Below are 251,749 nucleotides of genomic sequence, written 5' to 3' on the forward strand. Positions count from 1 at the left end.
GCATAATGAGCTTTTGTCACAATTCCTTTGAGATAAGTCAGTATGAGTTAAGTTATGCTGCAAGACAAGTAAGCCCAAATCTCAGTTTATGTCCCACTCATACTACACATCCAACATGGGTGGGGAGGAAGCTTTGCTCATGGAGTCCCTCAGGGGGGGATCCAGGTCAACAGAGATTCCATCTCAACCATGCCTTCAGGATTGCAGCCCCAGGGAAAACAGAACCCTGAACCAGCAGCAAAATGCTTTGGCCCCATAGTGACACCTGTCAATCCCACTCACAACTCATTGTACCACAAAGGGGACTAGAAGTTCAGTCTTCCTTATGCGCAGAAAGAGAAGAAAAAATATATTGGTGGGGACTAAAGTCAAGCAGGGAAAGAGATGCATTATCTAATAGAATAAACATTCTACTTTATCAGATTCTGATTCTATGGGAACTATTTTGCAACTCTGTAAGGTGTAGGTAACCAGTAGACATATGGATTCTGTTGCATTCAATAAAGGTTCAATTGAGTGGAAAACCCAATTTGCCTCTATTTGCATATTCATTTTAATATTTCTGATCTATAAAGGTGTCTTTTCAAATTCTCTTTTGAACCAGTTATAACATCTGCCTGGTTCCCTCATTCTGAGTAAAATAAAATCTTTAATGTGTTCATTTTTACACCTGTGTGAAAGCCATGATTTTGCCTTTTTCTGAAAAGCATCTTTCAATGACACACTTTAGAGACAAGGAAAGAGATTCATAGAGGTTAAGAAGCTTGCCCAAAGTCACCCAGCGAACGAGTGGCAGAGGTGGGAATTCTGATTCCTTCTGTGTGACCTCAGAACCCATGCTCCTTTCAACACACAGTTTGCAAATGCTGGCACATGGCAGAGGGTAGGGTTCATTCACTTTCGGGGTCCAAGCAGGCTGGGTGTTTAAGCCGGGTCTTGGAAAATGAGCAGAGCTTCTGTGTGCAGAGAAGAGCATGCGCAGAAACACAGGGAGCCGGAAAGGACAGGGTGTGCCTGGAGAACACACAGCACGTCAGGGGCAAGCTCAGAGGGGCTGGAAGGTGGGCAGGAATCATGAAGCCACAAATGCCCGTCCCAAGGTATCAGGACTCCACTGTGTGAGCAACGGGGGGCCCCTTGTGGACGGTAAGCAAGAAAGTAGGGGCACCTGGGTGGCTCAGTCAGTTAAGCGTCTGCCTTCGGCTCAGGTCATGATCCCAGGGTCCTGGGATCCAGCCCCACATCAGGCTCCCTGCCGAGCCTGCTTGTGCTCCCTCTTCTCCCTCTCCTCCTGCTCCCCCTGCTTGTGCTCTCTCTCTCTCTCTCAAAAAAATAAATAAAATCTTTATTAAAAAAAAAGCAAGAAAAATGATCAGATCTGTGTTTTAGGAAATCATGACTGCTATTTGTATGGAGAACAGGCTGGGAGACACTATCTGAAGGAGGGCTACACCCGTGTTCACAGCAACATTGTGCCCAACAGCAAAACGGTGGAAACAATCCAAAGGTCCATCGACCAATGAATAACCAAACCGTGGGGTCCACGTACAATGGAATGTTATTCAGCCTTGAGAAGGACACGGGCCAATACATGCAACACCATGGATGAACCTTGAGGACATCATGCCAGAAGAAAGAAGCCAGACACCAAGGGACAAGTACTGTGTGATTCCACTTTGAAGAGGGACCCAGAAGAGGCAAATGCATAGAGACAGGCCGTAGAACCGAGACTACGAGGGGCTAGCTGGGAGGTGGGAGCGAAGGGTTATTGTTTAAGCCCTTGTCTCTGGGTGCACAGTTTCTTTTGGGTTTGAGGGACACGTGCTGGAAATGGATTGTGGTGAGGGTGGCACAACACTGTGAATGTACTTACTGCCACTGAATTGTACGCTTAGAAATAGTTAAAATGGGAACTTTTGTGACGCATGTTTTACCGCAACAAAAGCTAGTGAATATTTTAAAAGGCAGGGAGACCGCTGCATGGTCCGTGGGAGAAATGCCGAGAACCTCAAGCAGGCAGGACAGGAGAGATGGGGAGCCATGAACCCAGGGCTCAAATCCAGAGGCTGCTGTGCCCACCAGGGTTCTCTCCAGGGCTCATGTGCTTGGACTTTATTCTCAAATCCTCTGCTTCTATTATGCCACCCCAGTGAATAATCTACTATGCCTTTGATACAGCGCCTGGGCCAATGTCTGATGCATGGTGAATTCTTAACACCAATGTATCGGATAAAGGAAGGAAGGGATAAAGCCAAAACTCACAGCAGCAGCTCTCAGTGGACATGGAGAGGAGGTCACATCTGAGAATGCTTCATCAACTTTTCCTACAGAAACCTGCTCCTGCCCTTTGATGAACCCTCCCCAACGCCCAAATTTCAATATGCTCTGAGGTGGGACGGAAGCTGGGGGTAAGGGAACCCAGGTGAAGTGATTTCCCGCCAGGCAGGGAACCCAGGCATATAGATAGATTTGGGGCTCAGCAGACACAGGACCCTGGAACAGAGCAGAAAGAAGCTGGGATCAAGGAGACAGGAGCCAAGGATTGGCCGGAATGTGGATGGATCCTTAGAAATGAATCCCGCTGTTTCGGTTCTCTAGCTCCCTGCTCTGCTTGTTAATGACCTTGTCTCCTCCATTATTAATCCATCATTTCAGCCGAAGCCGGTACTCTGTGGGTCCATTAAGGCTCTCCCGGGGGAGCCAGACTTCTACCAAGTGCATTAGGGCCAAGTGCATTAGAGCACAGGAAGAGAGGCACCAGGAGCTGGCTGGGCTCACCTGGGAGGAGCCAGCTTGCTGCCTTGTGCACTCCCCCTCTCTCCTCCCAACCAGCAACCCCAGCAGATTCAAGGGGCTTGATTGAGGGCACCTCTGCACCAAGCAGTCTCCTGGGCTTCAGTGTCCCATGCCGGCATTCCTCCCATGTGTGAAGCAGTTTTCTCTTGCAGAGATCTTCTGCACACGTGATCTGCACGCCCGAGGCAGTGGCTGAGAGCAGGGACTCAGGCTGCGGGGGGGGCCGGGGGGGGGTTGGATCCGAGCACCACCACTCATCAATTTGGAGATCTGAGATAAGTTCTTGAACACGAACCCTCCATTAACCCATTTCCTTTCTAGTAAAACGGAGATTGCCATGATGCGGAGCTCACAGAGTTGCTCTGAGGATTAAATGTGATCATGCATAGAAAGCTGAGAGCACAGTGCCTGACACACAGGAAGCGAGTAACAAAGTCAGTTGCTGCTGCTGTTTCTCTTGTTTTTATTATTTGGGGGCGGGGATGGGCAGAGGGAGAGGGAGAGAGAGAATCACAAGCAGGCCCCACGCCCAGCGTAGAGCCCAACACAGAGCTCAATTTCACAGCCTGGGCCGAAGTCGAGTGGGATGCTCAACCGACGGAGCCATCCAGGCGCCCTTCTTGTTTTTATTTTTATTGCAATGAGAAAGTTGTACAAGGTACCCATATGTTGGTCACTCATTAAATAAATATTGAGGAGCATTTATTATAGGCAAAGCATTCTTCCAGATGCCGAGAATACAGAGGTGAATAAGAAAAATCCCTGTCCTCAGAGATCAGGTTTTAGCAGGAGAGATAGATGATAAGCAACAAATATAATAAGTAACTAGATAGTGCGTTAGAAGGTAAGAACTCCGAAAGAAATAGAGCAAGGTAACGGGGCCAGGGGGTCGTTAGGCGTGGTCAAGAGAAGCCTCATTGAGGCAGGTGACATCTGAGCAAAGATCTGAAGGAGGTAAGGGTATGAGCCCTGCAGGTATCTGAGGGAAGAATGTTTCAGGCAACTTCAATAGCCAGTGCAAAGGGCCTGGGGTATAAGTGTGGTTTTGTTAGAGGAGACAGTGTAACGAAGGAAGGATGAATGAGGTAAAGAGGGATGGCAGGTGGCATCAGAGTTGATGAACTACAAAGTGTGTAGGGCCTTTGTGGCTTACTGTCAGGACTTTGGCTCTGAGAAAGGAATGGGGGGGGGGGCCTGTGTAAGGGGGGGGTGGGGCAACAAAAAGGTGGTAGACTCAAAGGATTGCAGGCCCCAGTGAACTGGAGTCAGGGTTCTAGAAGAGGAAGACAGAAAGACAGGAAGTGGTGGCCAGTGAGAGGCAAGCACAAAACTGGGTGATTATTACCTATGAGGTCAAGGGTATGAGCTTGGGAATGGGTGGCTGAGATTAGGTGGAGAACAGGGAACTGAGAGGCTAGGGCGTCGGGGGATCATCGATACGCCTATGGAAATCATCAGGAATCAAGACAGGAGTAATGTTGGCCACATTGGCAGTGAGCCAGGAAGCTAACGCTATCAGTGTTGGGAAATGTAAGTTTTACTGTTATTTAGGTAGGGAACGGCCAACAGGTCAGGGAAGGCCCACCACTGAAAAGTTGGTTTGTTATATTCACAGATCCCAAGAGAATCTGGGCCACATGGGGTAGCGCCGGGGCTGATCGGCGGCAGAGGGTTGGGGAGGAAACGTGGACAGGAGCCTTTACTCTGGTTTCTGTGGAAAGGAACAGGTGAGGCAGGGTAATCAGGCTTAGTTTGAACAATTTCAGTGGGTTCTGGGTCATGGTGGCTGCCCCTGGCCCTGGGGTGATTAGGGCAGCTGGGTCCCAAGTGTGAGAGCCTCAGAGAGGAGCGGTTGGGGTGTAGGGTCTGAGGTGGTTGGTTTGTATGTGAAAGGTAGAGTTGCAGGAGAGTTGTTTGCTACCCCTAGGAATTAGCCAACACAGGGAGGGGTAATCTCGCAGGGTCAGTGAGCTCCCAAGATGGAAAAGCATCAGAACGTAACAGGTGTGGTTAATCCAGTCAGGAAGTAAGGGCCAAGGGACAGTTACTAGGGGGGAGGGGAGAGTAGTGAGGAACAGTGAGGAGTGCTGGACGGTGTGGCTGAAGCTTTGAAGGAAGGGAGCGGGAAGATAGTATGGAAGCAACCTCGAGCAGCCGGGAGGATACCAGCTACAGAAGAGTTTCTAGAACTGGGGAGAGGTAGGGCATGGGGACCAGACGGGCATGGGTGGAGCTGGGTAGTGATTAGAGCTTTGGTGGGGACAGGTGTGAGCCGGGAGTCTGGGCTGCTTCTCAGGGCTACTGACATAACACAGGTAAGAGGCCCAGTGACATCAGTCCTGGTGTAGTCAAGGCAGAGAGTGGAGCAAGGCCAGTGTTGGGGTACGGGGGGGCAGGCTTACCCAGAGCATATAGTGCTTTCTGCTGACCCCTGAATGGAGGGTAAGAGCCCTGGAAGGGTGTGGCTTGGTTCCTCTGAGTGAGTCTTACTCTTGGCCCCTGCCAAGGAGGGCAGATTTACTCCTCATGGGCTCTCTTTGGGCCCCTCTTGATGAAGGCAGATCAGGGTAGCCCGGTTTACTCCTAGAGGGCAGGGCTCCCTCTGGCTCCTGAGGGCACTGGGGAGGCCCAGGGAAGCCACGATGGACTCCAAGACCATGGGCTCCCTCTTGACCTCTGCTGATGGAGAGTAAGAAGCCTGGAAATGGAGGTCTTGCATTCTTGGATTGATTGAAGTTTGATTCAAACTGCAACAGCAGGGCTCCCAGATGTGATGGATCAGAGGTCCCCCAGGTGAGGGGCATTTGTGCCCTGCTTTTCAGGAGAACGCTCCAGTCGCTCCAGCCGTTCTGAGGGATGCTGCTCCCCACTCTCTGAAGGTCAGTGATGTTTCCCTTAGCATCTAAAAGCATGTGAAGCATTTTCAAAACCATTGTCTCAGTGGTTTTCAAATCTTTTTTTTAAACACTTGAACGACCTTTAATGTGCTTTAACTGAATCACTTTGCAAAGAGCATTAACACTATTTTTAGAACCTACAAATTAAAACAACTACTATAAAACCCACTATGGCATGGTCTGATCTTCCAAAAACGGACTAGCGGACTTTAGGAATGTCTGAGCAATTTATTAAGATTCTAAATATTCATAAAAGACGCCTAGTTACATTTCCACAGCTTTGAAATTTGCACTGAGAACAGTCGCTGAAAGCTGAGTCTTCCCCCCACCCCCCACCCCGTCAGTCGCCTGAGTTTTCCAATTTCCAGTTATGCAAGAGCCCATTTGCGTGCAGCCTCACTCCTTAAAAGTGTGCCATGAAATAAATCAGCAGTAAATACTGGGTAGAAACTTTGATTTCCAGGACATGTGTGTATAAGTCAAATTTAAACATTCTATTTTAAGGAGAAAAAGAAAAAAAGAAAAGAAAAGAAAGAAGGAAGGGGTACCAACACACATCATTCAAAGTAGAAATTTCTAGAAAAAGCAAAATTTGCACAGCAGCAGTTATGACCTTTAATGGTATTTTCTTACATTGGAAGATCTATCCTGCCATATATCTTTTCAGGGAAAACATCATTCAAGAGGGGCCATGCCTCATCTATCCCATATAGTTCAAAATGGCCAAATCTGAAACTCTCCAAGTCTTTCTAGAGGTGAGGAAACAGGTCCACAGAAGTTTGGTGACATCATTTATGGCAATCAGAAGTCAGCACTTTTACTATCTAATCCCAGGGCTGAAATACTTTCCCCTATACTACTCTATCCTTTACTATACTTTACTGCAGGAAAACCCCACGACATTAAATGTTCCTTTGTTTTAACCAAAAAGTGGCCTTGAGGCTAGGTTACAGCCAGCCAAGATTTTAGCATAAGGACCTTTTCCAGTCTTGAAGGTGTGTATTAAGTCAATCAACCCTAGGCCGAGTTCTTTAACATTTTCTCTGTTGGGATTATTTCCCAAAGCCGGCTACTCTGCCCTGGACAGACACCTGTTCTCCATGTCCTTCCGGCTGGGAAGCCCTGAATGTGGTTAACTGTCCTCATCGAGGTGAGCTCACAGGCTGACCTGAGCTACTGCCCCCCTGTGAAGGTCCTGTGATACGGAACAGGTCTGAGATCCAGCACAGGAATAGCAGTGCTATTTGAATTGTTGAGGTTACGAGATCCAAGCTCGGAGTAACATCGGAAGAGGACACGAAGGAGGGTGTAATGCACCTGAGCGAGTCAATCCCATTTGGTAACTGGGTGGAACCAGAGGTGAAGAAGCCAGATGAAGACTGAGAAGGGAAAACAACAACAACAACAACAAATTAGGGGGAAAAAAGTCAGGTTCAACCCAAAGTTCGGATGCACTGAAGTGCCTCAGTTTGTATTCCTGCGAAATAATTTACACAGTGATCTGCTGTCCTGCTTAATCGGCCGGGTGGCCTCTGGTATCCTTACGAAGGAGTAGTGAAGGGCAGACCAATTCAGCGCTTTCCGGTGGTATTTTCAAGCTCTGCAGCTGCACCGCGTTGACAGCAGCTCTGTGATTCTACTGTCTCGTCCTTCTGGTGAACTTTTTCCACTTTCCGCGGCTTTTAGGTGATTCTTTCTCCTCCTTGTTGCAGGGCTGGTGCGGGCTGCCGCTGCGTGCAAACCGCTCCACCCCACCCCCACGCCAGCCGATCGCAACCCCGGGCCACCGCCGCCGCCCAGGACGCCGAGTCTCGCGCCGGGACTGTCCCTTTTCCAGTCTCCCCGGCTCTCCGCCCCGCCCCGCCCCCTCAAATTTTTTTGTTGTTGTTTTCTTTGAAATCAATTTTCAAGATGAAAATCTAACACGGAACCAGCCACAGTATAAAAACCAAGTAAAACTGAGATTTGTGTATTATAATTTTTAATGTGCCAGTGAATTTAGTATAAAATCAATCGATGATCTCATGCATGTCAAAATTCGGTAGATAGCACATTTTGGTCTTTGATTTTTAAAGGATTAAAAATATATCATTTAAATGAAATTCAAAGGAAATGTTTCTAGAGTTCCTGGGGCTTTCAAGGGACCCTGAATTGAAAGTGGCTGTCTTTGGGAGAGGAGAGTCAGGGAGGGGAAGAAGCAGAGTCAGGGAGGGGAAGAGGGAGAGTCAGGGAGGGGAAAAAAGAGGGGAGCCAGGGAGGCGAGTGAGGGAGTCAAGGAGGGGAGGAAAATGAAGGAGTCAGGGAGGGGAGGGAGGGGGAGAGTCAGGAAGGGGAAGGAATGGGGGAGTCAGGGATGGGAGAGGGGAGGGGAAGAGAAGAGAGAGAAGGGAAGGAGAGGAGGTGGAAAAGGACGAGACAGGGTTGGGTTTTTGTTAATTAGCCTTAGGGAGCTATTTGATAGTTTAAAACTATATATTACAACTTTGGTAAAAGTTAAAATTTATAGGGAAAAAAGAAAAAGAGAGAGAACTACAGCGTTGTTTCCTTGAATCCGACAGTTTACTGAGGTAGGTACTAGTTAACAGCTGAGGAAGTTGAGGGTCAAGGAGGTTAAGTGATTAGTACTCAGTGAGCAAGTGGGCCTGGCACTTGGCCGCAGGTCGACTCATTGCAAAGTCTGTGCTTTCCCCAGTTGTACAGCCTCATTGTCCCAGGAAGAAATGGCCGGCTGCCTGGTGCACTGGGCTCTGGGAAGGTTCCAGACCCAATATCTCCTCCCTTGTCTGCTCCCGATGCTTGAAACTCCCTGAAGAGAGAGCAGAACCTTCCAGTCCCCAGTCTCCTTAAAGCAAGTAGTTCTCATGTGCAGATCACTGGTCACTGCTATTGTGAGTTCTGCTTTCGTGTGTTAAGAATCTGAGCTCCCCCATGCAGAAGTAGCAGACGCCTGTTGTATCGGGGTCCTTTTCTCTTCCCAAGTGACAGCACCCCTTCCCAATAGGAAGGCTTAATGCGGCTGCAGGACCTACTTCCCAGGTGACTCTTGCACACACGTGGCTGTTGGCAGGAGTCCTTAGTTCTTTGCCTTGGGCACTGTCCCTAGGCTGTTTGAGTGTCCTCCTGACATGGCAGCTAACTCCGCCCCCCCCCCCAGGTGAGCAGCAGTGCCTTTTATGGGGTGGTCTTCGATGTCACGGACTGTCACTTCTGCTTTATTTTATTCCTTAGAAGCCACTGTCACTGTGTCCCACCCACATTCAAAAAGAGGGGAATTAGGCTCCACCCTTTGAAGGGAGGAGTATTAAAGATTTTGTCAACACATCTTAAAATCACTTTGGGTCTCCAGGATCTTAATACTGCACTGGAACTCACCTAGGAAAGGAGAATGGGGATTCCCTCTGCCCTAGATTCTCCAAAGCTCTCTGTGGCTTTATGTCAGGGTCCCCTCCATCCCCAGGACTCACTCAGCCCAGGGAGCCAGGATTAAGAGCCCATTTGCAGGAACCAGACGGGTGTCTGAGCACTCTGCTCTCCTCCTGGCTCTCCCCAAACCCCGGGTCAGAGAACTTTCTCTGGTCTGGGGATGGGATAGCCTGACCCATCCTCTCTTTTTCCCAACCTATCATTTACAGCATAATTGTGCTCTCCCAGACTTTTGAAACTCAAACCCTAGGCTTCTGTAACCCCAAAGCATTTCTTTCTGCTTTTCTGTGGCATCTCTCCTCCCCTGAGGCAGTAAATGTCACCGAGTAAGAGGCCAAGGGGAAAGGGAATGGATGGGGGTGGGTGCCATCTCTCAAAATGCTATCTGGCCACACCCCTATTCATAGATGTCTCCCTTTGGGGGAACCTTGCTTCTGGCTTTTGCACTGGGCAATCTCACATCCACTTTGGATGGCCCCATCAGCTCCGGCCCCCCCAGTGCCTGGCTTCCTGCTCTCCAGGAAGAGACACCCCCTCCCACTTCAGAATCTTACCACCAGATGGGGAGTCTTGCCCTTGAGGCAGAAGTCCTCCCCCAAACTCATCCTTGTCTGGAGGGAACCTAAGATTCTGTCACCCCCTTCTCTCTCTCATGGCCCCAACTCCACTGGGCTCACCCAGTCACCTGCCGCCCTGCTCTTCTGGTGTATCTGCTCCTTCCAGATCTCCACAAGCCCTTTACCTTTCATTTTTCCCCCACGTGTGTTTTGGAGCAGAGCCATAGTATCTTAGTGACGACATCCTGGCTCATATTTAAGTCACCTCGGTACTCACTGCAACTGACCATCTGTGTAGTAAAGAACAGGCACCCAGGTGGTTCAGTGGGTTAAGCGTCTGACTCTTGACTTTAGCTCAGGTCTTGATCTCAGGGTCATGAGTTCTGGCCTTTGCCTGCAGTTCCTGAGGGGTGATCTGGAAGCCCTTGCAATATCATGCCTGGTAAGAATGTCTTTGTTTTCCTGGGAGCCTTGGCCACACCGGACACTCTAACAATGTGACTGATCACGAGGGCTTTGGGCCGCTTGGTGTCAGCTTGACACTGGATGGACTGGAGACTAAAGGTCAAGGACATGGGTGACCGCCATGTCTATGTGATGGAACCCCTATAAAACTCTGCACACAAGGCTTGGGGGAGCTCCTCTTGTTGGCAATATCCTGAACGTGTTGTCACCCTACATCATTGCTGGGAGAAGTGCGAGCTGTCCACGACTTCACTGGGAAGGGACAGCTGGAGGCTCTGAGTGTAGAACCCTCCTGGACTCTTCCCTTGGCAGATTTTCATCTCTATCCTGTCACCATAATAAACTGTAACCATGAGTGTAATGGCTCTCAGAGAATTCTATGAGTTCTTCTAGTGAATTATCCAACCTTGGGGACCCCTGAACTTTGTAGCATCTACCCATTGACTCAAGCTCCTGGCTCCGAGGCACGTGTCTCCACCTTCCAAGTTCCTTCCTAGCCTTCCTTCTCTGACCTCTCTGTCACCTTTGACACTTTTTTAAAAAGATCTTACTTTTAAGTAATCTCTACACCCAGTGTGGGGCTTGAACTTCCAACCCTGAGATCAAGAGTCACATGCTCTACTGACTGAGCCAGCCAGGCGCCCCAGCCTTGGACGTTTCTATTGACCCCCTTTCTTCCTGCAATGCTCTCCTACCTGGACTCTGATGACATTGAAATCCGCTGGCCTTCCTTCTGCTTCTCAGTCTCCACTTCATTTCCTCAGTTGGCTTTGGCTGCTTGTCCTTGACCATCTCTTGTGGCTGCTTGTCACTTGCCTGAGTGACAACTAAAAGCAGTGGAGCTAAAGCTCAGACCCAGATCCCTGTCATTGCAAATCTCTGCATTTTGCTTGCTCCTTTAGGCATCCCAGCCTCTGTGAATAACTTATAGCCAGGTAAACTTTTAAAAATGTGTACTTGGTGTGTTCTAGATACAGATCCTTTGTTGGATAAATGTTTTCCAAGTATTTTGTCCTACCGCATCACTTACCCCAAGTTTCTGTCTGGAGTCCTTCTCTCCTCTCATCCAGGCAGCAGTTTCCCTGTCATCTCTAAGAGGGTGGCCCCCCACTTACATCTACAGCTATGACTACATCTATTGACATGGTCCTCCTGATGTTCCAATAGCCCAATGGACATCTCCGTGTGGCATTTGAACCTCAGCATGTCCACAAATGAACTCATCATCTTTCCTCAAAGTATTCCCCATTTTGGTCAATGGCATTGTTTTGCTTGTGCAGAATGAGATGGGCTTGCCCTGCAGGCACTTGACCCTGGTCCGTCCCTGGGGTCCATCCAGGGCTGACTCACCACCTTGGTTTGCAGGCTGCCTGTCTGGCTTTGGCTTGGTTCCTGTCTCCCTGGCTCCTGATTTGATGCAACCCCTGGCTCCCGTGTCAGGTGCTGCCTTAGCTCCTGACTCAACCAGGATAGGTGCCCAATTCCGGCTTACCTACCCTGGTCAGTGTGGGGAACCCCAGACCACTCCTGGCAGGTTCCTGCTCCCCCCTATTGGTTATCACCCTTCCCTCCAAGCAACAGTGATCCCCTACACACACACAGACAGACACAGACACACATACTTAATGCTTTGAGTACGGGCATGAACATTCCAAGATCTGGCAAAGCCCTTAGGTAATAAAGTGTAAGTCATCCCTCCATAAAACTGCGCATCAGCTAGGAATAAGCCAAGAGTCTATTTTAACTGACATAAAAGCACTTCTTGGGGTGTGTTCTTGTTGTTTCTGTGTTTATCAACTATTGTGTTTAAATTTTCTTTCTTTTATTTTTTTTTAAAGATTTTATTTATTTATTTGACAGAGAGAGACACAGCGAGAGCAGGATCACAAGCAAGGGGAGTGGGAGAGGGAGAAGCAGGCTTCTCGCTGAGCAGGGAGCCTGATGCGGGGCTCTATCCCAGGACCCTGGGATCATGACCTGAGCCGAAGGCGGATGCTTAACGACTGAGCCACCCAGGCGTCTTCTTCATTTTATTTTTTAAATTAAAAGATATGTAAAAGCAATAATCTCTCTTTACATAGAAGCCTATCTCCACCCAGTAGCCTGGGTTATACCCTTTCATAGCCTTTTCTGTGCTCACTTACAGACAAGAGCATATACATGGTTCTGTGAGAAATTTGTTTGCTTGTTTTGGCTGAAGTAAGATCATTCTGTACACAATACTTTGCAGACTGCTTCTTTTCCGACTGACAATTTATCATGGACATCCCTGCAATTCAGTAAACATTGATCTAACTCCGTCCTTCTTTTCTTATGGATTCATGCACACATACACACACACAGAGATACAATTTTGCACAAACAAGGGCGCCTGGGTTCCGCAGTTGGTTGAACGTCTGACTCTTGGTTTCGGCTCAGCTCGGGATCCAGCACCTGTGTGGAGTCTGCTTGGGATTCTCCCTCCCCTTTTCCCCCTGCCTCTCTCCCCATCCCACATTCTCTTTCTTGTTCTTTCTCTCTCTCAAATAAATAAATAAAATCTTTTTAAAAAATAATTTTGCATAAGCAGGATCCTATTCTTGTTTCATCCCCCAAATATCTGGAGAAACCCTCACACCTCTATTCTAGTACTTGCGTCCTTGGGTAGAATATGCTTTTTTTTTTTTAGAACATGTGAATCCATGATCAAACAGTAAACTTTTAACCTTGTTGGTACTGTGCCTCCTCCAGGGTAGGAACTTAGCAAATGTCTGCTGGGTGAATGAAAGCTTGTTTTATTATTCTTCCTGCTTTACATTTGGGGACATTAAGTAACTTGCCAAGAAGCCATGATTCAAGGGCAGTGGAACAGAAGCTCAGCTCTGATCCCTGTCACTAAAAACCCCAGTGGTCCCTACACCGTGCTTTTGTGCGTGAGTCAGCATGATCTTTGTGAACAATTTAAAACCCAAATCACGTTAAACTTTAAAAATGTATACCTGGAGGGCACCTGGGTGGCTCAGTTGGTTAAGCAACTGCCTTCGGCTCAGGTCATGATCCTGGAGTCCTGGGATCGAGTCCCGCATTGGGGGCTCCCTGCTTAACGGGGAGTCTGCTTCTCCCTCTGACACTCCCCCCTCTCATGCTCTATCTCATTCTCTCTCTCAAATAAAACAAATAAAATCTTAAAAAAAAAATGTATACCTGGAAAATTCTAGGTACAGCCCTTTGTTGAGTGAATGTTTTGGAAATATCTTTACCCCTCCTGTGTCTTCCTTTTCATTTTTGTAGGGGTCTTTTTAAGGACACGAGTATTAAATTGGGATGAAGTTCTAGTTATTGATCTTTTTCCTTTTATACTTCACACTTTTAAGTAACCTTTGCCAAACCTAATGTCCCTAATATTTTTCTCTTATTTTCTTTTATAAGTTGTACCTTCTTCATTTTTACACTTAGGTCTGTGATCCATCTTGAGTTAATTTATATATGTGTGAAGAAAGGATTGAGGTTCCTTTTTATATATATACCTATATTTTTAAAGATTTATTTATTTATTTATTTATTTGGGGGGAAGAGCAGGGAAAGGGAGAATCTCAAGTAGACTCTGTGCTGAGTGGGGAGCCCGTCTCGGGGCTTGATCTCGTGACCCATGAGATCATGAGCAGAGCCAAAACCAAGAGTCAGACTCCCAACCAACTAAGCCACCCAGGAGCTCCGAGGTTCCTTTTTAAATATTATTTTATTTTTAAATTATTATTATTTTTGCATATGGCTATCCAATTGTTTGAGCACCACTTGTTAAAAAGATTATCTTTCTTCCATTGAACTTCCTTGCACCTTTGTGGAAAATCAACTGACTCATATATGTGTGGGCCTATTTCTGGACTCTTTAATCTGTTCTATTGATTGACATAGCTGCCTTTTCAGCAATATCACCCTGTTTTAATTACTGTAGCCTCATAATAGGTCTTGATCATGTAATGTAAGTTCTTGACATGTGTTTTGGGTTTTTTTTTAGAATTGTTTTGGATGTTCTAGTTCCTTTACCTTTTGATACAAATGTTAGAATCATCGTAACAGTTTTTACAAAAATCTTGCTGGACATTTGATCAGAACTGCGTTGAAGCTATAAATTCAGTCCACAGAAGAACTAGCATCTTAACAACACTGAGGTTCAGATCCATGGACATGGTGTATCGCTCCGTTAGTTAAGTCTTTACTTTTTCTCGACACTGTTCTATAGTTTTCAGTGTACATGTCCTTCACATCTTTTGTCAAGGTTATCCTTAAGTACTTCCTATTTTTTTTTGAAAGATTTTATTTTCAAGTAAACTCTACACCCAAGGTGGGGCTCAAACTCACAACCCAGAGATCAAGAGTCACTCCCTCCACTGACTGAACCAGCCAGGCACACCTATTTTTGCTGTTATTCTATCCAGTATTGTTTTTAAATTTCAATTCCTTTTTCTTAGGGGGGGAGGGGCAGAGGGAGAGGAAGAAAGAAAATCTTAAGCAGGCTCCACACCCAGGCCAGAGCCCAAGTGGGGCTTGATCTCACAACCCTGAGATCATGACCTAAGCTGAAATCAAGAGTCAGACTCAACGGACTGAGCCACCCAGGCGCCGGGCCCCTGATTCATAGGGGCAGAAAGCAGATCAGTACTTGCTTAGACACAGGGTTTCAGGAGGAGGTAAGGATGAATTACAAAGGGACCTGAGGAAAACTTTGGGGGTGATAACTATGTTCACTATCTCTATAGTAGTGATAGTTTCATGTGTCAAAACTCATCAAATTGTGTACGTTAAATATATTCGGTTTAATGTATAGTAATTATATCTTATTAAAACACGTGTACTTGGGCTCCAGGAACCTGTAAAAATAATGTGACCAGCTAATATATCCTCATGCCAGATACTGAATCAGATGCAACCTAGGTGTGGGGAGGCACCAATTTCACCCGTTATGGAGAGACAGGTAATAAGACGCTTATCCCCCTATTGGTTTCCCAGAGATTAGGCTTCCACGCCCAGAAACCAGGCATCTCCAAAAGGCGTAATATAGTGGTCCCCCCTTATCATAGATTCCAAGATCCCCAGTGGATGCCAGAAACCACCAGTAGCTCTGAACCCTATAAATACTATGTTTTCCTTCTACATACATACCTATGACAAAGTTTAGTTGATAAATGAGGCACAGTAAGAGATTAACAAAAGTAAAACTACCACTAGAATTTTTTTTCCTTCTTCAGTTTCATGGATACAAGACACGTTCTTACCACGGACCTTAGCAATTTCAGCATACATTTTTTTTTTTTTTTAAGATTTTTTTTATTTATTTGACAGAGAGAGACACAGCGAGAGAGGGAACACAAGCAAGGGGAGTGGGAGAGGGAGAAGCAGGCTTCCCGCCGAGCAGGGAGCCTGATGTGGGACTCGATCCCAGGACCCTGGGATCATGACCTGAGCCGAAGGCAGACGCTTAACGACTGAGCCACCCAGGCGCCCCAGCATACATTTTTTTTTTTCTTTCCTTATTAAGTAGAGAGCTTTCATCTTTACAGCTACTCTTTGGCATATCTGAATTGCCAGCATCACCGTTCTTGTGCTCTGGGGCTATTATTAAGTAAAATAAGGGTTATTTGAACACAGCTACTGTGATACAGTGACTAACAGGCCGGTAGGGTATACGGTGTGGGTCCGCTGGACAAAGTGATGATTCACATCCTGGGCAAGACTGAGCAGCGGGACATGCGAGATTCCATCACACTACTCAGAACGGTGCGCAGTTTAAATCGTATGGGTTGTTTATTTCTGGAATTTTCCATGTAACATTTCAGATTGTGGGAACTGAAACCACAAAAAGTGAAACTGCGGATAAGGGGGAGACATGTGGTTCCTATATTGCTGGGAGACATGGTAAGAGCTGAAGGAAGTTAGCAGAGTCCTATAGTTTATATCCTGGGGGAGGGCTTCCCTCAACCCTTGGCAAAGGGTTTTCTGGCTGCAGCAAGTGGGAAATCCTTATTTTTAACTCACTCTTAAGTTTTACCGAGGAAGGTTAACTGGCCTGAGTGTTTCTCCACAGGGTGCCTCCAAACCACAAATTCCTGATTCCTACTCTGGTTTATCCCAGTAAGAAGTAGGCTGATCCCTTAATCCCTGTTTAAAGGGCCCTTATTTATTGAAGCTGTAAACTCTGGGCAAAGGGTCATAAATCACTCTAGCAGGATCCAGAGTGTGAGGCGGGTGCAGGCTAAGAATGGGCACACAGAGGTAATATCAATGTTGATCTCGTCTGTTTTCCTTGTAGGCATATTCCTGTGAGCCCCTGTGCTGGGCCAGATCCAGCTCTACTCTTCTCCACTCTGCTTGGTGCCTGGAAGGAGGGATGGAGACAGTATGATGCATCATCCTGGCCCCCTATCCCCACTCTTCCCACTAGGCGTGGCCAATGGAAGGCACAAGTAGGAAATCAGAGGACAGGAGAGCTAGAGACTGGTGTCTCCCAGTGACTGGTTTCCTACCTAGAACCACAGGTCTGGTCAGATGCCTCCTTTCCCAAGACTAGAGCACCCAACTGTTTGGGCCACAACTCCCTCCTTGTCCCTTCAGGTCTAGGGCTGATAACAGCTTCCCACTGGGTTCTTCATCCTCCCTGGCTGATCCTCCGCTTCTAGATCACACCGTGGTATGCCTATTCCTTCTTCAATTCAATTAGCCCTTCCAGTTAGCAATCCCCTCCCTGTTGCCACTATGACGCACACACCTTCATAGCCTCCAAACATGGCCCTCTTCTACTGTCTCTATCTCCCCAAAGCCCCCAGTTTGCTGACACACCCACGTTGGCCTTGGCTCTCCTTCTGTTTCTCTGATTCTTCCACCCCGGGCTCCTGTTTCCATCGCTTGTCCTTTGGCCAAGTCAATGCTGACATTGCTCTGTCCAAAATGGAAGTCATCTCCTCTTCTGGAAGACATCTCCTCTACTGTGCTTCCCTACTCATTTACTGTCATCACCACCTTCTCAGACACAAACCGTGAAAACTAGGTGACAGCTCACCTCTTCCCCAGAGAAACCCAAGGGGAGTCACTCACAAAGCCTCCCATATAAACACATTTTAAGAAAAGATGAAACCAGTGAGCTAGCTATGCAAATGTAGCCTCAAGGCAATCACCCCTCCATCATATTGCCCCCCTTAAATCCTTCCTCTATAGAGCTTCTGACCCCACCAGTGCCTCCTCCCTCCCCCCATTCCCTACATCCAAGCATATTTCCATAACCTCCCAGAGGACAAGAATGTTCTCTTCATTCCTTTGTAGGTCCTCACGTGTCTCTCACCTACCGCAGGAGTCTCCCGATTGGTTTCCTCCCTTCCTCTTCGCCCCCATAATCTGGTCCACATAATGCCAGCCCCCAAAAGCGCAGGTCTGAGCAAAAGCCTTGAGTGGTTTGCTAGTGCCTGCAAAGGCCCACCCCCTCATTCGCTTCTCCATTGAATGTGTGAATTTTTATCAAAAGCTCTTAGTTTAAAAAAAAAAATTAATGCCTTCCTTGACTTCGAGTTTCAAAGCATTTATCTTCAAAACCCCAACACTGGCATTTAACGGGGAACTTCTAACTTTCTCCAGCGTCTCCTCTAAGGATCGCACTTCCCTCTGCCTGTCGGTACCTCAGCTGACATCGGAGCGGGATGGGAGGGGTGGCCCAGAGCCGCGGATAAACAGAAACACAAACGGGTTTCTACCAACGAATACGTCCTGGCGGGTTCCAGACCCGGAGTTTTGGAGAGAAGGTGTCGGGAGGCTCCCACTGACCCAGCCCGGCGCCCCCGGGTCGGCGATCATCGCAAATGCGATGGGCAGGGCTGCAGGGCAGGGTCACGACGCGAGAGAAAGCAGAGGGAGCTGGGTGCGGGACGCTGACCCCACCGTGGGGGCAGCGCTTCCCGGGGCTGCGGCCGCCGAGCCGGTCCATCCCGCGCTCCCCCGTCCCGGCCCGAGCCGCGTACACAGGCAATTCCCAGGCGGCCCGGATTCCCCGCGGGAGGCCAGGCGCTCCCGTCCGCGTGACCCCCGCCCACCAGCCGGGACCCTGCAGCGCCGGCCGCAGAGAAGTGCGCGGCTCGCGGGGAAAGGGCGGGGAGGGTGGCCAGCCGGGCGTCGGGGGAGGGGCGGGCGAGGGCAGGTCAGGGCAGCCCCGGCCCCGCCCTTCGTCCCGCCCCCGCCGGAGGCGGTTGGGCCCGGTGACTGACAGGCGTCCAGGCCGGTCACGGCGCGCCTCGCGGTCCGGATTGCCCAGGGGGGCGGGGCTCGCTGAGGGGCTCCGGAGGGGGCGGGGGCGGGCGGGGAAGCCTCTGGGTGGGGCGGGGCCTCGGGAGAGTAGCAGCGCACCCAGCCAATGGGAGGCGGAAGCCGTCCCGTTAGCGCCGGATCCCAGCGGGTAGGGCGGGGCGGGGCGGGCGGCGCCGAGGGGATCCCGGGGCGGCCGAGGGCCCCTGACTCGGCTCCGCGCGGCGACATGGACCGGATGGCCAGCTCCATGAAGCAGGTGCCCAACCCCCTGCCCAAGGTGCTGAGCCGGCGCGGGGTGGGCGCGGGGATCGAGGCGGCCGAGCGGGAGAGCTTCGAGCGGACTCAGGTGAGGACCGGGGGACCCCGGGGCATGCTTGGCTGGGGCATCCCGAGAGACGCAGTGTCCGGGAGGGGCTTTGAAGGTAGTGGAGGTCTTCAGGCCCAGGGGAGGACGGGGCAAGGGGGCCGCGAGAGGGAGCATCTGGTGCGCAGGGCGAGGCGAGCCTGGGGAGGTCGGGGACCCGGGGGCATCCCAGCTGGCCTGGGGAGAAGGGCAGGGCGGCTCCTAGGAGCTGGCACGATCCGTGCGGCGGGGCAGGGCAGGGGTCACAGGGGCTGTGAGAGCGGAACGAACGGAAGAGGGGCCGAATGGAAGGGGTGCCCCTAGGCAGGGGAAGCGCACTGGGGGGCCACTCGGAGACTCAAGTGTGGCGGCGGAGAGCGGAGCGCTGGACTGGGATGTGAAGCGGGAACCCCTTTTCTCCCCTCTCGATCGCTTCTGGGTTGCACTGACATTCCCCCCACCCCTAGCACCCCCTTCCTGGTGCCTCTTGCTTGGCTCACACCACCCCCAGCTGTTGGCCTCCGAGGACCGGGCTGAAGGGGTCTGGGCGGCGAGAAGGAATGTAGGAAATGCGCCGTGTGGCCGAGCTTGGAAAATGGGGGCAGGAGGAGGGGGCCGGCCAGGGGCCAGGGTCAGGCCTTTGGCCCGACAGCCCGCTGCTGGTCAGGATGAGCTGCCCAGTGGTGCCCAGAGCCCTGATTTGGGGTTTTGGTTTCATCCCCCAAGATGTGCCTGACAGCTAATAGGCAGACTGCCCTATTTGTCCAGCCTGACCAGGGCTGGGGGCCAAAATTCCCCAGTGGCATCAACAAAAAGCCACAATCCATTTTTACCTCAGAGTTTGAATGCCTGGTGTATTGATTTAACTGAATAAAGCTGACATGTTTTCTGGTGTTCATCAGCTCGTTTGTATGCAAAATCCATTTCAAAGGGCACAGCACTTCTCTTAATCCCAGTGCCAAAGTTGTATGGGCAGATTTGTTCTTCGCTCTTGCGCTCAGGGTGGAACCTTTGAAGATCCAGCTGGGCCTCCACTGCCGGAGGCTGGTTCCCCTGCTGTGTTCTGCTTTCCCCCGCTCCCCCTCACCAAACGCAGTACAATGTGAAGGAAGCGTTTTGGGATTTTAGGTAGAAAAGATTGTAAGGACCTGACAGAGTATTCTGTGTATGGAATATTGCAAAGAGTAAAGCTTTTCACCCCGGCAAGTTCATCCTCTTCTCTTTCCAGATGCCTCTGGCCCATTGCAGGTGTGTCTCGGTGATGGAAAGTAGGGAGGGGTCCCTCCCCGGGTCATCCTACCCCAGGGAGCGATGGGAGCGATAGGAAAGACAGCAATTCATTCGGCTTCCCAGGGACCAGCTGAGTTTGAGACTTTTTTCCTCTGGCTTTGTGGACTGGACCCCTGCAAAGAAAGCAGCTTTCCGTCTGCTTGTCCACCGTGGGTGTTAACTGAGGCTTCTTGCTCCAGGAGGCAGTGTGAATAGCCTTCTTCTTCCTCTTTTTTTTTTTTTTTAATGGAAAAGAAAAAGGAATAGACGTTATTTTGCGATAACCCAGCCTTTCTGGAGTCTCAAATAAGGAAAAACTGGAGCACTAGAGGAACACGCATAAAACTTTGACCCATTATAGCCATGATGATTAGGTTTGTGAAAGCTTCCACCCAGGGCTGGCGTGTCCCCTCGCTATCCAGGGACAGCCCAACAAGGAGACCCTAAGGCACTGTTTGCCAGTGTATTTTACATGTGGAACACTTGCGATTGGCTTGTTGGAGGGTGGGGTGGGAGTGAGGAGGAGGCAGGCTGGAGAAGGAAAAGAGGGTTTTTCTATTATTCAAATCGTAAGGGGTGGCGGGTAGGAGCGTGAAGAAAAGAGAACAATCCTAAAACTTGGCATTGGTCAATCTGCAAAAGCTCATTTTGTTTGAGTACTTCAAATGTATCCAGTGTGTTATGAGATACAAAAATGAGTTAGAAAAAAATTTTAATGAGTTGAGAGACCATAAGAATCAGCCAAGGTGTAGTGATAATTGTAGCTAATTATCACTGTTTGGCACTGTTCTAAGTACTTTATTGTATTACCTTCTTTAATCTCTGCAAGGATCCAGGAGGTGGGTATCAGCCCCATTTTCCACGAGGACATTGAAGCACAGAGAGGTTAAGTCACCTGCCCAAGGTCACACAGCGGGAAGTGGTCCCAGCCTTTAACCACTGCCTCACGTTGCCTCTGAGTACCGCTCAGAGCACTGGCATTGGAGCTAGAAAAGGTTTGAGTTTTATAGCCAGGCACTAGGATAGGCTGTGTGACCTCGGGCAAACCTTTCTAAGGCTTCCTTATTGTAAAATAAAGATGATACTTACCTTGAAGGTTTAGTATGGGGATTAAATGAAATCATAGGTGTGAAGGCATTTTTGTAAACTTCGGAGCACGATTTCAGTGATTCTTGCTATAATCCAGGGAGACCTAAGGAAGCACAAATGTGAGTAATGGTGCAGGCTGTGATGAACTCTTCAGTAGGGGGACAGAAATATTCCTAGGTAATGTGATAATGACTGAGACCACATGCAGAAAGTCCTAGCCATGGTGTTAGGGAGAGGTTGGGAGCCATCACCAGGACCTAACCACCAATTGGCATGAGATGTCACTTGCAGGGTGGAGAGGAGGGGACCAGTAAAGGAGACATCTGGAGGTGAATGCAGATGAAGCTCAGTGGCCCAGGTGGAGGCAGGAGCAGAAATTGGCCGCTCCCACCTCTCAGCCCCCAGCACCTGCTACCTTTTACGGTCACCGGTTCTCTGTCTTGCCCTCAATAAACCAGGAGCTTCATAGGGGCAAGATTGCTCTTGCTCTCTCACCTGTGTCCTCAGATTCCTGAGGCTTGTGTTAGTGGTGATCCAGCTGTAGATGGGGGTAGACAATGACTGGTTATTTCCAGTAGGAAGCCCTTGCCTGGGTAGGTAACTCAGCTCAGGGCAGCTGGGGATTTCTGTAATTACTTGATGCTTTTTCCGAATGGCCCCAAGTTCCCTCCTGGTTCAACTTTGTCTCCTGCACCCTCAGTCAGGAGCCCTGCCCCATGCCCATCAGAGGACTGTGATTTCTCTGCCTTCCTTCCGGTGAGGCCAGTGTCCCTGCCAGAGGGGGGACCCCAGACCCACCTGCTGCAGCCCCATCTCCAACCTGACCCTTGCTGTGTCCCTCACCCAGCCCATCACAAGCAACCTTCAGGCTCCAGGGGAATGAAAAGTGGTTCTTGCCCTCAAAAAACCTGCTGTGAGAAAGTTACCTTGCCTGGAGCACTTTATAGTTTATACAGCACGTTTTAACTATCGTTGGGGCTACACTGTGGTTGGGTATTACTACGCCCATTTTATGGATGAGAGCTTAGTAACTTGCCTGGGGCCCCCATAGATGATCGAAAAGCAGGATTCAGATCCAGGACTCCAGGTTCCGGGCCCCTTCCCCCACCCTGTCCTCATGTTGGTCGGGAGGGTAATTCTGGAATGAACCAGGAGGGCTGACCCTTGTAGACACACCAAATACTCTGTCTATATTTACTTAGCCGGAAAATGGTTTTCTCTATGGTTTGTTTATTTTTTTGTTACCATCCATTTAGTGAGCACATAGCGTGGAGGGGACACAGAGATGAGTAAGATAAAGAGACCAGCCTGGAGGAGCTCATGAGTCAACAGGGAGGTGGACTGGCCACCGAGAGGATCTTCTACACAGAGGACAGAGGACTTACACACCGACATCTCGGGAGCTGTTAGCAGTGCAGGACCTACCGAATGAGAGCTTTCATTTCAGCCGGAGCCCTGGGTAGTCCTGGGCACGTTGAAATTTGCTCTCTGGCTGGTGATTGCTAAGATCAGAGGAGAGGATGGGGCTCTGGAAACACAGAGCCTTTAGTCCCAATTTCTTTGGGTGGAGCCCACCACAGAGAACAGGATCCTAACCAACCCTGAGTTGGGAAGAGCCAGGAAAGTTGGATTCTAGAGAAGAAGAGACAGAAAGAAATATTTACGGAGGGCCTGGTGGGCACTAGAAACATGCTGGGTGATTTATGGCCATTATCCTATTTAATAGCTCAGGTTCAGAGAGACCAAGTGACCTGCCCAAGGTCACACAGCGAGTAAACAGAGAAGCCAGGGCTCCGACAATCTGATGACCAAGCCCACATCCTCTTCTCCGTGTGTAAGTCAGGGGGTGTCTCTGCCATTTTCCTCATCATCTTCAGCTCAGCCTTTGATTCACCTGCTGAAAAAATTGTGGGGTTGGACCGGAGGGATCAGTGCTTCTCAACCCTGGCTGCTCAGGAATGGCTTCTAACACGAAAGGCGCTGTCCTCCCACCTGATCCCTGCTGGCTCACTTAGTTGGTATTGAAAAGGTAGAAAGGATGCTAAGAGCTTTCTTTGAGCTTGTGGGTTTGTATGCTTCTGGCTTCCTCCCATTGATAATGCTGAGAACAGCTGACATTCACCACGTTTACTATGTGCACGTGGTAAAGGCCTTAAATGAGCCACACCTCTCAGTTCTTGGCACGAATTTAAGAATTACGATCCCTGTCTTACAGATGAGGAAATCAAGGCTTAGATGTGTTACTAGCCGGCTCAAGGTTCTGAAGGAAGTGTCCGAGCCGGGACCCAAACTCAGCAACACTGGCCCCAGGGCCTGGCTGTGCATGATTACCATCCCTGAGTCACTGCCTGGCCCCCTCAGCTCTCTGCCTCCTTCCTCTCGCTAACAGTTGGGTCCCCAAGGTGCTAACCTCACCCCACTTCTCTTTCACCTTCTGTCCACTTCCTCTCTGCTCCCCTCATCTGACAGTTTCTGTTCTTGTGTCGGTGACGTCACCTCTCCACGTCTTTCTCCCGACTTCCTGGCCTGTGTGACCACTTCCTATGGGTCATTTGCCCCCAAATAAACCACACATGCCCCAGACTCTACTTCAGGCCTTCCCCGCCTCTGAATGCCAGCGTCTGGTCCCCGTCAGTCCCCATTATCTCCTTGGCGTCCATTCTCTTTTTTTTTTTATAAAGATTTTATTTATTTATTTATTTGACACAGAGAGAAACAGCGAGAGAGGGAACACAAGCAGGGGGAGTGGGAGAGGGAGAGGCATCCATTCTCAATCCTCCCTTTCCTCTGTCCTCACAGCTGCATGGTGCTCTGTGATGTTTCTCTTGTCCATTGCTCCTTTGCTCTGCGCCCTTCCTGCCCTTACTGCCTCTTGCCTGTGTTGGTTGTAATCCCATCCTCCCTGCCTCCCAAATACCCGGGGGCCAGACTGCTTGTCTCTAAAGCCCAACACTGCTTCTGGAACTCCCTCTTTTCAAGAACCTTTGGCTGGCTCCTGAGAGACCCTGCATGACATGGCACCTAAGGGTCCCTTGGTCCCTCTCTTTTCCAGGCCTTAACTTTCACTGCCTCCCCCCCACTAGACAGCCCCTGCAGGCTGCTTCCAGCCTGATCAGGTACTCCAGCAAGCAGGGGCCCGTAGCCACTATATGTCTGTCCCATTCATCCAGGTCTGCGCCGTGGCTTCTTTCCCAGACTGGAAGCTCTTAGGGGCAGGGTCTGGCTCTCCGTGCTGAGTGAGCTCTTGCAGGAGGCAGGCACTGGGCCTGTTTGCCAAATGTGTGAATGTGAAACAGTTGGCGGATCTCCGGGGAGCTTGGGTGCTGCAAGCAGGCCTCTGCTTGCAGCGGACTTTACTTTCCCTTTGCACATTTTGGAGATCCTCCCTGTCTCCTGTGATTTCTCCGATGATTAATTCTTACTGAGTGCCTGCCCTGGGTGCCGGGCCTGTGCGCCCAGGGTCCCCATTTAGGAGGGAGCCTGTAGAGTCTTTAGAGACAGAATGGGGGCTCATGGTCGATGATTTGAATTTCCGTGAAGTTCAGAACACTTTATAAACATTCCCAACACGTGCTCATGGACTTCTCAGAGCTTCTCTCTGCTTCAGGTGGGCCTTTCTGCGCTAGAAGGTATTACCAGGAAGGGAGAGAAAGTGGCCTGGCATCCCAGGCACCTGGATGTGGCCGTGGGCTGCTGCTGGCGTTTGCAGCAGGGCCCAAGGGATGGCGGGGATGAGCGCAGAGTAAGATGAAAGCGCTCCCTGGGGACTGAGCAAATCTGGCTCCGCTACGGGATTTCTCAAAATGGGGAGGCTGGACAAGATTTCCAGCTCTCAAACACTCGAGCTCATAAAATTCTTGTAAGTGGGGTTTTCACACTGTGGAATAAGGACACGAGTTTCATCTGAGCTCTCACCTGCTCTCTTGAGAAACTTCCACGTGTCCCCCGTATGTAGAACAGGGCGCATGGGAATGGCTGGTGTCGTACCTTCGGGTGTGGTGAGGAGCGTCCATGTGGCCCAGGAGAGCAGAGCCCCAGCCCCACTTGGCCACTGAAAGGGTTCCTTGCCTGGCATGTCTGCAAGGCACCAAGGAGGACCATTGTACACTCCCTGTCCACTGCCCACTTAGTTTGGAGCAGACCTGGGCGGGGTGCGGCGGGCCAGCCGCCAATTTTCCTGCATCCAGAGGGTTGATGGTCTGGAGAGATGCCCACCTAGGAAAGGGAGCTTGTCAGCCCCACCTCCTGGCAGGGTGGGGGCTGCTTCCTGTTTTCCTGCCTGGGCAGGCAGGGAGGAGCCCTGTTCCTGGCTTGTGGGCACGACAGTCTGACACTGTGCGGGGAGAGGGACAGGGATTGAAGGTGTCCTCTGGCTCAGACAGTAGAAGGGAGGATGGGGCTTTTCTCAAATCTGAAAGGTTACGACCGCTGCCTCTGTTGGCACTGTAAGACCGCTCAGGGAGCTGGGCTGGGCCATTCAGGAGGCCAGTGTGGCCGATTGCTTCTGATTTTAACAGATTTGCAGTTTATAAAGCACATTTGCACATAACCTCTTTCCAGCCACAGAACAACCATGTGTTAATAGCAGTCTGGTCTCAAGGATGGACACTGAGGCTCAGAGAGTGTAGGCAACTTGCCCACGAGCACTCAGGAAGTGGCCGGACAAAGGCTTGAACCTGGTGGCTCTTATCTCTAATTGTATACTTTCCTTTTCATATCTCTCTTTAAAGCTGAAGCCTGGTCTGGGCTGGTAACTTAGAAAAATTACAGAGGTTTTCTTTCTAAGTCCTTTCCAATTGATTTATTTGGACTTTTGAAATTCCTCCCAGAAGTTTTTTGCAGCACTCATAACTATCATAGGGCCTATATCCAGAATATGTAAAAAAAACATAAAACATATGAAAATGTGCAACTTCATTAGTAATCAAAAAAATGCAAATTAAAATTATGAGATACATGAGATATCACCCAATGCCCATCAGCTTGGCTGAAATAAAAATGGAAAAAAGGGGCACCTGGGTGGCTCAGTCGGTTAAGCATCCGGCTCTCGGCTTCAGCTCAGGTCATGATCTCAGGGTCCTGAGATCAAGCCCCGAGTCGGGCTTCGTGCTCAATGCGGAGTCTGCGTGTCCCTTTCCCTCTGCTCCTACCCCCACTTGCGTGCTCTCTCTCTCTGTCTCTAAAATAAATAAATAGAATCTTAAAGGAAAAAAAAAAAAAACTAACTGTGCCAAACATCAGCAAGGATGTGAAGCGATGGAAATGGCGATGCATTGCTGATGGAGCTTTACGTTGGTACAACCGCATCGGACAACGGTCCTGTCTTATCCTAAAATTAAAGATGTACCAGCACTGTAACAGCACTTCCACTGTTAGCTCTACACCTAACAGCAAGGCACAAAAGATAGTTGGAAAGAGACTCATCATCATCTTTCGTAGTAACTCCAAACTGGAGACGATCCAGAAGCCCATCAGCAGTAGATGGGTAACTGCCGTGTGACGTGGTCTCTCATCGGGATACTGCACAACAAGGAGAATCAATAAACTGTAGTCACATCTGACAGCACTGGATGAACCTTCCACACATAATGGTGGGCAAAAAAAGGCAGACCCAAAAGGACACCTTCTGTATGCTTCCATTTATTTATTTATTTATGTGAGATTTTTATTTATTTATCGGACAGAGAGAGAGAGAGCATGAGGAGGGTAGGGGCAGAGGGAGAGGGAGAAGCCGGCTCCTCGCTGAGCAGGGAGCCCGACGCGGGGCTCGATCCCAGGACCCTGAGATCATGACCTGAGCCGAAGGCAGACGCTTCACCGACTGAGCCACCCAGGTGCCCTCTAGGCGCCCATTTATATCAGGTTCACAAAACAGGCAAAGTGAAACGGCTATTAAGTGTGCTGCTTGGATGGTAAATCTGTAAAGAAATAAGGGGAGAGGGGCGCCTTGGTGACTTGGTCAATTGAGCGTCCAACTCTTGATTTTGGCTCATGTCATGATCTCGGGGTCATGAGATTGAGCCCCACGTTGGGCTCCATGCTGGGCGTGAATCCTCTCTTGATCCTCTCTCCCTCTCCCGCTGCCCACCACACCCCCCTCCCCCACCATGCTGTCTTGCTGAAAAAAAAAAAAAGAAAGAAGGGGATGATTACCATAAAAGGCCATATATAAATACTGTCTTTGGATGCAGGGAGGTTAATTGGGAGGGTGTACAAGGAGAGCTTCTGAGGTCCCGCCATCAGTCTGTTTATTGGCCCAGGAAGTGGTTTCTGATAATTTTTTAAGCTGTACATTTTTGGTTTGTGCAGTTTTCTCTATTTATATTATATTTCAAAATACAGAAGGTTAAAAAAAAAAAAAAACACCTTCTCCCAGGGAGTAAGAGACAGTGTCTTGAGGAGGCTAAGAACTTGCCACTTACATATCCACCCAGCTTCTGAGGTTTCTCCCAAATACAGCCACCCCAGTGAAAACCCTTCTGATACTGGAAACTGGGAAGCCTATCCAAGCAGCCTATTCCAAGCTCTGCCGTAACACGTAGTTGTGAAGGTGGGACTTCTCGTTAGCCCACACTGAGCGTGTTGCCCTCAGCTTCCATTGGTTTGTGTCCTGTGTCTGCCTTCCTGTGCGGCAGACGGGCCCTCAGGGGCTTACTCATCTTTTAGCAAGTTGTCCCCAGCATCTAGCAGAGGGAATTACACCGGCTCAGTCTCAGGAGGTCTGTGAAACACAAAATAAATGAGGTGATGAAAAGTTCTCAAAGGAGAGAATGAGAGAGGAGAGTGTGTTCTAGGCTCAAAAGAAGCACATTTGAATAAAATCAAGGATTGGCCCAGTGGCCTTCTGGAACACATGACCCCGAGCTTGGCTTGTGTTCCAAAGATCTAGATCAAGTCTCGCTTGATAAGCTACTGTGGGAACATAGGAGCTTGGGGAATGTCACCTGGGAACATGTCAGAAACAGTGGTTCCTGTGAGGTCCCAGGGGCCAGCCCACAATGACAGTTCTTAGCTTAGACAGTTGCTGTGTGTGTGTGTGTGTGTGTGTGTGAAAGAGAGAGAGAGAGATTATGTTTACCCCCTGTCATGTGACCCCTCTCCCATACTGGGCTGGAAGCAAATGCCTTCTCTGGTTTTTCTTGGCTATGTCTTAACCGATGGTATATTCTTCCCTCCCATTTTCCATAATCCTTCAGCAAGAGATTGACAGGCATGAGCTGTGTGTGGTTTCTTCTCTGAGCAAAATCCAGGGAAGCTTCCCTTCCACTAACAGGTGAGCCCAGGGCTCTACCTCTCCAGCCTTGGCACACGGTAGGCCTCCCAAAACTATATGTCGAGTACCTTATTTCATCTTTATAGCCTCGGGCTCCTGATGTGGTGTCTGGCGCCAAGTGACTCTCCTCAACAAGGGTTTGCAGAATGAAGGATAAAATATGTGGAATAAAGGACTGATGAGTGTCAGCCATATTTGGTCCCAGTGTTGAACTGTGAACCCTCATAAGGACACCCCGAGTCTGGGTTCATGTGAGCGTGACTGGAGACAGCAGGAGACGGGGCCCCTGAAGAGACCAGGTCTCTGACGTAACTGTGGGTGGTTCCCGGGGACTTCCTATCGAACGTCAGCTCCCTGACTCATGCTTGGAAGTGACTTGAGATCTCCTGCTTCCCTTGAGATGCTTATTCCAGGAAGGGACCTGCCTGTACGGTCTAAGGCCATTCCTGCCGATAAAAAAACAAAACAAAAAAAACCCCAAAAGCCCCCCAAAAACCTAACACACCTAATCCTGAACTCTGTCTCCTGCCACCAACTCGCTCATTGTCCTTTGTTCTCAGTTTTTGACAATCCCAGTTTAGAAACCCTCCCCGGCCCTGGAAGCTGAAATTCTCCCAGTCTTTGGCATAACCTCTATCCTGCACCCCTGTGGGTAGGCATGGAGTCCAGTTGTTCTGTCTCCTGGATTCCTTGATTGCTTGATTGCTCTCCATATCGCTCCTACTTCTCCACCCGCGGCTTCTGCCTTCCTTCAGGCCTTCATCTTGAGCCTGGACTACTTACCACATGGCCCAGCTGGCCTTCCTGCTATCCAGTCTCCCCTTGGCTGTCAGAGTTTTGTTTTATTTTTATTTTATTTAAAGATTTTATTTATTCATTTGAGAGAGAGAGCACGAGGGGACAAGTAGAGGGCTAGAGGGAGAGGGAGAAGCAGGCTCCCACGCGGAGCAGGGAGCCTGACATGGGGCTCCATCCCAGGACCCTGAGATCATGACCCGAGCTGAAGGCAGGCGCTTAACTGACTGAGCCACCCAGGAGCCCCAAGAGATCTGTTTTATTTTATTTTTTTTAAGATTTTATTTATTTATTTGACAGAGAGAGAGATAGCGAGAGAGGGAACGCAAGCAGGGGGAGTGGGAGAGGGAGAAGCAGGCTTCCCACTGAGCAGGGAGCCCGATGAGGGGCTCGATCCCAGGACCCTGGGATCATGACCTGAGCCAAAGGCAGATGCCTAACGTCTGACCCAAGAGATCTGTTTTAAAAGGTGCAACTGCTTGTATCACTCCATGTGTTAAAAGCCTGTTTGTTATGCATTCCTCCAAACTGAAACTCAAGCTCAAGGGCACAGAGCCGACCTTTGCAGAGAGCTGACCTTTGCAGGCCGTCATGTCCCGTGGCCTTCCCTGCAGCCCCCACCCGCCCCGCCTCTCTCTGTCTCAGGCGGCCCGCTGCTTCAGGCCTCTGTGTGTCTCCAGGTGGCACACCATTCTTTTTGGCCTAGAGTGCCCGTCTCACCTTTTCCACTTGCTAAACTCTTCATCCTTGAAGTCCCACCTCCGATGGCCCTCCTCTGGGAATTCCCCCCCCCCCATTCCTCCAGGCAGATTTATTTGATGTTACTTCTGTGTGTTTCTGTGTGGATCTGGATGTCTGTTCCACGCTCGACTGTGAGCTTCCCTATAGCTTAGTCTTCTTTGTAGGCCTCGCCCCAAGCATGATGCTCAGGACCCCATAGGCCCTCAATAATAATAAAGGACCTGATTGTATTTGATTGTTGCTATAACGGAAAATGAAATAGGCCCAGTTCCCGCTCCAAGACAGGTGCCCAACGCTGAGGGGAACGTACTTGATCTCCGTCACATTGGACTAAAGCAGAAGTTATGGCTACACTGGTAGAAAGAAGTAGGTGGGCTTTAGGAGTAGAGAATTCAGTAGGAGGGACATTTTGCAGAAAGAGGCTTCCTCATGCAGTCATCGTACATCCAGAGCCAGTGAACTGGGAGCCAGGATTCCCGATTTATGCCCCACGGGTGGGATGATGGGATGGGGTAGGTAAAATAATGCATACCCCTCCCCAACATGTCCACCTGTGAGTATGTTTCGTTACATGGTAAAAGGGTCTTCGCAGATGTATTAAGGACCTTAAGATAGGGAGGGCAGGGGTGCCTGAGTGGCTCAGTCGTTAAGCATCTGCCTTCGGCTTAGGTCATAATCCCAGGGTCCTGGGATCAAGCCCCGCATCGGGCTCCCTGCTCAGCAGAAAGCCTGCTTCTCCCTCTCCCACTCCCCCTGCTTGTGTTCCCTCTCTCGCTGTCTCTCTCTCTGTCAAATAAATAAATAAAAATCTTTAAAAATTAAAAAAAAAAAAAAAGATAGGGAGGGTAGCCTGAATTTTCCCCAGAGCTTCCAGTCAGGAATGCAGCCCTACCAACACCTTGATTTTAGCCCAGTGAAACTGAGTTAGCCTTCAGACCATAGAACCACGAGCTGATAAATGGGCATCCTTTTAAGCCGCTAAATTGGTGGTAATTTGTTACGGCAGCGATAAAAGCTAATACGCGATGAAAACAGGTAACTCACGCTCTGGGGCAGGAAACCTAGTGGAGCCCTTGCCTCGAGGCACGGACAGACCACCCTTTTAAACCTGGAGCAACACTTTGCTATGTCATCCGTGCTTCTTGTGGCCATAGATAAAACATTGTATTTCCACACTTGGCACTTATTCACAGAAATCTTATCCTGGAAAAACAATTCAGCAGCCTGTTCAAAACATTCTTTCCTGCTGGGCCATGGAGTTCTTTGGTGCAATTCCAAGCGTGAGGATCACAGATATAATTTACTTAACCTTACTTTTTTTTTTTTCTTGATCAAGCCCTGTGCTGTCTATTAAAAAAGGCGAGTAGGAAATCCCTTCTTTCCCTCTAGGATCGTGATGGTGTCTCTGCTCAAGCGAGCTGACTTGCAGTCAGGAAACAGGTGGAAATAAATGAACAGCTTCCCTCGGGGTGGGCCTGCTATGTGCTGGTCCTTCCCCAGGCTCCCCAGGGTGCTCTGGAGTGTGCCCCTATTCCTGGGCTTAGCTGTAGGGCAGCCAGGAGCACCCGGAGCACTGAATTAAGAATTGGGGCACCTGGGTGGCTCAGTCGGTTGAGTGTCTGCCTTCAGCCCAGGTCATGATGCTGGAGTCCTGGGATCCAGCATTGTAGGGCTCCCTGCTCAGCAGGGAGTCTGCTTCTCCCTCTCCCTCGCCCCTCCCCCCACTCATTTTCTCTCTCTCTCTCAAATAAATAAATAAAATCTTAAAAAAAAAAAACCCAAAAAGCATTGGGAAGCCTCAGGGCGCCTGGCTGGCTCAGTCGGTAGAGCATGCGACTCTTGATCTCGGAGTTGTAAGTTCGAGCCCCACGTTGGGTGTAGAGATGACTTAAAAATAAAATCTTAAAAAAAAGAAAAAAAGAATCAGGAAGGCTCGCTTCTCCTGGCTGTGGTTCCCCCTGTTCCTGCCGTGGCCCCTACTCCCTGTAGGTCTTCAGTCGCAGTCTGTGAAATGAGGGGGTTGGCTGAGATCGCCCCAAAGGTTTAGAGAGTTGGTGGCTCTATAAAAATGCAGTTACTGAAGCAGCAGCTCTGGGAGAGTTGACTGCCCTTTGACAACACCTGGCCCTTGTTATTCCAGTTTTGCTGTCCTATTTCTCAGCTCCAGACACTGAATTCTGTCTGGCTTTCCCGCTCTCTGAGACCCTTCCTCCTGGATAACCCTGGCTGCACTTAATTTCTATGGGTAACTTTTTCTGTGTTGGTCAGAGGGTCTTATGCTCCCCCGCCCCCAAAGAACTGGCCTTCCAAAGTCACTCACTCAGGAAAATTACCTAGTGAGAAGTCTTTTGCAGTTGGTCACTCCTGCCAGGCACCGTCTTCTGCCTTCCACTTAGGACTGCCAGGTACATCTGCGCAGGCTGAGCCCACAAAACTCCGCGAGTATCTTCCGATCCTGGCCTTCCCGGGCTTAGTCCATTAGGCCTAGGTTGTAGCACATAAAAATAATTTTCCAGGGGCAGCTGGGTGGCTCAGTCGGTTAAGTATCTGACTCTTGATTTCGGCTCAGGTCATGATCTCAGGGTCATGGGATTGAGCCCCGCGTCAGGCTCTGCGCTCAGTGGGGAGTCTGCTTGAGATTCTCTCTCTCAAATAAATCTTTAAGAAAAAATTAACTTTCCAGAAAAACTCTCTGTCACTAAATCAGAGGCCACACGGGGTGTCCGAAATGATGCCATTTAGTCTCCCACCAGCCTGCTTCACGCATTGACCTTACCTCCCAGAGGTGTGGCCTCGGACCCAGTCCAGTTTCCTAGAGGAAAGAGAGGATTAGAAAAGAAAAATTAACTTGCCTAGGGTCCATTCTGCAAGGCCTTGCCCAGATTTGAGGCAGACTCAGCCCTGTGTCTGGGCCCTGGTTGTGCCCCAAGACTCTGTAGAGGTTAAGAGCATGAGCTTTAGGTCTAGACGGGTCACCTGCTGTTGGTTCCAGGCAGGCCGCTTTACAGAGATGCTGGCAGGCATAGGTTGCTCTGGTTCTGTTAAGTGAGGGCCATTGAAAGAGCATCCACTGTAAAAAACAACAACAACAACAACAACAACAACAACACAAAACAAAAAAAACCTACCTGACAGGCTGTTGAAAGGATTAAATGACATAACGCAAGGACAGCGCCTAGCGCATTGCCATCCAGGTAGTGAGCACGCAGCTCGTATTAGGGTAGTGAACTGCTTGGGACGGGGTAGGCTCATGGCTGTGGGATAAGTAAGTGAACGGGTCTCAATGACACCCGAGTTGAGGATCATCTAATACGAGGAAGTCCCTGTGTTTTGAGGTGTGCTGTTTCCGAGGCTGGGTGCAGAACCACGGGAAGAATTACCAGGAGATCTCAGGAGGCGTTTGCCTGGACCATGACCTGAACACACTGGCCTGCCTTTGCACCGGGCCTAGCGTGGACTGCTTGCCTGGTTTCTTGGTTTCTGTGTTTCTGGTTCTAAGGCTTCAAGAAAAACACCACGGCACAGGGCTGGCTCAGATGATAGCTAAGATGACAGAGGACATACAGCAAGAATTGTCTGGTCTGGAAAGACAAAGGCCGAAGTGAAGACACAGGTGGGAGGGCAGAACACTGGGGTTTGGCTTGTGGCTCTACCCATGACTAGTTGTGTGACTTTTATTTCCATGAAAGGTATGCATGGGCACAGTTATAAGGATCGGGTAGCGACTCAGGCTTGTCACCACCACCCAAGAGTGTCCTGGCCCAGCTCTCTGCCCCTTCCCAACCATTTCCTGCTTCCCAGAAGCAACCACCTTTTTTTTTAAGATTTTATTTTATTTTTTAAGATTTTATTTATTTATTTGACAGAGAAGGACACAGCAAGGGATGGAACACAAACAGGGGAAGTGGGAGAGGGAGAAGCAGGCTTCCCGCTGAGCAGGGAGCCCAATGTGGGGCTCGATCCCAGGACCCTGGGATCATGACCTGAGCCGAAGGTGGACGCTTAACGACTGAGCCACCCAGACGCCCCAAGATTTTATTTATTTTAGAGAGAGAGAGAGAGCACGTAAGCGGAGTGAGGAGCAGAGGGAGAGGGACAAGAAGACTGCGCGCTGAGCACAGAGCCTGATGTGGGGCTCGAGCCCACGATCCTGAGATCATGACCTGGGCCAAAATCAAGAGTCAGATGCTTAACCGACTGAGCAACCCAGGCGCCCCCAGAAGCAACCACTTTTAATTCTTGAAACTGCTTTTATCACAGCTGTTATTGTGAGCCTGTCATTCTGGAAGATGAAAGATGTAGCTTTCATTTACCTGTGAGCTTCCCGCATCCGTCCTCTTTCCCAGGACACTTTCCTTCCTCTGTGCCCCCAGGGTCTTAACTCTTTATTCACTGTCAACTTTATCATGACCCTGGAAATGCCAGGAGCAGCTGAGCCCTTAGTGTACTTGAGGTCTCTTCCTTTGCTGCCTAATTTTTTTATTATTCCTGGAGTAATGAATTGTCTTTGTTCACTTGCTTGGGACTCTGTGTACTCATCACTGATTTACCCACAGCTCTCTGTTAATGTGCAAATCTCCATTTACTCAGAATAGGAGGGGTTGCCTCAGTTTCCCTATCCTAGGCCAAGTGAGAAGGCGAATGAGCAGGAGATTGGAGGGAAGTCAGGGATCACAAACGTGTTGTTGGCCGGTGATAATGGTTGCTGTCTGGAACTTTCTTCCCAAACGGCCAAACCGGAAAGTAATTATAGAGCACATGAAGGGATGCTTCCTTGTGCACAGTGGGGAGTGAGGCATGTCTAACTCAAGACGCAGGGTTGGCTAAACCTGTTTATAGGGCCATAACGGGTTTGGATCAACTCATAGATGATTTAGCTCCTAGGTGACTTTTTATGAAGGAAAGCCTCAGCAATTAAGGGTGTCCTTATGTCATAGGGAAAGACCTGAAACTCACACACCCCTTTTGGAGGCCTTCTTGGAGGCAGAACTTGGGGCTGATTGGACGGGACTGATCTGATGGCACTAATGATATCTTTATGGGAAGAGGAAGTTTCCTCTAGTGCCTTAAGAAGACAGTAACTATCATTGTGATGATGGTGATGGGGTGGTCATCTTCTTCACGGCCTGCTCCGGGGACGGCTGAGAGCCCAGGGGTTTGGAAAATGTATTTATTTCCACTTATTCTTAGTGCCAGTTGAACATATTCAGAATGTCTTTTGTTATGGGAAATGGGACATAAAACCCAGTTGGTAGGAGAAGGCCCTAAGTGCCTGGGGTAGGTTCCCAACCACAGAGTGAGGGGCAGGCCTGGGTCATGACCGGCTCTGAGCCTTTGAGACCCTCCCAGCCTCTGCTTCCTCATTTGCAAATGGCTTTACATAACAGTGCAGGCCCACAACTCCTCATCTGCAGTTCTGAGATCCTGAAGCTCTGGGAACCTAAAAGTTTAGTTCGGAGTGTGGTACCCGACCCGCACCTGTCTGTGCTCATTCATAGTCTTGGTTATGTGCCCATCTTAGAATGGAAGGTCATCGGATAGGCTGCAAAGATATTGATTGGAGGGTGTTGCCCAAATCCCAAAGTTCTAAATTCCCAGACATACCTGAGCCCAGGAGTTTGGGGTAAGGGACCGTGCCCCTGCAGTACCTACTCCATTGTGGTGTTGGAAGGGGTTGAATGGGATACCTTATGTATAAAAGATGAAGCATTGTGCCAGGCACATAGTAGGTGCTTAGTCAACGTTAACTGTTATTATCTGTTGGTTTTATAATCCCACTTGTAAGACTAGGCATAATTAGATTAACCATCCAAGTCCAATTTCCTATGATCAGTCAAGGTCATATGAATGAGTTTGAACCAGAAAGAATGGAAATAGCAGCTTGGCATGTAGTAGAAAGACCAAGAGACAGAACTGGGTGCAAATCCTGCCTCTGCTGTTTACCACCCCAGTGACCCTGAGCAAGTGCCTTAATTTCTTTGCCTCAGTTTCCCATCTGTATAATGGGGATAGTAATACCTGTCCCATGGGATGCCTGGGAAGCTCAGTCAGTTGAACGTCTGACTCTTGATTTCCGGCTCAGGTCATGATCTCGGGGTCGTGGATCAAGCCCTGTGTCGAGCTCTGTGCTCAGTGGGGAGTCCGCTTGAGATTCTCTCTCTCCCTCTCCCTCTGCCCCTCACCCCTGCACTCTCTCTCACTTTCTCTTTCTCTAAAATAAATAAATAAATCTTTAGAAATAATAATAATAATACCTACCTCATGGGGTTCCCCTGAGTATCCAGAGAAACCCAAGAAGCCAGTATATGGGAATGAATGGCTCCTGACAGATACACTGAACTGGGCACATCAGCTATGTGGTTTTCTTGCCAAAAGTGCATAACCTCAGTCTAACCACGAGAAACATCAGACAAAGCCAATGAGGGGTGTTCTATAAAATAACTGACCAGTATTCTTCAAAAATGTCAAGGTCTTGAAAGACCAGGAAAGACTAAGGAGCTGTCACCGACTGGAGGAGACTAAGGAAATGTCCCAGGTGGGATCCCCGAGTGGATCCTGGAACAGAAAGACGACAATAGTGTGAAAACGGGAGAAATCCAGATTAATTCCATAGTATAGTTAATAGTATTGCACCAAGGTGAACTTCTTCGCTTTGATGATTTTCCTATGCCATATAAGATGTTAGTTAATATAAGGGGAAGCTGAGCAAAGATGTCCGGGAACTCTGTCCTATTTTTGCAATTCTTCTGAAAGTCTAAAATTATCTCAAACTAAAATATTAAAAAAAAAAAAAAAAGAATGGCATGTTGCTTGGCAAACCTTAGTCAGGGCTAAGTGAATGTGTGTTCCCTTGCTCCCCTGGGTCATCCTGGGGACAATGGAGCCCCCCCCCCCCACACACACAGAGGGACTGGACAGTGGTTTCTGAGGAGGGAAAGTATGACGGATCCAGTCCACATCAGAGGAGGGAGACGTTCTGGTGGCCGAGCCGTAGCAGAGCCGACTGCCCCGGGGCTTCGGCGGAATCGGTGTGGGACCTCTGTGCTTGGTCTCGCAGACGTGCTCTGCCAGCTTCCATCTGGCGCTCTGGGCCCAAAAAGAGTAATGAAGCACTCTGCAGTCAGATCATAGTTTGAGCTCCAGGGTTGTTACTTATTATCTCGTGGGGACCTTGGGAAAGTTACTCATCTGTGATAGGAGATAATGTCCTGGCATCTGGGCTCAGTGGTTCGAGGAGCGGGTCCAGAACAGGAAGCCAGTGCTGGTGCTCTTTCCTCTCCCAGCGGAGCCTTCCCAGATGACACCAGCAGAAGTACCCTCTGCCCTCCGGGGTCCCTGCAGCACTCACTTTGTGCCCTGCCGAGGGCCCTTTCTGGGGATGGCCTTCGAAGGTCCATGGTTGGTGTGTCTTGTTTGCCCCATGACCTGGAGCTCCTGTAGGCCACCGGGCTTTGCACGTAGGAAAATGTACAACTGTGGTGAGTGGGTGAATGAGCAAGTGAGTGAGTGAGTGAGTGAATGAGTGAACAAATGAGTGAGTGAACGAATGAATGAATGAGTGAATGAATGAATGAGAGTGCATGAATGAGTGAATGAATGAATGAGTGAACGAATGAGTGCATGAATGAATGAGTACATGAATGAGTGAATGGACACCCCTCCCGCCTCTCTGAAGCAGGATTACTGGCTCGCACAGCTGCCCCATGTCAGGCTGTTCTCCAGGATGACTTTAGAAGTGTTCAGACCAAACACACCCTTTTATTATGATTTTTCTCCCCCTCGCTTGGGTGCCAGTCACCTATCCAGAAAAAGCAATTAACTCCTTTTCTTACACTGTTTGAACATCTCAAGCCTTAAAGCTGTTCCTTAGTACTTCAGAATTCTCCAGGCCTCTCTCCTTGCTGCTGAGAACTTTTTGCCACAGGAAATCAGGCTCATTTTAAGGGCCAAACAGTCACTAAATATAGCCTCCCAGCACAGATATTTAAAGAGCTGTGTTGATGATGTTATGTCTGAACAGAGAAGAAGGGGAAGAAAATAATTTTTTTTTTTTTTTCTGGAAAGAAGAACGAAGTTACACCAGTGTCTCTGTGGGTCTACGGGGAACAGAGTGACTGTATGGTGTCAGCGACTTCATTATGGGATCACCAGGTGTTCATCATCAGCTTGGGCCTCAGGATTTAGGGTTCTGGGGCCAGGCAGTCATTTTTTTTTTTGTAATTCCTTCTTATCTCTATTTAAAAATACCTCCTGCCCCGGAGAGTGACCTCAGACAAATGTGCACTCCCTGCCAAGCCCAGGAGAGCTGCCCTCCCCCAGCCCCAGGACCAGAAGGGGGTGGAGGGGGAGCCCACCCTGCATTATCCTCTCCCAGACGCTGGCTGACGAGCAGCAGGTGTCAAAGGCAGAAGAAGGAGTGGGATGGGGCCCAAGGATCTTTGCCACCATGGCATGGAGGGGGTGGCTTTCATGGTGGTGGATGGCTTCCCACCAACTCCCTCTTCCGGCTTCCGCCTTGGGCTCATTGCATGGTCAGGATAACGTCAAGAGAGTATACAGCTTTGGAGATGCTGTTTTGGTTACTCAGATATTCCTTCTATAATATAAATAGGGCTATTTTAGGACTTCTCCAGAACTTTCTTTGGGGCTGCATTTATTATTTCTTTGGGAGAGAAACGTCATAGCTCTTTCTGTAAGAAACTGCAGTGAACTATCTTAGTCTTTATCTGAAGATGTCTCCATATCACCATCTTTTTTTCTCCTCCGTCACAAGCATGATTTTATTGGTACTTGTTTGCTGATCAGTACGCAAACATCATGAGTCAATGCTGTTATTTAAAAGTCTAGGCAATGTAACTGCAATGCTTTGCTTAAGAGTTACTTAACCAAGGGCACCTGGGTGGCTCAGTCAGCTAAGGGTCTGATTCTTGGTTTCGGCTCAAGTCATGATCTCAGGGTTGTGGACCAAGCCCCGTGTTGGGCACTGCACTCAGTGGGGAGTCTGCTCAAAATTCTTTCTCCATCTCCCTCTGCCCCTCCCCGCTAAAACTAAATAAATAAAATCTTAAAAAAAAAAGTTACTTAACCAGTGTTCCAGCTTAAAATTTGGAGACATTTTATCCACAAGTAGAGGACACCAGAGCTCAGAATCTTCAAATGTTTCTAACTCTCAAGCCTTTTATGAGGAATGTCCTGATTATACAGGATGCAATTCCTTACGCATTATATCCACAGGCCATTAACAGGTTTGGGGAAATTCTGGGCCTTCCTTCCCTAGCAGGATCTTGCCCCAGATAGTATGCAATTCTGATAAGGAGATAAAAGAACACGTAGAACACACAGAGACAATGCTAGTAGAGAAAAAAACACAGATATGAAAGAAGGGTCATTTAAAATGCCTATGTCATTTGGGGTATGTGAATTTTAGAGAACTTTTTATAATGCTCTTCACAGCCTGTGGAATGTTAAGTTTACATCAAACAAAGCCTTTCTTAATCCAACATTCCACTAATTTCTGGCTTTACTAATAACTAGCACATGATTTTATCTCTTAAAAAGTCATTTGTACTTATTTAAAGATGTATTAAAACCTGGGATGTGGTGGGATGCCATGCTTCTTTAAAAGTATGTTTCCGGAATTACAGAAAACGTGCGTTTCCAGAATGGTTGATGAAGCTGCTTCTTAGAATTGTAGGAGAAAGAGTATGTAAGAACCACTGCTGAGACTGGTCTAAGAGTACTTTGTCTCCCACTGCATTTGGACCTGAAATATCCTCAATTTTAGATTCTGGTTCAGCTGCTAACTCGCCTTTTTGGCCCAAGATTTTTTTTTTGGCTCCATGCCCAGTGGGGAGCCCAGTGCAGGACTTGAACTCACAACTCTGAGATCAAGACCTGAGCTGAAATCAAGTCAGATTCTTTTTTTTTTTTAAAGATTTTATTTATTTATTTATTTATTTGAGAGAGAGAGAGAGAGAGAGAGAGAGAGAAACAGCATGAGAGGGGAGAGGGTCAGAGGGAGAAGCAGGCTCCCCGCTGAGCCAGGAGCCCAATGTGGGACTTGATCCCAGGACTCCGGGATCATGACCTGAGCCGAAGGCAGTCGCTTAACCAACTGAGCCACCCAGGTGCCCTCGAGTCAGATTCTTAACCAACTGAGCCACCCATGTGCCCCTAGATTTCTTTTTTTTCAAGGCCAGATTAGATGACTATTTGCTGATCTTCTTGGGGGTTTTCTTTAGTGCCTGTTCAGCAGAGTTGATTTTCCTTCTAGTCATCTTGGCTGCAAGCAGTAACCGTGGACACAGTGGGACAGGGGCAGTGGCAGGTGCCTGTGGTACCATAGTGAGAACCTTCCAGAAGCCGGCAACCTGGACACTCCTTCTCCTGCTACCTGAGCTGCTGGGATACAAGCTAGAGGGAGAATAGCAGATGGAACAGGATTAAGATCCTGCTTCCTTCCCATCACACTGTTGGTTCTTTTTCTTTTTCTTTTTCAAAAATATTTTTATTTATTTGAGAGAGAGACCGCGCGAGAGGAGGAGCAGAGGAAGAGAGACAAGCAGACTCTGCGGAGCGTGGAGCCCGACTCGGGGCTTGATCCCATGACCCTGAGATCATGACCAGAGTTGGACGCTTAAGCGCTTAACCGAACTGAGCCACCCAAGTCCCTGCCTCTTTTTCTTCAGCACTTTTAAGCTATTTTGTTGTATTCAGGCACTTAATTCATCTAATTGTCAATCCCTCATGGATAATCTACCTTTCTCTCTGATAGTTTTTTTCTTTTCTTTTCATGTGGTGTACCATGTGCACTGGGTGATTTATTTTATTGTTTTTGGAACTTGTTTTAGCTTTTGCTCTAATTTTGAAAAATTCTCAGCCATTATCTCTCTGATTATTGCCTTTGATTTCTTTATTCTCTTCTTTGCAACTCCTATTAAGTGTATTGTGGAATTTCTCATTTTGCCCTCCATTTTATTTAATGACTCTTTCATATTTCTTGTCTATTTTTCTTTCTGTTTTTACTCTGAGTGATTTCCTCAGATTCATCTTCCTATTCGCAAATTCGCTCTTTGGTTGTGTCTAATCTACTCTTTGATTTCTAGAATATCTATTTGGTTCTTTTTAAAACTCACTTGCTCTTTATCTGTAATGTCTTATTTTTGCTTGAAGGTTTCTATTCCATCTTGTTGAATATTTTATTTTATTTTATTTTTATTTTTATTTTTTTTAAGCTTTTATTTTTAAGCAATCTCCATACCCAGTGTGGGGCTTGAACTCACAACCCCAAGATCAAGAGTCACATGTTACACCAACTGAGCCGGCCTGGCAACCCTTGAACATTTTAAAGTCCCTTTCGGGGGACTATTATTTATAATTCTGGGGTACTTCATTTTCTGTTGAATCTGCTTTTTGTATAGCATTTGATTTTCCCTGTATCTTTTGTCATTTTTGTCTGTGAGATCGTCTTTGGTGGAGATTATATTCTGTGGGGTCCTGCACGTGCCCTGTATTATGGAGGTCTCCCATGGGACAGTTACATGGTTGTCTCTACTAGGCCCTACAGGGCTCTTTGGTTCCAAGTCAAGTTTTATGTGATTTTCCAGGGCAGGGCTTCCACGCTGCATAAATAGTCGGGGAACTGGTCACACACACGTAGTGCTGGCCAGAGACTCTGGCTTCTTTCTGGTCTCCCCACCAGAGGTCTCTCCAGACCTTACAGCTTTGTCCAGGAATTCCGTTCCAGATCCCTGGTGCACACACAGTCAGTGGTCTCAACTTTGGTCCCTTATAACGTATATCTGGTTTGTTGATCCTGTAGCATGTGTGTTCAAATCCCATATTCTATAGTAGCTTCCTGGTACCTGGCCATGCTTTCATGTTCATCTACATGTTAATAATAGTTTTAAATGTTTTTTTTTTTCCCCTGGGGGTGCCTGGGTGGCTCAGTCGGTTAAGCATCCAACTTTCGATCTCAGCTCAGGGTTGTGAGTTCAAGCCCTGCATTGGGCTCCATGCTGGGCATGGAGTCTACTTAAAAAAATACATCTTTTTTCTAACATGTCTACGTATTATGTGGGAGAGATCTTACGTGTGACAACTCAGGCTGCTCTCTTTACCCAAGTGTTAGTTCCCTGCTATTCATCTTCTACAAAGCAGCCAGAGAGATCTTAAAAATCAATCAGTCAATCAGGGGTGCCTGGCTGACTCCTTCGTTGGAGCATGTGACTCTTGATCTTAGGGTTGTGAGTTCAAGTCCCACATTGGGTGTAGAGATTACTTAAAAAAGAATAAAATCTTTTTTTTTTTTTTTTTAAGATTTTATTTATTTATTTGACAGAGAGAGAGAATAGCGAGAGCAGGAACACAAGCAGGGGGAGTGGGAGAGGGAGAAGCAGGCTTCCCGCAGAGCAGGGAGCCCGATGCGGGGCTCGATCCCAGGACCCTGGGATCATGACCTGAGCCGAAGGCAGATGCTTAATGAATAAGCCACCCAGGCGCCCAAAAAAGAATAAAATCTTAATAAATAAATAAAATAGGGGCGCCTGGGTGGTGCAGTTGATTACGTGTCTGACTCTTGGTTTCAGCTCAGGTCGTGATCTCAGGGTCATGAGATCAAGCCCCACGTAGGACTCTGTGCTCAGCGAGAAATCTGCTTCAGACTCTTCCCATCCTTTGGCCCCTCCCCAACCCCCACCCCCATGCTTGCACGCACACTTCTCTCTCTAAAATAAATAAATAAATCTTTAAAAATAAAATAAAAAACATAAATCTAATTATTTCACCACCCTGCTTAAAACCTTCCAGTGGCTTCCTGATTGCTTAGAATAAAACCTACCTTCATTAAGTGATCTGGAACATCCTCTATATGCTGCCCCTGACGCCCTCACCAGCCTCATTGTGCACTGGCCTACAGCCTTTTGGTCTTTTTGCCTGTCTTGCTCCTGTCTTGGAAACTTTACATCTGCCATATGCTCTCTGCCCAATTGCTGCCTCTTTAAAGGGGCTTCTTCTGACACCCCCCAAAAAGCTAAGCTATACCCCAACTCTCTATTGTATTATTTCATTGTGTTTTCTTCATAGTACCTATCACTGGGTAGGATCATCCAGTCATTTTTTGGAGGGGGGTTATATCATCTATCTTCCTCCCCTGCCAAGGCTGGAGTGGGGCTCCATGAGCAACAGAAGAATCTGTCTTATGTACTGTTGATCCTCAGCCTCCCTCACGGTGCAGTGGGACAGAAATTAACCTGGAGCTTCTCCTCTGTAGGTTAGATCACTCAAACCCCTGCCACCTCTCCAAAATTCCTACCTAGAATGTCAGGTCTGGCCACAAGGCTGATTCCCTGTGTGATCTTGGGCAAGTCACATCACTAGTCCCAGTCTCCACTTGCTCACCCCTGACATGAGGGTAACTGTGCGTGGTAGAGTTTCTATGAGAACATGATGTGAGTGTTCTCGTGGCCTAGGGAGAGGCGGGGCAGCAATCCCTCACAGTTAGGAGTAAAAGTATTCATGTCTCCGTGAGGGGCTAGATGGGTGCCTTTGCCAGCATCATGGAGCCCTGTGAGACTTCGCTCCCCGTGTCCTAATCTCCTTCTCCTTGGTTTTCTCCACATGTTCTTTTGCCTCTGCTGTGGCTATATTTTGGGTGATTGTATGGATGGTAAACTCCATGTCGCCCCACCAACAAATATATTTTGGGGGGCTTTGCTCCAAGTGTCAGGTGTAAAAACCAGATCCAGCCCTCACGGAGGCTCTGCCCTGTCCCTTGAGGGCAGGGGTCATGTTGTCCTCTTTGGCTTGTTCTCCAAAGTTCTGTCAGGGTTCTGAATACGTGAGTTAGTTGAAATGCCTGCCTGCCCTGAATGTGTTCATCATTCAGCGTGTCAAGTTTCCTCAGTGCCTGCATTGCGGGGCGCCAGGTATCAGTGATGAATCAGACTTGATTGCTGAGTTCAAGTTCCTCCTAGACCCAAGGAAGAACGGGCGGGGGGGGTGGTGCATGGCAGTGGGGGCTGAGTGGTCGCTGCAGTCTGCTAACCACAGAAGCAGAAGATGCCGACGTGGGTGGGAAGAGCCCAGGAAGGCAGGATGAATGGCCTCAAATTGCTTATTCAAGAGCTTATGGCCACACTGTGGCTTGCAGTGATTCTAAACCTGACGGCCATGGGGAAGACGGGAGAAACTCAGTGCAGACCGGAGCAGCTGGGAAGGCCTCAGAGGACCAAGGGGAGGAGCCGAGGGGAAGGGAAGGGAAAAGTGTGAGTGAACAGAGGGTACAGCACACACAGGCTGCAGGCTGACGTCCTGGAGGCTGGATTCTTTCCTGGGCTTGTTTTGTTTGGCTCACACAGTGTTTTTTAAAAATTGGGACTTGATGTCTTTATATGGAGAACACACTCTCCTGCCCCCACGGTCCTCACCACTCTGAATTTTCAGCCCTGACGTGCCAAAACACATTTATGGAACCAGCCCAGACCCCTGCCCTAGCCACTGAAAACCCAGGAGAATCGGTGGAAAAGAGGATTAACAGGGAAGGTCAGCATCGGGAATACAAGTGCTGGGAGCAAGAGATATAAAAATCAATTGTATATTTTCCTACGTAACAACAACCAGCTTGAAAGGATCTTAGAAAACAGATCCTATTCACCAAAACAGCAAGATCATAAACACAGCTTTATACAAATCTGAACTCTCCAGGCATTCACTCAAATCGTATTGATTGAGTGCCTGCTGTGCATTTTGTTTCAAATTAAAAATTTAAAAATGTATGTAATTTTTGAATAGGCAAAATGAAAAAAAAAAATTTTTAATTAAAAAAGAATTTTGGGGGCGCCTGGGTGGTTCAGATGGTTAAGCGTCTGCCTTCGGCTCAGATCATGATCTCCAGATCCTGGGATCAAGCCCCATATCGGGCTCCCAGCTCAGCAGAGAGTCTGCTTCTCCCTCTCCCTCTGCCTCTCCCCCTCCTTGTGCTCTCTCTGTCTCCCTCTCTCTCTCCCAAATGAATAAATAAAATCTTAGAAAAAAAGATACTAAAAAAAATAAAAGAATAAAAAATAAGTTAAAAAAATTAAAAAAAATTAAAAAAAAAAAAGTGAAAAGATCCCTCTTACCCTTGTCCCCCAGCTGCCTCATTCCTGTTCAACTCCAAGAGAGAACCACTCCTTTACTAATCTCTTGTTGAGTCTCTCCAAATATTTTCGTGTACAAGCAAACATAAATACCCTGAAATATGACCCTCTTCCCCACTTTTTCTACAAATGATAGTTCAGAATCTTGCTTTTTCACCTAACCAACTATCTGGGCAGTCTTTTTATACCAGCATATAAAAGGCATCCTCATTCCTTTTTACGGCTGGATAGTAAAAAAAATATTTTTCAGATAAAACCATGGGCTCCAGAGTAAAATTGCTGGGGTTGGAAACCTGCTATGATTTTGAACTAATGATCTCTGTGTGCCTCAGTTTTTAAGGTAGAAGTGGAAATAATAGGTACCACTCATACCGTTGTAAGAATTTAGTGAGATGATGCTTATAAAACTGTTTAGTTCAACAGTTGCCGAAAGGGGTGTCTTAGTGAGCTTTCTCAGCTGCTTTTCTCATTCTCATTATAACAATGAGGGGTAAGGAGTGGCTTGGGGGGTATTTTAGATAGAGGAGCCCTTTTTAAAATCATAAAGTTTACTGAGCGATATAAAGCAGATGAATGAATGGAGAGACACGCTTTGTTTCTGGATGGGAACTATGGAATTTATAGAAATGTGCGCTCTTCCCAGTGTAATTTATACTTCTCCCACTGAAGTGCAACTGAAACCCCGGTGGAGGATTTATTTGTGGACTCAGGTTTTTCTAAGATTTATCTGGAAGAATAAATGAGAGTAACTTAAAAACTTGCGTCGAGGAGAAACTTGCCCTGCTAAATATTGAAACATGTTTTAATGATTAAAACTGATGTAATTAATGGCTTAAGCATAAACAGATCAGTAGAATAGAATTAATAGCCCAGAAACATACGTTTATGGACATGTAAATTAATTGTATGACAGAGGGGACCTTGCAAGTCAATGGGGATGGAAAGATCTTTTGATAAATTAGGCAGGGTTAGGCATTTGGTTCGCTGTTCATGGGAAGAGTCTCACCTCAGGCTGCATGCTTAGATAAATTCTAGATAGATTAAAGCATTAAATTTGAGAGGAGGGAGAAATCAAACCATTAAAATAAAAGCCCTTGAAGAATATAGAAGGAAGCTTTTGGGGACGAGGAGGGCCTCTGAGTTTTATTTTTTTTTTTTAAAGATTTTTATTTATTTATTTGAGACAGAGAATGAGAGAGAGAGAGAGCACATGAGAGGGGGGAGGGTCAGAGGGAGAAGCAGGCTCCCCGCCGAGCAGGGAGCCCGATGCGGGACTCGATCCAGGGACTCCAGGATCATGACCTGAGCTGAAGGCAGTCACCTAACCAACTGAGCCACCCAGGCGCCCGAGGGCCTCTGAGTTTTAAAGCAGTCAAAAATATCACAGTGAAAGAAACGTTGTCTTACGTGATCACAAAAAGTTAAGGGCTCTGTATTAGTTTCCTAGGGCTGTTGTAATAAAGTACCATAAACTGGGTGTTTTGAAACAACAGAAATTTATCATCTCACTTTTCTGGAGGCTAGAAGGGCAAGCTCAAGCTGTTGGCAGGGCCAGGTTCCCCCTGACACCTGTAGGGAAGAATGCTTCCTTGCTTCTTCTAGTTTCTGGTGTTTGCTGGCAGTCCTTGGTGTTCCTTGGCTTGTAGGTGTATTATTCCCATCTCTGTCCCCATTTTCACCTGGGGTTCTCCCTATGTGTCTTTCTGTCTCTCTCTTCTCTTTTCTTTATTTTTATTTTTTTTAAAGATTTTATTTATTTGTTTGACAGAGAGAGACACAGCAAGAGAGGGAACACAAGCAGGGGGAGTGGGAGCAGGAGAAGCAGGCTTCCTGTGGAGCAGGGAGCCCGATGTGGGGCTCGATCCCAGGACCCTGGGGTCATGACCTGAGCTGAAGGCAGACGCCTAACAACCGAGCCACTCAGGTGCCCCTCTTTTTTTTTTTTTTAAAGATTTATTTATTTGAGAGAGAGCACACGTGCATTCGAGTGGGGGGAGGGGCAGAGTGAAAGGGAGAGGAACGATCTCAAGCAGACTCCCTGATGAGTGTGGAACCCAGTGGGGGCTCGATCCCACGACCCTGAGATCACAACCTGAGCTGAAATCAAGAATTGGCCACACAACTGATTGAGCCACCCAGGAGCCCCATGTCTCTCTCTCTTCTTATAAAGACACTGGTCATATTGGATTAAGGGCCTACCCTACTCCAGTGGGACCACATCTCAACTAATATCTGCAACAACCCTATTTCAAAATAAGGTCACATACTGGGGGTTAGGACTTCAACATATCTTTTGGAGGGGACATATTTCGACCCTTAACAGGTTTCATATGTCAAAGTACAACAAAGGATTTCATCTAAAGTAGCAGATTGGCTACATGCACCCATCTCCCAAGATTGACTACAATAATAGTAAAGAAGAATGAGAAAGACCTACAAGGATGAAGAATGGGAACGGGATCATTATCAAATGAGATGTTTTAACACATTTTGGAAAGAATTAAAGAGGATACTAACAGGAGAGCAGATATGCTGCGCTGGGCCCAGACAAGCTTGAGCTTGGAGGCGTCATGGTGGGGGAGGTGTAGGGGAGGACTGAAATCAGGTGGAGAGGGTATCAGTCTGTAAGAACTGGTCCTCTCACCCCCCTGCTGCATTCCAGCAGACAGGCATTTATACTGCAGCTGCAGACCAGATTGGAGAAACGGACCTGGACGATCTCCTAACTCAGAGACTCTATGTAGCAGAGGGTGGGGTACCCTGGTGCTGAAAACAAGGGGATTAGTTTGGAATTTGCACTCACCCAGATGAGCCAAGGATATCTACCTCCCAGGCCAGTGATCAGATGTTTTCTGGAGAAACACAAGGCCTCAGAACAAAGCCCTTCACAACCAGATCTCTGAGAGGCACCAGTGTGGGGCTCACACCCTGCCCACTCTCCCAAAAATGAAATTTGCCAGCTGATGAGCTCCACCATTGGAATTTCCACACAGAAGCTAGTATAAACAGCTAACCAGGGATCAGCTGACATATAAGGAAAGGGAAAGTTGCGTGAACAAAAGAATTAAACAATCAGGAAGAAGCTATCTGTAAGAAACAAAGACAATGCAAGTTCAGAAGAAAACTTCAGAAACTTCCAGATAGTATTCACATAGAGTTCAAGAAGTTGGTGAACTCAGAATTTCATTTGAAGGTAGAGAAGATAAAGTCAAGGAAATCTCTCAACAAAGTAGCGAAGAAGGACAAGGAGTTGAAAAGTACACAGAGCAGTTAAGAAACATGGAGCATCTATCCAGAAGGTTCAGTATAAAAATAGAGTTCCAGAAAGAGAAACAGAGACAACAGAGGTGAGAAAGCCAAAGAAGTTGTACCAGGAACACATCTGCAGACCACAGGTACCCAGCACAATAAATGACAAAAGTCACGCCAACGTGCAGCATTGTGAAATTTTACGACAACAGCCTTCATGAGGGGATTCGACAGTTTCCTGGAGAGGAACAATAGGCACCAGGCACAGGAATGGGAATTGGATGGCATTGAATTTCTCAAGAGTGACTCTGGATGCTAGGTGTTGTATGCCTTCAGCATTCTGGAGGAAAATGATTTTCCGTGTATTATTTCATACCCAAATGACTAATAAAGTGTGAAAACAGAACACAAATATTTCCAGATAACCAAGGATGGAAGAAAAAGATATCCCTTTGATTCTTTTTTTTGAAAGATTTATTTATTTTTTATTTTAGAGAGACAGGGGGAAGAGGGATTGCATGAACGGGGGGAGGGACGGGGGGAGGGGAAGCAGACTCCCTGCTGAGCAGGCGGCCAACACGGGGCTCGATCTCAGGACCCTAAGATCATGACCTGAGCCAAAACCCAAGAGCAAGATACTTAACCACCTGAGCCACCCACGTGCCCCTCTGTGATTCCTTTTTACGGGAAGTGCCCTTCAGCAGAAGAGAGGTAGAAAACAGCATGAGAAGGACCCAGGAGAAGTGGACCCAGTGAAGGTGAGCGGCCCCAAGGGACGCCTCCTGGAAACAAGGTACCCCACACAATATCTCCTACAGTAGGTATTTGGGAGAAGTTCAGAACGTGTATGTAGAAAGTTATACAAATAAAACAACAAAGCAATTATTAACTTCAAGAAAAATAAAAAATGGGACAAGAATGGAAATGTAATCATTCCCCACCTGTCTGTGTGCAGAATGACATTTATACAGTCATCATTTAAACACTATTTCACTGAAATATTTGTATATCTGTGTTGAGCAGAGGAGGAAGGAGAGATGGTTGGATATCTAAGGGAACTATGTCTTAGCTATCATAATAGGAAGTCATTAGGTAACATTTCAAATTAGTAAATGAAGAAATAGTGGACGTATAATAATTGGAAATATCAATAACTACTAGAAGGGAAAAGGTAAAAAGCAAGACTGCCTTTGGGAAGTAGAATTGGAAGGATGGAGGGGGAAACAGGTAACTGCTGGCTGTTTATTAGAAGCTGTCCTCATGGGGCGCCTGGGTGGCTCAGTCATTAAGCATCTGCCTTCCGCTCAGGTCATGATCCCAGCGTCCTGGGATTGAGCCCTGCATCGGGCTCCCTGCTCTGCCAGAAGCCTGCTTCTACCTCTCCCACTCCCCCTGCTTGTGTTCCCTCTCTTGCTGTGTCTCTCTCTGTCAAATAAATAAATAAAATCTTTAAAAAAAAAAAAAAGCTGTCCTCATGGGGTGCTGTTGAGCATCAGGTGCTTGATCTGGGCTCAGGTCTTATTGCAGGGTTGTGAATTCAAGCCCTGCATTGGGCTCCATGCTGGGCATGGAACCTACTTGAAAAAAAAAAAAGAAGAAGGTGTCCTTAGCACTTGATTTTTTTTTTTAATTTTCACTTCAAAAACAATGAACTGTTAACCATTTTATTTAAAAATATTTTCTTAAAGACTTATTTATTTTAGAGAGAACACACGTGCAAGCGGGGGGAGGGGCAGAGAGAGAGAGAGAGAATCCTCAAGCAGACTCCCCATTGAGCATGGAGCCCAACACAGGGCTCCACCCCAGGACCCCGAGACCATGACCTGAGCCGAAATCAAGAGTCGGCTGCTTAACCGACTGAGCCACCCAGGCGCCCCTTCTGTTAATCATTTTAAAGTGTACATTTTAGTGGCGTTAAATACATTCACAGTATTGTGCAACCACTACCTGTCTCTAGATCCAAGACATTTTCTTCCTCCCTCACAAAGGAAACCCATTAAGCAGTCACATTCCTGTCTCCTTGCCCCCACCCCCAGCTCCTGGCAACCACCAGCCCAGTTTCTGTCTCTACGAATTTATCTATTTCGGGAGGTTTATACAGTTGGAATCATAACAGCGTGCAACCTTTTAGTTGGCTTCTTTGACCTAGCATCATGTTTTCGAGGTATGTCCATGGTGTAGCATGTGTCAGTTTCTTCATTCCTTTTTATGGCTGAATCCTGTTTCATCAGGTGGATAATACCACCTTTGTTTACCCATTCATTAACCAAAGGACATTTGGGTTATTTCCACATTTTGGCCACTTAACTGACTGAGCCACCCAGATGCCCCAAGAACTTACATAAGCCTCTAAGTAAGATGCTCCAGTAGATGACTGGATATGAGTAGATGATTCGCAAAGGAAGGAAACAATTCATAAATACAAGAAAAACTAGTAAGAAATACAAAATAATCAAAGAAGATACTTATGTTTCTTTCTAGTGACAAAATTGAATAAAGTCAGGATGTACGAAATCGGCACTCTTCTGATAAAGAAAGTACGTATTGGCCTGACTTTTTGGAAGACGTGGGCACAGCATGTTGAGAATGTTATTTATTACTCTTTGACCTACTAATTCAACTTCTAAGAATCTGTCCTAGGAAAAGAACTTGAAATATACAAAATCCTCTTACAAACAAAGATGCTTATCACAAAGTTATTTAATGGTGAAAAATTGTAAACAACTTCTGCATTCAGCAGGAGGTGGATGAGTAATTTCTGACACACCCAGTGCTTGAAAAATGCCTAGCACGCAGTAGGCATAAAATAAATAGTTGTTGAATGGATGAATATATCCATAGGATGTAATATTATGCAGTCATATAAAATTATATTTATATTATTTTTAACAAGTGAAATTCTAAAACTTCAGGGGGAACGTGACATTTAAACGTTTATCAGGATTATGGTCTAGCCACCTGTGGTTTTTTTTTTTTAAGATTTTTATTTCTATTGGTAAAAATAAAGATCAAATGAAAGCATTGGAAAAAGGAAATAAAAATGTTACCTCTGGGGGTGGAATATTAAATAATCAAAAATATACCATCTCCTTGGGGCACCTGGGTGGCTCAGTCAGTTAAGCATCTGCCTTCAGCTCAGGTCATGACCTCGGTCCTGGGATCGAGTTCTGCATCGGGCTCCCTGCTCAGCGGGGAGTCTGCTTCTCCCTCTGCCCCCTTCCCCCTGCTTGTGCATGCGCTCTTTCTCTCTCTCAAATAAATAAATAAAATGTTTAAGAAAAAAAAAAATATATATATATACCATCTCCTTAACTCCTGCACAATTATCCAGCCTATCTCAGCACAGTTTTCCCAGGACCTCATCACCTGGGTGGCAGGGATGATCAGAAAGTGGAAGCCACGGCTTCTGCTGGGCCCTCCCTTTCCCTGTTGGATTCTTTCAGTAAAGCCTTCTGCCTTCATTAGGGCTGGGGCATCTGACTGCTGGGTATGCTGGGAAATGCAAAATGGATGAAATTGATTCTCAAGCACTTACAGGCACACGTTTTGCATGAGGGACCAAGGACACAGAGTTCAAGGAGCCCTTCACCCCAGGGACCTCACATTTAAGATCAGATAAAACCTAATACCCATCAGGGCTCGAAACCATCTTCTGTACACGCGTCGCAAAGGATGATGCTATTTTCAAGTTTCCTGATGGCGCTGTTGACGCACCTGTCTCAACCCACTCAGTTGACGTCTCTGTACCAGGCCTGGGATACCTGAGTGCTCATTCTGTCACCCGTCCTCGCTCTGTTCTCGTGGTTTGTAGCATGGGCTCCTCATGGAAACACAGACACAGTCACTGGACGTACTCCAAGGAGACTGACTGCCGCCACGTGCCAGGGCACGGCCAAAACTTTTATTTCTGTTATACATTCATATACGTATGTGTATATACCTGTGTAAGTAATTTCCTATGAGTTGATATTGCCTTTATAAAAAGTAAACTTAAAAATTAAAAAATAAAACTCTGCTTTGCGTTTCTCTTTAGGCATTCGCTCCGCTTGTTTGCTTTATTGTCTTGCTCTCCGGGTTGCCTGCAGGCTGTCCAAGAGGCTCTGCAGAGGGAGGACAGGGGTCCTGGGCATGGCCACAGTGTGGAGCTGAGCCAGGGGACCTCGGAGAAAATGAAGGGGGCCTTGAAGAGAGCCCCTGGTCACCTGGAAGCACTTCTCCTTGTCACTCAAGTTGGGGACACCCAGGTACCATGGGGCTACTCTCTGCTGCTGACTCCCGAGGAGGTTCCAGATTTGAAGGTTACAATTGGAAGCCGCCCTGGAAGGCCCTTGATGAGCCACCTCCCACCCGCTGGTGTGGTACAGCTGTCCCCGGGAGAGGACCAAAGGCCACCCATGGCGGGGTGGGGGGGGGGGCGGGAGGCAGCTGCTGGTGGCGGGCATGGGGCCAGGCCTGGGAGCACCAGGCAGAGGAATCGCGTGGAGGGCCTGACAGGTGGAGCTTTGTGTCCCAGCTGTCCTCATCCGGAGGGGTGGCCAAGCAGATCTCTCCTTAACCCAGCTCCCTCTCATCCGGCCGCACTTGGCTGCCTTCCAGTGACTCAGTCCTCTAGGATCTCTGCGGAGAGCCCCTCCTCCCCCACTCCTGCAGATGCAGCACAGTGGGCTCCCCTTTGGAGCCTGGACTCCCTGGGACCCCTCAGGCTTGGCCACTCATGGTGAGGCTGCGGGCCTTTGGTTTATATGGCAGAGGGGGGTCTCACTTTCTGATTACAGAAAGTTCAGCAAGCTCCTGCCCTGCCCGAAGGAAGGAAACCCTGGTGCTTTTACAGACCGCACCCTCCAGGATTGTGATACAGTGGGGCACCAGCAGTGTGGGCAGGCACCATGGTGGGTCCAGGGTGCAGGAAGGACCCCAGCTTTGCCCTAAGTTTCTTGGAGGAGAGAGACCCAGCAATAGTGAGCATGAGGGTACTAGCTGAGCTGTGAAGGGATGCTTTAGGGGCGCTCGGAAGGAAGTACAGGAGTCTTTCTAGGTGGGAAGGATAAGTTTGCAGAGGAGGTAATGCATGAGCTTTGCCTTGAAGGAGTTTGACAGCGGAGGGCAAAAGAGAAAAATAGGGAAGAAGACATCATATGGAAAGCCCCAGAGGCAAGCAAGTCGAGTTTTGGGAACAGCGGGAGTTTGGGTCTCTGGGATGGGAATGGAGTAAGGACAGGGGAAATGAAGCTGGGAAGGACAGTTGGGCCCAGACTGTGGCCCCACTGGACGCAAGCTTGGACCCTCTCTGCACTGCCCCACTTCGTAAATCTTAAGTGAATAATGCAGACTGCTGTTTGTCTCTTGGAACTAATTCAAATCCTTTAGCCTCACTCCCAAAGTCCTTGAATTAGAATGCCCCATCCCATCCACCATGCTCTTGCCTGACCAGCAGAGCAGGAGTGGATTAGCAGCAAAATCCCTCTAAGGGCAGCAGGCTGGGGACACATTTAGCAAGGAGGAGGTGGGGACATGGTCAGAATAGTTTGCTCCTGTGTGTAAGTTTTGTAGGAGGTATGTTTTGGTGTGTGTGTGTGTGTGTGTGTGTGTGTGTGTGTCTAGATAGCCGTATCTATCTATCTGTCCCTCTTTAAGCAATCCAAGGTCAAGAGGCCTGTATAAACCTAAACTCTTACCTCCTAGGAAATAGGAATATCAATTCTCTGTGGGCTACAGTTGACTTCTTTCTTTCTTTTTTTTTTTTTGTCTGTAAAATGAGAATATCGGCCTAGATAGCTTTCAAACCTTTTAAATTTACTAATTTGACGAACATTTGTTAATGACTTGCCATGAGCAGGCATTGTGCCAGCCCTAGTGGTTCATCTAGTGAGTGGACAAGACAGGACAACACACCACCTTCATGTGCCTGGTGGTGGACAGATGTTTAACATGAGGACAGGCATGATGTGGCATAAAGAAGAAAAGGTTCTATGGGGTGAATAACAGAACCACTCTAATCTGGGAGTGTTCAAGTCAACATCTGAAGGAAGAGCAGGAATTCGCTGGAAAAGGAGGTCAAGAAGAGCATTCCAGGCAGAGGGTGCAAAAGGCAGAAGGTGGAGAAATGCTTTCATTCCAGGAATGGGGTGGAGTGCCTGCAGAATGGACAAGGAAGAGATAGAGGGCTAAAGGTAGGGCTGAGGAGACAGGGCCGATGTGCAAGGCCCTGAGAGTGTTATATTTTACCCTATGAATAACCTTCAAAGGGTTTGAGGCAGAGAAATATCATGATTGCACCTGCACTTTATAAAGATCCTTCTGGTTTTCAGTTGCAATCCCATAAGTATTTGAATGAGGCAGCAGGACAGGTGAAAGGGAGGCCTCATTGTGAAGAATGAGATTGGGGGGGCAAGGTGTCAGGTAAGAGGACAGTGTGGTGACCACGGGGATGGAGAGAAGTGGATGGGGACATTTAAAAGACTGAGTTGCCAGCATCTGGTCATTGGGGAGATGTGAGAAGAAACATAGTCAAGGATTTATCTCAGGATTCTGGCTTTGGCCATGACCCAAAGCATGATGGTGTCATCACATTGCAGGGATGGTCAGGGTTGGATTTGGGACATGTTGATTCTGAGGTCACTGTGGATATTGCTAAATAGATCTGGAGGCCAGAGAGATGGAAATTATGTTGGCATCTGGGTGGTAACTGGAGGCATGGGGGGTGGAGGAGACCACTGAAGAAGAGAGTGCAGAGGGCCAAGGGGGTATGTCTGTCCTGAGGACCCCAACATTTAACACACAGGTCAAGAAGAAGCCAGCCAGGGAAAGGAAAATGAGAGAAGAGGGAGGGAAACCAGGAAAGTTTGGTGCCATGGAGGCCAAGAGCAGAGAGTATCGTGGAGATCAGAGTGCCAAGCCATGGAAAACACGACTAAAGAATACCAGCTTTCGTTAGATGGGAACTGGAAAAAAAAAAAAATGTGTTCTTTGGATTTTGCAAATGGAGCTTATTGTTGATCTAGCAAGAACTAGAGTAATTCATAAAATGAAGACAGTCAATGAAGGCAGGTCTTTCAAGAAATTTGACTTGGAAAGGGAAGAGTGGGCTATAGTTGGAGGGGTGTGTCAGGTTGACGAGCGATTTTTTTTTTTTTAAGATTTTATTTATTTATTTGAGAGAGAGAGAGTGCACATGAGAGGGGGGAGGGTCAGAGGGAGAAGCAGACTCCCTGTTGAGCAGGGAGCCCGATGTGGGACTCAATCCCGGGACTCCAGGATCATGACCTGAGCCAAAGGCAGTCGCTCAACCAACTGAGCCACCCAGGCGCCCGAGCGATTTTTTTTTTTTTAAGTTGGGGAACTTTGTTTAAAAGCAGATGGGGGCACCTGGGTGGCTCAGTAGGTTAAGCATCTCCTTTCAGCTCAGGTCATGATCTCAGGGTCCTGGGATCGAGCCCGTGTCTGGCTCCCTGCTCAGTGGGGAGTCTGCTTCTCCCTCTCCCTCTGCCCCTGGCCCCTCCCCTCTGCTTGTGCATGCTCTCTCTCAGATAAATAAAATCTTTAAAAAAAAATAAAAAATAAAAGCAGATGGAGATAAACTGATAGAGAATGGTTGAGGTTATAGGACTTAAGGGGTATGTGAGCTGGGTTCAATCAGAGAAGCCGAACCACTTGGATTATAAGGGATCTATTATAAAGATTTGACCTTGCATAGTTTTGGGAACCCATTACCCTGTCTATGTGGCATTGTTGTCTCTGTATCTGGTGTTAGACCTTGAAGGCCATAGGGAGGCAGTTGGGAAGGGAAGAGACATGTGAACTGGGGGGAGCAAGAAAAAGCTGAAACCTTAGAGGTTGAGCTGGAACCCACAAGGATGGACTGGAACTGTGTTGTTTTCTCACGGGCTCTATTATTCCAACTTTGATAATGAAGATGTCATGCAACGTATGGGTGTTCTTTGCCACAGAGCTAAATATGCCCCTGGCCCAGGAGTTGGAGAAGCTAGAGTTAGGGGAGCTGCAGGCCTGGCTGCAGCTCCATGCCAACCAGTTGACCCAGCAGACAAGTGACAGTGCGTGGTGCTTGCACTCACTGAGCACAGAGAAGCATGGCTGCTCCTTCATGGCTGCCTTGCAAATCTTGGGCCAAGTATCCCATGATAATTTGGAACTACACAAGGAAGGGAATTCTGGGAAGTGTAGTCCAGTTTAGTTAAGCTGACAGAATACAGATCCATCTTAGAAGACTACTTCATTTTTAAAAAAGTATTTCTGAGCAGATCCAGGAACTGTTTTAGGAGCTAGGGATACAATGCAGTCAGAGTTCATCTTCACAGAACTTAGGTTCCAACAGGGAAATCAGGCAATAGCAAGTATGTGTATGATATCATGCCAGATTGTGATAAATACTACTGAAAAAAATGAGAGGGAGAAATAGCTAGTGTTGGTGATGGGGGTTGGGTGAGAAGGAGGTTTTATTAGAAAGGGTGGTTGGAAAACCTCTTTGATGAAGTACTGTTTAATCACAGATGGTAATGAAGTGATGAAGTCAGCCAAGCAGAAATCACAGGAAAGAGCTTTTCAGGCAAAGGCAAACAGTATGTTCAAAGGCCCTGGGGCAGGAACAGCCTTGTTCAAGAAACTGCAAGAATGCCAGCTACCCTGGGGTGGGAGGTGGGAGGTGAAGTTGGAGAGCTAGGCAGTAGCCAGATCACGAGATCATGTAGAATAGCCATCATCTAACCTAGCTAGTGGTTCCCTTCAAGACCTCACTTGGAAGGCTTGTCCTTTTTTGACCTTATTTAAGCCATCTCCAGTGCTTAAAAGCCTCTCCCCAGGGACATTTGTTGATTATTTTAACATCACAGCTACATAAGGCAATGGATAACAGTTGGGGTGGACAATAGACTAACATAGAGCTTAAAAGGAAAGGCTGAGGAGTAAGATGTTCATTGGGAGCATTTATTTATTTATTTATTTATTTATTTATTTATTTATTTTCCACTGGGAGCTTTTAAAAGCTCTGCTGTTCCTATAATCCATGTACGTGTGTTGGCCATGTGTGTGTTCAGAAAAGACTTGAGAAGGCAATAATCTCTCACCTCTGACTGACCTTGAAGCTGCATGCAAGCTGGACATGAAAGTCGGGGCTGAGGTATAATCTGCCTGGCTGAGTGTTGAAGGCATGCCCCAACATGCAAACGGAACCCCTCAGCAAAGAGAAGGAGATTTACTGGTTCCAGGAGGTTGAGGAAATCTCTGTCTAATCATTAGCTGACCGCTGAGTTAACTGAGCAAAGGCTTCAGTGATCACTCATGACCTAGAATACAGACTTTGCAGAATTAGTTCAGGAAAGTCACCAAACAACCACCACATTAAGCAGCAACAATGACAAACCCTATGAAGGAGCAGAATCTGATTTCCACAGATGCTACATTATATTATTTGAAAGGTGCAGTTTTCAACAAAGATTATGAAATATGCAAAGAAACCATAAGAAAATACAATCCTGTATACATGGTGGGAAAGCAATTGATAGAAACTGTCCATGAAAAAGCCCAGATGCCAGAATTACTAGACAAATACTTTAGGTCCACTATTCTTTTTTGTTTTTGTATTTTTAAATTTTTTTAAAGATTTATTTGAGAGAGAGAGAGCATGAGCAGGGGGAGGAGTAAAGGGGGAGGGATAAGAAGACTACCTGCTGAGCAGGGAGCCTGACAAGTGGCTCAATCCCAGGAACCCATGATCATGACCTGAGCAAAGACAGATGCTTAAGCCACTGAGCCACCCAGGCACCTGTAGGTCCACTATTTTATTTTATTTTTTAATTAAAACAAATTTTTAATTATATTTGAGAGAGAGAGAGAGAGTGAGCAAGAGAGAGCGAGAGAGATCATGCACAGGGTTGGGAAGAGGGAGAAGCAGGCTCCTCCCCAAGCAAGGAGCCCAACATGGGGCTTGATCCCAGGATTCTGGGATCATGACCTGAGCCAAAGGCAGACACTCAACCAACAGAGCCACCTAGGTGCCCAGTCTGCTATTTTAAATATGTACAAAGAACTAAAGGAAACCATATCTAAATGAAAGTATGAAAATGGAGTTTCACATAGAGGCAATTGATAGAAATTATAAAAAAGAAACTAAAAAGAAAATCATAGAATTGAAAAGTATAACTCAAACCAAAAAAAATTCACTAGCAGGGATCAACATCTAATTTGTGCAGGCTGAAGAAGGAATCAGCGAACTTGAAGATAGATCAGTTGAGATATTTGAAGAAATAATGACCGAAAACATGCCAAATTTGATGAAAAAACATACATTTCCACATCCAAGAAAGTCAACAAACTCCAAGTAGGATAAATTCAAAGAGATCCTCACCGGGACACATCATAACCACAGTTTCAAAAGCCAAAGACAAGGAGAGAAAGTAGCAGGAGAAAAGTGACTCATCATGTACAGGGAATCCTCAATAAGATTAACAGTTAATTTCCCATTAAAAAACAAAACACAAAAAGACAGCGAGACCAGAAGACAGTGGGAGGACGTATTCAAAGTGATGAAAGGAAGGAAAAAAACCTGCCAACGAAGAATTCTATGTTTGGTAAAAGTGTCCTTCAAAAATGAAAGAGAAATTAAGATATTCTTCAGCCTGATAAAAGGGCAACTACAAAAAAAAAAAACCAAAAAAAAAAAACCCACAGCTGACATCATACCTAATTGTGAAAAGACTGAAGGTTTTCTTCCCTAAGATCAGGAACAAAACAAGGATGTCTGTTCTTACCATTTATATTCAGTATTGTACTGGAGGTTCTCATGAGAGCAATTAGGCAAGAAAAAGAAATAAAAGGCATCCAGATTGGCAAAGAAGAAGTGAAACTGTCTCCATTGGTTGATGACATGATTATATATTTATATATATATATCTTTAAAAATCCACCAACAACAGCTCTTAAACTAATAAGTGAGCCAAGCAAGGTTGCAGAGTACAAGATCAACACTTTAAAAATCATTTCAAAAATGAAATTAAGAATACAATTCCATTTATAATAATAAAAATTAATAAGATGCTTAGGAATAGGTTTAACCAAAGATGTGCAAGACTTGTACACTGAAAACTATAAAACATTGTTGAAAGAAACTCAAGAAGACCCAAATAAAGGAGAGACATCATATGTTCAATTAGGTCAGGAGACCTAACTAATATTGTTAATAAGGCAATACTCCCCTAATTGATCTACAGATTCAGTGCAATCCCTATTAAAATTTCAGCTGCCTTTTTGCAGAAATAGACAAGCTGAGACTAAAATATATAGGAAATTCGAAGGACCCCAAACAGCCAAAACAGTTTGGAAAAAGAAGACTAAAGTGGGTGGAGTCATCCTTCCCAATTTCAAAACTTCCTGCAAAGCTACAGTAATCAAGTAATCAAGATAGTGTGGTTTTGGTATAAGGATAGACATACAGGTCAGTAGGATAGAAATGAACTTTCAGAAAGAAATCCATATATCTATGGTCAGTTCATTTTTGACTAGAGTGCCAAGACCACTCAATGGGGAAAGAAGAGTCTATTCAACAAATGGTGTTGGACAACTGGATATCCATTTGTAAAAGATGAAGTTGAACCCCTACCTCACACCATATATAAAACTGAACTGTAAAAGGATCAAAGACCTAACTGTTAGAGCTAACCCTATAAAACTCTTATAAGGAAACGTATTTTAAAGCCATCATTCCCTTGGGCCTGATGTTCCCATCAAGGAAATTGGAACTCTTGTACTTTGCTGATAGTAATGTAAAATGCAGAATTCTATGGTATTGAATTATATCTCTACTTAAAGAAAAAAATATTATTCTGGCAGCATATAGGGAAGGAGCATAGTTGCCCAAGAGTGGGGACTGGGAGATTGCTGTTGTCTAGTGCAGTGATGAGTTTATGGTGCTCTAAGGTCCAAGAGGATGATGTCTTTAAACGTGGGGAAGACCCGGGACAGGACTTGTTTGGAGAGTCTGGCCTTCGTTGGAAGAGGGACACCTCCCAACATTGAGGCGAGAGAGAAGAAGAGACGTGGGCACAGGGGTGGGCATTTTAGAAGATTGGGTCTGTCTCTGGGTTTGGTCCAGAAAGGATTATGAGCAATTATGGACAGAGGATTCCTGGAAGCCTCAAGTAGCTGTGGGCAAGCAGGGAGCATGGCTTTGGCTTCGGGGAAGATCAGGGAACCCTGTAACAGGGTATGTAGGGCTGCTTACCGGGAAGCGGTCCTCTTGAATTGTCCCCAACACTGAGTTTCCAGTTGGAATATGGGGAAATTTGAGATATGCATCCCATTATTATGGCTCAGTAATACCAGCTACAGACTGATTTTAATGGAATGACTGTTATATGACATCAAGGTGACTGATTAATCAAGAATTGGCATTGTATTTTATAATCACAGTTTAATTTTGAACAGGATGTGGGCCAGTGCATTGATAAAAGGTAGAATTAATAATTCTCTGAAAAGAACACGCTTTACTTGATTGACAGAAATTTTTTCATCTGCAGGGTCTCACCTGGTGTCTGCAGCAACCACGTGAAGCAAGTTTTAATATTTTCACACCCATTTTATATAAAGCAGTGGAGGCTTAGGGAGTTACTTCTCTAAGCAGCCCAGACCCAGGCCTTGGTAATCTCACGTTCTTTCCACTATTACACCATGAATCAAAAAGGGTACTTTTTGTTTATTCAAATGTTCAGGGTATGTTGCCAAGGTGCCTTTTTCCAGAAAGTCTATTTTTATAGAATGTCTTTGGTACTTGCCCATTCCAGTGGTTATTTTGAATGACTTTTTTTTTCTGTTAATAATACTAATGTTAATTACAGAAAATCTAGAAAAACATTTTTTAAAATCACCACTCAGATAACTCCTGTTAATATTTTAACGTATTTCTTTCCAGTGTTTGCCTGTAAATATACTGCCTATAAACACACACACACACACACACACACACACACACACACAGAGTTAACCCTTGAACAACACAGTTTCAAATGAGCAGTTTTACTTATATGTGGCTTTTTTACAGTCTACTACTATAAATGTATTTTCTCTTCCTTATGAGTTTTTTTTTTAAGATTTTATTTATTTGAGAGAGAAAGAGCTCATAAGCAGGGGGAGGGGCAGAGGGAGAGAGAGAATCCCGAGCACTCTGTGCTGAGTGAAGAGCCCGACGTGGGCCTTGATCCCAGTACCCTGAGACTGTGACCTGAGCCGAAACCAAGAGTCCCACACTCAACCCACTGAGCCACCCAGGCACACCCCTTATGAGTCTCTTAATAACACTTGCTTACCTCTAGCTTACTTTGTTTTAAGAAAACAGTATATAATACACACAATATACAAAATATGTGATAATTAACTGTTTTATTATTGGTAAGGCTTCTGGTCAGCAATAGGCCATCAGCAGTTAAGTTTTGGGGGAGTCAAAAGTTATATGCAGATTTTCCATGGTGCGGGGGAGTTGGCACCCTTAACCCCCTCATTGTTCAAAGGTCAACTGGATTTCTGATTTTTGTTTTACAGAATTGTGCTCCTACTATAAACAGTTTTGTGTCCTGCTTTTTCACTTAGTATGATGTTGTGAAAAGTAGCGTAGATTAAGCGGTGAAGGTTAGTTAGGCCTGGAGCCAGAATGCAATGCCCTGTTAGCCAAGTGCCCTTGTGAATGCTACTTGACCTTTTTGTACCTTAGCACAAACCTTAGCACAAAATATGGTCTCTCCTGCGTACTCTCCTCTGATCGCAGGTGATCTCTGATCTTGGGATCAGGAGCTGCTGTGTATCTGAAACATACTTGCTCTCTCTCCCATTGACCAGTGGGGTCCCTGACTTCAGCCCATCTTCCCTATATCCTCTGATCCCTTGCCCTGTGACTTTCTGCAACATCCACTCCAACCAGTCAACTCCCCAGAGGCAGCCCCCTCACTACATGGTCTTCCTAAGACAGTCTGGCTCTGTAAGCATATCATCTGTATGAACTTGCCGTGTTGTTCCACTTACTCTATTTTTCCCGGATATTGTCTATGACAGCACATACGGCCCCACCTTTTTTGTTTGGTTTGGTTTGGCTTCAAACTGCCATATGGGGGGGAAGCCTTTTTAAAGCATGCCATGAAACCTACAAGCTGTAAAGGACAAGTTGGTCGATTTGGCTACGTAAAAGTTAAAAGCGTTAATCCAAGAAAAGATGCCATCAACAAAGTCAAAAGACAAAAATGGCGTCCATGTTCATCAAGGCCTCCAGCGCTGGTCGGTGGTCCTCTTGTGGCCCCCCGCCTTTCTCAACAGTGACTACGGGGGTCCCCCCTTTACTGCGAATTCACTTCCCAGGGTTCCAGGTCCCTCAGCCAACTGCAGTCAGGGAACAGACGAGCCTCCCTCAGACGTAGCATTAGAAGGTCACAATGCTTACGTCATTTCATCTCACTTCATCCCATTACGTAGGCATCTTATCTACCATCACAGGAAGAAGGGTGACTGCAGTACAATCAGATATTTTGAGAGAGAGAGCACAGTCACATAACTTTTATTACATACAGTATACTGCTATAATTGTTCTATGTTATTATTAGTTGTTGTTAATCTTACTGTGCCTAATTTATAAATTAAACTTCATCATAGGTATGTGTGTATTATAGGGAAAGACAGTCTCTATGGGATTTGGTACTATCTGAGGTTCCAGGCAGCCACTGGGGGTCTTGGAACGTGTTCCCCGTGAGTAAGGGGGAACCACTGTGTTTCAAACCTTCCTGTTCCTCAGAGCTCCACCTCTACCTTTCCTTCCTTGCTTGTCTTCTTTACCCAGAAAACCAAAGTCCTCAGGTGCAAGTGCTGGTCCCCCCCTCCCCACTGGGCCCCTAAATGTATTTGAACTCAAGCCCACCTGCTCCACCTTCTGCAGGTAAAATGGAAGGTATCTCTCCTCCTGTCTGAAGCAAACACCACCTCTGTGCTTGGATCCCATCCCATACTGTCTTAATGGGATGGCTCCCCTATTAATTAACAAGTCAGAAAACTAGAAGCAGGGGTGCCTGGGTGGCTCAGTCGGTTAAGCGCTCAGGTTGTGATCTCAGGGTCGTGAGATTGAGCCTTGCATTAGGCTCCGCACTGGGCATGGAGCCTGCTTAAAATTCTCTCTCTCCCTCTGCCCCTCCCCTTGAGTGCTCTCTCTCTCTTTCTAAAGAAAAAAGAAAAGAAAACTAGAAGCCAATCTGCCCTGCCACTGCTCTGCTCCTACCCCCTCCAGTCCACGTCCTGCTGGGTTTCACCCCCTCAGGGTGCCCCCTGTGTTCTCTTTCCTGCAGGCACTGCTCAGGGTCAGGGCTCATCATTCCGTGCCTGGACCACTGTGGGGCCCTCCTGCCTGATGTCTGCCTTCACTCTGGCCATCCTTGGCACTGTCCTGTGCACAGCGGTCAGTGGTGTGTCTAACACTCGGACCTGGGCGTGTCCCCTGCCTCACACCCTGCACTGACCACCTGCCCCCTCTATCCGGCAGTCTCGGCTGCTGTAGTCTGGGGGGTAAGAGCAGTGTGGGAGGAATCTCCTGGTACCTCTCCTCCATGAACCCCATTGCCCAGCTCTCCAGATTCACCTGCTAGCTTTCCTGCATTTGACCTTATGTCCTTATGACACCAGCCTGCCACCTACATACCCCAGTTCTTCCAAGAACACGCTTACTGCTGTGTATCTGAAACATACTTGCTCTCTCTCCCATTGTGCTTCACCACACTGGCTACTTTCCAGGTCTTTCAAATCTCAGCTCAGGCATCATTGCCCCTGTGCCACCCAGTAAGTGATATCCCCTCCTCTGGGCAATCCTAGCATCCTGCACAACCCAAGTGGGTTTTTTTTTGTTTTGTTTTTGTTTTGTTTTTTTTTAAAAGATTTTATTTATTTATTTGAGAGAGAGAATGAGATAGAGCATGAGAGGGGGGAAGGTCAGAGGGAGAAGCAGGCTCCCTGTTCAGCAGGGAGCCCGATGCGGGACTCGATCCTGGGACTCCAGGATCATGACCTGAGCCGAAGGCAGTCGCTTAACCAACTGAGCCACCCAGGCGCCCCCCAAGTGGTTTTTTGAACAGTCTGGTGGTCTGGCTGCCCACCCCCCCGCCGGAAGCTAGTTGGGGGTTATCTGACTGTGTGGGATGTGGAGCACATATCACCACTTGGGCCCCAGCTTTGGGTCACAGCAGCCAATTCTGCGGCAATGGAAAAGGTCCCCCTTCCTTCCTTTTTTTCCCCCCTAAGTAGGCTCCATGCCCAGCATGAAGCCCAACACGGGACTTGAACTCAGGACCCTGAGATCAAGACCTGACTGAGATCAGGAGCCGGATGCTCAGGGCACCTGGGTGGCTCAGTTGGTTAAGTGTCTGCCTTCGGCTCAGGTCATGATCTCAGGGTCCTGGGATGGAGCCCCACATCAGGCTCCCTGCTCAATGGGGAGGCTGCTTCTCCCTCTCCCTCTGCCTTCTCCCCTCCCCCACTCATGCTCTCACTCACGCACTCTCTCTCTTATATAAATAAATAAAATCTTAAAAAAAAGATCTGTCGGGGCGCCTGGGTGGCTCAGTCGTTAAGCGTCTGCCTTCAGCTCAGGTCATGATCCCAGGGTCCTGGGATCGAGCCCCGCATCGGACTCCCTGCTCCACGGGCAGCCTGCTTCTCCCGCTCCCACTCCCCCTGCTTGTGTTCCTTCTCTCTCTGTGTCTCTCTCTGTCAAATAAATAAAAATCTTAAAAAAAAAAAAAAAAGATCTGTCTATGGTTTACTTCCCCACTTCACTATAAGTGCTTTGAGAGCAAGGACGGTGTCTTGTTCTTCACGTGACCTGGCACATACCTGGTGTAAGCTGAACTGAAAAGGAACTTGGCAGACCATGGACGGAGTTGAATGTTTTCTTGGTCATTGTAGCAGAACAGATGGGCGTTAAGACAGCTTATGAAATGTCATTAGGATAAGTGTAAATTCCTGGAGTGACATCCAGGAGTAACAGGCATGCAGGTGTCGGGTGGACAGCACCTCATGTGGAAAGAGGTGGGGGTGTTCACTGCAGAAGCCTCCATGTGGGGTGGTCGGCATGGTGGGGCTGCAGGACGCTGCTGGGGTCTTGGCTCTGCTGAGCTTGTATCCCGGACCCTGGCCCTGTCGTCCCCATTCTCTCCTGTGTCTTCAGTAATTCCCTTACTTATTTATTTGAAAGAGAGAGAGAGAGAGCAGGGGGTCAGGGGCAGAGGGAGAGGGAGAAGCAGACTCCCCACTGAGCAGGGAGCCCCGTGCAGGACTTGATCCCAGGACCCTGGGATCATGACCTAAGCCGAAGGCAGACGCTTAACTGACTGAGCCACCCAGGCGCCCCTCCTTTTCCGCTCTTGAAAGAAGAGTTGATACTCACCGCCTCCCCCTCCTCACCATCCACCCCTCACCATGTGAAAACCCTTTTCCCACCTTCCCTTCTGGGACGCCACTCTGTTTCTATTCTTCCTTCCTCTCCCGGTTAACTTAGCCTTACTGAAAAGATGGAGACCCTCCAACGCAAGTCTCTTCTGCATTGCTGGTTTTCTCCAACTTCGTTGGATACCCCCCTTCTCTCCCCCTCCTCCTCGCTCCCCTGACTGTAGCTTACCTCACCCCTGTTCCCTTGAGCCCCATGATCCCACCCCTCCTCAGAGACCTCGCATAAACATCCCTCCTGCTACGAGCATGTGTAAATCTTCCCCATCCTTAAACACCGCACTGCCTTCTGGAGACTTTTCCATCCTCTTAGGAACTCCCTGTGACTTCGCCACCAGCCTCTTCCAAAGAGCAGGCCACCTCCCTGCCTCCCCCTTGCCTCCTGTCACCTGTCACTCCGTGTCACACAGTCTCAATTACCCTGCTGCAGCTGCTCCCCACATGGCTCCAGAGACCTAGCCGGAGCCTTTCATGCCTTCCCTGCCTCTCTCCCGTCCTCGGGCACCTCCCTGCAGGATTCAGCCAACTCCTCCTCCTTGTAGGGTGGTCCAGGGTCCCCATCTTCCCTCCAACCGAATTCTGTGCTTTTTTGGGTCCCTGCAGGGGCTGCTCCTCCCATCCTAGATGCAGGCTTTCCCCAGGCTCTGTCCTTGGTCTTCTCTCTTCCCCGTTATCTATAATAACCAGGGAGGTGGGGAGAGGATGCTGAGGAGGCTTTGAAGTTGGAGAAGTTCTTTGTGTTGGCTTTTGCTGTTGTTGTTTCGGTAAATGGCCTGAGGGATTCCTCAGGGCACAACAGAAAGGGTTGGAAGGAGATCAACAAACCCCAGGTTCGTTTGGCTTTTCCTGGACTTGACGCAAACATTCTCTGTCTTCATGGTCTTCTGCTTGTCATCTTGACCTGTTGTGTCTCTCCTTGCTCTTGACCTCTGTAATGCTTCTCTTACCCATCAAATATAGCATTTTACCACGTACTGTAGCTTATGTACTTCCCCAGTCCACTCATGCTGTCTTAAGATCAGGAGTTGGCTTCCTTTACATCCCGGGGAGGATGTAATAGAGATTCTTGCTGATAGTGGGTACCAGTAAGAGCTTTTCCAGGAACATCAGCTAATGGGATGAGCATGACTTTTTAGATCATTCTGATGTTGGCCCTGCCCTTGATCCTTGGTAGTTGCATGACCTTGGGTGTATGGCTTACCTTTTTTTTTTCTTAATGTTCTGCGTTGATTTTATTTTTTTTTAATTTTTAAATTTGTTTTCTTATTAAGTTTTTAATTTTAATTCCAGTGTAGTTAACATACAGTGTTTTTTCATTTGTTTTGTTTTGTTTGTTTGTTTGTTTTTAGAGAGAGAGAGCACACACATGCGCAAGTTGGGGGGGGGGCAGAGGGAGAGGGAGAGAGAGAATCTTAAGCAGGTTCCACACCCAGAGTGGAACCCAACACAGGGCTCGATCTGACAACCCTGAGATCATGACCTGAGCTGAAGTCAAGAGTCGGTTGCTTAACCGTCTGAGTCACCCAGGAGCCCGAACATAGTGTTATGTTAGTTTCAAATGTACAATATAGTGATTCAACAATTCTATACTTTGTGCCCATCCTGATAAGTGTACTCTTTAATCCCTTTCTCCTATTTCACCCATCCCCTCACCCACTTCCCCTCTGGTAACCATCAGTGTGGTCTCTATAGTTAAGAGTCTGTTTCTTGGTCTTTCTCTCTCTCTCTCTCTCTCCTTTTTTCCTTCGCTCATTTGTTTTGTTTCTTAAATGCCACATGAGTGAAATCATATTTGTATTTGTCATTCTCTCACTGACTTACTTCACTTAGCATTATACTGTCTAGCTCTATCCATGTCATTGCAAATGGCAAGATTTCATGCCTGTTCATGGTTGAATACTATTCCATTTATCAATCTTCTTTATCCGTTCATCTATCGATAGACACTTGGGTTGCTTCCATAATTTGGCTATTGTAAATAATGCTGCTATAAACATAGGGATGCATGTATCCCTTTGAATTAGTGTTTTTGTATTCTGGGGGGTTAATACCCACTAGTGGGATTGTTGGATAGTAGGGTAGTTTTATTTCTAAGTTTTTGAGGTACCTCCATACTGTTTTCCACAGTGGCTGCACCAGCTTGCATTCCCACCAGCAGTGCAAGAGGGTTCCTTTCTCTCCACATCCTTGCCAACACCTGTTGTTTCTTGTGTTGTTGATTTTAGCCATTCTAACAGCTGTGAAGTGATATCTGCTTTGCATTTCCCTGATGATGAGTGATGTTGAGCATCTTTCATGTCTCTGTTGGCCATCTGGATGTCTTCTTTGGGAAAATGTCTGTTCATGTTTTCTGCCCATTTTTTAATTGGAGGATTTATTTTTCGGGTGTTGACATCACTTATGTTTCTTTTAAAAAATTTTTATTATTGATGTATAGTTGACACACAATGTCATGTTCATTTCAGGTGTACAAGATAGTGATTGGACAGTTCTACACATTACTCCATTCTCACCACAAATGTAGTCACCATCTGTCACCATATGTTATGACAGTGTTATTGACTATATTCCTTATGCTGTACTTTTTATCTCCATGACTTTATTTATTTTATAACTGGAAGTTTTTACCTCTTAATCCCCTTTGCTTATTTCTCCCATCCCCCTATCCACCGCCCCTCTGGCAACCACCAGTTTGTTCTCTTTATTTAAGAGTCTGGTTTTGTTTGTTTTGTTTTGCTTTTTAGATACCACATATAAGTGCAATCATATGGTATTTGTCTTTCTCTGTTTGACTTATTTCACTTAGCATTATACCCTCTAAGTCCATCCATGCTGTTGCAAATGGCAAGATTTCATTCTTTTTATGGCTGAGTAACATTGCTTACCTTTCTAATCACAGTAATTGTGAGGATGAAATATGATAATAGATGCTCAGAAGATGCGGGTCCCCTCCCTTTCTCAGATGGGAAGGAGCTAGAAGTGGAGTGGGGTGGGCTCCAGCAGGCGAGGACACTAGGGCACCCAGTGAGACCAAAGCCAAGCATTTTGTGGGCTTCAGGATTTGGGGTGAAGCCATTTGCAAGACTGCCGTAGTTTGTCATAACACAGGATCCTCCATGAATGATTTACAGTTTCAGCCCTGGGACTGGCCAGAGGCAGGAGATGCCAGAATGACCTACAGCAGCATGTGAGGACACGTGGGTAATGCTTGATGTGCTTCTGCCTATAAATGACTAGCCAGTCACTAGAATATGACTGCACTTGGTATGGCCCCTTTGACCTTCACACTGTCCTGCCTTAGCTTACTTTCCTGCTCCCCCTTTTCTTTTTTTAAGTAGACTCCATACCCAGTGTGGAGCCCAGTGTGGGGTTTGAACTCACAACCATGATCACTCAACTGACTGAACTACCCAGGGCCCCTCCTGCTCCTTTTTATAGGGTTTCTCCCTGACCCCTTCCCTCCCTTGGCCCCCTCCCCTCCATGCATGAATACCAGTACCCCAACCCCACTGTTCTCTTTCTGACTTTTCCTCCCTCAGAGTTAGCTGCTGGGGTAGGACATTCTAGGCCCTCATACCAAGGCTGGCAGCTCTTCAGATGGCATCACACAAAGTAGTACTGGAGCTGGGCAGGCATGTATCCCTCAGCAGAAGCCTTTGAAAATAAAGCCAGTGAGCAAATCCATTTGAAGTTATCAAGGGAGGTGGAGTTCATCCTTCCTTCTTTCCTTCCTTCCTTCCTTCCTTCTTTCCTTTTTCTTTCTTCTTTCCTTTTTCTTTCTTTCTTCCTTTTTCTTTCTTTCTTTCTCTTTCTTTCTTTCTTTCTTTCTTTCTTTCTTTCTTTCTTTCTTCTTTTCTTTCTTTCTCTCCTTCTCTCTTCCTCTCTTCCCCCCTCTCTTTTTTTTCTTTTCAAGTAGGCTCCACACCTGCCTAGCATGGAGCCCAACATGGTGCTTGAACTCATGACCTTGAGATCGAGACCTGAGCTGAAATCATGAGTCAAACACTTAACTGGCTGAGCCACAGGCGCCCCAGGATTTTATTTTTAAGTAATCTCTACACCCAACATGGGGCTCGAACTCACAACCCTGAGATCGAGTCAGATGCTGCTCTCACTGAGGCAGCCAGGTGCCCCTCTTTCTTTCTTTCATTCTCTCTCTCTCTCTCCCTCCCTCACTCCCTCCCTTCCTTCCTTTCTTCTTTTTTTTTGAGATTTTTCTTTTAGCATTTTTAGATCAACATCATTCTTTTTAACAACTGCATGATATTCCTCAGAATTAAAATACCCTAGTTTGTTTCCACTCTCTGCTGCTGTGGGAACATTTGCATTGGTTTTGCCTTCTCCTTAGGAATGATGTTTCCGGGAATGCCCTCCTTAGGAACGATGTTTCCGGGAACGTGGCTCATGGGGGCATTTCTCCAGGAGAGTTGCCCAGTGGCTAGAGGATACATGTATTTATGGATACTCGAAATTGTATTTGATCCTTCCAGATTGTCCAGTTCAAAGACTAGACCGCCACAGGGAAAATGTTTTCCTTTATGGTGCCATAATTTTATATTTTGCAGGAGGAGGACTTCTCATTGCTAAAGTTAGGAACAGATTTTTCTGTATTTTTTTTCTAAGCTTGTCATTTTGCTTTTTTGCTGTGGGCTCCCCCCACCCCCGCCCCTGCCCAGGTGAGACCTTATTCCATTGTGTCGATACTGCCTGAATTGTCTGCTTTGTTTTCAGACCTGCTGTTCTATCTCCCTGACCTGTATGTCTCCTTCCGTGCTACTGCTATCGTGTTTTGCATGTGTTTGTGCTTTTTTTTTTTTTTAATTGTGGTAAAATAGATATAAGTAAACTCTGCCACTTTAGCCATTTTGAAGCGTGCAATCCAGGGGCATTGATTACACCTACACTGTTGTGCAAGAATCACTGCTGTTTCCACCAGTCTCCATCAGCCCAAACAGAAACTCTGTACCCATTACACCCTCTAAGCCCTGCCCCCTGGTAACATGCAGTCTACTTTCCGTCCTTGTGAATTTCCATATTCTAGATATTTCATGTAAGTGGACCCAGCAACGTTGTCCTTTTGTGCCTGGCTTACTTCACTTAGCATAGTGTTTTCAAGATTCATCCACACTGAATCACGTATCAGAGCTTCATTTCCTTGTATAGCTGAATAATAGTCCGTCGTATGTACCATGATTTGCTTGTCCACTCGTCTGTCGGTGGACACTTGGGTTGGTTCCAGCTTTTGGCTGTTGTGAATATTGTTGCTGTGAACATTGGCACTCAAGTACCTGACCGAGTCCCTGTTTTCAATCCTCTTGGGTATAAAAGGAGGGGTGGAACTCTGGCTCCTAAAGCAATTTATGTTTAACTTTCTGAGGGGCCACTAAACTCTTTTCCGCAGTGGCTCCAGAGGAGATACTCCATCTCCTTCACTGTTGCTAGAAAGAGCAGCCCCCAAGACCTGCTCTTACCCAAGTTTTGCATTCACACCCCCCACCCCCAGCCATGTTCTCCCCTCTCCTGGAGCCCAGCAGAACCTGCCATGTGGAGAAAGTTGGCCTGGTTGGGTGGGTGGATGGACAGATGAATCACACACCCCTGGAAGATCGAGCTTTTCCCCGACTGTGTAATAGGACAGCAAGAAGCAGTGTGTTGCTGTGGAAAGAGCCTGCAGCCATATTTGGTGAACAGCCCTGACAAGAGACACAAGTTCTGTTTCTTAGATGAGCCCTTTGTTTCTCTCTGTCCTGTTCAGCTCATCTGCAAAAGATAATTGCACTCCTACCTCAGAGTTTTGGCGTATGAAATACAGATGCGAAAGCCCTTTGGTTGAGCCAAAGGCACCCACCCGCATTAGAAATTGCAGTCCCCTGTGAGTCCCAGGACTCAGATTAGCGCCAGGTATGTGGGTGAAATGATTTCTTACATGCAGTCACTCCTACGTTCAGCCGCTAGTACTTGAGTGTCCGTCCCATGCCAGACGCTATTCCGGAGGCCAGGATTCAACTGTGAACACGAGACAAAAAAGCCTCATCAATCATCATGGTCCAAGAACGAATCCCAAGAGCCCTAACTCCCCATTGTTTTTGGCACCGACTCTAGACTTTAAAAAAATACACTAAGAAATGCTGGTGGAGACCTTGTATTTTAAGGCGGTGTCACCAGCTTTGAGGAGAAAAATGGATTTTAAAGTGAAGAATGAAGAATGGGCCAGGTACTTGCAAGTCAAACAGCTTGAAACTCCGTGAGGGGAACCATTTTGGGGGTTTGTGTGTGAAGGGAGGTGAGAGAAGATTCTAGATATATCCCCCCAACACTGGCGCCCCCATGGCACCCCCATGGTCTCCATGCCTCTTCTTGTAGGAGCTCAGAGGAGGGGAGACTGTCCCCAGGCTCTGTGCAACACCAGATCTAACTGGGAATGATATCGGGTGACACCTTGGCCCCACTTGGTCCCCACTGGGAGAGAAAAGTCTGCTTATCCAGTGTGGTCACTGGGCCCTGCCCCCCAGGACCTCCAAGATGGCCCAAGAGCTCATGGTCACTGAGCACACATCCCATGCACTGAATATCAATCATCCCATTTAATCCTGTCCACGACGCTTGGTCATCTCCGGAAGACAGGCTCAGAAAGGGTAAGGTCCTCATCTAGGTCACACAGCTATGCATGGTCAGGACAGAATCCTTGCTCTTACCAGGATGCTAGTGGAACCAGATCCTAGGGGCCAGGCAAAGAGAGGAACAGCAAGGTTGATAGGGTGGGAACTGACAAGAAACTCTATCAAATAAAATCTGTTAGACCCATAAGGACTGGTTTATTATTTATTAATAAACTTAGCAATAAAGGGAACTTTTTGCAGCCCAGAAAATGTCATGGGTATTCATAGCTTACTAAGTACTGCCTCGTGTTATTTTTCATTTGATCCTTAATAACAACCTCTTGTGAGAGGGATGTTTTTTATACCCATTTTATGGAGAGAGAAACGGAGGCTCACAGAGAGTGAGATGCCTCAGGTTGCACTCTGAGTGTTGGGGGGGGTTCTGATGGTTGTAGGCAACAGCCTTATCAAGTGCTTCATTGCCAATGGGATTCTCAGACAGAGGTGACCTCAGCCCAGGGGAGGGGCAGGAATTCCCCAGCTTCATGGGGTCACGGCTGGTTTTCCCTAAACCTTTATTACTCAAATCATAGGTTCTAGCGAATGCAAATGACATGTATATTATTTAACACGAAATAAGCTTTGCCTGCATACTGTAGCTGTTTATTAAAAGGGTGGTAGTCACCTCTAATATTTAGCAATGGCAGAAATTTCCCCATGCATATGCTTCAAGAGCCTCACTTGAAGTTTGGAAGAGCTACTGGCCCTGAGCTAGGCTTGGAACGAGACCAGGTTTCTGCCCTCAAAGGGTCAGCTGACCCAAGTAATCCCACCCGAGCTAGAGACATGCACGAAATGCTGTGGGGAGCCTAACCCTTCATAGATGAAGTGGGGGGTTGTGTGTGTGTGTGTCTGTTAGGGAGAGAAACAGACAGGGACTGAGGCGGCCCTGTATATAAGGAAGAGCCAGCTCATGCAAAGGACCCGTGGCAGGAGTGATGTGGGATGAGGTTAGAGTAGGTGGCAGGCCCTTGAGATCCCCCCCCTGCACTGAAAGCTGTGGGTGGAGAGCTGGGTTTTTGAGGAGGTGACCTGCCTCTGTTCCTGAATGATCCCTGAGGTGGCTGGTGGGGAGTGTGGAGGAGAGGAGACAGTTGCCCCCAGCATCTCGCCACCTAAGACTGAGATACCATGACAGAAGTGGACCCTGGTCCTAGAGTTCCTGCTGGGGCCTGCTGGGGCCTGCTGGGGCCTGCTGGGTGCTCAGCCTAGGAGGACTTCAGAGAAGGAGTGGCCCTAAAGGAGGCAAACAGGTGAGAAAGAGTGGGTTTCACACCACTGTGACCGGGGCCAGGTACACAGGGGTGGCAGGCAGTGAGGGCTGTGGGAATTCTGGCTCCTATCCTGGTACCCGCCGCCCCCCCCCCCCCCCCCACCGCAAGGGTCCTGCTGAGTCTGCTTGGAATACCTTTGTCTGTCACTTCCTGAAGGAACGTGTCCCCAGCCTTCTACCACTTCCCCCCCTCCCCCCTCCCCAGCCCCTCCTTGGTGTTCCCTAGACACCTGCACCATCTTCTCGAGCAGGTAGCCACTACATTATCTTGAAATGATGTGAGGGGTAGGACCTTGGCTTTATGTGTCTCAGTAGTCACAGCACTTAACCCATGTCATGTATACAGCAGGCACTCAATAAAGGTTTACTGGGTGGAACTAGAAGGGAGCGGTCAATAAAGGTTGGGTTAATATAAAGGGGGCATCAAGGGCAGAAGGAGCAGCCCAGGAGGCAGGGCAGTGTTGGGGAAGGGACAGGTGAAGTGTGGCCCATGCAAAGAAAGGTGACAGTTGACAGAGGCAGATTCTAGAAGGATCTGGATCTGATTTGGTGAGTAACCAGAGAAACAGAATATTATAGATATAGATATATTGCTGTCAATATGTGTGTGTGGATATATATATGGGGGGTGGGAGGGAGGGGAAGGTCGAGGCAAGGGGAGGGAGAGAGAGAGAAGAAAATACTGATTTATTATAAGGAATTGGCTCATGCTGCCATCTCCAAGCTAGAGACCCCAGGAAAGGCAATGGTGTAATTCAGTCTGAGTCCGATGGCCTGAGAACCAGGGAAGCCTGTGGTCCAAGGGGAGGAGAAGACCAGTGTCCCAGCTCAACAGTGAGGCTGAAAAAAAGAACAGAATTCTCCCTGCTTCCCCTTTGTGTTCTGTTCAGGCCCTCAATTGGACAATGCCCGCCCACATCACAGAGGGCCTGCTTCTTTACTCTGTCCACCAAGTCAAATGCTAATCTCATCCACAGACACCCCCAGAAATCACGGTTAGTCAGATCTCTGGGTATCCTGTGACCCAGTCAAGGTGAGACCTAGATTAGCCATCACACGAGCATAGGTGATTCCAGAGTCAACTAATAGTAGCGAGCACCTGCTGGGAGCCCCACTGTGGGCTTCCTGTTACATCAGTCCCTAAGCCCCCCAAGAGTGCTTATTGCACTGTTTGCAGGAGGAGAAACTAAGTCACAGCATCCACATCTAAACAGAGGCAAAATCTCTTGGACACCCATCCTTGGCAGGCATCAGGCTGTGAATACAAGTCCCTCTGTTTGCCTCTTTCCCACCTCAGGCCTTCTGTGGCTTTTATCTCCATGCTCTATCCTACCCAGATATATATATATACACACATATACACATACATATATATATACATATATATATACACACATATATATATAGAGAGAGAGTGTGTGGGAAGGGGCAGAGGGAGAGGGAGAGAGAAAATCTTAAGCGGGTTCCACATTCAGCATGGAGCAGGACATGGGCCTGGATCTCAGGACTCTGAGATCATGACCTGAGCCGAAATCAGGAGTCGGATACTTAACCGACTTGAGCCACCCAGGTGCCCCTGTCTCAGCATAATTCTATGTGATCATTATTATCGACAGTGACAATTAACATATGCGTGGCTCTTTCATAGAAATGATCGCTAACTCTCATGTAACACAGGGTATGCCAGGCAATCTTCTAAGTGTTTTATGTGCGTTGACTAGCCTTGTTTTGTAGATGGGGAAACTGAGGCACGGAGAGGTTGAGTGACTTGCCCCGGGCCACACCTGGCTGGGGTTCCAAGCCCGGAGTCTCATTTGACTTCCACAGTGACCTGCCCTAGGCCATCTAGCAAGAAAAAGCTGGAGGTTGAACTTGGGGATTTTGATTGAAAAGCCTCTCCTCCGTTAGACTCTCTACTCTGCCTTGGGAATCCTGGGAGATTTTTGCCACAAGGGGGGGTGTCCTTGAAGACCCTCCCACTCTCCCTCCCACCTGCTCACGGGTGCCCCCAGCTCCGTCCTCCTATGTGAGCGGCTGCCTCCTGCCAAATGGTTTTTTTACAGAGCCCATGTCCTGGCTCTTACAAAGAAATGCATGGGATGAATAAGCATCTAAAAATAACTCAGGATCAATTTTTTTGGAGGGGGGGTGGAGGGCTGTGTTTTCCTTTCTCTTCCCTCCTCTCCCTCCCTCTGCCCCCAAGGCCCATAAATTGCTACTGGTTGACAGCTGAGCCAGGCTGGCTTCCTGTAAGGCTGTAATAACATGGAATTAGCCTGGCTGCCGCCCCCTCCAGCATGGAAAGGCCGGCCCGCGGTCACTATAGACATCTCTGGGTTGCTACCTCCTGCCCTGGTCCACGCCTCTGGGACAGGTCTTTGCTTATTAGGTAACTGGGCAGAGACAGATTCCTGGACTTGTCTTCCCAGGGAGGGGCAAGTGAGAGAGGCTGACAGCTTCTGGGCTGGCCCATTTGAGGGTGCCCAAAATTGCTGCCTCCAGGCAGGAGCCGCCGGGCAGGCAGGGGCAGAGCGCTCTGGCAGCCCGGGCCCCCTCAGTGGAGGTTTGCAGACCATCTGCTGACTCAGGGACTTGGTTGAGTGGCTCCCATCTGTCTGAGTGTCTTCAGTGGGCCCCCTCACCCCCGCTGGCTACCCACAGCCTGCCTGGAGATGCTTTAAAAATCTAGCAGATCTTTGCTGCCTGGGAACCCACCAGCTAAAAGTGGCATCCTAAGACTGGGCCACTATCTTGCAGGATGGATGTCAGTTCCGGGCGGTGTGCTAGGCATCTCCACGTTGCTCTGCTGTGCCTGGAGTGTCCCTCTTTCCCCCGTGATGTCAGATGTGCAGAGAGAGCCCACAAACACCGTGTTTAATGGGCAGGTGGGGGGGGGGAGGATGGCAGCGGGAAGAGGGAAAAGAAATCCACAGTGGGGAGGGCAAAGTGTTCAGAGGTCCTCGCTTACGCTGAGCCTTTGGCCAAGGAATGGAAAACTGCAGGTGGAAGCTCGGAAATTCCCAGTGTAGAAGTGCTAGGGGAAGAGCCCCACTTCCTTGTCTCCCGTAGCCTGAGGCTTCCGACAGGACTGGGGCGGAGGTTCCTGATCGTTGGCTACTGCGGTGCAGATGCTTACGGTCCGCGCGTCAGCATCTCCTGGGGGAAGCTTTCAAATGCTGATGGTCCGCGGGCCAGTTACCTCCGGCATCCCTGGGGCGGGGCTGGCCCCCCAGGTGGTTGTGAGGTGCAGCAGGGGTGGAGAGCCTCCACCGGCAGTAACAAGCCCCCTGCTCGTCCACCCCCCCGCCTTGCTTCTGAACACCCGGTTTCTCGAATGCAGAGGTGGGCACCGCCGTGCCTGGCACTGTCCTCCAAAACAGGGGCCCCGGTAAATTCTAGTGAGGGCTGTGCTGTGGATGAGGAAGGAGATGATCCAGGCCACACCGCAAAGGCTAGGAGCATTCAGAAAGTGCTTTTCATGACTTCATTAAGAAGCAGCCCTTATAAATATTGAAAGGATTTGGTTTGAAAATTGTACTTCAGGTCCAAAAGGAATTAGCAAAAGTTCCACTCAGCCCACCACCAGCAAAATGGCCCCTCCTCTGCGAGCCCCACTGCCTTCACCTGGGCCTGCCCTGAGCTGGGGTCTTGACCTTGAGACCCAGCCAGCCTCCCAAACGGCCCTCTTGGCTCTCTTGACTCACACACGGGTGACTCCTGAATTGGTGCCTCTGGGCCCCAGCTGCTCACGCCACAGGATGTTCTTCGCCCTCCCTCCGCACATGGCCAACCAGCAACGCAGACTGACGACCACCGGTGTCCCCCACCGCCCTAGACGACAGGATCCTCGTCCTGATTCCTCTTAACAGCACCCCTCCCTCCCAGCGTCCAGGGTCAGATCTTCCTCCGCCCTTCCATCATCCCTTCATCCCTCATATCTCTGCTGTTCCATTCCTGAAGCCATGGCCACCATCTTGGCTCCCGTCTGCCCTGCTCCCCGCTGGAGCCCCTGACCACCTGCAGCTTCCAGCCTGGCTCCTCTCCGGCTGCGCATGAGAGAATCCGCAGGGACTGCAGGAGCCATCAGCCTGCCCAGCCTCTGCTGCTGGACTCCCCTGGACCCGCACCAGGTCCTCACCCTGAGCTCGCTCAGTCCTGCTTTACCTCCTGAGTCCATGCCTGGCTCTAAGTACATGGCGGCTGTCTGCCCTTCTGTCTGCCTTTCTGTGTTCTAGCTGGGACTCCCTCTCCCTCCCCGTGTATCTGCTCAGGGAGATGGCCCCACTTCAGATGGATCCAGAACACAGTTGGCTTGGTCACCCTGCCACGTGTGGTCACCCTGCTGTCCTGTCTTCCTGCATGTGCCGTGCCCGATCATCCCCAGCCTCCAGGCTCCCTTCATGGCTCTGTCCACACACCGCCCTCCTGGGACACCTCCCTGGCCTGTGGAAGTGCCTGTCCACCAGGCAGCAGGGGCCCGTAGCAGCTTGGCACTGCCCGGCCCGTCTTGTCCCCCTGAATTGTCTGAGAACTCTGGGCAGCCTTCTGGTTTTGTCAGTTTGAAACGGCTGTCTGCCCACTGGCCCGCCCTTGACGTGTACCCGTTCCTCTGGAGAGAAGCACCTTTCTGGGAGGGCTGAGGGGTGCAGCACCTGGAGCCCTAAAGGGAGCCCCTGGGAGGCAGGACTAGAAAGAGAATTCTAGATTTTGAGGCCCGTGGGTGATAAAACCGGGACTAAGCCCCATGGGTTCATGCACACTTTGTGTCAGAGTGAAAGGGGGCACCCTGGACCTCTGACTCTTCTTCCTAGGAGAACCCTGGTCCTTTCCCTGCCTGCCCAGGAGGGTACATTTCCAGGCACCTTCTGTGGTGGGCGGCACTCCCAAGCTCCTGAGTGTGTCCCTTGGTCCTGGAGGGGGCCTGATGATTGCAGAGCACTTGACCTCTCCCCGTGCTAAGTAACATTCATGCCTCATCTCATTACTCATTTATGCTGCAGGTCCCCAGGGGCATCCCCAGCTGGTGCCCAGAGAGTGTCCTGGGGGAGACACGTCCCAACCAATGGAGGGGCTCCTGTGGCCTTACTCCTAGAAGGCTGATGGACTGTCCTGACGGACTGTGGACTATGATCCGAGTTTTTGCCGTGCCCAAGTTCACCTTGGAAAGGTGGGCTGTGGATATGGAGGGTGGGGGGGAGTGAAGAGTCAGTGGTAGATGACCTGCAGTGGTCACGTCCATGGGACCTTGGGAAGTCACCAGCCTCTCTGTAGCTCAGCATCCGTGTCGGGGAGAAATAGACAGGACCTCACAGGCAGAGCATCTGGTCTGGTGCCTGGCACGCTGCAGGTGAGTTCCCTGTGTTGGGCAGAGCACTACACAGATGTTTATGAGGTTTAATGCAGGCTCAACACCACACTCATTGAGTCCTACTTCAGTTAACTAAGTCTTTATTGAGTGGCTGCTCAGAGGCCAGGCCCTTGCAGGGATTTGGTGGCACTGTGCCTACTCAGCGCTCCCAGTGGGAATTTATGGAGCTTACCACCCATGCTCCCATTTGGGCCACCTTGTGAAAATCAACACAAGGGGTTCCTGGAAAATGCATTTTGTACACTGATCGCAAATAGCTAGGATTCTGTATAAAATTAGAGGTATGCTCTGAGTTGTCAAGATGGAGACTTACTGGTGGTTCCACGTGAAAGGTTTGGGCAGGAACATGTTGAAAGGGAAGATGAACCTGTTTGTAACCTTCAGCATCCCTGGAGGAGGTGGGGATTTGAGGCTCTGCATGGCCATTCAGTCTCTTTTCCAGCACTTTCCTGAACCCCCGGGTCCCCAACTGCATTCTCTCCTGGTCTTTGACATCACCTCATCCCCCTGTGGCTCTGGGATTTTCCCAGTCATGCCCTCAAATCTCATTCATTGCTTATACCTCCCCGCCTAAGTTTCAATCATGTCGCTTCTACCTGGTGCCTTACAGTCAATATTTATTTGAACTGTAGTTTCAGAAATTGGGATATCTGGGACAATGCCAGGTGTCTCTAATACATAGGCCTGTTCTGTGCGTGGATGATGAAAACCGTCCAGGGGAAATGTTGAAACGACTTCAAGGAGTCATTTCTGAGAGCACCCCCCTCCCCGCCCCCGGCATACCCACAGCAGAGACCCCTGGAACGCAGTAGCATGCAGGTGCAGGGAGGGGGATGGGGACCGGGGGCCAAGAGGCAGCAGGCATGCCCCTCATTTGAATGACCGGTGCCCAGTGCCCGGCTCTGGGACTTTCTGCAAGTCACTTCAGAGAAGGCAGGGGAATTCGCTGTACTCACAACTGGTTCACAAGGCTTTAGGATGAAGAAAAGCCTGTAAATAAACATACATACTAATAATTACATAGTTTAAACTGCCTGCCAACCCTGGTAAGGGCAGGTATCCCACAGGCGGGGCAGTTCCAGGTGTTGGGGGCACCCAGGGGAGGGGCTACCTGTGGAATACACTGCCCACCTTCAACCCTGGCTCTCTTGCCTATTAGCTGTGGCACCCTGGGGAAGTCACCTGACCTCTCTGGGCCTCCCTCTCTTATCTGTAAAATAAGGACAATAATAGGAACACTTAGTATCCAGGGTTGTTTGGGGACTAAAGAAATAGTACTTATAAAGTGCTTGTCGTCATGCCTGGCACAGTAAGAACTCAGTAATGTTCTCGGCGGTTATTTTTATTCATGGCATAACACACATGCCTCCCCCCCCACCCCCGCACATCACCCACCTGCCCACTTGCTACGTGATGCTCTACCTTCACATAATGAGATACACTCTAGGCCCAGGAACGCTTGTGTTTCTTGAGGGTTTTTTTCTTTTTCAAGTTGTAAGTGTGGTCATATCCCCCCAAAGAGAGGCAGTGGAAGGCTTTTCCCACTGGAGTCAGGGTGACGCATTGAAAAGGCCACATTCTGCTCAAGGAGAGCTGGGTGGGAGCACTGGATGTCGAACCACCAGACCGGAAGGCCGGCTGGGTCACCCGCTCGGACCAAGGCTCATTTGCTGCAGCTTCCCATGGGAAGAGTAGGAACCACTCAGCAGCGGCTGAGGCTCGTGTTCTCTGCTGCTCAGCGGGGGTAGCTCAGTGGCTGTAGTTCCTGGAAACCTATTTATTTACTGTCACTTTAATCAGGATGACTACTGATACCCTTGGCTTTTTATCCTTTTTTCTTTTGACTCCAGCGTTAAAAAAAAAAAAAAAATCATCTAGAACTTTTTAAGAACTAGCCACCAAGTAAATGGAGGAAATGACTGTTTGGGGATGAGCCGGGGCTGGCCTCCCACTGCCCTGTGGGCCTTCTATGCATCAGTTTGCTTAATCTCACACCAATCCTGGAAGGTATCTATAAGCCCTACTTTTCAGGTACGAAAACTAACATTCAGAGAGGTTAAGTTAATTGCCCATATCCAGAAAGTAGTGGAGCCAGAATTCAACCTGAGGCCTGTCTGACTCTAGAGCCTACTCTTCCTTCCGTAATATCCACTGTTAGCAAATAATAGTATTTCAGGACATCCCCCTTATAAAATACTAAAACACTGTAGGCAAAGCTAATGAAACCTTGGACTTCCCCTCCCCATCTCAATGCCTTCCTCATGTATCAGTGGCACACTCTTTCGTCTGCAACACCTCACCTGCAAAACAGGTCTTGTCTTAAAACCTGTTCTCTCTGCCTTACCTGCCTTACCTTAAAACCATAAGGATTCGTCGAGAGAATGGACAAAAAGGCATTCTCTGAACCTCACAGCCCTCTGCAGATGCTTAGTCAGTGGTAGCACACTAACATACATTCTATAAGGCTCTTTTGGAGGGAAGATTGGTTGAAACCTCATTACTGGAATTAACGTACTCTGTAAGGTCCAGCCCTGGGCTCGGCAGCCCCGCCCATCAGTGGTACGGATTTGTAGGGCTAGGCTGCAGAACCGCGGCTCACCGGTAGGTGTCACCCTCTACCAAGACTCATCCACTGCACCTTTCCATGGGCCTCCTGGGGCCATTCCGTACTTTTTAGTTGTTTAAGGTGAAGCGGTGATGGGGGTATGAAATTCTGGCTGAGAGGCCGGGCAGGATGTAAGGCCAGTAAGGCCCAGCCCCTGCCCGAGGGAGCTCCCACGTGAGCAGGGAGAGCCCAGGGCACAGACCATCCCATCCCAGGATGATTCAGGCTATACACAGGGGCTATCCGTTGTAGGAAGGGACTCCAGTGACCAGCTATGTCTGGATGGCTCAGGGATGGCTTCATAGAGAAGGTGACATCTGTTGATGGGTCAGGACCTAACTGATGGGGTGGAGGGAGGAGGATGGGAGAATACGGACTAGAATGGAGACAGAGCCAGACCAGTAGGGACCTTGAGTGCCAAATGACCTATGGAAAGGTATGTTTGTTGTTGTTGTTGTTGTTGTTTTTCCCCATTTGGGGTGGGTCAGTGAGGAGCTGAGATTAGATGTGTGGAAGATGAATCATATGGGAAGAGACTGGAGGCAGGGAGGCCAGTTAGGAGGCTGTTGTTGAGAGTCTTGGCCAGCACAGGAGCGGTCAGTATTGAAAGGGAAGACACAGATTGGAAGCTATTTGCAAGAAAGAACTGCATGGATGTGAAATCTGAATAGATGGGTTGGGAGTGGGAGGTTGTCAATGGAAGAATAAGGCTGACTTCAAAGTTTCTAGCTTACACAACTAAGTGGAGGCAGAACCACAGATGAGACAGAAGATGTGAAAACAGAGAAAAGAAGAATATATCTTTAGATTCCTTGGGTTTGAGATGCTTGGGAGACTGAGACCCCCTCCCACCTCCCACCCTTTCCCCCTGGGGTAGAGATGCTGAGTAGGCAGCTGGATGCAATGGCCTGGGAGCTGGTGAAGAAAGGATAGAGTAGCAGCTGAGGGCCATAGCATTCTTACTTCTGAGCAGAGAGCTCTATGTGGGGCTCGATCCCAGGACCCTGAGATCATAACCCGAGCCGAAGGCAGATGCTTAACCAACTGAGCCACCCAGGTGCCCCTCTCTTTCTGTCCATTGTACTCAAAAGAGGCTCCGCCAGCCTGAGCCAGTGGCCCATAGCCCCACGGGATGCCTTGTGGCACAACCGCTCTGGAAGGGGGAACCCCCAGGCAGGCCCTTCCTTCTCAGCTCTTCTCCAAGTCTGAACCTGTCTGCCCGAGAGAAGTGGTAGGAAAGGCAGGCACCCAAAGGTGTTTGTGTGCTGGGTGGGCCTGGCAGGGTGTTGGGTTAGCCAAGGCAGAGAAGCTCAACTTCTTTAAAGACGCTGTTTGCTCCTTCCCTGTGTGTGTGTGCACATGTGCATTTGTGCATATACGTGCTTGCATGTGGGTACTTATTTGCCAGCCCCCCCCCAATGGAGCAGGAGAGCCCACCTGCTTCCTGGCCGGCCTCTGCCATCATGTGGGCGGCTCCCCAGCCAGGAAGTCCACAGAGAGGGCAGCCCTGAGGCAGCCATGACACCAGCCCTCACTGACCTTTGAGCAGCATATTAGTTTCCTGTGTTTGCTGTAACAAATGATCATAAACTCGGTGGCTTAAACAACAGAAACTTATTTTCTCCCAGTCCTGGAGGCCAGAAGTCTGATACTAGTAATTCCTTGGCCAAAATCCAAGTGTTGACAGGCCCATACTCCTTCTAGAGGCTCTCGGGGAAAATCTGCTCCTTGCTTGTGGCCGTCTCACTCCAGTCTCTGGTACCTTGCCTTACCCCTTCTGTGTGTCAGATCTTCCTGTTATAAGGATACACGTGATTGCATCTGGGGTCCACCCAGATAATCCAAGATCATCTTCCCATCTCAGAATCCTAAACTTAATCATATGCGAGTAGTCTTTGCTACATACGGTAGTATTTATAGGCTCCCAGGATTAGGACCTTTTATCTTTGGGGGCCATCATTCAGCCGACTGCAGGTGAAGTTTGAGAAATTTCTTTCATTTGACCCTACTGCCCATGTGCAGTATGAGGCAGATGTCCCGATCCCCATTTTAATGAGAAAATGGGCTTTGCCAGCCAGGGTGCCACGATCTGCCAGGAGACCTTGATCTGTTGATCAACCCCATGCCTAACGGTTCATAATATTTTTAAACATATGAAATCTTATTTATTTATTTATTTTTAAGAATTTATTTATTTATTTGACAGAGAGAGAGAGACACAGCGAAAGAGGGAACACAAGCAGGGGGAATGGGAAAGGGAGAAGCAGGCTTCCCGCGGAGCAGGGAGCCCGATGCGGGGCTCGATCCCAGGACCCCGGGATCAGGACCTGAGCCGAAGGCAGACGCTTAACGACTGAGCCACCCAGGCGCCCCTAAATCTTATTTATTTGTTTATAAGAAAGACGATCTTTGTACATTTAATCAGGCAGCAAATAACCCCAAACTCATTTCTGCATTGGGTGATTCCTGCTAATTCACGTGGCCCTCATTTACCTCGGGGGACAGTGTTGGCTGATGAGGATGTGGTGGCATGTTTCCTTCCTGCCTCTTGGGGACACGAGTCAGTAGAAGGGACTGTGGGAGCCCATCACACTGGAGCAGACCAGGGCTGCCTCCTGAGTTCCCCGGGGTGGGGCACAGTGCCACAAGAGCTGCGCTTGCCAGGGGCAACACTGGGACAGGGCAGGACAGACTCAGGATTAGACAGACAGACAGACCCGGGTCCAGAGATCCCTCAGCTGAAGCTGAGGGCCCCTTAACTGAGCTCCAGAGCCGGGAAATGAAAATAACCACCACAGTGAAAACCCCATACATTCCTGTCCTTCTATTTTTGTCTTTTATATCATGCTGTTCTCACATCCCCCTAGGAGGCAGGCAGAGAAATATTCTCTATTTCATAGATTGAGAACTAAGATTCGAAGGGGAGGGGGCCGTCCTAGTCAGCCCAGCAGGCCCTGGGGCCGGATGGTGGCTTACTAGGCTAGCGTTGTCTTACTGGCCCCTTAGTGTGGGGCCAGAGGGCCAGGGCTGTGGATGGGTCCCATCACCTGTTCATTGGAAAGGGTTTTAGAAGCGGGGTGCTCCGTGGTAGCCTGGGAAGCTCTTTTTGGCTTGGGCTGCACTGTCCTTATTAAGGATTCTCCAGACCCACAGTCCCTGCCAGGTGTGTGACCTGGGGCAAATCACTCCCCTGCTCTGGGCCTCAGTTTCCTCACCTGGGTAAAGCAGGGTCTGTGTTAGTGGCCTCAGGTCCCTGCTGACTTGGCTTGTGCCCCAAACCTCCCCGCTCATCAGAGGATTTGAGGCAGCTCTCTGTTGAAACCATAGGCTTGGATGTCCAGGCTTTTTCTGGAGATCGTGCCCCCAAAAGAGCATTTGCCCGGAGCCCTTTTCTGCCACCAGCTTTGTCTCCGGCAGAGAGGAGTGTCTGCCTCCCATTTCTCTAAGGGCACATAAGGCATTGAGTAAGGAGTGGAAGGTTCAGGGATTCTGGCTGGAGATGCTAGGCGCTCAGGGCAGACAGCATCGAGGAGCTAAATTTCCCTCGCTCCCGGAAGGGCTGGCTCTGGCTCACTTGCGCGGGGCACAGAGCCTTCTGGGGATACCTGTTCTACTTCCTTCTATGCGCCCATCTGTTTGCAGACCCCAGACTCATCTGGGCGTCCCCTCCGGATTAGCCGCAGGAGGGAAACAACTGGCTCTGAATTCCGCCTTTGTGCAGGGAAGCCAAGCGGGGAGGGGCCGAGCGGACCCCCTGCCCCCACTGGAATGTCTGCTCGCTGCGCCCCCATCTCGCTCCTTTTCAGCCGCCTCCCCCGCTCACTTCCTGAGTCCCACCGATCCCACCACCAAACCGCGCACACGCGCGCGTACACCCAAACACACTCACACTCAAACACACGCTTCCTGGCGGGCCCGCCGGCCTCGCTCCCCGCTCGGCGATCCCGGCCGCCGGGGCTCCGGGAGAAGCGACCTTTTGTTATTCAAATCACACCCTCACTGCGCGCCCGGGCCGCAGGCTCCGGCGGCCCCGAGGATCCGTCCGCTGCCCGCACCACTCTCCCCAGCGTCCCCGAGACCCCTACCGCGGCGCCTCCAGCTGATCGCGGGACTCCCCGGCCCCCAGGGGCTCGGCCGCGCGGTCCGCCCGCGGAGCCGCGCCTCCCCCGCCCCCGGTGCGCGCTGCGGCTCCGCGCTCGGCCCCCTCCCCCTCCCCGCCTCCCCTCCCCCTTCCTTTCCTTTCTCCGGTCCAGCCTCGGTCCTGCCGCCGCCGCCGCCGCCTTCCCCGGTCCGCGGGGGCCCTGCCGGCCGCCCTCCCCGCAGCATGGCATCATCGGGGCGGAATTAGCCGGGAGCAGCATTTGGGGGAAGCGGGATCTCAAGGGGTGGGGGGTGCCCTGCAGCCTCGGTCATGGATGTGAGCAAGATGGTAAGTGAAGAGCAGGGGCTCTGCCCTGGAGCCTCCTCTGGTCCCGGTCCTCCCCCTCACCCCTTCCCTCTCTCCCTCCCAGTCGGCTTGATCCATTGAAAGTTTCTGGATTGTTGATCCTGCTCGTCGGCCCCAACTCCAGGCGTGCTGGAGGAGGGAGCCCGGCCAGGATTGTGGAGGCGGCTGGCGGACAGGGATGGGGCTCCGGGTTTCCCGCCGCGCTGCCACCAGGGCTGCCCGGGAGAGCTCACTAGACCTCAGGGAGAGGGCTCTTGAGCTCTCCTCTCAAACTGGGAAATCAGCCTGGTAGAGGGAGGGCCAGGCTGCGGGAAGGGGGCTTGTCCTATCCACTCTAGGGCTCCCTGCTTGCATACCTATTTAAGATTTATGGGAAGATTTTTGGACTGAGCCGGTGGGCAGGGTGGGGGCACAGGTGGGTAACCTGGAAGGGCAGGGGGGAGGAGCTAGGACTTCAACCGCCTTAGAAGGTAAGGGGGCAGGAATGGAATCCTTGGCATAGATGGGGGCTATTCTAGATTTACCACTTGTAAACTCCAGCTGCTTTGGCCTGAGAACAAGCAAACACCTTTGCTTCTTAAGCTTCGGACTCTCTGGAGGGGCTGATCCTTCCGTCAGGGCAGCCCTGCACCCCCCAGGAACACAGTAGGAGCTGAATACATTGTTCATTGATTGATTGGGGAACAGCCCTCAGGAGGTAACAGGATGTGATTTGGGGGTCTCTGAGCACTTGGGGCAGGTTTTCCCAGAGGTCCCAAGTGGCTCCCCCTCTGAATGGAGATTTAAGGGTGTCTGTGACATCAGTTGGTAGTCGGGTAGCCTGACCCTGGCTTTAGACCAGAGTGCCCCCCCACCCCCTGCAACCCCCAGACTTACAACATTTGAGGGCCTGTGTGTCAGGCCGGAGAGGTATCTTGTGATGGTCTGTGCTGGGTTGACGTGTGTCTTTGTGTCTGGGGAAAAAAGAGGTCTGGGTCTGCCTATTCCTTAGGGAAGAGAAGGTACTGGAATTTCAGGTCATCTTGTACAGAATTAAGCTAGTTTCCCCCAGAAAGTGCATTTTGAAGTTACCATCTCTATGGAGAAGGCAGGTGAACTCCTCGACCTGCCAGGCCTTTGGCAATCTGTCTTGGGTAGGGGATAGTGGGATGGGGAGCAGAGGACAGGTGAGAGTCGTCCCTTCTGTGGCAGGAAACCAGTCCCATTCTGAGCACTGCCAAGTAGCTGGGAGCTGGATGCGGGGTCTCACTGGCTCCCATCTTCATATGAGGACACATACCCATCCATGGTTGGGCAATGCTGAGAGGCTGGACCACCATTCCCTATGTGCGTACCATGAAAGCCTACTTTCTTTGGGCAACTATTAGAACTACCCTTCACAAAAAATCCTGGTTGCAGCTGTAAGGGTGGGGAGGTGGAAAATTGAGTAGCAGCCAGGTTCTTTTTGGGAGATATCTTAGCAGGACCAGAGTCACCTGCCCTGCATGGTGGACCTGAAGCTCTAATCCAATGGCCACCAAACCACATCACCCCCAGCTTCCTTCTGGCCCTGAGCTGAGATTCCTTCCAAAGCCTGGCTTATGAGGACTAGCTTACAGAGTTCAGGGACCTGTGTCTTTAGAGGTTTGGGTCCCCTCTGACTCTACCACCTCTCTCCATCCATCTGCTCATTAACCCAACATTATTTATTTAATACCTTTCATTTCTATAGCAAGTGCTGTGTGAGGGACACAGAAACATAACTTATGACCTCCCTGCTCCTCAGGGCCTTTAGCATCTGGGTAGAGGGGTCCAGAGACAGGCAGGCCAAAGCAACAGTTAGCTATCAAGGCAGGCCCTGACCAGAAGGCCACAGCTCCAAGGGCCGTAGGGGTCTGCCAAGGAACTGGATGGCAGAGTTCAGATGGAGGACAAAGCCTGAGGCTGGTTCTTCAAGGCTGGGTGGGGTTGGCTCTGCTGAGAGCAGTGAGGGACATTGCCTGTTGGAGGAGGTAGAGGAAGAGGACTGGGCAAGGCCATCGGGTGAGGCTGGGGACGTTTGGCTGGGGCAGGTTTAGATCAGGAAATGTCGAGATTGTTGGTTGGGGCCAGATCAGAAAGGCCTTGAATGCCAACCACGGTGTTCCGACCTTGGGCTGTAGGCACTGGGTAACCTCTGGAGAACTTGGGGCACAGGAGAGGCACATGTATTGCCTCTTTCCTCCTTTAGCTCAGGGTCCAAACAAAAGTGATATTAGGTTCTCTTTAATCACCAAGCACTCAAATGCCCAGTTCAGAAACAATTGTCCTCAGCTCTCTGTAAAGAGCACAGACCCTGGACTGTGCAGAAGAATCTGATCCACCCCAGGGAATTGGCACCTGCTTCCCATTCCTGCCAAAGGCCAAAGTTACTTTTCTGTTCTGACCACTAAAGCCCTCTGTCTGGTTTGAAGTCCTCACTCTGGGGGCCACTGGCTCCAGGGTCAACCTCAAGCCCAGCATTTCAGCCACATTTGGCAGAGGCTGACATCAGCTGGGGGGAGGGGGAGGGGCGGTTCCTCTTGCTTAACACTGAGTGAGAAAAAGCAGATTAGAGTTCACCCAATTCCCTACATGCTTTTGAGCAAGTTTTTTTTTTTTTTTTTTAACCTCTTAGCCTCATCTGTAAAATGAGATTAATAGTACCTGCCTTGAGCATCCTAGTGAAGGTTGGAAATAATTCTTTCAAGGCATGGGCTTAGTAAGCCCTCCTTATGTGGTGGCTCTTAGGAAAATGATGATTTCCAAAGTCTCATCTAAGATGACTCTGATACCCACCCCCACACACCCTTTCTCTTATTGTTTGTTTATTTAAGTAATCTGTACACCCAACATAGAGCTCATTAAACTCTAAACTCACAACCTCAAGATCAAGAGTCGCACGCTTCTCCAACTGAGCCAGCCAGATGCCCTCCCCACCCCTTTATTTTCTTGATTGGCCTGAAGAGTTGACTGTAGGCTGTATTTCATTTGACGGCTCTTGGGACCAATTCTTCCACATCTACTTCTCTTTCTGAATGAAGGAACAGATGACGGGGACAGTGGGTCCACCAGCTGCTGCGAGTGATGAATTTTTGATGACCTCAAATTTCTGCCCAAGGGAGGGCTTGTTTAACATGGCACTTGGGTGAAGTGTAGATGCTTTTGGGGGATTGACGATGGAGTCTGTGTCTTTACCGAACTCAGAGGATGCAGGGCTGTAATTTGGGGAACAGAGTCAATGCCATCAATTCTTACAAAAGAATGTGTAGTTTGTGTAATGATTTATATTTGCCTAGTGCTCTATAGTTTACAAAGCCTTTTCACACCTGTTCACATTTAGCACCATCCTGTGAGGAGGGCAGAACAGAAATCATTAGCCCCATTTTACAGATAAGAAAACTGGAGTTTAGGAGGTGAAGTCTGGATCCTGTAAGAGTGGTGTTCGAACCAGGTTTTGTAGGCGGTTCTCCTGGTCACCAAAATGTACGCTATGGTGACCAAGATAAGGGGTAAGGGAAAAGATTCGGTGACCAGATTCTAGGATGGACACAAGCCAGTCTAAAAAGACAGGCTGAAGTGGTGGTGGCCTTTGGCCTCTGGGCCCCATGGGGCGGGGGGGTTGTTCTGCCAGTCTGTATGCAGACTGCATGCTTTGTCAGTTACCTACTGGTGTTTTCAAAACTCGGGTTTCTTCCTGAATCTCTGCTGCCCCCTGAGATCCCCCAGCTTACACAGCAGGAAAATGAGAGGGGTGGAGAAAAGGTGTTTCAGGTGTTCAGAGTAAATGATAACGATGATGGGGCAGGAACAAGCTTCTGGTGGACATGTTGTCGCTGCTGATGGGTGCATGTGTGTTTGCTGGGCTGAGGAACAGCGTGGGGAAAGGAAGTGCTGAGCCAGGGAGATCCCTGTGCAGAATGATGCCAAGGACTGTTCTTGCAGCCCAGATAGGCTAATAGCTGCGTGGAAAGGGATGTGTTCTCCCACCTAGGGTCTGAGCTAAGTAAGCAGTTAAGGCTGGGCATGGGTGAAACCAGAGTAGCGCTTTCAGCTCTGGGTTACAAACTCGGTGCGGTGGGTTGCAGGCAGTATTTGAAAGAGTGAAGTAGATTGGAAAGCATCCAGGCGTATTACATGTAAGAAAGTAAGCATTCATTCGCGAAACTGGCTTTGGAGGTATACACATGTGCATGCAAGTAAGGACTGGCCTTGTAAAATGTATTTTTCACTATGGTGAGAGGCAAAAAAAAAGGTTTGGAGTCTCTGACCTAGAGAATGTCCAGAGCAGAGCAAGGAGGATGTCAGCCTTGCAAGATGAGTAGTTCAGCCTGTAGAAGAGAAAGCCCCAGAAGGGCGGATGGTTGTCTTTGACTCACTGAGGGCTGTTGAGACAAAGAGGTGGTTTATGTGCACCACATGGCTCTGGAAGGTGGGATTTGTTTCAAGAGGGGCTAGATTTTGGCTGGCCAGCACTTCCCCATATCAGAGGCATTCTATGGCAGAATCAACTCCCTGGGGAGGGAGAGAGCCTGTCTGCCAACTGGAGCTGCTTGGGGACCCTGGAGGGGTCTGGCCTCCGAGTCCTTGCCAGCCTTGGAGACTGGCTCAGCATTCAGGCTTTGGGAGCCTCAGAGTCCTGGGTGGATGGCTGCGGTCTAGCGTGGCTGGTATCACTGGAACACTGGGGAGCAGTTCCAGGGACGTGTGTCCACATATCCTAGCTTTGTGCACTCCCCACCATGGTTCCTAAGATGCAGCAGAGCATCATGGCTCAGCAGCCTTCTTCAGACAGTCCCCGGAAGGTCAGGGACTGTGGATGACATTGGCCTTAGCCAAGTGCCAGCGAGGAAGGAAATCTGTTATTTGCCTCCTTCAAAAAATGCTTAGGGAAAAGAGTTTTGATCTATCATCTGATTGCTATGTCTTATTGTCACTGATCACTAAGATTGTATCCTACCAGGACAAGGTTCAGTCCAACCCACGCACATATTGGATACTCCCCGTTATGTGCAGCCCCCGGGGTTGTAGACATTAAGATGTTAGATCCAGAGCTGAGGACGGCCAGGTTGTAGGGAGAGACAGAGACTCCCTTGGAATGGAATGACACATAGACACTTGCAGGTGACCGAAAAAACACTCTCACCTGGATTCTTTTCTCCCTGAAAACAGCCTCAAGAAGCAGACTTCAGTCTGCAGAGTTTAGTGTCCTCAAAGGCTCCTCCAAGGCTCCCTGCCAGGCAGGGGCTAAGTTCAGAAGCAAATGTAGGTTTTAGGACAGTTCAGCCCTCTGTGCTCTGCCACCCAGAGAGAGACCTGCCCATCACTGCCATTTCCCCCCACCCCCACCTCCCCCACAGCTGGGTGATTTTCCCAAAGAGCACATCCAGGGGCTGTTTCCACTCCACCTTTGTCTCCTTTCTTGCTGGAGAGGTCCCAGTCCAAAGCCAGACAGGCACGTGGTCTGGCAGCTGCCCCAGGGGACTCCTTCCCCTCCTTCTCCTCCTTCTCCAGCTTTCTCCGTGAAGCCAAAGGATTCCAAAGGATTCCAGCAACCAGACAAAATGCCTGCTGCCCCGGGGCCCCAAAGAAATTAAGCACAGATCTTTTAGTGGGGGGAAAAAATCCCCATGTCACCTTCAGATTCCCTGAAGTCTTAATGAATCTTTGATCTGGAGGTGATTTCTCTGGGCAAGTAGAAAGGGATTAGAGGGTAGGAAGCTCGTTTGTAACCGTGAGTGGGAGGCGGCTGGAGTCTGAGGCGCCATCCCCTGCACGTGGAGGATCAGGGAGCAGCTTCTGGGCCCTGAGGCTGCACTAGAGGCCGGCCACGGGGCTTTGGAGTCACATAGGCCAGAGGCTAAATCTTGATGTCACACTGGCCTCTCTAGGACCACGAACAAGTTAGTTGACCTGTCTGTGCATCACCTCCCTTGTCTCTTGGATGAATTGGTGTCTGCAGACTGTAGAGATATTGACATGGTCTGTTTAAAGTTCTTGGCACATGGGAAGGCTTAGTAAGCCCTGCTGTACTTATTAGTTTTTGGCTTATTCCTTTAGGCAACAGATAAAATCTTAAAGCTTTCGGCAAAGGGTAGAACATTCCTTCTTTCAGAATGACTCCTCTGCAAGTAGGGCCTTAAGGCGTGTTATAAGTAATTACGGTACATGCGGTAAAGCACATAGAATGCATTTGAGGAACGTGCTAGCATGCGAAAGTGAGGGGATTCATGACCTGGCACCCGAGGAGGGGCTTCATGGAGAAAGCTGGAGAAGGAGGGGAGGGAGTCCCCCAGGGGGCAAGGCAAGCGAGGGCATTTCAGGCAGCGAGAGCTATGTGCGCAAAAGCAGAACACGGGGTGTGTTCCGGAACTACCTGTGGTTTATGCTAGAAAAGTAGGTGCAGTCCCTGTCTCAGTGGGACCAGCAAAGTTCCCAGGACATGGGATCCAAATCCTTTTATACGTCAGTGCTTCCCGGAGGAGGAGGTATTTGAGCTGTGTGGTGAAGAAGGGGGAGCAGCACGCCGTAGGTGGTAAGTGAATGGATGGTGACGTCAGGAAGGACAGTGGCAGCATGCTGAGTAGGTTTGCTAGGAGCAGGGCCAGAGGAAGGAGGAAAGAGGGATGAGCAGTGCCAGGTGTGAGGCCCATGTCGAAATAACCCGCATCCTCCGGCAGAACCAGCGCAGCAAGAGAGGCTGTCCCCACTTGATGATCCCATCGGGATGTGTGCTTCCAGTCCCAGTGCTGGCAGTGGCCCTCCCTCCGACCAGGATGAGCGTGGGAGCCACAAGCCTGGTTTTTCTGGAAATGAGCGTTTCAGTAACTTTCTTTCTTGACTTCTTTTTGGAGCGCTCAGTTCAGTCTCATGCTCTGGGACCTAAAATAGCATTCTCCTGCTGGATGTGTCTCAGGCTGGATTGTTTGGAAAGTAGTCGTACCAAATCACTATCTCCCTAGCCCTGCTGGCTCGAAGATCCTCATCAGCCGTCTCGGTGCAGTATCAACCGGGGTCCTGGCCCTCGTCCTTTTCGTCCTATACATATGTCAAGATTGTCCCCCGAGTTGGCACACCCTGAGGCCCTCTGCCAGGCACTGAGAATATAAAAGAAAATGGGATAGTTTGAAGGCTCCTGTCTTCAAGGAGGTGGGGGCAATTAGAGTATGATAAGTGCGATGTTAGAGGTTTAAGGAAAGTGCATAGAAACTTGGAGGTAGGGATAATTAATTCTGCCAGGTGGCACAGGACGTGGGCTGAGGAAGGTGATATTTCAGTTAGGCATTCATTCATTCATTTATTCAGAAAATATTTATGGAGGGGCACCTGGGTGGCGCAGTCGGTTAAGCATCCCAACTCTTTGTTTCTGCTCAGGTCTTGATCTCAGGGTCATGAGATCGTGCCCTAAGTCGGGCTCCGCACTTGGTGTGGAGTCTGCTTGAGACTCCCTCTCCCTCTCCCTCTGCCCCTCCCACTCATGTGCACACCTTCTCTCTCTCTCTCAAATAAACCTTAAAAAAAAAATACTTATGGAGTACCCTCCATGTGCCAGGTGTTGTTATAAGCACTTGGGACACTTCACCGAACCAGAAATCCTTGCCTTGTGCTGCTGACCTCCCATGTGTGTGTTGGGGATGGGGTGTAGATGGTAACAGTAAATGTAAACGAAGTAAATCGTGTCAGATGTTGGAAGGTGGTAAGTGAGCCGGGGACAGGGAGTGGCGAACACAGACGTGGTTACAGTTGCCCTAAGGATGCCAGGGTCAGAAGCATCATGCCCAGCAGGGGTTCTCCGTGGCTCTAGGTGGGTCCTGTGACCCCTAGTCACTTTGTCTGCTTTGGCTCACTGTCCAGCTGAAACTGTGCATCCAGGCATGGCCTCTGGCTCATTGCTCCTGAATCATTGCCTGAATCTGACCTCAGAGCCCTCCTCCACATCCCAGCTCCCCTTCCAGCAGTCGGTTCAACTTGCCATCCAGGAGTCAGCTTTACTTATTGAGAGCACCGGAGGCTCATTGATTCCTACCAGATTGCGGGGAAGACATTACCTCTTATTTCCAACAAACCTCCATGAACAGAGCCAAGTGTCCAGTGAGCAGCTCTCTGGATGTGGTGCTGGGGGTGGGTTTGGTGCCATCAATGATGTAGGAGGCCCTCTCAGCTGTAGTCAGGTCAGCTAGAACTGGGGGGAAGGGGGGTTTGTGATAGAACACTCTGAGTCCTGCAGTAGGACTCCTCCCTTTGAGTTCTGGGCCCTTTACATGGGGCGGTGTTTGTCCACGTGTTGGCTTCTCAGCTCCAGAGGGGACATGGCCATGAGTGCACTGGTCTCTGATGTGGTTCAGGGAGCCCACAGCTCCTGCACTTTGCATACATTTTAATATCCCATAGCTGTCTGTGGTCTCCAGCAGCTGCAGTGAGGAAAGAGGGTCATCTATTGAAAAATGTTTAACTTCCGCTGCATTATCAGAAAATAGGAAAAGGTATAAAGAAATAAAGATCGAATATACTTCCACCATCCCAAACACTATTGCTAACAAGGCTCTTTGGTATAGATCCTTACAAACTGTGTGTGTGTGTGTGTGTGTGTGTGCGTCTGTGCACACCCATATACACACATGCTAGGTTGAGCCATATCAGAGTGCTGCTTTTATAAGTCAAAAGTGGCGAGATTTTCACTTGATTCAACCAAATATAAACGTATACACACACATACTTAAACAAAACAGAACCACACAATAACATAGGTTTGTAAACTTATTTTAGCTGTCACTATGTCTTGGATCTAGAAACAGTGTGTCAGAGTGGTCAAGGGCATGGGTCCTGCGTTCAAATTCAGTTTCTACCACTTACTCACCTGGGCAGGTAACACCTGGGCAGGTTCCTGAGGCTCCCTGTGCCAGGGTTGCCCCCCCTTATATAGTGGGGATAATCACAGCGTCTTCTGTAGAGGGTTATGTCGAGGGCAGAGGACTTAGCGTGTATGTGTGCAATCATTACCATGTTTCCAGATAAGTAGAGATGACATATTGTTTCGTTGTAATCAGAACCCTATTAGTAGACATTACGCTATGTCCATTTTCCACCGTGAAGGTGACATCCTTGTACACACATCAGAGAGTGACTATGTGTTCACCCCTTTACATTTTAAATACTTGGGCTTTAAGGTTTTGGCTTTTTTATTATTGAGAAATGTGTTTGATATATAACATTATATAAATTCAAAGCCTACAACATGTTAATTTCCCCCATTTAAATATTATAATATGATTGCCATTGTATTGATAAAAGTTTTAGTTTAGTTTTGTTTTTTTTTTAAGATTTTACTTATTTATTTGGAGGGGGGAAGGGCAGAGGGAGAGAGAGAATCTCCAGCAGACCCTTCGCTGAGCACGGAGCCCGACGTGGGGCTTGATCTCAGGACCCTGAGATCGTGACCTAAGCCGAAATCGGGAGTCAGACATTTAACCAAGACCACCCAGGCACCAATCAAGGATTTAAGGATCCTTATTAATGAGTTTCTAACTGAGTGGTGGGTATGGGGGAAGGTCATTTGGACTATTGTGCATAATTCTGCAAACAGGGTTCCCTGGGCCAGCCCCACTGCATTTGCTTTTCCACACTTCGGCAACACGTCCCCACGCTGGACACCGGCCCCCACTTCTGTGCCTGGATGCTGGCCTCTCTACCCCAGCATCCCTGCAGGCCCCTCCTCAAGGCCAGTCATCTGGTTCGGTGGTTCTTCCTGCAAGGAAGGACGCCTACACCAGCATGCAGTCTTGGTCAGATACCCGCCCCAGGGCCCCCCACACTCTGCATGCACCAGGATCTCCTCTCTAACCGGCTGTGCACACGGAGCACTTACATCTGACTCATCTGTGAACTAACTTAGTACAGCACTTGACGCATAGGTGCTCAATATATGTTTGGTGGGTGAATTTCGTGAGTGAATAAAGTCACGGATGACTAAATTAATGGGGGCCAGCGGGGGCCAGATCCCGAAAGCCTTGAGTGGAGCATTTTCCCTGTGTGCACCGGTGAGCCCCTGGACATGCCTGGTACGGTTGCAGCTGTGTTTTAGGAAGAGGGGTCTGGCCATTCGTAGCTCCCAGGAGCTGGTGGCCCAGAGACTAGTGGGACGTCAGGCCTGCATGCCCAAGTGGGGGTTCATGCTGCCTGGGGCCCTTTGGGTGACCCTCCCCCTCTTGAACCTGGAGGCTCTTACCCCCTACTTCCCGAAGGAGGGGCTCTCCTTCACTCGAGAAACGGAAGTTAAGAGTTCTTGGCTACTCTGCTTTCGGAGGAAGTCCTATCAGAGCCCCACTGATGATGAAATCCAGCTCCGGAATTAGCAACCACCACCGCTCTCTGCTTTTGCAAAATGCTTAGCAGCTCCTCCCCAGCTTGTTATGACTCCCTGGGTTCTGGGCCAGAGGTGTCCATCAGGCCTCCTGCCTGCCAGCCGGGACATTCCATGGCCTCCCCAGGGTGACCAGACCCTGCACTGCCCCTCCACTTCCTTCTCTTTGGCTCTGACCTGAGATCTGTGTGTCTGGGCTGTGGTTGTGTGTCGCTAAGGACTTCAGTTCCTGGAGGCTAGGGCTTGACATGGACCTGTGTGTTCTCTCAGTGGAAATGAGTCTGACTTGTCCTTCCCAGGCTCAGGATAGAGCTCAGGATCAGTGGGGTTGCACCTGGAGTAAGACGTTGGCTCAAATCCTGGCTCTGCTGCTTATCAGCCGGGTCATCTAGCTAGCCAGGCATCCCAACTAGCTGGGCAAGTCACTTAACTGTTCCAAGACTCGGTTTCCCCATCTCATCAGTGGAGTTAGCCGCCCTGGGGTGACCACAGGGTTAAATGACATAATGCGTGCAAATGAGTCTGGGATCTATTACAGGCCTTTGGGAAGGTTAATTGAATTAGAGAATCAGAGCTTGAACCACAATGAGGTGGAGACTGTTCAGTGTGCGTTTTAGATAAGGAAATTCGAGATCCAAAGGTTATGGGGCGCGGGGTCGGGGGGCTGGAAGGAAGTTGAAAGAAGAATTGAGAGGGAATCTGGACATTCTGCCTTACGCTTCCTCTGCTCCAGCCCCCGCCCGGCTCCCTGCAGCTCACACACATCTGCCCAGGCAAGCACCAGTCAATTTCATGTCTCCTTCCTGAAAGGCCTCATTGAAAAAGAAGCACGCAGAAGTGACTAAGTGTATCGGTATCGATTCCATGGAGGTCCAAGCAGTTCTAAAGCTGGAAGGCAGTGGGAAGGAAGGGAAGAGTCAGCACAAGAAACTGCGGAGGGGATGGGGGAGAATTAGCTGGGGGAAGAGGAGGCAGAAAGGGCTGGCTTCATTTCTCTCCTCATGGGCCTTCAGTGCTGCTCCCTGGCAGGCCTATGCGTTCCCCTAGTCCAGGCAGCCCCCCCCCCACTTTCCTAGACAACCCTCTGCCCTCTCCTCCCCCGCCCTCACTCTCAGCCCCTGACCTTGCTTCCTGTTTCAACTGTGAAAAGAGATGCAATCCCGAGAAAGCTTGCCCAAGCCCCTGCCAGCCACCTGTCGACATCTCTGTCCCTACTCTGTGACCTGGGCTGGTGCTCGCCAGGGTGGCCTGCTCCTATTGTGTACCAGACCCCTTCCCCCTTCCAGGGATGCTCCATTCCTTCCCCTCACATACATACAAATGCGTTGTCATTTCTCCCATTTCTCCCAAGGCAACGCGAACCCTGCCTCCTTCTGTCTCAGCCCCCTTCCTGGTTCTCACTGCCTCCAGCTCCCCTTCTTCCTCTCTCTGAGTCCCCCTTCAGACTCTGCCCCCTTCCGCTCTACCAAAAAGCCCTGCTAAAGGTCACCACGATGTTCAACCCAGTGGGTCAGTTTGCAGCTCTCATCTGCTTGATCTGTTGGCAGCTTTCACAACTGATGGCTCCCTGTTGAAATACATCTCTTTGTCTGCCTTCCAGGGTGCCACGCTCCTGGCTTTCCTTCTACCTGTGGGCTGTTTCTTTTCTGTTTCCACTCCTTGCTCCCCCCAACTCTTTCTTGAATGTCAGGTGTCCTCAGGCTGTCCCCAGAGGTGTCATCTGCACTCACTCCTTGGTGATCTCACCCATCCTTAAATCCCATCTGTGTGTGGATGGCTACCAGATCACCTGATCTAGCTCACACCTTTTCCAAATTCCAGGATTGCACCCCACCACCCCACCCTGGATCAGTTAGATTTCCATTTGGTATCTGATGGGCATCTCATTGTAACACACCCCCAGACCAGCTCCCATCTGCTCCAGACCTGTTCCTCCTTTGGTTCTCTACCTTGTTGATGACAACTCGGCCCCACACACTGCTCTGGAAATAATCATGGTGCCACCCTTGACTCCTCCCTTCCTTCCTTCCTCATACCCCACGTCCAGTTCATCAGCAACCCGCATCAGGTCTGCCTTCTCAATATATCCAAATCCATCCACACCTTGGCACGTCCACCGCAACCAGCCTAGTCTGGGCCCCCATCATCTCTGCTCTGAATTAATTCACCCACGTCTCAGCTGTTCCCCCTGCTTCCCTGCGTGTCCCCCAGTGTCAGCACAGCAGTCAGAGGGGTCCCCTAAAAAAGGAGTCTGATCATGTCACCCTTCGTTCAAAAGCTCCCAGGGGCTCCTGTCTCCCTCAGAACAAAGGCTGGTCCTTGCAGTGGCCCCTGTGACCCCTTGTGATTTGGACTCTCCACCTCTGACCTTGGGGCTCCAGCCACAGTTAGCCTCCCTCCCGCCAGGTGGGCCCTGCCTGGAACTCTTCCCCCCAGCCATCTCTTGCTTCCTCATCACCCTCTCTCACCTTCCAGTGCAGCCTTTCCTGGTGATCCCTGTAAGGTTCTGACACCAGCCCCATTCTTGGCCCTATAGAACCTATCACCATCTCAAACACCATAGATTTTATTTAGTGGTTCACTGTCAGTCACTCTCTCTCATTCAAGTGTAAGGTCCATGAGGCAGGAGTGCCGGGGTGGCTCAGTTGGTTGGGCATCCGACTCTTGATTTTGACTCAGGTCATGGTCTCAGGATCATGGGATCGAGCCCTGAGTCCATTGTCTGTCGGGCTCCAAGCTCAGTGGGGAGTCTGCTTGTCCCTCTCCCCCGGCTCATGCACTTTCTCAAATAAATGAATAAATAAAATCTTTTAAAAAAAAAAAGATCCATGGGGCAGAGATGTGTTGGTTTTGGTGCACAATTGTACTCCTGGAGTAGGGCCCAGCACATGATAGGCCTTCAGGAAATATATGTTGAATGAATGGGTGAATGTGTAAAGATTTTGGAGCAGTTGCTCCCTGAGTTTAGGGAAGCCTGGAAGAGATTCAGATGGCCCCTAAGAATCAGGTGAAATATAGAAAGAGGTGCCAGAGAGCTAGCCTGTGTATCTTTGAGAAGAAAATAGATGACCATCTGTACGGGGCCAGTTCTATAGTTGGCCAGACTACATGGGTGGAGAGCTATTTTTCTGAGCCTTATGTAACAGATGTGGTTTTGTGTAAATCACACTTCTGTAAATGGAATCCTATTTTAAATGCACTAGCAGAGATTGCTATTTAAAGGAATCTGATGCCAAATTCTTTCGTAAAATGAATAATCTCCTAATTTGTCCTGAGTGTCAATTCATATTTTCCCTCCCCCCCGAAAGTGTATATGGACTAAAATCAAAGTATGCTTGTCTGGGGTGAGGAAACCTACGTGTCCCATTTTTTTGTGCTGTCTGTGTTACTCCCTTACTCTTTGCCCACATTCTTCCCCTGCTTCATTTCTGCTTTTCCTTTGGCTGAGCTCTTTTTTTTTTTTCCTTAGACTTTGACATAGAATGTTCTTCTATAGCATGACCAGAATGAAAGAGCGCGTCGAGCAGTGGCCCCTCCCAGACCAAATAGACGCAGTCTGGGGGTGGAGCAGAGGAGCCCATCAGGGGTGTGTGAACGGGTACTGGGGGTTCAGGGTTAAGTTCTCAGGTGAGAGTCACGCACAGCTGAGTTAGGGACCCACTGACCAAAGAGACAACCACGTGCTTTTTGCCCTTCTTGCATCCGAGCTTACCCTCTGCAGGACTGGTGAGGTTGGATGAACATCCCTTTTGGGGTTGTGCCAAGGGTCGCCAGAGTGAATCCGGCCGTAGACTGTTATAGGACTGGCTGGAGCTCGGGGCTCGGGAATGTCCCCTCTTGGTACATCACCCACCCTGCTGATATCTTAGATGAGAGCAAGGTCCTGTGGCCACCATGCTTGGTGGAGTTTTGTCCCAGTGCTCTCCAGAGGGTCTCTTAGCAATGAACTTGAGCTTCACAGGTCCACCACCCCAATCTCTGTTTCCCTTCGAACCGGAATGTGTCCCTCTGAGAGAACACAGCTGTGTGTTAAGGGTTTGGTGGAAGGTGTAGCTGCATCTAAGACCACAACCTGCTTCCCGAAAACAGTGGAAGGTTGACTCGTTTAGAGGTTCTTTGGCCTTGGGTCAGGTTTCCATTTTAGGTTTTCTGAGACATTTCTCCTTTGGTTCTCATCAGACCAAGAGACCATAACACCTGCTCGTAGGGCAAGCTCGACTTTTTATAAGATGAGACAAATCTGCCTTTGAGATAACGAATATGTCGAGGTCAAAGCAGAGACTTAGTAAACAAATTGGTTTGGCAAAGAGTTCCGTTATAGCCAACTAATTCGCAGGATGTAGAACGTGTGCCTGACTGAGAAGGGCAGGTGCCGACCCTGCTGTGTGGCTTGACCTCTCTGAGCCCACTGGTTTATAAAGTGTGCCCTGCCTTCCTTCCCCGGGTTTTCTCAGCATCTTCTCCGCATCAGGAGACAGTGCATATGAAAGCTCTTTGAAGCCCAGAAGACTTGGACGTGCTCTTGCCATTATTATTCAAGCAAGCCTTGTATTTACACATTTGAATGAGCCAAACAGGTAAACTGGGAATGTTTAAAGTTACAGAACGATTTGCTTGACTCAAATAAGAAAGCTATCTTCCCATAGCCACCCCCTTGCATCAGGTGGGGTCCTGTTTGTTTATCAACCGCATTCCTGAGGATCCAATCACAGTTGTGTGAAGACCACCCTCTGAAGTGGGAGATGAAGCTGAAGAATTGGGGATGGGGGGACCCTGGAGTCGTATGGGGAGTTTGGACCCCAGAAGATCAGGAGCCACACTAGATTCTAGATGCCTCAGCTGGGAGAACGCATGAGGAGAGTTCCTCCTGCGGCTTTAGTTGGGGCCATTTGTGGTAGAGACTAGAGGTCGGGGCCACTTATATAGTGAAGTGGGCATAAGATGGGGGGATGTGTGTGTGGTAGAAATAGAACCAAAAATAGAGACCTGAGGGAGAAACGGCAGGCCTTGGCACATCTGGATATGGCGAGTGCTTCCTGGCTTGTTCACTGGACAGACGGAACAGGGCTCTGGAAGGACACAGAGCGAGGAATGAATGCGTGGTTCCTATGCCCAGGGACCCCCTGTCAGCCAGGCACCACCTCCCCGCTGGGTCTTGAGATAGTGGGAGAAACGTTGCTCTGTCACTGTAAGAGAAGAGACAAAACCGACCTCATAGAAAGCTGGGGAGAGGTGGGGAGGGAAAGCGGGGGGAGGGGAGGAGAGGAAGTTGGCAGCGCTGGTGGTTTGGGGAAAGACACAGCGCAGGGTTTCTGCTCTTGCTGAGCAGCTGTCTCTCTCTAGAAGGCGAGGGGCATCGCGAAAGGCCAAGTCCAGCCTGGCCTGTGAGCCGTGAATGATCAGGATACGTCTGATGGGACCGCCCAGGGCTCCACTTCGTAGGCAGACGTGCCTGGAAAGTGACCGTGACATGTTCTCTGGGGCAACACCTGTGAGCAGAGGCACTGCAGTTGTTGGGAGGCAGAACGGATGCTTCCTCTGTGAGGAGAGAAGCAGAACTGTGGTGGTGGGGTTGTGGCCCGAAGCCACGGCCCCCTGCAGGTGGGCAGAGAGGACACGGGGCCTGGAGCCCCAGGGTCTCAGTACCTAGCCCTCTTGCCCTGCCTCCTAGGGCCTTCCTCAGGCCTAAGTGAGCCCCCCCGACGGTGGTCATGGAAGGAGACGGCTGGGGTGTGGAGCAAAAGAGTGGCCCTCCTCAGAAACCGGGCTGCTCAAGTCTGTGGTCAGTGTGGGCATGGGTTTTTAGGTCGGGGGACGAAAGTACAGGTACTCTGGCAATCTTTGCCCAAGGATATGACAGGATGGCCTGGCGGAAAGGGACTCTTGGGCAGCAATAATTATAAACCGGGGTGGTAAGACTGGAACCACGTAGGTGACAGAAGATGGAGTTTGCTGGCTTCTTCAGGTTGGCAGGGACAAGGTGGGGTCCCCTCCCTTTCTGTCATCAGTCACCCCCGTGCTGCATGGTCTGATTTGGAGCCTGTAGGTGGAAGTTCTGGGGGTCTTTGGGGACACTGAATGGGGGCGCTCCCAGTGTGGTGGCAGAGGGGACATGCATGACATCTAGGGGACAAGATAACCTGGGAAGGCCTCCCAGAGGATTGCAAGCGTGGGGAGGGTCGTTTTAGGAGGGAGGCTAGGCTCTCACTTGTCCCTTGGAGTAAGACGAGCCTTGGGACTAGTTGCGAAGGGCAGACGGGAGAGGGGTCTTGTGTAGAAAGGGAGAGTGCCCTTCCCAGGACTCACGAGCATCTGGATCATTTTCAGAGAAGGAAGGCTAGGTGCAGGCATACCTTGGAGATACTGCGGGTTCATTCGGTTCCAGACCACAGCAGTAACTCGAAGATCGCAATAAAGCAGGGTCAAATAAAGTTTTTGTTTCCCACCGCATATAAAAGTTATGTTTATGCCATGCTGCAGTCTGCTAAGTGGGCAATAGCATTATGTCTAAAAACAAAATGTATATACCTTAATTAAAAATACTTTATTTTTAAAAAGTGCTAACCATCATCTGAGTTTTCAGCGAGTCGTAATCACTGATCACAGATCCCCGTAACACATGTAATAATAATGAAAAAGCTTGAAATATTGCAAGAATCACCAAAATGTGACCAGAGACACCAAGTGAGCAAATGCTTTTGGGAAAGTGACATTGATAGACTTGCTTAATGCAGGGTTGCCATAGACCCATCAATTTATTTTCCTTTTTTTTTTTTTTTTTAAACCCATCAATTTCTTGGGCGCCCGGGTGGCTCAGTCGGTTAAGCGTCTGCCTTCAGCTCGGGTCATGATCCCGGGGTCCTGGGATCGAGTCCTGCGTCGGGCTCCCTGCTCAGTGGGGGGCCTGCTTCTCCCTCTCCCTCTGCCTGCCACTGTCTACTTGTGCTCCCTCTCTGTCAAATAAATAAATTAAATCTCAAGAAAAAATAAATAAAAAAATAAAAATAAACCCATCAATTTCTTTTTTTTTCTTTAAGGATTTTATTTATTTATTTGAGAGAGAGAGAATGAGAGACAGAGAGCACGAGAGGGAAGAGGGTAAGAGGGAGAAGCAGACTCCCCGTCCAGCAGGGAGCCCGACGCGGGACTCGATCCCGGGACTCCAGGATCATGACCCGAGCCAAAGGCAGTCGCCCAACCAACTGAGCCACCCAGGCGCCCAACCCATCAATTTCTTAAAAAAAAAATTGCAGTATCTGTGAAGCAATAAAGCAAAGTGCAGTAAATCGAGGCGTGCTTGTATCTGTCTTTGGCAAAAGACATGATTGTTCAGCTCCTCCGCCCTCGTTCTGAAAAGATGGTGTGCCTCTGTGTCCTCCTCACCCATAGGACCCTGTCTGGGGAAGGAGAACCAGCGTTGGAGCTACCCTTCCAATGGAACACAATGGGAGGGCCTGGAGGGGAGGGTGGTGATGAGGAGCATGCGCCCAGCCCTCAGGCCTGGGAAGGAAGGATGTTCCTTTTGTCTAGACTGCTTCCCACTCTGCTTCCCATCCTCTTCTCCCCACAAGGACGTTCGCCTCTGTCACTCACCCGCAGTGGCCCTGGTCACCGGTGATGTCATATGCAGTGGCTCATTCTCGGTCCTCACCCACCTGCCCTTGCAGCACTGTTGGACACACTCTCTTCACCAAGAGGGGCAGCCCCCACCCCTCCACTCCCCTCCTGCCTCGCTGGCCATTTTCTTCTCAGTCTCCTTCCCCCGTTCCTCCGTTCCTCTGTTCCTCCCAGAATCACGGGCTCAGAAGGCATAGGGTGCCTGGAAGACCATCTTGTGTCAACATTCCTCTAACAGCTGACCACCTGTTAGCAGCCCAGGCCAAGCACAGGGCCCACCAAAATCTCCTGGTCCGCCTCTCGCTGAACTTGCTTTCTTTATCTTTAAAGCCAGGTCTGTTGAAATATAATTTATATGCCATAGAATTCACCGTGGTTCGTGCCCAGTTCTCTGAGTTTCAACAGTCACATGCAATTAGGTAACCTCCACACAATTGAGCTTTAGGGTAGGATCGTCCTCCCCCACATTCCCTCGTGCACCTCTGTAACCACCCCTGCCTCCACCCTCAGCCCCTGGCAACCAGTGACCTGGATTTTTTTTTTCATTCCTCTAACTTCTCCAGAATGTTCTATAAATGGAATCATGCAGTCTGTGGCCTTTTGAGTCTGGCTTCTGTCACTTGACATCATACTTTGAAGATTCACCCATGTCGTTGGCATGAATCAGTCACTCGTTCCCTTCTATTGCTGAGTAGCTTCTCGTGGTGTGGTTGTGGCGCCTTGTTCACTCGTCCCCAGGCTGAAGGACGCTGGAATCATTTCCAGTTTGGAGGATGATGGGCACAGAACACAGCTTCTCTTAATCCTCACTGCTGGGTTGCCCCAGAGCCCAGAGGCCCTCCTCTTCCCAGGTGCTGGGGTTGCGATATTTAAAGACCTCTGTGCCCTTTCTTGCCCAACCCTGCTTCTGCCACCCCTTTCCCTGATTCTTGTTCTCTTATCAGACCTTGTGTGGTTCTCCATCCTCATCGGTTTGCTTTGCACCCACCGACGTTATCAGTATTCCTCTTGGATGGGGCGCCGGGAGCAGCAAGCCGGATCTGGTGCCCCAAGGGATGTCTGGTGCATGGTGGGATGAATCCGTACTCCCGAGTGCAGCTGAAAGCCGTAAAAGCAAGGACTGGCTCTTGTTCGTGATCATATAATTCTGTTGATGTAGCTCAAAATGAAATTAGCTTCTTAAGTTTTATGTTACGATCGAGGCCACCTCATAGTGTTAACTCAGTGGACTTGCTGGGAACTCACGGGGAACTTAACTGGGAACTTCCTGTCCGACCACGTGCAGTTGGAATCACCTATGGTCACACCCTTCCGCTGTCACCCTTGACACGCTGCTTAGCCCCGTCACTGTGCCTTCTGGATACCCTCATTAGTAAACACTGGGGAGGACATAGGTCTGGGACACGGGCACACCTTACCCAAGGTCAGCACCTGCAAACACGGACAGCTACCCTCATGGCTCTGCCCCTCTGGCCCTGGGACTGGCAAGCTTTTCCTGCAAAGTGCCAGATAGTAAACGTTTTCGGATCTGTGGCCAGATATTGTTGCTTCCTCCATCCCCTCCCTTCCTCCTGTTCCCTTTAAAAATGTAAAAACCAACCTTAGCTCACAGGCCACACACACACACCGGCTGCAGGCCGGATTCGACTGGTAGTCAGCGGTTCCCAACCCTGGTGTCCTCTAGTTTTTGTCCTTGTCTACGAGATGTTATAAGCAACTCTGTTAAATGCCTTGATGCTAGAAATTCAGACACACACCCCGTCTACTTGATTTTTTCCAAAACGTTGCTCTGGAGTCTAGAAGGCACATCACCTTCGCCTGCTCCCTTCATCCTTGTGTGTTACTCATCCAAGTCAGAAGCTCAAGCTCACTCAGTACTGGGGGCTCTCTGACAGTCTACTTACTCACCTTGGGTTTTCCCTTTCACTGCTCTTTTTGCCTTTTTCAGTTCAAAGACCCGTCTGGACAGAAAAGACAGAGGCAAAATAGGAGTTCCTCATCTACAATGCACCACCAGCTGAAAGCAGTGTGCCCCTCCCTTGTTCTTTTTGCTTTTCGTGTGATAAGACAGCCCTTTTGGGTGTCCTACACATTTTCTGGAAGCTTCATCTCATTTTGGCTTTCGCTTTCTGATACCACTCATGAGGCTGTGCAACTTAGACGTAGGCTTAAGTAGCTTGCACACCCGTCCTGGTTTCTTTTTTCAGAAAGCATTACTGAAGTGCACAGTCAGAGGAGAGGGAAGGAAAGAACGGAAGGAGGAAGGAAGATGGTCCTCATCTCCCTTCAAATGGTTAACTCTTGGATGCAAGGTCTACTTTCTTTCAGTTTGTATTGTCTAGCAGCACCTAGGTTGGTGCCCCACACCCAGGCAGGGTGGTCCTGCCGCACAGATCATCCTTCCCAGTCTGTGCAGAAGGCCTGGCTGGGCTTGCGGAGCTCACGGTCTTGCAGCCTAGGGCGTGGCCCGGTGCTACATCTGACGGGCATTCAGTCAAAGTCATGATTCTTCAGTGTTTTCCACTTTAAAAAAAAAAAAAAATTATCTTGCGGGGGGCTGGGTGGCTCAGTCGGATAAGCATCTGACTCTTGATTTCAGCTCAGGTCATAATCTCAGGGTTGTGAGATCGGACATCTGACTTGGACTCTGCACTGAGTGGGGAGTCTGCTTGAGATTCTCTCTCCCTCTCCCTCTTCCCCCCTCCCTGTGCATGTGCATGCGCATGTGCTCTCTCTCTCTCTCTCTCTCTCAAATAAATAAGTAAAATCTTCAAAAAAATTATCTTACATGAAACCTCAAATTCACTGTCTTACCCAACTTAAAGTGTATAACTGAGCAGCATTTAGTACATTCACGGTGTTGTGCAATCATCATCACTAAGTTCAGAACGTTTTCATCACCCCGAAAGGAAACCCCATCCCCGTCAGCTACTCCCCCCCCCCCCCCCCCCCCCGAGCCCCTGGTACCCATCATTCTTCCTCTGTCTCTTCAAATTTGACTGCTCTAGATAGCTCTGATACGTAGAATCAAACAGTATCCATCCTTTTGTGTCTGCCTAACGTCACCGAGCATAATATCCTCCAGGTTCGTCCATGTCATAGTGCGTGGCAAGATTTCCTTCCCTTAAAACGGCTGAAGTGAAGAGACCATGGCTTGTTTGTCCGTTGCTCCATGGAGGAACACCTCTGTTGCTTCCACTGGTGTTTTCCACTGTGAGCACCAGTTTCCTTCCGGGTGTCCCACCATCCTGGCCACCTCCCTCCTCCCAACATGGGTGTGTACACCTTGCCAACTCCAGAAGTGATTGACATTTTTTAAACTTCTCAACTTTTTTTTTTAAGATTTTATTTATCTATTTTAGAGAGGGGGGAGGGGCAGAGAGAGAGAATCTTAAGCAGGTTCTGCGCTGAGTGTGGAGACTGACGTGGGGCTCGATCTCATGACCTTGAGATCATGATCTGAGCCGAAATCAAGAGTGGGACACTTAACTGACTGAGCCACCCAGGCACCCCAGCAAGATTTTTTTTTTTTAAAGATTTTATTTATTTATTTGAGAGAGAATGAGAGAGAGAGAGAGAACACATGAGGGGCTGAGGGTCAGAGGGAGAAGCAGACTCCCTGCTGAGCAGGGAGCCCAATGTGGGACTCGATCCCGGGACTCCAGGATCATGACCTGAGCTGAAGGCAGGCGCTTAACCAACTGAGCCACCCAGGCGCCCCCCAGCAAGATTTTTAATTGAAGAACTGTGAGGGACTTGGAGGAAGGAGGAGCTGGGGCATCCTCAACAGGAGAGGGGAGCACACACGGTATCGAGAGCTGACAAGGATGTCCGCCTGGAGAGGATTGGGCAGACAAGGGTCCATCAGCCTGTCTGAGCGCCAGGCACTGTGTGTGCTCACTGAGAGGAACGGCAGGCTAACACAGCCCCTGCCCTCATGGGGAAAGACACCAAGCAAAGGAACAAACAAGGGAATTTCAGGTTGTGAGAAGAGCCTCTGCAGGAAGTAACCAGGGTAGTCGTGAGTTGTGGTAAAAAGATACTGCAGGGCAAGGGGCAGGGAGATGCCCTAGATTAGACAGGCTGCCTAGGAGGTGGTATTTGAACAGCCTGAAGAAGGAGGGAAAGCTAGCTTTGCAGATGGGAGGAAGACCCTTCCAGCCATAAGGAGCATCAGAGACAGAAAGAATTAGAAACGTTTGAGGAATGGGGCACCTGGGTGGCTCAGTCGGTGAAGCGTCTGCCTTCAGCTCAGGTCATGATTCCAGGGTCCTGGGATCAGGCCCCACAGCAGGCTCCCTGCTCTGCTCCTCCCTCCCACTCTGCCCCTCCCCTGGCTTGTGCTCTCCCCTCTCTCGCTCACTCTCTCTCAAGTAAATAAATAAAATCTTTAAAAAAAAAAAAAGAAAATGTTCGAGGAACAAAAAGACAGCTGTGTGGTTGGGGCGTAAGTAGTAGACAGAGAGCAGGAATGGATGCTTGGCTGCATGGGAGCGGGGCAGCTGGCTCCGAGCCGGGGCGCGACCTCCTGCGAGGTACACAGATCACTCTGACTGCTGGGTGCAGAGCAGCTTGGGGAGGACCAGTCCATTTGGGAGGATATTTCAGTGGCCCTGTGGGGACATCCTAGTGGTTTGGGCTTGAGTGGAGACAGAGGAGCGGAAAGAAGCAGAGGGGTCAGGGTGGGGAGGACGGCATGACTGATGGCTGGATGGGAGCATGGGGAGGCAAAGGCTCATTAAGAAGGACTTGGAGGGGGACTGGGAGGGAAATACATGGATGGGCATGCTGGCGGAAGTGAGGAGCCACCAAAGAAACCAGGGGACCAGGTGTCGGGTGGAAAGTGAGGCAGGCAGGTGGGCAGCGCTGGCTGGTCATGGGGCTGCTGGGCACTGCTGAGGGCGGCACCGTGTGGGGAGTCGAACTGGGTTGGAATCCTGGCCTCACCTGCTCTTGCCTACCTACGGCAACTTGACTCAGAAAATAAGGGCTCGGATTCCCTGTCTTCCAGGCCAAAGCGGGGGATCGGAAGCAAATCCCCGAGTGTAGGCCTGGTAGAGGCTCTGCTGTTGCCACTAATCTGCTGAGAGCAGTGTTGACTGCTCTATTATTTCTGAGGTGTCCCCAGTCCCCAGCCCTCCGAGTGGGCAGTCATCCCTCTGGCCATTGGCGGTCGCCACCTGCGCCTTTGCTCAGCCCCCTGCGCCCCGCGTGCTCTTGCATTTACTTTCTCTGCCTCTGTTCCATCTCACTTTCTCCTTTCCACTTCTGCCCCTCCTGGTCTCACATTTCCCTCTGCGTGGCCCCGGGCAGGGGCCCCTCCAGTCCTTTGCTTCAGAACCTGCCACCCCAACCTCCTGCACATCCTCTCCGCCCGGCCCTGCCGTGGAACCTTTGCGAGCCAGCCCGAGCGCGGGGGCCCCTGCCAGGCGCCGTATGCGTGACAGGACAGGGCCCAGCAGAAGCAAGGCCCCACGGTTTTGCATCGGCTGCAGCCTGGCCGAGGCTGCCCTGAAGGAGCAGAGGATGGGGCAGGGGAGGAGGAGGAGGGGCTAGGAGAAAGTCACCCTTCCCGCGGTGCCTGCTGATAATTGGCTCTCCGGAACCAGCTTGGGACACGAGGGCCAGCTGGGCCAGGAAGCCGTGTACAATGCCGCTCTTTCAGGGGGGACTCTGCGTGGTCGTAGGTCCTGTGTGACTCCAGGGAAATCTGGAGCACAGCCTGTTCTCAGAGGATGTTTTCTAACGTAGACCGGAGGTGAGAAATTGAGCCCCGACTTCCCACCCTCGGCCCTGGGAGGATCCCCAAAGGCATGGCCCCATTCAGGACCTGACGATTTCCTTCAGGGAGCATCTCGGGAGGGGAGGGAATGGGAGCAGATTTTCTCAAGACACCATGAATCATCGCATACCTGGTGCTTTTTTAGAGGGGGAGCACTGGGAAGCAATCAGTCCTTAGGAATCTTATGATTTATTAAGACTGCACCTGCCTTAGCAGCTGAGGGCCCGCAAGGGAAGAAGGCAGGTCCTGGCCCTCGGGATTAGATTAATCTCGCTGGGGAGGTAAGACAACATACCAAGTGTCAAAACACTAAGAGAAATTGGAATTCAAAAAGAAAGTAGGAGGGGCCCCTGGGTGGCCCAGTCGGTGGAGCGTCCGTCTCTTGGTTTCAGCTCAGGTCATGATCTTGGGGTCGTGGGATCAAGCCCTGCGTCGAGCTCCCCGCTCAGCTTGGAGTCTGCTTGAGATTCTTTCCGTCTGCTCCTCCCCCTGCTTGCTCGCTCGTGCTCTCTCTCTCTGTCTCATAAATACATCTAAAAAAGAAAGTCAGAAAGTAGAAATCATTAGCCAGAGTGGCCTAGCCAGTCTACTCGATGGTCAAGTTTGGTCCGCCCTGGGAAGAAGGGTGGGATTTGGAATGTAGAAGGAAGTGGAGCATGCATGACGTGGGATGCCATCCCAGGAGTAAAGTTTCACAGAAGTACTGGAAACTCGTCATAGCCGGGAACGTCTGTCCTGGAAATGTCCCCGAGTCTGAGGTTCCAAGGGCCCTGGAGGACCCACAGCCTGCCTTTATGAGCCCAGAATGCTGAGGCTCAGAAACCGGGCAGCCCGCCTACAGCCGTGGGCTGGGCCCTCCCCTCGGGCACTTGTACGTGGCAAAGCGTTGGTCGGGGAACCTCAGGCATGTCCGCTGCAGTAAAGTGGGAGCTCCTATGAGCTGCAAGAGAAAGGTCTGGGGCCGTCCTCACGAGGGCAGGCAGGGCACGCGGACGTCTTGTAGCTGTTGGTTTGGGCAGAAATTTCATTCCGCAGCCCGGTGCCAGGCTAGGCCCTTTGTCGGTGTTCTGGACTCGTCCTGGGGGCTATGACTATGTGCACACAGAAATTGGTCCACGCTTTCCTTATGGCACTGAAGAGGTAACTCCTCACACCCAGCGGGATGGAAGGGCTTTTGTATCAGGTGCCTCCTCTGCTCAAGAGCCTTCTCTGGATCCCTAGTGTCCATCAGGCCATAATTTCTTGCCCTGGTATTCAAAGCCCTCCATTATCTGAAGGACCTTTACAGAGTCTAAAAAAGGGGAAGGAACCTAAAAATCATCAAATCCAGACTGAGCCTATCGGTTCTTTCCACAGTAACCCTGAGGAGAGGTTGCCATGCATCTGCCTGTATACTTTTAATGGGGAATTCTCTCTTTCACAAGACGGCTTTAAGTCCAAAAATGGCCACCATATACTTCTACCCATTGGTCTGGGTTTGATCCTTGGGATTATTCCTCCTTCCACATGACCACCCTTCAGAATGTTGATATTCCTCTAAATTTTCCTCAGTTCCTGGGTTCTTCCCAATCCAAGTCACTCTCTTCTAGAAGTGGTCTAGTTTGTCAGTTTTTCACATAATGTATAAAGCCCCAAACTGAACAGTGTTTTCTGTGTGAATTGATCCTGCATAGAGTTGGAACCATCCCCTCCCTTATTCTGAACACTATATTCCTTTTAATACATCCAGACCCCAGATTTGCATTTTGATCAACCGCTTCATAGTGTTGCTTATAGTAAGTTAGCAGCCAAATGAAACACCTAACTCCTTTCACAAGTGCTGATTTGAGTCCTGTCTCCCCTGTGCCACAGAGGTAGATCTAAATATAGGAAATCTTTATACCTACTGGGTTGCATCTTGGGAAATTTAACCCATTCTTCCAGCCTGTGGAAATCATTTGGATTCTGATTCTGTGTCCCTGGCATGGAGGGCCGTGTGTAGTGTGGGGATTGCGACTCAGAGCCTGAGCCACATCGTGGAGTCTGAGTCTCAGCTCATCACTCGCTGGTGGAGGGGCCTTGGGCAAGTTACTTAGCCTTTATAAGCCGTGGTTTCCTCACCTGTGAAATGGAGGTGATTAATACTAATACTCCCCTACTTGGAGGATGTTGAGTTAGAAGACTTTAGTGAGATCATTAATACAAAATGCTTATTATTAGCACAGGGCCTGGTAGCAAGCACACCTTAGCTGCCATTCTCGTGGTGATCATTCACTGCTCCTTCACTTCCTCATTCTTTTTAAAATGCTGTTTCTCACCCAGAACCCTCCTGGACTCCTCCTCATCTTACAGGGTCCCCTCAGCCTGAGACACGCTTCCTCTGCTCTCACCTGTCTACACTCAAAACCTCTGCAGCATCTTTGATGCTTTCCCTCTGCTGTGTCCCCTGGGAGCTCCTTTTGGCCAATGTCATTGAAATTCACTTTAGAGATGCCTGGGGGACTCAGTCGGTTAAGCATCCGACTCTTGATTTGGGCTCAGGTCATGATCTCAGGGTCATGGGATCAAGTCCTGCATTGGGCTTCCACATTCAGCACGGAGTCTGTGTCCCTCTCCCTCTGCTCCTCCCCCCACCCCTGTTCGCCCTCTCTCTTTCTCTCTCTCTCTCAAAAAAGTAAATATCTTAAAAAGAAAAAAGAAATTCACTCTAGGGCCCACCTTCTATTGGGCTCTTTGCATTATAATTTCTCTCATTTTGGCTGAGGCTTTACTCCTTCATTTCTCTGTTGTCACTAGCTTCTTCCTGCATGCTCCATCCTCTCCTGCTCTGGCCTTCACACCCCTGCTGGCCCTTCCCACCCGCTCAGAGCTCAGGAGCCCACTGGCCTTCCGCACCCAGCGCCACCTCCCTCTCTGGCTCCATCCCCATCCCTCCCGGGCCTCCATGCTGCCCTCCGGCCACACAGCCTGCCTGCTCCAGGCCTTTCCTTCTTGTGCCCGGTGGCCTGTCCTCTGTGACCCTGACCTAGACCCAGCCGCCTAGACTGCCAGTTCCTCCACAGCCCAGAGCTGTCACGGAGGTTCAGGGCTGGGCTCGAAGATTCAGCCGACCAAGGTCGGAACCCAGTAGTATGACCTTGGGCCAGTTGCTTGGTCTTCCTGTGGAAGAATCATAGATGCTCCTGGGTTTGAATGAGCCGTAAATGAGAGACGTAGGTAAATTGCAGGGATAATTACAGCACCTGGGAAAGGTCACCACCTTCTTCCTCTAAGAGGTCTTCCCAGAGCAGTATCGCAGTTTCCAGGGGCTTCCCCCTCCAGTCAACGTCTAGAGCACAGAACGTTTTCAGGTTTCAGCCAACACAGTCACATACAGGACCTAGAGCTCCAGGCTCATGGTATATTATTTTATGTTGTTGAAGGGAACTTTAAGGTGTTGGGTTTTCTTATTTTTGCGAGCAAGACTCATAATGACCACAAGCTTGGGCAAGGGGTCATCAGTCAGTGTAAAGAAATATTTGTGGAGGGGCGCCTGGGTGGCTCAGTCGGTTAAGCGGCTGCCTTTGGCTCAGGTCATGATCCCAGGGTCCTGGGATCGAGCCCCACGTCGGGCTCCCTGCTCAGTGGAGCATCTGCTTCTCCCTCTCCCTCTGCCTGCCTCTCTGCCTACTTGTGCTCTCTCTCTATCTCTTTGTCAAATAAATAAATAAAATCTTAAAAAAAAAAAAAAAGAAATATTTGTGGAATGAATCTAAACCCCTGCTATCAGGAGTCCCCCCTTGAGGCCCTGGTGTGGTTTCTAACATGTCTGGCTAACACGGGTTTCTCCTCTTTCTCGCAGCCCATACTACTGACTGCCTCTACCTAATCCCCTAGACCTTGACCACATCCAGTTCAGCACCTTACCATGTCTGGGTCTATTGTTGTCATTTTACATATTTATGCCCCTTATAATTCCATACGGAACATGGGCGGGCTCTTAGGGCCAAGTAAATGTGGTAGTTTTGGCCAGAGATCCATCTGCAGCCAGGATCCTGTCACTGTCCTGGAGCCAGGGGAGAAACATAGCTTAAACCGTGTTAACCCACCTGAGGGAGTTAAGGGGAAACGAGAGGGGCCTGGGATGGGCCTGGAAGCAGACGCTGAGAAATGAGGTCCAAGCAAGGACTAGTTAAGAGGAAGCTGGTGCTGGGACACCAGTAACACTGTGTTGGGAAATTTGAGGGGAATAAGCTTTTTCCTTCTTTCTTGCAGAATCTCGCATATGAGATTCCTTCTTGACTGGCCTTAGTTCTGATGGGAAAGGCCCCAGTGTTTGCCTCTGGAGGCTGCCGTGACAGATCAGCACAAATGGGGTAGCTTGAAAGAACAGAAGTTTGGGCGCCTGGGTGGCTCAGTTGGTTAAGCGACTGCCTTCGGCTCAGGTCATGATCCTGGAGTCCCGGGATCGAGTCCCGCGTCGGGCTCCCTGCTCAGTGGGGAGTCTGCTTCTCCCTCTCCCGCTCCCCTCCTCTTGTGCTCTCTCTCTCTCTCAAATAAATAAATAAAATCTTTAAAAAAAAAAAAAAGAACAGAAGTTTGTTCTCCCCGTTCTAGAGGCTAGAAGTCCAACATCAAGGTGTCGGCAGGCCTGTCCTCCCTCTGAAGGGTCTAGGGAAGAATCCTTCTTTGCCTCTTCCTAAGCTTTTGATGGTCATTGGCCATCCTTGGCATTCCTTGGTTTATAGGTGATTCACTCTAATCTCTGCCTCTGTCTTCACATGTCTGTCTTCTTCCCGTGTGTCTGTGTGTCCCTTTGTCTTCATGTGGCCTTCTTCTTCTTCTTTTTTTTTTTTTTTTTAATATTTTATTTATTTATTTGACAGAGAGAGAGAGAGCACAAGCAGGGGAAGTGGCAGGCAGAGGGAGAAGCAGGCTTCCCCCCGAGCAGGGAGCCCGATGTGGGGCTTGATCCCAGGACCCTGGGATCATGACCTGAGCCGAAGGCAGCCGCTTAACTGGCTGAGCCACCCAGGCGCCCCTATGTGGCCTTCTTCTAAGGTAGCAGTCCTACTGGATTTAGGACCCAGCCTAATCCATTATGACCTCATCTTAACTAATTACATCTGCGAAGACCCTATTTCCAAATAGGATCACATTGGTAGGTACTGGAGGATTTGGACGCGAACACATCTTTTTTTCGGGAGACACATCTCAACCCGCAACAGAGCTTAATGCTGTCGACGAGTTGAGTCTGTGGAGAGAAAAAAATTACATGGAAAAGCGGACTTCAGGAATACAGCCCAAAGTTACATAAACCAGATGTGAAAGAACGTATCCTGGTAAAGCCTAGAAATAACCTATTTTGTACAATGTGTACATAAACATGTATGTAGGTATGTATTTTTTCCAGATAAAGACTTAAATGTGAAAGAACTAACAATGAAGCACTTAGAGGACAATGTAGGAATCTACCAGCATAATCCAGGGGCGGGAGAAGCGATCCAAGGCAGGTGAGCGTACTTGACTACATAAGGCAGTTGGTCAACCGTGAGAGCATGTAAGGAAATACTCAGAACTCACTAGCAGTCCGGGAATACAAAATAAAGTCACAGTGAAACATCACCACACCCATAAGACCAGCAAAAATGGTGGTGGTGGGGATGCTTTTGTACATGGTCAGTGGAAACATGAACGGTTTCAGAAAGCAAGATGGCGACCTTGTTGGGATCCTGATTAGAACAAGGGCAAGAAAGTTTTTCTGTTTTGACACAAGAGGGAAATGTGTTCATTAACTAGCCATTTGATGATGTTAAAGAAGTGTCCTTAAAATATTAGGTGTGATAATGGTGTTATGGTTAATTTGTAAATAGTCCTTTTTTCCTTCTTCTTAAGAGGCTCATCCTGAACTATTTACTAGTAAAATGATGTAATGCCTGGGATTTTACTTCAGATAATCCAGGGAGCAAGGGGGTCAAGTGGCTGATGGTAGAAAGCAAGGGTCAGCACGCTTACAGGCATGGACCAAATCCAGACCTCCGCCTGGTTTTGTATATAAAGTTTTATTGGAACACAGCCATGCTCATTCTGTTACGTATTTGTTTAGTATGTGTGAGGCTCCTTTTGTGCTCCAGCTTCTGCAGAACGGAGGACTTGCAGTGGAGAACCATGTAGCCTGCAAAGCCTAAAACATCTACTAACTGGCCCTTTACAGAAAATGTTTGCGAATCCTTGTCTGTAAGGAAGCCAGTTCAGCTGCGTGTTCATAAAGGTTGACGCTGGGGGCTGTGCATGCCGATTGGATTAGTCTTCATGTTTGTCTGTGTTTGGATCTTTCCATAATGAGAAGTTTAAAAAAACAAAACAAAACAACACGCTTTGCCCACTGTATCCCACTCCTGGGAATCTACCTGTTGGAAATGAAGGCATCGATTAATAAGGATACATGTATAAGCATGTTGACTAAAATGGTTAAAAAAAAAAAGGCAAAACTGATTGCCTACCGGTATGGGAATGCTTGTATAAATCACACCGACCCGCACCATGGAATAGTATGCTGTCTCTTTAAAGAATGGGCTAGGAAAAAAAAAAAAAAAAGAATGGGCTAGAATTTTGCCATCCCGCTTGGAGGATTTTTCATGAGATATTTTCAAGTGAGAAAGGCAGGATGCAGAAAAGTCTGTACTTGGCGATCCCATTTCTATAGAACAGTGGCACAATTAACCCGTTTGGTGGGTAGAGGGGTGTGTGTGTGTGTGTGTGATGCATAACACATTAATGTGGCTCAAGGTGCATACCATCTACGGAAGGGGAGCACAGCAAAACAGGAAAAGGAAAATACCTATATTTAAACAGACCACGTGATACGATCCCGTTTGTGTGTTTGTGTTAAGTTGTATTCGTCTATACACACGGCTGGCTACATTCCGAAGAGAGTTATGATTTTTAACACAACTGGAAAGCAGTGAACATTTTTAATGCGCTTTAAGTAAGGGAATAAAGGAGAATTTGGTTAGGGTTGGAAGATACCCAGGAGTGGGGAAAACGAGAGATGAGAGTGACCCCTGCAGACCCGGGCCAGCTAGGGAAGTCTCCATGGAAGGTTCTAGCGGTGAGAGAGGGGCGGCTGGATGGCCTTTGGGCCACAGCCGCTCCCTGATCTCAGCGCCTCTTCCTCCTGCTCCCGGAGAAATAATGTTTCCCTGGGGGATGAAAAGCATCCCTTTGTGCAGGCTTTAATTGCCATGTTGTTGTGCCAAGTGAATGAGTGGCAGGCAGGCATAGCAGCTGGGCACAGCCAATGCCAGGCAGCAAAGCCCGCTGCCTTAGGACAGCCTGGGCCAGCTGGCCTGGGAGCGCTGCCCACCTCTGCCCCCCACTGGGGGCCCTGTGCAGGGACCGTGGGGCACAGGGGTCCTCGGGGAGCTGGGGAGGAGTCATTGCAGGGAGAGAAAGGGGTGGGGTGCCTGGGAGGGTCTCAGACACTAGGAGCATATTCATCTCAGCCTCCGTTCCCCTCCCCCTTCCTCTTGTTTTTCAGACTGTCAGCATCAATAAGGCCATTAATACGCAGGAAGTGGCTGTAAAGGAAAAACACGCCAGAAATATCCTTTTGGATGTTGCTTGGAAGACCAACCCCGAGGCGGGTCAAATTGTGGGGGCTGAGGTCAGGGCGAGGTGTCCTTGCTCAGCTGCAGGAAGGGGAACCCCTCCATTGGCCAGGCCTCCTGCAGGGTTTAAGCTGCCTCAGTAGGCAGCCGCTGGCCTTTGAGACCACAGTTCATCAGGGTGAAGGGACCAAAGCCACCTCCTAGCTCAGCTCTTTACAGCTTACCAAGGACCCCGCCCCTCGTAGGACTTCCCTTTGAGAGATTTCCTGGGGGCACAGGAGCGATCGTCAAAGCGCTCCAGACCCTGCACTTGGCCCATAGGGGCCACACGGACCACCCGCTTGGGAACATGATCATCTCCCCTTCTCTGGGCTCGAAAGCCAAAAAGCCAAAGGTCTCCGCTGCCTTATGCCCCGGGGGGGTGGGGGGGAGATGCGCAGCCATGGAAATAAAATCCACCAGTGTGAGCTGGTTCACGCACAGTCAGCCGGGCAGAAGACAAGAACCTCACGGCAGCATAGAGAACTGGTGGCTTAGAGGTTTTCACCACCACCCCCCTACTCCTGCACCCACCCCGTGCCAAGTTTGGCCCCAGGCAGCCACCCTCGTGGGGTGTGGCTTTGGAGGGAAGTGCAGGCTGCATGCTGGCTGTTGGATCCCTTGGGATCTGCCCTTGACGGATAGAGTCCAAGAGCTGGAGGGCTGACCCCCAAAGTTCCAAAGGCAAGGCTGCGCGAGTGGGGCGAAGCCATTGTTTGTGTGTGTGCCGGGGAGGAGCAGGGTACAGCCCGGAGCAAGCGGAGGCTGGGCTTCTTGTGGTGGCAGTAACGGCCGGGTCAGAACAGCTCCTGTGGAAGCCATCCCACCTCAGCCCCTGGAGGAGACCCTCCGGGTACGGTGGCCAGAGGAGCCCTGCCCCGCCAGCAGGATGCCTAGCCCATAGCAGGCCATTGGGAAGCATTGCTAACAGCACGTACTGCTCTTTACTGGTGGGTAAGCAGCTTGTCTTTGGTGGGAAGATACTTTGGTTGGACTTTAGGGCTTTGCTGCAGGCTGGGGGCTCTAGAACGTCTCCCAGGTACCCCAGAAACCTGGCCTGACCGTGAGCCTAGTTAGACCTTGCCCTTTTATCCCCAGAAAGGCACAGTTCCCTTGCTTTACCAAGTCAAGAAAAGCCCCGATGACTTTCTCAGGGGGAATGACCTGGTCCTGACCCCCATCTGCTAAGAATACTGATCCGTCCGATTGAGATATGAAATAAGAGACTGTTATCGAGGCCAGTGTGCTTGGGCCACATCACAGCCTTCCAGGGAGGCTACCCGGGGTGATGGAAGGGGCACCACAAGGAGGTTCTGGAATCCCACCTCGGCAGCAGTCTGGCTCGCTCTGGAGCCTCGAGTGGGTCCAGCGGGGCCTCCGTGAGCCTTCGTCCCCTTGTCTGTCAAATGAAAGACTTGGCCGAAGAAGATTTCAAAGGTCTAACATTCCCACTCTCACCTTCCGTGAGTTTCTCTGCTTCACCATTTCTAAGAGGTGGATAAATGTTAAAAGGCTCAACTCCAAAGAGTAGGGTTTTAAAGCCTAAAGATACCGCAAAACATTTATTCTTTATTGATTTTTTTGGAGACTGTCAGCCCCTCTCAATCCCAGCTGAATAAGCATTTGGAAATCTGACGTCAGAAGTGCTGTTCAGACAGCCATTTATCCTGGGTGTCTAACTGCCCCCCCCCCCGCCCCCCCGCCCCCCCCCACCGTGTATCCACTCCCAGAGGGCTAGGGACTGAGTTTTATTTATTTTTTTATATCCCTGAGTGCCTGCCTGACATGCAGTGGGTGCATTAAAATGCTTATGAAATCAAAGGACAGAAAGGTCTCCTTGCCTCTCAAAGTCGGGGTGCCTGGCTAGCTCTACACCTGCTCCCACTTCCGGTAAAGTAACCACAGTCTGCCGTGAGAAGTCAGCCCGTGAGAGGGGTTGCAAGCTGTCCAGCTCTCCTCTTGGCTTCCATCTAGCCTGAGGGGACTGTGCTTTAAGGGAAACCGTAGTTATTTCAGAAACCCCTCTAAGACCAAAAGCTGACATCAGCTTCCAGACCCAGAAGTCTGTGTTCAAGCCCACCCTCCCTTGAAATGCAAATTTCAGTTTGGGGAAGGAACTTGTTGATACCTTCTAGCTCAGAAGCAAAACAACATGTGTTCTAGATGAATCATAGAGTTTCTGGCCCGAGGCAGGTCTTTCTGTCCTGCGTGGCACCCCGCTTCTTACCTGAGCCTTGACAAAGAAGCTTGTAGTTCTGGGGAAAGACCTACACTTGGAGTTGATGGTGCCCAGTTGCTGGGTGTGTGAGGCCCATGTAAGCGCTAACTTGAAATCACACTAGACCAGATGGACGTTTATTACATGCAGGTTGTGGCAGGGAGTCTGTGGGTGCATTTGAAATTGGATCTCGGGTGGATGTGGTCCCAGGATTCCATATACAGCGAGTTCAAGGTATAGGGAAATGCGTGCACCAAGAAGCATAAACCAAGAAGGTTTATGGAAAGGGGGGGGTATAAGAGTCATTTTAAGTTTTGGGGAAATGCTTCCAGTTATGGAATGACTAAATCAGGGGGGATGCAAGGTACAGCATTGGGAATATAGTCAATGGTATTGTAATGGTGTCATCTGGTGACAGACCGTAGCTATATGTGAAGTTGTCTGATCGCTATGTCGGATACCTGAAATGAATGTACATTGGGTGCCGACTATACTTCAATAAGGAAATAAATCACAGAAAAGAGCAGAGTGCCTGTATGGAGAGGAGTCAGGTGCTGCTTGGAAGAGGAGCCGAGGTGTCCCCACCAGGGCCAGGGCCCCTGATGAAGAGCTGAAGCCTGCCCTCACTTCTGAATACTGGATAAGAAAGAACTTTGAGACACTGTAATGTATTGCTAAAATGTGAGCTGTTATTATTCCCCGAAAGGCCCCATCACACCCTTAGCCAAACCCAGGGGAAGGGCAGAGTCTTCCTCCCACAGCAAAGCCCTTCTTTCAACCAAAGCATCTTCCTGCTAAAGGCAAACCAGGACCGCCACTGGCCCAGAGCACGCTTCTACAAACTGGAAAAGGCCCATCCATGCCTTTGTTTTCCATGACCCCCCCCCCTCACCATGCATACTGGGCACCCACCATGAGAAAGGGGCACAGACCTTTTGGTCTGTTGTCAACCGGCTGCCCCTCTCTAGCAACGCTGTCCTCTGCTGGAAGTTCTGCCACGTGTTTCACAAACTCCTCCGAGATGGACACCCGAACGTGAGTTCCTGGGACTGCAGGGCTGGCCAGGGGGCCGGGGACCCATGTGGGGAAAGTGGGATCGCCTGGGGGAAAGGGGCACTGTCCACTCCGGCACTGGGGGGGGCGCAGCTGCCCCCTTCTCCTGGCCTTTAGGTTGCTGGTTGGAGGTAGACTTGTCTGTCTGTCAGCCTCTCTGCCCACCCCAGCCCCATCTTACACCATCCTCTGTCTCCTTGCCTTCTCTTCTCTCATCAGCTCTTCTCTTCCCTCTCCAGGTCCTGAAGGACTCCCTGAGATACAAAAATGAATTGAGTGACATGAGCAGGATGTGGGTGAGTTTGGAGATGCACCCGGGGGCCACCTGCACCTGCTTCTCCTTCCCCAGAGGCCACAGAACAAGGACTGTGGAATGGAATGAATTCATCTCTTTCAACTTGCTTAGGATTTCTCTCATGACCATCAGGGAGGGGTCAGCAATGGCCCCAAATAGTACCATGATATCCACAGTCTTACCTGGGGACCCTAAAGCTGTAGGGAAGTTCTAGGGCCTGGGAGTTTCTCCTGCCAATGGAACCTCACATCGTAACGCTCTCTAGGCATTGGATCCCTCAGCAGTGACTTTGCCACAATTCCTGTGTCTTTCCTTCTGCTGGTCCCATGTGGGTCACAGTACATTGAGAACTAGCATTCCCAATTCTTAATGCCAGTACCTTTTCTTTCCCTTCTTCCCTGGGAATCTAGAGATTCTCAGTGCCTTAGGATGGGGGAGGAGGTAGGTGGTGGTATTGGAATCAATTGGAAAAGAAGGTTTTTATGTGTATCAATACACATACCAAGGAGTATGTGTATTGATGGTGCATAATCTGCATTTTGAAGACTTTCTTGGGTTGATTCTGATACGTCTGTTTGCCCCCACTGGTTGAGAGCTCTGGCCCTTTCCTTCAAATTCTTACTTCTACTCACAGTTAGCAATTGTGGCATCCAGTCCACCCAATGCTGATGAAAATACAGGCCCAGAGAGGGAAGCAGCTTTTCCTACATCACAGGCTAGTTGGTCTGAACAAAGCTGAGAGTTGTTCCCAAACCTCCCAGGTGCATGTTGGAGAGCTTTCAGTTATATCTCGAAACATGGAAAGCTTGGGTCTTCTTCTTTTTTGTTAGAATTTGCCTGGTGTATCTTTTTCCACCCTTTTACTTTTGACTTTTCTATATTCTGTGTCTTAGAAAAGTCCCTTATAAATAGCATTTAGTTGGATTTTGTTGTTGCTTTTCGTCAAGATGGCAGTCTTTGTCTTTTAGCTGTACATTTACCCCATTTATGTTTATTATAACGCAAAATATTTTTAGATTTATACCTTCCATCTTAGTTTGTGCTTTCTCTTTGCCCCTTCTGTCTTGTTTCCGTTTTTCTTCATTCCTTATCTTCTTTGGATTGATTGGGTATTTTTTTTCTCGTCCCATTCTCCCCTTATTACTAGTTAGGAGATTTTTTTTTAACTCTGCTTTTATTTCTTACCCTTTGGTATGTTATCCAATAATTACAAAATGCATGTTTAGTTTATCAAGAGCTAAAATTCATGTCTTTAGCTGTTTCCTCTGTAACACAAAGACCTTAGAATATTTTCAGTCCATGCCCTCCTCTAAGCTTGTATGTTATTGTTGTCATGTATTTTAATTTTGGTTTTGTTTTTCTTTTTAGACTATAAGATATTTTATTTTAATTGTTTTATTCTGTCCTCTTTCTTTCTTTACATTTGCATTCTAACATATGGGGTCACTTTTTTTTCTGCCTGAATTATTTCCTTTAGTGAGAATCTCATGGTGGCAAATAACTGATTTTACTTGTTTGGGAATGTCTTTACTTCACTCTCCTATGTGGAAGATACTCTCTCTGGGTGACAGTTATTCTGGGTGACATTTATTTTCTCTCAGCACATGGATGATGTTATTCAAGATATCCTTCCACTGACTTCTGGATGCCATCATTTCCATGAAGCTGGCTATCAGAGTCATTGTCCCTTCTTAAAAGCAAATCTGGTTTTCCTCTGGCCACTTTAAGACCTTACTAGGAATAGGTGCAAATTTATTTGGGATTCTTCAGACTTCTTGAATCTGTGGGTTAATACCTTTTATCAGTTACAAAAAATTCTCTGTCTATTCAACTATCACCTTTGCTCCACTCCATATTTACCCCTGAGACTTTGGTTATGTCAGTCTTTCCCACTCCATACCCCAGTGCCTTTTTTTTTTTTTTTAAGCTCTACGTCCAACATGGGGCTTGAGCTCATGACCCTGAGATCAAGAGTTTCATGCTCCACCGACTAAGCCAGCCAAGTGCCCCCCTCACCCCATGTCTTTAAACCCCTGTTTCATCGTTTTCTACCCGTTTGCCTCGTTACAGCATTCTGGGTAATTTCAGTAAATCTAGCTTTCAGTTCATTTGTTGATCCCTTTTCAGCTAGGTCTAATCTGTTGTTAAACCTCTTCATAAGATTTATAATTTTAGTCTAGCTTTTATTTCTTGGAGTTCTTTTTTTCCCCCCAAATCTGCTTGTCATTTTTAATGATTCCTTGTGTCCTGCATGTATTTTGAAACAGCCTCTTATTTACTTAGACAAATTAGACAGTGACCTCATATATCATTTCTTATACTTCCGTTATCTAAAGCCCCTCAAGATCTGTTCCTGCCATCCGTTGTTTTTGATGAATGTTGTTCATGCTGTGGAGTTTCTTTTTGTGCTTCTTTTTTACTGTGCATTGCTCATTTTCCTGGGAATTGTATTTGTGGGAACTCTTTCAAGTCAGGTTCCTCCAGAGAGAACGGGCATTTCCTTCCATTGAGATCTCTCTAAATTAAATTCTCAATTTAAGGTTTTGTGAATTCCAGGCAGAGCCCCTTGAGCTCTGGCTCCTGGGTCCAATTCCCAGAAGTTGTTTTTCCCTCCCTCTGATCGTAACAGTGGTTTGAGGTCCTCAGGGAGGACTCTTTTGGTGTAGGAGTGCTGGGATCTACGTTATTTCCAGTTCACCCTTGGTTCCTCTACCCCAGGGAAGCAGTCTTTGCCTCTTCCACCAGACTCTTCAACGTGGGCAGGCCAGAGCCCTGCCTCCTATTCACCACCTGGTTCACGTGGTGTGGCAAAACCCCCGTCCCCACCAACTCCATCACCCCAGCATTCCACTTATTCACCTGGTACCTATATGGACTCAGTCCCTGGCCTGAGGATTCCTTAGCCTCTCATTAGTTCATTAATGCCTTCAAAAAGAAGTTTTAAATATTTTACCCAATATTTTAGTAGTTTTCAATGGGAAGGTCAACCCAGATACCTAGCCTGACTTGTTATCCAAACTGGAATTCTTTTAGGCCTTGCTTCCTATGTAGTGTTCTCTTCCACGTGGCTGAGAGTTTTTGGATATTAGAAACCTTTTTACTTTTTTTTTTTTTAATTAAGACCTAATTTTTTTTAAAGATTTATTTATTTATTTGAGAGAGAGAGAGAGAGAGAGCGTGCACACCTCAGTGGGGGGAGGGGCAGAGGGAGAGAGTGAGAATCTCAGGCAGACTCCTCGCTGAGTACGAAGCCCAACTCAGGGCTCGATCCCCCGACCCCGAGATCATGACCTGAGCCGAAATCAAGAGTCGGCCACTTAACTGACTGAGCCACCCAGGGACCCCCTTATTTTTTTTTAGAGCAAATTTTAGGTTCACAGCAAAATTGAGCAGGAAGTATGGAGATTTCCAATATACCCCCTGCCTCCAAACACGTGTAGTGTCCCCCTTTATGAACATCCTCTGCCAACATAGTAACATTTGTTACAAGTGATGCACCTTCACTGATAACATCATAATCACCTGAAGTCTGTAGTTTGCATCATAGTTCACTTGTGGTGTTGGGGCATTGTATATTCTGTGGCTTTGGACAAATGTATCAGGACATTGTACCCATCACAGTGGTATCACACAGAATAGTTTCACTGGCTTCAAAAATCCTCCGTGCCCCACCTATTCATCCCTCCCCTCCTCCCCCAGCTCTTGGCAACCACTGGTCTTTTTACTGTCTCCACAGTTTTGCCTTTTCCAGAATGTCATGGAATTGGAATCATACAGTATGTAGCCTTTTCAGATTGGCTTCTTTCCCTTAATAACATGCAGTTAAGGTTCTTCCATGTCTTTTCAGGGCTTGATAGCTCATTTCACTTTTAGTGCTCGGTAATATCCCATTGTCTGACTGTACCACAGTTTATCCATTCACCAACTAAGGAATGTCTTGGTTGCTTCCACGTTTTGGCAGTTATAAATAAGGCTGCCATAAATACCCATGAACAGGTTTTGTTTGGACATAAGTTTTCAACTCCTTTGGGCAAAAGCCAAGGAGTGCCATTGCTGATTTGTGTGGTAAGAGTAAGTTTAGTTTTATAAGAAACTGCCAAACCGTCTTCAAAAGTGGCTGCATTAGGGGCACCTAGGTGGCTCAGCCGATAAGTGTCTGCCTTCAGCTCAGGTCATGATCCCAGGGTCCTGGGATCGAGCCCCGCATCGGGCTCCCTGCTTGGCGGGAAGCCTGCTTCTCCCTCTCCCGCTCCCCCTGCTTGTGTTCCTCTCTCGCTGTGTCTCTCTCTGTCAAATAAATAAATAAAATCTTCAAAAGTGGCTGCACCATTCTACATTCCCACCGAGCAATGAGCAAGAGGTCCTGTGGCCCACATCCTCACGGAATTTGGTGTTATCAGTATTCTGGATTTTGGCCATTCTCACAAGTGTGTACTGGTATCTCAGTGTTGTTTTAATTTGTGTTTCCTGGTAACATACGATGGGGAGCATCTCTTCGTACATTCATTTGCTAGCTTCTTTGGAGAGGTGTCTGTTAAGGTCTTTGGCCCATTTCTTTAATCAGGCTGTTTATCTTCTTATTGTTGAGTGTTTTTTTTTTTTAAGATTTTATTTATCTATTTGACAGACAGAGACATAGAGAGAGAGGGAACACAAGCAGGGGGAGTGGGAGAGGGAGAAGGAGGCTTCCTGGGGAGCAGGGAGCCCGATGTGGGGCTCGATCCCAGGACCTGGGATCATGACCTGAGCCGAAGGCAGACGCTTAACGGCTGAGCCACCCAGGCGCCCCTGTTGTTGAGTTTTAAGAGTACTTTATATGTTTCGCATAACAGTCCTTTATCAGATGTGTCCCAGTTTGTGGGTTCTCATTCTCTTGACAGTGATTTTTCCAGACTTTTTTTAATTTTAATGAAGTCCAGCTTGATGATCAATTATTTCTTTCATGGAACGTGACTCTGGTGTTCTATCTAAAAAGTCATTGCCGTACCCAAGGTCATCTGTTACCTCCTATGACTTTTATAGTTTTATGTTTTACATTGAAGTCTATGACTGATTCATCTTTTGCTTTTTGATCCTGGTGCCTTTTCATGTGAAATATAGTTGTCTTCGATGATAACCATAGTTTCACTTTGTCTGCTCTCCACTACTTTCTAATTTTTCCATGACGAACAAGTACAATGTACAATTCATAAAATACGATTTTTCATAGAAAACTAATACATTAGGAAATAGTCTAATCTCTGGCATTGATATTTTTAACCTCCTCTGATGACCCCACTCCCTTTGGTGCCCTTCGAGGCATGTGTCAGTGGGGTTCCTCTACTCTAGAGGATGTAGATGCACCCAGAGATGTAGAAGTTAGAGCTCATGTGGGAACCACAGCTGTTTGGCTCAAGGGTTCTTTGTGCCCCTACCCCCCCACACTTTTGTGTGCATCTGGGACTTGCAAGCATCACGCTGCTAATTCCAGCTTCTTCTCAGGCACCCAGGACATGACTGCATGGGCAGATTCCACGGGAAGGCTTATTTGTCCTCAGCTGGGATCTGGGATCTGTCCCCATTTCCATCCCCATCCCACGTAGAATGCTCTAGCTGCTCTCAGTCGGCTGGAGTCCATCTGGAAGAGGTGCTTCCTCTCCTGCACTTAGATAGAGAGACAGGAGGAAGGAAATAGCCTATGACCAGACTGTGATTACTCAGGGTGGGAGACTTAAAATTCTTAAATCAGAAGCCTTGTCTAGAAGTCATGCAAAGGAAGTTCTCGTGTTGGTACACAAGATTATATGGTAAGAACATTCATTGCAATATAGCTTATAATAGAAAAACATGCCTGCAGGGCGCCTGGATGGCTCAGTTGTTAAGTGTCTGCCTTCGGTTCAGGTCATGATCCCAGGGTCCTGGGATCGAGCCCCGCGTTGGGCTCCCTGCTCAGCAGGAAGCCTGCTTCTCCCTCTCCCACTCCCCCTGCTTGTGTTCCTGCTCTCGCTATCTCTCTCTCTGTCAAATAAATAAATAAAATCTTTAAAAAAAAAAAATGCCTGTAACTAAGACGTACAACAGTAGGGAGTTCGTTTGATAAATTACAGTATATACTCAATAAAAATATCATTAAAAATATCACTAAAAATAATGAAACAGAAGAAAATTTGAGAAGATAGGGAAAAAATTGAAGTATATTAAGTTAAAAAATGGACTCCATTTTATATTTTAAAATAAAGGTGGAACACAGGATTTTTAAGGCAGTGAAACTATTGTGTGTGATACCATAATGGTAGGTACAGGACGTTATCCATTTGTCAAAACCCATAGAATGTACCACACCAAGAGTGATTCTTAAGGTAAACTTCACTTTGGACAATAATGATGTATCAGGGAAGGTTTGTCAGTTGGAACAAATGTCCTACTCTGGTGCTGATGTTGACAGTGGGCACAGTTTTGTATACGTGGGAACAGGGGGTATATAGGAGATCCCTGTACTTTCTGCTCAATTTTGCTGAGAACCTAAAACAGCTTGAACAAATAACATCTACATTATTTTAGGCGCACCTGGCTGGCTCAGTCAGAAGAGCTGTGACCTTTTTTTTTTAAAGATTTTATGCATTTATTAAACATTTATTTTTTTCATTTTTTTTCAAGATTTTATTTATTTGAGAGTGAGCGAGAAAGAGAGAGAGCAAGCACAAGCAGGGGAGGAGTAGAGGGGGAGGGAGAAGCAGACTCCCCACTGAGCAGGGAGCCTGATGTGGGGCTCGATCCTGGGACTCCAGGATCACGACCTGAGCCAAAAGCAGACAGAGGGGCAGAGGGAGAGAGAGAGAATCTCCAGCAGACTCTGCAATGAGTGATCAGCGATCACTGATTCCACTACCCCGAGATCATGACCTGAGCCAGAATCAAGAGTTGGACGCTCAACCGACTGAGCCACCCAGGCTCCCCAAACATGCGACTCTTACTCTCAGGATCATGAATTTGAGCCCCATGTTGGGTGTAGAGATTACTTAAATAATAAAACTTTAAAAAAATGTCTGTTTAAATTGAAAAAAGATTAAATAAAATAACATTTTGTACTCCAGAATGTTCACCATGATTCTATCTGGTGTTTAGATTAAGGGTGATTTGTTTGTACCTGTGCTTGTGTGTATCTTCCAGAATTTTCCACAATGGCCATTTGTTATTTTCAGTATCAGAAAAAAATATATCTATTGTTGAAAACAGAAGTCCTGGCTGTCAGTCTCTCCCCCAAATGTTAGTATTGATACCCTGCTTTCTCTTCTTTTCCCGAAAGGGCCACCTGAGCGAGGGGTATGGACAGCTCTGCAGCATCTACCTCAGACTGCTAAGAACGAAGATGGAATATCACACCAAAGTGAGTCTGCCAACGGTTCTGCATACAGGCCCCCCACCCCCATCCCTCCCCCCCACAACCTCCCCACCCCGGCCACCTCTGTGGGCCAAACTCTCAGGTCTTTCCGGGAATAAGGTGGCCCGGGCCCCTCAGGGAGTGTTTATACCACATCCAGTGAGAGGAAGGTATTTTATAGGATGGCTGCAGTGGGACTTGGGACTGGGATTCTGGCCCACATTTTCCGCACCTTTTTATTCCCCATTTTGCAGAGAGGACCCCTATCCACTAGGCTGCCTTAGGAAAATGTTTCAGAAGCACTGCCTTGACTGTGAATAAAAACAGTCCCTTCCTTTTATGTAGTGAGTTCCCACACAGAACCTTCTTTGCATCCATCTGTGGCCTTAGACGGTCTTTCTAATGCGCTGAATGCAGGTAAAACCATCGTGCTGGGTAACCTGGTGGCACGTAAGGGTCTGCTCGGCAGGAGTGCCCAGGTCCATCGGGGGGAGGAGGCTTACGTACCTGCGGCACCGTGTCACAGTGCGCAGCGGTCCCACGAGCCTGTAGAAGGAACCAGAGGCCTTCTGAGATGATGCGGGGCCATGGCGTGGAAGGGGAAGATGAAGGAAGCGGATCGAGGCAGACGGTGGAGGGAGGGTGTGGATGGAGCAGGGGTGGGCAGGAATGGCATGGAAGCAGAGCGGGGAGCTGGCATTGGAAATGAGGAAGGGAGGAGATTTACCTCTTATGGACTCGGGGGAAGGAGGAGGCTCTGATTCACGGAACCCACCCTGCTGTGCTAGTCATTCCTGGTTAATCCTCGCCGCGACCCTAAGAAGGCGGTATTCTTACAGCCTAGGAAAATGAAACTGGGAGCGTGCTCGAGTGTCTTGCCTTGTCATGCAGCTCCTCGGTGATGAGGTGGGACTTGAACCCAGGCCTGTAGGGCAAAAAAGCCCCTGCCGCTCAGTAGCCACCCTTCCCTCTGCTTGTGTGGACCCGGGTGCTTGCCGCAGCCCAGAACTGGGTTAGGTTCTGAAGAGAGAAAGGTGAAGGGACTTTGGCCTGGCCTCCAGGAGTCATATTTGCTTGGGAGACAAGCCGGGCAAGTCCAGTGAGGACCAGAACTGAGAGATGCACAAGATGGTCCAGGAGCTTGTAATGGGGTGCCGTGCCCAGACACCGGCCACCCAGGTAGGCTTCTCAAAGGCAGGACACCTGAGCTCACCCCCAGCTCAGTGGCTGAAACACGAGCAGCCTTTTATCATCTCTCACGCCTTCTGTGGGTCGGATGTTCCAGAAGGGCTGGGCTGGGCAGTTGCAGGCTGCAGGTCCCCCGTGCGGTCCCAGTCCGGTGCTGGCTGGAGCTGGGACAGTGTGGACGTGGCCTGGCGTCTCCCTCCTCACGAAGTCTCAGTGCTTGTGAGGACTCCCTTGCAGCCCGGCCAGTTTCCCAAGAGAACAAGGTAGAAGTGCGTGGCGTTTATAAGACTCAGCCTCGAAGTCACAGAGCATCCCTTCCACTGTCCTATATGGGCTGAGGCAGTCACAGGGGTCCCTGGATTCAAGGGGGTGGGACAGGGACCACACCAGCCAAGGTGGAATGTCGAAATCACGTTGTAAAGACAGTGTGTCAAACTGGAGGGGCAGCTGGTGTTGGACATACAGTCTGCCGGTCTGCCCTCTGGCCCCACAGTTCGTTTCCCTCCTTCCCTCCCAGGGAATACACTCACACCTCCCCCAGGCCCCCAGAGCCTTGTCTGCCACCTTGCAGGTAGAGGAAAGGCCACTGAAGAAGGGCAGGGCGGCCGTGCCAGGCAGAGGGTCAGCTGCAGACAGAAGGGCTTGAGGCCCAGCACAATCTTGGGTTCCTGAGGAACGAGCCACAGATCCACCTCAGTGTGAGGAACAGGCAGGTGGAGAGTGGGGAGGGGGTGACCGGGCAGCTGTGTGAGAGCATCCCACTCAGAGTGGAAGACGGTGAGAGCCAGATTAGGACGGTGGTCCCCGGGACAGGCCAGAGTGGTGGGGGCTCTGAAGACTGGCAGGAGGGGTGGGGGGCAACAGCTACGGAGATGTGGGGCCCGTGGGAACAACCTGGGCGATTGCAAGAAGTGCAGGAGCCCAGGGAAGCAAGTGAGGCCACGGGTGCTCTGGACTCCGAGCTCCGGGAGGACAGAGGACAGGTGTGTGTGTCTCCTCGTGTCCTGTGTCCTGTGCCCTGTGCCCTGCCCAGCATCTAGCGCAGAACAGGTGCTCAATCAGGACTCCTTCCATGAGGGACAGAATGAACCAGAACCTAGATCTGATCAAATAGCGCACAAGGAGGGCTGATCCCAAGTCAGGAGAGAGGCTGGCCCTTCCTCTTTTGAAGCAGGAGGAATGGAAGGATAGCTGGCACATTCAAAACGGGGGAGGGAGTGGGAAGCAAGATGCTGAGGGAGATCCGGGGATGTAAGGAGGAAGGCACGGACCAGGGCGGTGAGGAGCCGGGCCAGTGGCCAGGACCAGGAAGGGGCACTAAGGTTGGAGAACATGATTAAAGGGGACTCCAGCTTTGAGTCCTTCTCTAGGGATGTTGGCAGCTGGTCCTCGAACAAAGACCCAGGCTCACAGGGTTTTGACTGCAGTGTGGTGGAAGAACAGGCAGCAAGAAGGGCGAAGGACACAAGAACAGGTCTCTGTCCAGACTGAGCGAGGTTAAATACGGCCAGAAGGGGGCGCTCAAGGAACTGGCCGGCTCTGAGACAGAGGAGCCCTGGGGGGGGGGGGGGGGAGCCTGAGGGCTGGAGGGGGCGGCCAGGGCAGAGGGAAGAGCCAGGAGGTGTGCAGTGGAGGATTTATGTCTTCAGAGCCTAAAGTATTCTCCGTGGAATTGAGACCCCCTTGACTGGCCACCCATCAGTGCCCGTCTGCACCTTTCCCTTTGCCTTGTGTTCCAACCACTCCAGGCAGGCCACGCTGGGGAAGAGATAATGCCAATATGAAAATGGGTTTGCCTTCCCCGAACTCACAATGGCAGCTTCGGGAAGCGGCCGAAGGACAGAGGGAAGCATGGGTGGGGTTCAGAATGTACTGGGGATACATAAATGCGGGACTGTCTGCGCCTCGTGGATGGTCGAGGGCCGGCCACTGTCACACTGGGCCTCACTGGAGGGCCGGAGAGCATCTTTAGAAGAATGTTCCAGGACATGAACTGTTAGGGCAGAGCCCTATCCTGGCTCCCAGGTACGGGATGGAGCCTTCACCTCTGATGATGGGTAGTGGATATTCTCTGCTGTGAGCTGGTCAGGGGGTCTGTGTGCAGTGACACATCCCCCACAAAGGGTGTGGGTAGCTGCACGAGCAGAATCAAGCCTGCTGCTGCCCGACGTCAGCTTAGTTGAGGTGCCCTGTCCCGACTGCCATTCCTCTGCCTCCCTTTCCAGAATCCCAGGTTCCCAGGCAACCTTCAGATGAGCGACCGGCAGCTGGATGAGGCTGGAGAGAGCGACGTTAACAACTTGTGAGTGGCCGTCCTCATGCTGGGGACCCAGCAGGGAAGAAAGCTCGATGTTGTCACACAGGGCCTGATGGCAAGGGCAGTGGCTGGGGTGGGGCCACTTAGTGTTGGTGCCTCATCCAGAATCCTTCCAGGCTGCCCAGGGTTCGATTCTCGGTGTCACCCACTGCCCTCCCCACCCAGCATGGCACCTGCCCTCCCCTCTGCCACCATCACTGTGGAATTCACCCTGCTTGATCTTCAAATGGCCTTAAGACCCACGTGGGTGGGGGCTAAGGATTGGGTGTGGGGGGTGGGCGTGTCTCTGTGTGTGCACGCACGTATGCATTGGGGACAGAGACAGCAACACAGAGCAGGGGGGAGGGGACAGGTGAAGCGCTGGCCTCAGGCTCTGGAATATAAGCTCTCTCTCCTCTTGTGTCCAGTTTCCAGCTAACAGTGGAGATGTTTGACTACCTGGAGTGTGAACTTAATCTCTTCCAAACTGGTGAGTCTCTCCCTCCCATCTGGCCCAAGCTGTCATGGGAATTGCCTAATTCTGAGCTTTGCTCCCGGCTTAGACCAGCCGTCCTAGCCCCCTTCTCCCTACGAGGTTATGCAGCACAGGTCAGGAAATGGGAATATCCATACCCTATCTCTGCTCTCCTCGCCCCTGGTGCAGGGAGAGGCTGGAGCTCGTGGGTGTTTTCAGAATCGGTGATTTCATTCTGAGCAGAACGACCATGCTCCCCATCCTGCGGGCCTCCCTCTGGAAGCCCAGGCCTCCCAGAGCCCGAAGACAGGTCTGACCTCTTTGATAACCTTCGGACTGTGGCCCCCGAGCTGGCCAGTGCTTTGTCTGCCACTCAGCTGGGTTGGCACTCGGGATGGATTGCTGCTCAGGAGGAGGGGCTGCTGTGTGCTGTTTGGTCGGCAGCCAGGGTCGACCAGCTGGTCGAGTTGAGTTGTTGGCCAAGTCCATGTGGGAGGCCCACGAAGCCCCTTTCCACTAGCAAGGAGAATCGGCCGCCCTTCCAGGCTCCCTTCGCTGAGAGTTCTGGTGCCTCCAGGCTGTCAGCCCCCAACACTTCCCTGACCGGAATCAGGAAGGAAGCAGTCCGTTCCCTTCTCTTTGCTGTCCCTTCTTCCCACACCTGCCAGCATGACTCCCCCTTCTCTCCTGGGGAACAGAAAAGCCCGTTTCCTAAGATTCAAGATGCTCCGCAACAAGTGCCCAGCTCCATGAAAGAGTGGATTCCAAGCTAGGAGTATTTATGCACAAGCTTGGTGACTTTCTCAGCATTTGGACATGTGGGACCCACTCTGGAGGCTCTGATTTTCTCAGGAAAAACAGACACTCTCTCCCCCTGAATTATACCTTCCTTTGGCATGTAAGCAGCTACTTAGAACTGGCCTGATACCAGCCAGCGCTGGGCCAGGGCTGGGCCAGGGTGGCAAATGCCTTCGTACTTCGGCCAGTCAGTTCAGTGCTGGATGTGAGAGGATCACCCCAACCAGGTGGGAACCGTGATTTGCAGGAGAAAGAAGAAGGTCAGTAGAGAAGTAAAAGTGAAACACAAAATAGAATCCCTGCCCTAAGGTGTTCCCAGCCAGGTAGGAGAAATAGTATGGATGCATTTTTTTAAATATTTTTTATTTTGTTAAAGATTTATTTATTTATTAGAGAGAGAGCATGAGTGGGAAGGGCAGAGGGAGAGGGAGAGAGAGAATCTCAAGCAGACTCCCTGCTGAGCATGGAGCCCAACTTGGGGCTCGATGCTACGACCCACGAGATCATGACCTGAGCCGAAACCAAGAGTTGGACGCTCAACCCACTGAGCCACCCAGACACCCCTCCCTGGCTGTTTTTATATGTGTTGATCACTTGTATTAATACCACTGGATGCTGAGCTCCTCCCTGGAATCTGGAACCATGTCCTACTCATCTTTGAGTACTTCCCTCCATTCTAGCCCAGTGTTCAACAAAATTCAAGAATGCGTGCTTCAGATAAACAGCAGTGAGGAAAGGACAGGGGAACAGTGCTCATAAAGCGGTATCAATATCCAGCCCAATGCTGTGGGACTGTCAGGAGTGAATCAGCCACTTTGAGTTTTCTAGGGGGAAGCAGCTACCCCAAGTCTTGGCACAAACCCCAACATGGTTAAATGGTGGTGGCTTTCTTGCCCCTGAGCGAGCACTGATTCGGAATCAAGAGCCCTGTACCACTCATCTCCCCCGCTCCCTATCCCGTCCCCAGTTCCCTACTGTGTGCCGCAAAAACCAGGGGAACTGGCATTGGAAGAAATCCCTCCAGCTTCTGAGTCCTAGTCTGTGACCCTACAAGGTGCCAGCCAGTACCCTCAGGTGCCCCTGGTTTTCACCTGTGGGAAACATGGGCCAGTTACAGTTAACATTTATTTCCAGCGCTTGCAACGGTTCTCCAAGTGTGGTCCTCTGGACCAGCACCATGAGCATCTCCTGAGAACTTGTTAGAAATGCAAAGCCCCTGGTGCCACCCTAGACCTACTGAATCTGAATCTCTGAGGGTGGGGCCCAGCCATCTGCATTTTAGCAGCCTACTCCCTCCCCAGCCAGGTCTACACTGTCCAATATGGTCGCCACTGTCCAATATGGTAGCCACTGTCCAATAGGTAGCGCCTATTTAAATTAATTTAAATTACATTAATTAGATTACATCTATTTAAATAAGTTATAATTGAATAACATCAAAAAGTCAGGTCCTCGGTTGCACTAGCCATATTTCAGGCACCCGGTAGCCCCATGTGGCCGCCATACTGAATGGCTCATAGGGACACTTACGCCATCACAGAATTCTTTTGCACAGTTCTGCTTCACGAGAACCACTCAGCCAGGAAATCCAGCTTTCAACCCTAGCTGCATGTTAGAATCACCTGGGGGGCTTTTGAAACCTACCGATGCCCCAACCCTACCCCAGACCAACTAAAACAGAATGGGAGGTAGGGGAGTTGCTGGGAAACATTAGATTTTGAATTTTCCCAGGTGATGCTAATCAATCTCAAAGCCAACACCGAGAATCACTGCAGTGCTCCGCACTTTACACAACCCTGTCCTTGAATACGCACAAGACCCTTTCGAGGTACGTGCTCTTAGAACCCCCTGCATTTTACAGAAGACCATCTGGAGGCACAGAGAGGTTGAGTAACTTGTCCCCGGTCACACTGCTCTAGATGTTACCGGATGCCAAAGGGCATTCCTGGCAAGTGGCGGGGGGGCTGGAAGATGGAGCGGTCTGTGATCCCTTGCCAGAGTGGAGCCCAAGGAAGTCCGTGAACTTGGATGGATGGCCGCCTAGCAGTGACAGCTGCTTTTAATTTGTGTCAAAAAGAAAAGCTGCCTTTTCATTAGAACTGTTTGGGATTTTTTTTTTTTTTTCAGCTGCCAGAGTAAGCCAGTTAACAGGGAATCGTGCAGTGAGGGACGGCTGAGCACAGCTGCTCTGGGCTTTCCTCTGGGGCAGTCGGGCTCACTGATTTTTCTCGATGCTGGCCATGGTGGAGTCTCTGCAGGTGGTGGGCAGCCACTGCAGGAAGGAGTTCGGCTCTGGCCAGTGATGTGCACTGAGTGTCCACGGCCAGGCATCTGGTTGCTTGGTTTAAGAACAAGGGGTACGGGGCGCCTGGGTGGTGCAATCAGTTGAGCATCCAACTCTTGGTTTCGGTGATCTCAGGGTCGTAGGATCGAGCCCCGCATCAGGCTCTGCGCTTTGCGTGGAGTCTGCTTGGGATTCTCTCTCCCTCTCTCTCTGCCCCTCCTGCTTGTGTTCTCTCTCTCTCCCTAAAATAAATTTAAAAAGGGGGATGCCTGGGTGGCTCAGTCGTTAAGCGTCTGCCTTCGGCTCAGGTCATGATCCCAGGGTCCTGGGATCGAGCCCCACCTCGGGCTCCCTACTCCACGGGAAGCCTGCTTCTCCCTCTCCCACTCCCCCTGCTTGTGTTCCCTCTCTCGCTGTCTCTCTCTCTCTGTCAAATAAATAAATAAAATCTTTAAAAAAAAAAAAAAAGAACAAGGGAACAGAGGGTAATGTGGAGGGGTCTGTGGAGCAAGACAGGGAGGGAGCAACGTGCTGTCTGGAGCTCGAGAGAGTGGAGGGCAGCCCTTCAGCTGACCTGCCCCCCAGGGACCGACAGCAGCCTTTGATCCTGATGGTTCATCCTCAGCCCTGTGCACCCAGGGCTCCTGCATGTGTCCCTTTTTGGTGTCCCAAGACCCTGTGGCAAGCCTCCAGGAAGCCAGGGCTGAATTATCCCCTCCTTCGTGTCCTGATTAATGTTTGCTATTTTCCCCATCTGATTGCCTTCCGGGGACTCACCCTGTTTCCTCCCATGTGTACCTGTCCCACGGGAGTGTTGTAAGGGGTAACTGCGGTCCGATGACATAGCATATGCACAGAGCGGGTCCTTGGCATGTGTCAGAACCCTGTCTTCTGCCCCTCTGAGAAGGTCACCTGCAGTTTCTTATCCCCTACTGCCTGTGTCCCCTTTTATTCCCTAGTGTTCAATTCCCTGGACATGTCCCGCTCGGTGTCCGTGACGGCAGCCGGGCAGTGCCGCCTCGCCCCGCTGATCCAGGTCATATTGGACTGCAGTCATCTGTATGATTACACCGTCAAGCTCCTCTTCAAACTCCACTCCTGTGAGTACAATGGGCCGGATCTTCTCTGTGCGCCTCTGGCCGGAAGGAGGATTACAGCCAGAGGCTGTCCCTTCAGTGCCCTTTCTGCCACTGCTCCCAAAGTCCCTAGAGCTCCCGACCCTCTTGAGAGTGAGGAGCAGGGCACAAGCTTTGTTGTGCCCAGGGAAGCACCTGGCTCTCCATAGCAGTGTCCTGGGACGGCTCCCTCCCTCCACCTCTGGCTTCATCACATCTCCGTCCACACGTGTCATGTATTCTAGGACCCACATGAATGATACCAGGCCCAGCCTGGACCCACAGGTGCAAGGGCAATGGTGTCCAAAGTGTCCATCCACACAGCTTCTCTGGACATGTGGAACTTTATGGGGAAATAGAAAACATAAAACAGAGCTGTTCTCGTACATGGTGGGCCGGCCCCTGCCCAGCCACAGGTCCCTGGGATGCTTTTGCAGATTCTATCTTGGAAACTACTGTAGAGTTCTTATACTTTTGTGTGCTTCTTGTTTAAGACAATGTGTGTGGGTCCTGCTGTGGGTGGGTCCAGTAGGTTTGGGGTGTGCATGGTGAAACCATACCCCAGGTGAAGCTGATTTGGGTGGTTTCTGGTCCACACTCAGAGGCGTTCCCCATGAGGGATATACACGTACAGAATGTATGGATGAGGGAGAACCAAGAAAAATCAAGACCTGAGTGGATACAAGCAAGGTGTTACGGCCCTGGCAAAGGGACAAGGATGCATGTCGGAAGACAGGGACAAGGGATAGTCTAGAACTGTGGTCACTGACAAGAAGTGGGTCTGGTTATTTAGGGGGGACAAGAAGCGGCATCACTCGGGTTAATCCAGGAGCATCTCGTGGAAGGGAGGTTGGAATCGGATGTGTAAGTGTTAGGAAGGCTTTGGACAAGTGAGCGCACCCAGAGGGGCAGAGAGCAGACTGAATCCCAAGGGAAGAAAGGCAGTTATCCTGCACAATATATACTTCTCTAAAAATGAAGGTTTCATTTTAGAATAGTTTAGATCTACAGAAAAGTTGTAAAGATCACTGAGGAAGTGTCCCCCCATACCCTGAACCCAGTTTCCTTTATTGTTAATATCTTACATTAATATGATACATTTGTGACAAATGTCACAATGAATAGACCGATATTGACACATTATTATCAACTGAAGTCCGTACTTTATTCAGATTTCCATGGTTTTTACCTAACGTCCCATCCAGGACACCACATTACATTGAGTCATTGTGTCTCCCTAACCGCCTCTTGGCTGTCATAGTTTCTCGGACTTTCCCTGTTTTTGACGACCTTGATGGTTTCGAGAATTGGTCGGACACTTGTAGAATGTCCCCTGATTTAAGTCTGCCCGGTGTTTTTCTCATGACTGGACTGGGGTTAAGGGTTCTGGGGAGAGAGGCCACTGAGATAAAGTGCCATCATCATCCACCGTTTTGGTGGGCATTTTGAATTATCGTATGTTTATACACGTACTCCCTCTTTGTACCAAGTAAATGTATTCCTATTCAAAAATTCCTAAAATGGGGCGGTGGGAGGGATGGGGGTGGCTGGGTGATGGACACTGGGGAGGGTATGTACTATGGTGAGCGCTGTGAATTATGTAAAACTGATGAATCACAGACCTGTACCCCTGAAACAAATAATACATTTTATGTTAATTAAAAAAAATTCCTAAAATGTACGTTTAAGGAACAAGACAAGAAATAAAGGGATCACCGAGTTGTGATCTATAGTTGAAGTATGCAGCGTCATGCATTCTGGGAGAAGGGACCTCAGAGAACCCACTCTGTAGGAGAGGAGGCTGGTCTAAGAGGCTGTTGCTTGTCCAGCATCTTGCCGTTGGCCGTGACCGAGTGAGCACCGGACTGGGATCCTGAGTGTTGTCCTATAATCTTTGCCTTCTGGCAGGCATCCTCTCGTGCAGGCTCTATGGATCCCTCGCAGATTAACGTCTGTGCTGGACCGACCCAGGGCACGTACCTCTGAGAGAGCCACACCTCTGCCACCTGCTGGGGGTCCGTCCTGCTGCTTGGTCAGGTCACCACGGTGTCTTCCGTGGTCAGGAACACAACTTCCAACCCACTGCACCCAGAATGGCTCATGCTGCAGGAACAAACAGAAGGACAGATGTGGAGGAGAAGCACCCCTAGACTCATGGCTGGCCCTTCTGGGCCCCCTTGGTTACCAGTCCCTGTTCCTGGGGCAGCTGTAGGCCTGGCAGGCTGGCCACAAGCCCCAGGGTGGATGGTCCTCTCCCTCCGGAGCCCCGCTGTGGCTCGCCTGGTCCTCCTGTGGTCCTCTTCCCTCTCACTCTTTTCCCAATTTCTTCCAGGTCTCCCAGCCGACACCCTGCAAGGCCACCGGGATCGTTTCATGGAGCAATTCACCAAGTAAGTGGCTTAAGTGAGAGAAACGAATGCTATAAACTTGATTAGTCCACACAAGAGCACTTGCTTTAAAATGATTGAGGAATGAGGGTATCGGCAGAGTAAAGCAGTAGAGTGGAGGAAGGTGACGAGGACGGCAGTAAATGTACCGCTGGCTGGCGAAGCTATCCGTTCTCTAGTAAAGTCCACATGAGCATGTCGGAGAAAGTGATTTCATCCATTCATTCATCACCTGCTGTATGCCCCGGGCTTCATCCTCTCTTTCTTCTCCCTACGTTCTCATACCATGTATGGTCCATGTGCGTGAAATGCAACACCCAGATCTGTTTCTCTAGCTGACTGAGCCTTGCCTCTGAATTGGGTCTCACGCACCCAATTATCTGTCTTACATCTCAAACTGAGCTCTAGGTTTTCCTCCGCAAACTTTTTCTCCCAGGGTGCCTGGGTGGCGCAGTTGATTGAGCGTCCAACTCTTGGTTTCGGCTTGGGTCATGATGGCGGGGTCGTGGAATCAAGCCCCTCACTGGGCTCTGTGCTCAGCGGGGAGTCTGCTTGAGATTCTCTCTCCCTTTCCCCCTCATGCTCTTTCTCTCTAAAAATAAATAAATAAACAACAAAAAACGCAAATTTTTCCTTCCCGGCCTTTTCTATCTCAGTAAATGCTACCACATCCATTTAGGCCAGAGATCTGGAACTCACCATTGTCCTCCTCCCCCATGTCCACTCCAGTGGCAGATGCTCTGCACATATATCTTGGCTCCGATCATAGCTGCCATCTCTGGGGCTACCATCGTTTTGTGCCACGACCCTCCAATATGGCGGATGCCCTGGGCTTCCACTCTTGCCCCCAGAAATCCTGTCCCCCCACCCCAGCAGTTAGAACAACCTCATAAAGACGTCATTCCCTTGCTCAGAGCCTTTCAGTGGCTTCTGATTACACTCAAAATAAAATCCAAGCTCTTCTCCATGGTCTCCAAGGCCCTGCTTGCCATCTTTGACCTTGTCTTTATTGTGTTTAGGGCCTATGGTGTTTCCAGCACATGCGGTCCGTTTCCAGTTCCTGGAACGTTCCCAGCTCATTTCTCTATCGAGGTCTTAGTGCTTGCTGTTCCCTCTCTTTGGGAGGCTCTTCTCCCAGCCTGGCTGGCTCTGGGTCATCTTTGGTCATCTCCTCACAAAAGCATCTCTGGCCTTAAATCTTAAATCTCTTATTTAAGTCGGGTCTTCTTCATCTCCTGTTCCTCCAGCCCCACCTCCGCCCCCCCATATTCTTCAGCCCAGCACCTAATTTCTTTCTTTCATGGTTCTTAGCACAGCTTTATTTATGCCTGACTCTCCATTGTTACATCCCTAGCCCCTGATACGTAGCAGCCAATTACGCATAAATATTTGGATAAATTACTAAACCAGTAAGCCAGCTGTCTTGTCTAGAAGAGGAGAGCTTGTCTGACTGAGGGGTAAATTATTCTGTGCATTTGGGGAAGAAGATCGCTGGCGAGGGGAGACGTACAGTTCATCACTGGTTACGTGTGCCCAAGGAAGAGGGGAAGGAATGGCATGAGAGAGAGAACCCAGGTGCCGAGAAGAGCCCTGGGGCTCAGCACGCTCTCTTTGACCCTCTTGTTTTGCCTGTTAGTTTCTTCAGCCCTGACAACAGAGAAAAAGCATAGCTGCCAAACCCCAAGCTCAGACTTCTCTTGCTGGTTCCCCGGGCAGCAGTCAGAGGCCAAGTTCAGGGTTGTGCTAACCTCCCGGTTTCCTTATTCCATTTGAAAAGCCTTATATGTTTATTCTATAATAAATGACTTATTAAATCCTAGGAGACAGGCCCTGGGGCTGATTTCCTGGAATGGTAAATTCCAGTAGCTTATGAAAGCAAAGCAGCCTATTACTGTTGGCTCCAGCCCAGAAAGAGGGGGATGTGTGGTCAGGTGATTTTATTTCCTTTCATTTTTTTCTAGCTTATAAAAACCTCTCCCGTGAGCAGCTGCCTCACTCTCTCGTCTGCACAGACCCGGCGGCTCCCTGAGGCCTCAGTGTCCCCGAATTCGGGGAAAGTGCCAATGACCTGACAGGGGCAACCCCAACCTTGGGGTCAGAAGGGCTGGCCTGAGATCCCAGGGGTTTAGTGTATTGGGCTGAGCTGGAGGAGATTGTGGGTTGCAGGGAGAGGGCGCAGAGACCCACCATCCTCTTTCCTCTCAGGAAATCTGATGCTCTCTGCTTCCTCAGCTTTCCATGTTTTGATTTAAAATGGAGACCCGAAGATGAGAAAAAAAATTGGTTTCTTCATTCCCATACCCATCCAAGATTGGGACACAGTATAAATAGATTGCTTTTCTCCAGTGAAGTCTTGATGAGTTAATTCCTCTGTGCGTGGTTCCGTGGCAAGCCCAGCTCAGCAGGGCCCAGTCTCCGCCCTCTGGAAGCTTCTAGTCTAACTGGGGAGATAACACAGAGCTCCAAAACAAAGGGATCTCCCTCAGTAATGACGTTTCCTTCCCCATGCCTGTGGTTAGGTTGCGTATCCTCAGAGAGAGTACATTTATTTTCATGTTATTCTAAGCCAAACGTTCCTGGGAAGACATCTGCCATGCAACAGCATAGATTCCACAGCGATGCAGAAATGTGTTCTGGGGGGATCCACTCTTCCAGAGGATTCTGTCCTTTGAATCCCTCTTTCCTTACCACCACGTAAGTGAGGACAGGCTCCAGATAACCTCCCCCTGCAGCGTCACAATTGAATCCCAGTGCCATGGAGGTCATTTCCTTGATAAGCCCGTGCCTTTGGGCTGGGCGGGCAGCAGGACAGCTGGGGGGCTGCACTGTCCCCACCCCAGGGCCGGGGAGGTGCCCAGCACCCCTCAGGCCCTTCTCCACCTCCAGGTTGAAAGATCTGTTCTACCGCTCCAGCAACCTCCAGTACTTCAAGCGGCTCATTCAGATCCCTCAACTGCCTGAGGTACGTGCGCCCGGCCCTGCTGTGGGAGCTGCCGGGTCCTGGGTGCTCTCAGATCTCAGAGACGGGCAGGCCTGGCAGGTGACACGGTTTGGGGGGGTGTCTTCCCTCCTCAGAACCCACCCAACTTCCTGCGGGCCTCTGCGCTGTCAGAACACATCAGCCCTGTGGTGGTCATCCCAGCCGAGGCCTCGTCCCCGGACAGCGAGCCCGTCTTGGAGAAGGATGACCTCGTGGACATGGATGCCTCCCAGCAGGTGAGGAGCACCTCCACTGGAACCCGAGGGTTAGGGTTAGGGTGACAGGTGGCGAGCCCCACGTGTTAGGGTTAGGGTTAGGATTAGGTTAGGGTTAGGGTGACAGCAGGTGGTGAGCCCCACGTGCGGCCCTTCGCGCTGCCCCATGTGGGCAGGGGAGAGGCTCTGACCAAGACCCTTTGGCTGTCACCAAGCTGGACCAACTTCTAACCGAAGCGCTAACCTAGACTGAGGCCCCTGCCCTGCGGTCTCTAAGAGGGACCACAGATGGACTTGAACCCAGTTAAGAAAGGATCCCTTTTTTTTTTTTTACATCTCACTCCTCTGACCCACGTACAGAAGTCTCTGGATCTCTAACTTTGTCCTCGCTCCTTTTTGGTCACCACAGAATTTATTCGACAACAAGTTTGATGACATCTTTGGCAGCTCGTTCAGCAGTGACCCCTTCAATTTCAACAGTCAGAACGGCGTGAACAAGGATGAGAAGTGAGTCCACACTGGGAGCAGGCAGGTGGTGCAGAAACTACATGAAGCCGGGGTCTGGCTGGCCACCCCCGACCAGGGCGGGATGCTCAGTGACACTTGGGCCCCGCAGAGAAGTGTCGCAATGCTCAAATATCGGCCCCTGGAATCCCAGAGGGAGATCAGATGAGGTTGAAATAACCCATGGGTGTTAGATTCGGATCCAGTGACATGGAGGGTCTTAGCATATAATGTATGGAATTTCAAAAAACTTTCCCCAAATTAACACCAGCTTTTAACTTCCTCCCCTGATTTCCCAGCTCGCATTTAAAAGGAAAGGGATGGAAGCACAGTGGAAGCAAACTTGTTCTCCTTCTGTTCCCAGGGATCACCTAATTGGTCAACTATACAGAGAAGTCAGTGAGCTGAAGGCACAGCTGGAGAACGTGAAGACTGAGGTATGAGTCGGGCTCTGATCCAGTTCTGGGCTTCGCCGTGGCATGTTCATATTCGCAGAGACACTTGTCGGACCACATTTTAAGGGGGATGGCGGGGGGGCTCATTAGTAGAAACTCAAAAGCCAGAAGGCCCTGGTCCTTCCGTGGTCTTGGTGGTGCTGCATTTCCGTCATTCCTACCTTAAGAATGACTTCTGAGCCAAGCCCTGTCTCCCTTTGGTTCTTGAGTTAACCATGACCGCCGGCTGGCTGTGAAGCCAACAGTGAGGAAGACCTGTTCTCCTCCCGTGGCGATCGGAAGGTCCGATTTGTAACTCTCATGGCTGTTTGCAGGGTCGGGGCGGTAAATAGGACTGCCCCCCAGGCCCACGGCTGGTCGGGCTTCACTCACGGGGGCAGGCAAACATCCCCTCTTCCCTCGTGCCCGCTCGTCCAGGACTGCTCCTAGGCCACTCCAACGAGACCAGAGTCCTCCTGCCGTCACGCCGTTGTTGGCCAGTGGCTTATAATGACCAGAAGCCTCAACTCTCATGAGGCCCTTGGTGGGGGGGGGTTGTTAGGCAAACATGGGTATTCATTGGATCAGTGCTGGAAGCCTGGGAGGACCCGCTTCTCCTGCTGCCCAGCCCAGCCCCGCGGCCCAGCGCTGGGGCTCATTGGCCGAGTCCGTCCCACAGAGCCAGCGGGCCGTGCTGCAGCTCAAGGGCCGGGTCAGCGAGCTGGAGGCTGAGCTTGCGGAACAGCGACATCTGCGGCAGCAGGCGGCTGATGACAGCGAGTTTCTCCGGGCCGAGCTGGACGAGCTCAAGAAGAAGCGCGAAGACACGGAGAAGGCCCAGCGGAGCCTGACCGAGATAGAAAGTGAGCCCGTTAGGCTGGGGCTGAAGGCGGGGGCCGCAGAGTCAGGCGAGGCTCCGGGGGAAGGATGGGGCTGGGTGGCAGAGCCCCAGCCGTGCTTCTGCCCGGAAGAGCCACCAGGAAGGACCTTCATGTCACCAGTCTGAGGGGCGGGTGGGAGCCCAGCCAGTGGAGAGCCCCATGGGCTCAGAATGCGGGGACAGGAACCAGGAGGTGACAGTGGGGTATCTGCCTGGGGGACAGGGTGTCCGAAGGAGAGATAGCCTAAAGCCAGAAACACCGATGAAGAGGAGTTTATTTCAGTAGGATTTTTGAGGGCGTAGAAGGTGTTTGCATTTGTGAAAAGGAAGAAGGCTGTTCTAGGGATTCTGGCTTATGGAAGGAAGGCACGGGGTCCCAGCAGGGGTAGACTGCTCACCTTGGCTCTCGACAATACAGGGAGAGCCCAAGCCAATGAACAGCGGTACAGCAAACTAAAGGAAAAGTACAGTGAGCTGGTGCAGAACCACGCTGACCTGCTGCGGAAGGTAGGACCCTGCACCGTGCGCCGTCCCCACAACGCAGGGGACACCGCCGCTCCATTGTCCCCACCAATTCTGAGTGGGTCACCATCATTTCATGGAAACCACTGCTTTTCAGGCTCGCTGGCCTTCCATGTCTTGACTTTTGATGTCAGCCCTGATTGGATTATCCCCCATCTTTATTATTCTTTTATTTTATTTATTCATTTATTTTTAGGGAGAGATAGAGCGGGGTTGGGGGGAAGGGTTAGGGGGAGAGAGAGAATCCCAAGCAGGCTCCATGCCCAGCGCAGAGCCTGATGTAAGGCTCAATCTCATGACCCTGAGATCATGACCTGAGCCAAAATCAAGACTCGGATGCTTAACCGACTGAGCCACTCAGTTGCCCCTGTTCTTTTAAATTCTTGAGCGTCGAGTATCTGAAGATGACATCTCTATTCTGGCTTCTCTCTGGGTAGAAAAGTGATTTCTGTGTCCAGCTGTCTGAATGTTGTCATTTGTTCTAGAAGTAGATGTTGTCCCCGAGCTGTTAAACCTGAGATAAGCCAGTTCAAGGCACTGTTCTTCCCCTACAGAATGCAGAGGTGACCAAACAGGTGTCCGTGGCCAGGCAAGCCCAGGCGGATTTGGAACGAGAGAAAAAAGAGCTAGAGGACTCCTTCCAGCGAATAAGTGACCAGGCGCAGCGGAAGGTGAGGGGAAGGAAAAGTGCAGGGGGAATGAGGGAAGGGTTCTGCCTGAGCTGGAGGCGGGCCTGGGGTGCTGCCCAGGTGGAAAGAGCTTGTCTTTTGCTGCAACAGGCAGCCCTGTGGGTTAGAGCCCGGTGAGCGTGCTACAAGAGGTGTGAGCACGGGACAGGGTGACCGATGCACCAGGGGTTAGAGGCATGGCGTGATAAAGAGGCTTCAGCTGAGCAGGTGCATCAGCAAAGGCTTGCCAAGGGCGAGTCTGGGACGGTTGAGAGAAGTAAAAGCACCTGGAGATCAGAGAGAGACGTGAACATTTATGAGGACTTGTGGTCGGGAGAACACCCACGAGTTAGGATGGGATTGGCAGGCAGGTCCCGTTGCTGTAAGATGTGTCAGATAGAGAAAACTGAATGCCTTACACTTAACAGTCATGCTTCTCTGTGACTCAGAGTAGGAAATAGGGTCTATTTAATGGAAGTAAAAGTGTCACAAAGCAATATTCATCCTTACTCTGTGGATGCATTTGGATTTTTTTTGCTCTGTTTATTTCATTTTTTTATTTTTTATTTTTTTAAAGATTTAATTTTACAGAGGTTGGGGGGAGGGGCAAAGGGAGGGAGAGTGTTAAGCAAACGCCGCGCTGAGCACGGAACCTGACGCAGGGCTCGATCTCACAACCCTGAGATCCCAACTTGAGCCGAAACCAAGAGTCGGATGCTCAACCAACTTGGCACCACCCAGGTGCCTCTGTTTATTTCGGATTTTTTTAATGTTAGCTGTGAATTCTAATGGGTTGCAACCTGCTCTTTGAAAAGTAGCACTTATGAAAGAAATCAAAAAAAGAGAGTTGTTTCAAGATGGTTAGATTCAGCAACATACCAAGTATTGGGATGTCTGAATTAAAGATCCAGTTCTGTATCAGTTATACTTCAATTTTAAAAAATAAAAAAACACTTTCTATCTATAAGAAAAAAGATTTAGTTCTACTGTTGTCAGTACTATAAGCTGAAGCATGATATTTAGGAAATGTCCCTAAAATTCTCCCTTCGGCTTTCCCTGCTTAACCAGAAGAAAACTTTCTGGAACACTCTGGGCTATCACCTCCTCCCACCCACTTTTTGTTGGATGCATCCAACCTTGCATACAAGAGAGTACACAAATCTCCCATTGATAACTTGGGGACTTTTTTTTTTAAGATTTTATTTTTAAATAATTTCTACAGCCAACATGGGGCTAGAACTCGTGACCCCGAGATCAAGAGTTGCATGCTGACTGAGCCAGCCAGGTGCCCCAATAGCTTGGGGGTTTTTATATGTGTTTATCCCTTGCAACCACCACCCAGATCAGAGTGCTCCTGTTTTTCTTCTCTTTCAGACTCAAGAACAGACGGAAGTACTAGAGAGCCTGAAGCAAGAACTTGCCACCAGCAAACAGGAACTCCAGATTGTCCAAGGCAGCCTGGAAACTTCTGCCCAGGTGAGCATCACCTCCCTTCCGCATTTTTCCCTCTCTGGCTTTGGGACTGCTGTCACCTGGCGTCCAGCCCCACGCAGCAGCTGACCAAGCTGGTCCCATCCGTGCTCAGTGTGTGCTTGGGGGAATGAAGGTGGCGCCTCCTGTTCCCTGTGGCCTGCTGGTGGGTCTGGACTCCTGGGAAGTGGACCGTTTAATTCTCCCTCTTTAACCTGGCCAACGTTGCAGTCAGAGGCAAAGTGGGCCGGCCAGATCACCGAGCTTGAGAAGGAGCGGAGCAGCTTGGCACATGCCGTGGCTCGTCGGGAGGAAGAATTATCGGCTCTTCAGGAACAGCTCGAACACACCCAGCGGGAACTGTCCAGCGCAAAGGCAAGTAACGGATGCCCGCCTCATTAGCAGTAGCTTGAGTTAAGATGCCAGGACTTCCCACTGTGTCAAGGTGGATGCTGCTCGAAGGCTCCTGATGGGGTCTGTGTCCGATCCTCACCTCCCTGGACCATTTCTAGGAATCAGCGTGCCAGGTCGCCAAAGACCAACGGAAAATGCTGCTGGCAGAGTCAAGGAAGGCCGCGGAGCAGGTGGTCCAGGAGGCCCTGCGGCAGCTCGAGGAACCCACTCTGATCAGCTGTGCCGGCTCTGCAGGTACCCTCCCCCCTCGCCTGCCCACACGTGCGAATTCGGTGGTCAGTGGTGACGTTGAATCCCGCGTGACCTGAGCTCACGGGTCCTCCGCCTGCTGCAAGTCAGAGTCACCTGGCGATGCCCAGGCCCCACCCTAAGATCAGTTCAGCCAGAAGCTCTGCGGCCCAGGGCCTCAGGTGGTAGAACTTTCTAAAGCCCCCAGGTGTGATACCACTGCTCGAGTCCAAGCACCAGGGGGAGGAGGAGCAGACGGCTCAGTGTGTCTCTGGACAGAAGAACATGGCCTGAATGAAGAGAAGGTTGCTTGGGAGCTTCAGGCCCACACGGGGGGCAGGAACATTGAGAATACCCGTGTAGTCCCAGGCATGAACAAGGCCCACTCTGCATGTTCCAGAGTCCTAAGGGCATGCGGGTGGGGCAGCGGTCGGAGCCCGAGAAGCCCTGTGGATGAGAGGAGGGGCCTCAGAGGTGGCAGAGCATCCAGGCCCAGGGCACTGGTGAAGTCCTGGTGTAGCTACCAGAGGGCCCACTGAGGACAAGGCAGATGGCAGGAAACAACCGAGAGTTGACTTTGATTATCAAATAGTAATGTCTACAGGGCGCCTGGGTGGCTCGATCGGTTGAGCGTCTGACTCTTGATTTCGGCTCAGGTCATGATCTCAGAGTCCTGAGATCGAACCCCATGTCAGGCTCCATGCTCAGCGGGGAGTCTGCTTGAGAGTTTCTCTCTCCCCACTTCCTCTGCCCCTCCCCCTGCTTGCACACGTGCACACTCTCTCCCTCAAATAATCTTTGGGAAAAAAAAAAAAAAAGAAATGTCTCCGTTTGGTGACGTCTACAGCAAAGGCTGTTCTATCTTACTCAGCAGGGAACCCATCTGTAAGGAGGAAGGAGCACACTGAGTTCCCAGTTTACTGAGGGAATGCCAGAGAGTGGGGCAGCCGTGGGCGGATTCTGAGGAAGGACTTTATGAGCTGGGCTTTGAAGGAAGAGGACAGACAGGAGCCACTGGAGGGGAAGAAGCGGGGGGTAAAATAACACAAACAGCTGACGTTACGGAGCGTGCGCCATGTGCCAACCGCCGTTCTAAGTGCTCCACACGCCTCGGCCCAGTGAATCGTCACTGTGGTGCCATGAGGTGGTCCTGTTACTCTGTTTTCACTTGAGGAAGCAGGTGTGCATGGCCTGCGATTGTAGCCACTGGTGATGGAGCCAGGAGCCACACCTATGCAGTGACACGAGGCCCCCATACTTTAACTCCCATGTGACAATCTTTGCGGACCTGTGCCCAGAGGCACAGAGTGGGAATGGCTGTTTTGTGTTGTGTGCACAGCATGAGCCCAGATTAGCCTGACGGAGCCAAGGGTCTGGGCTCAAGACTAATGAGAGTCCGAGGTCCTTGAAAGACGTAACAGGAAGGCCTGGATTTATTTGGGCAGGCAGTCCCGAGGAAGGGAGAGGCTCACTCTAGGCTGCTGATGTGGCTGCCCTGGCTCTTGGCTAAGGGACCAGATGGGCCCAGAAGCACAGCTTTTGAGGCTGCAGTGAGAGAGTCCTGTACGAGCGCAGTGAACCCTCTTTCCTCCGCCCTCCCATCTTAGGGCGGCTCCTGCAGGGCCGAGGCCACTCACGGGGTAGGCGCATCCGTCACGTGCCTTACCCTCACGGGGAGCAAGCGAGTCTGACAACTCCGTCTCTGACTTTGCCCTGTCTCCCTCCACCACAGATCACCTTCTCTCCAAGGTCAAGTCTGTTTCCAGCTGCCTCGAGCAACTGGAAAAAAGCTGGAGCCGCTACCTGGCCCACCCAGAAGGTAAGAAAGGCGCAGGATAGGGTCTGTCGCTTAGTGACGGCTGGACCGAGTTCAGAAATGCTTGCGTATGGAAGTAGCAACGGGTTCCTCTGCACCAAGAAAGGGGTGTATATAACTTGCAAAGCAGGGAAGGAGGTAGGGAGGTAAACCTACCCCTCAACAGCCCTGAGCAACCCCCTTTAAACTCCTGGCAGATATCAGTGGGCTCCTCCACTCGGTCACCCTCCTTGCCCACTTGACCAGTGACACCATGGCTTACGTGAGCACCACCTGCCTTCGAGCCCCGCCGGAACCTGCCGACTGTGAGTACCGGGGCTGGGGGCCTGGGCTGGAAAGCAGGGAGAGCAGAGGGCCTTCAAAAGTCTTGGTTGTCCTGCATCTCCAGCGCTGACTGAGGCCTGCAAGCAGTTTGGCAAGGAAACCCTCCTCTACCTGGCTTTCCTGGAAGAGGAAGGAACGCGGGAGAATGACGGCACGGCCGTGAAGAGCTGCCTCAACAGGATCTCTGCCATTACCGAGGTAGGAGCCGTGTTACTACAAGGGACAGTTACAGAGGTTCTTGGGGGTGAGTGCCGGTGATCTGCCAGGGACTCAGTAATGTCCTCAGCCTGTTCTTTCTGCACTTTCCATTTGACTCAAGAAAGCGAGAGTTGGCGCTGAAAAATCTGACCCCCTGAACGACCTTCCCGTTATATCTCATGTGTTGGCTGTGCATTGAGAACCTACTGTGTGTTCGTCACTGTGCTAAGCAGTATCAAAGAAGAATAAGCATAGTTTCTCTGTTTTCCGGGATTTGTATCTGGTTGAACAGGTTAACACCTAACATGGCGATAACAACATATTTATTGATTTAATAAAGATGCAGTGAGTACGTTGTACATAGTGGGGAATGTATTAGATGTACAGGGACAAATAAGACATGGTCCCTATGGGAAAGGAAAATAAGGAAATCACCCATTTCTCTACAGTGGGATGAGAGCGGTAATCAGCTCTATTTTAAGAGTTCAGTACAAGGCATTTACTTGATTCCAAAAATGGGTCATAATAGTAAGTCCAGGGTATGAAGAGATCAGGGCCGGAGTTCAGATTTTCGTCATCCCTCATCTGAACTCTTATAACAGCCTTCTGATTAGTTTTTCTGCCTCTTGGCCTCTTTTCCTCTAATCTCTTCCAAAAACAGAGATCTGATTGTGATTCCTCGTTTGATAACAAAAATCAAATTATGTAATGTGATACCCAAGGACTGTCACAGTCTGGCCCTTATTCACCTTCCTGGGTCCCTCCCACCCACCACCTTCACCTTGCGGTGTTGGTGGCTAAGCGCTGCAGTGCACCTGCCTACCTGTCTCTTTCCCCCATGATCCTTAAAGACAGAGCCTGTACCTTCTTCACGTCGTCCCCTTGGTCCCTGGCATATCTGGCAGGTGGCTAACACCCAGTGAATGTTTATTTAATGGAATATACATATGGAGAAAGCAAAGCAGATAAAAGGATCAGATGGGTAGGAAGGTTCATACTGGGGAGAAGTGGATGACGAGGTAGGGAATTGTGAATGTCTGGATGAAGGAAGGCTATGGATAATGGTGAATTGCTCACCTTTCTTTCAATAGAATGACATGATCCCAGTGGTATTTTAGTGTTATTAAATTGCTGATGGCAGCCTAGGCAGCCTTACCACAGTCTGCCTTTTGCTGGAGATAGACCCCCTTCTCCAGGGCCATGCAGAACTGCTTCTCAGTATGCACATGTGTAGGACACCGTTAGGTGAGGAAGTACGAATCAAATTAATTTTTTTTTAAGATTTTATTTATTTATTTATTTGATAGAGAGAGACACAGCAAGAGAGGGAACACAAGCAGTGGGAGTGGGAGAGGGAGAAACTGGCTCTCTGCCGAGCAGGGAGCCTGATGCAGGTCTCGATCCCAGGACCCTGGGATCGTGACCCGAGCTGAAGGCAGACTCTTAACGACTGAGCCACCCAGGCGCCCCAAGAATCAAATTAATTTTAAAAAGCAAAGTGTGAGAGGAAGATCCTGGGCAGGTTTCCTTTGTGGCAGTAGGACTGACCAGATGTTTAGAACTCTTCCTAGGACAGGACGTGGAATATGCTAAATAAAGTTTGGGGGGGGGAAATGTTAATTGAATCTGAACTGGCGGAAAACTAAGGAAATCTCAGCATCAGAAACCGAAAGGATGCAGGAGCCAGTGTTTGTTCATCTCTTGGCCTAGAGCTTGGATTCTGGTGGGCCACACATACAGGGGAGAGTAAGAAACAAAACCTAGGCCCAAGTAGGGTCAAAGTTTGGAATGCAGAGACTCCCTCCCCAAAACAGAACTCCAAAAGATCACACCCCGAGTGAACGGGGGAAAAGCCTACTCTACTGGAGAGATCTGGTCTCCACCTTGGTTGTAGCGGGGAAAGGGGGGCAACACGGCCACCTAGGGAATTTCTAACTACAGGCCACGTATCTGTGGCTTCAGGGTCCAAATCTACTACCTGTGTGGCCTGAAAAAAAACCCAAACAGAAAATTAAAGTAATCAGGTCATTAGGGGCCCAGGTACCTGGCAGAGGCAGATCCAAATGGTCTCTGAAGAGGTATACTTTGACTCTAAACCCCAAGGAACTTTCACAGATAAAGTCCCAAGGCCCATACATTCACCATAAATGTGTCCGATATGTTAAAGAACTTTTTAAAGGCTATTAAAAAGTGTGGCAAGGGAATAAGATACTTTCAAAAGTAACCAGATATATTTGAAAAACCACCACCAGGGCGCCTGGGTGGCTCAGTCGTTAAGCGTCTGCCTTCGGCTCAGGTCATGATCCCAGGGTCCTGGGATCGAGCCCCACATAGGGCTCCCCGCTCAGCAGGAAGCCTGCTTCTCCCTCTCCCACTCCCCCTGCTTGTGTTCCCTCTCTCGCTCTCTCTCTCTGTCAAATAAATAAATAAAATATTTAGAAAAAAAAAAGTAAAAAAAACCACCACCAAACTTCTAGAAATGAAAAATATAATCATTGAAAGTCATAATTTAGTATAGAGATCCAACAGCAGGTTAAAACAAAGCTGAAGAAAGAATTAGTGAACTGGATGATAGAACTGAAGGAATTACCATAGAATGTGGCACAGATTTTAGAAGCTGGAGTGTAGAAGTTATATGTAGAATGTTTCATCAGGGTTCCAAGTGAAGATAATAGAAAAACTATGTCCTTTTTCCCTAAGTAACATTTTTAGTTCTGTGTGTTACAGACTTTCTTCTACACCGTGCTTTTTCCAGCATTCTGTATGTGAGGTTCATCCATGCAGATATGTTCATTTTCACTGCTCTGTAGCAGTCCGTCATGTGACTATAGCTCAAGTTATACATCTATTATGTATCTGTTTATATTTATTTACGTATCTGTTATATAGCTATATATCTATTGTTGATGGATGTTTGGGTTCTTTCCAGTTTGGGGCTGTCACAAATGTGTATTTGGTCACTCTGGTACATATCTCCTGATGTAAGAGTTTCTCTAGGGTGTTTGCCTGGGGATAGAATTACCACATTATAGGACACACGGACTGCTGAGTGAACAAGCAAGTCATAGGAAAATGCATAGAGTAGGATTCCTTTTAAATAAAAATCAAACCAGGGGCGCCTGGGTGGCTCAGTGGGTCAATTAGCATCTGACTCTTGGTGTCAGCTCAGGTCATGATCTCAGGGTCATGAGTTCGAGCCCCAAGTCAGGTTCCGCGCTCAGTGTGGAGTCTGCTTAAGACTCTCTATTAAATAAATAAAGTCTTTAAAAGAAATAAATAAAGATCAAAACATACGTACTTAACATTATACTGTTTAAGGATGCCTTCATAGGGAGTTTTAAAAAAAAGTAAGCATTCTCCTGAATTCTGTGTTTATCTTGAGGTGGGAAGCAGGGAGGGTGGAGATGGAGTTAGGGCAGAATACAAAGGAGATTTCAAAGGTACTGATAACGTTCCTTAAGCTAGTCCTTAAGTTGGGTGGTAGATACGTGGGCCATTGTTCTTATTCTTTAAACCATTCATATCTGTTTTGTACTCTCGTAGGTATAACACATAATATTTTCACAATTCACAGGCTTTGCCATCAGCCCCAAGTTCAAATCCCTGCTCTCTGCCATTCATTAGCAGTGTGACTGGGGTCAAGACATTTGACCTCTCGGAGCCTTGGCTTCCCATGTGTAAAACAGGACTAGTAACTGCCTCATATGATTTCTGTGGACGCAAAGTCCAGTAAGAGGCAGAGTGTCTGGTTGGAAGGCGTCACCGATATTTGAAGATGTTTTTAAAATACCTCCCAACTGGCACCTGGGTGGCACAGTCGGTGGAGCGTCCGACTCTTGGTTTCAGCTCAGGTCGTGATCTCAGGGTCATGAGATCGAGCCCCACATCAGGCTCGTGCCCAGCCGTGGAGTCTGCTTGAGATTCTCTCTCCCTCTCCCGCTGCCCTTCCCACTCTTGCTCTTTGTCTCTTTGTCTTTGTCTCTCTCAAATAAATGAATCTTAAAATAAAATACCTCCCAAGCTACAAATACACTGTACCGTGCAACTGTGAGGTCAGGGTCCAAGCAGCTGCAACTGAATGGCATTGTGGGCTTAGGCAGGGATGGCTTTCTAGAAGGAGGGGGGTGGAGTGTGAGGTTCTGGGGTTCACGCAGTAGCGAGTTCCAGACGAGGCCTGCACAGGAGGCCCCTCCGTGGGTTCCAGAAGTGTGTTATGTGGCAGGGCCCTTCTCCCTTGCTTTCTGCCATGGGAGAACAGAGAGGAGGAGGTCAAAGGGTCATTGCAGCCTTTGTGATGCTGTTCCCAGGAGCTCCTGCCCAGAGGCCTGGACATCAAACAGGAGGAGCTAGGGGACCTGGTGGACAAGGAGATGGCTGCCACGTCAGCTGCCATCAAAACTGCTACGGCCAGAATCGAGGTATGGAAGCATCTGGCACGTCTCCTAAAGCGAGGCTCTTGCAGCTTCCCCGTGGTGACATTGCCCACTGGATGTCTCTGACTTGTTCATGAAGGCTACCGAGGCCCCTTATGAGCCCAACCAAAACCCAAACTCCCCAGGATCCCTGAGGGATAGAAAATGAGTAGCCCCCCACCTACTTTGGTGTCGGTTCATCCTGCGTCATACTTCCAGGCTGACCACTTGCTAGTCATGTCCCTTGGAATAGGTCGTTCCACGAACCTCACTAAGGTCCCGTTTCTGCATGATGGGGCAGTGGTAATAGTACTTGCCTCGGAGGGGTTTTGTAAGAGTTAAAGGAGATAATGCACACTTTTCTTAGCGGCAGGCACCCGTGAAATCAGCAGACATGATTGTCCCAGGGAAAAACTGAGTGGGCGGCATTGGAAAGGTTCCATAGCGCTCCTTTGGTGGAAGACTCAGGCTGCCTGCCTTGGGGCGAGTACCTGCTGCTGGGACCTGGGATCTGCTGCTCCCCGTTGGCAGGGTGCCATAGCTCCCAGAATTCTGTGCACACGTCCGCCTGGGATGGACACTCACAGATGGTAGAGGCAGCCTGCTGGGGCTGCTTCCCACTGAAGAGATCAGAAGTCTGGATTCTTTTCCCGACTCACCAGGACGTGGATGGGCCCTTCTGGATTTGGGTTTCTCAGCTGCCACAGGATGTTGGACACAAGGTGTCTCGGGATGCCAGTGAGCACTCAGTACCCACCATGTATTGAGAAACCTTGCTTCTTTTTAACAGGAGATGCTCAGCAAATCCCGAGCTGGAGACACAGGAGTCCAGTTGGAGGTGAACGAAAGGTCAGTCCGAGCCGTGTGGGGCCACCTCGAGGTGATCAGATGAGTCTCCCCTGCAGTGGATTATACTAATTATAACAGTAGCAGTCATGGGCAACGGATGAGTCTGTGTAGTTGTCGACAATGGTGTTCTTGATGATAATATTGCCGTTGCATTTTAGGGGAAGAGAAACCCCGAGAATCATCACATAACTGTCCCCAGTCAAGTCTCCCTACTCACGTGCCTTTCCGTGAAGGTGTATTCCCCCCACCTTTCCCATCCCAGGTTTGCCTGTATTTAGGCCTGAAAAAGAGAACAGACTCCTTCATTGTTCTTGGTCTGTCTTCTTTTTTTTTTTTAAAGATTTTATTTATTTATTTGAGACAGAATGAGAGAGAGAGAGAGAGCACATGAGAGGGGGGAGGGTCAGAGGGAGAAACAGGCTCCCTGCCGAGCAGGGAGCCCGATGCGGGACTCGATCCAGGGACTCCAGGATCATGACCTGAGCTGAAGGCAGTCACTTAACCAACGAGCCACCCAGGCGCCCCTCTTGGTCTCTCTTCTGTGTCCCTAACTTTTTTTTTTCCTCCTAGGATCCTTGGTTCCTGTACAAGCCTAATGCAAGCTATTCAGGTCCTGATCATGGCCTCAAAGGACCTCCAGAGAGAGATAGTGGAGAGTGGCCGGGTAAGCATGGGTGAGGACCCCTGGACAGGTCATTCACAGACTCCCAGTTCACCGAGAGGCTGTGCCTACTCAATACACTCATCCACGTTCAGCAAAATCCACGGGTGCTGCCATCTCGTCCTGGGTGTGCATCTGAGGGTGCAGATGCCCATGGGAAGAAGCTGGGGTGCTCCCAGGTCCCCAGAGGGCAGTCAGCCTCAGCCTCCAGCTGCAGGGTCATTAACCCAGGCAACATCATTGGAACCTGCTCTGGAAACCCCGTGTGCATTGCAAGCCTGGGCCCTCAGAGGTGGAAGGGAGAGGTTTTGAAAACTGGGCAAATCAGAAGGGCCGGCCTGGTTGCTAACCTTTCCTAGTGAGCGCGGCCATGTCTCCTTCCCGCGGCAGAGTCCGCTGACAGTTATTCACAGACAGACTCTGCCCCAGTCTCTGGTCGACATGCTCACTGGGCTTTCTCCCTCCTCGGCTTGTGTGTTTCCTTCTCACACCCTGCGTGCAGCTGTAGCTCAGGGGACAGAGGCCCAGGGAGGGATTCCGGACCTGAACACTATCCTTCAAAGAAGGCAGCCTTATCTGCTTTAGTGGTGGTGCTTTTTATCAGTCCAAGAGGGGGTGTTTTCTATCCCCAAAATAGAGAGAGGGACCAAGCAAGGAGCACCTGTGACTTCCAAGACTATCAGATACTTCCAAAGCATGAAAGCATTTTAAAATTCCAAGGAGAAATAATTTGCTTCAATTATTCACTGAGTACTCTTATCTTTTGGCAAATCGTGGCGAGCGGTTAGACTCCTCTTGGATCACGTTGTTCCTGTGTGCACGTGAATAGATAGAGATTCTTATATATACAACATGGAAATGTGATATAAGAGAAATGCTACGGGCTTTGGAGTCAGAAACGCCTAGGATTTACTTCCACTTATCTCCTGCATGAACCGGGGAAGAGTATCTTTGCTTTTCTGAGTCTTCGTTTGCTCATCTATAAAATGGGGTGATAATGCTTACGTCTTGGGGTTGGTGTGAGGTCCATATGGGAGTAATAGACATAAAAGCAACTGGGGCATAGGAGGCCCTCGAGAAAAAGCTAGTCGTTACTACCTTTCACTTCCTCAGGGCACAGCATCGCCTAAAGAGTTTTATGCCAAGAATTCCCGATGGACGGAAGGACTCATCTCGGCCTCCAAAGCCGTGGGCTGGGGAGCCACTGTCATGGTGTAAGTGTCTGTCACTCCCAGGGCTCCTCAGCCCCACCCCCAGTTCCATCGACCCATCCCAGACAGCAACCGAGGGCAAACAGTCTGCCCCTTGGAAATGAACTGTTGGTAGGGAAGTCAACGGGACTGAAAGTTGGAAAGGGAGCCTGGATCTCCTGGGGCTGCACAGGGATGGGCCGGGCCGGCTGTGCTCTCTGGAGGCGGGATCATAAGGGGTTGCAGCTGTCCGTGACATAATTTGTCTTGTCCCTTTCTGACTACCAGGGATGCAGCCGATCTGGTGGTGCAAGGCAGAGGGAAATTTGAGGAACTGATGGTGTGTTCGCACGAAATCGCTGCTAGCACAGCCCAGCTTGTGGCTGCCTCTAAGGTAGGACCTGCACCAGACTCCCCAGGGCACTGTAAGGTCCGGCGAGGCTGGAGACTACTGGGACCGTGGAGCCTGCCCCAAGAACAGATGATTTATCCAGGGTCCAGGTAGATGAGGTCCCAAGTTAAAATTCTGCCTCTCAAGGGTCCCCTCCTCCACTCCTCTGAGAGCCTTTCCTCCGCCCAGCTCGCCACACGGGCTCTCCTCTTGGCTCTCAGCGCTTTTGTGACAAGTGGCCTTTGAGGGTCCCAGCCATGCCGACCTCTGATTAGCAATCCAGGCATTCAAGGAGCACTCAAATAAGGAATGTGTCAGCACCGTGAGCTGGTTCCCTGGCTCGGCTCTGAGGTTCCTGAAGTCTCCAAATTTGAACCATTGCCCCCAACTAATCGTAATACAAAGCTTGTTACCAAAATCTGTCTGTGAGTTTTATAGTACTCTGGGGAGCGTCCTTATCATCCTTATTTATTGTTGTCCCAAATTAGTGTCCGCAACTAGAACAGTTTATCACAAGAACTGATAAAGCTAGAGTCTGAGGCTACCAAGCAAATAAGCCAGGAGTAATTTTTCATATTAGAGATATGCCAGGAGTTGACCCTATAAGAGCATTTTTTAAAGATTTATTTAGGATGCCTGGGTGACTCAGCCTTAGGTTAAGCGCCTGCCTTCGGCTCAGGTCATGATCCCAGGATGCTGGGATCGAGCCCAACATCGGGCTCCCTGCTCCGCGGGGAGCCTGCTTCTCCCTTTGCCTGCCACTCCCCCTGCTTGTGCTTTTGTGTGTGTCTCTCTCTCTCTGACAAATAAAATCTTTTAAAAAAAATTTTATGTATTTATTGAGAGAGAGAAAGAGAGCGTGCACATGCCCAAGTGGGAAACGGGCAGAGGGACAGGGAGAGAGAGAATCTTCAGCAGACTCCCCACTGAGCACAGAGCCCGACATGGGGCTCGATCTCACGATCCTGAGATCATGACCTGAGCCAAAAGCAAGAGTCCGACACTCAACCGACTGAGCCACAACACACGCCCCTTATAGGAAGCAATTTGTAAGAAGTCGACTAGTGACCCCTAGTGATCCCATATGTTTGTTAGGAACCATTGGACCAACTTCTTTGACTCTGTCCTTGCTGCCCTATGCTGTGTGAACCTAACTGTGCTTGGTCCTGGCAGGTGAAAGCTGATAAGGACAGCCCAAACCTGGCCCAGCTGCAGCAGGCCTCACGGGGGGTGAACCAGGCCACCGCCACTGTTGTGGCCTCCACCATTTCGGGCAAATCCCAGATTGAGGAGACAGGTAGCCGCCCCGAAGCACTGCTTTTCATATCCATCCTGTTCAGCTAGTCTCTATGTCCCCAGTTTCCCACAATTCCGTTTCCACATTCTCTCTTGTTCATCTTTTCTACGTGTGTACTTACTTTCTCATAAGGGGGGACACCACGTACACATGCTGTTTCTGTCACCATAGCAACAGGCCTTAAGGTCGATTTTTCATGTAGCGATTGCTCTGGATTCAAAGACAGGACTCTTCTGGGCTGGGGGGTAGGGGCGCGCCCAGTCCTCATTACCCTGTCAGGGCACTTCCTCCCCGTCTATACATCAGTGACTTTCACATGTGTTTTGGGAACTAGCGAGCATTTCAGCAGAGTGCTGGTATCAGCCGCCTCTCAGGCGAGACAGTCGGCCAGGGTGTCACCTGACAAGACCTTCCCTCCGCCCTTGCAGACAATATGGACTTCTCCAGCATGACACTGACCCAGATCAAACGCCAGGAGATGGATTCCCAGGTAGGATCCCCGCTTCCACGTCTGCTCCATCAGTTGCCGGTGACATCGATCCCAAGTATTATCCCCATGGAGAGAAGCCAGTAGGGGAGAGACTTGGGGAGGGAACAAACACAGATGGACCCGGTAGCCCAGGCATGAATGTAAATGACACTGGAAGGGACAGTGGAGGTGGAGACAGACGATGGGTTAAGTTCAGAATCTTAACTGTGGCTCACTGGTCTCGGACTGGTGTTCCCCTTACCGTTACCATCAGGGATCTCCTAGCGGACATCAGCTAGTATTTAATGTCTTACGATGGATGATTTTTTTTTTAAGTCGAGTTGACACACAATGTTACATTACTTTCAGGCATACATGCAGTGGTTTGACAATTCTCTATATCACTCGGTGCTCGCCACGTGAAGTATAGTCACCGTCTGTCACCATGCAACGTCATAACAATATTGTTGACTATATTCCCTATGTTGTACTTTTCATCCCCATGACTCACTCATCTGGTAATGTACCTCTTCATCCCCTTCACCTGTTTCACCCATTCCTCCACCCCCTCCCCCTCTGGCCACCCCCAATTCTCTGTATTTATGAGTCTGTTTCTGTTTGGTTTTGGTTTTTGGCAATTTTTTGAAAAATTCTGATATGAATTCTTTGTGTATGACCTTGGTTTAAAAAAGAAAAATCGATTCACTGAGAACCCATCAAAGGCAGTGCCATTTCTCCCAGTTCGTAAAGTTATGGCATGTGGAGAAATAGGAATCAGTGGGATCCTGAAAAAAGACCTGACATCCTTGTTCTAGAATTACTGGTCCCAGTCTTGGGGTAAAGTCCAGATTGAGAATGTGAAAGTCTCTGTGGGGGTCACTTGGCATTTTTAGGAAAAATCACATCAGGTGCAAGTCCCTGCCATCTACACTGTCTTGCTTACTGGGCTCATCCAGTCCCGCTTGACTGCAGATTCCATCTATATGCTGATAAGTACCAGATTCTTTTCCCCGGCCTCGATCTTCTCCTTGAGCTCTGTGCTTGTCCAGCTGCCTACTTGATCTCTCCACTTGATGCCAAATACGTCTCCAACTTAATGGGTCCAAACCAGGGCTCCCGATTTCCCTCCCACCCAGATCTGCCCCTCTTCTTGTTTTCTCCGCCTCAGTAACTGGAACCCCCCACACCTGGGTGCTAAGACTTAGGAGTCATCCTTGGGTCCTCCCTTCCCACTTACCCTTCTACATCCAGTCCCCCAGCAGGTCCTGTCAACTCCAACTCTCCAAGCCTGAACCTTTCTCCTCCTTTCCATCTTCCTAACCCCGCCTGAGCTACCATCGTTTCTCTCCTGAACTACTGTAAAGGCAGCTTAACTGCAATGCATGCGAGGACTTGTTTCCAAGTGGTCCCATGGTGGGGCCGGGTGGCGGGGCAGTTGGGGGCAGAGAATAGGAAAGAACATTGCTGAGACAGGTCCAGCCCTGGGTTGACAGTTGGTGGAACTTGGTGAAAGGTCCATGATGGGGTTCGCCAGATCGTTTCCATCTTTCCATATGGTTTTACATTTTCCACAATAAAAAATTTGAAAAGGAAAAAAAAAAGGAACCGCCTAACCACTCTCGCCCCACCCCGTAGAGTTTGTTCAGGTTCTACAGATTTTTAAAAGCATAAATGACAGCATGTCACATCTCTGCTTGAAATCTTCGAGTGGCTTCCCTTTCACACTTAAGAGTTAATATCCAAACTCCTGCCCCCAACCCTGGGGCCCTGGATGAAATGATCCTGGCCTGTTTCTCCATTCGCCTCTCGTGACCCTCTCCCCGCTCATGCGTCGGCCACATGGGGCTCCTTTCTGTTCTTCCGATACCTCAAGCTCCCGCCTGCCTGAGTAGCATTTGCTGATCACTCTTGGCCTTTATCACGTGACCCTGTGTCATTTTCATTACGTTCTGATCTGTTCTTGTTCGTGAGTTTGTGTTTTCCCCCCTGCAAGGTAAGCAGGGACCTTGTCCGTCTGTGCACCACCGCGTCTCCAGCACCTGCCACAGAGCCCGGGGTACATGATGGGTGCTCAGCAAACATTTCTTGAATTAATAAAATAATAACTAGTATTAGTACTAGTAAAATAACTAGAATTAATGAGGAGTAGGGGTAACCAGGAACCAGCCTTTTTCTTGGTAGGACTGTGCTTTTTCCTGTATGATGATAACCCTAAGTTGTACCAGCCCCTCAGAGATAGAAGAACCATCTGAGCTGACTCTTGCCTGGATTTCCAGGAAAGCAGGATTGAAGCAGAAGGGGAACTGGATTGGAACACACCACACATATAGGCTAGATGTCAGAGTTGCTTTCAGGTAGAGATGTCAGAGGAGCATGAGATGAGCCCTACACCCACTGGGGCTATAAAGCATCACCTCCAGGAGAGGGTCCCAGTGAGGAAACGGAAGAGCCACTGGGATAGACGGGTAAACAGGAGAGGATAGAGGAAATCAGCAGAGAAGGAGAGGGATTAAGTCAAAGTGAGACCATTGTCAGATCGCTGCTCGAAAAAAAATTCCACTCTTCCCACAGGTCAGGGTGCTGGAGCTGGAGAATGACCTGCAGAAGGAGCGTCAAAAACTGGGAGAGCTTCGAAAAAAGCACTACGAGCTCGCTGGTGTTGCCGAGGGCTGGGAAGAAGGTGGGCCTCTCTGAGGGCCAGCGCGGGCGCCAAGAGGGGAGGGTGCGTGGAGGGCCTTCCCCTCAGACGTGACAGAATGAGGCGCCCTTCAGGTCACTGACTTCCCCCTCTCAACTCACAGAGCGTGTTTCCTCTTCAGTTGTAAATAATGTTCAAGCCCCAAAACTGGCATAATTTGGGGTGAATTGAAAGCTTTTGTTGTCACCTCTCAAGACCTTAATGTTGACCAGTGGGCTCGTCACTCCCTCGCAGCCATTCCCTTCCAGGCCTAATTAGCCTGGTGTGCCTAGAGTTGAGTAGTGAATGAATGGATGGCGGTCAGTGAAGAGCCCGCAGATGGGGCGAGGGGATTACAAGCCTCAGTGACTGACTAGAATCAGCAGTGGGCAGCAATGGCCGCATGAGAGAAAGGGTCAGGGGCTAGAAATGGGGTACAGTGAGGGGATGATGGTGGGCCCACCAGCCCAGAGAGGCGTTATCACCCAGAGTCTGCTGCTTTCCCGCGTGCCCAAAGCGGCCAACTTGATCATGACCAGGACTGCAAACTCTCATTGTCTTGACTGACTCTGGGAGCCAACCACAGATGGATACCAGTCCTTCCTGGGCACGTAACTCAGGGAGTAGATGGTTATGAGCGTGAGGTATTGGAGAGCCCAACATGGTGGCCGTTTTTGTTGGTGAAATGAATGCGTGCACACGTGTAGTGCTAGGAACCAAAAATTATCATTGTCTTTCAGGAACCGAAGCGTCTCCACCTGCACTGCATGAAGCGGACACCGGAAAAGAATAGAGCCACGTCGACACCCCACACGTCCGAGTGTAAATCTTGTGGCCTGTCTGTGTGTGTGTTATTCGCCAGCCACGGCCTAAGCCCCACGGGAGTCCCAGTGGCAGCCACACCACTCCCGTTGTCCAGTGCCAGGGACCCCAGTCACTGTCTTCCACAGAGGAGGGGGGGACCAGGGCCACCCCTTGCGGAGAGGACCTCCCTCCCCATCCTGCCTGCCATTAGACCCCCAGATGCTCGGTGGCCTTGTCCGAGCGGCTCGCTGTTTCTAAGAGCCCTGGTGAGGGTCCACCTCACGCCTTTTCTTCTCTGTTTTCTCCTCAGCTTTTTCTGTTTCACCATCTGCACCAACTCGTGAGCGTCAGAGGGCTGGCGGGGCTCCAAGCCAGGACACCGTCCTAAATCTGTGCCAACTGAACAGCAGGAGCGTCCTGGCCGAGCACGCCGAGGCAACTCTCCCCTCTTGGCAGTTCCATGGATTTCCCACTGCTTCTTATGGTGGTTGGTTGGGTTTTTGTTTTTGTTTTTGTTTTTGTTTTCTTCTTTCAGTGTTCCCTCGTAGAGCCAACTCTCCCAAAGGGAGCACCCCTGGAGCTCTGAGCCATCGGGGGCCCCTAACCACAGCAGTTAACAGCAATGGTGCTGCTCAGGCTTCTCCTTGGTGCTCCACACCAGCCTCCATGCTGAGTGTCCCGCTTAGCGAGTCTGGGGCAGCCAAGGCCACTCCCCAGAGGTGGGCACCGCTGCTCGGCCCCATTCTCCTCCAAAGGCAGAAGCAGAGCGAGTGCCTTTCCTTCCTAAAGCGAGAGCCCAGCTAAAAGCCTCTGACCAGGGGTAAAGAATGCGGGAAAGGAGGGGTGCACACAACCCAGGTCTCAGGAGACCCCTTTCTTGGGAACTGCTGGTGCCCAGGCTGAAAAACCTTATCATGTGCTTGAGTGTGCTGGGGAGAGTAGCCACCCTTACCCCAGAATAAATTTTCTGTGCCACCTCCCTTCAGGCCCAGGTGGGACCCTGAGAGGGAGCGCATGAGGGCTTTTCCAACTCCTCTCTCCAACTGGCCGCCTGGGCATCCTCTTGAACCTGAAGAAGATAATTCCATGTTCTACCTAAGGGACAGACCCAGAAGATCAGGCAAACTTGCTCCCGGCAGGAAAGAACCCTGTGCTTGGTTGGGTACCTTTAATATTTATTACTAACTTCTGTTCGGCGGCGGCGGCAGCCTCCAGAAAGACGCTTTGAGCAATCAGGATTTGAGGTGTGGCGATGGTGGGGCTGCATGGCTGGCCCAGGTCATGAGTCTTCAAGAATCAGACACCAGGCCAACATGCTTCCCAGTCTGTTACTGGCCTAGACCCCGAGGCGAGCAGGTTCCTCAGAGCACCTGGGTCAGGGAAACCGAGAAAGGGGGACCACTGGCTTTGAGCCTTCCAGCCACACGTCCCGGGCCCTTGCTGCCCGGACAGGATGAGGACAGAGGGCGCATTAACAGCTTCCTAGGGGCGGGCAGCCTGACAGCACTTGTCCACCTCCAGACGGACAGACCCCAGCATTTAAGTGACCTTCCGATCTTGGACAAACAGTATCTTCCTTCCTTATCTGTAGCAACTCCTAGGTAGAAGCCAACAAGCACTTCCCAGGACCTGTCCCACAGGAGCATTGCTAAGTGTTGCTATGTGACAGGTGGCGAGGTCCCTGTTTGATCACTGTGAATCAACCGCCCTCCTTCCCCCCCCACCCTCCCCCTTCCTCTCTGTGCATTTTCTAAGTAGGGCACTCAAAAAACAGTCTCCCATTAGCTCAGATTCCAAGACTCAGACAGGCGATCTCCACGTTGGGCTAAAGAGGGGTCAGCCGCAGAAGATGAGCGGTCTTATGCTTAACACTTCTTTGTGCTCAGCGTTTTTCCATCCGAGGCTCAGAAGGAGTGGTGTGTGGCGCCCCTGGCCCAGTTGTGCCAATTAAGCCAATCGGTGTGGTCTCAGAGTGGGTCAGCATTTCCACAGTGGACTAGTCCTCACTTCCAGAATCTCGGCTGAACTGTTGTGCTCCGAATTACCAGTGGTGAGAAAAATCTAGTATATTGGACCACACTGGGATTCTCTGAATAACGTTCCCTCTAAAAAGAAGCCATAGTAATTTTTAAAACCTTTGCGGACTTAGCCTAAGTAATAAAACCGTGAAGAAAGCGATTAAACAGGAACACAAGCTAATCCCGTGTCACACAAGAAGTATCCGTCGGAGGTAGCATAATTATATTTGTCCTCACTTGCCTTAGGAGCTGGCCCATCCTCTAGCCAAAATCAAATTGTCCTACCTTGGCTTTTCTCAAATAAGGGTGTTTATACTTGGTGTGAAATACTTGATTCAAATGGGAATGACATCCTAAGGCTAAAAATGAACCTCATAGCCTTTTAAAGTAGTCACTGAGCATCATGAGTGACTGAAGTCCCATGGGCCAGTGTAATTGGGTCACAGCAAGGCAGAACAACAAAAGAATGGCTTAGGACTGATGAGAGGTTGAAAGACAGCCGTATCCCTTAGTTAATTTTCTATACAGTTGCTCTAATATCTCTAGAGTAAGGGGGTATGTGTACATAATAAGGAAAAAAAAAGTAGAAAAGACCTGCCTTTTGTGGGGTTCTTTTATATCTGAGTCAGGAGTTTAAATTAGACTGTAATTTAGATTGTTGCCTAGTTCTGCCGCTGACAGCAGGATCCCTAGGGTCCCACCTGAATCTAAGTCCCTAATCCAGTGGCTGGAAGAACTAAACATTGCCCAGAATGTCCTTAACGTTGGAAGTGTTTGAGCTGCCAAGTCAACACCAGGGTTAACCAGGTACCACGGGGGTCACAATGCATGTCGTTCATCCTCAGATTGGTTTGCTTCGGCCTCTCGCCGAAGAGGAGCTGGTCCTGAGCTTGCACCTGGGAAATGCTCACTTCTCGGCCAGCTCCTTAGTCTGGAGGGGTCTCCCGGCTCCACTTACCCTGGTCTTTAGCCACCGGTCAAGTTCTTGCTACCTTCTACCACCTTTGCAAGTGTCTGGAAATCCTTCCTGCCAATGAAAGCCTTCGATCCTGGCATTGGCCTTTCAACCAGACCGGCTCTGGCCTGTCTCCGCCGTCCTCGGTCCCCCGGAGACCACGCTGTCTGTAGCCTAGACAGCCACCCCTGCGGGCCCACCAACCTTCACCGCAGATGCCCCTCCGTCTCCCAGGGTCAGACCAAATGCAGGATCAGCAACCCAAAGTGGTGGCACAGCCTCTCGCCCCCAGGAGCCAAAGCAACGGGAAATCATGGGTTAGATGCCATTGGGTCCGATTCTGAGAGTAGATCATTTCCAGACATGTCTTTCAGGTGACCCTCAACTACCTCAGTTTGAAGGCCCTAAATGAAGCTGATTACTACTCCTAGGGACAAACCGAGGGGGTTCCGATAAATCTTGCTGATAACTTATAACAAACTCTCACATTTAGGTTCGCAGGGATAGGTTGGGTTTGTTTTTCTTCTGTTCTGTTTTTAACCTTCCCCCCCCGCCCAGTTTTCCATTAGAATAGTTCTTAGAAATGGATTTCATTTTTCACCGAGTGCCTACCTTCCCAGGGCAGGTAGCGACAGGCTCTTATTCCCTTCCAACAATACTTTTATTATGGTATTAAGACCTTTCTTTGTATAATACATTGCATCTGTGTTTTCAATTTTTCAAATAAATATTTCAACCTGGCAATGGAGAACGGTGGTGCTAACTGACCATCCAACGTAGTTTTGGGGTCGGGGTTCCAGTGAAAAGCCTACACTTCTCTCCTGGGGTTCACCGAATCCCACCTAACCTCTGCACTTCTGGGAGGAGATCTTAAAGATAGGAATGCTTGTGAGGAATACAGCTGCTGGGGCTCAGTTGGTTAAGCATCTGCCTTCAGCTCAGGTCATGATCCCAGAGTCCCGGGATCGATTCCCGCATCAGGCTCCCTGCTCAGGGGCAGTCTGCTTCTCCCTTTGACCCTGCCCCCTCTTGTGCTTGCTCGTGCTCTCTCTCTCTCTCTCAAATAAATAAAATCTTAAAAAAAAAAAAAAAAAAAAAAAGAATACAGCTGCTATAGAGAACCTGGTTTGCACTCCTCAGTCACATTCCGTCCCCTATACCTTCTCCTGTCCTTGGGAATGATCAAACAGAACATGCCAGAATGGTCAGTATTGTCATTTACCTTGACGCCCAGGTCTGTGCATAAAATCTGGCGTCTCGGGCTATGGATACAACTTTCTCCACCATCAAGATGCAAAAGGAACCTGTCACCTTAAAACTGGATGGGACAACTGCTGCTCAGGGACAGAAGATGCCAGTCATAAGGGGATTCAGAGCAAGCCAGTCCCAGCTACCACAGGATCTGCAGGGGGAGCTGATGAATGGCCGGGGCTGGTTGCACGGAAACTTCACCAGCAGCATTATCTGCAACCTCGCGCTGCTGGTGCGTGAAGCCAAGGGGACATCTGAGGGAGGGAGGTGCGTGGGGAAAGCCCAAGGATGATAAGTGGGAGAATTGCGCAAATGACTCATCAAGTAAGGAGAGGACTGCCCAGTGGGAAGATGATCTGGATAAACACAGAAATGGGGAATGCTTGCCTACAGCTGGGGTTTTCTGCTCCCTGCAGCAGAATGCAAGGGTGAGCCGGTTGCCTCTGAAGAGCCACTGATGAGAGAATGGACAGACCTTGGTCGCAGCTCTCTCTTTTTTTAAGATTTTATTTGAGAGAGACAGCACAAGCAGGGGGAAGAGCAGAGGCAGAGGAAGCAGACTCCTGGCTGAGCAAGGAGCTGGATGCAGGGCTTGAACCCAGGACCCTGAGACTAACCTGAGCTGAAGTCAAACGCTTAACCGACTGAGCCCCCCAGGCACCCTGGTCACCGGTCTCTTACAGATCACTCCAGGGCTCAAGTGTGAAGCTGAGGGGTCCAGGAAGCCAGGCAGAGGACTGCCTTGAGCTTTGAAGTGCCTTCCAGGGCCCGGGTCTGGCCTGGGCCAGCTGTGCCACCCAGGCAGGGCGACTCTCCCAGGTGTACCCCAGCCCTCAACTCCCCCACCTGCACATGGCCTTGACCAGATGCCCCAGAGGCTCTGGTACTCACGCCCGAGAGGTCTTCCCAGCAACCTGTGGCCAGGCCCCAGTTCTAGAAGGCAGCTTGGTTGGCTGGTCACTGGCCAGCAGAGCATTGTAAGGATTCGTGAGATTAGGCCACTAGAATGATACGCATTGAGGGGCGGGAGTTAGGGTTTATACGGATGGACCAAATTTGCTTGGGGCGTAGGGGTGGCCCTGCCAAGGTAAAAAGGAACAAAGGCTTGGAATGGCCAAGGGGGAGGACAGCATAGCAGAAATCTAAGCTGAGGGCACAGAGCTGAGGCGTGTTCTGTACTGTTGTCTCAAGTGAGTTCATCTTGCCCACCGTGGTTGTCCTGAGTCTCTAATGCGTTCCTGAAGGTCCAGTAGGTAGGCCTGTCAGCATTTTGGGGTGAATGAATGATTTCTCTTTTTACACTGCATTCTTAGTTATACACACATTTTGTGCATCCATTCATTGTGTGAGCACTAAAATTTTCAAAGATGAAGACATTCTGTTCCTCACCCTCAAAAGTTGCATGCACGCATCATGTGTCATCAGAGGTCTGTTCTGTCGGGCACTGGGAACACAGTGGAGAGCAGAAACAGACCCACCCTTCTGGAGGCTAGTCAGGGAAACAAGTAGGGTAATCAAATAATCACAAGAACAAATTTGTAACTCCAGTTGACCCTTGAAGGACACGGGTTTGAGCTGCGGGGGTCCACTTATATGTGGATTTTGTTTTTCCCATAAATATGGTCAGTACTGTAAATGTGTTTTAGGAGTTCCTTAACATTTCCTTTTCTCTAGCTACTTTATTGTGAGAATACAGAATGTAATACATATCCAAAATATGTGTTCGCTGACCGTTTATGTTGTTGGTCCTGCTTCTGGTCAATAGTAGGCTATTAAGTTTAGGGAGAGTCGAAAATTACACGTGGATTTTCAACTGTGTGGGGGGTCAGCACCCTAAACCCCCACATCGTTCAAAGGCCAACTGTATGTCTAGAGTGAGCGCAATAACAAAATGCTCTGAGAGCATGGGAGGACAGTTATAGGAATGCTTCCTTGATAAACTGAGAGCTGAACTAAGGTACAGAGTGTCAGGGGGTGTTAACTGAGCAATAACTAGGGAGGGAAAGCTCATTCTCAGTAGCAGGAGCTGCATGTGCAAAGGCCCTGGGGGCCATTAAAGGAATTGAAAGGCCAGTACAGCCAGAGCCCAGACAGTGGTTCAAGATGAGTCTGGGGGTGCCTGGGTGGCTCAGTCTGTTGAGCATCTGACTCTTGGTTTCAGCTCAGGTCGTGATCTTGGGGTCGTGCGGTCGAGCCCCGCATGGGGCTCTGTGCTCAGCGCAATCTGCTTGGGATTCTTCCCCTCTTCTTTTCCCTCCACACACCCCCCCCCCCGGACGCGCATGAATATTTGAATATTATTTATTCAAATAAATAAAATAATTAAATATTTTTTAAAAATAAGTTGAATCTGGACAGAGAGGCAGGAGCAGATCCATGCAGACAACGGAAAGCGGCTGATGGGCTTTAGGCAAAGAGATGTCAAAACCATACTTGCATTTTGAACAGACCATTCCATTTGCAGTGCAGAGAACAGACCAGAGGGCAGGCAGCAAGAGTGGGTGCAGAAGTTGAGTAGGAAGCTCCTGTTGCAGTCCAGGCAGAGCATGGTGGGAGATAAGACAGTGGTGGTGGTGGACATGGAGAGAAATGACAGGCCGGAAGCACGCGTAAAAGGCAAGATATTCGGGCCTCGGTTTCGAGAGAGGAGTCCCAGGTTTCTGGCTTGTGGAACCGGCGGGGTGCCATCCACTTGAGAGAGAGGCCACGGGAAGAGGGCCAAGCTTGGCACTGATGTGTCCTCAGCTGGGTTGCCTCTGAGCATCCAGGTGAAGCTACTAGGTGGGCCCTGGAGCTCAGAGAAGTTAGAGGCGATTGGAATTTCATGGTAACTGGAACCAAAGCTGAGATGGCCAAGGCAAGGGCGTGAGGAAAGAAGAGGGTCCAGCCCTGAGGCATTTCGGTATTCAAAACAGCCAAGTAGAGCAGGCTACGCTTGGCAAGGACCTTTGAAAGAGCAGCTTGAGAGGTAGGAGGAAAATCGGGTGAATTGGCACTTGAAAACGAAGGGGGGCGTGTTTCAAGGAGTGACACGAGATCGTGCCAATACTGCTGTTCTGAGTGCGAGTTACCAGCAGATGCTGTAGGAGCTATTGCGATCGCTCCCAAATGGGAAGATCGGGAAAGGCTGCATTTGAACTGTAACTGATCCATAAAGGACAGATCAGATTTCAAAAGGTAGAAATTAGGGACGAGGATATAGCAGAAACAGGGAGATGTCACGAAAGATACAAATATGAGGAAGCGAGGTTAGGAAAACAGTTATACTCTGGTTTGGTTAAAGCGTCGACTGTGTGAGCAGAGAAATGGGAGATGAAGCTGAAAAGGTAAGTTGTGGCCGAACTAAGGAAAATTTTGACTCCCGGGCTGAGAAGTTTTCATTTTGTTCCCTAGTGAGCCATTGACGGGTCCTAGGTAGGAAGATGGACCCGCCTCTCAACCTCACCTCCTGGGTTGACCCAGTCAGCCTGGCCAACTGAAAGCACTTTATTGTCACCCCACAAGATCCTCCACACTCCCCCATTGATTTACTTATTTTTAAGTCATCTCTACACCCAATGGAGGGCTCAAACTCACCACCCCAACATCAAGAGTCACATGCTCTTCTGACTGAGCCAGCGGTATTCAAAGGAAAGGGAGGTTTGAGGTGATAACTTTAGGAGGTGATGGCAGAAGTGTTTTTAAGAAAGATGGAAGCACGGGGCGCCTGGGTGGCTCAGTCGTTAAGTGTCTGCCTTCAGCTCAGGTCATGATCCCAGGGTCCTGGGATCGAGCCCCGCATCAGGCTCCTTGCTCCGCGGGAAGCCTGCTTCTCCCTCTCCCGCTCCCCCTGCTTGTGTTCCCTCTCTCGCTGTGTCTCTCTCTGTCAAATAAATAAAATCTTTAAAAAAAAAAAAAAGATGGAAGCATGCTTCAGAGCTAAAACAAAGTCAGAGGAGGTAGAGATTGAAGTATGGCAGAAAGAGGAGGAAGGCTGTAGCACATTGCTTGAGATGCGGATCCATTCATTCCTCCCACAAATTCTTATTCCACGTCCACCCTGTTGAAAGGCACGAGGGCTACAGGCCAGGGACACGTCTGCCCTCTGGGAGCTCGCAATCCTGCGGGGCAACTGGCACGGAACCAGTGGGAGGCAAGACCCAAAAGGTGCATGAAAAGGAGGACACAGCAAAGGAGCTAGTACGTTCAAGGAGGTCAGGAGAAGCTCCCATGAGCAAACGACATTTAAGCTGAAACCTAAAGAATAAGTAAAAGTTGGCATGGGGGGGAGCACCTGGGTGGCTCAGTCAGTTAAGCACCTGACTTCGGCTCAGGTCATGATCTCAGGTCCTGAGATGGAGCCCCACGTCAGGTTCTGCACTCAACGCAGAGTCTGCTTGTCCCTCTACCTCTAAATTTTAAAAAAATTTAAAATTTAAAAAAATTAAAATTTAAAAAATTTTAAATTAAATTAAATTTAAATTTTAAATTTTAATTTTTAAAAAAAATTTAAATTTTTCTAAAATTAAAAAAAAAATCTTTAAAAAAAGTTGGCAGTGGGGGAGGGAAAAGGGGAAAATACTCCAGGCAAAGCTAATGGCAGTGAGAGAAACTTTGGAACATTGATCATGACAGATGCTTGTGCTGACAGAGGGTGGCCAAAGTGAGTGCCAAATCATAGAAGGTCTTGAGTGCCATTGGAAGGATTGGAGGCTTTATGGTAGGGATCGTAAGCAGGGATATGATGTGGCACTAGCTATTACCTCTCATCTAAACAGCCTCGATAGGCTTCCCGATCTCCCACCTACCCAGCTCTGCCCCCTGCCAAACCATTCTCATTCTGCCGCTAGAGTAACCACCATTCCTAAAGTTACGTCTGCTCTTGTTACCCTCCCTTAAAACCTTCCAATGGCTTCCTATTGCTTTTGTTAAATTGAGGTGAAATTCACATAAAATTAACCATTTAGTGCATATTGGACATTCACACTGTCATGCAACCACCCCCTCTATCTGGTTCCCAAACATTTTCATCTCCCCAGAAGAAAACCTCTTATTAGCAGTCACTCCCTACTCATTCCTCTCCCCAGCCCCTCAGATCTGTTTCTGTCTCTATGCAACACTATATGACAGATGGCATTATAAGCCAGTGAGGAAATTATGGGATATCTAAACACTCAAAAAGTTAATTTTTATGGATACATATATATTTAGGTGTATACAGAAACAAAATTTATGGTAGTAGTTCCTTCTAGGGAAAGCGGGGGCGGGGGGGTGCCCTGAGGACAGGGAACAAAGGAAATTTCATTTTTATCTGGACCGTTTTCTTTTGACAGGGTTTGGGACATGCTGATACTCAATATGGCACTTTGGCACACTGAATATCTGAAGCTGAGGGAAACTGAGAAATGGCATGTACAGGAAGGACTTTCTGACCTTCCTCTGAAGCAGGTCATGTGAGAGGTACCCTCCTTATCCTGGAGGAAAGGAATACCCTTATCTCCAGGTGAGGATGCTGAGAAAAATCTGAACAGGCCATCCCTGCTGTTTACCCAAGTTTGCTCACACTTTCCTTCATCCGGTCACATTTTTCCATGACTCTCCACTCGTCATCAAACCTAGCATAAAAACACTCAGGTTTGGGGCACCTGGATGACTCAGTCGGTTAAGCATCTGACTCTTGGTTTTGGCTCAGGTCATGATTTCAGGGTCATGGGATCGAGCCCCGCGTCAGGCTCTGTGCTCAGCGAGGAGTCTGCTTGTCCTTCTCCCTCTGTTCTGCCCCCCACTTGTGCTCTCTCTCTCTCAAATAAAAAAAAATAATAATAATAAAACCACTCAGGTTTAACTGCTTCTTTAGGTCTTCCCTCATCAAGAACATAGACGGTAGAGGGAAAAAGACCTTTTCCTCCCTTGCAGTTTCTGACAACCACAAAGGGATGGCTGAGATACCTCACTTGCTCCAGAGCAAGTAGATGTGGTGAAATCATTTACTAAAAGTAGAACGGGATTGAACGGCAAGTTTGTGGCAGACTTTAGGAAGTTTGGGGGGAAATGCTGTAGTTAATATGACAGCAAGGTCACAGAATGGATGTAAGAACTTCCAGTCTGCAGTAGGAGCCCAGTGCCATTAGAAAGCATGCATTTATGGAAGAGTGATGGCACCATTCTTTGTTTTTCAGCAGCGATGTTTAGAATCTCTGCAGCCAGGCTGGAGAAAAGACACAGCTTGGTTTCGCAAGGGATGGAGATTGGCCAAAAGGGCAAAGAGAAAACTCACTTAAGTGAGAACCGAAATGATGGGTCATGATATCCAAGCTATTTGGGAAAGGAAGAGAAGCCAGAGAGCTGCTGGTTAGAGCCAGAAAGACCCTACAGGCTGGAATGAGGATGAAAAGTGTATTTGTAGAACTGGAGGAATGTGAACCATTCCCAATAAAATGAAGGAGCAAGAGAGGTGACAAAATCAGTTCCGGGTAGGAGAGAGGAATTTCAGAGTTTGACACCTCCCGCCCCGGCAAAGGGCTTTTCTTTAATGCTGAGACTGGTAGAACAGGTGTTAGCTGCTCAGTTTTAGCCAGACCTTGGGACAGAATGATTGTGAGGGGTGGTGGGGCGGGGGGTAGGAAACACCCCTTAGCAACTGTTAAAAAAAAAAGAAGTGCCCTTTGGGTCTGGTGTCAATCTAAATGTGCCATTTTCCAGGCAGTCTTTACAAAGGTCTGGGGAACTTACAAGGGAACAAAACAAAAACCAAAGGACTAACCATGCGAAAGCTCCAGCTACGGACAGGCGCTCAGTTTCTCGGGGGTCCCAGAAAAACCCTGCACCGGCAAAGGGCAGAGCCGAGGGGGGATTTGGGCTCTCACAGAGCCACAGCCTTGGAGGCAACCACCGCCCGAGGGGACGTGGATTCCTGGAACTGAGTAGATTCCCCTGTCCTGTTAGGAAAGGGTCATCGAGGGGCGCCTGGGTGGCTCAGTTGGTTAAGCGACTGCCTTCGGCTCAGGTCATGATCCTGGAGTCCCGGGATCGAGTCCCGCATCAGGCTCCCTGCTCAGCAGGGAGTCTGCTTCTCCCTCTGACCCTCCCCCCTCTCATGTGCTCTCTCTCTCTCTCTCTCTCTCTCTCTCTCTCACTCTCTCACTCTCTCAAATAAATGAATAAAAAAAACTTTTTAAAAAAAAAAAAAAAAAAGGAAAGGGTCATCGAATTGGATTCCGCAGGTCTGCAAGGAGAGGACCAAGGGCGGGAACCTCACCACACGCTCTTCCCACCCAGACCCGAAGCCTCCAGGCGGGGAGGGGGCAACCTAGCCCGGTTGCCTAGCAACCGGCTCCCTCCGCCTGCTCTCGCGGGAGTGGTCCGCAGTGACGCGAGACGCGCGCGGTGCATGGCGGGACCACGCGGCTTTCCCCCTCGCTAGGGGGCCGGCTGGCTAGGGAGGCGGGGGACGAATCCTCGCGGCCCAGGCTGGAGTACGACGGGGCCTCCTGGGCCACAGCCGCCTGGGCTGGCCGCTTGCTGGGGACGCGGCTGGGCCACTGCCTGGAGGTGCGCAATCAGGTAAGCCGCTTCCACGCGCTCCGGCTGGCTGGGCCTCGCGCGGCCCTGAGGCTCGCTTCTGGGCCGGCCCCCCGCCCTTCCCACCCTGGTGAGGCGCGCCTGGGTCCGCGGGGCACGTCATAATGGAAAGGCAGTTTGGCGCGTAGTAGGTCCGCAGCGTTTGCTGTTTAGCAGTCACTCCAGCATTGGTTCCTATGCCCGCGTGGGTTCCACGAGGCCACTTCTGTCTGCTGCTCCTTTCCTGGTTTCTGCTCCTCGACTCAGCACTATGTCTCTCTCCAGGGCTCTCTTCTTGGCGCTCTTTTAACAGGTGGTGGTCAGTTGTCCCATCTCCCCAGTTACCAAGATTGTGTTTACATGGCTCCTAAATGCTCTCCTCAAACAGGACGTCTCTTGGAAAGCTCTGGGACTGCATTTCATCTCTTTGTAGGGCAGCTTTATGTGCCTTTATCCGTATCTCAGACTCTGCCTAAATCTGAACTTGCGATACTCGCTTCCTCTCCCAATCTCCCGCTTCCTGTGTGTTCACCAACCAAATTCACAAACAGCCACTAAGGCACGAAGCTGTCAGATTTGACTCTCCACCACCATCATTCTGTGAGGTGACAGGCCCTCTACAGCTGTCCCCCTCCTTCTGCTCTTTGCCTTCCTACTGCTCTCCCACGCGTCTTTCAGGCTTGTTCCGTTTCTTCATTTAGTCTTCTCCTCTTCAGACTAGATAATTTCAAAGGACCTATCTTCGAGTTTGCTGATCTCTTCTTTTACTTCTCGAATCTGCTGCTGAACCCCTCTAATGAGTTTTTAATTTAATGGACTTTTCAGTCCAGAATTTCTTTTTGGTTCCTTTCCATAATTCTTTCTTTCCATAGATAGTCTCATTTTTTTTCATCTGTTTTCCTGATCTCCTTTAGTTCTTTGTCCGTGGTTTCCTGAGCTCACTGAGCACATTTATGATGGTTGGCTTAAAGTTTACCTGTAGGAAGTGCGATGTCTGGGCTTCCTTGGCAATGGTTTCTGTCAGATTCTTTTTTTCCTGTGAATGGTCCATCCTTTGCTGTTTGTGCATTTTATAATTTTTTGTTGAGAATTGTACATTCAGAATGTCTCCAGAGGTGATTTTCTCAGTCATCAGGAATTGCTAATGTTTTGCTTGTTGAGGGCTGGAATTGTGTGTTACCTTTCCAACCTCTATATTTTGCAAATATACCTATTTGCAAAATGTGTATGCTTTGTTTTTGTATAACCACTGAAGTTTCTGTTTCATTTTCTCTACAGTCAGTAAGTAACCTGACATAGATTTCCTTAAATGCCTGACTCTAAATTGGGAAGCAGGGGAAGGGGATTCTGTCTCTTCAAATCTGGTAGATGCCCCCAAGGGAAGCTGTTGCTGCTGGGGGAGTCAAATCCACCACAAGCATCTGTGCTGGTCCTCAGGGATCCATCAGACTGTCCTAAATGCATAACCCTAAATTTATGGAGGACAAGGTTTCCACTGCCTGCCCTGGCATCAGCCAGCTTCTTCAGGAATGCAGGCTGCTGTCCATACAGCTGCAGCATGTCTGTCTGAGGAATGGAGGATTTTGGCTGGTTTTCACATGCTGCTCACTTGAGAAAAATCAGCAGCCTCTCCCTTTATTTTATAAGGACTCCTCTCGTTGTTAAAAGTTTCTGGTCAGGTTCCAGAGTTCCAAAATAGTTGACTCTAATCACTTTTCCCAGCTCAGTGGTTGCTTTGGCAAAGAGTTTCCTACTCTGCCATTTTGTGTGACATCACTCTGGGTGGTGTTTTCTTTGGTTTTTAAACTTAATCTTTTTTTTTTTTTTTTTAACTTATTTATTTAGAGAAAGCGCAAGCACGTGGGGCAGGGAGGGGCAGAGGAAGCCTGACACTGGGCCTGTATTTTCCCTCCAGCCGCTTTCAAAATTTTTTCTTTGTCTTTAATTTTCAGACATTTGATTATGATGTGTTTGGGTGTTGATTTATTGGGATTTATCCTTTTAGGGTTTGCTCAGATTCTTGAATTGGTAGGTTTATGTCCTTTGCCAAATTTGGGATATTTCCAGCCATTATTTCCTCAAGTATTTTTTGTGCACTGCAATCTTTTTCCTCTCCTAGGACTCCAGTAAAAGGCATAAGATCTTTTGTCATTGTCCTGTGGGCACTTGTTCTTTTTTTTCTGTTTTGTCTCTGTTGTTCAGATTGGATAATTTCTACTGATGTATCTTCAGGTTCACAGATTCTTTCCTCTTTTAAATCTTCATTTTGTTATTAAGCACATCCTGTGAGTTTTCCACTTACTGTAATTTTTCATTCTGAAATTTCCATGTGGGTCTTTATATCTTTTTCTTTGATGAGGCTTCCTGTTTTCCAGTATCTTTCAAGAGTGTTTATAATTACATGTTGGAACATTTTTGTGATAGCTGCTCTAAAATCCTTATTCAGTAATTCTAACATCTTGTCACCTCAGTGTTGGCATCTGTTGTTTGTCTTTTCTCATTTGAGTTGTTTTTCCTGGTTTTTAGTATGAGGAGTAATTTTTTTTGTTTTATCCTGGACATTTTGAATATTACATTTTGAGGCTGTAGTTCCTATGTAAATCTTCTATTTTAGCAGTCAATATGTTTATATTCAGAATGCATCTTCTGGTCCATATTTGTAGGCTCTGGTTTGAAGATAAATTTAGTTTTTGAAACCTCTGCAGAGCTATCTTGGCCTGCCCCACTTGTGTGCTACCCAGAGGCCAATTTGAACCCTCAGAATTTTCCACATTGTAGTTCAGTTCTCAAAGCTTTCGCTCTGTTGATGCTGATTGGTTTCACACATGGGCTGTTTGGGGAGGCATGTCCAGTACTTCATACCCATATTTAAAGAATCCCTTTTCCTGCGGGGCGCCTTGGTGGCTCAGTCAGTTAGGCGTCCAGCTCTTGATCTCAGCTCGGGTCTTGATCTCAGGGTCATGGGTTTGGGCCCTAATGAAAAAAAAAAAGAATCCTTTTTTCTAGATCCTCACACTCTATTTGGTGTGCCACCTTTTTAGTATTATTCAATTAGTGCAGGTTGTGGATAGTAGGGCTCCTCCCCAGTCTCTTCAGTGCTTGGTGGGGAGGGGAGAGGTGCGACCACTGCTTTGTTGGGGCAGAGTGGGCATTGGTCAATAGGGCTCTCTGCAGTACCTGATGGGGAGGGGAACAGTATGGGTTTTTTCCTGGTGTTTGCCTGGAGTAGGTTGGCTAAAGTCAAAATGGTACCATCCTGCAGAACTACCCTCTTCCTGGTCATTTGGCTGGAGAGAGTGGGCTTTTCTTGGGGCTTCTCCATATCGGGTGGTCGGGTAGGGGGCCTGTTGGCATTTTCTCATTGTAGATTGCTCTGTCACCCAAGCCAAGATAAGTAGAAGGCAAAACAAACAGACCACCCGGAGAACTTACCACTGGGGCTTCTCTCAGGTCCCTCGCCAGTTTGCCTTCTGTTCTCTACCTTTCAAGAGGCCTTTTGATAGTTGCCTCATGTACTTTGAGCAGGAGTTTTGGTTGTAATTAGCAAGAGGAACGTGATGGATGTACTTACTCTGTCTTCTGTGGAACCGGAAACAACATCCGGCATTTTTAATTGTTTTATTGAGAAGTTTGAGTGTGTTGCTACTCATTTTGGCAATGATACACTTGCTCCTGTGTGATGAACCATCCTGCCCATATTGTGTCTGGGTTAGGTCTCGGGGTCCCGTCCTGCAGCAGGCAGTAAAGACCTCACCCCAGTATACAGCACACAGAACTCCACTCTCTAGCCCCTCTGCCTCTGCTCTCTGGTTCATGGGACCTCCCCACATCTCTTTCTTCATTTCATCTGTCCATTTGGGCCCTGTTCTCCAGGTGAGCAGCCTCAGCCTTGTCACCCCGTACTGGACTTGCAGTAGCCGGCCTGGCGGGAGGACTAGGCGGACTAACACATGGCAGGCACTTAGAACAGCAGCTGGTACCAAATCAGCACCCTTACATGGCGTTCAGTGGCTGTTAGACCCTTCTATTTTTGCATGGGCTCTGCTTCAAGTAAAAGACAACCCACACTGTCTGTGATCTCCCACCAGAGTAGGGGAGTCGTATTCTTGTTAGCTTCAGTTGGAAGATGAAATTTTCACTCATGCAGTGATCTGCCAACATTTGAGTGCTCACTGTGTTGCACATCCAAACGTGAAAAAATAAGATATAATCCAGGTCTTCAAAGAGCCCAGAGACTTGAGTGGGGAATAATATATATGTGAATGCACACAATAAATAAATGCGATGAAATTAGTCTGTACATGATAGAATGGGGACCGCAGGGTGGGCGTGGCCATATGTTTGGGGCTGAGGAAGGGTTCACAGAGGTGGTGACAGGCTGAATCTTAGGAGATAAGTAGGTTTTCCCCAGGTGAGTAAAGGCATTTCATGCAGAAGCATAGATCAGTGTGGCAAGTAGTTTAGTGTCCACGTAATCTGTGTCATAGGTCTGTAGGTGGATTGAAATTGTATGTTTAGAGAAGCACACAAGCCAGGCTCTAACCTAATTTACACGGTTATGATTCTGGTTTTATCTCTTGTCATTTGCATACAGATAATTATAATTTGACCTGATATAACATATTGATACCTGCACAGTGATACAGAGAATCCATTTTAAAGATAAACCTCTTGGAGCTGACTCTTGAGACAAGACCAGCAGCTGGACACACATTCGATCCCAAGTATAAGATGAGAAAAAATCCCACTGAGTCATTGATCTGAATTGAGGACGAGGGCAAGGAATACAGGGTAGCAGGTGCCTGAGTGATGGCAACTTGAATTACTGCAAACGTGCTGGATCTCCCCGCCTCCACTGTGTTGCTGACAGACCTGTGCAGCCTCTATTTCCAGCTGCCTCTGGCATCTGTTAGATGTCTCCAGACTTCTGTTACTTTGTCTGGGTAAGACTTGGCCAGATTCAGTTTCATCTTCCATACTGGGACCTCTGGGGTAGGGTGGCAGCTAAACCATGCACCTTTTCCCCTACTGTCACCAGTTTGCTCCTGTCCTCTCCAGCTTCTCTTTTCCTAGGACACCACTGCCTGGAGGCTGCTGCTATTCTTAGGGGTCCAGCACAGAGCGCATAACCCAGAGCACACAGAATCTTCCCTGCGTATCTTCCCCTTGCAGCACTTTTCCCTTGCCTCTTCTTTCGATACACTGAAACCCAGCATTCCCACACACCAGCCTCTCTTTGGACTGCAGCCTTTCACCCACCTCCGTCTGAAACTCTTCCCCAGGCTCCTCTTAGCCCCCAATCCCCTCCACCTGAGACAAGACTTCCTCATAGAGGCCTTTGCTGATGGGCCTCTTTGGCTAAGTTGTGCCCCCCATCCTGTGCTAGCATGACAGCCTGGGGCAGAGTGTATTTTCTGAAGGTGGCCACAGTAATATCTCCCATTCCGCTTGCTCTTCTTACAATATAATCTTACTGCTGCTTCCGTCACGTGCCGGTGGCAGTATGTCTCTTCCCCTAGAACCTGTGCAGGTCTTTGAGATTGCCTTGACCAAATACAGTAGGACAGAAGCGACTCTGTGGTACTTCCCAGTCTAGATCATCAAAATGCTGTGCACATCCACCTTTTTCTCTGGGAGTGCTTGCTCTTTCAACCAAGCTGCCCTATTCTGAAGGAGCTCAAGCTAACCAATGTGGAGAGACAATAGGCAGAAGAAATGTGTATCTGTTCCAGCCCACAGTTCAGCAGAGGTCCCAGCTGACGTCCGCATCAGCCACTAGCTGTGTGCGCGAAGATGCATCCAGATGATTCCAGCCCCCTACCATCAAGCACCCCTAGCCTTTAAGTCTTCCTAGCTGAGTTCCCAGACATTGCAGACCAGAAACAAGCCAGTGCACTGGAATCACAGAATCCCTGAGGATCAGAAAATGATTGTTTGGGGCCCCTGGGTGGCGCAGTCAGTTCAGCGTCTGACTCTTGGTTTCAGCTCAGTTTGTGATCTCAGGATCGGGAGATCGATCCCCGAGTCTAGGCTAGCTTCTGGTCTGCAGTTTGTGCTTACCAGGTTGATCCCTCCCTCCCCAGGAATCTTCTCTCCCTCCCCAGGAATCTGACTGATCTATTGGTGTGAGATGTACTTGATTGGTTCTGCCACCTTTTTCACTTGCAAGTGGTGCCTGCCTGTAAGAAAAGGTGAAGAAACAGGAGGCCAGGAGTTCCAAAGACAAACTTGACCCATTTTATAATTTTGTCAATGACAGTCTTGAGAGAATAAGACCTTAGGTAGTCTGGTATTTTGTCCTTCACGAGAGTTCACAGGTGGCATAGATTGCAGGGTTAACAGCTGTGACGGTGCCATTAAGGAAAAGCTTCAGGCTGCCCTCTACTGGGAAGTAGCACAATTAAGTACTATATTATACTTCAGGGCAACCTGGATCTCGGAACAAAGAAATTAGAGTGTAGGGACCAGTTCTGTCTTGTTGACTATAACCGGGGCCTACAGCATTATCTGGCAGTTAGTAGGAGCTCAACTAATACTTACTGAACAGGGTAAACAACGTGCGCTGTTTGGGAGCACGAGCACATTTCTTAAGAGCTTACCATGGTTAAGACATTAAGCCGAGCACTGTAGATGATATAAATCAGAGCCAGGTAGTTCATATTTTAGGCGTAGAGGCCGTATGGTCTCTGTCACTCCTCAGCTCTGCTGCTGTGGAAGGCAAGCAGCCGCAGCCTGCATCATCTAAGGGGGGCCTGTTCCAGTGGGACTTTATTTATAGAAACTGGTGGCCTGCTTGCAGGCCATAGTTTGCTGACCCCAATATAAATCATAATATAAATAATAAAAATAGGGATTTTCCTAGTCAGGTTCACCAATAACCTCCCATTGCCAAATCCACTGGATCCTTTAAAAATGTTTTTTAGTATGAAGTATTTCAAACCTCAGAAATATACAGAGGATAATATAATGAATATTATTTTATCTGTCACCTACATATACCAAATATTTATATTTTGCCATGTTTCAAATCTTTAAAAATAACAATACAGGGCGCCTAAGTGGCTCAGTCGGTTAAGCATCTGCCTTCGGCTCAGGTCATGATCTCAGGATCCTGGGATCGAGTCCCACATGGGGCTTCCTGCTCAGCAGGGAGTCCACTTCTCCCTCCCCCTCTGCCCCCCCCCCCCCCCCGCTAATGTGCACTCTCTCTCATGCACACGCGCTCTCTCTCTAAAATAAATAAAATCTTTAAAAATAAATAAATAAACAAAATAAAAATAACAATGCATTAGTGATACAATTGAAGTTCCTTTGTGTATGCCACCGGGATGCCATTCCCTTCTTTCTCTTCCTTTCCAGGGGTGAACATAATGTTGAAGTTGTGTGTTTTCTTCCCATGCATGCAATTATTATCTTTATATATATAGGTATCCATATTAGGTATATTATTATTTAGTATCCTTTAATTTTGCATGTATCATTATGCTACTTTGCTTTTTCCACTTAACATTGTTTTTGACATTTATCCATATTCTATATGTACAACATTGAATTATCTTTAATAGTAAGTGCTTTTGGCACACAAAGGTCACAAAGATTGTCTCCTATGTTTCCTTCTAGAAATTTTATAGTTTTGCCCTTTATTTAGTTCTCTGATCCTTTTTTTTTTTTTTTTTAAGTAACCTCTGTGCCCAAGGTGGAACTCAAACTCAAGACCCTTAGACCAAGATTCACATGCTCTACCGACTGAGCCAACCAGGTGCCCCTCCCTGGTCCATTTTGAATTAATTTTTTGTGTATGGTGTGAGGTAGGGACTGAGATTAATTTTGTTCCAAATGGATATCTAGTGTGGGCATTTTATAATATGCTCACAAATTCTTTGATACTCCTGTCTTCAAAAGCTAGAACCTAATTCTTCTTAGGTGTGGGCTGTACTTAATGACTTGATTTTAATGAACAGAATGTGATAGAAATGATGGTGTGTGACCCAAAATTAAGGCATAAAAGGCATTTTGGCTTCCCCCATGCTCTCTCTCCTTGGATTACTCACCGTGTGGGAAGCCAGATGCCGTATGTTGAGGACAACGAACCAACCTTATGGAGAGGTCCACATGGTGAAGAACTGAGGCCTTCTGCCAATGGCTGGCAAGGAACTGGGGCGTTCTCTGAATACTAAATGAGTAAGCTATCTTGAAAGCAAATCCGGCAGCACTAGTTGAACCTTCATATGACTGCAGCCCTCACTGATGCCTTGACTGCCACCTCATGAGAGCTCCTGAGCCAGAACCACCCAGGTAAGCCACTCTCAAATTCCTGACTCACAGAAACTGTAAGATAAATATTGATTTAAGCCACTAAATTGTGGAATAATTGTTCTGCAGTAATAGAGAACTAATACATCCAGTATTCCGGCATCTTCCGCATTGAATTACAATGGTGCCAATATAGGACATCAGCCAACTACCTATATATTAGTCTTTTTTTCTGGATTCTCTATTCTGTTCCCGTAAACTATATGTCTGTTTATGCCAATAAACAGCATACTGTCTTCATTGCTATAACTTTTACTGTAGTCTTCAAGTCAGGTAATGTAAGTCCTCCAACTTTGTTATTGTTATTTCTTATGTCAAAATTGATTTGGCTATTCTGGGTTCTTTTCCATATATATTTTAAATCAGTTAGTTGATTTCTACAAGGAAAAAAAACCTACTGGGATTTTCATTGGTACTGCACCGAATCTATAGTTCAACATAAGGATAATGGCTATCTTAACAATATTGACTCTTCCAATCCATGAACATGTATCTCTCCATTTATTTAGGTTTTCTTTAATTTCTCTCAAAAATGTTTTGCAGATTTGTGTAATGTTTTAGTGTAGAAGTTTTGCATGTATTTTGTTAAATTTTAAATATTTCATGTTTTATGCTATTATAATTGGTATTGTATTTTTAAGTATATAATTTTAATTTTGCTGTAATTGATTTTTATATACTGATCCCGTTTTGTTTCATGTACTCTTGCTCAGTTCACTCATTAGCTCTAGCAGTTCTTTTGTAGATTGCATCAGATTTTCTCTGAACACAAATCCTGTGATCTGCAAATAAGGAACATTTTTACTTCTTCCTTTCCAATTCGTATGTTATTTCATTCTTTTTCTTGCCTTGATTGCCCTCATAATGTTGAATGGAACTAATGAGAGTGGACATCCTTACCTTGTCCCAGTCTTTCCTCACTAAGTGTGTGTGTATGTGTGGTGATAATATTGAAGAACTACTCTCGTAACAAATTTCAAGTATACAATACAGTATTGTTAATTATTGTCATCATAATATATCCCCAGAACTTATTCATTCATAGCTGAAAGTTTGTACTCTGTACCCTTTGGCCAACATATCTCCATTTCCCTCACCACCCCCAGGCCCTGGCAAGCGCCATTCTACTCTCTATTTCTATGAGTTTGATTTTTTTAGATTCCACATATAAGTGAGGACATACAGTATTTGTCTCTGACTTATTTCACTTAGCATAATTCCCTCAGGGTCCATCCATGTTGTCACAAAAAGCAGGATTTCCTTCTTTTTATGGCTGAATATTCCATTCTATGTACATACCAAATTGTCTTCATGCAGTCACCCATAGATGGACACTTAGGTTATTTCCATGTCTTACTCATTGTGAATAATGCTCTGATGAACATGGAGACAGCTCTCTCTTCAAGATCGTGATTTCATTTCCTTTGGCTATATACCCAGAAGTGAGGTTACTGGATATATGGTAGTTATATTTTTTATTTTTTTTTTTTGAGGAACTGCCAAACTTTTTTCCACAGCCATATTTGAGGGTTCCAGTTTCTCCACATCCTCACCAACACTTACTTTCCTTTCTTAAATTATTATTATAGTCACCCTAGTAGGTATGAAATGGTATCTCATAGTGGTTTTGATTTACATTTCTCTAATGACTAGTGATACTGATTTCATGTCCTTTTTGGCCATTTGTGTATCTTTTGAGAAGTATCTATATGAGTCCTTTGCTTATTTTTTAATTGCACTATTCCTCTTTTTGTTGTTGAGTTGTAGAGACTTGCTATATATTCTGGATGTTAAACTCTGATCAGATATCGGATCTGCAAATATTTTCTCCCATTCTGTGGATTGTCTTTGCACATTCTTGATAATCACCTTTGATGCACAGAAGTTTTTTATTTTGTTGAAGCCCAATTTAGTTTTTCTTTCCTTTTTTAAAGATTATTTTAGAGAGAGTGCACGCGAGGGAGAGAGAGTGGGGAGGGAGGGGGAGAGAGAGTGGGGAGGGAGGGGGAGACAGAGAGAGAGAATCTCAAGTAGACTCCCCTCTGAGTATGGAGCCTGATGCAGGGCTTGATCTCACAACCCTGAGATCATGACCTGAGCCAAAACCAAGAGTTGGAGGCTTAACCAACTGAGCCACCCAGGTGCCCTTAGTTTTTCTTTTGTTGTTAATGCTTTTGATATGAAATCCAAGGTCATAAAGATTTACCCCTGTGTTTTCTTTGTGGAAATTTTATGCTCTTAACTTTCATATTTAGGTTAGTTGATTCTTTTTCAGTTTTGTTTTGCATATTTGGAACCCTTGCAATTCCATATGAATTTGAGGGTTGACTTTTCTATTTCTACAAAAAAAAAAGCTGTTGAAATTCTGATAGGGATTGCCTTGAATTTGTAGTTTGCTTTGGGTAGTATTGTTGTCTTAACAGTAGTAAGTCTTCTAATCAACAGGGGATGTCTTTCTATTTGTTTAGGTCTTCTTTAATTTCTTTCAGCAGTGTTTTGTAGTTTTCAGTGTACAAATCTTTGGTTAAATTTATTCCTAGGTATTTTAGTGTCTTAGATTCTACTGTAAATGGAATTGCTTTCTTAATTTCTTTTTTGGATTATTTATTGCTGATGTATACAAACACAGTTGAACACAATTGATTCTGTAAGTTGATCTCAAACCCTACAACTTTGTTGATTTTGTTTATTATAAACTCTAGTGGCTTTCTTACGAATTTTTTGGGATTTTCTGTATAGGATCATGTCTTCTACAAATAGAGATGGTGTTACTGCTTCCTTTGGAATTTGAATGTATTTTATTTCTTTTTCTTGTCTAGTATCTCTGGCTAGAACTTCTAGTTGAGTGTTGAGCAGCAGTGGCTAAAGCGTGCATCCTTTTCTTGTTCTTGCTCTTACAGGTACAGTTTCAGTCTTCCACCACTGAATATGCTATTAAACATGGAGTTTTCATAAATACCTTTTATCACGTTGAGGAATTTTCTATTTTTGCTTTTCTGAGAGTTCTTATCATGACAGGATGTTGGATTTTGTCAAATGTCTTTTCTGCATTAATTGAGATGCTTATGTATTTTTCCTTTGTTCGATTAATGTGATGTATTACATTGATTTCCATATATTGAACCAGCCTTACATCCTTAGGATAAATACCACTTGGTCGTGGTGTATAATGCTTTTTATATGCCAGATTTGGTTTGCTGGTATTTTGTTCAGGATTTTTGCATCTGTCTTCATAAAGGATATTGGTCTATAGTTTTCTTATGATGTCTTTATCTGGTTTTGGTATCTGCTCTCATAGAATGACTTACAAAGTGTTCCCTCCTCTTCTATTTTTTGGAAGAATTTGAGAATAGTTGGTGGTAATTCTTTAAATTTTTGGTAGAATTCACCAGTGAAGCCATCTGGTTCTCATCGTTATTTGTTGGGAGGTTTTAAATTATTGATTCAGTCTTTTTACTTTTTAAAAAAAATATATTTTGTTTATGTATTTAGAGAGCGCATGCAACTGGGGGAAGGGGGAGAGGGAGAAGGAGAGAGAAAATCCCAAGCAGACTCCACCTTGAGTGTGGAGCCATATGCGGGGCTCAGTCTCACAACCCTGAGATCATGACCTGAGCTGAAACCAAGAGTCAGTGCCACCCAGGCACTCCAGTCCTTTTATTTGTTATAGGTCTATTGAGATTTCTATTCTAGCAAAATAAATCAGTCAGAGAAAGACAAATACCATATGATTTCACTCATATGTGGAATTTAAGAAACAAAACAGATGAACGTATGGAAGGGGGGAAAAAGAGAGGGAAACAAACCATAAGAAACTCTTTTTTTTTTTTTTTTTAAGATTTTATTTATTTAATTGACAGAGGGAGATACAGCAAGAGAGGGAACACAAGCAGGGGGAATGGGAGAGGGAGAAGCAGGCTTCCCGCCGAGCAGGGAACCTGATGCGGGGCTCGATCCCAGGACCCTGGGATCATGACCTGAGCCAAAGGCAGACGCTTAACGACTGAGCCACCCAGGCGCCCCACTGTAAGAAACTCTTAACAATAGAGAACAAACTGAGGGTTGATGGAGGGAGGTAGTTAGGGGATGGGCTAGATGGGTGATGGGTATTAAGGAGGGCACTTATTGTGATGAGCACTGGGTGTTGTATGTAAGTGATGAATCACTGAATTCTACTCCTGAAACCAATATTGCACTGTAATGTTAAGTAACTAGAATTTAAATAAAAATTAAAGATTTCTAGTCCACCTTCAGTTGGTTTAATTTGCATATTGCTAGGCAATTGTCCATTTCATTTAGATTATCTCATTTGTTGGTGTATTCATGGTATTCTCTTATAATCCTTTTTTATTTCTCTAAGGTTGGTAGTAGTGTCCCACTTTCATTTCTGATTTTAGTTATGTCTTCTCTTTTTTTTGTCAGTCTATCTATAGGTTTGCCCATTTTGTTGATATTTCCAAAGAACCAACTTTTTGGTTTTATTGATTCTCTATTGTTTTCTACTCTGTATATCATTAATCTCCATTCTAATCCTTATTATTTCCTTTCTTCTGCTAGCTTTGTAGATAGTTAGCTCTTTTTTTCCTACTTCTCCATGGTATAAAGTTAGGTTATTGATTTGAGATCTTTCCTCATTTTAAATGTAGGCATTTACAACTATACATTTCTTTCTGAGCACTGCCCTCACAGCATCCCATAAATTTAATTATGTTATGTTTTCATTTGATTTGTGATTTATTCCTTGACCCACCGTTTATTTAAGAGTGTTGTTTAATTTCCACTACTTGTGATTTTTTTCAATTTTCCTTCTGTTACTGATTTCTATCTTTATTCCTTTGTGGTGTGAGAAGATGAATGGTATGACTTCAATCTTTTAAAATTTATCAAGACTTAGTTTGTGGTCTAACTTATGCTGTGTTCTAGAAAATATTCCATGTGTACTTAAGAAGGGTATGTATTCTGCTATTGTTGGGTACAGTGGTCGTGTCTGTCTTTCAGGTGTAGATGGTTTATAGTGTTGTCCAGGTGCTCTATTTCCCCGTCGAGCTTCTGTATAGATAGTCTGTCCATTTAAAGTAGTATATTGAAGTCTAACCGTTAGGGCAGAACTCTCCATTTCTTCCTTCAATTCCTTCAGTTTTTGCTTCATATAATTTGGGGCGCTGTTTTTTTTTTGTTGCATATATGTTATATCTTCTTGATAAAATTGGCCCTTTTATCAATAGATAATGTCTCTGTCTCATAACGGTTCTTTTTGTTTTGGTTTGTTTTTTTTTAAGATTTTATTTATTTGAGAGAGAGCGGGAGTGCACTAGCGGAGGGGTGGGGGGCGGAGAGGGAGAGGAAGAAGCAGACTCCCTGCTGAGCAGGGAGCCTGACATGGGCCTCAATCCCAGGACCCTGACATGACCTGAGCCAAAGGCAGACGGTTAATCAACTAAGCCACCCAGGCGCCCCATAACGATTTTTTACTTAAAGTCTTTTTTGCCTAATATTACTATAGTTGCAACCGCCGGGTCTCTCATGGTTACTATTAGCATGAAATGTATTTTCCAACCTTTCATTTTCAGCTTTTTAGTGTCTTTGTGTCTAAAGTGTGTCTTGGGGCGCCGCGGTGGCTCAGTCAGTTAAGCTTCCAATTCTGGATCTCAGCTCAGGTCATGATCACAGGGTTGTGAGATCAAGCCCCATGTCGGGCTGTGCACTGGGTGTGGAGCCTGCTTAAGATTCTGTCTTCTCTTTCTCTCTACCCCTCCCCTCTTCCTCCCTCCCCCCAAAATAAAAAAAACACAGTGAGTCTTTTGTAGACAGCACCTAGTTGGATGTGTTTATCCATTCTGCCAATCTTTGCTTAATTTATATTTAAAGCAATTACTTATAAGGAAGGACTTCTCCTTTTTCCTATTTGTTTTCTGTGTTATACTTTTTTTTTTTTTTTTTTACTTTTGAGAGAGAGAGTGACAGAGAGAACGAGAGGGGTGAGGGTCAGAGGGAGAAGCAGACTCCCTGCTGAGCAGGGAGCCTGATGCGGGACTCAATCCAGGGACTTCAGGATCATGACTTGAGCTGGAGGCAGTCGCTTAACCAACTGAGCCACCCAGGCGCCCTTTTTTTTTTTTTTTTTTTTAATTTTATTTACTTATTATTGAGAGAATGACAGAGAGAGAGAATGAGAGGGGTGAGGGTCAGAGGGAGAAGCAGACTCCCCGCTGAGCAGGGAGCCCAAAGTTATACTTTTTTTGTCCTTCATTTTTTTCCTTCTTTTTTTTGCCGCCTTTTGTATTTAATTTTTTTGTAGTGAACCATTTTGATTCCCTCTCATTTCTTTTTGCAGGTATTTAAAAAACATTTTCTTTGTGGTTACCATGGAATTACATTCAGCATCCTAAATGTATAACAATCTAGTTTGAATTAATAACAACTTTAATAGCACACAAAAACTCTGCTCCTATACAACTCCACCCCCCCATTATTGTTGTCACAAATTACATCTCTGTATATGGTGTGCCCAATAACACAGATTTATAATTACTTTTAATGCATTTGTCCTTCAAATTATGTAAGAAAGAAAACATGGAGGGCGCCCGGGTGGCTCAGTTGGTTAAAGCGGCTACCTTCTGCTCAGGTCATGATCCCAGGGCCCTGGGATCCAGCCCTGCATTGGGCTCCCTGCTCAGTGGAGAGCCTGCTTCTCCCTCTTCCTCTGCCTGCTGCTCTGCCTACTTGTTTTCTCTATCTCTCTGTAAATAAATAAATAAAATATATATAAAAAAGAAATAAAACACAGAGCTACTAACCAAAATACAATAATACTGGTTTTTCTATATGCCCATATAGTTACCTTTACCAGAGATCTTTGTTTCTTCATATGCCTTTAAGTTCCTAACTCATATCCTTTCATTTCCATCAAAAGGACTTACTTTAGCATTTTATGCAGGGGGATCTAGTGTTATTGAACTTCCACAGTTTTTGTAACTGTGAATAAGTTAATTTCTTTTTGATTTTTAAAGGGAAACTTTCCTGGATATAGAATTCTTGGTTGACAGGTATTTTCTTTTGACACTTCTTTTTTAATTGAGACATAAACACAGAACACTGTGTAAGTTTAAGGTGTACAGTGTGTTGATTTAATGCATTTGTGTATTGCAGTAAGACTACCATTATAGCTTTAACTAAGACTTCTGTCGTGTCACATAATTAACATTGTTTTTATGGTGAGAACAATTAAGTTCTAGTCTCTTAGCATCTTTGAAGTTTATAATAAAATACAGTATTGTTGACTGTAACCACTGTGTTGTGCCTTAGATCTCCAGAAGTCATTTTTCTATTAGTTGCAAGTTTGTACACTTAAACAACGTCTCCTTCTTTCCTCCACCCCCCAGCCCCTAGTAATCCCCATTCTACTCTTTGTTTCTAAGAGGTTGGAATTTTTGGGATTCCACATATAATATCATGCAGTATTTGTCTTTCTCTGACTTACCTCACTTAGCGTAATGCCCTCAGGGTCCATCCATGTTGTCTTAAATGGCAGGATTTCCTTTTCTGATGACTGAGTAGTATTTCATGGCATGCACATATCACATCTTTTTTATCCATCCATCCACTGATGGGTACTTAGGTTGTTTCCACATCTTGGCTGTTGTAAATAATGCTGTAGTAAACATGGGAGTGCAGCTGTCTTTCACCACTTTAAATATAGTACCTCACTGCCTTCTGGCTTCCATGGTTTCAGATGATAAATCAGTTGCTAGTCTTATTGAGGATCCCTTGTACTTGACAAGTTGCTTCTGTCTTTCTGCTTTCAAGACTTTGTCTTTATACAGTTTGATTATAATGTGTCTTGGTGTGCATCTCTTTGAGCTTATTGTATTTAGAGTTTGTTGACTTCTTGGATGTGCTGATTCATATCTTTCACCAAATTTGGAAAGTTCTGACCATTATTTTTTCAAATATTCTTTCTGTTTCTCTTTCTCTCCTCTGAGACTCCCATAATGCACATGTTGGTCTTGTTGTTGTACCACAAGTCTCTTAGTCTCTGTTCATTTTTTCTCAATCTTTTTTCTTTCTGCTCCTCAGACTGGATAATTTCAGTCAAGTTCGGTGATTCTTCTGCCTGCTCAAATCTGCTCTTGAAACCATCTAATGAATGTTTTATTTCAGGTAACGTACTTTTTAGCTTCAGAATTTCTCTTTGGTTCCTTTTTGTAATTTATCTCTTTATCAATATCTTCATTTTGCTCATACATCATTTCCCTTTAGTTCTTGAGCATATTTAATACTTTCTTTTAAAATCTTTGGTAAGTCTAAGGGCTGGGCGCCCTCAGGGACAATCTCTGCCCATTTATTTTTGTTACTTTGAGTGGACCATACTGTCCTGTTTCTTTGCATGGCTTGTGATTGTTATTGACAATGTCATTGGACATTTGTATATTATAATGTAGTAATTCTGGAAATCTGATCTCCCCTGCCCTGCTGTTGGTTGAGCTTTTTAAAAAATTAAATCATTGAAGGCTGTAATAGTCCACTTGTTTTGTGACTTTTCCGAACTATTTTTGCAGACTATATCCTTGTCATGTGTGGTCACTGAAGTCTCAGTCATGTTGGCTTATGTTCAGCTAATGGTTTGATAGAGAGGTCCATGAATACCAGGAGCCTAATATAGAAGGAAAAAAACCCACTTCTCTTAGTCTTTGTAGATTGTCACCATGCTGGGTTTTTTTTTTTTTTTTTTAACACTTATCCAGGCCTCTACTGATCCTAGGTATCAGACCAAGGTGAAAACTTAGGGTCTTGTCAGATATATTCTGAGCACACATCTTGCCCTGGGCATGCATGTGGCCTTCTAAATTCTCTCTTATACATGGGTGATTATAAATGCCCTGATTTCCCAAAGAAACTCCCCGGCTTTCCCTCCCATACTTCAGGCAGTCTGTATTAGTCTGCTAGGGGATTGCCATAACAAAATACCAGACTAGATGGCTTAAACAATAGAAATTAATTTTTTCACAGTTCTTAGATGCCCAAAGTCCAAGATCAATGTGTTGTTAGGGCTGTCTTCTCCTGAGTCCTCTCTTCTTGGTTGCAGATGTCCATATTTTTGTCCATAATCACATATGGCCTTTCTCTGTACACAGACATCCCTAGGGTCTCTACGTTGTCTTTTTTTTTTTTTTTTAAGATTTATTCATTTATTTTAGAGAGGAGGACGGAGAGGGGCAGAGCAAGGGAATCCTCAAGCAGACTCCCAGCTGAGCTGGGAGCCTGACGTGGGGCTCAGTCCCAGGACCCTGAGATCATGACCTGAGCCGAAACCAAGAGTCGGACGCTTAACCAACTGAGTCATTTCTACCTCTTCTTATAAGGACACCAGTCATCTTGGATTAGGGCTTCACCCATATGACTTCACTGAAGTTTAATTACCTTTTTATTTTTTTATTTTTTTTAAAGATTTTATTTATTTATTTATTTGAGAGAGAGAGAGAGAGAGAAACAGCATGAGAGGGGAGAGGGTCAGAGGGAGAAGCAGGCTCCCCGCCGAGCCGGGAGCCCGATGTGGGACTCGATCCCAGGACTCCGGGACCATGACCTGAGCCGAAGGCAGTCGCTTAACCAACTGAGCCACCCAGGCGCCCTTAATTACCTTTTTAAAGAACCTATCTCTGGTGCACCTGGGTGACTCAGTTGGTTAAGCATCTGCCTTCAGCTCAGGTCATGATCCCAGGGTCCTGGGATGGAGTCCCACATCGGGCTCCTTGCTCAGCGGGAGCCCTTCTCCCTCTCCCACTCCCCCTGTTTGTGCGTGCTCTCTCTCTCTCTCTCTGTCAGGTAAATAAATCTTTTTTAAAAATTTAAATAATAACCTATCTCCAAATAGAGTTACATTGAGGATTGGGGTTCAGCATATATATTTTGGGGAAACAAAATTCAGTCTGTAACAGTGGTTCATTGTGTGTCTCAACTGTAACCTTTTGTGCGATGCATCTGTGGTTGTTTTCCTTGCGGTGTTTTCAAGCAATGCCCATTGCTTTTCTAGCCTTAGTGAATTCCAAGTTTGTTAAAATAGAGATGAGTTCCTGCATCATTCCCTCAGGTAGCCCCAACATACAGCAGATACACATAGTAATTTGCAAAAAGGATCTACTGTAATCCCTGTGGAAGCAGTGACTAGGTTCCCACACTGGGAATGTAGGTTTCTGTCTTCAAGATTGCTGCCAAATGGGGAGTAGGTGAGTTGGAAGGGCAAGTAACCAAACCAAACCAAACCACAAGGCTTTTCACCACTTTAAAATTGCTGTTTTCTTGATTCAGCATTTGTTTGGTTGATGTAAACCTTAGATTGTTTTCCAGAGTTCTGATAAAGTTGGTTCTAACAGTTACTTCTTGTTTGTTGTTTCTGTTGGAGGATGGGAGCTTGAAGCTGCCTCCTCTGCTATTTTGCTTAGGTCACTCCATTGTGTCTTAAAGAGACTTAAATAATGAGGAGGGAAGGTCATAAATACCTACCTATACAGTTACCATTTCCAGTGCTCTCACTGAATTCATTCCTTTGTGTAGATCCGGGTTTCCATCTGGGATTGTTTTCCTTCTGCCTGAAGGGCATCTTTTAACATTTCTTATACTATTAGTTTGGTAGTGATGAATTCTTTTAGCTTTTGTATGTCTGAAGACCTCTTTATCTCACCTTTGATATTTTCACTAGGTCTATCATTCTAGATTTACAGTTTTTTTCTATCAGTACTTTAAAGTTTTTACTCTGCTGTCTTCTCCTTTGCATTGTTTCCAAGAAGAAATTTGGTATTATCCTTATCTTTGTTCCTATGTAAGTAACACGTCTGTTTTCTCTAGCTGTCTTTGGGGTCTTATCTGTATCACTGGTTTTGAACAATTCGGTTATGATGTGACTTGTTATAGTTCTCTTTGTTTCTTGTACTTAAGATTGAGCTTCAGATATGAGGATGTGTATTTTTCATTATGTTTGGGAAGTTTTAGGCTACTATTTCTTCTTATATTTTTCCTCATCTCGTTATCTTTTTGAATATATGGAATACAGTTAAATAATTTTTACTGTCCTCTGATAATTTTAACGTGTCAGTTCTGGGTCAGTTTCGATTGATTACTCTCCTCTTGATGAGCTATTTCCCTGCTTGTTTACATGCCTGGTAATTTTTTTCTGGATGCCAGACACTGAATTTTACCTTGTTGAGTGCTGGTCATTTTTTTAGTCCTGTACATTTTCTTGAACTTTGTTTTGGGATACAGGTAAGACTGTTTGGAAACAGTTTGATCCTTTCAGGTTTTGCTTTTATGATCTACAAGGTAGGTCCAGAGCAGTGCTCAGTGTAAGGCTGATTATTTCCCATTACTAAGGCAGCACCTTCCTGAGTACCCCTAATATCCTATTATAACTTTTCACAGTCTGGCTGGTGAGAATAGACATGATTCTTGACCCTTTGTTAGTGTCAGATCCTGTTTCTTTTAATACTTTTGGATGTTTTTTTCTTTGGCATTGGGTAGTTTCCCCATAAACATATACTCTTGAGTACTGGCTAAATACTCAAGAGAAACCTCTGTAGATCTCTGGGAACTCTTTTCACAGTTCTCTTCTCTCTGGTATTCTTTTAAACTTTAGCTGTTTTGATCTCTCCAAACTCTTAGCCCTGTATTTCAAGTCAGGAAATCCATTGGGCTCTTCCTCAGTTCCCTCCTTTCTGTAACACTGCCTAGAAACTCAAGACAGTAAGCTGTGATGATCATAGGGCTCATGTTGTTTCTTAACTTAGTGATCATTGCCCCTTGTCTAATTTGTAGTCTTGGAAACCACCGTTTCATATATTGTCTGGTTTTTGTTGTTGTTGTTGTTCTAGGTCAGAGGGTAATTGTCAGACGTAAAAGCCCCTATTCTAGACTTTATACATTATATTTTCATTTTAATTCATTTCAAAATATTTTCTAAGGTCCCTTGAGACTTGCTATTTGACGCATGGATTAATTAGATTGTATTGTTTAATTATCAAGTGTTTGGAGATTCTCCTTTTGTTTGTTATTGATTTTCTAGTTTAATTCCATTATGCTCAGAGAATGCACTTTGTTTTATATCAATTCTTTTACATTTATTAAGACTTCTCTTATGATCCAGGATATAGTCACTATCAAATACCTTTACACATCACTTTGCTATTTCTATTTCACCATACCCCTCTCATGTCAGACCTGGCACTTCAAATGTCCCACTTCCTGCTTTCCATATAACAAATGTAATAACCTTACAATAGTATAATTACACTTACCCTCTCCACAACCCAGCTTTCAGTGATTATTACATCTTTTCCTTCTGTATTTGTTATATCCACCTATACAATGTCTCTTTATTTTTACTTGAAACAATCAGTTCTTAAAGTAAATCATGAAAAAATAGTCTTTTACATTCACCTACTTGTTTACCATGATGGTCTCCATTCCTTCGGATAGTTCCACATTTCCATCTGGTCTTAGCTCCCTTTGGTCTAAAGGGCAGCCTTTAACATTCCTTGTACAGTTCTGCCAGTGATAAATTCTCTTAGATTTCATTTATCAGGAAGTGTCTTTATTTTATTCTCATTTTTGAAAGATTTTCTGCTTGAACATAGAATTCTGGGATGACAAGATTCACCACCCTTCACCCCCCTGGCATTTAAAGAACTCTTTCATTGTCCTCTAGCCTACCTTTTTTTTTTATTTTTTATTTATTTATTTTTTTTAAAAAGATTTTATTTATTTATTTGAGAGAGAGAATGAGATAGAGAGAGAGCATGAGAGGGGGGAGGGTCAGAGGGAGAAGCAGACTCCCCGCTGAGCAGGGAGCCCGATGCGGGACTCGATCCTGGGACTCCAGGATCATGACCTGAGCCGAAGGCAGTCGCCCAACCAACTGAGCCACCCGGCGCCCCCTACCTTTTTTTTTTTTAAGATTTTATTTATTTATTTATTTATTTAACAGAGATAGACAGTGTAAGTAGGCAGAGCGGCAGACGGAGAGGGAGAAGCAGACTCCCCGCCGAGCAGGGAGCCCGATGCGGGGCTCGATCCCAGGACCCTGGGATCATGACCTGAGCCGAAGGCAGCCGCTTAACCGACTGAGCCACCCAGGCGCCCCTAGCCTACCTTGTTTCTGATTAGAAGCTGCAGTTATTGTTTTAGTTGCTTTGTAGTTTGTTCAGCTTCATGGATCTTTAAGCTGTAATTTTTCACCACATTGGGGCAATTTAGACATTATTTTTTAAATAGATCTTTCTGCCCCAGTCTCACTTTTCCTTCTGAGAGTCCAGTTGCACGTATGGTAGACTATGTGATACTGCTTCATAGATCCTGGAGGGTCTGTTCATTATGAGATCATTCTGCTGACCTGTGAGTCCACTGACTTTATTTTCCTGTCTCCAATCTGCTGGTAAGCTTATCTAGTAAACATTTTCAATTATTTTTTAGTTTTAGCATTTGTTAGTTTCTTCCTTATAATTTCCATTTGTGGGCAGATTCCTTATCTATTTACTTATTAAGACCATGCTTTCCTTTAATTCTTTGGATATATTTATAATAGTTCACTAAGATCTTGGTTGGCTAAGTCTAACATTTAGACCGTCTTGGGTTCATTTCTATGTGCTACTTTTTTTCTTGACTATGGATCACATTGTTTTGTTTCTTTGTATGTCTAACGGGCTTTTACTGAATATTGTACATTGTGAACAATACTGTGAAGTCTGTTATTTCTCCATGAGGTGTATGGATTCTTGTTCTGGCAGGCAATGTAATTATTGGCTAATGACCTTACACTTGTTTATACTTGGTTTTGTTTTGTCTTTACACATCACTGAAGAGCCTGGAGTGTTTCCCAAGCCCCACTAAGTTGGCGAGACTCAACCTCCAAACTTGTTTCCTATGGATCTTGTCATGGTTTGATTTTAGAATTTATTAAGGCAGACCTAGAATAGATCTTAGTCTAGACTATGATCCTTACCTCAAGTTGTAATCTTTCTGCTGTTTCAACTGGATTCCAAGGATGTTAAAGATGCACTTATGAGATCTCTCCATTTTGGTAGGACCAGAACTCCCCTGGCAATGCTCTTACCCCAGGATTGCCCTAACTTTAATATCTCTGTTCTAATCTTAACCCATTTAGTACTTTGCTTTCTAGTAAGCCTCAGGGAGTCTCTCTGTGCATATACCGCCTGGCTGTATTAGAGTTCTCTGGAGAAACAGAGCCAATAGGATGGATACACACACACACTTATTATCAGGAATTGGTTCATGCAGTATGGAGGCTGAGAAGTCCTAAGATCTGTAGTCGACAAGCTGGAGACCCAAGAGAGCCAATGGTATAGTTTTGTCCAAGGCCAAAGGCCTAAGAAGCAAAAGAGCCCATAGTGTGAGTTCCAAGTTCAAGTCTGAAAGCAGAAGCGAGAAGATAAATGTCCCAGCTAAAAGCCAGGCAGAGAGAATTCTTACCCAGGCCTTTTGTTCTATTCAGGCCTTCAACAGATTTGCTGAGACCTACCCACTGTGGAAGATCAATCTTCTTTACTTAGTCTACCAATTTAAATGTTAATCTCATCCAGAAATACTCTCATAGACTTACCTCAAAATAATCTTTAACCAAGTACCTGGGCACCCTGAGGCTCAGTCAAGTTGAGACATAAAATTAATCATCATGCCAGTTTCAGCCACAGATTTTTAGGGGACTCACACATAGACTTCTGGAACTCCCTGTCTGCATGACACCCTCCTTTCTGTTGCTCTGCCCAGTGGTTTCCAGCAGTTTCAGCTGTCTTGAAGTCTGTTTTTGCCTCCTCAGATCTCCCTACTCTGCTCATACTCTAGCTGTCTGCACTACACTTGGGAAATTGTCCCCACTTAGAGGAACTCGGTGATTTTAGGGGCTTACTTCATGAGTTTCCTCTCAGGGATCAGTCTTGCCCTTCCTATTGTTCTTTGTCTGAAAGTAGTTGCTTCATAAGTTTTGTCCATTTTTATAGTTGTTCATGGTGGGAGGACTAGCCTGGAATCCCTTAATTATGGCTGGAAAGGTGGGTAATTTTCAGCTGCTTTTATAATATTTTATTATATGAATTATACCACTATTCCTCCATTCTTGGGTTGGTAGACATTAGACATTTAGGTGTGTTCAAATCGTCAGTAATACAAATGATGCTGCAATGACTGTCTTTGTACCCAGAAAAGGAATTGCAAGGTTATAAGGTACCTATTTCTTCAGTCTTATATTGCCAAATTGCTTTCCAAATTACAGTTTTACGTATCCACAAACAACATGTCCATTCCATTTGTTCCACATCCTTGCCAAAATGTGATCTTGTTGAACTATTAAATTTTTCTGCTTATGCAAAGGAATGCACAATGGTTTCTTGTTACTTCAGTAGAGCTTTCCTAGATTACTAGTGAGGTATATACAGATATACATGTAAATATGTATTTATTTATTATTGGCCACTTGGGTTTCCTATTCAATAAATTACATTTTTATATCACTTGTCCTTTTTTTACAGTTGAGTCTTTTTCTGCTGATTCTTAGGAGTTCCTTATAAATTCTAGTTACATGGTTTTTAAATATGAGTTATATGAGGTTTTTTTGTATGAGTTAGTTGTTTCTTCTCAGTCTTAGCTTGTCTTTTGGCACCTGTGTTGTCTTCCCCCCTACAGAAGTGTTAAATCTTAATGTAGTCATATTTGTATTTTACTAAATGATTTGCAGGTTTGTGTGTTTATTTCTTCGACCCCTAAACACGGGAGTGCCCTGGGGCTCAAGTCTCAGACCTCTCTATGTACATTAATTCCCAAGTAATCTTTGTCTTACGGCATGTGTACACTGATGGCTTTTACGCCTGGCTCCTCCTGTAAATACAGTAATGTATGATAATTTAAGGACCCTTGCTGCGCTAGATACTTTGTTCTTCCTTATCCAGATTCCGTGAATGGGAAATCTGCACTCACTGTGCCTCCACTTCCTGGTCTTCCATCCATAGTTTAACTCGCTGCAGCTGGGCTCTTGTCCCACTCTTCAACTGCTGCTGCTGAGATTTCTTCCTAAGTAAAACAGCCCATCCCCTTTTCTTTTCAAATGAAGTCTTTGGTGGAATCAAACAGAAGCAGAATTACCCTCGCAGTGGGTTGGGGAGAACTGACTGCCTTTCTCATCTCTTGAGGTTGCTCCAGAGACCTCTTTACTGAGCCCTGCCTATCATTCTAACCTCTCTATTCCCTCAGACCTCCCAATTTCCAGCCATACTCCTTTCCATCTCTGTGCTTCTGCACAGTGCTCCTGCATCTGCCTTGAACCCAGTTCTGCTCAAGAAACACCTCCCAGTCTATCTTCCCCTTTATCATTTCCTCTCTTTTTTGTGCCTCTGTTATCACGCTGGCCACAATGAATCAAAGCTTTCTACTTACACATCTTTCTTATCCACTAAACAGAAGGCTTCTAGAAATCAGAGACCCTGTCTTTTTCCCTTTCATGTCTATCAGTAGTGGAGTGAATGAATGGCCAAGGAAGCTGAGCTAGATCAAAATCTGAATTGGCAGACCACCAAGGCTTTTTTTTTTTAATGCTTTTATTAAGATATGATTCACATACCGTAGAATTCACAGGGTTGTGCAACCACCACCATAATCTAATTTTAAAACTTTTTTGTCCCCACTCAAAAAGAAAACCCTACCCTTTAGCAGTCATTCTCCATTTTCCGACCCCCAACACACTCCCCAGCCCTCGCCAACCACTAATCCATTTTCCCAGACCATCAAATTTAACATAGGTAAATTGATCGCAAATCCTCAAAATCTACCCGATTCTGAACCATGATGTGAAATTTGGTAGATAATGGTTTCACTTAACCAATTTGTACGGCAGGAAATCAAACTTAGCTTGCAGCTTCAGGTTTGATCCGCAATATATTAGACTATTAGACTGCTTGATCGGGAATTTATTAGAATTAGATCCACATTTAGGGGCGCCTGGGTGGCTCAGTCATTGGGTGTCTGCCTTCGGCTCGGGTCGTGGTCCCAGAGTCCTGGGATCGAGCCCCGCATCGGGCTCCCTGCTCTGCGAGAAACCTGCTTCTCCCTCTCCCACTCCCCCGTTTGTGTTCCTGCTCTCGCTGTCTCTCTCTCTGTCAAATAAATAAACAAAATCTTAAAAAAAAAAAAAAAAAAAAAAAAAGAATTAGATCCACATTTAACAAGAGTGGTTGGTTTGGGCTGGTCTGGCTTTTCACTGTTGCTGTGCACGTAAACCCCCTTTGGCAGAAAGAGGGCACCTGAAAAACTCACTACCTTTCGTAGCAATCGTGAAAAACGTGCCCGGTAACAACCTCTTCCGGGGAGTTCAGCCCTCTACAAAACAACATGGATCAAGCATTACTTGAGTGGTCGCTTTCCGGAGCTTTTATTTTTAACGCGACTCTTCTACCGGGGCACCTCGGGATGGGTGCCGCGCGGTGTACGCGAGGAAGCCTCGAGAAGACGACCTCGCTGTTTCTGGGGGCCGCATTTGCAGAGTGGGGGTCTAGCGCGTTGCCAGGCAGCAGCGGCGTTGCCCGCAGCAGTCGCGCGTACGAGTCGCCTGCGCAGTGACGCAGCCAGAGCGCGGTGACGCGGCGCGCGGCGCGGTGCACGCTGGGATATTTAAGTCTTCTCCGCGGCGCGGAGCCGCGATGTCTCCGGCGGCTGCGGCGGCTGGCGGAGGCGAGCGGCGGCGGCCGATAGCGAGCTTCAGGGACGGCCGGAGCCGGGGCGGGGGCTGCGGCGGCCCTGCCGGGGCGGCGCTCCTCGGCCTGTCGCTGTTCGGCCTCGTGCTGTATCTGGTGCCGGCGGCGGCGGCGCTGGCCTGGCTGGCCGTGGGGGCCACCGCGGCCTGGTGGGGACTGAGCCGCGAGCCCCGCGGTTCGCGCGCCCTCTCCTCGCTCGTTCGGAACGCGCGGCGTCAGCGAACCCTGCACGCCTCGCCGCCAGCCAAGTCGGCGGTGAACGGAAATCTCCTAGAGCCGCGGTCCCTGCTCGAAGGACCGGACCCCGCCGAACTGCTCCTCATGGGCAGTTACCTGGGCAAGCCCGGCCCCCCGCAGCCTGCCCCCGCCCCGGAGGCCAGGGACCTGCTGGAGAGGCCTGGCCGCCGCCGCACTGCCGCCCGCGCCGCGCCGCCCGCGCCCTCGGCCCATCGTGTGCATCACATTTACCCCTCTCTCCCCACTCCTCTTCTCCGATCCTCTAGGAGGCCTTCCCTCCGGTAAGATCTGCTCATCTTTCCCACACCCTCCTGTCGACTGGCTTTGAATGGAGAGCTTGACTTTTTAAATCTGATTTTCTTTTTCATTAAGTCAAAAGTGGATTCTGTGTCGCTTTGTCTTCTTGAAACACCTTGGTGTGTGTCAGTCGTCCCCTGCCTTCCTTGAGCCTTTGGAGTGAGATGTGATGCCAGAGCTGTTCCCTTCTTTACAGTTTTTAAAACCGCATTTAGAAAAATACTTGATAAGTTACTAAAATATCCCTACTTATGGTGAAAGTATCTTGACCTTTCTAGAGTAGATATATAGTATATTTTGTTGTATTTTTCCTTTGGACCAATAAGAGCAATTAGGTCAGTTAGCCGAGCTCAAAGAGGTGTTCCCAGGAGACCCTTCTTTTGATAAAACTTGATTGATAAAGGTGATCAAATTAAAGAGGCTTTTCCATTTAGTCCCAATAGCTGAGCATTACAAGAGAATACAAAACTTTGGTGAAAATACTAGATTATCAATAAGTACATTCAGTTGAAAGATGAACTTAGGTGTCAAAAATGTTTGACTTCGGGTGTTTATTACTTATGACTCAGCATAAAAGATTGAAAAGATTTAAGAATTTTTTAAAAGTTCCTCCTTGCATGTCCTAACGCGCACTTGTCTTCCATCGCAGTTTTACTTGTGTGGGCAGGGTTTTCAATTTCCCTCTCAAAGTTGTTGAAGTCCATTGTAGGGACAGCTGCTAAGCAGCTGCCACTTTCCATCCTTAGATGGAATGGGGGAACGTTGCCATAAAAATGCTGTGGGTTTTTTTGTGGCTCAGAAAGCAGTTTAAGGGGCGCCTGGGTGGCTCAGTCAGTTGAGCCTGCGACTCGGTTTCCGCTCAGGTCGTGATCTCAAGGTTGTGAGAGGAAGTCCCACATCAGGCTCTGCCTGCTCAGGGTGTAGTCTGCTTGAGATTTTTCTCTCCCTATTCTTCTGCCCCTCCCCCGCGTGTGCTAGCTTTCTCTAAATAAATAAATAAATAAAACCTTTTTTTTTTTTTTTTTAAAGCAGTTTAAGCTCTCTGGAAGATAACTGAACCCATTTGATTCTTTAGTAATTTACATTTCTGCCATTCCTTCAGGCTTCTTTGGTTCTATAATGTGTTTCCCATTCTCCATAGGGATTGTGGGAGTTTATCAAACAGGTTTGTGATAACACCTCGAAGACGATACCCAATCCAGCAGGCCCAGTATTCCCTTCTGGGCGTACTTCCTACAGTGTGCTGGAATGGTTATCACAAGAAGGCTGTGCTGTCTCCTCGTAATTCCAAAATGGTGTGCAGCCCAGTGACAGTGAGGATTGCTCCTCCGGATAGTAAATGGACTCGTTCGCCAATGTGAGTACTGCTGGCAGAATAAACTTTCCTGTTTATTTCCACTTATTCTTCCACAGCCGTTCCTCTGACAAAAGAACTATAAAGCAAAAAAGGGAAGAAGGTGCTTATTTGAATGAGAAATCCCTAACTCTAGTCCTTGAACAGCATTTTTTGTTTTGGCCTTAGACGGTAGCTTTAATTCTAAGGGCAGTTTCTATCAGTGTATACTTTTGCTTATTAGATAGCTTCTGATTTCCAGTGACTGAAGTCCGTGCTATATGCATGGTTATTAACATATCTTAATGCCAGAATCTTGTTTTTCATTACAGACCAGAGCAGACAATCAACTCAACACTGTCCTCACCATCAAGTAATGCCCCAGACCCATGTGCAAAAGAGACTGTACTGAGTGCCCTCAAGGAGAGGAAGAAAAGGACAGTGGAGGAGGAAGACCAAATATTTTCTGATAGCCAGGAAAATAAAAGAAGGTAACAGGCCCCGCAGAGTACTAAACAGGCCTCCCACACAGACTCCTGTGATTTGTTGATATACAGATCACTCCCAAGAAGAAACAGAGACCAACTCCACAGTTTCTGAGCTCCAGTAGGTGCCCTTCTTTGGATTCCATGGAAGAGCTTGGTAACAAGGGGTTTAATGCTGTTAGTTTCCTAAGGTACAGGTTAAATTTTATAACTTACCTTTTCCACAAGTATTAGAGATAAGCTGACAGCTGTTAGCCACGTTAGTCTCATACTTTTGATACAAATGTGCTAAATTTTATTTTTTTTAGAGGGAATGCTAAAAATCTTCCCTTCACTAGCTTGTGTTGCTTAATTATTTGGGTAACCACCATTCGAATGTCATATTTGTGCTGAAGGAAATGCTTGGCGAAGCAAAGTGAAGACTGGAATATGGTAGATTTATCAGTAATGAGAGTAAAACCAATTTCATTATTTGGTTTCTGATATTTTAATGAAAATGGAATAAGCAATCTGTCTCCTAAGTGTGGAAAGAGCAGAGGTTGAAGTCACTAGGTATGATGCATAACTGCTTTCCAAGAATCAGTTAAGGATTTCACGCATCTTAATTTGACAGATTGAGCACCTAATGTGTGCCTGGGCCTACTCCAGGTACTGTGGATAGAGCAATGAGTAAGACAGAGTCCCCATGGGACTTGGATAATAAAATAAGGAATTCTAGATTGTACGTGTATAGAAGTAAAAAAAAAAGAAATACAACAGGATGCTATAACATAATGAGAAGGGGGTTTCTTTATATACATTGGTCAAGGAAGCACTCTGAGGAGACAGTGGACCCCACACTTGTTAAATGTAACCATTACCTAGACCAGATTGTTCATATCCTACAAAGTTGGCCGTCTTTGGTACTACCAATGCAAAGTTAGGTAGGGAGATATTAATAAATGGAAGTGTTTTTATGTGACATAGGAAGATCTAATGATGAGTAGAGATGATTTATAGGTGAGCAATTTGAACTGATGTCAACTAGCTAAGCAGGGGTGGCAAGGAGTGGGGGAGGTGGGAAAGGGAATCATCATTCTTATGATCCAAATAAGTCTCTCATATTCTCCAAGGTTAAAATTTTTCTTGACCCCAGTGAGCCTATAACTGAGGATTCTGTATTATCTTTCTCACACTTGGAGTAAGCAGTGATTATGGGCACCATGCATAGGCCCTTATGTGTGATATGTGAAGTTTTTCCCTAACAGACTTGCCATATTAACCTCTAGAGCACTATGGGATGTGTGGGTTAGTCCCTAAAATGTTTTTGTTTTTTGTTTTTCATTTGTGGATGGTAGGGTATTGTGATAGTAGTACTTTGGAGAGAAGTTAGCAAATAATAACACCTGAATAAGTTCAAAAGGTCTTGAAGCATTTTTATACTCGTTATTATGAGGACAGTCTTAGAATAAATCTACCTTTCAGAATCTTTAGGATTTGAAGCAGCCTTTTTCTTGTCTAGCCATTTCTATATGCCATAGAAATAGTATAAGGTTCCAGGAGTATGAGAGGATGCTCTAAGGAAAAAAAAAAGTCAATTCATTTAATTGAGGGTTTTTTGATTTGTCACAGGCGCCATGATAGCAGTGGGAGTGGACATTCAGCATTTGAGCCCCTGGTGGCCAATGGAGTCCCTGCTTCTTTTGTGCCTAAGTAAGTGAGAATCCATCTGAATGAGGTAGACTGGGGAAGGGTACTGTCAGAGCTGTTGTCCTACAGAGATTTTCCTCTGTGTTTTTGCATTGCGTTATTAGCCCAGGTTCAAGTCTTTGACATCAGAGAGGAACATTTTGAGTAATGTTCCACAATAACTATTGTCTAATTTCTTTTAATATTTTTTCATTAATATGGATAAAAATATAGTAAGGCTAAGAGAGATTGTAAATATATTTAATAACTACGTATATAAACAGGTTTGTGCGATGGTTAAAGTGCAACAGTATGAAATTTAAGATAAATGTTAAGTTTGTACAATTGAGTTTAAATACATTTAGGGGTTGGATGAGAGGGAAAGTGTCTTGGAAATCTGTGTGAAAAGACTTGAGGTAACTTACATGCTTATTGAGTCAAGAGAGTGACAAGGCTGCCAAAAGAGCTAATGTGCTCCCAGTCTGTGCTGATAGCAGAACAAAGACCAGAATGGAGCACGTGGGGAGGGCGGCGGAGGTTCCTGCTGTCCTGAGTTCTGCTCACATTGTCCGTGTAGTGTTGTGCTTGGTTCCGTGGCCTGCACTGTAAGAGACCATAAACACAACCTAACGGTCATTCCGAATGAAGCAATTGTAATATGTTATAGAGTGGTGGCCGTGCATGAGTGGGTTTTGAAAATTTAAAGTATTAACCCAAGGGAGAAAAATCTCAAGGGGAATAAGGAAATGAGAGAGGGAAGGATAATGATCACCAAAAACCAGAGGGATGTCACATGAAGAAAAGGCTCACATTTGTTCGGTTTGGCTCCAAATAGATCCGTAGGTGAAATAGGTGAAAGAGGAAATATATTTTCATCCAGTGTAAGAATAAACTAGTCCATGGTTGACATTCATCACTCTGGGAGAAAGTGAGTTGTCTACATTGTAACAAAGGTTGGGTGACTACTCTACAGGAAAGATGTTCTGTTGGAAGCTTAAAAAAATTGGTTGGTTCCTCTTAACTCTGGTTTTTTTAGTAGGTTTATTGACATATAACTAACATTATAATAAACTGTGCCTTTTTAAAGTGTACAGTCTGATAAGTTCTGACTTGTATACACCTGTTAAACCATTGCCATAGCCAAGGTAATAAACATAACTATCACCTTCAAAAGTTGCCCCTTGCTCCTTAGTAACGCCTCCCTCCAGTCCTGCCCCCAGCCCCAGGCATCCACTGATGTGCTTTTTGTCACTGTAGATTAGCGTGCAGTTTTTTCTAGAATATTATACAAGTGGAGTCATACATTTAATTTTTAAAATATTTGGCTTTCCTTTCCTGACTTGCCCAAGATATTTAGCTGAAGTGGTAACAATAGCATTAAGAGCTTTATCCTTTTTTATTAAGTTTATTTAAGAAATATTTTGTGACCATGGATGAAGCCTTAAAAGAATGTTGCCTTAAATAGCACACTCACTGTCTTTTTCTTTTTTGTTAGGCCTGGCTCTCTGAAGAGAGGTCTCAATTCCCAAAGCTCCGACGACCACTCGAATAAGAGATCTCGCACCTCTTCTGTGAGCTCCCTGACGAGCACGTACACGGGTGGCATCCCTAGCTCCAGCCGCAATGCCATTACCAGTTCTTACAGTTCAACTCGAGGTTTCTCTCAGGTACGTTCTTGTGGCATGGGGGAAAGGTGCTCCGAGCGTTAATTGATGAGCCAGTGTTTACTAACCACCTTCCACCCGTCAGATACTGGGATTACCTCTGAGCTAACAGAAGATGCAAACCCTTGAATGGTAACTTAGACTCGGGGAACAATAGAAAGCCCAGAAAGTAAACCAGTACATATGGGGACAGCTGATACAAAACAGCCAGTATTGTAGATAAATGGACAAAGAATGAATAATTCAATAAATGATATTAATTTGAAAAGGTAGATTCAGTCCAGATTGCACTGGATCATAAAATTCATCCTATCGTCATTGAGAATTGAGTGAAAAGTTTTTAAAATATTGTAATATTTTAAAATTATTTTTTAGAAAAAATTGCAATTCTTTCTTAGAAAGAGGATGCAGTATGGCCTAGGGGACAGAGCAAGCTTTGCTACCAGACAGACTTGGATTCAGATTTTGCCTCTGACACTTAGTAGCTATAGGGCCTCGGGCAGGTAAATCACTTCAACTTTCTATTTCTCATCTCCCAAGGATTATTATAAAGATTGAAGACAATGCTTGAAAAATATCCATTACAATGCATGTCAGTAAGTGGGTACCCTGTATATGGTAGTGAGAAAAAAATAAAGCGTTCAAGGAGGAAGAGTTTTGAGGGGAGAAAACTTTTGAGATGAGTCAATCCAGAAGGCTTTTACAATAACATAAATGAAAAATGAAGGCCTAAGCTTGAGTAGTTGTAGGAATAATCACCACAACAGGCAGACTGAGAATAATTCTCAAGAGCCCTAGGATTTTCAGAATGGTGCGTACTGGCTTCAATTTAAAGTCACCGGTCGCATTGGCCCCTAATAAGAGCGTCAGCCTGTCCTTTGAAGCTTTGAAGCCAGGTACTGACTTCTCTGTAGTTATGAAGGTCCTAGATGGCATCTTCTTCCAGTATAGGCTCTCTGTTGCAATTCCATTGTTTGGTATAGACCCCTTCATGAATGATTTTAGCTAGATCTTCTGGATGACCTCCTGCGGCTTCTACATCAGCGCCTGCTGCTTCTCCTTGTTACGGAGATGACTTCTTCCCTGAAACCTCACTGAGTCGGCTTCTGCTAGCTCCAGACTTGTCTCCAGCAGCTTCCTCACCTCTCAGCCTTCCTGGAATTGAAGTTAGGCCTTGCCCTGGTTTAGGCTTTGGCTTAAGGCAATGGTATGGTTGGTTTGATCTTCCACCCAGACCACTCAGACTTTCTTCATGTCAACAATGAGGCCTTTTCACTTTCTTATCATTCATGTGTTCATTAGGGTAGTACTTTTCATTTCCTTCAAGAACTTTTCCTTTGCATTCACAACTTGGCTGTTGAGTGCAAGAAGCCTACCTTTCAGCATGTCTCGGCTTTTGACCTGCCTTCCTTACTAAGCTTGATCATTTGTAACTTTTGATTTAAAGTGTGAGTCGTGTGACTCCTCCTTTCACTCGAACACTTAAGAGGCCGCTGTAGGGTCGTTACCTGGTATAATTGCAATATTGTACTATCTCGGCGAATAAGGAGGCCGGAAGAGGGAGAGAGATGGGAGAACTGCCAGTTAATGGGACAATCCGAGCACACTTATTTATTTAAGTCAGCCGCCTTATAAGGGCGTGGTTTGTGGCTCCTCAAAACAATTACAATAGTAGCATCAAAGATCCCTCATCACAGATCATTGTAACAAAGAGAATAATAATAAAAAGTTGGAAATATTGCAATACTTAACCAAAATGTGAGACAGAGACATGAAGTGAGCAAATGCTGTTAGGAAAATGGCACTGATAGACTTGCTTGAAGTAGATTTGCCACAAACCTTCAATTTGTTAAAAACAGCATTTGCAGGGGCGCCTGGGTGGCTCAGTCGTTAAGCGTCTGCCTTCGGCTCAGGTCATGATCCCGGGGTCCTGGGATCGAGCCCCACATCGGGCTCCCTGCTCAGCGGGAAGCCTGCTTCTCCCTCTCCCACTCCCCTTGCTTGTGTTCCCTCTCTCGCTGTGTCTGTCTCTGTCAAATAAATAAAATCTTAAAAAAAAAAAAACAAAACAGCATTTGCAAAGTGCAGTAAAACAAAGTATGCCTATACTTACCTGTTCTTTAAAATCTTTTTATTATGTCAAATTTAAAATGTACGCAAAAGGAAAGGGAATCTAATGGACCTCCCTCCCTATAGCTTCACTTGTTAGTTACCAGCGTTTTGTCTGTCTTGTTCCATCAGTCCACCCCACCCTGTTTTTGCCCTTGTGTTTTACAGTAAATTACAAACCTGTCATTTCATGTATAGGAACTTCAGTGTATTTTAAAACTTTTTATAAACATTGATAACCACATTGGCATTATTCCTCTTAAACAATAATTATTCCTTAATATTTGTTAATACTGCTCCATGTTCAGATTGCCTGTGTTATCCCAAACTGTCTTACTACAGTTCCTTTGTTTGAGGGACCAAACATCAGTTCTTTACATTTGGTTCCTAGGTCTCTTAGACTCTTTAAATCTATAATACTACTATTTTTTTCATGCCTTTGAAAAAACTGGATCATTTTGTTCTGTGGAATTTCCCACATTCTAGATTAAGTTTCCATCGTCATGGTATCTTTTTAACATATACACGATCCCCTATGTTCCCTGTAAATGGGAATTTGAGTCCTGAGACTTGATTAGATTCAAGTTCAGTTATTTTAGCAGAACATCACATCCCTGTGATTGCATCACACCAGGAGCACGTGAGGACTGGCTGCCTCCCTTTTGTGAGGTTGGTAATGATCCCTGGGCTCAGCTGTTTCAGTCAGATTCTTCCATTTTCATTTTTCTATGAGTTTTTCATCTGACGATTTTAGCATCCATTTATCATCTTTGCCTAGGTCCACGGTTTTATTAGGTTGCAAAATGGTAGTAATCTAATTCTGTCATTTCCTCTGCATTTATTAACTGAAATTCTGTGCAGGAGAACATGTCCTACCTGTGGGAGTATCTAGGTGATAAGAAGGCGCTGATGCCAGAGCCAACTCCAGAAGTGACCAGTGAGTTTTTGGCTGTCGTGATTATCTTTATGAACTTCTGAGTTTGTATAGACATTTCGCTTTTTTTGAGGCACAAAGTTTTCCACCTTTGGCCAGTGGGAGCCCTTTCAAATTGGCTCCTGTATCCTTTTGTTTTGATCCCAGTAGTTTTTGATAAATAACTTTGTTGCTTTTTAGCTTTGAAAAAAAATCCATCTTGTACATTTCCAGCTCCAACTGAAGTTGGCTATTTGTTCAAGTAGCCTTCCTTTTTTTCAGTTGGAAATGATCTTTATAGACTACAGTCTGGATTCTAGGAGAGTTAAAATTACACATATCCTTTAGAAAGAGAACTCTCAGTCATTAGTTCATATTGATATTTCAAGTTCAGATTTACAGAACTTTTTACATAATTTCTTTGATTTTACATTTTTATGTTTGAAGATTTTATTTCTTTTAGAGAAAGCACAAGCAGGGGAAGGGGCAAAGGGAGAGAGAGAATCTTGAGTAGACTCTGCACTGAGTGCACAGAGCCCGACATGGAGCTCGATCTCACCACCCCGAAATCATGACCTGTGCTGAAATCAAGAGTCAGACACTTAACCAACTGAACCACCCAGGCGCCCCTCATTTTTATGTATTTTTACACAAAAAGTGTTGCTTCATAATTACTTATTTGACTGGTCCCAGTACACACAATTTCAATCAGCTTAAGAATTATTTTTGATACAGTCAAAATATGTGTTTTAGAGTAATGTGAATTCAGTGTTCTCAGTTGGGTACACCACCAACTTGATATACAGTAAGGTTCAGTATATTTTAATGTTTTGGGGTTTTCTTTTTTTTTTTAATACAGTTTGTTTTTATTTATGTAAAATAAAATACTTAAATTGTCCCAAAGAACAGGGGTGCCTGGCTGCTTCGGTCGGTGGATTTTTTTTTTTTTTTTAAGATTTTATTTATAGAAGAACCATGAGAGACGATGGACTCTGAAAAACAAACTGAGGGTTCTAGAGGGGAGGGGGGGGGGAGGATGGGTTAGCCTGGTGATGGGTATTGAGGAGGGCACGTTCTGCATGGAGCACTGGGTGTTATGCACAAACAATGAATCATGGAACACTACATCAAAAACTAATGATTTAATGTATGGGGATTAACATAACAATAAAAAAAAGTAAAAAAAAAAAAGATTTTATTTGACAGCACAAGCAGAAGGAGAGAGAGGGAGAAGCAGGCTCCCTGCTGGGCAAGGAGCCTGATGTGGGACTCGATCAGGACCCTGGGATCATGACCTGGGCCGAAGGCAGCCGCTTAACCGACTGAGCCACCCAGGCGTCCCACTCGGTCAGTGGATTATGTGACTCTTGATCTCAGGGTCGTGAGTTCCAGCCCCACCATGGGTGTAAAGATTACTTAAAAGTAAAATTTAAAAAAAAAATTGTTCTGGGGTGTCTGGGTGGCTCAGTTGACTCTTAATCTCAGCTCGGGTCTTGATCTGAGGGTTGTGAGTTCAAGCCCCGCTTTGGGCTCCACGCTGGGCATGGAGCCTACTTTTAAAAAATTAAAAATAAAAATAAATAATGTAAGTAAACATAAATGTAAATAAATATAAATAAAATAAAAATTGTTCCAGAGAACATATGAGAAAACAAAATACACTCAGAGAAGTTCACAATTTCAACCTCTTTCTACTCCACATTGTTCCCTTCCTATTTTTATTACCTTTTGGCTATTCTTCCACTGTCTTTTTTTTCTTAAAACTATATGCAAATCCATGTCTATCTGTAAACCCCACCTTCTAACATGTGAGGCAGTAATATGTACAAGTTTGAGCCTTGCTTCATCTTTCCTTCTACAGTAACTGCAGTTACTCTTGTCCTCTGTTGGTGAACATTGAGCTGTCTCAGTTTTCTGCTGTGACAGGTGGTACTGCAGGTAATGCTTTAACTCACAATGTCATTTCACTCTCCAGCCATTACACTTCTTGGATAGATTGCCTAGAATACTGATTTCCCAGGCCAACAGTTAGATGCATGTACAGTTTCACTAGATATTTTTAAATTCCCCTCCTTAGAGGATGTACCATTAGCATTCCCATTAGCATTATATGAGTAATGACTTCTCCATAGTCACACCAATAGATTAGGTTGTCATAGCTTTGGGTTTTTACCAGTTAGGTGAGGAACAGTGTGTGTGTGTGTGTGTGTGTGTGTGTGTGTGTGTGTCGCTCTCTTTTTTAAGATTTTATTTGGAGAGCACATGCATGTGGGGGGGGGAGCAGAGGGAGGGAGAGAGAGAATCTCAAGCAGACTCCACGCGAAGCACAGAGCATGACGCAGGGCTGGATCCCACGACCAGAGCTGAAATAAAAAGAGTCGGATGCTTAAGCCACTGAGCCACCCAGGCACCCCATATTTGTGTCTCTTAAGAGTGAGTTTGGGCCGATTTTCATATATTAGAGAAATATATTCCAAATGAACTAAAGATACAAATGTAAAATAAAAACCATAAAAGTATTTGTAAGAACAGGCTTCCCATGCATTGCTGATGGGAGTGTCCATTCATACAGTTCTCTGGAGAGCAGTGTGGCAGTAATTATCAGTATTAGAGATGCATGTGCCCTTTGATCCAGCAGGTTTGTTTTTAGGAATTAATTCTGTACATATACTCAGACGCATATAGAAGGATGTTGATTGTAGCATTTTAATAGCAGAAGCTTGGAAACAATGTAAAGGTACCTTCTGGGGGGGCTGGTTAAGTAACAATATTTCCATAAGTTGCAATACTATGTAACTATCAAAAAGAATAAGGTAGCTTAAGAGGCACTGATGGGAATTCAAAAATACAGAACAAAAGCAAGGTGCAGAATTGTGTGTATAGTGTTCTCTGTTATTTGTGCATAGAATACTTTTGATAGATTTTATTAGAAACCGGGAATAACTGTTGAGGTAGAAGGAAAACTTTTTACTGTGTACTCTGCTTGTTGGAATGTATGACATGCTGCACGTAGTACCTTTCCTGGTTTCAAAAAGTTTTTAAGTATAGATAACTGTTAAGTAAAATAAGATTCCCCTGTCCTGGCTGTCCCAGTCTCCGTCCCATAGGTACCTGTTGTTAACATTCGTACTAGGTGTGCGAACACAGAGAATGCACAGAATTTTTGGTCTGTGTTACACAAATGAGATCATCACGTATGTGCTTTTTTGTCTCTTTTTAAATCATATATTGCATAGTATTCTGTGTCAAATCTATATTTAATTTTTTTAATAATGTAGAAAAATACCTTAAGTGTACAGCTTCATGTAACCAGTCAAGTAATAAATCATTTTCAACACCCAGAAGCCCCTCTCATACCTCCTCCTTCCTTCTTGAATATTAGCACCTTATAGTTTTCCCTGTTTTTAAACTTTATATAAATGAAGACCAGGATATGCTTTCTTTTGTGTTTGGCTTCTTTCACTGTTTTCCTTGTGAGATGCATCCAGGTTGTTACATGTAGCAGCAAGTCTTTCATGAAATTCATTTTCTTTATATGAATATACCATAATTACGTTTTTCCTCCTGCTGTTGGACATTGGGTTTCCAGTTTAGAGCTATTATGCGTAATGTTGGTATTAAGTCTTTTGGTGCACATATGTAAAGTATGTGTAGTGCTCAGTTGTAGTAGATGTTGTTGGACCATTTTTTAAAGTTACATTTCAGTTAATACTCTTGACCACTGCAGTGAGATTTTGTTCCTGTGGTTATACATCCTAACACTTGATGTTGCCAGTCTCTTTAATTACCCATTCTGGTAACCAAATTTCATTGTGGTTGTAATTTGTGGTTGTAATTGTAATTGCTGATTGCTAATCAAATAGAGGTATGAACTGTTCATTAGCCATTTGTACTTCCTTTTTTATGAAGTGCCTATTCAAGTTTCTTGGCCCTTTTCTATTAAGTTGTTTGTCTTTTTGTTACTGATTTATAGAAATTCTTTATATATTCTAGATACAAGCTTTCTCTAAATTGTACGTGTTGCAACAAATCACTATCCTACTCTGTGTCTCACCACTTCATTTTCTTCACTTTACACTTATGGTTAGTGTATTGTGTGCGCTGTTCAGGAACTCTTTGTCTACCTAAAGTCATGATGATGATATGCTATCTTCTAGAAGCTTTATTCTTTTTCTTTTCACATTTGGATCTATAATCCACCTGAAGTTGATTTTTGTATACGGTGTGAGGTAGCAATCAAAATACCACTAGACTTAGTAAGCAACATTTATTGAAAGGTTGGACCATCCTTTTCCTGTTGTTCTGTGGCACTGCCTTAGTTATAATTTAAGTGTATATATGTGGCTCCATTTCTAGATTCTGTTCTGTTCCATTGGTCTGGTTTTTTGCCCTGTACCTGTCTTTTTTTTCTACACTGTGCCACACAGTCTTTTAGTTTTGATATGTAGTAGAATAAGTCATTCAACTTCTTATTTCTCTTATTTCTCTTCAGAATTGTCTTGGATCTTGACCCTTTGCATTTCTCTGTAAGTTTAGAATCAGCTCGTCGATTTCCACTAAAAGAAAGAATGGACACTTGTGAGATATTAAGACTGCCTTTAATCTACCAATTATTTTGGAGAGAAATTACATTTTTACAGTGTTGAATCTTCCAATCCATGAACATGGTATATCTTTCACTTATTTACATCATTTCTAACTGCCCTGTGTAGTGGTTTTACATATTAAACTTATTCCTAGGTATATTTTTTGATGCTATTGTAAATGGTGTATAATCTGTTGCTGATATATACAAATACAACTGATTATCGTATTTAGAAAATTTGCTAAATTCCATAATCATCTGTATATTCTTTAGGATTTTTGTGTGTACATCATGTTGTCTACAATGACAGCTCTTTTCCCTCTTTCCTTTATAGTTTTTATGCCTTACTGTATTTGGTTAAGACCTGAAGTACAATGTTGAATAGAAGTGACAGCAAACATCCTTATTTTCTTGATCTCAAAGGGAGTGCTCTCCCCATTTCCTGTTATATATGCTGTTTGATATAGGGTTGTTGTGAGGTTTTTTTTGTTTTTTTTTGTTTTTCTTTTAAGATTTATTTATTTATTTTAGAGTGCATGGGTGGGGGAGAGAGTCTCAAGCAGACTCTGAGCTGAGCGTGGAGCTCAACATAGGGCTCGATCCCACGACCCTGAGATCACAAAACCAGGAGTCAGCCACTTAAATGACTGTACCACCCAGGCACCCTGATACAGTTTTTTCGTAGATACTCTATTGGATTAACGAAGTTCCTTTTTCAAGGTTGTATCATCAAATAACCAATTTTAGGAGTCACTCTATTACATGTTGTTCTATTTAATTTCTGCCCTTCTAGATACTATTTCCTTTTTTTTTTTTTTGCCATGGCATGAGGTGTGTTTTATTTTCATTAAACGTACAAATAATTTGCTATAATATCCCAGGGCAAACCAGAGAATTTGGCAGTCTGATTGGGGGGGGTCCCCTCAGAGACGCGCAGGCCGGTGGTGTCGGCACAGAGTGCCCGGGTTCACAGTGCAGCTTGTCCATGTCCATCTTGCAGGTGGCTCTTCTTCCTCCACATCACGACTGGGGTGTCTTGAAGATGACAGGGGTGGGGAATCCTCTAGGATCTTAGGAAATTTCACTCCGCTTCTCCTGCTCAATGGTCTCTTTGGTCGGCAGGGTGTTCTCCTGCGTCTCCATTTTCTTCAGCTTGGCCTTATCGAAGCTGGCAATTTCCCCCATGTCCAGCTTGTCTGCCATTTTCTTAAAGCGATCCGTGGAGTTCCACTCTGAGCCCGGCGCCTGGTGCTCCCGCTCGTGTTGCTGCAGCAAGAGACCTCTTTTTTTTTTTTTTTTGAGTAGGCTCCATGCCCAGCTTGGAGCCGTGGGGCTTGAACTCATGACCCTGAGATCGAGACCTGAGCTGAGAGCAAGAGTCGGATGCTTAACCAACTGAGCCCCTCAGGCGCCCTTTCTTTTTTTTTCATGTTCCACCTGCTGGGATTTCTTTCTTTCTTTCTTTTTTTTTTTTCTTTTTTAAAGATTTTATTTATTTGTCAGAAAGAGAAAGAGAGCACAAGACTGTGCTTACCACAGTCTTGAAGTAGAAGTATTTTTCATTTTCATTCAGTTCAGATACTTTCTGATTTCCGTTGAGTTCTTTGATTTCTATGCTTAGAAATACATTGCTTAATTTCAAAACAGTTGTCTAGTTATCTTTCTGATACTGGTTTTTAACTAAATTCCACTAGCTCACAGGATGTGCTCCTATCAATCCTTGAAATAGATTTGCTCTGTGGCCCAGCACATGTTCAGTTTTGGTAAATGTTTCAACTTCACTTGAGAAGAAATTTCATGAAGTGCTCACTTACGGTTTATGTTCCTTGGAGTTTGTCATGTGGCTTGAGGTCTTTTGACGGTTTTGAAACACCTCAACCATTTTCTCTTCAGATGTTGTTCTGCCCTGTTTTCTCCCCTGTCTCGGTGTTCGAAGACACATGTTAGACCTTTTCCTTTTGTCCCACGTCTGTCTTGTCTGTCTGTCTGTGTTTCCCATCATTTTGTCTCCCCCCCCCCCCGCTCCCCAGTTCTTCCGTTGTCTAGTCTACTGATTTTCTTTAGTTCTGTGCTATTTTAGCCCATACAGTGCATTCTTAAATCACTGTTGTTCTCTTTCTTATAGTTACCATTTGTCTGCCAGGATTCTCCATATTGTCACTTAAATTTTTATAATAGTTCTTCTGAAGTCTTGTTCAGTAACTCCAATATTTGAATCTTCTGTGGTCTGTTTCTGATGTCTGCTTTTTTCCTCTGGGGTATTGGTTAAATATTACTTTCTTATATACTTGATTTTTGTTGCTGTATTTCTCTGTCAGACATTGAAAAAAAAAGTAACGATAACTTGAATCTCTGAATGATGGTATCTTCCTCCAGAGAGGTTTTACTTTTTTATTTTACCTCTGGCAGTAGCTAGGATAGGGACAGATGACTTCCGTCTGGGCGGACTTGACGTGATTCTGAGCTGTCAGGTCTTGTGAGGGCTGGTTTATTTCTGATTTCCCCTCTCTTCCCGTACGGAGCCTTGAGGATCTCAACCAAAAGCTTTAGGTCATATTAGGGACCCCTGTAGTTTGGAAAGCCCTGAATTCATTTTTGTCTTTCCAACCCCGTGAGACTGATAAAAGCTTTTCTCAGTCTCCCAACTGCAGCTTTTCCTTTTGGAATTGGCAGTCACCAAGAGAGAAAAAGGAGCCCTAAATGGGGGGGCTCACCCCTTGGCTCCTCCTCTTGTCTCCACGAAGTCTCACCGGCCTGGTAGCTCTTCCCCGGCACCGCCGTACCTTCACACATGGGGGCCGCATCTTCTCCAGCATTTGCTGCTTGTCCCCGGTGGGAGTGTTGCTCTAGAACAACATAGCTGTTGCCTGAAAGAGAGTCCGAGTTTGTGATCAGCGCCCTCACTCCGGGGTGGAGCCTGTGACCTCCTGCCGGAAGTGCAGCCGCGAACAGTAAGCGCCGTGTGGTGGTCCCAGTAGTTACCGGCCCCCTGCTCCCCTGCGGTATTTGCACATACGCTAAGTTCTCAGAAGTCGGTATTAGGAAGAGGAGATTAATGTGAAAGTTCTTTATGTTGAAGCTTCTCTTTGAGAAAAAAAGACAAAACAAACGTACTGAGGTAGTGACTTAGTCAGTATAGGTGACGGCCCTTACATTTGGTGCAGGAGGCAGTCGAGATCTTTGACTAACTGTATTTTTCCAGGGGAACGATAGGAAGTAGCCAAATCTACAGCTGCCCGAACTGGAAACTCTAGCTTTGAAATCATAAAATCATTACACATGTTAGACGGGGACCAATTCTAGAAGAAGTAAACTGTCCTCTGACCTCTTTGTGCATGGCCTTGATATATCCATGTTTTATGAGACTTGTCATTTTCCAAAGTAGGAATATTTACCCTTGCCTTCAGTGCTTCAAGCCCCAGCTTTCCTCTCTGACCTCGTGCCCAGTTATTCCTTTGTATGATCTATCAGCCAGACTAGGACATTTATTATCTTCTTGGAGCACCTAATACCTTCCTGGTGCCTTCCCTTCCTTGTTCTGTTCCCGCTGTGGGATGATATGTCCGTCCCATTGCAAGCCTGTGCGGCTTATCTCTGCAGGTGCTTTTTGTGAAGTCGTGAAAGGCTCTTAGACGTCACCTCCCTCCTTTACCAAGATTCTTCTAACCAGCACTGTGTCATCTCTCTCCTGGGGCTCCTGTGTAGAGACCTCTGCTACCTTTCGGTTGTTCACGGTCAGTTTGTGTACTCTCCCATCTCTTTTCCACATTGTTAGTCCCTTGGTGATGGAGCGCTTAGCTCATCTTTGCATTCTTTGTCAAGTGTGAAGGTCTAGTGCCTCTCTGAAGTGAGAACTCAGCTAATTAAAAATTGAATTACAATGCAGAACTAAACTGATTGCTAGATACATGGATTGACTATTTCTTTTTATGATTTGTATCTTTCTCTTACTTTTCATTAGATATGTTCATTATATTTAAGTGGAGTTGCAGGACTCCCATGTTTACATGTATATTAACTCTTATTGAAATTGTTTGCCTTTTAATTTTCTGGTTTTTGTTTTGCTTGGGGTTGTTTTTATTTCCTGCCCACATAGGTTTTATGTCTGTTTAGTGGAACTGTTGGTACGGTTGGAAATTCCGATGGCACAGAGTATGTACAGTGGGGTCTCCTTGCTACAGGGCAGTGCTTTTATACAGAGAGCTTTTCTCTCTTTTTTTTTTTTAAGATTTATTTATTGTAGAGCACACGTGCCAGTGGGGGAGGGGCAGAGAGGGCGAGACTCTCAGGCGGACTTCCCACAGAGCACAGGTCTCCATCTCACAACCCTGGAGTCATGACCTGAGCCAAAACCGAGAGTTGGACACTCAGCGGACTGAGCCACCCAGCTGCCCCTTATATAACTGTTACGGAGTTAAGAAATCACTAGAAGCTTCTCAGTGAGAAAAAGGTCTGCAGTGCTAGGATTGTTGTAATTCTGCTGAAGACTGAATGCAGCTGCGTGCAGAGTGCCGGCTCTCGTCGGTCACTTTGCTGCAAGCCTGCTTCGCAGGAGGGGAGGGGAGAATAGACCGTCTTTGTCATCGGGACTGCCTGGTGGAAAAGACAGGTGTCTGGGTAATTATTATTTAACAGTAAATACCAGAGATGCTGCAAAAGTCATGAATGTCATGGTAGCACATTTTTAAAAAATAAAGTTGAAGTAAAACTGAAAATTTAATGAAAGGACTACATCAGTTTACTGGCTTATCTTTGCTGTGATAGGGTTTTTGGGGGGAAGGGTTGGAAAAGTTTCTTAATTTTATCATTTCTGTAAGGCAGTGTAAACTTGTAAGCATCATGGTTTCTCTAAACCATGACTCAGTGTGACATTCCACTTTTTAATTTTTGTAAAAGGTACATTCGCTCCTTGTACATTTATTATTTCGCTTTCCCTTACTCGTTCAGATTATTGTAGTTAATACTGGCAATTGACTTTCCTTCAGGGGCCTTCCTTCACAAAGAAATCGTTTTTTTTTTGTTTTGTTTTGTTTTTTTTTTTAAAGATTTTATTTATTTATTTGAGAGAGAGAATGAGAGAGCGAGAGAGAGCACATGAAAGGGGGGAGGGTCAGAGGGAGAAGCAGACTCCCCGCCGAGCAGGGAGCCCGATGCGGGACTCGATCCCGGGACTCCAGGATCATGACCTGAGCCGAAGACAGCCGCTCAACCAACTGAGCCACCCAGGCGCCCTCGTTTTTTTTTTTTTTTAAGAATTTTTATTTATTTATTTGACAGAGAGAGAGCACGAGCAGGCGGAGCAGCAGAGAGAGAGGGAGAAGCAGGCTCCCCACAGAGCAGGGGGCCCGATGCGGGGCTCGATCCCAGGACCCTGAGATCGTGACCTGAGCTGAAGGCAGAGGCTTAACGACTGAGCCACCCAGGCACCCGTGTTTTTTTTCTTAAGATTTTATTTTAAGTAATCTCTACACCCAACATGGGGCTTAAACCCACAACCCCAAGATTAAGAGTCACACTCTCTACTGCCTGAGGCAGCCAGGCGCCCCATAAAGAAATGTTAAAGTTACTGAAAAGGAGACTTGATAGCAGTGATGAACAGAACAGAGAGTTATATTGTCCTGTAGACTCAGTCGTGTCTCTGCTGTCTGCCTTTCAGCTTTGGAAGAGGAGTGGCCCCAGCTCGTCGCCGTTCTCCAGCCCCGCCTCGTCCCGCTCCCAGACCCCCGAGAGGCCAGCAAAGAAAATAAGGTAATGAGTCCTGACTCGCCTGCGGATTCACAAAAGGGCAGGAAAGGAAGGACACGTGCTTGGCTCTTAGGCTTCCTGCAGCTGTGATTTGGAGAGTCAAAGAAATTGCCATCTAGAAGGACAGGGAAAGTACCTGCCTGAACTACTCTCCTCTCTTACAGTCTTCATGCTGACCCTAGAGTCTCTGGCTCTCTTCCTCATCCTGCAGCTGGAGCAGCCGGGGTGTGCAGGGAGCAGAGTGAGTTACGTCAGGGGCAGGAGAGCTCACGTTCTAGACTCCGGCTGACCCTCTAGGCACCGAAAGTCGACTAGAAGGCTGCTCTTGGGGTCAGATGTGTTACAGCTCGCAGGGACTGGCAGGTTGAAAGTAAGGTTTTGCAGGTTATTGTGTTGTGCTTGCTGTAAGACAAAGGTTTCTCCATGGCGTCCGTGAACTGCCTCCCTTCGTTTTGTAGGAATTTTCTTTTGATTTCTTAAATTTTTTGTCTTGGCATACTTCGATCTTAAATCATGATGGTCTGGACTTTGGCCAGTTGGTAGTTAGGAGGGTGTAAGAAGTTACCCAGTACTCTGTGGGGAGGACTTTCTTTTCCTTTTTCTTTTCTTTTTTTTTTTTTAAGATTTATTAGAAGGAGTGAGAGAGCACAAGCCGGGGTTGGGGGGCAGAGGGAGAAGCAGGCTTCCCGCAGAGCAGGGAGCCCGATGCGGGGCTGGATCCCAGGACCCCGGGATCGTGACCCGAGCCGAAGGCAGACGCTTCACCGGCACAGGCGAGTCAGGAGGTGTTTCTAAGCGCACCTGTGCCTCTTCCACCCACAGAGAAGACGAGCTTTCTCATCGTTCCAGTTCTTCAACCCCGTTGGCAACAGACAAGGAGGCCCCGGGAGAAAAGGGTAGGTGGATAAGCGCACGAGAGCGACTTGCGGTGGGAGTGTTTCTGGAGGCTCCGAAAACACGCACCGAGCGTCGCTGCGTGTGGGGCCTGTCCGTTCAGAGGTTTGTAGTCTGTGGTGCGGGCAGATCGACACCGCGGCCCGGCGTGACTGGGGCTGGCGGTCAGCCGAGGTGCCAGAATCTGCGGGCGGGCCGGTAGTACGCACTCGTCTGCCTGCGTTTGGGGCAGTTCCCTCTTTATGCCCTCCAGTCAGAAATAATCTTGCACACACTACCCAGGGCCCCAAGCACGGAAGATACAACCTTTCAGAGGTACCCAGTGAAGAGAGGGTGGGAAGCCGGGTGGATAGACAAACCTAGCTGTTTCTGGAAGGGAAGAGGAAGAAGACAAGCCCGTGTTGTTTCTTTAGCTGCAGATACAAGCACGTGGAAGGTGCAGACCTCGTGCAGCTCCCCGCCCACACCTGGCAGCTCCGGGCGGCGCAGGCGGAGGGTCCAGTTGCTGCCGTCCCGGCGAGGGGCCCGGCTGACGCTGGTAGGGCTCTGTCCGGCCACACCCGCCCGCCCCAGCACAGCGCTCCCCGGTTCTCGGGAAGCTGAACACAGGCCTCCTCCAGCTTCTCTGACTGATGGGCCTCTCGTCTTCCTCCCTGGCAGCCACCCCCTCCCCAGCTTGGCTACTCCATCACTGCCGAAGACCTCGATCTGGAAAAGAGAGCTTCGCTGCAGTGGTTTAACAAGGCCCTGGCAGACGGGACCGGTAAGGAAGACCGACCAGCTCCACGCTCCGGAAAGGAGTCGTTTCCGGGGGTTTTAGTTGGATCCTTCTCATCTGAGAAATCCATTTGGGTCCTCGGTGTTAGCGGGAACCGTGGGCACTGGCGTTGGGGAGGCATTTCCAGATAAGTGGATCCCGAGCGCCCTGTGCTCTCTGGTGTACCCCTGGAGAGAATTACCCAACACGATTTTTCTTCCTTGCTTAGATACTGCCTCGAGCTCTGTCGCCGAGAAGCCCCCTGCCACTCAGCCTTCTCTGACGTTTACCCTGCCCGCTGCTGGGACCGCCGCCTCCCCAGCCACCCTCCCAGCCCCCAGCAGCAGCCCGCTGCTGGAGAGCTTGAAGAAGATGCAGAGTTGTGCCGGCCTATCGTCTGCCCCGGGTGAGTGGGAGAGCCCCCGGCCCCGGAGCATAGAAGGACCTAGGTTTCCCTCGAAGTAAAAGCAGCTCACCTGCCAGTCCCTGGAAATCTGTGGGAGCTTGAGCCTGCTATGGCTCACCAAACCCGAGCTGGTGTGTGCTAAAGAGCTTCAGAAGTCTCTAATCGGGAAGCTTTCGGGAAGGGGGCTGCGATACTTAAAGCTGGGGTCGGCGGCCTCACTTTAGTAGTCCCATGGTTCATGATTTGAAACTCCCTTCCTGAGCTGTTTGGAGCCTTGCCGTCATCCTCAGTAATATGCGAGTAACATTTAGCTTGTGAGGCGTGGGGCTTTCTGAAATGGAAATGGGAGATCACATGGTTGGAGGTCCCGCCGCGTGCCTTTAGACCACAGGCACGAGAGGACGGCGTCCTTTGCCCTTGAAGTCTCCAGGGGTCCGTCACGGCACCGCGTGTGCCCACATCCGCTCGTTGCACTTCGTCACGTGGGGGGCTGCCAGGCATTGGCCTCTCCCAGGGCCTGGGGGGGGACCCTTCTGTTCGCGGTTCTGGGCTCCGCACTCGGCACATGGTAGGCAGATGCAGTCAGTCTTTCTGGGGTGAGTAAGGTGCATCTAGGTAATTAGGTGGACTTGAGTTTGGGTGATTGGATTTTCCTTAGTTGCCACACAGTTAACCCCCACTTAGGCCAAATTGTATTCCGTTGTATCTTACGGTCTGTGAAGGGTGGAAATAGTGAACACCGCCTTGATTTTAGGGAGTGGACACCTGAAGGGTTTGTGGTATAGATGGGGTCACATTCGTTGACTTAACTCGGGAGCCCTAGCGCTGCGCCGAGCAGGAGGGCGAGGGGGGCACAGAAGCATTGAATGCCGTCACGTCGGAGGTACTCAGAATTCACGTTCTCTCTCCTTCCCAGAACCCACTGGAGTGGCAACCACTGTGGCCCCTTTGCCTCCGAAGACACCCAGCCTTCTGGCCCCTCTTGGCTCTTCACAGTCAGGGCCCCTTCCAGGCACTTCCTCGGACTCCAAAAACGCAGCCACTTTCTTGGGGCTGACCCCTGCTGCGTCCCCGACACCAGCCACTGACAGCACCAGGTCACCTCCGGCTCCTCAGGCTGAGACATCTGCCAAATCCCCAGCCCCGGCTGCCCGGTCCCCCACCCCCAAGCAGAGTCTTCTGTTGGGAATGCTGAGCACCCCACCCGCTGACCCCCCTGCGTCTACAGCCCCCGCTGTGTCTTCAGCATCCCCCATGTTCAAGCCCATCTTTGTGGCCCCGCCAAAAAGCGAGAACGAGGGCCCCTTGTCGTCCAGCCCCTCCAAGGTCCCCAGCACGACACCTTCCAGCTCCGCCCTCCCTGCACCTGCTAGCAGCCCTCAGCCCACCTTCAAGCCGGTCTTCGGCAGCATGGGGCCCCCTACATCTGCGCCCTTGTCCGCTCCCTTCTCCTTCGGTCAGACCGCTGCCCTAGCCACTGCCACAAGCGGCCCTCTCTTCGCCGGCCAGGCCACTGCCGCCTCAGCCGTGGCTCCCGTGGCTCCCGTGAGCACGGCCAGCACGTCGGCGGACTCGGCTTCGAAGCCCGCGTTCAGCTTCGGCGTGAGCGGCGTGACCAGCACCACCGCCGCCGCCGCCGCGCCTTTCCTCTTCGGGGCGCCCCCGGCCTCCGGCGCCAGCTTCAGCCCGGCCGTGGGCTCAGTGTTCCAGTTCGGCAAGCCCCCTGCCGCGCCCGCGTCGACGGCCGTCACCACCTTCGGCCAGTCGGTCCCCGGCGCCGCGCAGACAGCCGCCAGCAGCGGCGGCACCTCCGGCTTCGGCGGCTTCGGCGGCGGCCTCACCGCGCCCGCGCCTGCCACCAGCAGCCCGCCGGCCCTGACCTTCACCACGGCCGCCGCCGCCGCCCCGGCCTTCCACATTCCCTTCGGCTCGAGCCCCAAGCCCGCGCCGCCGTCGTACCCGGGCGCCAACCCCCAGCCCGCGTTCGGGGCCGCCGACGGGCAGCAGCAGGGGCCCGCCAAGCCCGCCCTCGCCCCCGGCTTCGGCAGCTCTTTCGCCTTCGCGAACTCCACGGCCCCGGCCCCGGCCCCGGCCGCCACCCCGGCGCCCGGCCCGGCCCAGCCCGCCTTCGGCAGCGCCGCGCAGTCCGCTTTCGGCGGCTTGAAGCCCGCTGCCTCCGCCTTCGGCACCCCCGCCAGCACCCAGCCTGCCTTCGGCAGCGGCACGCCCGTGTTCTCCTTCGGGGCGGCCACCACCTCGGGCTTCGGAGCTACGACCCAGACCAGCAGCAGCGGGACGGGCAGCTCCGTGTTCGGCGGCACGACGCTGTCGCCCTTCACGTTTGGGGGATCCGCCAGCGCGGCCGGCGGCGGGGGCTTTGGGATCAACGTGGCCGCCCCCGGCACCTCCGGAGCGTTCAGCTTTGGCACGGGACAGAGTGGGACCGGCGGCGGCACGACCCCTTTCGGAGGAGGCTTGAGTCAGAGCACGTTGGGCGCGCCCAGTCAGAGCACACCCTTTGCCTTCAGTGTGGCCGGCACGCCCGAGAGCAAACCTGTGTTTGGAGGTAAGCTCAGGAATGGCCTCGGTCCGCCGCACCGGGCGCCGGTCTAAGTGCAGCGCGGCCCCCTCGCCGACAGCGCGCCACGGTCTGGCCGGGCCGGGGCTGATGGTCAGTAGTTAGACACGGGCTCAGGGAGCAGGAAGCCTCCGGCAGGGGGCAGTGCGTCCCGAGTGGCCGTGGAGGAGCTCCTCGGGTAGTCGAGGAGGGTGGGCCTCTGGGCAAATTGAAGCCAATTCTGTGTTGGGCACAGGGACTGGGAGTGTGGTGGGTAGGTGTGTGTGTGAGAGCACGCTTTTTGGGCACACGGACGCTGGTGCAAAGGCCCAGGGGCAGGAGCAAGCTCGCTCTGGTCATGAACAGACAAAAAGCAAGGTGTGGCTTGATCTAAAAATGGAAATGATCCAAAATGCTGTGGAGAGGCAGACCGCGTTGAAGGGCATGCAGGGCTTAAGGGTTAAATTTGGATTTTAAGTACAGAGGGAGATCCCTGTAGAATTTCAGGAGAGTGAAGTGATCTTAGCTGCCCCGCGGCAGGTGACTCACAGAGTGCTGATCTTGATGGTTTGTGTTCTTAAATGTGAGTGGACTGGGGAGGTGTGTGTACGGACGAGGGCCTCTCGAAGTGGTCGTTTGGAGGGTGAGCAAAGGAACGTAATGAGAACCTAGTAGAATTGTCAGGAAGTTCTGAGCACCGGAGAATTGGGGTAATGAATTTGAGGTGAGGCCAGCCCGTGCAGCAACATTCACATGAGTGCTGGGGGCCAGGGGAGACCCCGCCTGTGGCAGCTCCAACAGGTTCCCGTGGGGGGGGCGGTGCAGGGACCTGGGGGCCCTCTGGGAGCTAGGATGGCCCCTGGTGGCAGTGAGGGGCGACCGTAGGGGGCAGGGGTGGAGGCAGACAGCGAGATGGCAGGCTCAGGGCTGGAGCGAGGAGGCCAGCCCTCCCTGCGGGCGGTTGGGAGGCAGTGGTGGGACTGGACAGTGGACCTCTGGTGGCGAGGGCTGAGGCGGTCTGGTGTGGCCATGGGAAGGCGAGAGGACCCATGGGGGCGGGGGGTGTTTGGTGGAAGGCTCAGGTTTCTGGAGTGAGGGACGGGTAAACGGGGAGAGGAGGGAGAACTCAGCCATCAGAGGGAAGTAACCTGGTTAAACTGAGCGTCCCCCTCTCCTGTGCTTTGGTGGCCACGGAAATGCAGACTCTGCTCTGTAGGCCAGAGGGCAGTGCTGCGGGGCTTTGGCTCGGCCGCAGCCGGTGGGGAGAGCGGCAGTCCCCACCACTGGGGTGAGCCAGCACGGGGGGCCAGGGCGGAGGTGCCCTGTGGGGTCGCCCCCCCAGCTTCAGTACCCGGCCCGGGACGCCCTCTGGGCACTGGCCTAGTGGCTAGTTTTCTGCGGTCTCTTCGTTCTAGGCACCTCCACACCCACCTTTGGTCAGAACACCCCTGCCCCCGGGGTGGGCGCGTCAGGCAGTGCTCTCTCCTTTGGGGCATCCTCAACACCCACCCAAGGCTTTGTTGGAGTCGGACCTTTCGGTAAGCAGCAAGTCCCCTCGGTGCCAGCGTGACCTTCCTATTTCTCCAGAGAGGGAGGGGGGCTTGGCAGGTTCTTGCTCTGGGCCCCCCCCCCCCCCCCCCCCGGGAAAGATCAGCCTCATAAGCCCGAGAAAGATGTGGCCCGGCCGGAAGGCCAGCACAGCCCAGCCCGTGGAGATGGGGGGAACGTTCCCGACTACGGGAAAGCCAGGTAACAATGCCTTCCTGCTCACTCGCAGAGGATCTGGGATTCTGCATTTTTACTAGTCCCTCTCCACCCCCCGCACCCCCCAGCAACTGACATGGTTTTGGAAGGCCCAGTTTAGTACCCGGCCTTCTGCTGGCCTAACCTTCCAAAGATTGGGGTGCCCGGGGGAGTGCCCCAGGCAGCAGCTGCCCTGATGAGACCTTGTTGCATCTTTCCAGGCTCGGCGGCCCCTTCCTTTTCCATTGGTGCAGGATCCAAGACCCCGGGGGCTCGGCAGCGACTGCAGGCCCGCAGGCAGCACGCCCGCAAGAAATAGCCTTTGGCCCCCTTCCGTCCCCCCACTCCTTGCCCAAATGTGGACCTCAGCACCTGCTAGGAAGAGCCTCTGACCCTTTTAGTTCCATAGAGCAACCCCCCCCCCCCCCCCATCTCTGGCTTCCACCAGCGGGGAGGCAGCCCTGGTGGCCGGTCCCGCTCCTCGAGGAAGCAGCCTCGGGCCTGGGGGCGGGGGCGGCAGCCCGCTCCCTGTACTTGAACAGCTCCGCGGTGAGGCTGGAGAGCGTGAGAACATCTGTACATATGGTCCCCTCCTTCCCTGACTCCTGTGTGGTGTGTTCCCGCCGCTCCCCGCGAGAGCCGGCTTGGCGGGGGGGGGTCGCAGGCACAGCCCTCGCCCTTGTCGCCGCTGGGGACGGGAGTCGGGGAGCTGGGTCAGCCCCGCAGCTTTACCTTGCTTGGCTTGCCTATAAGAAGTGGTTCTCCCCGGGGCCCGTTAGGGGACCCTGCTTCCCCATCTCTTGCTGCTTTGTCCCTCACCGGTTCCTTGCAGGATCCGCTCCTTTTTAAGTGGCCCCGAATTTCGCTTTGCCTTGGGAGACCCCAGTGGGTGCTGCTCCTGCCAAGTCCGAGTCAATGTTTTGTCCCCCACCCTCTGCCAGTTTGGCCCCTAAAAGCTTGGTGGCTCAAGACTGTTAGCCTGGCAGCTGCAGGGGGGGAAGCGCCCGGAGCAGGCAGGACGTCCCCGCGCTGTTCAGCTGCCTCCTCGCCCGCCTCGCCCCCCCCCCCAGGGTTGTATGTTCAAAGCCTTGTCCTGTGTTACCGTCTGATGCTCATGTCCATTGCTCTTTGAATCGAGTTTGGAGGAAGAATTGAATCGTATGAGTGGCGGCATGTTGGTAGTGCCGGACTTAACTGTTTCAAGTTTCCGGGGCCTCGCTAATTGAATGTGGGAAGTAGCACCACTTTATGGCTACACGTGCTGACTCCTGGATTTGCAAATGGTGTTTTGACTTTAAGGGCTGGCAGCCCAAGAGGATGGGGCCGAGGGGAAGCAAAAACCTCTTCCCTCCGCTGTTTCCCTCCCACCCCTGCCGTGGGCTAGATCCGCCCCAGGATGTGGTAGAAAACCAAAAGTAGTGAACCACACCAGAATTCTTCAGGTTCCTCCCCCCTTCCCCCCCCGGTTCCCAGATCACCTACCCCGGGCCCAAGAGCCTTGCTGCCATGCCCATCCTCTTTGGGAGAAGTATGAATGCGTGTGTCTAAATTAAAAGAAAAAAATATTTAAACATTTTTTAACAAAATAAAAATTTATTTTTGTATTTAAGCTAAATTGCCTTTTAAATTCCTTCAAGCTTGGTTCACTGAGGTGGTTAAGTATAAATGCTATTGACTAGGAATTAGCTGTATAGGTAAGTTATGCCCGTGAGAGGCTCAGATGCTGTCCTCGGCAGCTCTCCTGAGGGGCCGGAGCTCCTTCAGGACACACGATATAAAATGTAACTCTTATTTTATAAATAATGTGACGTAGATGTAACTAGTCCCCCCTCACCCGTGACCGAGGTTGAGTGCTATGGCAGGCGACGGTCATGGCCATCCCTGTCGCCCCCTGGCCCCGGGAAGAGCGGGCCTGACTTCCCTGCGTGTGGAGCTGAGGGAGAGGCCTGCACCTCATGTCCCAAATCCCTGTTAGGATCGGGGGGCGGGGGGGGGCCCGGGTCTAGAAAGCAAGCTTCCGCAGGCAGCTGACGGAAGGTAGGCCCCTCTCCGCCGCAGCGCTCTGAGCTAGTTACCTCGGTTCCACCGGCAGGACGGTTGGTCCGGGAGCCCGGAGGGTGTCCTGGTGCAGCCCGAGTGAGTGTGTGTGTGTGGGGGGGGGGGGGGGTACACGGGTGTGTGTGTGTGTGTGTACACGGACGTGCACTGGACAGGAACGGGAGGCTGGGACTTTCCATGACAAAGGGTTAATTCCTGTGAGTCTAGTTGGAATTTTTAGTATGAATGTGAGATTTTTCTCCTTGCTTATGTCATTAAGAATAAAAAACAACTGTGATCTATCGTATTCCATGTCCCGCCTTTTATTTCTGTGGGCGGAATTCTCTCACCAGCAGGAACACGGCCTGGGGGAGGGACCCAGAGGACGAGGAAATCCACTCTCTGTCCCCCGCTGGAGATTCAGGGTTACCGCTTTCCTTTCTAAAGCAATAAAAAGAACCTTTCAAAAACCTGCCGGCTGAGCTGCGGGGAGGAGCGGGCTCTTCCTCCCCACCCGAGAAGGAGAAGCCCTGCGGACCTGCTGTGTGCGGGGCTGTGTGCGGGGCTGCGCGCCAGGAGCCACGGCCTGGCGCCGTCTCTTGCTCCGCGGGGCTGCGCTGGGTGTGGGTTCGGGTGCCGCTTCAGCCTGCGGGACTGAGCTAGAAGGAAAGTACGTAAGTTAGGTGCAGCCCGGTCCTCCGGCGCCTTCCATGCAGCCCCCGTGCCTGCCCCCTCACTCACCTCGGCACCTCTACCCTTTCCAGAACAGCAACAAAGAAGCCACCAGTGAGCGTGGTCTCGGGGGAGGCCCGGAGGCAGTGTTCAGCCCCGGGGAAAGTGCCAAGGCCTCGGTGGGGCCAGGAGGGTAGGACGGGAGCTAGCCTGTGGAGAAGAATGACAGAGTTCTGGGTAAAAAGAGAGCAGCCCCCTTCCCCCGGACCCTGGCGGGACCCCCTCCCCCCGCCCGCCCCGCTACCTGAAGGTCCCTGGGTTCTGCTGCAGGGCGTCGCACACCACATCTTCATTCTCCTCCTGGCAGAGGGAGCATGTGGAGTAGACCAGGCGCTGCAGGGAGGGGAAGGTGAGCGCGTGGCGCAGTGCTCGCTGCTGGAACCCGGCCAGGGCCTGCAGCCGTGCCTTGCTCGGGGTGCCTGCCCCGGGCTCCTCCAGCTGTCTGGCTGGCATTCCTAGGGACAAAGCGTGTCAGCTGCAGACGGCCTCGCTTCAAACAGAGATGCCCTGCTTCTCACGAGGCCAATGCGGACCCCGGAGCTGCAGGTCCCTCAGACACACTCTGTCCCCATCTCACCTGAGCCGCTACAAGAAGGATCCAGTAAGATGTACTGGACCCGACGGTAGCGCTGGTCAGAGGGCGAGACCGCCAGGAAGTCTTCCTCCGCCAGCTCGCAGCATGAGACCCCAGCCCGGGCCAGCAGGGTAGCCATGGACGCCAGGCGCCCGGCATCCAGGTCAAAGGCAAAGATCTTCCTGGGGGGCAGGGGGGAGCTGGGGCGGATCACCGGGCACCTAAGGGCCCACAGATCTGACAGGCAGGAACACGTCCATTCGGGGCACAGGAAAGAAGGGACAGTGTCCAGTTGGAGGGACCTGACCCTGGGGCTTCAGATCTCCCACCGGCCGCCCGCTGGGCAGCTGAGCGTAGGGCTCCAGCACCAACAGGTCCCGATGGAATTCTCTGGGCCTCCGGGCCCGACCTCCAAGGACGGCACCGGCACCGTGTCCCCCCGGCCCGGGCTGACCGCGGCACTCACCCCTGGTTCTTGAGGAGAGCGGCCAAGTGACTGGTCTTGTTGCCGGGGGCGGCACAGGCGTCGATGACGTGGGCGCCTGGGGGCGGGGCCAGCAGCGCGGCTGGGAGGCAGCTGGCCTGGCGGGCAGAGCGCAGCGCTGGGGCACCGGGACCCCCGGCCGGCCCACGTGTGCGCGCCTCCCCCCTCCCCCGTCCGCCTGCCCCACCTTGTCCTGTAGGATGAGGTGACCGGCCCGGTACAGTGGGTGGTCGTGCAGATCCGTCTGGGCCGGAAACACCAGCAGCTCTGGCAACAAGGGATCCAGAAGAAAGCACCTGCCGCGGAGAGCCCGCGCGTCCTCGAGGCTGCCAGGGAACAAGCAGCACCGAGCATGCGGGGAGCTGCCCACGCCGAGCGCCAGGCTGGGCCTCTTACCTGTGACCCCACGTTTCTCGTGCTGCTACAGAGAAAGGGAGAGGCGGCAGGTGAGGGAACGAGCGGGCGCTCAGGCCAGCCCTGGGGTCCCACTGCCGCCGTTTTCCGGGGGCGGGCGCGGGGGGGGGGTCCTCACCCCCTCGCGCTTCTGGGGCACGGTCGCCGTGAGGACGGAGTTACTACATCCGAGACACTTAGGAAAGCAGCCCGCACAAGGGAGGCGCTCACGAAACGCCAGTCAGTGCTTGGAAACACACGCCGGGCCGGTGGGCGCTGGCGTGAGGGGCGGGGGCGGAGCACGGGGCAGGCGGCTGCCCCAGGCCCAGCGCCCCCGCTGCACCACCCTGGCCTCCACGGGCAGCAGGGGAAAGGGAGGGAGCGGAGGCGACTTCCCAGAGCTGTCAAACTCCGAGGAGGTGCGGGGGTGCAGGGGAGCACCGCGGCCCGGGAAGCAGGGGGCACAGCCCAGGGGCCAGCCCAGGAAGGGTCTTCCGCTGGGAGAACTTTCTGCGGCCAACCACAGTTGAAGTCTGGAAGTGGGAGACCAGGAGGTTCTTTGGCCCATGAAGACAGAAAATGACAGGCAGGGTCTGGGAGGACAGAAAGGTGCAGCGGGCAGGGTGGGCGTGACGGGGAGACACGACTCGGCTGCTAGCCTGGCTGCCACCTGTTCGCTGACGACAGGGAACGCTGAGGCGCAAAGTGCAGGGACGCGGGACGCTTCCACACCCGCAAGCCAACCATACCCACACCACGTACACAAATTGAAGGACAAAGATCCCGCTCGTCTCATCTAACAAGATTCAACATCCATTCATGATAAAAGCTCACCAGAGCGGGTGTCGGGGGCACACACCTCAACATAATACAGGCCACATGTGAAAGGCCCCCAGCTAACATACTCAGGGGTGAAAAGCTGAAAGCCCTTCCTCTAGGATCCAGAACAAGACAAGGATGCCCCCTCCTGCCCCTTTTACTCAACAGAACCTAGCCAGCACATCAGGCAAGAGAAATAAGAGGCATCCAAGTTGGAAAGGAAAAACTGTAACTATTTGCAGATGACATATACAGAAAACCCTAAAAATTCCAACCAAAAAACTGTTGGAACTTTTAAGCGGATTCAGTAAAGCAGCAGGATACAAAATCCATATGCGAAAATCTGTTGTGTTTCTTATACACAGATGACAAACTATTAGAGGAGGTCACGGAGGTGATGTGGCCACCCGCCGGGGGCAGGACCTAGACAGTCCGGCTCCTCACCCCCATCCCTGGGACGTGCATCCTGCTTGCCTTCCCCACTCCCCGAGGCTGCCCAAGGACACAGCCTTGAGAGAGCGACAGGGTGTAGAGACCACCTGGAAGGCAGGAGGCTGAACCCACGAAGGCCTCTGTATAGACTCCGAAGATTCTGGCAGGTGGGCGTGGAGACGTCTTGCTTGCTGCCGCCCCAGACAAGCTTCCCAGTAAGTCCCCTTGCTTATGAAGTCTGCCCCCTACCCGTCCAGAGCGGCCTGCCTCTTTCTTGGTCACTCCCTACCCTCGGCATCACGGGGCCAGTTCAGATCGCACCCGGGAAGCTCCGGAGATCGCACCCCAACCACGGGAGAGCCAACCTGAAGACCAAACACATGGTCCGCGGGGGAAGTCCCCAGTTGGCCAGTGACCACTGTGTGGCGCGGGGTGGCCCCTACATCAGATGCTGGGGGACCCTTGCGTGAGTCCGGGGACACCCCAAAAGTGCAGGCCACTTTAACGCGCTCGCTGGAGAAACTGCACGGATGGCCCTGCGGTAGAGCAAATGGGGGGGCAAGGAGAGGGGAAGCGGAGGGCTTTGGACGGCTGAAGCACCCCGCACCAGCAGACCCCTAATACAAGAGCAAGCAAGAGCAGCCCCCCGATTCGGGCAACTCTCCTGACAAGAGGGTCTCCTCCTCTGAGCTCGCGGACACGCTGCCGAGTTCCAGCTGAAGGCCGGGGGAGCATCCCGCACGGCGATGGCTGCCCCAACTGCGCAGGGGCCGGAGAAAAGGAGCCACGTCCGCACACACCCTGCCGCCCTCCAGCAGGGGGCCTCCAGCGGGGGCTGCATGGCGCGCTTACAGGAAGTGCAAGGTACTTATGTCCTCAGATACTGGATTGTTCTAGCCTGCAGGGAGGCTTGGCCCAATGAGGGGGACCTTCCTGGGCATGCGGGACCCCAGGAATCTACAGAGAAGTCCAACAAATTCTTAGGGAGTTGGGAACGAGACGGGCCACCTGCACCCTGGTCTCTGAAAGCCCTGATAGGGCCGTGTCATGGCAGGAAGGAAAGCCAGCTCCGGTCGGCCCCCAGCCCGGGGTACGGGCTGCTCACAGGCACGCTGAGCCCACTTGTGCAACAGACATTCAGGTGCTGTGGGAGAGACCCAGGACCAAGACGGAGCTCAAAAGGCCACCCCCAATCGACCGGAAAGGGTCTGGAGAATGGAACCTGGAAGCACATGGACTTGACCTCATTGCTGCGGGGGCCCCCAGCGGAAGAGCGGTCAGCCTGTGGAAAGCCTTAAAACCTGAGCGACGATGCCCATCAAGAAAGTTCCCTGATGCTGCCAACTAGGCATCCTCCCGCTGCCCGAGAAGAAGGGGTCTCTCTCTCCCCAGGACTAGGGAACACACCAGGTCTGGTATCCTACCAGGTGAAACTCTTAAGGGTGAATTCCATCTGAGGGCTAATCAAACCAGTGCTGAGGGCAAACGCCCCATCTGGGGAACCTGGGAGCCTGCCAACCCCTCAAAGAGTAACTGTCACACAATACACGCCACACAGGGACAGAGGAGAAACCCTCCAAGAGCGACGCCAAGGGGGCACCATACGCCCTGCCCTGGCCCAAGCCTTGTATAGAAGTTCCCTTATTACTAAACCTGCCCCACGTCAATCTGGAGCGGCCTGCCTCTTTCTTCGTTCTCTCTCTGGCCCTGCCCTGTGTGTATGGGGGCTTGTTTTAGATTCTACCTGGAAGGCTCCCAAGGAGTTTGCAAACCAACGTTATCAGAAAGAGAAATTAAGAAAACAATCCCATTTACACTTGTATCCAAAAAACCCCAAAAAACTAGAAATAAATTCAACCAAGGAGGTGAAAGGCCTGTACTCTGAAACTGTAAGATACTGATAAAAGAAACTGAAGATGACACAAACAAATGAAGACACTCCATGCTCATGGACTAGAATATTGTTAAAATGCCCATACTACCCAAAGCAGTCTACAGATCCAATGCAATCTCTAGCAAATTCCAATGGAAATTTTACAGACACAGAACAATCCTAAAATTTGTATGGAACCACAAAGGACCCCGCGTAGCCAGACCAATCTTGAGAAAGCTAGAGATCTCACGCTCCCTGATTTCAAACTATATTACAAAGCTATAGAGATCAAAACAGTATTGGTACTGGCGTAAAAACAGACACGCAGATCAACGAAACAAAATAGAGAGCCCAGAAATAAACCCATACTTATATGGTCGATTAATTTATGACAAAGGAGCCAAGAATATACAACAGGGAAAAAACAGTCTCTTCAATAATGGTTTTGGGAAAATGGAGGCCACGAGCCAAAGAATGAAACTGGACAGTTTTTCCAAAGACAGACAGATGGCCAACAGGTACACGAAAAGGAGCTGAACATCATGAGTCATCAGGGAAATGCATATCAAAACCACAATGAGCTCTCACCTCACACCTGTCAGAATGGCTATTACCAAAAAGACAAGAAACAACAAGTGTTGGTGAGGATGTGGGAAAAGGGAACCCTCTTGCACTGTTGGTGGGAGTGTAAACTGGTGCGGCCACTGTGGAAAACAGTATAGAGGTTCATCAAAAAATTAAAACTAGAACTACCATATGATCCAGCAATTCCATTTCTAGGTATTTATCCAAGGAAAAGGAAAACGCTAATTCAAAAAGATATCTGGACCCTGTTTACTGCAGATTTAGAATCGCCAAGACATGGAACAACCCAAATGTCAACTGTTAGATGAAGAAAACATGTAACTATATACACATATGTGTGTACGTACACACGTGTACACACACAAATATTCAGCCACAAAAAATAAAATATTGCCATTTGCAACCACATGAATGGACCTTGAGAGTATTATGCTAAGTGGATATAAGACAAATGCTGTATGTTCTCACTCATATATGGACTCTCTTTAAAAAAAAAAAAAAAACCAACTCATAAATACAGAGAACAGATTTATGACTGTGAGGAGGGGAACTGCAAAAGGGGTAAAGGCGGTCAAAAGGTATAAATTCCCAGTTATAAGATACATAAGTCCCAGGAATCTAGTGCACAACATGGTGACTATAATAAATACTGTACTGTATACCTGAAAGATGCTACGAGATCTTAAAAGTTCTCATCACAAGAGGGGGCACCTGGATGGCTGAGTCAGGGAAGCGTCTGACTCTTGATACGGGCTCAAGTCATGATCTCAGGGTTGTGAGATCGACCTGAGCCCTGCTTCGGCCTCCACACAGGGTATGGAGCCTGCTTGAGGCTCTCCCTCTCCCTCTGCCCCTCCCACCCCTAAAAAAAAGTTCTCATCACAAGAAAAAAAAACTTTCTGTAATTACATGTAGTGATAAATGGTAGACTTATTGTAGCCATTATTTTGCAATATACACACATATCAAGTCATCACACTGTCTCCCTAAAATTAATGTTACATGTCAATTATACCTCAGAAAAAAACAAAAACACCACAAAATAATCTAGTAATGTGTGTTTCAGCACACTGTTTTGGAAGTATTTCTCCTAAGTCTTGAATTTTGAATAAACAAGATTTAACAATTAAAAAAGAAGAAGGTGCAAAGTTCAGAGAGAAGATGAATTTAGTCCGGCACTCGCTGTGGCTGCGCCGAGGAACACTGAGATGAACCTAAGGGTGGGAATACAGAGAGAAATCTAGACTGGGAGACATGAATCATCAGGGGAGAAACAGGAGTCAGAGCAAGAGAAAGGGATACATTAGAAGAACGTAAGATGGAACTCCCAGGAGAATCAATGTTAAGGGATGGAGAAAGCCAGGCCTTGGAAGGAGAGGGAGAAACTGCTGGAAAAGTACGAGAAAACCAGAGTGCAGTCACCACCACCCCTCCTCTCTCCTCCTCCGGATCCCTGTTTCCCAGTGGCCCCAGGGACCTCCCCAGAGAGGAGGGGAGCCAGGCAGGGTTCTCAGCTCACCTGGAAGCCCGACCCTGATAGGAGAAACCTTGCCTCTTGAAGTAATCAACTGCATCATCAAGGCTGGTCTTGAGAGTGTTCACCCGCACAAACCGAGGCACCTGGGAGGCTAGGAATCAGCAGTGAGTGAGCAGGATCGAGGCCCTCTCCTCTGAGGGCCTGAGAGCTACCCTCCTCCCAACAACTCCTTCCAGCTCACCTGTGCCAGGCCTGGATCCCACTTGCAACAGGTCCTCGTTGCGGCTCACACGGCGCTGAACCTTGAGCCGAGCCAGCTCAGCCTTCAGCCTTGCCTGGTGCCGGTCCAGCAAAGGTTTCCACCGGCCCCCGCCCCCTCTGAAGCCTTTCCCCAACAACAACTCATACACTAGCACCTGGGGATGGGGAAAGAACGAGAAAAAACCCTAAGTATAGCGTCGGAACTGGAGGCGCTAACCAAGCCACCTATCGAGGCAGTAACAGGTTAAAGTGAGGTATTTTGCGCAAGACCACACAAAAGATTAACGGCAAACACGGGAGCTGAGCCCTGTCTTGCTTCCCTGTCCCGAACCGTCTCCCCAGGGCTGCTCACCAGCAGAGCCCCGGATCCTAACCCTCCTCCTTGTCAACACCACCCTTTTGTTTTAGCTAGAGTCCCCGCCGTGGCTACTTAGCAATTCTGCTCTTAATTTGCACACGAGGATCAAAGGTACAGCACTTTCATCCGACCTCAAATAATGACCCGGCTACAGACTGCTCATCCTCATTTCACAGAGGCGACTTGCTGAAGTCACGCCGTGGACGGTACGGCGCTGAGACCAGGTCCGGAGAGGCTCACAGCCCAGCCCCGCCCCCCGGCCCCGCTACCTTAGCCAGGTGCGGCCGCAGCTTCTTCTCGGCGCGGAGGAGGCCGGCGCTGGCGATCACGGCGTCCAGCACGGCGGAGTAGCGCTGCGTCTCGCACACGAGCGCGTACAGCTGCTTCACGTTCTGCGCGCGGCCGAGAGAACACCTGCTGAGGCGGGGGCCGGGCCGGCTGGCCCCCTCCGCAGCCCCCTTCTCCCCCACCGCCGGGCCCGAACCACGAACCCCGCTACCTGGAAGCTGCTGGCGTACACCAGCCCCTTGATGGAGCCCCGTCGGCTTTCCACACCCGCCAGCACAGACGCCGCCGTCGCGTACAGCGCCATGCTTCGCTCCCACGGGCCTTTACGGCTCTGTCGCGAAGCACGCCCGCCTCGGCCCCGCCCTATCCGCCCGCACTTCCGGGTCAAAGGGCACGGAAGTTCCGACCCGGAAATCCCAGCGCCCTTCCAGGGCTCCCGAGGCCTGTGTGAGGTGCAGCGCTGGGAGAGCGTTTTCCCCTCCTTTTCGTACCTCTCCCTTTTTTTTCTTCCAATCTTTGCCAGTCAGATAGGCAATGGGATTTTCCTGCTGCTTTAATTTGTTATAGGGCTTGAATATTTTGTGTTTATTGATCCTTTGCATTCTAACACGTTAATGTCTTTTGGTCACTCTTCTACCGTCTCTTAGTGTCCTTTGTGTATTAACAATATATACCTCGTCTTAGGTATATTTTTTTACAGTTTACTGTTGCTTTTTAATGTGGCTTATTTTGGACGTGTTTTCATTTTTTTTAATTATGGTTTCTGCCTTTGATGTCATACTTAGAAACTTCTTCACATCTTTACAATATAGCAATCACTATGCCTTCATTTTTTCACACTTAAATCTTTAACCGTTTAGAATTCAGTTTGGCACATGTTGTGAGGAAGAGTGCTTTGTTTCCAAACGGCTGGCTTTTCGTGCATTGTAATAATTCATTTATAGGAAAGTTTCCCCAGCTGACCTCTGGGAGAACAAGGATTTTGTAGGATTTGCCTCTGTCCCCAGCATCCACGTGGTTACTGATACACATTAAATTGAGTAAATCCAGTACATGTGTACTTCAAGCATTCAAGTAGACAGGCCTCAATGGACCAGAATGCTCCTGCCTGTACACTCTCTGTATTGCCAACAGCACATCAAGCATTTTGCAAGGGAATTGACTCTAGTCTATATCAAAATTGTTTAAACGTTTAATCCAGTCCTGTGGCTCTAGGTTGGTTAATAGTGATCTTTGAGTGGAAACCCCACCCCCAACTGAGTAACATCTATTTTATTTTCACAGCACCTGTTCCATATGTAGTTATGATTTATCCTCTAGCTGGCTCCAAGAGGGCAAATCCTGTTTGACACTCATTTATCCGTGCCTCCTAAACCAGTGTCCTTCTTACAGTAAGGACCTAACATCTGTTGCATGAGTGAAGAAGTGAATGAATGGAGCACAAACTGGTATGGACAGCTGGACAGCCAGCTGTGCCAGTTAACCCATCCTAAAACAATCCCAATCCCCACTCCTTCAGGTGAGTGGTTAACAAGTGCATCAATATTAATAAAGTCCACAGTTGACTCAGATTTTCTTAGCTTTTACCTAATGTCCATTTTCTGTCCGGAAGTCTCATCTAGGACACCACGTTAAATTCAGTTGTCACGTCTCCTTGGCTGTGACAATTTCTCAGACTTTCCTGATTTTTGATGACCTTGATGGTGTTGAGGAATCCTGGTCAGTGTTTTGTAGAATGGCTCTCATTTGGGATTTTTCTAAAATTTTTTTTCTCATTATCAGATTGGGTTTATGGGTTTTTGGAAGATTACAGGTAAAGTACCATCCTCATCAGATCACATCAAGGGCATATAGTATCAACATGACCTTCACTGTTGATGTTAACCTTGATCACCTGGCTAAGATTCACACTTCTCCACTGTAAACTAGTCTTTATCCCTCTGTTCCCTCTGGAAAGAAGTCACTATGCACAGCCCACACTTTAAGGAGTAGGGGGTTATACTCTACCTCTTTGAGGGCAAAGTAGCTACATAAATTAGTTGGAATTCTTCTGCAGAATGCTCTCTTCTCCCAGATTTATTTAATTAGCCAATCATTTATCAGTATGGACTCATGGATATTTACTTTATACTTTGAGTTGTAATCCAGTACAGGTATCTTTTTTTTTTTTTTTTTAAGTATGCTCCACACCCAGTGTGGAGCCCAATGTGGGACTTGATCTCACCACCCTGAGATCAAGACCTGAGCTGAGATCAAGAGTTGGATGCTCGACTGAGCACCCAGGCACCCCATCCCCCCTTTTTGAAAGTTTGCATTACACCACTTCACTTTTACGAAAGACCTAGAGTAGTACCTGTTTTTGTTAACTGAAAGAAATCCTAAGAGGATTTTCACTTTTATGAAAAAAGGGGAGAAGTAAAAATAGTATTGTTTTGCCGCAAGCCCTTGTAGAGGCAGCACGCACCCCAGTGAGAGTGACGCTGCCAAGCTCCTTCCCCAAGATCTACAAACGCAGCATCTCAGCATCAAGCCTCCGTAGCTCTGAACTGTGCTTTATCTCGATTAACTGTGTGCATTCATTTGCAAGGTTTATCCAAAGGTAAGAAAAGCTTAAAAGCAGTTAATTTGGGGGGTCTGGTAACACTAAAAAATGTTTCCATATAAAGTAATGGTAATTGCTGATTCTCATTACTCCACTTCAGCTAATGACAGATTTCACAGAAACACTCTACTTTCTGATAGTGGGGAAACCTGTACTATTTTATTTTGTCGCTCACATTTTTCCCATTTTGGCCACTAGGAGTGCTTTCAATGGGCTCCCATGTCCCTTTGAAAGGCCTCTATTATCGTAGGGGTTTTTCACACCTTTGTTTGTGAGTGCTTCCTGGCACTCCAAGCGGCTTATGGCTCAGGGTATTTCCTGCCCCAGTCCTAGAACCAGCTATTTCTCCAAGGAGCCCTGCTTCCTCTTCATTGGAGAATGGCTATTAGGAGCCAAGATGTGGATGCTAGGTGACCTGTGCCTTATAATGTCTAATACGTGACCCCTAGAAAACTTCAACCTACACATGTGGCTCATGTATTTCTGTAGGACAAGTTGTAGTCTCCTCTATCCTAAAAATGCCTTCTCTTAATCCCACCTTCTCTCAAACTCATGACCCAGTTTTCTTCCCTTCCCCATCCAGCTGCTTAAAACAAGAATCAGCAGTGATTGCCTTTACTTCTTCCTCACATACTATGTAACCCCCTGCAGTCTGTCTCCCACGCTAGTCCACAGACATGGCTTCCTCCAAGGCCACCAAGAATCTAATACTCCTCAGGGCTGGGTTTTCACGGCACTACGGGGCACACCCTCTCTGTTGGAAAGCTTTGGCTCCCATGGTCTTTGCTGCTGGCACTCCCTCCCAGTCCTCTCATTTCTGCAGTTCTTTGGCAACATCGTCTAAGCTGCTTCCTTCAGTTCTGCTGTTCCATCCTCTGACCTCCTTTCTGTTGGCTAGTATTTTCTCCCTGGGCAGACTCCCCCACTCCCACGCTGTCATTACTACAGAACAAAGTTAATATACACTAAGATAGCATCAGTGGTCCTCCATGGTCTAGCCTCCACCCCCTCTGCAGGTCCAGCTCCGGCTGCAGCATCCCTCCGTGGACTAGACCCCCAAAAACTCTTCTCCTCTGCCTGTATTCCACTTCTTTCAGCTTAAATGCCAACTCCACATAATGAATGAACTGCTCTTTCATCTGCCTTCTCCATACTGAATGGATCTTTTGGTTGCAAGCACAAACACTAACTCTGGCCAGCCAAACAAGAGGGGATTTACTAAGTGAGTGCAGACGTATGCCACTGTGTCTGTCAGCAGCTGGCAGGGCAGAGGTGAGCACACAATGGTAGTTGAGGTGATCTTAAAGAAGGACATATTTATGAAAGGATGGTCAGAGTTAAGGGAAACTAGAGGTGGTGCAGTACTTGGGGCTGGTGACAGCACTGCTCACTGCCAGGCCTGAAGGAACAAGGGAGAGCAACAGAGGAAGGGGCCACCTGCCAAGGATCTTCACATGAGGAAAGCTGCCAACCCACAGCCCAGCAGGCAGGAAACCAGAAAAATAAGTACCTTGAATTCCCTTTCCTGCCCTTGGATCTCCTGCCAGTCCCTCCCATCTGCTAAACCCAACAGGAAGCCAGAGGGTTTTGCATTCCACTGGGGCCAGTCTCCCAGGACAGAGAACAGGGTGGAGAAGGGAGGAGGGAGGGGGAGTGGATATAGAGGGCCACAATCTTCAGCCAAGTCATGGAATTGAGGAGCTGCATAACCAAAAACCAGGTCTGCAAGGTGTCAAACACACAGCAACCAAGGCCAAGGCCCAACAGATTCAGCCGGTAAAGATACAACAAGCACCTTTTGATTCACACAGCTTATTACTTACATAGGCAGAAGATTAGCCAAAGGTGCCAGCTCCACATGGTCCTTGTTGCACACAACAGGAGGAGGACTACAACGAGGGTTGGGGGATTTCCCATTGCTGGGAAGCCAGTTCTAGATGCAGTTAAGCTGTTTTATAGTCTACAGCTCTGCTCAGAGGGAGGCGGCGCAGGAAGTTTCATGCTTATCAGATCTTGGTAGGCGACCTCGCCTGACAGTCTCCCATGGGATAAGGTCAGTGCCTCACAAACCTCCCATCCTCTCGGGTTCCTAGAGGATCACTTAGCTTGCAGGTCAAGCCTCTGCCTGTGTGGCCAATGTGGGTAAGCGCCAGGGCACCAGGACAGAGTGGTTCCCCAGGGAAGTAGCTCAGGCAACCCCACAGAGCTCAGTGGCACAAGGCTGAGGAGCTTCTCTCTAAAGCACTAGGTCTCAGATGACTCAGCCCCAACCATTCTCTTCCAACTTTCAAATTCTTGGGAGAGAATTCAGCTGTCCCAGCTTTGGTCTGGATGGACACCATCAGCTGTGGCCAGGGGCAGACTCGCCATGAACAGACTGAGGCTCTGGGCCCGCTCCCACGTGTCCAGCAGCTTTCAGGGATAGGCCACGTCCGTCTGGACCCTACTTGCTTCTGCTCTGAAGAAGTGTTATTTCCATAACAACTAATGGAGAGGGAGATCAAGAGAGATCTTTGAAGACAGCAGTAACAGAGTGATTGATGTGACTCTAACCACAGACCAGCCAGCCCAGAGTAGAGGGGACTTCTGGCTGACCAGAGGTTGGAGCTGCTTTTAAAGACCTGAGCATAAAACAGTATGTATGCACAGCAGTTAATGTTTGCAAATAATTTAAAGATAGTGTCACATTTATTATCCTTAAGTTCACAATGACAAAGAGAAATTATGTGTGGGAATGTTTCCACCTTCTGTTAAGAGAGTAAGCAGAAAGCATGGTTAGCAGGGATCAAGGGAAGCCTATCTTAACCCATGGACACCAAGGCCTGGTTCTGTTGGTTAATAAGCAGCTGAATAACCTGGCAAAAAGGTTAATAAATATGCCCCTGGTTGACAGGGAAGGGATTAGAGTCCTTTTCTTATCATTAGGTGTTTCCAGGAACACATAGGCACGAAGACCTTCCCAAACAGTAAAGAACCTCATCTCTGCTCGCTGAACCCAGCAGACCCACCAGCAACCCTACAGCTTGGTGGGCTGTGGGGGGGTGAGGTGGGCAGGCCCGCTGGGCGGGGGCAACACCATAGGCAGTGCATTGCTGCCCCTTTCGTGCCAGCATGTGTCCAGGATGGGGTAGAGCTTGCCCTGGAAGTCAGCCTGGAATGTGTAGAGCAGCCGCAAGTCCTCGGGGCGGTCAGCGTCAAAGAAAGTGAGCTCCCCGTGCTCGTAGTGCAAGTAGACGCCGATGCGATGGGGGTGGCCGGCCACAGGCAGGGGCACCCGAGGGCAGCCAAAGGCCTCATACACCCGGCCCTCCTTCAGGCCAATGAGCCACACGCCGTTCTCTGGGGACTTGCTCAGCTTGCCCTTGCGACTCACTGTGCCCTTGATGACCCCCAGGCGCCAGTCGCTCTTGTTGCCCACCACCACCTCCCAGTAGTGACGGCCCCAGGAGAAGCCCCGACTGGCCAGGACGCAAGTACTGTAGTCAAAGCGCTCAGGTTGGCTGGCGCGCCGCTGGGCCAGAAGGCCGCACTGCACCACCGTGTTGCCCTTGGAGAGTTCCAGGAGGGGGTGGGCGGTGGCAGGGTCTAGCTTGAGGGACTCCGGGGCTAAGAAAGATCAAAGAAGTGTTTTCAAGCTACACAGAAGGCAGCATACCCTGCCACAAAGGAGTCTGATTGGAGGCCCTGAGCTCCTCAGGGGAGGAACTGCAATGGCCTCATCCCTGTATCCGAGGGGCCTTCTAAGAAGGGGCCAGGCCCAGAAGAGGCAACCCTAAGGATGCTTGCTGAATGCATGAACAATTCCTGAAGCGTGGAAAAAAACGGGATCGCTGTGAGGGAGGCATTCTGGTTAGGGAAAAGGGCGTGCACTCGGGGCGCCTGAATGGCTCAGTCCATCAAGTGCCCGACTCTCGATTTCAGCTCAGGTCATGATCTCAGGGTGTGAGATCAAGCCCTGGGCTGGGCTCCGTGCTTAGTGGGGAGTCGGCTTGGGATTCTCTCTCTCCCTCTACCCCTCCCCCAACTCGAGCGCTCACTCTTTAAATAAATAAAATCTTTTTTAAAAATTAAAAAAAAAAAAATTACACAACTTGTCTTTGGCCAGTAAGAGTTGGAGCTGAGCTTGAGCCCGGAGTGTCTGGTGGAACCCCAAAGCCACGCTCTCACCATAATCCACGCAAACACCCTTCCAGTCTTCTGCGCCCACCCTGCAGGGCAGCCCTCAGGAAAGAGAATAGGCTAGAGCCTTACCTGGCAGAACTTTTCGGAAGAGCCTCTTCCACACGGTCAACTTGATGTCAGCCTGGTGGAGGCCTGGCTTGAAGGAGATGGGGCTGAAGGTGCCTTCCAAAGGCCGGGCCTGCTGGAGCTCTGCTCTGAGGGTGACGGTTCACCATGATGGCGGAGCTGCACACCACCCCCACCCCTTCACCCTTACACAAGTCCAACAAGCCAGTCGCAGCTCAGAAGACTGTGTGCTCAAGATGCCTGTCATTTCCTCCCCTCCACCCCACTCTGAGTGCCTGCCCCCTTCCTAGAAGGGGAAACACTCTACATCAGGTCAGGCCCGAGACCAGCAGCATCACCTGGGAGCTTGCTAGAAATGCAAATTTCTCAGGTCCCACCCCAGACCTGCTGAATCAGAAAGTGATTACTAGAGCCCAGCGATCTGAAGTAATGAGCCCTCCAGGTGGTCCTGATGCACACTAACGTTTGAGGACCCCTGCCCTATATTGGGCGACCCTGGCCCCTAGCCACAGCTGGAGTAGACACCTGCTCCCAATCAGCTTCACTGTCCATTCATTTAAACCAATGTTCCTAATGCAACTGTCCTTAAGACTAAAGAAAATTTGAAAAAACAAGGAGGCTCTCACAATCAGGGTCTGAGGAAGGCCAAGGAACTGCATGGTTGTTCATCTGTTGGGACTGGAACATGGATTCAATCCCTTCCCACAAACTATGGTTCAGGATTCATGGCCCCTCATTCTGGCTCTTACCTCTCCCATTCATTGCCCGTTCTGCCCTGCATCATACAAAAAATACCCCAGTCCCACACCCTACTTCACCTTTTCACGTGACCATTCCCCACTCTGCTTGCCTGGTCAACACCTGTCCTCTGCCCTAAGCTCGTCCATCTATGCATCATCTTCGCCCATTCCCCCCACCTGCAATCCCAGTCACCTTCTCCCGTTACTTCTGTAGCTCGTGTGAACTTCTCTGGTTTTAGGTACCCACAGTGATGTAACCATAGTTCACCATCTGCCGCCCACCAGTCTTTGAGACCCTTAAAGGCAGGGGCATGACTTTCGTCTGCGTTCCCTGGGCTCAGTACAGAGCCAGGTGTGGGCAGCAGCTGCCAAGGCGCTGGTACAGCTGAAGGCAGGAAGTGGCGGAGAGGAGCCGCCAGATCCAAGCTGAGAGCTCCCTCCAAGGTTATTACCTGGAGGCCATGGAGTGATACTTCTGGAAGACAAGACAGGACGGTTAAGGCATGAGGAAGGCTCTTGGGACCTGGGGGCCTCGGCATGGGGGGCACTCCCTTGTCCACTCACCCGGATGAACTCATGGTGACTCTCATTACTGAACTGCTCCAGCACGTGCTCGGCCTGGACCAGCCGCTCCTGACTGCCCTGGGCCTGCTCTAGCTGCATGTCCAGGGAGGCCACGAGGCCACGGGTATGACCCTCCAACCCCTCCAGGCAGCGGGCCTTCTCCTCATCCACCAGGTGGTGCAGCTCCTGGAACTCACGACGAATCACCCAGCTGAAGACATCAGATTCATTCTGGGACAAAGAGGAACTGGTCACAGCTGGAACCTCGGCCAGAACTGCCTGGCTGTGGCTGACGTCGGTGGCCCTTAGGCCTTCCTGGGCCTCCAACTGGAGCTGATTCTAGTAGTTGAGTTGCAGGGCTGACTCCTGCCCAGTGTTCACACTGTGCCTGGGCATCCCACATGTGGCCATGGGGAGGGCAAGAGAGGCAGGGGAGAGACTGGCCCCCAGCTGCCATTTCAAACACAGTGGCTCTGCTATTGCTTTGTCACTACTGGGAGGTGGTGATGGGTAATATTGCTATTAAATGTGCGTATCAGATTTAGCTTTAGTACAGGATTCCACAACTGAAAAAAGTCTGCAAGGCCCTGGGAGAGCAGACTTTAGACAGCCAGGATTCCGTGTGTGACCCTGAGTTCAGCCTCCACTGGGCAGGGGTAATGCCGTCTCCCTCTGAGGGTGGGGAGGTTAATGGAGAAGACTCTCAGGGGACACTGGCCTCTGGCTCCTGTTTCACAACTGCCTGCAGGGCCCAGGCTCCAAACCCTCCCGGACTGTATGGATGGAGCTTTCTGGGATTTGTCCTGCATACCTGACCACCCCCCAACCTGCACTTACACGCAGGCAGGTGGAAGAATGTTGTTTGTGAGACTCGTGCTGCGTGAGTGACCTTGGGAGCTTGATTAGTGGACATTAGCTGGCCTCCAGGTCAGAACTGGCCCTTCTGGTCTGGATGCCAAGAGCTGTAAATCTTGCCTTACATCCACTCTAGCTCCAGGCTGGGCTGGCCCCCCAGAATGGAATCTGGGAGAAGGGGCAAGCACACCCAGCACAGGCTCCTTGAATACGTAAAGACATGATAACGCAGGAATGCAGCTCGCTCCAAACTGCACATAGGCAAACACATGTTTAACTTCATGTGCCCTATAAATATGGTCCTTATGGGGACGGTCAGTTGGAAATCTCACCTGAGGGGAGGATGCTTGGCCCAGGCCTCTCCATCGGGACTCCAGCCTGGCCGTCTCCATGGAGCTCCCCCAGCTAATGAGGCTGGATGTTGTAAGTACCCGATTTGATGTAACTCTGTTTTATTCTCCTTTACTGCTTACTATTGCCCTCATCTATGCGCAGATTTCCCTTTTCTTCTTTCTGATTCTATTACATTTTTATACTATCAATAAAGTGTTTTTTCTCCTTCAAAACTGAGAGTACAGCTGCCGTGAATCTTTTTTCCAGAACACCCCCCAGCCCCAGTGTACCTGTCACTCAGGAAAAGCAGAAAACCACCAAGCCTTTCCACACCTCTGCTCCGAGGTACTGGGCAGGCACCAGACTGTCAAGGTCAAATAGACGTAGAGAGCAGGAGAGTCATGCCCACACTTTGAGCTGTTTACCTCTGGGACTTAGGTTCTGTGTTATCTCATTCCCAAGGACAAGAGGGACACAGCCAACTTGGACAGAGTCCTAACAACTGAGTTGATTCCCCTGAGGCGATTTGCCCTTTCCCCCACTCCGCCCTGGAATGCTTTGAATTCTGGCTTTGTATGAAGGTATGGATTTCTGTAAAGAACAAATCAGAACTGGGCTCCGTAGGAAAGGGAAGGTGGCCAGCCCCAGGGTAAGGGTACAGAGGGAAAGGGCACTCACGACAATCCGGGTCCTGTTGTTCACCAGTTTGGCAATATGCTCATCCACCTTCTTCTGCTCCTGCTTCAGGTCAGAGATGAGAGCCGCTAGGTCCTCCTGGAGGCAATGTACCGTGGCCTCATGAGTAGCTGACCCCTTCACCGTTTCAGCTCCTTGGGACCAGCCCTGGGCTTCACCCTTCCAGGGAGCATCCTAATGGCCACAAGCACTCCCAGTGGAACCAGGGAAAGAGCTACCCAGGTACTCTTGACTCCAAAATAGGTTTTTTTTTTTGTTTTTTTATTTTATTTTATTTTTTTTTTTTAAAGATTTTTTTATTTTACAGAGAGAGAGATAGCGAGAGCAGGAACACAAGCAGGGGGAGTGGGAGAGGGAGAAGCAGGCTTCCCGCTGAGCAGGGAGCCCGATGCGGGACTCGATCCCAGGACCCCGGGATCATGACCTGAGCCAAAGGCAGACACTTAACGACTGAGCCACCCAGGCGCCCCGACTCCAAAATAGGTTAAGATTATTCAAGAATATTCCACATTGAGGGCAGGAATTACCCAGACAGAAAAGGATCTCCAGGTCATCCCTCTTCAGGACATGGAGATGGACGCTAAACATTGTCCACCTGGAAGGCACCACACAACATCCAAGAGGGGCGGTAACCAGTCTGAAGCCAACACTCCCTGAATGGAATGCTGGCCATTGGGTACCCACCAAGTAAACTCTCTGGTCACCAGCAGGTCTAGAATCAGTGGGCATTTGATCAAGATATCACAAAAAGGATGGCCCCAAGGAAGGCCAATGGTGCATACAGTTGCCCCACTTATACCTGGGGATTCCCCACTCCCTATAAAGACCTGAATCCTTCCCTGGCAGACTCGGGCCCAGCCTGGATTTGGGGCCTCCCCAGGCTGAAGTAAACTCCCTTCTTCTGGGCTTCCCTGGCCCCAAATCTGACAGAGTCTTAAGGATTCAACCAGGACCACCTAGACCCCCAAACAGCTGCACTACTTAAAGGGAGCCCTGCTGGTTTGTGCCCATGGAGCATACACGGTCTCTGGCTTAAATAGTTCCCAAGCAGAAATCAGCGGCAAGAGGGACACCTGGCTGGTTCCGTTCGAAGAGTATGTGACTCTCGATCTCTCGGTTGTAAGTTCAAGCCCCACACTGGGTGCAGACATTACTAAAAAAATAAACTTAAAAAAAAAAAAGAAACAAACCAGCTACAAAAGCCTTTCAGGAAAGGAGCTTAATAAAGAATAAAACCACTGTAGGGGTAAATGGACACAGGGTCTTGCTCTGGATAATGAGGCATCAGAAGATCTCATAGCAACCCAAGAACAGAATTCTAGTGGTAACTCTCTTGAGGCAGAGAGAGATGAGATTAGTTCTTTCCCTCTTTCTCCGTCAAACTGGGTCAGTGGGAGAAGAAAAAAAAATCATGCAAATAAATAAATAACCTCAAGATCTCAATCAATAGGAGGAAAACAGGAATGCATGAAAGGGACCTAATAAAGGAACACAATTTTGTTGCATCACAGAGAAGAGTCTTGGGATCACAAACACCCACATCTAAAACCAGGACCCAAGCAGTCCCAGGCTCGAAGCCAGAAATGATGAGCGAGCTCCTGTGTGTTTCCTTCTCTCCTGGGCTAATAAAACACAGGCTCAATTTCATTGCACTGCAATTTGGCTTCCTCCTCTCACACTCCACTAAAACTACTCTTGCCAAGATAATCAATCCTTACTGCTAAATCTAAGAGACTCTTTCCAATCCTCAGCAGGCATTTCACGCAAGTGATCTTGTTCTCATTAAAAAGCACTGTGCTGATTTCTAGGAGACCATATTCAGCCAGTGTTCCTACTCTCTCTGTTGATTCTTTCTGTCCCTTTTGGGGTGCTCTATTTACCTGAATCTTAAACCCTCGTGCTCCTTGGTGGCATCATCCGTGTCTTCCCTATCACACTGCAGGCTCTCCTGGTTGGTCTTCTCCACTCCTGCGGCTTCAATTACCACCCATATGTAATTACTCCCAGTCTCTTACCCCCCAGCCTCACTCTCCAGTCCACCCTCCGGCAGAGTGCTTGGACCACATCACGACTCTGCTTAAAACTCTCCAGTGCCCCCCCTCAACCAGGATGGTCCTCTGAATAAACTACAAATCCCTTCACATGTCACACAAGCCTTACTATGACCTGGCTTCCACTTACCTAACTCTCCCCTGAGCTTAAAAGAACAACTTATGATTTCTTAAATATCCCTCCCTCCTGATCTTCTGCAGGGCTGTCTTTATACAGGGAATGCTTTCCTCCCCTTCTTTTCCTACCAAGTCCTCCTTGTGGGTCAGGTCTTGGTTCAGCAGTCCGCTTCCTCCAGGAAACCTTCCCTGACCACCCGAGACCATGCCGGAGCTACATCTGAGGGGGTCTCCCCAGTGCCTGTACTTAACCCTGACGGTAGCACCCAACACATGCGACTCTGCCAGACTCCCAGGCTGTGGTACACCTCTTGCCCACTATCGTACTATGGGCTTTAGCACAACACCGAGTACACATTAGGTGCCGAGTAAACGTCTGTGGGCCAGAGGGGCTGGTGGCTGGCTGGGCTGGCCCTGTGCACATTTCATACTGCTCTTGCAGGACTGAAGAAGCAAAGAAATGCTGCCCGGGGCACTCAGCCAAGAAATCCCTGGAACTCTGCCTTCAGATCTTGCTCTTTCTCTTTCCCACCCCTATCACCTGTATTTTGTCATTCCTTACCTTTATTCTCCCTCCCTCCCAAACACTATGCCAGTTACCCTCTAGCAATTCACTTCCAAGAATCCTTCCCGCCCTTCTTTGATCTGTTTTGCAATGGAAAGAAAACCGGCCACAGTCAGAGTCCTCGCTCTGCCAGTGACAAGCTGTATGACCTTAGGTAAGACCCTTACCTTCTCTGAGCCTGTTTCCTCATTTGTAAAGTACAATGATAACCCCATCCCCTTCGTAAATCTTAGATCAACATATTCACCAAAGAGGGTATCATCATCATCATTCACCTTAAATGATGACCTGCTAGATCTGAGGCAAAAGTCCACGAGGACAGGAATCCACTGTTTCTGCAAATACGCTCTGAGCTTTTACTTACATGCTAGGCATGGCTCTAGGCATGAAAATACCCGAGGAAACAAAACAAAGTCCTTGCCCCCATGCATCGTCTGGGGAGCGCTCAAAATATGAATGAGAGCTACAAAGAAAAACCAAGCAAGGGAAGGGGCTAGCACTTGACAAGGGGCTCTCCATCATGCAGGTCAGTAGGCCCCAGCACCTGGAGATTGGAACAGCTGCTCAGAACATGATGGATGGATGCATGCTCTATGAGCTCTGCTCCAGGACAGGGCCGGAGGGAACTGGCATCCTGGCCTGGGACCCTCCTCTGCCAGGCAATGGTGCCAGAGAGGGTAGGAGCTAGGTTCGGTGTGTCCCCGCAACCCACCCCCCCAGCAGCCTCACTGCCCACCTTCATGCGGCTGTAGACAGTGGAGACGGGCGTGACGCGGTGATGCTGGTGGGAGCCCAGCAGGCCACAGAGGCCACAGATGAGCTCCTGGTCCCTCTCACAGAAGAGGCTGAGCGGGTTCCGGTGGTGCTCACAGACCTTGGGCTCTGGGCCCCCAGGGAACTGTAGGGCTTCAATCACCCGTGCCAGGGAGACGTTGGGCGGGGAGCTGCTGCTATCCACCTCCTGTCGGCACACTGGGCAGCGGAGCTCCGAGTCCAGGTGGCGTGACAGGGACACCAGGCAGCCCTTGCAGTAGGAGTGGCCACACTGCAGCATCATGGGCTCCTTGAAGACCTCCAGGCAGATGGGGCACTGAAGGCGGTCCTCCAGCTCAGGCACGCTCACCTGCCACGCCATCCACGGTGCCCGGCTAGAAGAGAGGGCAGCTTACTCAAACCTGCTCCCTCCACCCCCTGGGGCCCCACCCCCTGGCAAGTGCCACTGGAAATCAGAGTGCCTTAGGGTCTCCAGTCCTGGATTCAAATCTCAACCCCTATGACCTTGGGTCTGTTTTCTGTCTTTAAAACAAAGGGCTTAATTGGGGGGAAACGCACTTGGAAACATAGAATTCTGTATTTTTCACTCAGATTTGGAGGTAAACACAAAAAGGGCCGTCTGCAAGGTCATTTGGAGTGACACCAACAATGTGCTCTCAGCTGCATGGACCCAGCAATGGACAGCAAAAACAAGCAAAGGTCCTTCCCATGTTCTAGATCAGTTCTCAAACTGGTGAGCAACTATTGGAAGCACAGTTAAAAGAGATTCCTGAGTCACCCCTTCACACATTTTCAGTGAGCCCCAGAAATCCACATTTATAACAAACACCCCCCAGGTCATTCTAAAGCAGAGACTGCTGTTCCGGAGAGCCTGAGACCCTGTGAAAGCTGACTGGCACTGAGAGAGAAGAAGCACCAAGGTAGAAGTTGGCAGCAGACCTAGGGAGAGCCCCCACAATGAACTACCTGCTTTCTCAGAATCTGCAGAGATGTCCAACAGATCTGCTCAGTTTTTTCTTCTCCCCAGGATGGGCAGAGGCACTAAGAGGCATGGGGACTGCAGCTGAATGCGTGCTTCACCCTTAGTCTCTGCCCCTTTCCTCCTCCTCTTTCCCAGCAACACCCCCGTGTCCTCAAGGTCGCCCAGAATCAGGTGGAAACTGGGCCACATCACGGGACTGGGGAGGCAGCCTCCTTTTGGCCAGCAACACTGATAATTCCAACATGCAGGTGCTCACCTTGGCCACGCTTTAGGGAAGGTGGGGGAGACTGAGTGGGCCCCCAGCCACACCTTACAGACCCCAAACAGGAGTGGACTCATGCTTCGACACAATTCTTTCTGAATCTATTTTTGAAGGTATTTTTATACAATGTTTTGAGATAGGAGTTCTATAAAGGGCACAAATCTTAACTACATGCTTGATGTACACATTACACGTGTATACTCACTCTCAACATAATGTTTCCAGCACCCAGAAGGCATATGTGCTCCCCAGTAAGAACCCCCTAACAAGGACAGCTACTGACCTGATTCTTACCATCGTAGATTAACACAGCCTGGCTTTGAATTTCAAATAAACAGAATTACTCAGTATGTGCTCTTTTGTGTCTCACTTCCTTTACTCAATATTATTGAATTATGAACGTTTTGTATAAAGTCTATCACAGATTTAGAAGTTCAGTGACATTTCTTTATACAGTCAATAAATATTATAGTCTTAACATACTATGGGAGTGTGGTAAAAATTACTGATTAGAAAAAAGGTGGGAGTGGGTCTCTCGGAGTGTTAAGAAACAAGAGCTCTGGGGCGCCTGGGTGGCTCAGTCAGTTAAAGCGTCTGCCTTCAGCTCAGGTCATGATCCCAGGGTTCTGGGATCAAGTCCCGCATGGAGCCTGCTTCTCCCTCTGTCTGTATATTCTCTGTCTCTGTCTCTCTCTCTGACAAATAAATAAATAAAATCTTAAAAAAAAAAAAAAAGAAAGAAAATGAAACAAGAGCTCTAAGGGTGCCTAGGTGGCTCAGTCGGTTAAGCCTCTCTTAGTTTTGGGTCAGATCATGATTTCATGGGTCCTGGGATCAAGCCCTGGTCTCACACTCAGCATGGAGTCTGCTTGGGGATTCTCTCCCTCTGCCCCTCCCACACTCGCATGCGCACTCTCTCTAAAAATAAATCAATCTTATTTTTATTTTTTTAAAGATTTTATGTATTTATTTGTCAGAGAGAGACAGATAGCATACACAAGCAGAGGGAATGGGAGGCAGAGGGAGAAGCAGGCTCCCTGCTGAGCAAGAAGCCTGATGCAGGACTC

At 48.6% G+C, this 251,749-nt stretch overlaps 5 protein-coding genes across 10 annotated transcripts; 2 read left to right on the forward strand and 3 right to left on the reverse strand.

The window, feature by feature from the left end:
- The first annotated feature begins 18,577 nt into the window (after positions 1–18,577).
- On the forward strand, positions 18,578–166,243 carry HIP1 (huntingtin interacting protein 1). 2 transcript variants are annotated; one of them, XM_032430641.1, is made up of 32 exons: positions 18,578–18,752; positions 117,384–117,447; positions 120,603–120,745; positions 121,003–121,059; positions 128,344–128,424; positions 131,832–131,908; positions 132,331–132,392; positions 136,419–136,559; positions 138,907–138,964; positions 141,848–141,923; positions 142,037–142,177; positions 142,566–142,663; positions 143,025–143,097; positions 143,774–143,957; positions 144,393–144,481; positions 145,051–145,167; positions 146,539–146,640; positions 146,866–147,009; positions 147,147–147,282; positions 149,009–149,095; positions 149,290–149,397; positions 149,481–149,614; positions 153,922–154,032; positions 154,817–154,875; positions 155,446–155,539; positions 156,650–156,750; positions 157,015–157,120; positions 158,291–158,414; positions 158,843–158,904; positions 161,455–161,563; positions 162,301–162,382; positions 162,675–166,243. In XM_032430641.1, the coding sequence occupies exons 1-31, from the start codon at positions 18,633–18,635 to the stop codon at positions 162,351–162,353; spliced, it is 3,111 nt and encodes a 1,036-aa protein (XP_032286532.1). In that variant the 5' UTR covers positions 18,578–18,632; the 3' UTR covers positions 162,354–162,382; positions 162,675–166,243. The 2 variants fall into 2 exon arrangements, with proteins under 2 accessions (XP_032286532.1, XP_032286533.1); XM_032430642.1 differs by lacking the exon at positions 18,578–18,752 and adding an exon at positions 85,931–86,111 and having other exon boundaries at positions 162,675–166,242.
- A 33,900-nt stretch (positions 166,244–200,143) lies between these two features.
- On the forward strand, positions 200,144–227,262 carry POM121C (POM121 transmembrane nucleoporin C). The gene is made up of 13 exons (XM_032430809.1): positions 200,144–200,705; positions 201,863–202,078; positions 202,387–202,545; positions 204,151–204,231; positions 205,703–205,874; positions 219,135–219,226; positions 220,046–220,119; positions 220,531–220,655; positions 220,778–220,880; positions 221,104–221,280; positions 222,197–223,846; positions 225,253–225,375; positions 225,802–227,262. Exons 1-13 carry the CDS (start codon positions 200,509–200,511, stop codon positions 225,897–225,899), a joined length of 3,267 nt encoding a protein of 1,088 aa, XP_032286700.1. The 5' UTR covers positions 200,144–200,508; the 3' UTR covers positions 225,900–227,262.
- Positions 214,102–214,736, reverse strand: LOC116648678 (thymosin beta-10-like). The gene has a single exon (XM_032430814.1). It carries the CDS (start codon positions 214,679–214,681, stop codon positions 214,550–214,552), a length of 132 nt encoding a protein of 43 aa, XP_032286705.1. The 5' UTR covers positions 214,682–214,736; the 3' UTR covers positions 214,102–214,549.
- A 681-nt stretch (positions 227,263–227,943) lies between the features above and the next one.
- Positions 227,944–236,215, reverse strand: NSUN5 (NOP2/Sun RNA methyltransferase 5). Of its 4 annotated transcripts, none has more exons than XM_032430812.1 (11): positions 236,105–236,215; positions 235,875–235,997; positions 235,228–235,402; positions 235,029–235,137; positions 229,595–229,703; positions 229,390–229,505; positions 228,927–229,105; positions 228,594–228,804; positions 228,359–228,499; positions 228,156–228,276; positions 227,944–228,058 (listed from the first exon to the last, which is right to left on the reverse strand). In XM_032430812.1, exons 1-11 carry the CDS (start codon positions 236,195–236,197, stop codon positions 228,044–228,046), a joined length of 1,392 nt encoding a protein of 463 aa, XP_032286703.1. In that variant the 5' UTR covers positions 236,198–236,215; the 3' UTR covers positions 227,944–228,043. The 4 variants fall into 4 exon arrangements, with proteins under 4 accessions (XP_032286703.1, XP_032286704.1, XP_032286702.1 ...); XM_032430813.1 differs by having other exon boundaries at positions 228,927–228,934; positions 229,595–229,733; XM_032430811.1 differs by having other exon boundaries at positions 227,944–228,060; positions 228,170–228,276; positions 229,595–229,733.
- A 5,296-nt stretch (positions 236,216–241,511) lies between these two features.
- On the reverse strand, positions 241,512–249,799 carry TRIM50 (tripartite motif containing 50). 2 transcript variants are annotated; one of them, XM_032431113.1, is made up of 6 exons: positions 249,401–249,799; positions 245,914–246,009; positions 244,048–244,278; positions 243,936–243,955; positions 242,747–242,871; positions 241,512–242,101 (listed from the first exon to the last, which is right to left on the reverse strand). In XM_032431113.1, the coding sequence occupies exons 1-6, from the start codon at positions 249,797–249,799 to the stop codon at positions 241,512–241,514; spliced, it is 1,461 nt and encodes a 486-aa protein (XP_032287004.1). The 2 variants fall into 2 exon arrangements, with proteins under 2 accessions (XP_032287004.1, XP_032287002.1); XM_032431111.1 differs by having other exon boundaries at positions 243,936–243,958.
- Positions 249,800–251,749: the final 1,950 nt, after the last annotated feature.

The sequence above is a fragment of the Phoca vitulina genome, unplaced genomic scaffold (genome assembly GCF_004348235.1).
Source record: "Phoca vitulina isolate PV1807 unplaced genomic scaffold, GSC_HSeal_1.0 scaffold45, whole genome shotgun sequence".
NCBI classification, from domain to species: domain Eukaryota; kingdom Metazoa; phylum Chordata; class Mammalia; order Carnivora; family Phocidae; genus Phoca; species Phoca vitulina.

What these genes read in the sequence shown, in the direction of transcription:
- HIP1 (XM_032430641.1), top strand. Translation starts at nt 18,633, where the DNA reads ATGGACCGGATGGCCAGCTCCATGAAGCAGGTGCCCAACCCCCTGCCC. An exon ending in AGAGCTTCGAGCGGACTCAG is followed by an intron (nt 18,753 to 117,383) that starts GTGAGGACCGGG and finishes CTTGTTTTTCAG; the next exon opens with ACTGTCAGCATCAATAAGGC. An exon ending in AGATGGAATATCACACCAAA is followed by an intron (nt 128,425 to 131,831) that starts GTGAGTCTGCCA and finishes CTCCCTTTCCAG; the next exon opens with AATCCCAGGTTCCCAGGCAA.
- LOC116648678 (XM_032430814.1), bottom strand. Translation starts at nt 214,681, where the DNA reads ATGGCAGACAAGCTGGACATGGGGGAAATTGCCAGCTTCGATAAGGCC.
- POM121C (XM_032430809.1), top strand. Translation starts at nt 200,509, where the DNA reads ATGGGCAGTTACCTGGGCAAGCCCGGCCCCCCGCAGCCTGCCCCCGCC. An exon ending in TCTAGGAGGCCTTCCCTCCG is followed by an intron (nt 200,706 to 201,862) that starts GTAAGATCTGCT and finishes CATTCTCCATAG; the next exon opens with GGATTGTGGGAGTTTATCAA. An exon ending in CGGCCTATCGTCTGCCCCGG is followed by an intron (nt 221,281 to 222,196) that starts GTGAGTGGGAGA and finishes TCTCCTTCCCAG; the next exon opens with AACCCACTGGAGTGGCAACC.
- NSUN5 (XM_032430810.1), bottom strand. Translation starts at nt 236,197, where the DNA reads ATGGCGCTGTACGCGACGGCGGCGTCTGTGCTGGCGGGTGTGGAAAGC. An exon ending in TCCTTCTTGTAGCGGCTCAG is followed by an intron (nt 228,805 to 228,926) that starts GTGAGATGGGGA and finishes CTTTGTCCCTAG; the next exon opens with GAATGCCAGCCAGACAGCTG. An exon ending in CAGAACCCAGGGACCTTCAG is followed by an intron (nt 228,500 to 228,593) that starts GTAGCGGGGCGG and finishes TCTTCTCCACAG; the next exon opens with GCTAGCTCCCGTCCTACCCT.
- TRIM50 (XM_032431111.1), bottom strand. Translation starts at nt 249,799, where the DNA reads ATGGCGTGGCAGGTGAGCGTGCCTGAGCTGGAGGACCGCCTTCAGTGC. An exon ending in ACAACAGGACCCGGATTGTC is followed by an intron (nt 244,279 to 245,913) that starts GTGAGTGCCCTT and finishes TCTTTGTCCCAG; the next exon opens with AATGAATCTGATGTCTTCAG. An exon ending in GTCACCATGAGTTCATCCGG is followed by an intron (nt 243,959 to 244,047) that starts GTGAGTGGACAA and finishes CTTGTCTTCCAG; the next exon opens with AAGTATCACTCCATGGCCTC.